The sequence below is a fragment of the Aotus nancymaae genome, unplaced genomic scaffold (genome assembly GCF_030222135.1).
Source record: "Aotus nancymaae isolate 86718 unplaced genomic scaffold, 86718_ANA_hifiasm-v0.15.2.pri h1tg000028l, whole genome shotgun sequence".
Lineage (NCBI taxonomy): Eukaryota > Metazoa > Chordata > Mammalia > Primates > Aotidae > Aotus > Aotus nancymaae.
This window is the reverse complement of record NW_026988441.1, coordinates 6,347,512-6,621,501: the sequence shown is the minus strand read 5'-3', so window position 1 is coordinate 6,621,501 and position 273,990 is coordinate 6,347,512. Positions and strand designations below refer to the sequence as shown.

Below are 273,990 nucleotides of genomic sequence, written 5' to 3'. Positions count from 1 at the left end.
CCCTGCTGGATAGTTCAAGGGGTGGCACCCTCTGGCCCTTAGCACCCTGGGGAACCAGGCTATGAGGTCCCAGTGTTCCTGGGGGACCCAGAAACTAGTCGTGGCGCACAGAGAACCCAGATGTCCATCCCCCAGTCCATACTCCTCTTTAGGAAACAGTCCAGCCATGCTCCCAGCAGACCCGTAGGCTGCCTGCCTGGGTGCCCCGAGGTCCATCTGGGACCAGGCTTCCTTTCCCTGGCTCTTGGCATGCACCCCCCACCCGATCCCTGAGGCCCCGACATTGGCCAGACCTGCACTCGAGAAGAGAGCGTCCTGCAGCCAGTTCCCGCAGGCTCTTCCTCCTAGCAGTGGCGCGGTGGGCTCTCGGGAGGGAGTGGCCAGTGGCTGTTCTCAGGCCCCAGGCTAGTGGGGTTTCTGGACTGGGCGGGGGCTCAGAGCAGAGCCCGCAGAATCCAACACCGCCACCCCCCTCCCACCCCAATCCCCTCACCAACCGCAGCCACGCCGTCCCCACAGGGACCCCTGCCAGCCAGGCCACCCGCGACGGTGTGGGACGTGAGCGTGAGCGCCGGTGCCCCCGGCGGTCCAGCGGCAGGACAGCCCCGAGCAGCCTGGCCTAGGAGGCTCACCGCAGGTAGGACAGGAGGCCGCCAGCCGGGCCCGCTCCATCCCACTCCACATCTGCCCACTGGCTCAGCCCCACCTCGTGGTGGCGGGGATCGGGCAGGGACTGACCTTTGCGAGACAATCGCTATTGGGAACTTTGCTCAGCTCCTGCCTCTGACTGCATGAACCCAAGCCAGCCCCTCCTTCTCCCTCTGGAACCTGTCAGCTGTGGGTTCCCAGAGCCTTAAGGTCAGTCATTTTCAAGCCCTAAAAATCTGTGTTTTTGGAAGGTTCATACCAGCCCCCGGGAATTCCAAAGACCTCAGCCGCTTTCTAAGATGGTGGGGAAGGCGACGAAGGAGCCGAGAACATCTGGGCCCCAGTGTTTCTCCTGCAGCAGAGGGAGAAGGTGGAGACCCCCGGGGTGCAGGGGACAGAGCTCAAAAGCACCTCCCCAGTGCCAGTGTCCTGCGAGACCTCAGTGCTTTCATTCGTGACATTTTCATTCAAATGTTGCTGTCTGCTCTATTCCATATCCGAATGGGTTGACTAGAAAAATAATGTTTTCTGTCGCTTCCTGCTGAGAAAAGCAAGGGCCTCGTGGGGTTGGGGCGCGGCACCTGCTGCCCTGGGGGGCCCCAGCGTTTATCGTGGCATAGTATGGGCTTGATCCTGACAGGCTTGGGACCCACTGTCCTGGGAGGGTTCAAGGGCACAGCCAAGGCAACCTTGGATTCTGGACCCTTAGGTACCATGTTGGAGGGGGCCAGATGAGGCAGGAACAGGACGGGGACGTGATTTGAAAGAAGGGAGTCACTTGCAAAGCTGGGAGGGGAATCGGCTGCAGGAGGATGGAATGGGGCCAAGATGCCCCCATATCAGAGAGGCACGTTGGAGCTGGGGGCCCAGGCCGTGTGAGTCAGAGTACAACTTCGGGATTCTGGTACGGGTCCCCCGCTGACCCTGCCTGAGCTCTCCCTGTGTGGGACTTAGCCAGGGGTGTGCACTGGGAACACAGACCCTGCCCTGTCAGGCTCACCATCTGGAGAGGGAGGGGGAGACCCCAGCAGCTCAGGTCCTTCCGTGCTCTAGATTGTCTGAAGGTGCCAATCACCTTGGAACAAAGGCAAATGGGGAAGGGGCCATGGGGGCCCAGGGGCTGCAGATGTAAGTGGGTGACATGGAGAGGCGTTTATGCTGAGGCCACGGCCAGCGCAGAACCCAGATGGCTGCCAGACAGAACTCAGGAAGAAGGTTCAAGTTTCGTGTCTTCCTCCACACCTGGGCGAAGTCTCTTCAGCTCCCGCTCCTGGAGGGATGCTTTTGTTCCCCACAGCCTGAGGTGACTGGCGCCCCTGCGAGTGCCTGGGGAGGAGGAGACGAGCTGCCAGAGCCCAGGAAATAGTTCCCCAAGTTGGGAAGGAGACTATGTGTGCGTGGAGGAGAGTTCTTTAAGTGCTGGAGACCTTCACCCTCACAGCTCTACAGAAGGCTGGGGCTGCCCAAGGCACAGCTCTCAGGTGGGTTCAACCCGGAGAGACCCTGGGTGCTGGGCTCCCACAGACCTCTAACCCCTCCCTCAGTGACCCAGACATGACAGAGGCCCCACGAGGCAGGGCAGGTCACGCTGCATGAGTTACTGGGCAGAGTGTGGATGTCCAGACACCTGCCCTCCCCCGGACATGTTTGAAAAGGCCAGGATGGTAACCCCAGCCACACTGCCTGTGTTCACACCCACCTCTGTCCTAGCTGTGTGACTGAGAGCAAGGCTTTCGCCTCTCTCTGCCTTAGTTTCCTCATCTGTTAAATGAGGATGAAAGCATCCTCATGGTGGGCGGAGGGGGTGGTGAGGGCTAACTGAGCTGACATGCCCATGGCTTCTTGCCTGAACTCTCTGGGACAGTCGTATTTTGTATTCTGGAACCTTCTGCATTTTGGCCCTGTTGACGGATGCATAATCTGTGTCACATAGCACCCACAGCACGGCAGTCTGGGCCACATCCCATTGTCAAACATGTCATGTTTTAGGCAGCAAAGAACATGGGTGTTCACAGTAACAGAAGTGAAGTCTGCAGATAGCCACATGACCCTCCAAGCCAGGGTTGTCCCCAGATGAGTTCAGTCGAGGTTGGCGTTTGCCAGTCCCCCTGAGGACAATGGCTGACAAGGAATCGCGTACCAGGACAGCGAGCCCTGAGATGGGACTGGCCCGCCCCCACCCTGGCAGCCTCCGCCTTGGTATCTGCTTTTCTGCGGCTTTCTGGTTGTCTAGGCTGAGAACAGCCACGAGAGGGCACACCTGAGACTCCGGGAAAAGGCAGGGCACCCACTGCGTGATCCGCAGGGCCCCGGAGCAAAACGCAGACACGGGACCCCCTGTTTAGAATCTAACGCCACACAACATAAAGGTGGACCCCATGGGGGGCGCCCTTGTCCTCAGCTGGTTTCTCTTCACCAGTGAGTGGCCCGGGTTCCAGTCCCTGCCCTGCACCTCCCTCCCCCAGCCCTGGCCTTGGGAGCTGCCCCAGGGGCTCCAGCTGGGCTCAGAGCTTAGTTCCTTCTCCAAGGCAGGACCCTGAGTTGAATGGTTGGCAAGATCGTGTTTGGGACACAGTTTCCACCAGCTCAGTGAAAAAGGGCTCTGGCAGATGTAACTTACTTTTCGGGAATGAAAGCAGTGCCAGAGGCATTTCTCTTAGGACTTAGGCCAGCTGGCTTTGCTGGGGACCCACGTGAAACTTTCAAGGAGGGCGCCAGAGTGTTCAGGCTTCTCAAAAGGATCAGATTAACCAAGTGAGGAGTCCTGGAATAGAGGATGAGAGCTGAGGAGGCCTGCAGGACCCCGAGGTTTCAGCGGACAGGCCGGGGGAGAGATGGGGAGTCAGGAGGGGTGAGGCAGAAGCCAGAAGTTTTGGGGGTGAGCCCGTACCAACCAGTGCTTCGATAGGGATGGGGTAGGAGGGGAGGGGGTGAGGGGATGATTGCTGAGTTGTAGCCATTGGAGTGGCCACAGGGAAACCATAGGACATTGGTCAGAGGAGTGAACAACGGAAGAAGAAAAAGCCAATCAGGACATGGTAGGGACTGGGAGCAGAAGGCCTTCTGGGAGCCCTGGGGGTAGATGGAGCAGCCCCTGGAGAAGGGACCATTCACCCCATTGCGAGGACCTGGGCCCCATGAGGCCCAGTGGTCAGGGCTGGATCTGGAGGTGAAAAGGCATGGGCCCCATGGTGAGATGGCCCTGTGCACCCACTACAGCCAAACACAGTGGCTCTCGAGGCCGGGAAATGGGGCCCTCCTGTGTTGCTGCTGGTGGGAACGGAAAGTGGGGGAGCCACCTGGCAGCTCCCAAAAGGTTCCACATAGAGTAAGCCTGTGACTCAGCACACAGGTTCATGGCAGCACTATTCACAACAGCCGAAAACTGTAAACAGCTCCAGTGCCCATCACCTGATTAATGAATGAACACATTGTGGTCCACCCAGACAATGGGACTTTCAGCCTTGAAAGGAGGGAGGTGTCAGTTCTACACCTGCTACAGCGTGGATGAGCCTTGAAAACACGCCAGCTACCGAGGGAGGAAGCCAGATGCAGAAGGTCACAGAGTGTGTGATTCCAGTCACACGAAAAATCCAGAATAGGCAACTCCATGGAGACAGGAGATTAGTTGGTAGTGGGGACGAGGGGCAGGGAAGATGTTGGGGAGATGGTTAAAGGGTGTGGGTTTTTTGGGGGGAGTTATGCAAATATTTAAAAATTGATTGTGATGGTTGCACAGCTCTGTGAATATACAAAAACCTGTTAAATACACACTTAGGCCAGGCGTGGTGGCTCACACCTCAATCCCAGCACTTCGGCAGACTGAGGCTGGTGGATCACCTGAGGTCAAGCGTTTGAGACCAGCCTGGCCAATATGGTGAATCCCTTTCTCTACTCAAAAAGCCTGTAATCTCAGCTACTCAGGAGACTGAGGCAGGAGAATCGCTTGAGCCTGGGAGGCGGAGGTTGCAGTGAGCCAAGATCACGCCACTGCACTACAGCCTGGGCGACAGAATGAGACTCCATCTCAAAAAAAAAAAAAAATGAGCTAATCACAGCCCTACATACAAAAGATAAAACTGGCCCACACCTGTAATCCCAGCACTCTGGGAGCCCAAGGCAGGAGGATTGCTTGAGCTCAGGACTTCAACACCAGCCTTGGAAACATAGTGAGACCCCATCTCCACAAAAAATGTAAGAATTAGCTGAGTGTGGTGGCACACGCCTGTGGTCCCAGCTACTGGGGAGGCTGAAGTGGAAGGATCCCTTGAGCCCAGCTATGATCACACCACTGGCACTCCATCCTGGGTAACAGAGTGAGAACCTGTCTCAAAAAACAAAAGCTGAACTCTCCAGCTTGACATGATAGTGCAGAGAGAACATTCCCAAGGCAAGAAGTGAAAGCTGCTAGTTTCTTGAGTCCTGAGCCAGAAACAGACACAATTTCACTTGCCCAGTATTAAACTGCTCAAGGCAGTCATGGACCTGCCCAGATTCAAGGGAAAGGGAGTCCAGGAGTCTATGGTCATCTTGAATCCACCACACCCACTAATAGCATCAGGAAATGCTTAGCACTTAGCAGTGCAGGTGTGTGGCAGCCCCATTTCATGGAAGAGGAGAGGAGGAGTTAAATGACACCTCCAGGTCACCAGCCTGCAGAAGGCAGAGTCTGCCCATGAACTTGGGCCCGCCATGCTCTTTCCCTCTGCACAGGCACTAAAGATTCCTGTCTGTTTTGTCCCCTGCTGGCTTCCTGGCCCTGAGCACTGTGCCTGGCATGTAATAGATACTCTGCAAGTATTTATTTATGAGACAGAGTCTCACTCTGTCACCTGGGCTGGAGTGCAGTGGCGCAGTCTTGGCTCACTGCAACCTCCATCTCCTGGGCTCTCAGGTTCAAGCAGTTCTTGTGCCTCAGCCTCTTGAGTAGCTGGGATTACAAACGCCTGCCATCACGCCCGGCTAATTTTTGTATTTTTAGTAGAGATGGGCTTTCAACATGTTGGCCAGGCTGGTCTGGAACTCCTGACTTCAGGTCATCTGCCTGCCTTGGCCTCCCAAAGTGCTGGGATTACAGGCATGAGCCACCACGCCCAGCCTTAAAAGTTGTTTGTTTGGTTGATCAGTTGGTTTTTGAGGGATAAGGTCTCACTTTTTTGCCCAAGCTGCTCTTGAACTCAGGCTCAGGTGATCCTCCCATCTCAGCCTCCCAAAGTACCAGGATTACAGGCATGAGCCACTGTGCTCAGCAAGCTGCAGTAACTTCACTGAAGTCACATGGTGCTGGTGAGGCTGGGACTTCCGGCTGGAACTCAGTCGCAGGTGGAAAGACCCCAGCATCTGTGCTCTGAGGTCTCTCCCATGCACCTTGGCTCTTGGGACAGAGGCTTGGATGGATGGATTGAGTGCGTGAGTGAATGACTTTGGCCAGGGGTGGGTGAGAGACTCCTGTACCCCCAGCCCTCCCTCTTGATCCTGTCCTCTCTCCTCCCGGCAGCCATCAAGGGATTCTGGACCACCTGCCCTTCTTTCTCCACCGTCTACTTCCTCTTTGCCATCTTTGTGGTGTCCGCCGTCTTCCATTGCCACCAGCGCCTGGCTCAAGTGCCCACACCCTGGGCATACTCAGCCCGTGTGGTCCTGGCCCCCAGACACCTCCCCCAGGAGGGCCTGTTCACTATCAACTCCAAGGGCCGCCTGGGGAACCAGATGGGTGAGTACGCCACGCTGTACGCCCTGGCCAAGCTGAATGGGCGGCCCGCCTTCATCCCTGCCCAGATGCACAGCGTCCTGGCCCCTGTCTTCAGAATCACCCTGCCGGTGCTGCACAGCACCACGGCCAGCAGGATCCCCTGGCAGAACTACCACCTGAACGACTGGATGAAAGAGGAGTACCGCCACATCCCGGGGCGCTATGTTTGCCTTACGGGCTACCCCAGCTCCTGGACCTTCTACCACCACCTCCACCAGGAGATCCTCCAGGAGTTCACCCTGCACGACCACGTGCGCGAGGAGGCCCAGAGGTTCCTGCGGGGCCTGCAGTCCAGGTGGGCGGAACAGGCGACCTTGCTGGGGGTCCACGTGCGCCAGGGGGACTATGTCCGTGTCATGCCGCGTGTGTGGAAGGGGGTGCTGGCTGACCGGGGCTACCTGCAGCGGGCTCTGGACTGGTTCCGGGCCCTTTACTGCCTCCCGGTCTTTGTGGTCACCAGCAATGACATGGCCTGGTGCCAGGAAGCCATCAACAGCTCCCTTGGGGATGTGCTTTTCTCCAGGAATGGCCTCCAGGGCTCACTTGCCAGGGACTTTGCACTGCTGACACAGGGCAACCACACCATCATCACCGTGGGCACCTTTGGAACCTGGGCTGCCTGCCTCACGGGTGGGGACACCATCTACCTGGCCAACTTCACACGGCCGCACTCCCCTTTCGACCTGGTCTTTAGGCCACAAGCAGCCTTCCTGCCACAGTGCGTGGGCATGGCGGCTGACTTGGGACAGGCTGGACAGAATGGCCTGTAGCTAGCCCTGCAAGTGCCTGGCCCTCATCCTCTGACCGAGGGGCAGTGAGTGGGGGGTGTGGGGCAGACTTGCAGTCCCTCACTACAGGTGAATGAGTTTGGATAACTGACTCAATCTCTCTGTCAGTCAGAAAACGCACAAACCACAGAACTTATGCCAGTAGCAGCTCGTGGGAGCTCAACAAATTCGCTTAGAGCCAGTGCATCGTGAACACGTGGGAGGCGTCAGCTGCTCACGTTTTCGGCGTGCCAGGAATGTTTGCATTGCTTGACAATGGAAACGTAGTTTTGCCCTCTCCTTCCTGCAGCAGTGGTAGCAGAGAGCCCAGATATTTTGCGCTCACCTCCTGGGATGAAGCCGTTCCTGGCCTGAAGGATAGGGGAACTCAATTTTCTGGGCAACTAGGAATTTTGGCTTTGGAATTAGCCTCATCACGAAAGAATATGAGGGAAGAGGCTGGACACAGTGGCTCCCACCTGTAATCCCAACAGCTTGGAAGGCTGAGACAGATGGATCACTTGAGGTCAGGAGTTTGAGACCAGCCTGGCCAACATGGCAATAACCCTGTGTCTACTAAAAATAGAAAAATTAGCTGGGCATGGTGCATGCCTGTAATCCCAGCTACTCAGGAGGATGAGGCAAGAGAATCACTTGACCCAGGAGGCAGAGGTTGCAGTGAGCCGTGATCACACCACTGCACTCCAGCCTGGGCAACAGAATATGACCCTGTTAAAACAAAACACCCTTTCCAAACTGCTTATTTATCTAAATCCCCATTTCTTGACTTACTTCTGAGGCCATGAGGCGGGGCAGCCTTTTCTTCATAGAGTAATAATACTGCGTCTCCCCAGAGCCATTTGGAGCCTCAGTCGGCTTCCTTAAGTCCTTGGTGGAGCCATCGCAGTGGGGCGTTGTTACAGTAAGTAGCCAGCCAGCCAGGAACAGGGAGGAGAGGCCCCCCAACCACGAATATTGGGCGACAACAGGTGATAGTCGGGCAGTTGTTAACTGTCTCTCTAAAGTAATTGGTTGCAGGCCGGGCACGGTGGCTCACGCCTGTAATCCCAGCACTTTGGGTGGCCGAGGTGGGCAGATCACCTGAGGTCAGGAGTTCGAGACCAGCCTGACCAATATACGGAGAAACCCCATCTCTACGAAAAATACAAAAGTTAGCCAGGAATGGTGGTGTGTAACTGTAGTCCCAGCCACTCAGGAGACTGAGGCAGGAGAATCGCTTGAACCCGGGAAGCAGAGGTTGCAGTAAGCCGAGATTGCGCGACTGCACTCCAGACTAACAACAGTGAGGCTCCATCTCAAAAAATACAAAAACAACAACAACAACAAAAAAAAACCAACTCAGGCTGGACGTGGTGGCTCACACCTGTAATCCCAGCACTTTGGGAGGCCAAGGCGGGTATTTCACAAGGTCGGGAGTTTGAGACCAACCTGGCAAATATGGTGAAACCCCATCTCTCCTAAAAATACAAAAAAATTGGCAGGGAGTGGTGGCGCATGCCTGCAATCCCAGCTACTCAGGAGGCTGAGTGGAGAATTGCTTGAACCCGGGAGGCAGAGGTTGCAGTGAGCCAAGATCGTGCCACTGCACTCCAACCTGGGCAACAGATTGAGACTCTGTCTCAGGAAAAAAAAAAAAAAAGCGGGGGGCCAGGCATGGTGGCTCACGCCTGTAATGCCAGCAGTTTGGGAAGCTGAGACAGATGGATCATCTGAGGTCAGGAGTTCGAGACCAGCCTGACCAACATGGAGAAACCCCGTCTCTACTAAAAATACAAAATTAGTTGGCTTTTAATAATCATTTTAAAAAAAATAGCCAGCCACGTTGGTCTGTGACTGTAGTCCCAGCTACTTGGGAGACTGAGGCAGGAGAATCGCTTGAGCCCAGGAGGTGGAGGTTGCGGTGAGCTGAGATCGTGCCATTGCACTCCAGCCTGGGTAACAAGAGTGAAACTCTGTCTCAAAAAAGAAAAATCCAACTCAAAAGGTCAAACTGCACACTTGTCTTTCATGTCACCTGCCTGGCCCTCTTCCAAGGGTACTTTCCTGCCTTCTGTCCCTGCTCTAAAGCTTTTCAATCAACTTTCCTGCACTAAAACTTGCCTCAGCCTTATATGCCCCTCAGTCGAATTCTTTCTGCTGAGGAGGCAAGAATTCACGTTGCTGCAGACCCATACGGATTTGCTGCCAGTAACAGGGTTTGGGCTTGGGAGGTGTTAATGCAGGAAGAGGTCTGGGTCCACTGGTTCTTTCGCCCAGGCTGGAGTGCAGTGGTGCAATCTCGGCTCACTGCAACCTCCGCCTACTGGGTTCAAGCTATCCTTGCACCTCAGCCCCTAAGTGGGATCGTAGGTGCCCGCCGCCCGTCCAGCTAAGTTTTGTATTTTTAGTAGAGATGGGGTTTTGCCATGTTGGCCAGGCTGGTTTAAACTTTTGACCTCCAGTGATCCACCTCCACCTCCCAAACTTCTAGGATTATAGGCGCGAGCTACCACACCCAGCCAATAGCTTTCACATTACAAAATCCCCAGAAGCTGGCAAGCTGCCAACGAGAAGTTGTGCTAATTCATCAATAAATATTTACTGAGCTTCTTACTGCGTTTGCAAGTTCCAAAGCAAAAGTTGGACAGCCACCTAAAAGCCTGCCCTGTCCCCCGCCAGCCAGAAGGGAACAAAAGGAAGCCAAGCAGACAGAAGCCACTTACATCCCCTGAAGAAGGGGATTGCAGACCCTGGCACCTCAGTCTGCAGTGCACGGCACGTGTTCCTTATGGGTTTACTTGTGACAAGTCCCTGGTCAAGTTTCTTTTTTTTGTTTGTTTGTTTGAGATAAGAGTTTTGCTCTTGTTGCCCAGGTTGGAGTACAATGGTGCAATCTCGGCTCACTGCAACCTCTGTCTTCCGGGTTCAAGTGATTCTCCTGCCTCAGCCTCCTGAGAAGCTGGGATTACAGGCATGTGCCACCACTCGCAGCTAATTTTGTATTTTTAGTAGAGACAGGGTATCTCCATATTGATCAGGCTGGTCTCAAACCCCCAACCTCAGGTGATCCGCCTGCCTCAGCCTCCTTAAAGTGCTGGCAGTACAGGCATGAGCCACTGCACCTGGCCTGTTTTTTTTTTTTTTTTTTTTTTTTTTTGAGACAGAGACTCTGTCACCTAGCCTAGAGTGCAGTGGCACGATCTCAGCTCACTCAACCTCCACCACCCAGCTTCAAGTTATTTGATTCTCCTGCCTCAGCTTCCCAAGTAGCTTGAACTACAGGCACCCACCACCACTCCCAGCTAATTTTTGTATTTTCAGTAGAGACAGGGTTTCACCATATTGGCCAGGCTGGTCTCAAACTCCTGACGTTAGGTGATCCACCTGCCTCAGCCTCCCAAGGTGCTGGGATTACAGGCGTGAGCCACCGCACCCGGCCTCCCTTGGCCAAATTTGTATATTAAAGTCCTAGCCCCAAGTAGGACCTTGCTCTGTTGCCCAGGCTGAAGTGCAGTGATGCGATCTCGGTTCACTGCAACCTCCACCTCCCAGGTTCAAGTGATCCTCATGCCTCAGTCTCCTGAGTGGTTGGATGACAGGAACCCACCACCACACCTAGCTAATTTTTTGTATGTTTAGTAGAGACAGGGTTTCACCATATTGGCCAGGCTGGTCTCGAACTCCTGATCTCAAGTGATCCGCACCTGCCTCAGTCTCTCAAAGTGCTGGGATTACAGGCGTGAGCCACCATGCCCAGCCCTGGTCAGTCTTAAGGTCTGTGTTGATGTTAACACTGGTCAGCTGTGCCTGAATTAAAATGGGAGGAGGGTATAATGAGGCATGTCCAGCCACCCTGTCCCATCCTGGCCTGAACTAAAGTCTCAGGTTTACTTTAGAATGCCCTTGGCCTAGAGGAAGGGTCCATTCAGTTACTTGGGGGACTTAGAATTTTATGTGTGGTTTACAGTAAGATCACTGCAGATGTGGCCGATACGGTGGCTCACGCCTGTAATCCGAGGCAGGTGGATCACAAGGTAAGGAGTTTGAGACCAACCTGGCCAATATGGTGACACCCCATCTCTACTAAAAATACAAAAGTTAGCGGGGCATGGTGGCAGGCACCTGTAGTCCCAGCTACTTAGGAGGCAGAGGCAGGAGAACTGCTTGAACCCGAGAGGTGGAGGCTGCCATGAGCCGAGGTTGCACCATTGCACGCACTCCAGCCTGGGCAACAGAACGAGACTCTTGTCTCAAAAAAAAAAAAAAATTATTGCAGATGTAATTGGTTAAGTCAAGGTTATACTAGAGTAGGGTGAGTTGTGTCCCTAATCCATTATGATGGGTAACCACACAGACACCCAAGAAGGGAAGGCCATGAGCTGACAGCGGAGATGAACTTTCGGCCTCCAGAACTAAGGGGGAATGGCCTGGGCTCGGCGGCTCACACCTGTAATCCCAGCACTTCGGGAGCTCAGGGCAGGTGGGTCACCTGAGGAGTTCAGCTGACCAAAATGGCAAAACCCCATCTCTACTAAAAATACAAAAATTAGCCAGGTGTGGTGGTGGGTGCCTGTAATCCCAGCTACTCGGGAGACTGAGGTGGGAGAATTGCTTGAATGGAAGGTGGAAGCTGCAGTAAGCCAAGATCACTCCAGCCTGGGAGACAGAGTGAGACCATGTCTCAAAGAAACAAAGAACTAGGAATGATTTTCTTTTGCTTCAAGGGACCCAGTTGTGTTTCTTTCTTAGAGCAACCCAGGAAACACAGCGCCTAATGCATATTAATCGAATGGATTGTACAAACACACCCATGGCCTAGCGGGAAAGCAGCTTAGAGACTAAACGTTGCAGTGCCCGTGGCACAGGGCCGTGGTCCTGGAGATTATCTCATGGACATTGTCTCAGGAAGTAGAATTTTGAAAATCCTTTCATTGATTCCACAATATGGTCATGGCTCACTTAACAATAGGGTTGTGTTCTGAGAAATGTATTGTGAGGCAATTTTATGTTGTGTGAACATCATAGGGTGTATTTACACAAACTTAGATGGGGTGTGTGTGTGTGTGTGTGTGTATGTATATTTATTTATTTATTCATTTTTGAGGCAGAGTCTCGCTCTGTCACCCAGGCTGAAGTGCCGTGGCACAGTCACAGCTCACTTTATGCTTGGCTGATTTTTCTTTATTCATAGTAGAGATAAGTTCTCACTAGATTGCCCAAGCGGGTGGATCACTTGAGGTCAGGAGTTGGAGACCAGCCTGGCCAATATGGTCAAACCCCATCTCTACTAAAAATACAACACAATCAGCCGGGTGTGGTGGCACATGCCTGTAGTCCCAGCTACTTGGGAGGCTGAGGCAAGAGAATTGCTTGAACCTGGGAGGCGGAGGTTGGAGTGAGCCGAGATTGTGCCACTGCACTCCAGCCTGGGCAACAAGAGCAAAAACCCATCTCAAAAAACAAATTAATGAACTGATTATCGCAAATAGGCCAGGCACAATGGTTCACATCTGTAATCTCACCATTTCTGGAGGCTGAGGCAGGAGGATTGCTTTGAGCTCAGGAATTTGAGTCCAGCCTGGGCAACATAGTGAGACCCCATCTCTACAAAAAAATTCCAAATTAGCTGCGTGTGGTGGCGGGCGCCTGTAGTCCCAGCTGCTCAGGAGGCCGAGGCAGGAGAATCGCTTGAGCCCAGGAGGTGGAGGTGCAGCAAGCACATACATTGCACACAAATTTGCAAATCCTACCATGCAGGGTGTTTTTTTCTCCAGAGACCTGGCTGGTAAGTGTTTACTCCTGTTCTGAAGTGGAAAACAGAGGGTTAGGACAGCAGCCCTGAATTCTGGATCGCTGTCGCCTGGGGGGAGTTTTGGGAATCTGTGGGGGTTGTTTTCAGTTGCCACAGTGGAGGTCCTAGGGTGCTTATCAAAGCCTTTAGGTGGCTGGGGTCAGGGACAGTACAAGTTTCACAGTGGCCGGGCGCGGTGGCTCACGCACGTAATCCCAGCACTTTGGGAGGCCGAGGCAGGCGGATCACAGGTCAGGCAATCAATACCATCCTGAATAACACAGTGAAACCCCATCTCTACTAAAAAAACACAAAAAATTAGCCAGGCGTGGTGGCACGTGCCTGTAGTCCCAGCTACTCCGGAGCCTGAGGCAGGAGAATCACTTGAAACCAGGAGGTGGAGGTTGCAGTCAGCTGAGATTGCACCACTGCACTCCAGCCTGGGTGACAGAGTGAGACTCTGTCTCAAAAAAAACCAGAAAGTTAACACAATGAAGATTTGTCCTGCATTCTCATGACTTTTTTATTGTTGAGACAGTCTCACTCTGTCGCCTGGGCTGGAGCGCAGTGGCACAATCTCGGCTCACTGCAACCTCCGCCTCTGGATTCAGGCGATTCTCCTGTCTTAGCTTCCTGAGTAGCTGGGATTTCAGGAGTACACCACCATGCCCGGCTAATTTTTTTTTTTTTTTTTTTTTTTTTTTTTTTTTTGAGACAGAGTTTTTGCTCTTGTTGCCCAGGCTTGTGTGCAGTGGCACAACTCGGCTCACTGCAACCTCCGCCTCCCAGGTTCAAGCGATTCTCCTGCCTCAGCCTCCCGAGTAACTGGGATTAGAGGCATGCGTCACCATGTCCAGCTAATTTTGTATTTTTAGTAGAGACGGGGTTTCCCCATTTTGGTCAGGCTGGTCTCAAACTCCTGACCTCAGGTGACCGCCTGCCTCAGCCTCTTAAAGTGCTGGGATTACAGGCACGAGCCAGCACGCCCGGCCCTAATTTTGTATTTTTAGTAGAGATGGAGTTTCACCATGTTGGCCAGGCTGGTCTCAAACTTCTGACCTCAGGTGATCCACCTGAATTGGCCTCCCAAAATGCTGGGATTACAGGTGTGAGCCACCTCGCCCAGCTCATTCCCATTACTTTGGAACATCTGTGGGACATTCATGGAGGTGGAGGGTCTGTTTCTAAGCCTCTGAGTTCCAAATCTGCTTTGTATATTTTATGACAGCTCAACTCCCCGCTCTCCTGCCCCACCCTGCTGCTTTCTTCCGTGTGCTGAATCATGGGGACCAGGTCCTTTGTTCTGTAGCCGGGCTCAGTCCACGTTCTGGGCTGGGCTGATTGCTGCCTCGTGGTGTTGTTTAACTGGCAACTTTATCCTCCTGTTTTCTGCAAACTGGTGGTTACAGTGAGAAGCTTGATCTGCTTTTTTTTTTTTCTTTTTTTCTTTTTTGTTTTAAAGGGAGCTCCGTAGCTGGTAGTTAGCCTCCTGCTGCTTCGATGAAGCTGGGGAGTGGCTGCTTTTTTATCTTTCCTTGCGTGTTAGGACTGCTGGGAGCTTGGGTGGTGCCTGCTTCTTCTTGCCTTAGTAAAATTCCTCATACTTTTTTTTTTTTTTTTTTTTTTTTTCAGTTTCACTCTCATTGCCCAGGCTGGAGTACAACGGCATGATCTCAGGTCCTGCAACCTCTGTCTACCGGGTTCAAGCGATTCTCCTGCCTCGACCTCGTGAGTAGCTGAGATTACAGGCACAGCCACCACGCCTGGCCAATGTTTGTATTTTAGTAGAAATGGGGTTTCACCATGTTGGCCAGGCCGGTCTCGAACTCCAGACCTCTAGTGATCCACTCACCTTGGCCTCCCAAAGTGCTGGGATTACAGGCCTGAGCCACCACATCGCGTCCATCTCTAGTTAAAAAAAAAAAAAAAATTGGCTGGGCGCAGTGGCTCCTGTAATCCCAGCACTTTGGAAGGCCGAGGCAGGTGGATCACGAGGTCAAGAGATCGAGACCATCTTGGTCAACATGGTGAAACCCTGTCTCTACTAAAAATACAAAAAATTAGCTGGGCATGGTGGCGCGTGCCTATAATCCCAGCTACTCAGGAGGCTGAGGCAGGAGAATTGCCTGAACCCAGGAGGCGGAGGTTGCGGTGAGCTGAGATCACGCCATTGCACTCCAGCCTGGGTAACAAGAGCGAAACTCCATCTCAAAAAAAAAAAATAAAAAATTTAAAGGCGGGTGAGGTGGCTCATGCCTGTAATCCCAGCACTTTGGGAGGCCAAGGCAGGTGGATCACCTGAGGTCAGGAGTTGGAGACCAGCCTGGCCAACATGGTGAAACCCTCACCCCCACCCCACCCCCGTCTCTACTAAAACTAGAAACAGTAGCTGGGCGTGGTGGCTGCGCCTGTAATCCCAGGTACTTGGAAGCTGAGGCAGAAGAATGACTTGAACTTGCGAGGCAGAGGTTGTAGTGAGCTGAGATGGCACCGTTGCACTCTAACCTGGGCAAAAAGAGTGAAACTCTGTCTCAAAAAAAAAAAAAAAAAAATTAAAAAAATAAATAAATATAGGACTCTAAGGGGACTCAGAGTCAGCGAGAGCCTGGCCTAGCTGGACTTTGTCCCCACCCTCCCACACCCTGCCGTCTCTATGCTGCCTTCCTGGAAGTCTTCCTGTTTGCCTAGAGCAGAGTGAGGGCCCTTTTCTGTTCTGGGCATCCTACCACAGTTCCACAAGGAAGACCCCCAGGGGACCAGGATCTGGGATGAAACCTTGACCCGCCTCTCTCCCCTACCCCTGTGGCTGGGCTTGGGGTGCCTGATGCAGGTGGAGGAGCTCTGGGCGGATAACAAGATGGACTTCCTGGCAGGCCCTGGGGAAGGGGGAGGGGCTCCAGGCTCACTTCCCTCCCTAAGCCCAGCAGCACCTGCTCTGGAAAGCCCGGTAGATCCTGGGCGGGGTTTGCCAGTCACCGATGCTGGAAGGGTTTCTTTGGCCCTGAGTAAAGGCGGAGACCCAGAGGGAGCACTGAGTTGCCAGCAGAGCCACCCTGATTCCTTCAGCAGGACCCGGTGAGAGCAGGTGAGGGGCTCCTCGCCCACCCGGCAGCACACACACCTGTGCACACATACCCAGGTGGGGAGCAGGGGATGTGGGAAGTGAACTCGCCGTGCACTCGAGGGCCTCTGGTCCCCTCGGATGCACTCCCAACTCAGAGCCTCCAGGACAGGAGGGTCCCTCCCTCGGCAGCCAGGCCCCCGCAACCCGCCAGCCACCCTCCTTAGCTCCCTCCCCACTTCCTTCCCGGTGGATCTGTTTCTAGAGCTCCAGCCACCACCTCCCTCCCCTTCTCCAGCCCCGGCTACCAGCTCCTTCCTTGTCTCCCTCCCCTCAGCAGTTTCCAGGAACAACCCTGGCAGTAAAGGTGCGGGTGGCTTGGGCACAGCTGTTGGTGACCCGACTTTCCTGGCTCCACCCTGGAGGGTGCTCCCTCAGACCCGGGGCTCCCCGGAGTCTTCACGGACCCCAAGCTGCGGGTCTCACCTCTGTGCTCTGCCCTCGCTCAGGGAGGCAGTTCGTTCCTCCCGCACTCCCTGATCCCGCTTCTGTGATTCAAACCCCACCGCCGGAGAATAAAGGTGGGATTTCCAGGTGATGGCCCCACATTTTTGTCTGAAGCTCCCTTCTCCTCCCCAGGGTGGAAGTGATCTTGCTGGGAATCCGGGAATCCCGGGGAAATGCTGGAAGAGAGTGGGCTCCGGCAGCATCGGGGTGCCACTGAGCAGGGCGTGCAGAGCTGCCCAGGGCAGGGGCGGGTAGGGGTGGAGAAAGGCTCTCAGAGCTGGGGGACAGGACGGGGCCCCAGGTGAGCAGAGAGCTGGGTTATTTCACGGGAAGAGCTGGTAACAAAGCCGGAGGGGTGTGCGGGGCCAGGCCAGAGGCTGGGATTCTGTCTTAGGGGTATGGGGAGCCCTGGAGGGGATGTGAGTTGGGGCGGGGCGGGGCAGGGCCGGTGCTGGGTGTAGGGGACAGGGGAGAGGAGGAGGCCAGGCTGGAATCGAAAGACGTGGACGGGCGGGACAAAGAGAATCCAAAAGAAGTGATCTAGGCTGGGTGTGGTGGCTCACGCCTGTAATCCAAGCACTTTGGAGGCCAAGGCGGGTGGATCACCTGAGGTCGGGAGTTCAAGACCAGCCTGACCAACATGCTGAAACCCTGTCTATAAAAAAAAAAAAAAAAAAAAAAAAGAAGTGATCTAGGCTGGACACGGTGGCTCACACTGTAATCCCAGCACTTTGGAAGGCCGAGACAGGAGGATCACTTGAGGTCAGGGGTTCGAGACCAGTCTGGCCAACATAATGAAACCCCAGCTCTACTAAAAATACAAAAGTTAGCCAGTTGTGATGGCATGCACCTGTAATCCTAGCAACTCGGGAGGCTGAGGCATGACAGTCGTTCGAACCCGGGAAGCAGCATGCCCGTGAGTTCCAGTGAGTCAAGATGGTGCCACTGCACTCCAGCCTGGGCAACAGAGTGAGGCTCCATCTCAAAAAAAAAAGAGAAGAAAAAAGAGGAAGAGACTATAGATTTTAGTGACCCCAGTACTCTGACAGAATTGGCGGCTGGGCTCCTGCTTCGAAACTGGGACCCTGGCCTGGCCGGGTGTGGTGGCTCACGCCTGTAATCTCAGTACTTTGGGAGGTAGAGGTGGGTGGATCATGAGGTCAGGAGTTCAAGACCAGCCTGACCAACATGGTGAAACCTCATCTCTACTAAAAATACAAAGAATTGGCCAAGTGTGGTGGCGTGCACCTGTAATCCCAGCTACTCAGGAGGCTGAGACAGGAGAATTGCCTGAACCCAGGAGGTGGAGGTTGCAGTGAGCTGAGATCGAGCCATTGCACTCCAGCCTGGTTGACAGAGTGAGACTCCATCTCAAAAAAAAAGAAAAAAAAAAGAAATCAGGGCCCCTTTCCATTCTGGCGCCCTAACCACAATCTTCCAAGGGAAGACCCCCCCCAGGGCACCCAGATGGAGGAAGAGCCCTTGACCTCCCTCTCTCCTCTGCCCCTATGGCCCAGCCTGAGGTGTCTGATGCAGCTGTAGGGACTGAGGGCAGATAACAAGATGGACTTCCTGACCTCAGAGGACTGGGGAAACCCCAAGCTCTCCCCTCTACCAGAAGCCCTACTGCCCTGGATTCCACTCTGGCTGTTGGCATTTCTCAAGATTTCCCCTGAGGCCCCTGGTAGCTGCTTTTCCAATCGCCCCCTGCCATCTCAGCACCTCCTCGGCCCGCCACATCCCTGGGCCACCCCCTTGCTCACCTGAGCCCCTCCCAGCCACAGGGCCAGTCTCTGAGCCTCAGTTTCCTTTGCTGTGAAATGGACATAGTGTCACCTACTTGGGTTTTTTTGAAACAGGGTCTCGCTCTGTTGTCCAGGCTGGAACGTAGTGGCAGGATCTTGGCTCACTGCAGCCTCAACCTCCCTGATCTCAGGTGATCCTCCCCACTCAGCCTCCTGAGTAGCTGGGCCTACAGATGCACACCAGCACTCTTGTCAAATGTTTTTTTTTTTTTTTTTTTGAGATGGAATTTTGCTTTTTGTTGCCCAGTCTGGAGTGTAATGGCATGATCTTGGCTCACTGCAACTCTGCCTCCTGGATTCAAGCGATTCTCCTGCCTCGACCTCCCAAAGTGCTGGGATTACAGGCATGAGCCACCGTGCCCGGCTCATGGAATTTTTGTTTGCTGTTTTTGTAAAGACAGGGTTTCACCATGTTGCCCAGGCTGGTCTTGAACTCCTGAGCTTAAGTGATTTGTACACCTTGGCCTCCCAAAGCACTGGGATTACAGGTGTGAGCTACCACTCCTGGACAGGCCTGTTGTTTGTTTTTGTTATTTTTTTGTTTGTTTTTTTTTTTTTTTGAGAGGGAGTCTCACTCTGTCATCCAGGCTGGAGTGCAATGGTGTCATCTCGACTCACTATAACATCCACCGCCTAGGTTCAAGCAATTTTCCTGCCTCAGCCTCCCGAGTAGCTGGGACTACAGGCACCTGCCACTGCACCCCGCTAATTTTGTATATTTAGTAGAGATGGGGTTTCACCGTCTTGGCCAGGCTGGTCTTAAACTCTTGAGCTTGTGATCTGCCCGCCTGGGTTTCCTGAAGTGCTGGGATTACAGGTGTGAGCCACCACGCCCTGCCAGGGCTGTTGTTAAAACCAGTAAGATAGGCTAGGTGTAGTGGCTCACACCTGTAATCCCAGCACTTTAGAGGCTGAGGAAGGAGGCTGAGACCAGGAGTTTGAAATCGGTTTGGGCCACGTAGCAGGACCCCCCCACACACACCAATCTTACAAAAAAGCAACTCAAAAAAGTGATGCCTTCAGGCAGACTGTGGGTGGTACTTTGTTCAGGCCTGAAATAAGTGTGAGTTTGGAACATCAATTCTGCTCTGAATAGCAGAGACAGCCCATGTCATAGAGCATTTCTATCTGATTGATTGAACGAATGGAATCTTGCTCTGTTGCCAGGCTAGAGTTCAAGGGCGCAATCTCGGCTCACTGCAACCTCCGCCTCCTGGGTTCAAGCACCTCCCGCCTCAGCCTCCTGAGTAGCTGGGATTACAGGCACACGCCAGCACGCCTAGCTCATTTTTGTGTTTTTGGTAGAGATGGGGTTTCACCATGTTAGCCAGGATGGTCTCGATCTCTTGACCTCGTGATCTGCGTGCCTCGGCCTCCCAAAGTGCTGGGACTACAGGGGTGAGCCACCGCACTCGGCTGTCATAGAGCATTTCCCTTTGTGCCCACCCAGCCCCCAAGGGAGGTGTTTTTTGTTGTGGTGGTGGTTTTTTGGAGACAGAGCCTCACTGTGTCACCCAGGCTGGAGTGCAATGGTGCGATCCCAGCTCACTGCAGCCTCCAGGGAGGTGTAGTTTTTATCGCTCCCCCAAACCCCCCTTGATGGACAGACGAGGTGAAAGCCCTGGGTCAAAGTCACCCAGTGCATAAGAGGTTCCTGACCACACCCCAAAAGGCATCTAGCCAAACCTCAGCAATTCACAGTCTCATTGAGCAGCTAGCCTGGGAGGCTCGGGTTTGCTCTCCAGCTCTTCCTTCTCTCCTTGCGGGCCCCAGCCAAGGTGAGTGCCCAGGTTCCTGCTCTGGGACACTCAGCAGCCACCCCCTCCTTCCTGGGTGAGGAAGGGAGGGAGCTACGAGGAGGCAGGGACATCCTTGTAGAACATTCTGCTTTATTTATTTATTTATTTATTTATTTATTTATTTGAGACAGTCTGACTCTGTTGCCCAGGCTGGTGTGCAGTGAGGCAATCTCGTCTCACTGCAACCTCCACCTCCCAGATTCAAGCAATTCTCCTGCCTCAGCCTCCCGAGTAGCTGGGATTACAGGCGCTTGCCACCACGCCTGGGTCATTTGTTGTATTTTTAGTAGAGATGGGGTTTCACTGTGTTGGCCAGGCTGAACACATATACCCTTATATGTACACAATATAAATACACCCATACACTACCATGCACACGTCTATTTGCACACACCTGTACATGTATACAGTGTATGGATCCCCATATCCACATTACACACAATGCAAACACATCCACCTGTGTACACACACCACCTTGAACACAATGTTTGCACATCTGTATAAACACGCTCCAGGCCGGGCACGGGGGCTCCCGAGGCGGGCAGATCACCTGAGGTCAGGAGTTTGAGACCAGCCTGACCAACATGGAGAAACCCCATCTCTACTAAAAATACAAAATTAGCCAGGCGTGGTGACACATTCCTATAACCCCAGCTACTTGGGAGGCTGAGGCAGGAGAACAGCTTTGAACACGAGAGGCAGAAGTTGCGGTGGGCAGAGATCGCAGCATTACACTTCAGCCTGGGCAACAATAGCGAGACTCCATCTCAAAAAAACACACACACACACACACACACACACACACAAAAACGAAACACTTGCTATAAAGAAATACCAAAATAATTTTAAAAAAACACACTCGCGATACCGGCCCATACACATATGCATGTGCGTGCCAAGTATTTACACACTCGAAGTAAAACCACACTCAGATGAACCCACCCAACGCCTGCGCGCCCCCGCGCGGCCCTCCAGCTCCCAGCTAACGTGTCCCGCTTTCCCTCCGACAGCCATGCCGATCAGCCACGTGACTTTCTCCTTTCCCATGGCCCACTTCGTCCTCTTTGTCTTTACTGCGTCCACTGTATTTCACGTTCAGCATCGGCTAGCAAAGATTCAAGCCACGTGGGAGTTACAGGAGCAGATGCTAGCGCACGCCTCGACATCAGGGGCGCTGGGACCCAGCCAGCCCAGGGGCATATGGACGATCAATGCAATAGGCCGCCTGGGAAACCAGATGGGCGAGTACGCCACGCTGTACGCCCTGGCCAAGCTGAACGGGCGGCCCGCCTTCATCTCGGCTCAGATGCACAGCACCCTGGCCCCCATCTTCAAGATCACGCTGCCGGTGCTGCACAGCACCACGGCCAGCAGCATCCGCTGGCAGAACTACCACCTGAACGACTGGATGGAGGAGGCGTACCGCCACATCCCCGGGATGTACGTCCGCCTCACTGGCTACCCCTGCTCCTGGACCTTCTACCACCACCTCCGCCAGGAGATCCTCCAGGAGTTCACCCTGCACGACCACGTGCGCGAGGAGGCCCAGAGGTTCCTGCGGGGCCTGCGGTTGAATGGGAGCCGGCCGGGCACCTTTGTGGGGGTCCATGTGCGCCGAGGGGACTACGTCCACGTCATGCCACGGGTGTGGAAGGGGGTGGTGGCCGACCGGCACTACCTCGAGCAGGCCCTGGACTGGTTCCGGGCTCACCACAGCTCCCCCATCTTCGTGGTCACCAGCAACGGCATGCCCTGGTGTCGGCAGAACATCGACACCTCCCGCGGCGACGTGGTGTTTGCTGGCGATGGCATCGAGAGCTCACCCGCCAAAGATTTTGCGCTGCTCACGCAGTGTAACCACACCATCATTACCATCGGTACGTTCGGGATCTGGGCCGCCTATCTCGCCGGCGGGGACACCATCTACCTGGCCAACTATACCCTCCCCGACTCCCCTTTCCTCAAAATCTTTAAGCCGGAGGCAGCCTTCCTGCCGGAGTGGATGGGGATCGCTGCAGACCTGTCCCCCTTACTCAAGCACTGATGCTGGCCTTGCCTTTGAAATCCTGTCTCCTTCTCTGGCTCCCTCAAGATGAGCGCTGGGGCATGAGAGCTGTTCCGTGAACAGGACCCTCCTCTCTTCTGTGAAGATGCTTTGGGCTGCAAGTAACAGAAATCTCCATGAACGATGGCTGGGAGCCATGGCTCAACGCCTGTAATCCCAGCACTTTGGGAAGCTGAGGCGGGTGGGTCACTTGAGGTCAGGAGTTCAAGACCAGCCTGGCCAACATGATGAAAGCCTGTCTCTACTAAAAATACAAAAAAATAAGGCAGATGTGCTGGTGCACCCCGGTAATCCCAGCTACTCGGGAGGCTGAGGCAAGAGAATCACTTGAACCCAGAAGGCAGAGGTTACAGTGAGCCAAGATGGTGCCACTGTATTCCAGCCTGGGTGACAGAGCAAGACTATGTATCCAAAAAAAAAAGTGTGGGAGTGGTGGCTCACACCTGTAATCCGAGCACTTTGGAAGGCCAAGGCAGGTGAATCACGAGGTCAGGAGTTCAAGACCAGCCTGGCCTAGATGGTGAAACCTCGTCTCTACTAAAAATACAAAAAAGTCAGCCAGGCGTGGTGGCAGGTGCCTGTAGTCACAGCTACTTGGGAGGCCGAGGCAGATAATTGCTGGAACCCAGAAGGCAGAGGCTGCAGTGAGCTGAGATTGCACCACTGCACTCCAGCCTGGGCAACAGAGACTCCATCTCAAAAAAAAAAAAAGAACAGGTTCAAAGACCATCCTCATATGTGCACACAGGACCACAAGTGGCCCAGTCCAGGGTCAGTTAATTTAGCAGCTCCACAAAGTCACCAGTCCCCCGAGCTCCTTCCATCTTCATATACTGTGCCACCATCTCTTAGCTGTGTCATCTCCTGGTGCCAAAAGGGCTGCTACACACAGCCATCACATACAGATAATTCCTTTCAAAAACAGCAAAAAGAGGCTTGTTCTTATCTTGATCCCTTTCGAAGAATGAGCGAAACCTTCCTAAGCCTTCCAGCGACTTCCCCCCAAATCCAATTGGTAGGAATTACCTGTGGCCCCAGTAAGAGCCACAAGAAATGAGACTTCTGGGATTAGTTTAGCCTCAGATTCTGCAGTTGGGAAGTTGATCAGCCACCGCTGAAGGACATGCAGCTTGCAGAAAATTAGGGCAGTGTTACCAAGGAAAAAAAGGGAAATGGCTTTAGGGTAGACAACAGGGATGCCCCGAGAGGTTGTCCAGGTTGTTCACTGCACAAAGGCCCCTGGTCAAGAAGGCAAGTGGGGTTTAAACAGACCCAGAGTGTACTCATCAAACCAAGTGTCCTTGGCATTGTGTCCACGCAGAGAGCTCACCGTTTTCTAGTTAGTCCATCTGGAAGTGGACCCTTTTTCCAGTTTGCACAAATGTGCCATATTGGCTCAGAGCTGGCATGCATCCAAATCCCTGTGTCCCACCTCTTCAGTCCTGGCTTCCTAGGGCCTGGGGTGATCATCGCTGAGAACTCAGAGACCAGCCTGGCTCAGTGAATTTCAGGGCATTCCATTCATTCTTTCAGTAAATGTCAGGCCATGAAACCCCCGACAGGTCCTTTTCTTTTAGAGGATACAATTGTAACCATTACACAGACATCAAATAAGTAATATTTATTTAACCACCAGTGTGAACACAGTCATGGAGCGGGGTATTCCCAGCTACCAGCGAGGCTGAGGTGGGAGGATTCCTTGACGCCAGGAGTTCGAGACTGGAGCACGTGATGATTGCTCTTGTGAATGGCCATTGCACTGCTGCCTGGACAACCTAGTGAGACCGTGGCTCTTATAAATAAATAAATAAACAAACACAATCATGACTTTGGGGATGGGAGAAGAGGTTCTCTGAGAGTTTATTACATGGGTATCACATGAACTCCAAAATACATCTTAAGCCAGGCATGGTGGCTCACGCCTGTAATCCCAGCACTTTGGGAGGCTAAGGCGGGCAGATCACCTGAAGTCAGGACTTTGAGACTAGCCTGGGCAACATAGTGAAGCCCTGTCTCTGCTAAACATACAAAAATTTAGCCAGCTGTGGTGGCACACACCTGTAGTCCCAACTACTCAGAAGGCTGAAGCAGCAGAATCGTTTGAACCCAGGATGCAGAGGTTGCAGTGAGCCGAGATCACACCATTGCACTCCAGCCTGGACAACAGAGTGAGACTCTGTCAAAAAAAAAAAAAAAAAAATCTTAGGAGTAGCTGGAATTCTATCATAAGTCTGGATGAAAAAGGAAACTTTGGCCAGGTGCGATGGCTCATGCCTGTAATCCCATCACTTTGGGAGGCCAAGGTGAGTAGATCACCTGAGGTCAGGTGTTCGAGACCAGCCTGGCCAACATGGTGAAACCCCATCTCTACTCAAAATACAAAAATTAGCCAGGCGTGGTAGTGGGTGCCTGTAATCCCAGCTACTCAAGAGGCTGAGGCAGGAGAATTGCTTGAACCCGGGAGACAGAGGTTGCAGTGAGCTGAGATGGTGCCACTGCACTCCAGCTTAAGCAAAAGAGCAAGATTCTGTGTCAAATAATAAAATATACAAACATATATATATATATAAAATTGGTACAGGCCAGGTACAGTGGCTCATGCCTGTGATCCCAATACTTTGGGAGGCCAAGATGGGAGGATTGCTTGAGATCAGGAGATCAAGACCAGCCTGGGCAACGTAGGGAGACACTGTCTCTACAAAAAATAAAAAACTGCCAGGCACAGTGGCTCACACCTATAATCCCAGCACTTTGGGAGGCTGAGGTGGGTGGATCACAAGATCAGGAGTTCAAGACCAGTCTGGCCAAGATGGTGAAACCCTGTCTCTACTAAACATACAAAAATTAGCCAGGTGCATTGGTGGGCACCTGTAATCCCAACTACTCAGGAGGCTGAGGCAGGAGAATCACTTGAACCCTGGAGGCAGAGGTTGCGGTGAGCCGAGATCGCACCATTACACTTTAGCCTGGGCAACAGAGCAAGACTCCATCTCAAAATAAATAAATAAAATTGTAAAATTTAAAAAAAAAAACTGGGTGTGGTAGAACGCAACTGTAGGACCAGCTACTCTGAAGGCTGAAGTGGGAAGATCAATTGAGCCCAGGAGTTCGGGGCTTCAGTGAGTCATAATCACACCTGTACATAGCACTGAAGTCCAAAGTAGGCAATACAGCAAGACCCCATCCCTAACAAAATTTAAAAACATTAAAAAGACACGATTAGATCCTTTGGCAAGCAGGCGCTATGACTCACACCTGTAATCCTAGCACTTTGGGAGGCCAAGGCTGGTGGATCACTTGAGGTCAGGAGTTCGAGACCAGCCTGACCAACATGGTGAAACGCTGTCTCTCCGAAAAATAGAAAAATTAGCCAGGAGTGGTGGCACACACCTGTAATTCCAACTACTTAGGAGGCTGAGTCAGGAAAATCGCTTAAACCCAGGAGGTGGAGGTTGCAGTGAGCTGAGATCTTACCACTGCACTCCAGCCTGGGCAACAGAGCAAAACTCTGTCTCAAAAAAAAAAAAAAGAAAAGAAAAAAAGGAAGAAAGGAAGGAGGAGAAGTATTTTTTCCAGTCTACACAATGAATATGAATTTGAATATATCCTTCTGGGGAGTATGTTTAGAAGATACATTAGTAATTTTGGCATTTTCATATTAGTGGTCCTTTTCAGGCCCCACGATGTAAATATCCACCTTCTGTTGAGATCAGGGGACAGCAGGAAGGCGCTTCTTGGAACTCCCCGTCTGATCCACCTTAATCCAGCCCTGGTTTTCCTGAGGCAGCAGGGAGGGATGAAGTCTTTGAAGAAGGGTTGGACGCTGGGCTGAGGCCTTAGGTGCAGACACGCACCCCAACTACCCTGCTTCTGGCCTTGACTCCCTGGGGCAGTGCAGGAACCAAGTGCACCATCAGCTCAACACTGCCCCCGTCTGGACGCGGCTGAGATGGGGACGGTGCAATGGAGGCAGGCGGGATCCTAGCTGAAACTGAAAGACAAGTGCCTGAGACACAGAGATTTGAGGGCAGGATGATGGATGGATCAGGGATAAAGGGCAGGAGGGAGCTGGAGACAGAGATAGGGAGGAGAGAACAGAGGAAGAGAGATGGAGGCAGAGGAAGACAGAACCGGGACAGAGTGACCTGAGTCAGGCAGAGATGGGGACAGATTGGTTTGGAGATCCATACAGTCAGAAAAAACTCTGGGCCAGGAGCCGCGGCTCATGCCTGTATTCCCAGCACTTTGGGAGGCTGGGGTAGGAGGATCACTTGAGGTCAGGAGTTCAAGACCAGCCTGGGCAACATAGTGAAACTATGTCTTTACAAAAAATACAAAAGTGGCCGGGTGTGGTGGTTAAAGCCTATAATCCCAGCACTTTGGGAGGCTGAGGCGGGTGGATCACCTGATGTCAGGAGTTCGGGAGCAGCCTAACATGGTGAAAACCCATGTCTACTAAATACAAAATATTAGCCTGGCGTGGTGGTGCATGCCTGTAATCCCAGCTACTTAGGAGGCTGAGGCAGGAGGATCACTTGAACCCGGGAGGTGGAGGTTGCAGTGATCCAGGATCGCACCATTGCACTCCAGCCTGGACAACAAGAGCAAAGCTGCGTCTCGAAAAATAAAAATAAAAAAATTGCTGGGTATGGTGGTGTGTCCCTGTAGTCCCAGAAACTCCAGAGGCTGAGGTGGGAGGATCACTTGAGTCTGAGAGGTTGAGGCAATGATTTCGCCACTGCACTCCAGCCTGGGCGAAAGAGCAACACCCTGTCTCCAAAAAGTTTCTTTTTCATAGACAGGGGTCTCACTATGTTGCCCAGCCTGTTCTGGGAACTTCTGGCCTCAAGCGATCCTCCTGCCTTGACCTCCTAAAGTGCTGGGATTACAGGTGTGAGGCACAGTTCCCAGCCTAAATCTGAATTTTTTTTTCCTGTGGACTAAGTTATGACATACTGAATCTGATTTAAATCCCCACTCCAGCAACCCCATCTGTCTGACACTGAGCATATCACTCCCTTTCTCTAACCTTCAGTTACCTTATCTGGAAAGCGACATAGAACATTGCCTTTGCCTCGTGGCAATATGAATTTGTTCCCTCCCTTTATTTATTTATTTATTTATTTTGAGACAGAGTCTCACTCTGTCACCCAGGCCGGAGTGCAGTGGCGAGATCCGCCTCCCGGGTTCAAGTGATTCTCCTGCCTTAGCCTCCCGAGTGGATGGGACTACAGGTGCACACCATCACACCCGGCTAATTGTTTTGTATTTTTAGTAGAGACAGGGTTTTGCCATGCTAGCCAGGCTGGTTTCGAACTCCTGACTTCAAATGATCTGCCAGCCCGAGCCTCCCAAAGTGCTGGGATTACAGGCGCGAGTCACCGCGCCCGGCTCCTTTCCCTTTTGATTGTGGATCTCTTGCACCCACCACAGTGCAGACATGTTGAGGCAGCAGAATTGCCCATCAGCAGCTAATAATGGTGACTGACATTTATTGGTGTATGCCTATACCAGGTCCGGTTTGTAGACAAGCTCAGTGAACAGAATCACCCGCACCGGGCTGCAGTACAGATGTGGAAACTGAGACCAGGGCAAGGGGACGTCCCTGGTTCCAGGCCGTATTGCACGTGCCTGGTCGACTGTTTTTTCCCACCTGCAGAGGACAGTGCTGGAGGCCTGCCCAGGTTCCCTCAGATTCCTCTTCCCAGTTCTGTGCACCCAGCCCCAAGCTTGTGTGCTTGGCGTATTAAGCATGCCTTTGTGTCAGGCACGGTGGCTCGTGTCTGTAATCCCAGCACGTTGGGAGGCGGAGGCAGGTGGATCACCTGAGGTCAGGGGTTCAAGACCAGCCTGGCCAACATGGTGAAACCCGTCTCTACTAAAAATACAAAAGTTTGCTAGGCGTGGTGGCACGCACCCCTAGTCCCAGCTACTCTGGAGGCTGAGGCAGAAGAATCGCTTGAACCCGGGAGGCGGAGATTGCAGTGAGCCAGGATTGTACCACTGCACTCCAGCCTGGGTGACAGAGAGAGACTCCGTCTCAAAATAATAAACAATAATAATAATGCCTTTGTATTTTCTGAACTGCTGCTGCTTTGCTATGTGGGGGCCTTGCTGACTCTGGAGACACCGATCCTCCCAGGGATAGTTAACTACTCACCTTTCCTATGTAAACCAGCCAATCCGGAGCCCACACCGCAGCCACACCTTTATGAGCACGGGCTCCCTGAGCTGCTGTGCACCTGCGCTAATTACCCTGGGCCAGGTACCAAAAACTCAGAACAGCCTCTATGCTCCGGGGCCTGCTGGAATTCAAACTGGGTAATCTCAAACCTGCTTACCTTCCCTCTTCTGTTTTTTGTTTGTTTCTTTGTTTTTTGGGACTTTTTTTTGAGACTGAGCCTCATTCTGCCGCCCAGGCTGGAGTGCAGGTATGATCTCGGCTCACAGCAACCTCCGCCTCCCAGGTTCAAGTGATTCTCCTGCCTCAGCCTCCTGAGTAGCTGGGACTACAGGCTTACACCACTGTGGCCTGCTAATTTTTTTATTTTTTATTTTTAGTAGAGACGGGATTTCACCATATTAGCCAGACTGGTCTCGAACTTCTGACCTCAGGTAATCCACCTGTTTTGCCTCCCAAAGTACTAAGATTACAGGCTTGAGTTACCGCACCCAGCCTTTTTTTTTTTTTTTTTTTTTTTAAGGATCTCGCTTGTTGCCCAGGCTGGAGTGCAATGGTGCAATCATAGCTCACTGCAACCTCAAACCCCCAGGCTCAAGTGATCCTCCTATCTCCGCCTCCAGAGTAGCTGGGACTGCAGGTATGAACCATGGTGCCCAGCCCTGAAACCTAAATTTTAAAACATTTTGCTGCTAACAACTTGCCCTGTGACATTCTTCCCAGGACTGCCGTTGGGCTGGAATGCCTGAGAGTTTACGTCATTCCTCCCTCCCTCCGTGACCCATGGCCCAGGACTGACTAGGGGCGGTATAGTGGTAAGTCTCCAAATATAGCCCCTAGAGAGCACGCCCCTGATATTCACAGATTTGTATAGTCCCCTCCCATATTTAATCTGGGCTTGCCTGACTTGCATTAATTATAAAATATAGTGGAAGAAAAATTGTGCTGTGTTAACCTACCCTGTGTTAGCCTGACAGACTCCATCTTAACCTCCGCCTCACCCCTCCCGCCATTTCTCCCTTGAGTGCCTGGGTCATGCTCCTGTGCTGGGTCATGCCGTGCTGAGAGCTATAGCGGCATATGACCATTGTAACCATAGCCTGCTTGGCAAGCCCACTCCTATTGCGAATACCCCCTTGATGGATTGTATGGCAAGCACCGAACGCCCCCCTTGGTAACCAGCAATCACGGGAGCCGCTTGTGTATACCCTCCTTAGTAATCAACAATCATGGGAGCCTCCTGCCTCCTGGTTACCAGCCTCCTTGTCTGACTTGCTTGTTCTGCTTCTGTAACTTCTGCTTCAGCTAGGCTCCCCCTCCCCTTTCTTAAGCAAGGTATGTGGGTCACCGGCAGTAAAGGACTCTCAGTTGGAACTCAGTTAGTGGGGCACTTTCCTTTAAACTCACTAGGGTATAACAGTGCCAGTTCCAAGCCTAGTCTTTAAGAGAGTGGCAGCTTCTGTTCCCTCCTCTTGGAATACTCACTCTTAGGAGCCCTGAGATATCATGCAAGTCTAGTTACTCTGATGGAGAGGCCACAGAGGGCCAGCACTGACCCTGCATAGAGAATGAGAGAAGTCCAGCTGTCCCCACAACCCAGCTGGACCCAGCCTTCATGCTGTCGGCACCATGCTGCCATGTTGAGAAATGCTGAGTGTATGATGGAATGTATTGTTTGCTAGAAAGAACGACAGCAGGTGCGGTGGCTCACGCCTGTAATCCCAGCACTTTGGGAGTCCGAGGCGGGTAGATCACGAGGTCAGGAGTTTGAGACCAGACTGGCCAACGTGGTGAAACCGTGTCCCTACTAAAAAATATAAAAATTAGCTGGGCATGGTGGCTTGTGCCTATAATCCCAGCTACTTGGGGGGCTGAGGTAGGAGAATTGCTTGAACCGGGACCCTGGAGGCAGAGGTTGCAGTGAGCCGAGATCGCACCACTGCACTCCAGCCTGGGCTACAGAGTGAGAATTTATCTCAAAAAAAAGAAAAAAAAAGCCTACTTCATAGACAAAACAGCCCTGAGGGCTGCTGGTTGCCTACTTTTTAAAAATGAAAGTTGCCAGGAAAAAAAAAAAAAAACGATAGCAAGGGAAACCTAGCTGCCCCTCCCCCCGGTAGAAAACTCCTTGGGGTATTCTAAAGTGGCAGGACAATGTATAAATATCACACGCCGGTTAAAACAATTGTTTAAGCTCGGAACATCTGACCCTGCCCCCGTGGCTCCCTCGAGGAGAACACGTTTTAGTTTGTCTGTGATCAGTGGTAAGTGAGCACCAGCTGCCTACTTGGCATATTTCGTTGTGAGAAAATACCGAACACCTGCTTGTTAATAATGAGCACCTGTTCAGAGAGAATAAATGCGTGGATCAGCGTCTGCGCGCTCCCAGCCCAGAAGGCTGTCAGCCCTTGGGTCTCGGCTCGGAAGGCTGTTGGCTCCCCGATAGACCCACTTTGCTGTTTTATCTTCGTGTCTGCTTCTCAGTTCCTTCGGTGCCACCCGGGTGGGGGTCTCTCCAGCCAAGCTGGACTCGGTAGTGCCGCATACATCTGAGTGCACGGTCTTGGATGTGCCAGCCCAGTTGGGCCCTGAGATGACTGCAGCTCTAGCCAACGTGACTTGGGACTGAGGAACCACCCTGCTGAGCCTAGTCCACCTGTGCATTTGTGAGCAATCAGAGTTACTGTTTTACAGCTCTAAGTTTTGGGGTGGTGTGGGTTTTTGTTGCTTGTTTAGAGATGGAGTATCGCTCTGTTGCCAGGCTGGAGTGAAGCGTCATGATCTCGGCTCACTGCAACCTCCGCTTCCTGGTTTCAAGCAACTCTCCTGCCTTGACCTGTCAAGTAGCTGGGATTACAGGCTCCGGCCACCAGGCTTGGCTAATTTTTTTGGTAGTTTTAGTAGAGACAGGGTTTCACCATGTTGGCCAGGCTGGTCTCAAACTCCTGGCCTCAAGTGATCTGCCTGCCTCGGCCTCTCCAAGTGCTGGAATTACAGGTGTGAGCCGCTGAGCCTGGTCTGGGGGTGGTTAGTTGTTAGGCTATAATAAGCTCAAACAGGAAGATACAAAGGCCCAGTTCCGTGTGTCCCAAGATGGGAAAGACTCTGCAGCTTAATCTGTGCTCTGGAGCTCCCCAAAGGATTAGGCTGAGGTTGAAACCCTCTTGAAGTCACCTCTTGCTCCTCTTCCCCTCTGCTGTCCTGTTTTCCCCACTCTTCTACTTGTTTCTCCTGGGAACACTTCTGTCTTTTGTTTGTTTGTTTGTTTTTTGTTTTTTGAGATGGAGTTTTGCTCCTGTCACCCAGGCTGCAGTGCAATGGGACGATCTTGGCTCACTGCAACCTCCGCATCCCGGGTTCAAGTGATATTCCTGCCTCAGCCTCCCAAGTAGCTGGGATTCCAGGCATGCACCACCATGCCCTGCTGATTTTTTTTTTTTTTTTTTTTTTTTTTTTTTTTTTTTGGTATTTTTGGTAGAGACAGGGTTTCACCATGTTGGCCAGCTGGTCTCAAACTTCTGATCTCAGGTGATCCACCCACCTCGGCCTCCCAAAGTGCTGGGATTATAGGCATGAGCCACTGTACCGGCTGGAATACTTTTTTTTTTTTTTTTTCCAAGATGGAGTCTTGCTCTGTCACCAGGCTGGAGTGCAGTGGCACAATCTCGGCTCACTGCAACCTCCGCCTCCCAGGTTCAAGTGATTCTCCTGCCTCAGCCTCCTGAGTAGCTGAGACTACAGGTGCGTGCCACCATGCCTAGCTAATTTTTGTAATTTTAGTAGAGACGGGGTTTCACCATGTTGACAAGGATTGTCTCGATCTCTTGACCTTGTGATCCACCCGCCTCAGCCTCCCAAAGTGCTGAGATTAGAGCCACCATACCCAGCTGAACACTTCTTTAATACATCACTGGCATTTATATCTTGCCTCAGGCTCTGCTTCCAAGAGAAGCTGATCTTAAACCAGATGTTTCTAATATTTTCATCTCCAACCAGAACCCTGGGGGGTCTAGTTCTTGCTCCCCGTTCTCCCCCTCCACTCTTTCTTGCTCCTCTCCTGTATCCAAAAGGCATAACCACTTTCCAGGCTCCCCAGACAATAGGCAGCCATCTACTGGGGGTGGGGACGTGTAAAAACATCCATGAGGTCTCTGAAAGAAACAGCAAGCAGCTTGTTTGCTGTGGCCAGCAGCAAAAGAAGCCCCCCAACCGTACAACCCTGGAGGGGGATCGTAAGAAGGCTGGGTAGGCAAAGTTCACGCAGGTGCGGTCAGCAGCACTTCAGGAGGCAGGTGGGGTGGGAGGTTGTCTCCAATCCTGTGTCTGCGGTAGGAGGGGCTCTGCTGGTCCTTCCCTCTCCTCCCCCAGGGAGCTTCTCTCCACCCCCACCAGTTCTCTGTTTCTGGAAACCCCTGAATCCATCACCACGGGTCCTCCAGCAGGTCCCACAGCCGGCTGCTGCTGGAGTCAGATAAGTCAGCAGCGAAGATGCTGGGGGCTGGGGGACCAGAACCCAGGGGAGGACCCCCACTCAGGGCCTCCAGCCAGTCCAGGGAGTCTGTGGGGTCCCTGGGAGAAGGGGAGGAGGAGTTCGTAGGGGACGGGAGTGAAGAGGAGAAAACAGATGAGAGGCCTTCTGAGTCCGGGGAGGGAGACAGCACGTCGAAGGAGCCAGGGAAGTCCAGGGGGATGGGAGGCAGGGGATCTGCGGGATAAAGAATGATATGTGAGCTTGGAAAGTCAGGGATCCGGGCGCCAGTCCCCCGTACCCCATTTCTAGGAGTTCAGCTCCCCGGCCCATGCCTCCCGCAGACGCGGGAGTCCAGAACTTCAAGGCCCATCTCCCCTAAATCTAGGAGTTCGGATCATACCAACAGGCTCCACCTGATCCTCCAGGATGTCATCGATGCCCCGGTTCGGAAGCAACTGCGGATGGGAAAATTTGGCATGGACTCGGGACTCTGACCTGGGCTTGGCTTGACTGGAGACCCCTAGCGCGGATTCGACCTGCATCCTCTTACCTGCGCCCTCCGGATTGCTTCCTGCAGCTCCTCCTCCAGTGTCAGAGCCACGGAGGCCGGCGCGGAGGAAGGGATCAGGGCTGGAGCTGCAGCCAGAGCGGTAGTTGGAGCTGGAGCCATCCCCGGGGTATCCGCGGCACGTGGAAGAGATGGCAGGTGAGATGCTGCGCTGGGCTTGACCTAGAACCGCCAAGAGGACGAGCTCCCGTAAGCCACGCCCACCGGGCACAACCCCACCCACTCGCAACGTGTGGCTCCGCCCCTTTGTTCTGTCGCGGCCCCTCGCCCCTCGCTCCTCAATCCCTCCTTTGGCCTCGCTCCCTATGCTTTCATAGACTCTTCTTCCCTAAAGATACGCCTTCTGCTGCTCTGAACCACGCCCCCTCGCCGTCAAGTCTTCCCACCACTAGGCCACGCCCCCACACTTCATTGGCTAGTTTTTCGACTCCCCGCCCCATCCCACTTTGCTTTCTCTTTATTGGTCCACACACGCATAGCCCCGCCCTCACCGAGCTCAGCCGCCGGGCGGCTGCCAGGGCCTTGGGCCTGAGGCGCGGCCAGGGAGCACCCGCGGGACTGTCCTCGCGCCGCGGCTTCGGCCGCTCGCGGGGCGTGGCGCCGCCGCGCATGCGCTCCAGGAGCATAGACTTGGTCCCCGACACTGGGAGGCCCCGCAGGCGCAGCTGCTGCCGGAGCTCTGAGACCTGGGGAGGAGGAGTGGGGAGAGGCGGTGCTGGGCGAACTCCGGGCGCAGGCGGGAGCCGGGACGGGATGTTTGGAAACAGGAGGCACTGGGGGTCTAGGGGGGTCTGGACTCCTGAGACCCTAAAACAGGATGGGACTAGGTACCCGACCTCCTGGATTTGCAGGGGGCAGAGGCTGCAGGGCTGGATTTCTGGGACCCCACAGAGGGAGAGAAGCAGCCTTGAAAGTTACACCCCAAACTCACCGTCAGCTCCTCCAGTTTAAGGGTCTGGAGTTCCAACTTGTGTGGAGGGGGCGAGGGTCTGGGGACTCCTGGTGGGCGGGGAGTGAGGGGAGTGGGCTTCATCCTGGCGATAATCGTGAGGGGTGAGCAAAGTTTAGAGGGGCGGGGGGGAGGCGTTCTGGGGTCCTCAAACCCAAAGGTTAGGGGGCTGGGGAAGATGCAGAAAAGTAGGGGCCCAGAATTCTGGGTCTCTGAGGGCGCAAACATGGGGCTAGATTTCTGTGCACAGGGGAGAAGGAACTGGGGGCTCAGACTCGGGTCTGAAGGGCGAGGGGCTGGCATCCTGTACTCTTAAACCCTGGGGGAGGAGAGGGGTTTTGGGGCCTGACTCCCCTGGTCTTGGACTCTAGGTTTGAGGCAGGAGGATGCTGGGACCTGGATTTCTGGGTCCCGGGAGAAGGGAAATGGGTGTCATACCTAGGATGTGGCTGCTGTGAGTCTGTCCCTTCCCACAGAGGTGGCCCCGGAGGACCTAGGGTGGACCCCTCAGCTTGGGGGCCAGCCCTGGCTCTCTGTCTGGGCTCTGGGGGCATGTACTGGTGGTATGTCAAGTTCCCCCTGGGCTTGGACTCCCTCCACAGCTGGGAGGTCTTGGGAGACTCCTGAAAGAGCAGGTATCATGTGCTGGGCCTCAGGCTCCGGCCTTCCTGCCTCTCCCCCCCCAACCCGCACCCCCGGGGCTACGTGCCCCCAGAGAAGAGCAAAAATGGCAGCAGTAGCAAGCGGAACAGAGGGACCTCTCCCTCCAGTCCAGACTCACCTTCTTCGGGGATCTCCAAGGAGGACAGGATTCGGGCTCAGGGAGCAGGACCCCAGGGCTGAAGAGGAAAGGGGCCGTGCCCGAGGGCAAGGCCGGGGCTAGAGCAGGGCTGGAGGCTGAGATCCACGGGTCAGGATCCGAGACTGGAGAGACGGGTGAAGGACTCTGAGAGGCCCGCAGGCAGCCAGCCAGGCCGGGAGGAGCAGGGCTGTGTGGAAAGCGGGGCCCCGGGGTGCAGGAGAGGCAGGCCAGGGAGCAAGACCTGAGTGCCGGGAGTTGGGCGCCGAGACTGCTAGATGTGAGGGTGGAGGTGTAGGGGCCCTGGTTGTTACATTCTGAAGTAAAGCAGGAATTTTCTATCGCAAAGGGTTGTGGTAGCTGAGGATCCCAGATGTCTGAGGTTTTGCTAGGACAGGGGTGGGGCCTGCATGCCTGGTTATTGGAGAGAGAAGCTGAAAGCTACATCCAGGCTGGGCACGGTGGCTCATGCCTGTAATCCCAGCACTTTGGGAGTCTGAGGCGGGTGAATCACTTGTGGTCAGGAGTTCAAGACCAGCCTGGCCAACATGGTGAAAACCCGTCTCTACTAAAAATATGAAAATTAGCCAGGTGTGGTGGCAGGCGCCTGTAATCCCAGCTCCTCAGGAGGAGGCTGAGGCAGGATAATCGCTTGAACCTGAGAAGTGGAGGTTGCAGTGAGCTGAGATCAAGCCACTGTACTCCAGCCTGGTGACAGAGTGAGACTCCATCTCAGCTTCTCATGTATACCAAATGTGGAGACTGGGATGCCTGTCTTCTCTAAAGAAGCAGGATCCAAACTCATGCGTCTCACTGGGGTAGAGAATCGGGAAGCAGAACTCCTAGGGGTGGGGGTGGCCAGGGACCTGGCCCCCTGGATCTTTGGGAAAGGACTGGACGGGGTTTTGGTTTCTCCTGGAGGATAGAGACTGAGCTGCAGTAACCAATGAGGGATATGTGGCAGCTGTATTCCAGGATACCCCTGTGAAGGGGGATCACCATCCCCTCCCTTTAAGGGCCCACACTTACTCTGCTCCTGATTCCGTCTGTGGATCCGAAGCTGGAGGACTGTGGAGGGGAGGAGGGAGGTGGAAGGTGGGAGGAGGAAGGCGGGAAGGGAGTGTCCAGGAGCCAGGCCTTGGCAGGGAGGTGGGAGCTGCAGTTGTTGGCGGGACACGCGTGCCCAGCCCCCTTAAACAGTCCTTGCAAGCGGGTGGGCGGGCAGCACGCTCCCTTCCTTGGGCCTCTTGCTTGCTCCCTGCCAGCACAGCGCCTCGGGCCAGCGCCACTCTGGGGCTACGAGCCAGCCAGCATGCAGGCAGGCGGCAGCCCTGCCCCCGGCTCCACCTGCCCCCCGCCACGAGCAAGCGTGTGCCCACCCCACCCCCTGCGCAGTTGCCATCTTGGCAGCCTGGCCCCTTTGCACCTCACCTCCCCTTACCTATGCAGTCCTGCTACTTTCTGACCTATCTCAGGGCCTTCCCACAGTCAGCACTCTCCGAATGTCCACATTTTAAATATGCATCTCTCTGGGCTCTAGTTTGGCACACATGCCATTCTTCTGGCGCCAGGCTGGAGGGCAATGGCACGATCTCGGCTCACTGCAACCTCTGCCTCCCAGGTTGAAGCGATTCTCCTGCCTCAGCCTCCTGAGTAGCTGGGACTACAGGTGTGCAATACCACACCCAGCTAATTTTTTTTCCGTGTTTTTAGTAGAGACAGGGTTTCAAGATGTTGGGTGGGATAGTCTTGATCTTTTGACCTCGTAATCCACCCGCCTCGTCCTCTCAAAGTGCTGGAATTACAGGTGTGAGCAACCATGCCTGGCGGCCAGCTTCTATGTTAACACTTTTTCCCTTTTTAAAAATTTGTTTTATTTTTTCTAGAGACAGGGTCTCGCTCTGTAGCCCAGGCTGGAGTGCACTGGCACGATCATAGCTCACTGCAGCCTTGAACTCCTGGGCTTAACCCATCCTCCCAACTTTCTCCTGAGTCCCTGGGACTGCAAGCATGTACCACCACACCTAGCTAAGTTGTTTTGTTTTGATTTTTTTGTAGAGACAGGGTTTTGCTGCTGTGTTGCCCAGGATGAATGTCAACTATCTTTTTTTTTTTTTTTGAGACAGAGTCTCACTCTTGCCCAGGCTGGAGTGCAGTGGCATGATCTCAGCTCGCTGCACCCTCCACCTCCCAGGTTCAAGTGATTCGCCTGCCTCAGCATCCCAAGTAGCTGGGATTACAGGTGCCTGCCACCACACCATGCTAATTTTTTTTTTTTTTTTTTTTGGAGACTCAGCCTTGCTGTGTCACTCCGGCTGGAGTGCAGTGGTACGATCTCGGCTCACTACAACCTCTGACTCGGGTTCAAGAAGTTCTCCTGCTGCAGCTTCCCAAGTAGCTGGGACTATAGGCACGCACCGCCACGCCCAGCTAATTTTTTGTACTTTAGTAGAGACGGAGTTTCACCGTGTTGCCTAGGCTGGTCTTGAACTCCTGAGCTCAGGCAATCCGCCCACCTCGGCCTCCCAAAGTGCTTGGATTACAGGTGTGAGCCACGGTACCCAGCGTCAATTTTTTGTATTTTTAGAAGTGGTGTTTTGTCATATTGGACAGGCTGGTCTTGAACTCCATACCTCAGGTGATCCACCTGCCTTGGCCTCCCAAATTGCTGAGATTACAGGCATGAGCCACTGTGTCTGGCCGGGGTGAGTCTTAACTATCTTATTGCGCATTCAGGGTTTGTCCCCCAGTTTGGGAGTGAGGATCTGTCTGCACATTTCTGCTCCTCTTGACATATGCACCTTGTGTGTGTGTGTGTGTGTGTGTGTGTGTGTGTGAGACAGTCTCACCCTGTCACCCAAGCTGGAGTGCAATGGCACAGTCTGGGCTCACTGCAACTTTTGCCTCCCGGGTTCAAGTGATTCTCCTGCCTTATCCTCCCAAGTAGCTGAGATTACAGGCACTGGTCACCATGCCCAGCTAATTTTTTGTATCTTCCATAGAGAGGTTTCACCATGTTCGTCAGCCTGGTCTCGAACTCCTGACCTCGTGATCCACCCACTTCGGCCTCCCAAAGTGCTGGGATTACAAGGGTGAGTCACCACGCCCGGCCTGGACATAGGCAGCTTTTTCCACACTCCTTGCTCTTTGGCGATTGGTGTCTTTGCACCCATCCAACCGCACAGGCACACTCACTTGCACACTCATGTGCCCTTGGCCTTCTCAGGAACTGACCTCTAGTTCAAAACACTTGCATACTTTTTGCCTGCCCTGGGACCAAAAGCAAGACCTTGGACACTTTAGCTGCTTGACGGCTCATTGTCCCCTCACCCAAACTCCCACACTGCTCATCTGAAGTCCCTCCTCTGCTCTTCAGCCTCGGCACATGTGCCAGTGTAAGCCCTCGTTGTTCCGCAGTCCTTGAACCCTCTGCACGCCCACCCCTGGCCGCCAATCCTCATGGCTCCCGTGAGCGTGGCACTCGCCACTGGCACACTCTTTGATCCACCACAGCTCGACCCCTGTGCTGGGGCCTCCTTTATGCAAAGTGACCTTTTGCACACAAAAAAACACATGCCTCATGGGTCCCACCACCCCTCCCACCCCAGAGGACAGCATTCTCAGGATCCCATCCCCAACGCGTGAAAAGAGCCCTCTCTCACCAGATCGGAACTTGGAGCGAATGAATTGGGAACGCTGGGAGGAAGCTGCCAGGGTCATTGCCAAGGCCGGGATGGGGACCTGGATGGAGGTGGGGGAGGGCAGGGGCCCCACAGAGGGCAGGCTCAGAGTGGAGGTCAGGAGGCTGTCCCTGTGAGTGAGTTCAGCAGGGAAAGGGCCCGATGGAGGTGGGATAGGAGTAGGCTTGGGTCATAACTTCTGGAGCCCAGGGGCTGCAGAGGCAAGGGCTGCAGACCCGGACACCTTATTCTGAGCGAGGAGGAAGCCGGGGACCCAGAACCCTGGTGTGAGAGACAGGGGCTGAGGGCCTCAACTCCTCTATCCCGGGTGGGGGGGGGGAGGGACCTGCTATCTGGGACTCCTGGGTCCTGAGGAGGAGGGCATCCTGGGTGGGGACCCCTGCGTCTAGGAAAGGAAGGAAGCAGCAGGGCTGCACTCCTGAATCTTAAAGGAGGTTAAGGGCTGGAACCCAATACTCTAAGGAGACCGGAATCCAAGAGCCTGGGTGGAGAGGGGAACGGGGCCCTGACAGGTTTCTGAGGAACAGAAGGGTCCCTGTGACCTGCATCTGAGAAGGAGTGGGGTGTCAGCCACGGGGGTGTCTGGGGAAGGGACTGGGACCAGATAGGGGACAGAAGAGGAGCGCCCCCCCTCCACCGTCCACCGTCCACCGTCGTCCACCGTCCACCGTCGTCCACCGTCCACCGTCGTCCACCGTCCACCGTCGTCCACCGTCCACCGTCGTCCACCGTCCACCGTCGTCCACCGTCCACCGTCCACCGTCGTCCACCCTCCACCCTCCACCCTCCACCCTCCACCCTCCACCCCAGGGGCTTCTCACCAGATGGGTTCGGTGAAGCTGTGCTCTGGGGAGGGTTGAGTCTAGAAGTGAGGCTGGACACCGCAGGCTCCGCCTACTAGCCTGGGACCGCCTCCGACCCACCTTCCTGGGGTGTGCCGGGAGCCCCGCGGGGGACCCTGAGCAGGGGGAGGGGAACCCACTGGGAGGGCCTGAGTGGGCCCGTGGGGGGGATGCTGGGAGGTGGAAAGGGGGGGTTCCCCGGCTCGCTCCTGCTGCGCGTCTTGGGGCTGTGGGATCGGGTGGAGCGGCGGCAGGACTGACAGAAGCAGGTGCCCGCAGAGGGGCGCCGCGTGAGCAGCAGCGGCAGGTGGTCGTGTCCCAGCCCTGCCGGCAGGTGCCACCTGTCGCCTGCATTTTCCCTGACGCAGCAACAGGAGTCAAGTTCAGGGGAGTGAAAAGTTCAAACTGGGGGCCCAGATTCCTGGATCCAAGAAAGGAGAGAGATGGGGACTGGGACTCCAGAGTTTGAAGAAAAAGAGGCAGGAGCCTGGCCTCTGGGGGTGCTGGGAACAAGGACAGAGGGGCTGGGATTGGGGGTGTGCCCGGCAGGTAGACGATTCCTGGGTCTGAGGGAGGAGGGCGCTGGACTATGGATTTGAGGGGGGAGAAGGGAGAGGTCGCTGGTTCCCCCTGGGAGGCCTGAGGGCCTGATAATCGGCAGAGCAAGCTTGGGGCTGTGTTCTGAGGGGTGTGGGAGGCTCCAGTGCTCTGGGGTTGGATTACATGCGCAAGGGCGGGCCAAGGCCGTGGCTATAAATACCTCCTTGGACTCTGCGGGGGCCGAGATAAAGGCCCTGCAACCTGGTTCTGCAGAAACAACCGAGGCGCTGCGCATACCACCAATATCTTTATTGCTTCTTGGTATTCACGTCCTAAACCCAAGGTCCCACCGCCCCATCCGCTACTTCCCGAAACCTCAAGCCCCAGCAGTTCACGCGAGATTAAAAACTACAATTCCCAGAAAGCTCTGCGCTCAGGCGGGCTCCCAGGAGGAGGAGCCCATGACCCTTCAACGTGCGCGCGTTCGTCTGCTATTGGTCTTCAAGGGGGCGGGGCCACAGGAGGCCCGTGGCGATAATTGGCTGGCAGCTCCTGCTGCTCAAGGTCCCAGAGGAGGCGGCGGAGCCGGCGGAGTTCTCGGTGCAAGGCGTCGTCCGTCACTGGACCATTAAGGCTCAGGCGCGAGCTCCCCAGGGGCAGGATGAGGGGCGGGTGCGAGGAGAAGCTTTCAAAGATATCCCCTATGAGGCCGAAGATGATAGCGTTAGAGTCAAAGTGGGCCTGAGGTGGGTGCGTCATAGCCAAAAGAAAACTTCAAATCCCATCAACTCCCAAGGCCGGGTCCGTTCACATGCAACTCTCGGAGCCCCCGGGCATGATGGGAGTTGTAGTTCAGACGATGGAAGGCCACCGTTGCCTGAGAACCAGCTTCCCAAATCTTTGAGAAAGGACTGGAATTTACCTTTCTAAAGTTGGAGGGGCCCGAGACCTGGACTCCCAGGGGTGGTGGGTGGGTGGCGGGTGGAGGGAAGGGACCAGGGATGCGAACCCCTGAGAATAAAGAGAGCTGGGGCCTTGACCTCCTGTACCTAGAGGAGGAAAGGGGCTGGGTCCTGCACTTATGTCCTGGAGGAGAGAGAGCGGGATCCAGAACCTGAGTAGGAGGAGACTGGAAATCTGGACTTCTAGGTCCTGAGAAAAGAATGCTGACAACCCACCTGCTTGTATCCCATTGCTCCTCACCTGTGTCCACAGACTCCCGCTCTGCAGGGGCAGGGTCCCAGGCAGATGGTGGCCCGCGCCCAGGGCCGAGCTGGTAGTGGCTGAGCAGATGGTGCAGCTGGGCGGGGGTCAAGGTGGGGTGCTCGGTTCGTAGGCTGCTCCATGAAGCCTGGTGGGAAAATCAGGTGAGAGGTCGAAAGTCATTATGGGGCAACTGAGCAATGAAAGGAAGGATTACCTTAAAGGGAGTGGGAAGGACAGGGAGATAATAGCATCCCTGCAGTGTCTTCCAGGCACTGTGAAGTCTATCACCAAAATGAGGGTGGGGAAGGGTATACTCCCCGCAATTTTTAAAAATGGCATTTGCCTCGGGATACATGAGGCTACAGGAAAGGCATGGGTACAGCAAAACAAAATTGGCCATTCCTTCATAGGACTGAAGATGATGGGCGTCATCCCTTTTTTTTTTGGTCCTTAAACCGTCTCACTCTTTTGCCCAAGCTGAAGTGCAATGGCATGATCATTGTTGCAGCCTCGTTTGTTTATAGTTGGCTACAATCCCAGCATTTTGGGAGGCTGAAGTGGGAAGATCACTTGAGCCCAGGAGGTTGAGGCTGCAGCAAGCCACTACAGTCCAGCATGGATGCTAAAGCAAGACCCCGTCTCAAAGTTTACTGTGCAGTGGCTCCTGCCTGTAAGCCCAGCACGTCGGGAAGCCAGTATGGGAGGATTGCCTGAGCCCACCCTGGGTGGCCTAGTGAGATCCTGTCTCTACAAGAAATTAACCATGTGTAGGGGCACGTGCCTGTAGTCCCAGCTATGCAGGAGGCGGGGACCAACGATCACTTGAGCTTAGGAGTTGGAATATCTATGGGAACAGTTTTTGTAACATATTTAAAAACAAACCAAAATAAAAATAAATCATGTGAACTGTCCTGAATCTCTTTCCTTCTCTGAAAAATGGTAACTTGTCATCTCGGCCCAGGGACAGTGGTGTGATCTCCCCTCACTGTAACTTCCACCTTCTGGGTTCAAGCAATACTTCCCGCCTCAACCTCCTGAGTAGCTTGAACTACAAGTGTGTACCACTATGCCCAGCCTTTTGTATTTATTAGTAGGGATGAAGTTTCACCTTAATGGCCAGGCTGGTCTCTTAACTCCTGACCTCATGATCTGCCTGCCTTGGCCTTCCAAACTATGGGGATTACAGACATGAGCCACCACACCCGGCCTAAACGAATGTTTCAACCATCCTATTCCTTGGTCTCATACCAGACTTCCTGACTCATGTCTGAGGGAGAGACCCTGGAAACTTGAGACAGTCTCACTCTGCCGCCCAGGCTGGAATGCAGTGGTGCAGTCTCAGCCTCCTGAGTAACTGGGATTACAGGTGTGCACCACCAGGCCTAATTTTTAGTAGAAATGGGGTTTTGCCATGTTGACCAGGCTGGGCTCACATTCCTGGCATCAAGTGATCCACCCCACCTAGGCCTCCCAAAGCATTAGTATTACAGGCGCGAGCCACTGCGCCCAACCTGGAAACTTCAGACACAGCCAAGTTTGGTCATGGCTTCCTTCTAGCTGCCAATGTGTTACCCACAGTGTCTGAGCTGAGGCTAGGGATGGCATAGGGAGCTCTAAGGGTGAGCTGAATACAGAAGGTGGCTAAGGGGGGTTCAGAGGTCAGGTACAGCTGACCGGGAGTTACCTTGAGCAGGGAAGTGCGGGGCACACAGAGCAGGTTCACAGCCATGGAGAGTTTCCGGAAGAACTCAGTGGCAATGTCGCCCAGCCCAGCTCCCTGGAGCCAGTCCAAGACAAGGTCCAGGTTGGTTCGGATTTGAACGGCTCGGGACCATTGATAGAAAGGCCGTCCTTGTCCTGTGGTCATGAAGGGTATGAGAGGCAGTTGGTTGGCTGGACTCTGTCCTCCTGTCCCCTAGACTGTTCCTATCCCGCGGCCTGGGATCTGGAGCTTGTTCTTCAGGGTACCCAAAGGTGAGGCCGGAGCCCATGGTGTGTCTAATTTCACCTAAGCCTCAGTGGCTCCCGTCTTTGCCTCCCTGACAGCTCCCAGCCAACCTTCACCTCGTTCCATCAGCGAGTTGAGAAGGGATGCGTTGGAGAAGAAGAACAAGTAGCCAAAAGTCTGAGACACGAGGTCAGGGTGCAGCTCGCACTGGTTGGTCAGTTCCAGGGCTGCCTGGAACACACTTAGGGTAGGTCTCAACCCTGGAGGCATGGCCCCCAGCTCCGCGCCAGGCCCGGGCAGCTCTGCTCCAGCTGTGAAAGGGTTACTATCCAGGAGAGCAGGCAGCGTTGAATACAGAGTCTGAGGAGAGAGAGGTGGAAATAAGTGATTGGACTACAACTCCCAGGAAGCTTCAGGGTAACAGAGCATGAAGATAATGGGGAGCTCTACCAAGGCCTTCTGGGAACTGTAGTCCATTCTACAGTCAACACCCAAAGGGACTCGATGAGCAAATCCCTACTTGGTGGAAGGGTATATAAGTTTCTTGACTATTTTAAGATGATCTCGTGTGCATTGTGGGACTTGTAGTTCTCAGCAGAGACAGCTCAAGGAGGACAGAGGATACTGGACAAAGAGTTCCCTTTCAGTCAAAGAATTATTCATCCCAAATTCCCGAAAGAAAGAAAAAAATGGACAGTTGGGAAGTGGAAGTAGGGTGGCAGCTTGCCGGTGGAAAGTGAGATCAGGTAAAGGACAGGAAATGAGGTCAGAAACAGAAGAAATAAACTCAGCACTTGGCAGGAATGTACCGGAAGTGAAGGAGGAAAGGGCCTCACAATCCAGGCTGCTAGAGGAATTGAGAGACTGATAGTCATCTGTCCAAAAGATCCTCCCTCATTTTTGCAGATAGGGCATCAGGCCCACTATAAGCCAGAAACCCTGAGAATGCCAAGCAGCAGTGTTAAGGTCAAGGGTAGTGGTCGGGAAACTAGGGCAGAAAGCAAGCCCTTGCAGGAAGGGCACTCAGAGAAAAAGATCTATGGCTCTGAAAGGGAAGTGAATTCAGAGCTGTAGGAAGTGAGGTCAGCAAGCAAAGGAAGTGGGGCCTGATTAAAGAGGATCTTCAGTTTAAATCACAGTTCCCGGCACAATCTAATCGCTATCTATCAATCATTTGTCTATTATATATAAAACTTAGAAAGTGGGAGATTCAGAAGGTGGTAATGGTGATGTTACCAAGTAGTGAGGTCAGCCTGTCAAAAGTGGTGATCACTTTTATGTTATGTTATTTATTTATTTAAGACAGAGTCTCACTCTGTCGCCCAGGCTGGAGTGTAGTGGCACAGTCTCGGCTCACTGCAACCTCTGCCTTCCGGGTTCCAGCGATTGTCCTGCTTCAGCCTCCTGAGTAGCTGAGATTACAAGCACACACCACCATACCCTGCTAATTTTTGTATTTTTAGTAGAGACAAGGTTTCACCATGTGGGTCAGGCTGGTCTCGAACTCCTGACCTTGTGATTCACCCGCCTCGACCTCCCAAAATTCTAGGATTACAGGCGTTAGCCATCACACCTGGCTTTATTTTAATTTTTTTTTTAGATGAAGCCTTGCTTTATCTCCCGGGCTGGAGTACAGTGACATAATCTTGGCTCACTGCAATCTCTGCCTCCCAGGTTCAAGTGATTCTTGTGCCTCAGCCTCTCCAACAGCTGGGATTATAGGTGCAGGCCACCATGCCTAATTTTGTATTTTTAGTAGAGTCGGGGTTTCACCATGTTGGCCAGGCTGGTCTCAAACTCCTAACCTCAAGTGATCCACCCGCCTGGACCTCCCAAAGTGCTGAGATTACAGATGTGAGCCCCAGCATTTGCCCTGGTGATGATTACAAAGACAGGAAAAGAAGCCAGAAAGGCAGGAAGTGATGTAAGCTCAAACAAGTGGTGTCAGAACAGCAAAGTCTTTGGGTGAGATGGGATGTCATGTCAGAGAAGCAGAAAATCTTGAGTCAAATAGTTATGTTACATCAAACAGGAAGTGACATATATGTTAAATAGGAAGTGATGTTACGTCAAACAGGAAGTAAGCAGCAAGGCTAACCTTGGTGAGGTAGTAGACAGACTGCTGGAAGGTACACATGATGACCTCATCCAGGAGGGCCATGGCCTCATCACATAATTCCAAGTCATTGCAGAGCTGTGGGTCTGAGCACAGGACTGGGGTTAAGAGGGAGAACCAGAGGCTGGCAGCCAGGATCCCAGGTCCCCAGGTGCAGGGGATGACAGGAGACTTGGATAGGCCTGGGCCTGGGTCAGAGCTTACCCTCCTGGTCGGCCTCCTTCTCCATTTCCAGCACCTTCTCCTGCACAAAGCTCAGCAGCTCTGTGGTGTTGGCCATCCACAGCATGAGTGGCCGCAACTCCACAGACACAACTTCAGGAGTCAGGGGCACCTCCAGGACCCCCTCGGGGTGGCTTGGAAAAGAAGGAAGGAATCTGTGATCCCTGCACAGCCCTCCTCATAGTTTCCAAACCCCAAGATCTAAGTCTAAGTGGGAGACCAAGACCAACCCCCATTGCACAGCTGGAAAAGCTGAGTGCCAAGGAGAAGCCAGAAACTTGTACTAAGGCATGAATGGGGTGAGCACAGAACTGGACACAAAACCCAACCCCCGCCTCCCTCCAGACCTCTCTGCTTAGAATGTCTCTTACTTTTCTGGCTGACGGTCTCCAATTTCCTTAATCTTTTCCTGTGGAACAGTAAGATCAGAATTAAAGTGAGGCAGATCCAGTGAGGGGCTTATGAGTTAATACGCTGGTTTTTCTTTCTTACTTTTTTGTTTGTTTTTGAGACAGAGTTTTTGCTCTGTTGCCCAGGCTGGAGTGCAATGGCGTGATCTTGGCTCACTGCAACCTCCGCCTCCTGGGTTCAAGTGATTCTCCTGCCTCAGCCTCCCGAGTAGCTGGGATTACAGGTGCACACCATCATGCCGAGCTAATTTTTGTATTTTTCAGTAGAGACAAGGTTTCAGCATGTTTGCCAGGTTGGTCTCAAACTCTTGACCTCAGATGATCCACCCGGCTCGGCCTCCCAAAGTGCTAGGATTACAGGCATGAGCCACTGTGCCCAGCCAATACCCTGGCTTTTCTAGAAGCACCATTCTCACAGAGACTGGCCCTACTTTTCTTAGAGATGGGGTCTCACTATGTTGCCCCAGCTGGTCTCCAACTCCTGAACTCAAAAGATCCATCCACCTCGGCCTCCCAAAGTGCCAGGATTACAGGTGTGAGTCACTGCACCCGGCCCTCATTCTTCATATGGGTTCTAATCCCACAAGCTTCAGAATGGTCGCTCCTTACCTTTTGAAACACACACACTTGGCTGGGCACAGTGGCTCACGCCTATAATCCCAGAACTTTTGGAGGCTGAGGTGGGTGGGTGGGGGTGGAGGGGGCGGATCACAAGGTCAGGAGTTCGAAACCAGCCTGACCAACATGTTGAAACCCTGTCTCTACTAAAAACACAGAAATTAGCCGGGTGTGATGGTACACGCCTGTAATCCCAGCTACTCAGGAGGCTGAGGCAGGAGAATCGCTTGAACCTGGGAGGCTGAGGTTGCAGTGAGCCAAGATCGTGCCACTGCACTCCAGCCTGGGTGACAGAGCGAGACTCCATCTCAGAGCACCACCCCTGCCACCACCACCACCACCAAAAAAACCACACACACCCTATGATCATGAGTGGTCTAGCTCCTTCAGGTCTTCTCCAATTTTTACCCCCAAGAAACTCCTTAAACCTCTGTGGTTAGGCCCTAGCTCAATAGGATGGAACGTTTCCCCAACTCTGAATGGTTTCTTTCTGGAACTTTCATCTGTAGGTCCAGTGGCTTTGTTCTCGCTCCCCACCAAGAACGAACTTGCTCACTACTATCCAAGCCCCAAGCCCAGTGGGCTGTGGTGAATTCTCACACTGAGAATGGTTTCTTCCTAAGGTGAGTCTGGGCTTCCTTTAAGCGCAGTGCATTCATCTACAACTCCCAGCATCCTATGGCGGTGGGGGTGCCCTTGCTTAATAACCCAAAATCCTACCCGAGGCATGGTGGGAACAGTAGTTTCATCGACCCCAACTATGAAAAGGGTTGAAAGTGGTGAGGGGAGGCTGGAGGAGGGACTTGGGACGCTGTCGGGGCTGGACGGCGATTGGGGCACTCACCCAGACGGCCTCCTTGATGAGCCGGGCTAGGCGGCCCAGCAGGCGCGGCAGGTGGCCCAGCTCCAGCTCCCGGGCAGAATGCTGCACGCACAGCGCCAGCAGCGTGGCGGGCCCCAAGGGCGGCAGGTCCCCGGCGCCGGCTGCCGCGGCGCGCACGATCTCGCCCAGCAGCGCCTCCTCCTCGCGCGGCCGGAAGCGCAGGACGGGCTCACGGCCGTCCAGGTAGGCGGCCAGCGCCTCGCCGCGTTCCTGCAGGCCGCGGCCACACAGGCGACAGGAGAAGGACCAGCCGGGGCCCGGCGGCGTGGCCCCGGGACGTGCGGGCAGCCAGGGCGGCCGCGCCGGCCCCGATCCCCCAGGGCGGGGGTCCTTGTACATGAAGAGGAAGTGCTCGCCCAGCCCCAGGAGGTCGCCCGGGTGCAGCTCGGCCTCCCGCAACAGGAGGCACCCGTTGTGCGTGACCGGGGCGCCCCGAGACGGGCGCACCATGGCTGGGTGCTCCGGGCCCGCGCGCACTGTGCAGTGACGCGGCAGGATGTCCGGGGCGTTGAGGAAGGTGTCCACATAGGGGGCCGGGGACCCCCCGCGGCCAGACGAGTTCCCACCTCGGCCAAACACGTGCTGCTCTCGCGTCATCACATACACCACGAAGTCCTGGGGGGGAAACAAGGGTGCACTGAGGACATCACTCCGCGAGGAATGGGCACCTCCACACAGAGCTTCAGAGCTTTCCCTACAGCTCTCCTCTTCCCACTAACTTTTTTAATTTCTTAATTTTTTTTTTTAAGATGGGGGTTTCGCCATGTTAGACAGGCTGGTCTTAAACTCCTGACTTCAGGTGATCCACCCACCTCAGCCTCCCAAACTGCTGGGATTACAGGCTTGAGCCACCACGACTGGCTTTTTTTTTTTTTTTTTTTTTGAGAGAAGGTCTCACTCTGTCACCCAAGCTAGAGTGCAATGGCGTGACCTCGGCTCACTGCAACCTTGGCCTCCCAGATTCAAACAATTCTCGTGCCTCACCTCCCTAGCAGCTAGGATTACAGGCCTACGCCACCATGCGCAGCTAATTTTTTGTATTTTTTGGTAGAGAGGGGGTTTCACTATGTTGGCCAGGCCGATCTCAAACACCTGACTTCAGATGATCCGCCTGCCTTGGCCTCCCACAGTGCTAGGATTACAGGCGTGAGCCACCGTACCCGGCCTCTCGGAGATCTTTTTCTTAACGTGGGCTCTACCATTTCTTTCCCTCAAGCAATAGATGCTTCCAAGGAGATCCTCCTCAGTGGCGGCTCCCATCTTCTCACCTCTTCTAAATGGATTCTTCAAGGCAATCCCTTCCTACGGTGGACTCTCCCATAACATTCAGCCAAGGAACAGATGCTTCCAAGGACACCCCCATTTCTAAAATGGGCTGTGCAACGACCTTCACCCTCAAAGAATGGACCTTTCCAAGGAAGTCTCCTTTTCCCCATCCCTGGTCCCACCTGTCCATTACTGCATCCCCACCCTACCATGATATAGGCTTCCAGGTATATTTCCTCTTCCAATTATAGTTTCTCACAATATTCCCAAAGCAATGAATGAGTACTTTTAAAGAGATTCCCTTGGACCCGGCATGATGGCTCACGCCCGTAATCCCAGCACTCTGAGAGGCCAGGGTGGGCGGATCACCTAAGGTCAGAAGTTTAAGACCAGACATGGTGAAACCTGTCTCTGCTAAAAATACAAAAATTAGCCGTGCAAGGTAATGCATGCCTGTAGTCCCAGCTACTTGGGAGGCTGAGGTACAAGAATCGCTTGAACCTGGGAGGCAGAGGTCGCAATGAGCAGAGATCACGCTACTGCACTCCAGCCTGGGCAACAGAGTGAGATTAAAAAAAGAGAGAAGGGGGGGCGTTCCCTTGGAACAAAAGCTTCCTCCAATTTCTTCTCCCCGAGTGCAACCTCCAAAGAGACCCCCTTTCTACGGTGGACTCACTCACTTCCCACACCATGATGATCTCACTTCTGAACAGACAGAATTCTACCATGGACTAACCTACTACTCCAACTCCCATGGTGGAGGATTTCAGAGAGATAATCCCCCTTCCATCAGTGGACGTGCTCAATATTCCAGTCCCCAGAAAGGACATCTCCAAAAAGATCTCCATATAGTGGGCTCTTCTGGTAACTCCACATATAAATAAATGCCTTCAAGAACAACCTCTTCTTACCATGGAGTGTTCCATCTCATCTACCAAATGAAGACAGGCATACCAGAAGGCCTCATCCTAAAAAATGGACTCTCATCTCCATTCTATAAAAGTAGAAACACTCAGCCAGGTGTGGTGGCTCACACCTGTAATCCCAGCACTTCGGGAGGCTGAGGTGGGCAGATCACCTGATGTCAGGAGTTCAAGACCAGCCTGGCCATAATGGTGAAACCCAGTCTCCACCTCCCAAGCTCAAGTGATCCTCCTACCTCAGCCTCTCAAGTAGCTAGAATTAATAGGCATACACCACCCCACCTGGCTAATTTTTGTTTTTCGGTTCTTACAGAGACGAGGTTCTCACTATGTTGCCCAGGCTTACCCTGAACTGCCACCTGGAAGAATATGTCCTTCCAACTTGAACATCTTCCCAAAAGAGACCCTCGTGTTCTCCCGCCTTGTCCAGAGGAATGGCTGTTGTGACACATGCAGCCCTCTTACTACAGCGAGCTCTCCCCATCTCCTCACCCCCACAAGGAGGAATAATTCTTCCATGCAAGCTCTTTCCTGAAGAGAATCGTACCTTCTCACCCACGGACACAGCCAAGCTGCCTCACCCACTTGGATCTTTCTGTGACCGTAAAAAAAAATGGAACTGTCCAATAAGCTCCACCCCCTTTTGGAGTGGCCTCTGCCATTGGTCCCAGCTGTACTTATTTAGCTTGGCTATACCATTGTTAACCAAAGATTGGCCACAGCATAAGGATAATTCCCCCCACGCTGCAAGTAAATGAGTATTTTCAGCTGGGTGCGGTGGCTCACGCCTGTAATCCCAGCACTTGAGAGGCTGAGGCAGGCGGATCACCTGATGTCAGGAGTTCAAGACCAGCCTGGCCAACATGGGGAAACCCCATCTCTACTAAAAATACAAAATTAGCAGAGCATGGTGTCGCATGCCTGTAATCCCAGCTATTCTGGAGACTGAGGCAGGAGAATCGCATGAACCTGGTAGATGGAGGTTGCGGTGAGCCGACATCACACCATTGCACTCCAGCCTGGGCAAAAGGAGTGAAACTCCGTCTCAAAAAAACAAACAAACAAACAAAAAAATTTCCAGTAACACATTACTTACCCTCCCTGCCGGACTGCACTAGTATGATCACAGCTTACTGCAGCCTAGACCTCCCTGGGCTCAGGGAATCCTCCTGCCTCAGCCTCCTGAGTAGCTGAGAGTACAGATGGGTGCCACTACACCTGGGTAATTTCTGTCCTTTTTTTGTAGAGATGAGAGTTCACTGTTGCCCAGGCTGGTCCCAAACTTTTGGTCTCAAGTGATCCTCTTGCTCTGGCTTCCCAAAATGCTGGGATTACAGGAATGAGCCACCGTGCCCCAGACAACACATCACATTTCTATTAATGCAATTACTTCCCCCTCAACCACCAATCCTCTCTTCCTCTTTGGTACCAATCGAGATCTATTGGTACCCAGATAGGTAAAATAGATAGATCAATACCAGCTGCCTCCATCAAGAGTGGTAAAATCGTTCTAATGTAAAGCATCACCTTTTAAAAACGGGTCAGTGTGGCCAGGCACAGTGGCTCATGCCTGTAATCCCAGCACTTTGGGAGGCCGAGGCAGGCAGATCACAAGGTCAGGAGTTAGAGACCAGCCTGGCCAACAAGGCGAAACCCTGTCTCTACTAAAAATACAAAAATTAGCTGGAAGTGGTGGCAGGTGCCTGTAGTCCCAGCTACTCGGGAGGCTGAGGCAGGAGAATTGCTTGAACCTGGGAGGTGAAGGTTGCGGTGACCCGAGATCACGCCACTGCACTCCAGCCTGGGTGACAGATGAAGAATCTGTCTCAAAAAAAAAAAAAAAAAAAAGGTGGGGGGCGGTCAGTGTACTCCTACCGAGAAAACACGAGCTTATCCAGAACATGATCCCAGGCACCAAATGATTCCCCTGCCCTAGAAGGTGGACTCACCTGTTACTCTCTCTCAAGAAACAGATATTTCCAAGGAGATCTTCTTTTAAAAATTTTTCATTTTTAAAAAAATTTGTGTTGGAGACAGGAGCTTTCTGTGTTACCCGGGGTGGAGTACAGTGGTGCCATCATATCTCACTGAAGCCTCGACCTCCTGAGCTCAAGAGATCCTCCTGCCTCAGTCTCCTGAGTAGCTGGGACCATGGGTGCACACCACTAAGCCCAGCTTTTTTTTCTTTCCTTCTGCTTTCTTTCTCTTTTTTCTTTTTCTTTTTTTTTTTGTAGAGACAGGATCTCACTATCTTGTCCCGGTTGGTCTCGAATTCCTGGCCTCAAGCAATTCTGCCACCTTGGCCTCCAAAGTGCTGGGATTACAGGAGTGAGCCAAATGCCCAGCGGGGATCTTCTTTCTACGATGGATTTTCCCATGATGAAGACAGGGCTTTCCTCCAACTTTGAATAAAGTGAACCATTCCCTATTTCTCCCTCCAGTAGACTCTCAGCCATCTTCTCTCTACCGCCTGTGAATCTCATCTGTCGATCTCTACTCTCCTGCAAGCTGAAACCTTGCTGGACCACGCCCCCCAGAGGACCTGACGCTAGCGCGACCCTGGGAATTCTGGGAGTTGTAGTTTTATTGCTCGCCCGCCGACAGGTGGGATCGAGGGCTCTGGGCGTGCGGGGCTGGGGCGGCGCTTACCTGGGCGTCCTGGTATCCCTGGAGTAGCAGGAAGTAGGGGCGGTTGCTAGGGGCCTGAATGAGGCACTGAGTCAACTGATCGAAGTCCCCGGGGTCTGCAGGTCCGATTTGGACGTCGGCTGCCCCTGGGGCCATGCTAAGTGCCTGTTGCCTCCGTTCCTGCTGCCTCCGCCGTCGCCCCTGTAGGCTAAGTTCCGACACGCTGCGCCGCAAGGACAAGTTTTCCGAGCGCTCCTTGCCTCCGGACCCAGCGGGGGCCCCTGATCCTGTCCCCGGGCCAGGACTGGCCAGCGCCGCCCCGCCCGACGCCGCCCGGGAGCGGTTCTTCTGTGGCCGCCACGAAGGGGCGCCCGTGCCTGCGGAGAGAGATGGAGGACAGTGAGGCTGAGCCTAGAGAGGGACAGATACAGAGTTGTAGATTATGAAACAAAGAATTGGGCTCAGAGAGGGGAGGCTGCTTCCCACATTTAGGCTTTTGCATATTCTGTCCCCTGTGCCTGGAACACCTTTCTCTCCTGACTCATACCCATCAGCTCAGGGATTTCACTCATTCTTTTCCATTGAATCGTTTGTTCTCTCTCTCTCTCTCTCCCCCTTTTTTTTTTTTTTTTAATATAAGAGCAGTAAGAATAATGATTGATCATATACTTTTTTTTTTTCTTTTTCCGAGATGGAGTCTTGCTCTGTCACCCAGGCTGGAGAGCAGTGGCGGATCTCTGCTCACTGCAACCTTCTTCTCCCGCGTTCAAGTGATTCTCCTGCCTCAGCCTCCCGAATAGCTGAGATTACAGGCGCCTGCCACCTTGCCCGGCTAATTTTTGTATTTTTAGTAGAGATGGGGTTTCACCGTCTTGGCCAGGCTGATCTCGAACTGGCTGGTCTCAAACTCCTGACTTCATGATCCTCTGGTCTCGGCCTCCCAAAGTGCTGGGATTATAGCCATGAGCCACATCGCCCAGCCCATTTGTTCTTTTAACAAGTATTTATTTACTTAGACGGAGTCTTGCTCTGTTGCCAGGCTGGAGTGCAATGACACGATCTCGGCTCACTGCAACCTCTGCCTCCTGGTTCATGTGATTCCCCTGCCTCAGCCTCCCGAGTAGCTGGGACTACAGGCACGTGCCACCACGCCAGGCTAAGTTTTTCTATTTTAGTAGAGACCATGTTGGCCAGGATGGTCTCGATCTTCTGACCTCATGATCTGCCCGCCTCAGCCTCCCAAAGTGCTGGGATTACAGGTGTGTGCCACCGCGCCCGGCCAACAAGTATTTATTGAGTACCTACTACATGCTTAGGGCTGCTCAAGTCACTGGGTAACAGAGAAGACCCTGCCCTCCGGGAGATAGAAACAACCTCTTCCTAAACACCTTTCCCTGACAGTCCAAGTTGAAGCAGGTGACTTCACTACTGGGTGCTCTGGGCTTTTTCTGGACCCAGCAGGAGCCCTGGCACACAGTAGGCACCTAGTGGAAATGAGCTGAATGAGTAGACTGCTGTGTTTCTCACTAGGCTTGTGAAATCTGGGAGGGTTGAAACCTCGTCTGTCAGCGTCCCCACTGTCTTCCCCAGTGCCCTGAAAATGGTGTGGCCAGGCCAGGCGCGGTGGCTCATCCCAGCACTTTGGGAGGCTGAGGTCAGAAGTTTGAGACCAGTCCGGCCAACATGGCGAAACCCGGTCTCCACTAAAAATACAAAAAAATTTTGCCAGGCGTGGTGGTGGATGGCTGTAATCCTAGCTATAGGCTTAGGCAGGAGAATTGCTTGAACCAGGAGTTGGAGGTTGTAGTGAGCCATGATCGTGCCACTGCACTCCAGCCTGGGTGACAGAGCAAGACTCCGTTGTTGTTTAAGAAAAAAAAAAAAAAAAACTGTCGGGGGTGCAGGAGAGAGACAATGATTATAATCATTCTTTATCAAGGACCTACTCTATGCCAAGCCCCATGCTAGGCCCTTTATACACTGAATACATTATCCCATTGAACCTCACCTAGGATTTTTTTTTTTTTTTTGAGATGGAGCTCGCCCTGTCTCCCAGGCTGGAGTATAGTGGTGCGATGTTGGCCCACTGCAACCTACGCCTACTGGGTTCAAGCGATTCTCCTGCCTCAGACTCCTCAGTAGCTGGGACTGCAGGTGCGTGCCACCACGCCCGGCTAATTTTTATTTTTATTATTTTTTTGTATTTTTAGTAGAGACAGGCTTTCACCGTGTTGACCAGGATAGTCTCGATCTCCTCAACTCGTGATCCACGCGCCTCGGCCTCCCAAAGTGTTGGGATTACAGGCGTGAGCCACCGTGCCCGGCCCTCACCTAGGATTTTACTGAGATTAACTGGCACAGAATGGGTTGGAATCCAAACCCGAGTTCAAAGCCCATTAGTTTAATTGCTAGAACATCTTATCTTCCAAAGGGAGGCTCAGATACAGAAAAGTGGTTAGAGGGCTCCCGCAGCACAACCGGGCATTCAATGCACCAGGCCCCACCCCTGCCAGGCGCGGTCCAGCACCAGCTATTTCACCATTGACTCTACCTTCTGTTCCAGGCCTGGCCTCTGAGATCAAGGCCTTCCTTCGCCTCTACAACGACTTCCTCCTTCAGCTCCTTCCTTTTCCATATGGAAGGCAACCCATTTAGCAGGCAACCCAGCCTAAGGCCGTCTTATACAAGGACTGCCCCTCAGAGGCTCCACCCATCTTAGCCCCTCCAGGCCTGGCCTAGGAGCCCGCATTCATTCACTCTGCAGGTGTCTCCCCTTCTAGGCTCCGGCCACATAGGCCCTGCTCAAGAACCACCTCAACCTACTTCTCAGAGCTGCCTCCTGCCACAGGGACTCACGCACTGCATACCGCCACTCCTCGAGGGACCCAACACTCAGTGCGCCAGACCACGTTCTTCCACAAGCCCCGCCCCACCACAGGCCCCACCCCGACAAGGCCCCGCCCACAGGCCCTGCATCGCTCCCAAGTACATTTTCAGTGCTTATTCCTCCAGCTCCTAGGTCTCTCCAATCCCTTTTTCTTTTTCTGGAGTACTGTTTTGTTTTCTGTCGCTTGTTATTTGTTTTTTTGAGACGAAGTCTCGCTCTGCCGCCCAGGCTGGAGAGCAGTGGTGCCATCTCGGCCCACTGCAGCCTCTGCCTCCCGGGTTCAAACGATTCTCATGTCTCAGGCTCCCGAGTAGCTGGGATTACAAGCGTGCTCCACGACGCCCGGCTAATTTTTGTATTTTTAGTAGAGACGGGGTTTCACCATGTTAGCCAGACTGGTCTGGAACTCCGACGTCAGGTGATCCACCCGCCTCAGCCTCCCAAAGTGCTGGGATTACAGGTGTGAGCCACCAAACCCGGCCAGGACTAGTTCTTTAATTCAAAAAGATCCTTGTCGATATTCAGTATGAAAATAGTTGCACTATTGATTCCTCTTTCTCCCAATCGGCCCCAAGAGACCCCATCAAAGGAAAGTACATTTTAAGCCACTAAGCTGCATCTAACAGACCTTGCAGAAACCCTACCAGAAAGTGGACATTAGGCAGGGAAAGACTTTCAAAGATCAGCAAATTGCTAGTGTCCTCTAACCTACCACACAGGGCGGATCCCTCCGCCCCCCGCAGACTCCTGCCCATCCCACTGCACTCCACAGACCCCGCTACACACCCCACCTCCTCCAAGGCAGCCTGAAATGCATGCAGAAGTCCCCAACCCCAATTCGGAGCCACTTTAGGCCACTCCAAGCCACCATCAGCAACTGGCCCCCGCCCCGCCTAAGCCCCAAGCCCGACCCCTCTAAAAATCCCACCCAATCAACAAGCCCCAACCAACTCTCAGGCCCCCGCCCCTCCCACCATCTGGCAGCCACCGGCCCAGCTCCAGCCCCAGCCCTGCCTCCACCGGCTAGAGTCCTACACAAACAGTCCAGTCCCCTCCCGCGGGCCCCGCCCCCAGCCACCCCGCGGATCCCACAGGCCCCGCCCAGGCCCCACGAGCCCCGCCCAGGTGCCGCCCACGGGCCCCGCCTCTCTGGCCCGGGGTCCCCGCCCCAGAGCCCCGCCCGCCACTCGCCTTCGCCGTCTGCTGCCCCGAAGGCCTCCTGCTCCAGCCGCCGCGCCTCCTCGCGGCCGCGCAGCTCGAAGCGCCGCGCCCAGCCGGGCCGCGCCCGCCACAGCTCCTGCACCAGCAGCGGGCGCTCCGAGTCGCCCAGCACGCGCAGGTGCTCTGCCCGCCACTCGCCGCTCCCCGCGCCCGCCGCCGCCGGCCGGCCCAGCGCGTCGCACAGAGCGAAGGCGTCCACGCAGCTGCTCTCGCCGGGGCCGCCGCCCGGGCTGCCGGCCAGGCCGTAGCGCTCTAGCGCCTCGGCCACGAGCTCGCGCGCCGTGGAGCGCGCCGTGGCCAGCACGCTCTTGTAGTTGGCGCCCGATGCCAGTCCCGCGCCGAAGATCTTGAGGACCCCCGGGGGCGCCGTGGCGCGGGTGACCAGCGGGGGCTCGGGGGCCACGCCCGCCGCCAGCTCGGGCAGCTTCTTCTCGCTGGCCCAGCGCTGCGCGCCCCCTGGGGTCCCAGGGCCTCCCGCGCCGCCGGACCCCGTGGTCCCGGTCCCGGAGCCCCGGAAGAGCTGGGAGATGCGCTTGGCGCGGCTACCCGAGGCTCCCCCGGCCGCCTTGACCGCGCCCACTCGCCGCAGCTCCACGTGCGGCGGAGGCGGGGGTATCGGCTCGCTGCTGCGGCTTCCCGTGTCCGACGAAGAAGATCTGGGAGTCCGCCAGGGAACAGAGTCGCGGGAGAGAGACCCAGAAAGACATCCCAAGACGGGGGCGGGGGACAGATTAGGAGAGAAGTGGGCAGAGACCCAGAGAGAGAAGGACAGGGACCCAGGGTGGATAGACGCGGCGGGGGTGGGGGTGAGGACAGAGACGCGAGGCAAAGAGAGAAATAAATAAATAAATAAATAAAGGCAAGTCCCACAGAAGGACATTCCAAGAGGTGAGCAGGGTGGGGAGGAAGGAAGGTGAATCAATTCCCCGCTTCTTCTGTCCCCATCCCCGTGCCCATCCGGCCTCCCTCCACCTCCAGGCCTAGCTCTTCCCCTCGCCGCGCCTTGGTATGGCTGCGCCCCACCGTCTCCCCCTGCCCACCAGCTCGCTTGCCTAATTCAGGACGAGGACCGGAGGCAACCCTTGGCAGGGACTGGGCCGTGAACAGGGACAGACGGGAGGCAGGTGTGCAGGGGGAGGAGTTCTGCAGAGATGGCACTCACTTGACAGAGGCCGCGCTGGGCCAGCGCCTTCCCAGCTTGGCCAGCTGCTTCCTGGGGGAATTGATCCACAGGCCGACGGGGAGATGAAGCTTCCCAAAGCGAGGGCTTCCGCCCTCCTTCCGTTCACCAGATAGCATGGCCCTAAGGGTGGGTGGGTAAGGCCCCAACTCTTAAGGCACTCTTGTGGGGATAGGGTGGAGGGAACCTAGACTCCAAGTCAGAGGGAGGAGGGGGCTGGGGCTCAGACTCCCGAGTCCAGAGGGAGGAGAGGGATGAGACCCTGAACTCCTGGGTCCTGGGATGGAAGATGGCTGGGGGACTGAGTCTTGGGGTCCAGGGAGGAGTGGTATGGGCTGCTGGGTCCCTGGCTCTTACCCTGCTTCGGGTCCGGCACACCCGGAGGCCCTGGCTCCGCTGGCCTGGGTCAGTTCCACTGCTCTCGGTCAGCCTTGCCTCTGCCCCGGCTCCCAGCACTGGGTGGGGGACAGGAAAAGGCAAGAGGAAACCCGGCAGGAAGAGCGGGGAGGGGGCGTCCTGTGAGGAGACCAGGCCTGGGGGAGGAGATCTGGGTAGGGCTGGCCCTGCCCCATTCCTTGATTCTGGAATTACATCGCAGTCAATTGGTCCCCTCCAGGACCCAGGGGTCCTGGTTTCCTGCCCCTCTTCCCTCAGGACGGAGCCCGTCCCCAGACCTCTCCTTTCGGGGAACCAAAGGCTAAGATCAGTCCCGTCCCGGGGAGTGAGTCAGATGCTTAGACAACAAGATAAATCTTTATTGGTCCATTGAATCTGTGTCCTTTTCTTTGGGGACCTGGGGTTGCTCGTCGGCTCCACTGCCAAGGCCGAACAGTGAGGACTTGATGAAATCGATCACCTTCCTTCGACGAAATAGCCTAGGGGTGGGAGTGGGGTGCAGATCATGGAACCAGGTTAGGTAGTTACTCATTGAGTGGAGGACACCCCTCCCAACACTCACCTTATTCTAACAACTATCTAAGCCTCGCCTCCTATGCAAGCCCCCCACCCCCCGGGAAAGTCCTGCTCTCAGTTCTCAGTAGCGCCCAGACCAGTTTCAGCATTGGGTTCCTGGAAGCCTCGCCCCTCACTTCAAGCCAAGCCTGCCTTCTTCAATAAGTTGCTCACGCAAAGGTAAGGCCAATTATCAGCGCTACGAAGCCCCCGATCAGCAGCCCCAGAAGGCGGCCTTTCAGCATGCTCTCGGGCTTCGGAGGCTGGAGGGTTATGGACGACTCCGAGGTCATCTCGGAGATCTGGGTAGGGCTGGCCTCCCCCGGGGTTACGATGTTTGGAGATGGGTTTTCCTCCTCGACCCTTTTGGGCAACACTGTTAGAGAAAGCGTAAAGAGCAGTCTTGGCAGGGCGTGGAGTTCCTGCCTTGGCAAAGGCCAGCCCGTAAGAGTACCCAGCCATCCCTGGGATAATCATGCCTCCAACAGCGTCAAGCCTGAACACACCCAAGGGAACCCGTGTCCTCAGGGCCAAAGGCCACGCCCCCGGCAGGAAGCCACACCCCCGTGCTCTGAAACCACACCCAACAGGAAGCCACGCCCCCATCGCCGCGGCCACGGCCCGGCCCCCGCAGCGGTTCCCCAGTTCCCCCACTCCCTCTGGACCTGGAATCCTACACTTCTCTCAACACCACAGCACTGACCTGTGACGTGAAAAAGGATGATCGTGGCTGGGCTGGAATTCACGGTGTCCAGCTCGCAGCGGTAGTCGCCTGCATCCTCTGGACCCACCATGGGCTTGGTCAGGGTGGGTTCTTTCCCCTTGGACACCAAGGTCTCAGTATTGTTCCCCCAAACCTAGACCCAAGCTCAAGGGGTCACTGAGGGCTGGGGAATTTAGGGGCTGGGGGAGTACTGGCGTGAGAAGATCACAGGGCCTCAGGATGGGGGGGGTATCCAGGGTGTCACTGGTCAGGGCATGGGGTCCCCAGAGGTCAGTAGAGACCACACCTACTAGACCACCCTCCTAGGTCATGAGAGTCATGGGTGCAGGCCTATGGATCCAGAACACAAGCATTGCAGTCTAGGGAGTTCAAGGGTTGCAGAAGTTGCACTCCTCACCCTGTAAAAGCTGTAATCAGTGAGGCCCTCAGAAGCCTTATGCCAGTTTAACTCACAGTCCAGGATCATGTCTTCCATACGTGGTACCTCCACGTCGCGCTCTGGTGGTGGGGGATGACCGTGGGAGACTCCTTCACGGTTCTTAACCCTCCCTCATCCTCCTACATTTGTTGTAACCCATCTTTTCTCTTCTTTTCCTTTTCTTTTCTTTCCTTTTTTTTTTTTTTTGAGAAGGAGTCTTGCTCCATCTTTTTTTTTTTTTTTGAGATGGAGCCACTGCACCTGGTCTCTCTCTCTCTTTTTTTTTATTTAAAGACAAGGTCTCACTCTTTTGCCTAGGCTGGAGTGCAGTGGTATGATCATAGCTCACTGCAGCCTCCAACTCCTGGGTCCAAGCAATCCTCCTGCCTCAGCCTTCCAAGTAGCTGGGGCTACAGAAACGCACCACCACACCCAGCTAATTTTTTAATTTTTTTGTAGAGATGGGGTCTCACTATGTTGCAGAGGCTGGTCTCAAACTCCCGCCTTCAAGCAAGCCTCCCGTCTCAGCCTCCCAAGGTGCTGGGATTGCAGGCATGAGCCACTGTACCCAGCCTAAACCCTGCCTTTTCTTGTCTGCTGCTCTCACACTGGCATCTAGGCTCAAGACCGTCTCTTCTCTCACCCACCCCACCTGCACCAATTCCTCCTGCTGGGTCCAGTTCTCTCACCTCCGCAATCGTAGGACTTTCGGCAAGCGTGAACCTCCTTTTTGCAGTTCATGCACCAGATCAGAGTCTGCAGCATCATACCTGGAGGGGCGGGGTCAAGGCTTGCATTTGCCTAGTAAGAGCCATGGCTAAAAGGAGAGGTCAGGGCCAAGGGCTGGGGCCAGGTCATCTACGACATTCCTAGATGGTCAGGCAAAGGGACAGAGCCAGGACGCAGGTGGGTAGGAAGTGGGTGCCAACAAGGCTCAGTAAGGAGTGTAAGTAGAGGCCAGCCACGCTGGCTCGAGCCTGTAATCCCAGCACTTTGGGAGGCCAAGGTGGGCAAATCATGAGGTTGGGAGATCAAGACCAGCCTGGCCAACATAGTGAAACCCTGTCTCTACTAAAAATACAAAAATTAGCTGGGCATGGTGGTGGGGGCCTGTAATTTCAGCTACTTGGGAGGCTGAGGCAGGAGAATTGTTTGAACCTGGAAGGCAGAGGTGGCAGTGAGCTGAGATCACGCCACTGCACTCCAGCCCAGGCAACAGGGTGAGACTCTGTCTCAAAAAAAAAAAGAAGGTAAGTAGAATATGACCTGCTCCCCAAGAAATCCAAGGTGGAGAAAGTATACTGGAGACCCAGAAACCTCTCCAAGGCAGAGAATGGCAAAATCACCAGAATCCAAAAAGTTGAGTGGGGAGGTTCACTATTCAGAGGGCCGGACGAAGAGCAGAGGGTTAGCTTCTGTAATCTGGACTCACCACATTGGTTGGGACAATAAGCTGTGTCAAAAGAGAAAAAAAGAGAGAGACGGAGAAAGAGATGCCAGAATCAGATTTCTAAATGAAAGACGATGGGAGAGGGGGTTGGGGGAAGCGCTAGGCTTTGGGCCCTTGGGTTAGAGGAGAAAAAGACTTGGGTCTGAAGGAGGAGAACTTGGAAAAGCTGAGGAACTGGGCTTGGAGAAGTAAGTGGCTGGAGACAAGGACTCTGGGATTGTGGAAAGAGGAGTTGGGGACACGGGCTCCCATCTTCTCTCACCCTCTCTTTGGAATCGAGCGACAGAGGTGGCAAGGGCTTCCTTTTGCCAGCGCAACATCCAAAATAGCTCCTTGACGAAGAGATTGTCTGGGAAGACACAGCAACCCCCCATCCCACGTGTGAGGTGCTGGAAGTTTGCTTCTGCCTGCAGAGCCTGGCATTCCACCTTCTGGCCTTCTCAGGGAAGGGCACTAAAACTGACCGTCTAACATAATGCCAGCCACTGGGCTAAGCAATGCATATTTTGGGCGATGGCGGGCACAGGGTCTTACTCTGCCACCCAGGCTGGAGTGCAGTGGTGTGGTCATGACTCACTGCAGCCTTGACCTCCTGGGCTCAAGCAATCTTCCTGCCTCAACCCCCAAGTAGCTGGGACTACAGGCACACACCACCGTGTATGTGTGTGGGTGTGTGTGTGTGTATTTTTTGTAGAGACAAGGTTTCACTATGTTGGTCAGGCTGGTCTCGAACTACTGAACTCAAGCAATCTGCCTGCCTCAGCCTCTCAAAGTGCCAGGATTACAGGCATGAGCCACTGTGCCTGGCCAGCAATACACATTTAAACTGAACAACTGAGGGAGCATTTTAGAGCCAAGGGAGTGTCAAAGTCCTTTGCTCAAGGCCATACAGCTAGGAAGTGGCAGAGCAGGGGTTTGAACCTAGGCAGTCTGGTTCCAGAGCCTAGTATCTGACCAAGAATCCAGGCATCACTAGCCCTGGGTTCCCTGAGAGATTCTGGATCCCCGTTCTCTTGGTGCATTTACCTTTTACATCACTGTCTGTGATGCGTTTCAGATCCTTCAGCAAACTCCAGGAAGCCTTTTGCAGTGTGTCCTCATCTGTCGGGGGAGATACAACCCCAGATTCCAGCCTTACTGTCTCGTTGGAGCGCCCAGTCTTAGAAACTACAATACCCATGAGGCCACTGGGCAAAGATAGGCCTGGTTAAGGGACCAGCCGCCCGTCGCCTTCTGGGAGTTGTAGTTTTATTACATAAAATTGCCAGCTAAGGATAGGGAATACAATATTTACTAGCCCTGGGGAACCTCGGAATCTGCATCTCGGCCTTCTCCATTCCTGAACACTGGAGACCCTGCTGTCAGCCTCTTCCTCCCCCTGGTGTTATCACCCTCCTTCCTAGGACCCAGGGGTCTGGGCTCCCCGCTGTCCTTACCGATGACCCCCATATAGGCATCCTCAGTAAGCGACAGATTCTGGAAATCTGCCACGGCCTTCTCTACTTTATCCATTAAGGTTTTGTGAAGGCTCGCATCCAGGTGGCCAGGCAGGTAATCTTTCTCCAAGGACTTTAGCGCCAGCACGACAGACGGGTCACAGATGACACAGCCCTCAGCAGGAAGCAAGCAGCCGGCCAGCGCCGAAAACAGGAGGGTAAAATGCGGCCCCATTGCAGCCAGCGCGCAGTTCCCTGAGACAGTCAGGAAGCGTGCTCTCACCCCAAACCGACAGCAGGAGAACGCTAAAGGGAGAGAAGCCAAAGCCCGTCTTAAGAAACCCCAGTGGGCCACCCTATCCATGGGGTCCCCAAACCGCGAAACGAGGATCTTCAGGAAATCTCCAAATAAAGAGGACGTATGTCCTTCACCAAATGCCTCCAAAAGGTGAAACTGAGCCCCAATCCAGGGGACCCCAAATTTAGGGTTCTCACTGCATCCCAACTGACAGATCAGAAAAACTGTTAAACAGGAAGCACTCATAAGTCTCCAAACTCAGGACCTGGAATCTTCCAACCCCATGTGCCCCTTCCCAGACTCCCAAACTATGGAATTTACAAGTCCCCAAATTGATGTGATCCTGAACGCCAACCCTTAAATGCAACACTGAGGCACTTCTCTGGCAGCCCCCTAAAATCTGTTAAACCTCAAGCTGAAAATTCAATGCCCAAACCAATAAATCATCTAATACAGACCCAACCACGATATCAAACTCCAAACTCCTCCAAAACCAAAACACATTCCAAATTCCTAAACCTGGGGACTCCACTACACGCTTAACACTCCAAGAGATCCTCCAGACCTAAGGGATGCTTGTTCACCCTTCCCCAAGACTAACGGACTCCCAATTTGCAGCGTGCACTTTTCTGCTCAGAATAAGGAGCCCCAGCCAGGCGCGGTGGCTCATGCCTGTAATCCCAGCTACTCCGCGGAGGAGGCAGAGAATTGCTTGAACCCGGGAGATGGAGGTTGCTGTGAGCCGAGATCGCGCTACTGCTCTCCAGCCTGGGCAACAGAGTGAGACTCCGCCTCAGAAAAAAAAAAAAAAAAAAAAAAAAAGGAAAGAAAAGAAAAGGAGCCCCGCTGCGCCCTGAACAGTGATGCACCCGAACGGAGCGGTTCCTGACTTGTGTCCTCTAACACTAGGGTTCATCGGGAGGTCCAGTCCAAGTTCTAAGGGCTTTTAAAGAGGAACCGGGGGTCAGGACCACCTACGCTAATTTTCCAAGGGCTAAAATCAAGGATTTTGTTGGGGACGAGGGTAAGGTTGCTTGCGTGAAATCGAGAGCTTTTCTGAGTCACGGAGGATCCCCTCTGTACAAGGAACTCCTGCAATCTCCTCCCAGCTTCTCAGCCCGAATTCCCTTAGAGATATTCCTTGGGATTTTCCTCGGCCCCGCCCAGAAACCCAGCTCTGTCTGATTGGACTGTAACAAAGGGATGCCCCGCCTCTCGCTCCATGACGTCACAGAGGCGGCAGCCTTTTCAGACTAGAACGTTCCCAGCATCTGCAGAAGAGGAAGCCTCCAGACTGCTCTGGCTTCCAGAGTCAAGAACCGGGCTCTGGCCTTCAGCTTCCTCTCATCCCATTGCCCCAGAACCCAGGCTTTGGGCTAGATCCGGCGCCCTAGGCCGCTGCCGACCCCATCACGGCCCTTAGAAACGGCTGTTGAGCCACGAAGCGAACTGTTTAGCCCTAGGACTACGACTCCCAGAATGCCCTGGGGCCTCTTTGTCCGTAGCTGATTAGCGCTGCCCAACCCCGTAGCTTTCCGGGAAATGTAGTTCAATGGTTATCTGTTTGCTCGCTCCCGCCTCCGTCTCTTCTCTCCACGCAGAGGTCCCAGTGGGAGGAGAGGGCTGGGGGCCAATACTGAGGGTCCAGGAGAGAGCAACTGGGGGCTCAGACCTTTGGGTCCTGGAAGGTCTCTCTCTCCTGTGTGATCGAAACAGGGAACCAGAAAAACCGAGGCCACGAGTCACACAAGTCCAGCAACAAGGGACTGTCAGATATAAGTAGGGACAGTACTCTCAGTCTCGAGTAATAAAAGTCCTCAAGGCCGGGCGCGGTGGCTCACTCCTGTAATCCTAGCACTTTGGGAGGCCGAGGCGGGCAGATCACGAGGTCAGGAGATCGAGACCATCCTGGCCAACATGTGAAACCCCATCTCTACCAGGAAAAAAAAAAAAAAAAGCTGGGCGTGATGGCGTGCGCCTGTAATCTCAGCTACTTGGAAGGCTGAAGCAGGAGAATCGCTTGAACCGGGGAGGTGGAGGTTGCAGTGATCCCAGATCATGCCACTGCACTCCAGAGCCTGGCCACAGAGCGAGACTCTGTTTCCAAAAAAAAAAAAAAAAAGAAAGTTCTTAGAATCTTAGACGTGCCCCACCTCTTCCTCCACTGTCTTACCCACTTACACACACACACACACACACACAGCGCTCTTGTTCCAAAAAAGCCTCAGAGACAGGGATTGGTGCTGTGGACTTTTAATTCATACCTCCTGCTCTCTTACCTGTGGCAGCTGAGTTGGGAACTGTACTGTAACTGTACAATTTCACTGAAACTGTAACTCCCTGAGAAACCTAGAGGCATGGGATGAGTAGATGGGGGATGAGATCAGAGTTGACTCTTCTTTCACCCTCCAAAAAACAGCAGGGGGCTCCTGAGATCTCAACAATCCTGTCCACCTTGGCCAGACCTCGCCCTCGTGCCTGGGTTTGAGGCTGGGTCCAAGGTCTGCATGCCTTTGGATCCTTTTATCCCAGACCTGCCCAAAGCCAGACGTAGTGGTTTCGTGAGTTCAGGGGCAGACAGTGATTAGCAATGAACACAACACCTGCCAGCTTTTCACAAGCACAGAGGGTGTGTTTATGCCTGCACACTTCCAGAAAACAGATCCCAGACCCCCAGCGGCCCACCTGCAGAGAAAGACCAACTTCCTTCATTGAACTCAGAGCCAATATATGCAGGTCTTGGCAGTTTACGATTTTAAAAAAGAAGTGTTCTTAGATCCCTGGAAAGTTCTGTTCCAGAAGCTGCACCATTTAGCTGTGATCCCTCACCCCACTTTCACATTTTAGCCTGTCTGCTCAAAACAAATTTTAAAAAGTCTTTGGGGAGCTGGGGACCGGGATGGACAGACTCCCACTCTGCTCACCAACTACCCCCGTTTTTCCAGAGACTGTGAACAGAGCAAAATGCTGGCCAACTAGAGATGGTTTGTCTTTCATGTCGATCTTTCCAGCAATGCTGGGCACTGAGCTTCTAGTTGTACATTCATTAGATTCTTCACTTGGCCACGTCTGTAATCCCAGCATTCTGGGAGGCCAAAGTGGGAGGATTACTTGAGGCCAGGAGTTCAACAACAGACTGGACAATATCACAAGATCTTGTCTCTACAAAAATAAAACATAAAAAAAAAAAATTAGCAGGGCCGGGGCAGTGGCTCATGCCTGTAATCCCAGCACTTCAGGAGGCTGAGGCAGGTGGATCATGAGGTCAGGAGATTGAGACCATCCTGGCCAACATGGTGAAACCCCGACTCTGCTAAAAATACAAAAATTAGCCAGGTGTGGTGGTGTGCATCTGTCCCAGCTATTCAGGAGGCTGAGGCAGGAGGATCCCTTGAGCTCAGGCATTCGAGGTTTCAGTGAGCTATGATCGTGACACTGCACTCCAGACTCCAGCCCGGAAAATAGAGCAAGACCCTGTCTCCAAAAACAAAAAACCAACAAGATTTTTCACCTTAGTTAGCTGGATTTCCAGAACCCCATCCCCTCCAGAAGGGCCCTGCAGGGTTCTTCGCAGCCATCGAACCTGGCCCTCTCTAGAACAAGTCTCCCTCTAGAATCACTCCAGAAACACAGAACGGGACTTGCTGAATGCTTGCTCTGGACCAACCATGTGTTCCCTCAGTCTTCTGAGGACCCAGGGGAGCAGTAAACCTTTTCTAGAAAAGAGCAGAGGGAGAGTTCTCTATTCCTGGGGGCTGTCATCTGGAACTACTCTAGATATGGGCTGGGAAGAGCAGGTGGGCACTGTGGCTTCTAGAACTGCCTGCCAGCCATCAGAAAAAGACATTTTGCTGTTTGAGATGTTCAGACAGTTCCAGAAAGATCCCCCTTCTCTCCAACTCTCCCAACTAGAAATGCTCTGGAAAAGGGTGCCAGTTGGCTTCAGGAACACCACAAGCTTCTCCAGAAGATGCCAGGCTTCTGGAGCCACAGACTGCTGGCTCTAGAAAGATCAGGCTATTCCGGAAAGTCTCCCCAGCTCTCAAGGCTCAGCAAGTGTCCAGAGTGGAGACAGGTCTGCGTTAATGCCGACCCACTCGGGCAGGAAGGCGGCCTCCGGCTTAAAGATCTTCAGGAACTCTGAGTCTGGCAGGGTGAAGTTGGCCAGGTAGACAGTGTCTCCGCCAGCCAGGTAGGCAGCCCAGAAGCCGAAGGTGCCGATGGTCATGATGGTGTGGTTGCACTGCGTGAGCAGGGCAAAGTCTTTCCACGGCGAAGCCTCCTGTCCGTCGCCAGCAAACATCACATCGCCCTTCGAGGCGTCGATGTTTTCTCTACACCAATCCATGCCGTTGCTGGTGACCACAAACACCGGGGCTTCGTGCCTTGCCCGGAACCAGTCCATGGCCTCCCGGAGGTAGGCGCCATTGCCCACCACGCCCTTCCAGCGCTGAGGCATCACCTGGAGGTAGTCCCCACGGCGCACGTGGACGCCCACGAAGGTGCGCGGCCGGTCCCCCGAGCGCCCCAGGCGGAGCCGCCGCAGCACGCTCTGCGCCTCTTCGCGAAGGTGGTCATGCAGCGTGAACTCACTGCGGATCTGTTCCCGGAGGTGATGGAAGAAAGTCCAGGAGCAAGGGAAGCCGGAGAGCTTCAGGAAGGGATCCCCCAAGTCCGCGTACTCCTCCGACATCCAGTCGTGAAGCCGCAGCTCCCGCCAGGGCGTGCGGCTGTCCACCTCTGGGGCCAGCACGGGCAGCGTGATGCGGAAGACCGGGGCCAGCGCGGCGTGCATGGCGGGCAGGATGAAGGCTCGGCGACCGTTGAGCTGGGCCAGAGCCAGCAGCGTGGCATACTGCCCCATCTGGTTACCAAACCGGCCATCGGGGTAGATAGTCCAGGTGCCGGAGAGGGAGGCAGAGTTCTGGGGACAGGGAGAGGAGGTGTTGGGGCTCATCGGGGTACCCGGCAGGCAAAAGATGGCCATGGGGGATGTCACCAGGCGGCGGTCTGGACACAGGACCGACAGGCCTAGGCCGTGTCGAATGCTGTCTTGGTGGATGTGGAGGAAGAAGGAGATTGCAGAGAGGACACAGACTACAAGGAAGGCCAGACAGAGGTGACGATGGCTCAGTGGCCACATGGCTGCAGGGGAGGAAAGGAGAATTAGCAGATTCGCAGAGGCTGAGCAGGGGCGGCTGAGGAGGGATGAGGGAGGAGAGGGAGGCCTGGGTTCATTTCCCCTCCATCCCAGGGAAAGAGGAAGCTAAAGGTTTAGACTCCTGGGGCTGAGGTAGGGAAAGTCTGAGTCCTAGGTTTGAGGGATGAGAGCTTTGGGATCTCTGGGCATGAGGGATTGGAAGACAGTGAGGTGGTTTTCAAGGCAGCCATGGTTTGGCTGGGCACTGTGGCTCACACCTGTAAGCCCAGCATATTGGGAGCTGAGATGGGAGGATCTCTTGAGCCTAGGAGTTCCAGATCAGCCTGGGCAACAGAGCAAGACTCTACTTTTACGTAAAAAAATTAAAATTAGCTTGGCATGGCCTGGGCGTGGTGGCTCAGGCCTGTAATCCCAGCACTTTGGGAGGCCAAGGCAGGCGGATCACCTGAGGTCAGGAGTTCAAGACCAACCTGACCAACATGGTGAAACGCCATCTCAACTAAAAATACAAAATTAGTCGGGTGTGGTGGTGCATGCCTGTAATCCCAGCTACTCAGGAGGCTGAGGCAGGAGAATCGCTTGAACCCAGGAGTCGGAGGCTGCTGTGAGCTGAGATCACGCCATTGCACTCCAGCCTGGGCAAAAGAGTGAAGCTTCATCTCTAAAGAAAAGAAGAAAGAAAGAAAAAAGAAAGAGAGAGAGAAGGAAGGAGGGAGGAAGGAAGGAAGGAGGGAAAGAAAGAAAGAAGAAAAAAGAAAGAAAAAGAAAATTAGCTTGGCATGGTGGCATGTGTCTGTGGTCTCAGCTACACAGGAGCTACGGTGAGTGCATCCCACAATAAGCCACGATAGCACTGCTGCACTCTAGCCTGGGCGACAGAGAGGGACCCGGTCTAAAAAAATAAAAAATAATAATAATAAAAAGCAAAACACACGGATAGCCATGGTGCAGGTTCCTGCACTTTTCCTGCAGGAATCTCGAGTCTCCCCTCCTGTAAGGCCCACTGATCCTTCCTTCTTCCACCAGCTGATTCTCAGTACCTGCCTGTGAGGGGCAAAATCCACCACAGAGGTGATGATGGGAAGAAACAGTCCATGTGAAACAAGAGAGGCTGGAGGATCAGGAGCGGAAGGAGGATCTTGGTCCCGGAGGAGTAATGGCTGGGGAGGTGGTGGAGAGTCCTAGGGCCTTAGGAAGACCTGGAGAAGAGGTTGGGGTTGTACCTCTTCTTCCGGCTCTGAAGGAGTTGTTCCTGGGTCCCAGGCAACCGCAGTCCCCACTCACCTGAGCTCCTTGAAGGAGGCAGATCCACGCTTCGGGTGGCCAGAGCGCGCCGTCCGCCAAGGCTGGCCATATCCGGCGGCCCCCGGAACGCCAGGCGCCCGGCGCTCCGGCCCCGCAGCCCTCCCTTCCGCGCAGCCTGCCCGGACTAGCAGCGAGGGCTTGGGGAGGGGAGGAAGGAGGGGACGCGGCCGGGAGGTTAGCAGCCTCCGCCCTCCCGGGCCGGGCAGGTGCCAAGAAGATGGAGCCCCGCCCCTCCCCCGACGCCGAGTCCCAGCGCCCGGGGCTAGGGCAATGGCCCCTGGACCCACCGCTACCCAGATCCGGGATGCAGGGGACCGCGCCCCGCCCCGCCGCCCCAGCATTGACCTGCACGAGAGCTTCACCCCGGGCAGCCTACCTGGCTTCCGAGCAGCCGCCGCATCCTTGCGTGGACCCGGAGGCCGAGCGCCCAGCTACAAAGCTGGAGCCGGGAGGTCCAATCCGCCGCCCTCTCCTTCCCGGCGCCAGGGCTTAGAGTCGGCCCCAGGCACCTGGGTGCCTCGAGCCTGGCCACGCCCCAGCGGCTGGGCAGGGCCCCCGCACCTGGTGCCGGCGAGTGGGGGCCTCCGCCCCCTGCCGCGTCCTCCCCGGGGATGGAGAACCTATTTGCCAGGCTGCCGCGGGAGCGCGCGGGGGCCTCCAGCCTGCAGGTGCCCCCGCGCCCACCAGGGTCTCCGATCTCGCACCCACCACCCCGTCCACACTTAAACTCCAGAATCCCAGCCCCTAGTGGCTCCTTTTGGAGAATTCTAGGGTCCCGTGCCAAACTGCTACTTTCCAGACCTGCACTGCGCGGAAGCAGCCATTCCAACGCTGGAGACTGGAGTGGAACAGGGTCTGCTTCCCGTGCCGTCAGCAGCGCCCGTGGCGGCGGGCACCAGGAACAGAGGCCTCTGCCCGCTTGTCACCTAATTAAAGCATTTTCTCTGGTCCAAGGCCCACCTCCAGCATCGCCAACCAGGAGCAGGGCATGCTGACCCTCCACTCAACATACAGCAGTGTCAAGGACTCAGGAGTTCGACTTGATTCCCAGAAGTTTAGCCATCATCTCTCCAGGCTCAGGACTCCGAGCACCCAAGACCCTTCCCCTCACACCCAGAAGTCCCGCCCCTCCTCCCTCAGACCCAGGAGTCCAGACCCAGGACCCCTCTTCCCTCAGACCCAGGACCCCTCCTCCCTCAGACCCAGGGGTCCAGGCCCTGGCCCCTCCTCCTCCTCCCTCAGACCCAGGAGTCCAGACCCCCGCCCCTCCTCCCTCAGACCCAGGAATCCAGACCCCCAGCCCCTCCTCCCTCAGACCCAGGAGTCCAGACCCCAGCCCCTCCTCCCTCAGACCCGGGACTCCAAACCCAGGACCCCTCCTCCCTCAGACCCAGGAGTCCAGACCCAAGACCTCTCCTTCCTCAGACCCAGGAGTCCAGACCTAAGACCCCTCCTCCCTCAGACCCAGGAGTCCAGACCCAGGACCCCTCTTCCCTCAGACCCAGGACCCCTCCTCCCTCAGACCCAGGGGTCCAGGCCCCGGCCCCCCCTCCCTCAGACCCAGGTGTCCAGGCCCTGGCCCCTCCTCCTCCTCCTTCAGACCCAGGAGTCCAGACCCCAGCCCCTCCTCCCTCAGACCCGGGACGCCAAACCCAGGACCCCTCCTCCCTCAGACCCAGGAGTCCAGACCCAAGACCTCTCCTTCCTCAGACCCAGGAGTCCAGACCTAAGACCCCTCCTCCCTCAGACCCAGGAGTCCAGACCCAGGACCCCTCTTCCCTCAGACCCAGGACCCCTCCTCCCTCAGACCCAGGGGTCCAGGCCCCGGCCCCCCCTCCCTCAGACCCAGGAGTCCAGACCCCAGCCCCTACTCCCTCAGACCCGAGTCCAGGACCAGCCCCTCCTCCCTCAGACCCAGGAGTCCAGACCCGAGCCCCTCCTCCCTCAGACCCAGGAGTCCAAGCCCCCAGCCCCTCCTCCCTCAGATGTAGAAGCCCTATCCTTGCACCCTTAGGGGCTCCAGGAAATTAGCCAGCCTGTCTTCCCTCTGGGTGCCCACTCCAGAGCCTGGCTCGGCTGCCAACTCCAGTCCGAGACTGTCACCCACCCCTCCCCCCAGGTTATTTTAGGAGCACCTGCCTGAGCCTGGGATGGCTCCTCTGGTGAAAGAAACACCAGGATTGCATCAGGGAGGAGGATGCTGCGATGCCCAGGGTCTGAGCATCTGAGCAGGGGCAGAGGAGATTGAGGTCGGCCCACAGCCAGGCGAGAGGCTTCCAAGGCAGGGCACTGTGTCTCTGCCGAGGTCACTTTTTCGTACAGCAATCGCCACCTTGCTGAGGATCAAGGAAACTCCGTGTCAGACCATGCCCTCCCCTCAAACTTAGAAATTCAGATAGGGGTCAGAAATTTCTCTTGTTCACGAGATCTGCATGAATGAGCCAAGAGGTGGTTTTTCCAGGATCCCAGCACCCCTCCTTCCTCCGACTCAGGAGCTCAAGACCCCAGATCCTTCTCTCTGAGACTCAGGAATCTGGGCTCCCAGACCCTTTCATCTGAGTCCCAGCTAACCCGATCCTCCTCTCCCTTGTCCCCTAGACCCAGGAGTCTGGCCCCTCATTGAAAGGACCCCCAGATTGCATCATCCCTCCATTCAGGCTGCCCTTGCCACGATGGAATTCTAGTTTCTGCCAAGTGGGTCAAATATCACGGTTCAGGCGCAGGGAGGCTGATTGGGCGGAACTGTCTGGGTATAAATTCTGGAGCTCCTGCATCTATCCCAAAAAACAAGGGTGTCCTGTCAGCTGAGGACCCACCTGAAAGAGGACCCAGGCACTCAGGCCACCTGAGCAGCGATCTGTGGATCTGCTCACCGGGACAAGCAGAATCTGGCACAGATCTAGACCACGCAGCTTCTCCCGCTCACACCCCGGACATCGCCCGAGGACCTGAGCCATTGATGGGCTTGGAGGAGGTCGGGTTGGAGCACCCTGCACTGTGGGTTTCTGTGCTGGCTGGTTTCCTGCTGGGAACCTGCCAGGCGCACCCCATCCCTGACTCCAGTCCCCTCCTGCAATTCGGAGGCCAAGTCCGGCAGCGGTACCTCTACACAGATGACGCCCAGCAGACAGAAGCCCACCTGGAGATCAGGGAAGATGGCACGGTGGCAGGGGCTGCCCACCAGAGCCCCGAAAGTGAGTGTGGACCAGGGCCTGAGCCTGAGGGAGGAGGGACTGGGGGTCCTGGACTCCTGGGTCTGAGGGAGGAGGGGTTGGGGGTCTGGACTCCCGGGTCTGAGGGAGGAGGGGCTGGGGGTCTGGACTCCTGGGTCTGAGGGAGGAGGGGGCTTCGCCTGGACTTCTGGGTCTGAGGGAGGAGGGGCTGGGGGCCTGGACTCCTGGGTCTGAGGGAGGAGGGGGCTTCGCCTGGACTCCCGGGTCTGAGGGAGGAGGGGGCTTCACCTGGACTCCTGGGTCTGAGGGAGGAGGGGGCTTCGCCTGGACTCCTGGATCTGAGGGAGGAGGGGCTGGGGGCCTGGACTCCTGGGTCTGAGGGAGGAGGGGGCTTCATCTGGACTCCTAGGGCTGGGGCAGAGCGGGGTGGGAAGAGTTCCTCTAGGCGCCTTACCACTTTCTCCTCTTAGGTCTTTTGCAGCTGAAAGCCTTAAAGCCAGGGGTTATTCAAATCTTGGGAGTCAAGACATCCAGGTTCCTGTGCCAGAGGCCAGACGGGGCCCTGTATGGATCGGTGAGTTTCCGGGACCCTCCTCAGCGCCCACCGCTCCTCCTGGCGGCCGTCCTCACAGCCTGGGGTGCCATGTCTTGCTCATCCCCTGGAGCCAGACTTGATTCTATTTGCTCTGCACGCCCTGACCTCACGGCAACCTTTGGAAGTGGAGGTTGTTGTCATCAGTGTTTGCAAGATGGGGAAACTGAGGCCCAGGCCAAGGCACCACGACCTCAATCACGTGACGTGTGGAGCCAGCCTGGCCTGAGACTCAGGGGTGATCGTCTCGTTCTCAGTGACACCTGCTCCTGCCCACATTGCCGCTGTGTGCATGGCTCATGCTGGGCACAGGGACACTCGGGGAAGTCATGGCCAGGAAAGTGACCAGGACCTTGGGTGCTAGGGGGACCCCCCAGCCTGGCCTGAGAGAGCACTGGCTGCTCCAAGGGCTGGAATGTTCTCTGTGAAGTCTGCACTGACAGCAGGGGCCCTGCAGGACAGACCTGGGGTAGAAAAGAAATCTCCTGTTGGTGTTTGTTACCTAGAGGAGGGGCTGGGCCTGGACGCCTGGGTCTGAGGGAGGAGGGTTAGGGGACTGGATGCCTGGGTCTGAGGGAGGAGGGATAGGGGACTGGATGCCTGGGTCTGAGGGAGGAGGGGCTGGGGTCTGGACTCCTGGGTCTGAGGGGAGAGGGGCTGGGTCCTGGACTCCTGGGTCTGAGGGAGGAGGGGCTGGGTCTTGGACTCCTGGGTCTGAGGGAGGAGGGGCTGGGGTCTGGACTCCTGGGTCTGAGGGAGGAGGGGCTGGGTCCTGGACTCCTGGGTCTGAGTGGGGAGGGGCTGGGGTCTGGACTCCTGGGTCTGAGTGGGGAGGGGCTGGGCTCCGGACTCCTGGGTCTGAGCGGGGAGGGGCTGGGGGTCTGGATCCTGGGTCCTGCAACAGGAAAACATAGAGGAACCCTGTCTCTGATCCTGTTCTTTGTCCCCTAGCTCCACTTTGACCCCGAGGCCTGCAGCTTCCGGGAGCTGCTTCTTGAGGACGGATACAATGTGTACCAGTCCGTGGCCCACGGCCTCCCGCTGCACCTGCCGGGGAGCAGGTCCCCACCCCGGGACCCTGCACCCCGAGGACCAGCTCGCTTCCTGCCACTACCAGGCCTGCCCCCCGAACCCCCAGAGCCACCAGGAATCCTGGCCCCTGAGCCCCCCGATGTGGGCTCCTCAGACCCTCTAAGCATGGTGGGGCCTTCCCAAGGCCAAAGCCCCAGCTACACTTCCTGAGGTCCGGGCTGTTTACTATTGCATCTCCTCTTTATTTATTAGGTTATTTATCTTATTTATTTTTTTATTTTTCTTACTTGAGATAATAAAGAGTTGGAGAGGAGGCTGACCGTGAACATGTGTGAGTGTTTGAGGGAAGAAATGGGGTCTGCTTCCTCGTCGCCCTAACCACCTCCCCTCATGCTGGCCTGGCGTCCTGGCTTCCCGCCGGGCCTAACTTTTCTACCCTGCTAAAGCATCCCCAGGGAGTCTGGACTATCCCTGCTCTTTGAGAGGGCAAGACTAGCTGGGCACAGTGGCTCATGCCTGTAATCCCAGCACTTTGGGAGGCCAAGGCAGGCAGATCACAAGGTCAGGAGTTCGAGACCAGCCTGACCAACATGATGGTGAAACCCCATCTCTACTAAAAATACAAAATTAGCTGGGCATGGTGGTGGCACATACCTGTAATCCCAGCTACTCAGGAGGCTGAGGCAGGAGAATAGCTTGAACCCGGGAGGTGGAGGTTGCGGTGAGCCCAGATCACACCACTGTACTCTAGCCTGGGTGACAGAGCAAGACTCAAAAAGTCTCTAAATAAATAAATAAATAAGCCAGGCTTGGTGGCTCATGCCTGTACTCCCAGCACTTTGGGAGGCTGAGACAGGTGGATCGCCTGAGGTTAGGAGTTTGAGACCAGCCTTGCCAACATGTCTCCACTATAAACACAATAACTAGCCAGACATGGTGGTGGGCATTTGTAATCCCAGCTACTTGGGAGGCTGAGGCAGGAGAATGGCTTGAACCTGGGAGGGGGAGGTTGCAGTGAGCCGAGATCGCACCACTGTCCTCCAGCCTGGGCAGTAGAGTGAGACTCTGCCCCCACACCGAAAAAAAAAGTATTAAAAAAAAAATAAAAATAAAAGGGCAGGACTTTTGTCTCCACCCCCCCACCTTGTGTTGGCATTGTGTAACTATTTCTCAGAGCTACTTCAATAACAGGGGAGCTTTTACAAGGTGACACAGCAGGCTCACATCCTCATGGGAGATGTAGTTTTCTGGCATCGTTTAGCAGTGGGAATGAGATCTCTTGGTCCTCAAATCTGAGACAAGGACTCCTGCATCCTGGGGTGGGTTTGGTGCTACTGTAACACCCAGGTTCTGGGGAATCAGAGGGTTGGACATCACGACACCTGGGTCCCAGGAGAACTGGGGACTACAGATGTAGGCAACCTGCTCCGAGAAAGAAGGGGCTGGAGGGCGGGAGTTTGGGGTCTCCACAGGAGGAGCTGAAACTTGGAATTCCTCCACATAGGTCCTTACTGACGTTTTAATATTGATTTATTTATTTATTTTGGTTTTTTGAGTCAGAATCTTGCTCTGTCGCTCAGCTTGGAGCGCAGTGGCACTGCCTCGGTTCACTGCCACCTCTGCCTCCCAGCTCAAGCGATTCTCCTGCTTCAGCCTCTGGAGTACCTCAGATTACAGACATCCCCACGCTCAGCTAATTTCTGTGTTTTTAATAGAGATGGGTTTTCACCATGTTGGCCAGGCTGGTCTCAAACTCCTGACCTCAGGTGATCCACCCGCCTTGGCTCCCAAAGTGCTGGGATTACAGGTGTGAGCCGCTGTGCCCAGCATTTATTTTTACTTTTTTGAGACAGAGTTTTGCTCTTGTTGCCCAGGCTGGAGTGCAGTGGCGCCATCTCAGCTCACCACAACCTCCGCCTTCTGGGTTCAGTCAATTCTCCTGCCTCAGCCTCCTGAGTAGCTGGGATTACAGGCGCACGCCACCATGCCCAGCTAATTTTGTGTTTTCAGTAGAGACAGGGTTTCTCCACATTGGCCAGGCTGGTCTCGAACTCCTGACCTCAGGTGATCTCCCTGCCTCGGCCTCCCAAAGTGCTGGGATTACAGGAGTGAGCCACCGAGCCAGCCCTATTTTTATTTATTTATTTTTGAGACCAAGTCTCTGTTGCCCAGGCTGGAGTGCACTGGCGCGATCTCACTGCCACCTCCACCTCCCGGGATCAATCAATTCTCCTGCCTCAGCCTCCCGAGAAGCTGGGACTACAGGTGTGTGCCACCACGCCCGGCACAGATTTCAGCTGGGACTCCTCCACGGGTTCCTTATGTAATGCATGTCATAGATTCCAGTCCTAGCAAGCACATTGCCTGGTCTCCCTCCCCTCACACAACCGAGATTTCCATATCGTCCTTCAAGTCACTTCCTGGTAGGAAGGAAGCAGGCCCGGGCCAGCCCCCGCGGTTGCATCCCGGCAGCGGAAGCGGGATCTGTCATCTCGGACCCTTCGTGTTAAGTCCAAGGTTCAAGTGAGAGAAATATCGCAGTCAAAAGAGCATAACTGTGGGTGGCCGAGGTCAGTGGAGGGATTTGATGCCCAGAAAAAATGAAAGTCACCATTTGTAGAAAGTGCAGCTTTCCACTCTGATGGCACAAGCCCGGCTCAGTCAACGGAAAGAAACAGAATTTGAAATTTCACAAAGCTCCCGAGCAGTGGTTTACATCCTGGGGGTGACTCAGGTGAGACGTTAGTTCCTTGTCAGAAAAGTCCACCTCCTGCTGTCAAGGAAAAGTGAGGCGGCCAGTGTGAAGAGAAGGGAGCGCTGGGCATCATCCTGACCCGGTTCCCACCTGCCTGCCATGCCAGGCTGGAGACCAGGAGACACAGACCCAGAGGGTAGGGAAGAGACAGACACCCAGAGAGAAGGGGGATCAGGGACCCGATGTGTGTGCAGAGACCCAGAGGGGGAGACAAAGACCCAGAGAGAGGGGGACAGAGATCCAGAGAGAGGGACAGAGACCCAGAGAGAGAGAAGGACAGAGAACCAGAGAGAAAGAGGGACAGAGACCCAGAGGGGGGGGGACAGAGACCCAGAGAGACAGGGAGACAGACCCAGAGAGAGGGGGACAGAGACTCAGAGAGAGGGGGACAGAGACTCAGAGAGAGGGGGACAGAGACCCAGAGAGAGAGGGGGACAGAGACCCAGAGAGAGAGAGGGGGACAGAGACCCAGAGAGAGAGAGGGACAGAGACCCAGAGAGAGAGAGGGACAGAGACCCAGAGAGAGAGAGGGACAGAGACCCAGAGAGAGAGGGGGACAGAGACCCAGAGAGACAGGGGGACAGAGACCCAGAGAGAATGAGGGACAGAAACCCAGAGAGAGAGGGGGACAGAAACCCAGAGAGAGAGGGGGACAGAGACCCAGAGAGAGAGGGGGACAGAAACCCAGAGAGAGAAGGGGACAGAGACCCAGAGAGAGAGGGGGACAGAGACCCAGAGAGAGTGAGGGACAGAGATCCAGGGAGAGAGGGGGACAGAGATCCAGAGACAGAGGGGGACAGAAACCCAGAGAGACAGGGGGACAGAGACCCAGAGAGAGTGAGGGACAGAAACCCAGAGAGAGAGGGGGACAGAAACCCAGAGAGAGAGGGGGACAGAGACCCAGAGAGAGAGGGGGACAGAGACCCAGAGAGAGAGGGGGACAGAGACCCAGAGAGAGTGAGGGACAGAGATCCAGGGAGAGAGGGGGGCAGAGACCCAGAGAGAGAGAGGGTCAGAGACCCAGAGAGAGAGGGGGACAGAGACCCAGAGAGAGAGAAGGACAGAGACCCAGAGAGAGTGAGGGACAGAAACCCAGAGAGAGAGGGGGACAGAAACTCAGAGAGAGAGGGGGACAGAGACCCAGAGAGAGAGGGGGACAGAGACCCAGAGAGAGAGGGGGACAGAGACCCAGAGAGAGAGAGGGACAGAGACCCAGAGAGAGTGAGGGACAGAGACCCAGAGAGAGAGGGGGACAGAGACCCAGAGAGACAGGGGGACAGAGACCCAGAGAGAGTGAGGGACAGAGACCCAGAGAGAGAGGGGGACAGAAACCCAGAGAGAGAGGGGGACAGAGACCCAGAGAGAGAGGGGGACAGAAACCCAGAGAGAGAGGGGGACAGAGACCCAGAGAGACAGGGGGACAGAGACCCAGAGAGAGTGAGGGACAGAAACCCAGAGAGAGAGGGGGACAGAAACCCAGAGAGAGAGGGGGACAGAGACCCAGAGAGAGAGAGGGACAGAGACCCAGAGAGAGAGGGGGACAGAGACCCAGAGAGAGAGGGGGACAGAGACCCAGAGAGAGAGGGAGAAAGAGACCCAGAGAGAGAGGGGGACAGAGACCCAGGGAGAGAGGGGGACAGAGACCCAGAGAGAGTGAGGGACAGAGACCCAGGGAGAGAGGGGGACAGAGACCCAGAGAGAGTGAGGGACAGAGATCCAGGGAGACAGGGGGACAGAGACCCAGAGAGAGTGAGGGACAGAGATCCAGGGAGAGAGGGGGACAGAGACCCAGAGAGAGTGAGGGACAGAGATCCAAGGAGAGAGGGGGACAGAGATCCAGAGAGAGTGAGGGACAGAAACCCAGAGAGACAGGGGGACAGAGACCCAGAGAGAGTGAGGGACAGAAACCCAGAGAGAGAGGGGGACAGAGACCCAGAGAGAGAGGGGGACAGAGACCCAGAGAGAGAGAGGGACAGAGACCCAGAGAGAGAGGGGGACAGAGACCCAGAGACAGAGACCCAGGGAGAGAGGGGGACAGAGACCCAGAGAGAGTGAGGGACAGAGATCCAGGGAGAGAGGGGGACAGAGACCCAGAGAGAGTGAGGGACAGAGATCCAAGGAGAGAGGGGGACAGAGATCCAGAGAGAGTGAGGGACAGAAACCCAGAGAGAGAGGGGGACAGAGACCCAGAGAGTGTGAGGGACAGAAACCCAGAGAGAGAGGGGGACAGAGACCCAGAGAGAGAAGGGGACAGAGACCCAGAGACAGAGACCCAGAGAGAGGAAAGGCAGGAAGGGAAGCGGAGAAATGTGTTCAAATGTGCACACTCCACTGTATGTGAGCACCTTGCACTCAAAATCCTGTCATCCCCCCTTACAGTAGAAGAAGCCCCTTTCCTCATCTGGACAGTCTGGGGTCCCAAGTTGGCCGATCCTCTGCAGGGTCCAGCCCACCAGCTCTCGAAGCTTCTAGACCTGCATCCAGCCTCAGCTCCTGGCCGGCCGCACAGGCTGAGCTGCACGGAGTGGGCGGTGAGAAGCCTCCACAGGCACCCAGAGAAGTGCAGGCCCTTGCTTGCCCACTGATATTGACAGAACCCACACTGAGAGGCTGGTCTGGGACGGGATCTCCGGGGGATGTTGGGGCAGGATGGAAGCAGCTCAATGTTGAATTGGGGTGAATTTATTGACAGAGATTCCATACTCAAGCATTGGCTGTAGGGGCTGGGAGTGACTCTAGTTTGCTCTTTGATCGAGTGAAATCTGAATCCCAAATACTTTGTAAAAGTTGGCCAGGTGCAGTGGCTCACGCCGGTAATCCCAGCACTTTGGGAGGCTGAGGGGAAAGGATTGAGGCCAGGAGTTTGAGACCAGCGTGGGCAACATAATGAGACACCATCTCTACAAAAATTAAAATTTCAGCTACCTGGAGGCTGAGGTGGGAGGATCACCCGAGCCTGGGAGAGCGATGATGCCTGTCCCGCAGCACTCCCGCCTGGGCGACATAGTGAGATCTGATCTCTAAAAAACAACAAAATAAGACGAGTCATGTGGCTCACGCCTGTAATCCCAGCACTTTCGGAGGCTGAGTAGGGAGGACTGCTTGAGACCAGGAGTTTGAGACAAGCCTGGGCAACATAGCGAGACTCCTGTCTCTACAAAAAAATACAAAAATTAGCCAGGACGTGGGGGCACATGCCTGTGGCCGCAGCTACTCGGGAGGCTGAGGGGGGAGGCTCACCTGAGTCCAGAAGGTGGAGGCTGCAGTGAGTTATTATTGCACCACTGCACTCCGGAACAAGTGGCCAACAGAACAAGACCCCATCTCAAAAAAAAAAGGTTTTTTCTCTGTTGTGTCTATTTCCTCTTGTGCTCATTCTAATTTAGCTTTCACTTCTGATTTTTTTTTGAGACGGAGTCTGACTCTGTCACCAGGCTGGAGTGCAGTGGTGTGATCTCAGCTCACTGCAACCTCCACCTCCTGGGTTCAAGCGATTCTCCTCCCTCAGCCTCTGGAGTAGCTGGGACGACAGGCATGCACCATCACATCCAGCGATTTTTGTATTTTAAGTATAGACGAGGATTCACCATGTTGGCCAGGCTGGTCTCGAACTCCTGACCTCAGACAATCCACCAGTCTCAGCCTCCCAATGTGCTGGGATTACAGGCGTGAGCCACTGCCTCCAGCCAACCACATGCTTGGTGTGTTATAAAAACAAAAAATGTATTCTCTCACAGTTCTAGATTAGCAAAATCCAGGCATCAGCAGGGACACGCTCTGTCTGAAGGCTCCAGTGGGAAACCCTTCATTGTTTCTTCCAGCTTCTGCTGAATACCAGCAAATTACAGATGCTTCATCTTCATATGGCTTCTCCCCTTTGTGTGTCTGTGTCTTTTTGAAATTTTTTTTTTAGGCTGGGCAAGGTGGCTCACACCTGTAATCCTAGCACTTTGGGAGGCCAAGGCAGGTGAATGATGAAGTCAGGAGTTCGAGACCAGCCTGACCAACATGATGAAACCCCATCTCTACTAAAAACACAAAAATTAGCCCAGCGTGGTGGCATGCGCCCATAATCCCAGCTATTTGGGAGGCTGACAGAATCGCTTGAACCCCGGAGGCAGAGGTTGCAGTGAGCCAAGATAGTGCCACTGCACTCCAGTCTGGACGACAGAGTGAGACTCCATCCCAAAAAAAGTTTTTTTTCAAGAGACAGGGTCTCACTCTGTCGCCCAGACTGGAGTGTACTGGTGTGATCAGGGCTCAGTGCACCCTCGACATCCAGGGCTCAAGTTGTCCTCCCACCTCAGTCTCCTAAACAGATGGGATCACAGGTGTGCACCACCATGGCTGGTTAGTTTTTTTTTTTTTTTTCTCTGTCACCCAGGCTGGAGTGCAGTGGTAAGATCTTGGCTTACTGTAACCTCCGCCTCCTGGGTTCTACCAATTCTCCTGCCTCAGCCTCCCAAGTAGCTGGGACTACAGGTGCTCGCCGCCACGCCCAGCTAATTTTTGTATTTTTAGTAGAGACGGGGTTTCACCATGTTGTCCAGGCTTGTCTTGAACTCCTGACCTCAGGTGATCCGCTTGCTTCAGCCTCCCAAAGTGCTAAGATGACAGGTCTGAGACACCACGCCTGGTCCTGATGAGTTGTTTAACTTTTATGTTTGTACAGACGGGGTCTCACTCTTTTGGCCAGGCTGGTCTTGAACTCCTGGACTCAAGCAGTCTTCCTACCTTGGCCTCCCAAAGTGCTGGGATTATAGGTGTGAGCCGCTGTGCCTGGCTCTTTGTCTTGATTTCCCTCTTTGTATAAGGACATCAGTCATACAGGATTTAGCACCCCCCCCAACTCCGTAGGACCTCACCTTAACTTGATTACCTGTAGGAAGACACTATTTTCAAGTAAGGTCACATTCAGAGGTTCCAGGTAGACACAAAGCTTCTGGGACGCTACTTCCCCAGTGCACACCTCTATATGGAGTTAGTCAACTTCCTCTTCTTCTTCTCGAACTTAAGAGAGCTGTATCCTCTGGAGGAAGTTTCACAGTTGGCATTAGGGTGGGCCAGGATAGCTTTCTGAGCCTTAAAAGTCTTAAAGTTCTGGCTGGGCACGATGGCTCAAGCCTGTAATTCCAACACTTTGGGAGACGGAGGCGGGCAGATCATCTGAGGTCACGGTGAAACCCCGTCTCTACTAAAAATGCAAAAATCAGCCAGGTGTGGTGGTGCACACCTGTAGTCCCAGCTACTTGGGAGGTTGAGGCACAGGAATCGCTGGAACCCCAGGGGGCAGAGGTTGCAGTAATTCAAGATCATGCTGCTGCACTCCAGCCTGGGCAACAGAGCAAGACTCTGTCTCAAAAAAAAAAAAAAAAAAAAAAAACCTATTCGAGCATGGTGGTGTGCACCTATAGTCCCAGCTACTCAGGAGGCTGAGGGAGGAGAATGGCCTGAACCCTGGAGGCAGAGGTGGCAGTGAGCTGAGATTGCACCGCTACACTCCAGCCTGGGTGAGAGTGAGCCCCTGTCTCAAAAAAATAAATATATAAATAATAAATAAATAAGTTGACTCTTTGCTGTCTCCCCACAGCATTGTATTCATTATGTAAGCACTCAGCACAGCCACCTCTCTCCAATATTCAGGAGTAAACTCCATCTCCTTGGTTCCCGCCCCCACCGTGATCAGAACCTTCTCTCGGCTTTAATCTGGGCACCTGCCAAGATCAGCTGGGGTTTTGCTTCTCCACTGGTTTTCGTCAGTGTGGAGCTTTGCCCTTCCAAGAGGTTCTGCTGAGCAAGTATTTCCTGGGTCCCTGGGGAGCCAGGCTATTCCACATCTTCCAGCTTCTCCACTGCACCCTGTCCTCCCCTACTCACTGGCGCCCCCGGAGATTTCACTACTCCTGTTTTCTTTCACTGTTTTTTTTTTTTTTAAGACGGAGTTTCACTCTTGTTACCCAGGCTGGAGTGCAACGGCACAATCTTGGCTCACCGCAACCTCTGCCTCCTGGGTTCAAGCGATTCTCCTGCCTCAGGCTCCCAAGTAGATGGGATTACAGGCGCCCAACACCACACCAGGGTTATTTTGTATTTTCAGTAGAGATGGCGTTTCTCCACGTTGGTCAGGCTGGTCTCAAACTCCCGACCTCAGGTGATCGGCCAGCCTTGCTCTCCCAAAATACTGGGATTACAGGCGTGAGCCACTGCGCCCAGCTTTATTATTCTCAACACCAATGGCAGCGGTCTTCTTAGGACAGGTGGCCCCTGCTTGCTGGCGACGAGCGGCTCCGCAGCATCACTCGGACCGAGCTTCCGCGCTGGAGCGTCCTGGAGACGTAGCGGTCTTCGTTGACTGGCGCGGGCTGCCTGCCTTTGCTGCTCTTGGTAACCTCAGTCTACGTCCCCTTCACGGCCTCCAGCACCTCCTGGCAGCGCTCTCCGAGGCCTTCACGAGGCCCAGGAGTTTCTTATTGTTGTGGCAGTTGATGAGCACTTGGCGTGGAAATCCCCCTCCTCTCATTTCTGCAGCTCCTGGGGGTCATCGCACTCTTGGGCTTGTTGAGGAGGCTCCCGATGGTCACTGCGCTCTCGGTTCACTCCTGTTTCTTCTGCGTTGCTGCTGCCTCTCTCCCTCCCTCCTTTCCTCCTCCCTTCTTTCTTCCTTTCTTTTTCTCTCTTTCTTTTGGAAGAGGTTCGCTCTCGTTTCGTCCGCATTACTGCTGCTTGTCTTTTTCTTTCTTCTTCTTTTTTTTATTAAGACGGAGTTTCGCTCTTGTTACCCAGGCTGGAGTGCAATGACGCAATCTCGGCTCACCGCAACCTCCGCCTCCTGGGTTCAGGCAATTCTCCTGCCTCAGCCTCCCGAGTAGCTGGGGTTACAGGCACGCGCCACCGTGCCCAGCTAATTTTTTGTATTTTTAGTAGAGACGGGGTTTCACCTTGTTGACCAGGATGGTCTCAATCTCCTGACCTCGTGATCCACCCACCTCGGCCTCCCAAAGTGCTGGGATTACAGGTGTGAGCCACCGCACCCGGCCCCTTCTTTCTTCTTTTTTTGGGGGCACAGGGTCACTCACCCAGGCTGCAGTGGCACGATCTTGGCTCACTGCAGCCTCCACTTCCCAGATTCAAGCAACTCTCCTGCCTCAGCCTCCTAAGTAGCTGGGATTACAGATTACAGGTGCCCTCACCTGGCTAATTTTTTGCTTTCCTTTTTTTTTTTTGAGAGAGAATCTCTCTCTGTTGCTCAGGCTGGAGTGCAGTGGGCTCACTGGAATCTCTGCCTCCCTGGTTCAAGATATTCTCATGCTTCAGCCTCCCAAGTAGCTGAGATTACAAGTATGTGCCACCATGCCCGGCTAATTTGGTATTTTTACTACAGATGGGGTTTCACCATGTTGGCCAGCCTGGTCTTGAACTCCTGACCTCAGGTGATCTGCCCGCTTTGGCTTCCCAAAGTGCTGGGATTACAGGCATAAGCCACCACACCTGACCGAAAACCAATCTGTATCATCACCCCACAGCATCATGACTTGAACCATTTCTTTTTTTTTTTTTTTTTTTTTTTTTTTGAGACAGAGTCTCACTCTGTTGTCCAGGCTGGAGTGCAGCAGCTCAATCTTGGGTCATTGCAACCTCCACCTCTTGGGTTCAAGCAATTCTCCTACCTCAGCCTCTGGAGTAGCTGGGATTACAGGCGCCTGCCACCACACCCAACTAATTTTTGGTAGAGACTGGGTTTCACCTTGTTGTCCAGGCTGGTCTCAAACTCCTGACCTCAGATGATTGATCCACCCGCCTCAGCCTCCCAAAGTGCTGGGATTACAGGTGTGTGATCCACCGCGCCCAGCCGAATATTTTCATCTTACAAAATTGAAACTCTCTACCACGATTAAGCCCCAGTTCCCCTCCCCTCAGCTCCTGGCCACTTCTCCCAACCCCGTTTATTGAAAAGATGGTGGTGAGCTCCTTTAATGACTGACAAACTCTTAAACATGGACAGGAAAATTCACAGCATTTTTTTTTTTGTTAATGATCAATGAATTTTTAAACAATTATCTTCCCTCTAAACATTCACAGACTACTTCTACAGCTAAAAATAACAAGCCACAAATTTCACAACTGTAGATTTTCCCAAAATATTTGAACAGTGACTGTGTATTTATCAGTGAACTTTTTACAAATCTGATATTGCAGTTTCCCTTAAATGCCACGAATAGGAGAAAAACAGTAATACCCTCTCCATCATACTTTTCACAAGTCTGATATGCCAGATTCTTACAAATGCTTTAAGTATTTTTGAGAAGGCTGGGCAAGGTGGCCTAGACCTGTAAGTCACTGCACTCCAGCCTGGGCAACAAGAGCGAGACTCTGTCTCAAAAAACAAAACAAAAAAAAACACTCCCTGCTGGGCACAGTAGCTCACGCCTGTAATCCCAGCACTTTGAAAGGCCGAGGTGGGTGGATCACCTAAGGTCAGGGGTTTGAGACCAGCCTGGTCAACATGGTGAAACCCCATCTCTACTAAAAATACAAAAATTAGCTGGGCATGGTGGCACGTGCCTATACTCCCAGCTACTCCGGAGGCTGAGGCAGGAGAATCGCCTGAATCCAGGAGGTGGAGGCTGCAGTGAGCTGAGATCATGTCACTGCACTCCAGCCTGGGAAACAAGAGCAAAACTTAGTCTGGGGGTGGGGGGAAGGAACTCCCAGAGCGCTCCCTTACCCTTCCACCAAGTGGGGACACAGCAAGAAGGTGCCAGCAATGAACCAGGAAACTGGCCCACACCAGTCACAGAATATGCCAGTGCCTTGATCTTAAGAGTCCCACCCTCCAGAACTGTGAGAGATATACGTTTGTTCCTTAAGCTACACAGTCTATGGTATTTTTGTTATAACAGCCTGAATGCCCTCTCACCAAGGATGAGTCAGTTCTCACCAAGCCGACATTCCAGGCAAAGCCTGTGTGCCTGTATTATCTTAGACTTTGTCATAACCACGAGTTGGGAAATTGATTTTTTTTTTTTTTTTTTTTTTTTTTTGAGACGGAGTTTCACTCTTGCTGCCCAGGCTGGAGTGCAATGACACTTGGTTCACTGCAACCTCCACCTCCCAGGTTCAAGTGATTCTTCTGCCTCAGCCTCCGGAATAGCTGGGATTACAGGCACCTGCCACCACACCCAGCTAATTTTTTTGTATATTTAGTAGAGACGGGGATTCGCCATGTTGGCCAGGCTGGTCTCGAACCCCTGACTTCTGGTGATCCACCTGCCTTGGCCTCCCAAAGTGCTAGGATTACAGGCGTGAGCCACTGCGCCGGGCCAAGAAATCGATTTTGGTGATCCTGATGTAATTCCCACAACTGCCTACTCGGAGTGTCTTTTTGTATTTGTTTATTGTTATTATTACTGAGATGGAGTTTCACTCTGTTGCCCCAGCTGTAATGCAGCGGTGTGATCTCGGCTCACTGCAACATCCACCTCCCAGGTTCAAGCGGTTCTCCCTGCCTTAGCCTCCCGAGTAGCTGGGATTACAGGCGCCCCCCACCATGTCAAGCCTAATTTTTGTATTTTTAGTTGAGACCGGGTTTCACCATTTTGGCCAGGCTGGTCTTGAACTCCCGACCTCAGGTGATCCGCCCGCCTCAGCGTCCCAAAGTGCTGGGATTACAGGCGTGAGCCACCGCGCCCGGTCGACTCGGAGTGTCTTATTTTTATAATACAGCCTGAAAAACTTGTTCTAATTCATAGTATTGTAACAGGTTATGACATGAGATTATTTCACGGCTGTTTGTTCCGGGACCTTCTCCGGGAAACGTGTGGAGCATTTCCTCTTTGTTACGCACTCAGGGTGAGCCCGTTGGCAAGCTTCGCCTCTGTCTGTTTGCCACGAAGCTGACCCTCCAGTTCTGTGACCCCCTTGGCAGTTGGCACCAGCAGCACGGAGGCCCTGGTAGGACGCTGGCTGGCGGGAGGAGGGTGCAGGGTCTCCTCACCAGCTCCTGGCCCCACATTGCATCTTGCCAGCAGCCAGGGTCAGCAATGGCTTCCGCTTCCTGTTACTTTCCGCACTTCCGGATGTAGATTTCCAGGCCCCTCAGACTGACAACCCAGCCCGCAAGAGGCCACGCCCTCTCGGAGGTCCGAGACCCGCTGCCTGCAGCCCCTCCCTAGAGATCTGTTTAGTTTGCATAGGTTGCCGTTTTTTTCTTTTCGTTTTCTGTTGAGAAATGCTAAGTGTGTGATTGCTGAGAAATGCTGAGTGTATGATAAAATATATTCTTTGTTAAGAAGAACGATGGCAAGGAAAACCTAGCCGCCCCCACCAAGTGGAAAACTGCTTGGGGCATTCTAAAATAGCAAATAACAAGACAGTATACGTCTATCACACACCGGTTAAAACAATTCTTTAAGCACGGGCTATGTGACCCTGCCTCCGTGGCTCCCTCGTGGAGAATACTTTTTAGTTTGTGATCAGTGGTAAGCAGGCACCAGCTGCCTACCTAGTTTGTTTTTGTTCTATGAGAAAACACAGAACACCTGTTTGTTCATAATAATCACCTCTTCAGAGAAAATAAATACGTGGGTCCGAATCTGCTTGAGCCCTCAGTGCGGAATGCTGTCAGCTCTCTGAGGCTTTCAGCTCAGATGGCTGTTGACCCCACCCCACTATAGTTCCACTCTGCTGTTCTATCTGGGTGCTTCTTATTGCCTTCAGCACCGCCTCGTTGGGGGTCTCTATGGCCGAGCTAGTCTTGGTATTTTTTTTTCTTCTTTTTTTTTTTTTTTTTGAGATGGAGTCTCGCTCTGTTGCCCAGGCTACAGTGCAGTGGGGCGAGATCTCGGCTCACTGCAACCTCTGCCTCCCGGGTTCAAGCGATTCTCCTGCCTCAGTCTCCTGAGTAGCAGTAACCACAGGTTCATACCACCATGCCTGGCTAACGTTTTGTATTTTTAGTAGAGATGAGATTTCACCGTGTTAATCAGGATGGTCTCGATTTCCTGACCTCGTGATCCACCCGCCTTGGCCTCCCAGTGTTGGGATTATAGGCGTGAGCCACCGCGCCTGGCCAGGTTGCCATTTTCTCATAATAAAACTTCCAAAAAAAAAAGTGATCAGTTAAAACCTGTAAAACAGGTGGCAGATGATCAGAATTAAAATGCTTTAGGCTGGGCGCGGTGGCTCACGCCTGTAATCCTAGCACTTTGGGAGGCCGAGGTGGGTGGATCACCTGAGGTCAGGAGTTCAAGACCAGCCTGGCCAACATGGTGAAACCCCATCTTAAAAATAAAAAATAAAAAATAAAATGGTTTAAAATCTTTTGTTATTCTGGAATATGACTGATTATATTTAGATTTTGTCATTTTAAGGATGCATGTTAAAATTTCAAGAGTAAGCCGGGTACAGTGGCTCATGCCTGTAATCCCAGCACTTTGGGAGGCTGAGGTGGGCGGATCACCTGAGATCAGAAGTTCAAGACCAGCCTGGCCAACATGGTGAAACCCCATCTCTACTAAACATACAAAAATTAGCCAGGCGTGGTGGTGGGCGCCTGTAATCCCAGCTACTCGGGAGGCTGAGGCAGGAGAATTCCTTGAACCCAGGAGGCAGAGGTTGCAGTGAGTGGAGATCGTACCAATGCACTCCAGCCTGGGAGACGAGAGACTCTGTCTCGAAAAAATGTTTTTTTTCAAGAGTGGGCCAGGCACTGTGGCACACGCCTGTAATCCCAGCACTTTGGGAGACAGAGGCAGGAAGAGCGATCCCTTAAGCCCAGGAGTTCGAGATCAGCCTGGGTAACATGGTAAAAACCCCGTCTCTACAAAAACATACAAAAATTAGCCAGGCGTGGTGGCAGACACCTACAGTCCTAGCTACTTAGGAGGCTGAAGTGGGTGGGTCGCCTGAATCCAGGAGTTCAAGGCTGCAGTGAGCTATGATTATACCACTGCACTCCAGTCTGGGTAACAGATCAAGACCCTCTAAAAATAAATAATTTTTCTTAACTTGGAAATGGTCACAAACATTTAAAAATTTGGAAGGGCCAGGCATGGTGGCTCACGCCTGTAATCCCAGCACTTTGGGAGGCCAAGGCGGGTGGATCACAAGGTCACGTGTTCGAGACCAGCCTTGCCAACACAGTGAAACCCCGTCTTTACTAAAAATACAAACTAGCGGGGTGTGGTTGGTGGCCGGTGCCTGTAATCCCAGCTACTCTGGAGGCTGAGGCAGGAGAATCACTTGAACCTGGAGGTGGAGGTTGCAGTGAGCCAAGATTATGATCATGCCACTGCAGTACATCCAGCCTGTGCAACAGAGCTGGACTCTGTCACAAAACAAAAAAAAAATTAGCCAGGCGTGGTGGCGTGCACCTGTAATCCCAGCTACTCAGAAGGCTGAGGTGGGAGAATCGCTTAAACCCAAGAGGTGGAGGTTGTAGTGAGCCGAGATCGTGCCACTGCCCTCCAGCCTGGGCGACAGAACAAGACTCGGCTCTCCCCACCCCCGCCCCGTACCCTGCCCTCTGCCAAAAAAATAAAAAGAATGCAGTTCAGGGTCACACACTGCTTCTGCAGGCAGGTGTCTCTGATAGTCAGGAAGGACAGCTCCTCAGTCTTCCCTGGTGTTCATGACCTTGCCATTTGGAACATGCAGGCCAGTTATCACTGGTCTCTCCCTGTGTGGATTTATTTGCTGTTTCCTCGTGATCGGATTCTTTGGCAGCACAGCGACTGACATCACGCTGTGTTTCTCATTGGAAGTCAGGTCAGTCGGGTGTCCACCTCTCCAATTTCTGATGACATTTGCTTAGTCACATGAAGCCGGGGGCATCAGCTGGACTTCTCCTTTGCCAAACAATGAGAGCTTTGTGGGGAGAGACTTTGAAACTGTACAAACATCTATTCCTCGTGAGGGTTTGTTTGTTTGTTTTCTTTTTTCTGCCTTTTTTTTTTTTTTTTGAGATAGAGCCTCACTCTGTTGCCAGGCTGGAGTGCAGTGGCATGATATCGGCTTACTGTAACCTCTGCCACCCAGGTTCAAGTGACTGTCCTGCCTCAGCCTCCAGAGTAGTTGGGATTACAGGCATCCACCACCAAGCCAGGCTAATTTTTGTAGTTTTAGTAGAAATGGGTTTCACCATCTTGGCCAGGCTGGTCTTGAACTCTTGATCTCATGATCCACCCGCCTCGGCCTCCCAAAGTGCTGGGATTACAGGCATGAGCCACCGTGCCCAGCCTATTCCATGAGTTATAATCAGTTATGTCATTCTCCATTTTTGGTGTTCAAACATTTGTTTTTGGTACTCTTTTTATTTACTTTTTTTTTTTCATTTGAGACAAGAGACTGTCTCTGTCGCCCAGGCTGGAGTGCAGTGGCGCAATCTCAGCTCACTGCAACCTCTGCCTCCTAGGTTCCAGCGATTCTCCCGCCTCAGCCTCCCAAGTAGCTGGGATTACAGGTGCCCACTACATTGGCGAGTTTTTTGTATTTTTAGTAGAGACAGGGTTTCCCTACATTGGCCCGGCTGGTCTCAAACTCCTGACCTCATGATCCACCTGCCCCAGCCTCCCAAAGTGCTGGGATTACAGGTGTGAGCCACTGTACCTGGCCCTTTTTATTTTTTGGGGTGCTCTCTATTTAGCCCTCTATTTTCCCAACAGGAGCCCCCTCAAGTTGGTGGCTATGTGCTATGGTTGGTTGTTTTTGAGACAGGGTCTCACTCTGTCGCCCAGGCTACAGTGAGATTCGGCTCACTGCAACCTCTGCCTCCCAGGCTGAAGCCTTCCTCCCACCTTAGCCCAGCAAGTAGCTGGGATTACAGGGGTGCACCACCACACCCGGCTAATGATCGTATTTTTAGTAGAGATGGGTTTCAGCATGTTCCCCAAGCTGGTCTCGATCTCCTGGCCTCAAGTGATCTGCCCACCTCAGCCTCCCAAAGTGCTGGGATTTCGGATGTGAGCCACTGCGCCCAGCCTGTTCGTTTGTTTTAATCGACTCTCAAGGGTTTCAAAGCTCTGTGTTTTTGAACACAGTTGAGCCATTCCCGATTTCTGGTACAGCAAAATATTCAAAGCTCATTTTTTTCTCTAAACCAGCTCTAGAGGCCAGGCACAGTGGCTCATGCCTGTAATCGCAGCACTTTGGGAGGCTGAGGCAGGTGGATCACGGGGTCAGGAGTTCAAGACAAGCTTGGCCAAGCTTTCATTCGAGACAAGAGTCTGTCTGTCACCCAGGTTGGAGTGCAGTGGAGCGATCTTGGCTTACTGCAACCTCCAACTCCTGGGTTCAAGCGATTCTTGATCCCAGCACTTTGGTGAAATCCCGTCTCTACTAAAAACTACAAAAATTAGCCAGGCATGGTGGCAGGTGCCTGTAATCCCAGCTACTGGGGAGGCTGAGGTAGAGAACTGCTTGAACCGGGAGGTGGAGGTTGCAGTGAGCTGAGATCGCACCATTGCACTCCAGCCTAGGCGACAGAGCGAGACTCCGTCTTAAACAGAAAAACAAACAACAAAAAAAAACAGCTCTAGAATCAGCCATTTCTCCAAGGCCAATTCTAGAATGGGAAGCCAAGATTCGAACACTAACAGGGCTCATTGCTTTTGCTTTTAAATTTTGGCTATTAACGGGTCCTCTCAGTGAACAGATTTTATACATACACACACACACACACGTGTGTGTGTGTGGCCAGACACAGTGGCTCACACCTGTAATCCCAGCACTTTGGGAGGCTGAGGCAGGAGGACTGCTTGAGCCCAAGAGTTTGAGACCAGCTTGGGCAACATAGCGAGTCCCGGTCTCTACTAATAATTTTAAAATTAGCCAGGTGTGACGGTGGACACCTGTGGTCCAAGCTACTAAGGCTGAGGCTGGAGGATCTCATATTAGGCATATTACATGGTATGTATAATATACAATGTGATATCTGAGATTGTGCCACTTCACTTCAGCCTGGGCAACAGAGTGACACTGTTTAAAAAAATTAAAAAGAAAATTCAGGCCGGGCGCAGTGGCTCACGCCTGTAATCCCAGCACTTTGGGAGGCCGAGGCGGGTGGATCACGAAGTCAAGAGATCGAGACCAACCTGGTCAACATGGTGAAACCCCGTCTCTACTAAAAATACAAAAAATTAGCTGGGCATGGTGGCGCGTGCCTGTAATCCCAGCTACTCGGGAGGCTGAGGCAGGAGAATTGCCTGAACCCAGGAGGCGGAGGTTGCGGTGAGCCGAGATCGCGCCATTGCACTCCAGCCTGGGTAACAACAGCGAAACTCCATCTCAAACAAAAAAAAGACAAATTCAATACCTCTAGTTTTCTCCCTTTCCCTATTTATTTATTTATTGTATTTTTTTTGAGACCGAGTTTCACTCTTGTTGCCCGGGCTGGAGTGCAATGGCGTGATCTCGGCTCACTGCAACCTCAGCCTCCTGGGTTCAAGCGATTCTTCTGCCTCATCCTCCCAAGTAGCTGGGATTACAGGCATGCACCACCACGCCCAGCTAATTTTGTACTTTTAGTAGAGTCAGGGTTTCTCCATGTTGGTCAGGCTGGTCTCAAACTCCTAACCTCAGGTGATCCACCCTTGTCAGTCTCCCAAAGTGCTGGGATTACAGGCATGAGCCATGGAACCCAGCTCTTTTCATATTTATATCCCCCTTTTCTGACAGAAATATGACTTCATTTTTCTTAATTTCCTCATCAGTCAATTCTCCTGTGTTACCCACCTCTCGTCTCCACAGCCGTTCCCTCCTTCTACCTCCCCTGTGCCCTCTGCAACTGGCTTCTGCTCTGACTCCCCTGGCCACAGCCCCTTCATCCTACTAGTTTGGGGGACTTACATTTCCCACTTGGGTTTCCCCCACTGTGCTGAGCTGCCGACATGAGTAAATGCCTTCTTCACCCCATTAAGGCCTTGACACCCCACTTCTGGGCCACTGTGCCCCCAACACCCCAAGATGGCCTTGCCTGCCCCACCTCAGCCCTTAGAATTTTATTGTTCAGGAAGAAAAGGTTACGGAAGGGGAAGAATGCTGGTTTCTATTTCATTTATTTGACGGTACCAATGTTTTCTTTTCTGGCCTCTGGAGTTTGAGTTGTAGTCACACCCATGTCATAAAAGAATTTTCCAGTGCTTACCTTCACCCATTATGGTTTCCTATTTCACACGGAAGCCTTTGATCCATCTGGAGTTTATTCAGTGGGCTTTTATTTTTTTATTCTTTCCTTTGCTTGGGTTGAATGGGTTTTCTGTATTCACCTTTTTTCATATTTACCTTTTTTTTTTTTTAACTCGCCCCCATCTCATGTTTACCTTTCGATCAAAGTTATATATGTACACAGTAAAGTCACACAGTCCTGCGTGTTCAGTTTAAACTTCCCCATGCTGTCCCAATGGCAATTAATCTCTGGATTAATTATAGCAATGTGAACCACTGGGACAGACCCACACTAACATATCAGTGGTTTAAGCGGGTGATTGATTGATTGTTTGTTTTAGAGACGGAATCTCACTCTGTCACCCGGGCTGGAGTGCAGCGGAGCCATCTCGGCTCACTGCAACCTCTGCCTTCCGGATTCAAGCAATTCTCTTGCCTCAGCCTCCCGAGTAGCTTGGATTACAGGTGCCTGCCATTACACACAGCTAATTTTTATGTTTCTAGTAGAGATGGGGTTTCACCACATTGGCCAGGCTGGTCTCAAACTTCTGACCTTGTGATTCACCCGCCTCGACCTGTCAAAGTGCTGGGATTACAGGTGTGAGCCACTGCACCTGGCATTTGTGTTTTTCGTTTTTTCCCTGAGACGAGTCTCGCTCTGTTGCCCAGGCTAGACTGCAGTTGTTCGATCTTGGCTCAGTGCAACCTCCACCTCCCAGGTTCAAGTGATTCTCCTGCCTCAGCCTCCCGAGTAGCTGGTATTACAGGCGCCAACCATCACTAACGGCTAATTTTTGTATTTTTATTAGAGACAGGTTTCGCCATGTTGGCCAGGCTGGTTTCAAGCTCCTGACCTCAGGTGATCCACCCGCCTCGGCCTCCCAAAGCGCTGGGATTGCAGGTGTGAGCCACTGCACCTGGCTCTACAATTGATCTTTGTTTCTGTTTATGTAAAGTCTAATTAGTAGAGAGGCAGAGGGTCAGGGACCCAGGCTGATAGCAGCTCTGCCGTTTTCACATGTGGCTTCCAAGGTCTCTCTGGGTGTGGGAGGCAGGTTCCCAGATGAACCGCGGTGATCCCCACCTCTGAGTATCTATGCCATGCACAGTCCTCTTCCACACTGCACTAGGGTTGTACTTTGTGACAGCACACGGTGGAAGTGGTGGGATGGGCCAGGCGTGGTGGCTCACACCTGTAATCCTAGCACTTCAGAAGGCTGAGGCAGGAGGATTACTTGAGCCCAAGAAGTGAAGACCAGCCTGAGACCCCTGTCTCTACAAAAAATTTAAAAATTAGGCTGGAGGCAGTGGCTCACACCTGTAATCCCAGCACTTTGGGAGGCTGAGGCGGGTAGAACACAAAGTCAGGAGATCAAGACCATCCTGACCAATATGGTGAAACCCGTCTCTACTAAAAATACAAAAATCAGCTGGGTGTGGTGACACACACGTGTAGTCCCAGCTTCTTGGAAGGCTGAGGCAGGAGAATTGCTTAAACCTAAGAGGTGAAGGTTGCAGTGAGCCAAGATCGCGCCACTGTACTCCAGCCTGGTGACGGAGTGAGACTCTGTCTCAAAAAAAAAAAAAAAAAAAAAAAAATCCCTAAAGTATGGGATTGGGAGGCATTCCAGGCTGGGAAGCACCCCTACTCCATGGAGATGCCCAGCCTGGAAGCCCTCCCATACCCACCCTGTGCTCCTGTGCTCGGGAAGCTTTCAGATGTTGCCCTGTGCACCTCTTTATCTGACAGTTTTTTTTTAAATTATATGATAAACTGATAAACGTGATTTCCTTAGTTCTGTGAGGCATTGTAGCAAATTGTTGAGCCCAAGGAGGGAATCATGGGAACCCCGGATTCCTAGCCAGTCAGTCAGAAGCTCAGGTGACGTGGACTTGTGATTGGCATCTTCCAAGGGCACAGCGTTGTGGGACTGAGCTCCTCACCTGTGGGATCTGATGCTATCTCCAGGTAGATAGTGTCAAAATTGGACTGAATTATGGGACACCCAGCTTGGGTAGGCGAATTTGTCAGCATGGGAAAACCCCACACACCTGCTCACAGAAGTGTTGCGTGTGAGCCTGAGAAAAATGGGTGGTTTTTTCTAGATAAGCTCCATGGAAGGGGAACACAGTTTTTTTTTTTTTTTTTTTTTTTTGAGTTAGAGTCTTGCTCTGTCAACAGGCTGGAGGGCAATGGTAGAATCTCAACTCACTGCAACCTCCACCTCCCAGGCTCAAACGATTCTCCTCCCTCAGCTGCCCGAGTAGCTGGGACTATAGGCACACACCACCAACCCCAGCTAATTTGTTTGTTTGTTTATTTAGAAATGGAGTCTCCTTGCTCTGTCGCCCAGGCTGGAGTGCAGTGGCGCCATCTCAGCTCACTGCAACCTCCACCTCCCGGGCTCAATGATTCTCCTGCCTCAGCCTCCTGAGTAGCTGGGACTACAGGTGTGCGTCACCACACCTGGCTAATTTTTGTATTTTTAGTAGATACGGGGTTTTGCCATGTTGGCCAGGCTGGTCTTGAACTCCTGACCTCAGGTAATCCACCCACCTCAGCCTCCCAAAGTGCTGGGATTTCATGCGTGAGCCACTGCTCCTGGTACATTTATCTATTTTCGAGATTTCACATAAATAGAATCCTACAATATGGCTGGGTGCAGTGGCTCACACCTGTAATCCCAGCACTTTGGGAGGCCAAGGTGGGCTGATCATGGGGTCAAGAGATCAAGACCATCTTGGCCAACATGGTGAAACCCCATCTCTACTAAAAATACAAAAGTTAGTTGGGTGTGGTGGCTCATGCCTGCAGTCCCAGCTACTTAGGAGGCTGAGGCAGGAGAATCACTTGAACCTGGGAGGCAGAGGTTGCAGTGAGCTGAGATTGCAGCACTGTACTCCACTGGGGACAGAGCGAGACTCTTGTCTTAAAAAAAAAAAAAATTGAATCCTACAGTATGTAGCCTTTGTGACTGGTTTCTTTCACTTAATGTTTCTGAGGCTCATTCAAGGCCTGTCAGTGCTTCAATTCCTTTTTTCTTTTTTTTTTGAGACGGAGTTTTGCTCTTGTTGCCCAGGCTGGAGTGCAATGGTGTGATCTCAGATCACTGAAATTTCTGCCTCCCAGGTTCAAACAATTCTCCTGCCTCAGCCTCCCAAGTAGCTGGGATTACAGGCATGCGCCACCACACTCAGCTAATTTTGTATTTTTAGTAGAGACGGGGTTTCTTCATGTTGGTCAGGCTGGTCTTGAACTCTCGAGCTCAGGTGATCCGCCTGCCTTGACCTCCCAAAGTGCTGGGATTATAGGTGTGAGCCACCATGCCCAGCCTTCATTCCTTTTTAAGGCTGAATAACATTCTGTCACATGGATGCACTGCATTTTATTTGACCATTCATCTGGGGTGGACATTTGGGTTGGTTCCACATTTGGGCTATTATAAATAATACTGCTATGTACTTTCATATACTAAGTTTTGTTTGAATACCTGTTTTTGATTTTAATTATTTTTGGTATATACCTAGGAGTGGAATTACCGTGTCATATTGATAATTCTTTTTTTGTTTTTTTAGAGACAGGGTCTTGCTATGTTGGCCAGGCTGGTCTCGCACTCCTGGCCTCAAGCAATCCTCCCACCTCAGCTTCCCAAAGTGCTGGGATTACAGGCATGAGCCACCGTGCCTGGCCCTCTCCTTTTTTGCCTTTGACTTTATACTCAATCCTGACCACCAGACGGCGCTGCAGGCACATCACAGCATTGCCTGAAGCATAGCATGCTGTGGCTATCACTATAGTTGAGATTTATTTACCTAGATTTATTATTTTATTTTTATTCATTTTAATTTACATTTTTCAGTAAGAAAGGTAGGGTCCAATATTTACCAGGTTTTTTTTGTTTGAGTGACAGAGCAAGAATGTCTTAAAAACAAAAGAAAACACAGTTGGCCGGGCGCAGTGGCTCACACCTGTAATTCCAGCACTTTGGGAAGCTAAGGAAGGCAGATCACGAGGTCAGGAGTTCAAGACCACCCTGACCATATGGTGAAACCCCATCTCTACTAAAAATACAAAAATAAAATTAGCAGGCATGGTGGTGCGTGCCTGTAGTCCCAGATACTTGAAAGGCTGAGGCAGGAGAATCGCTTGAACCCAGGAGGCAGAGGTTGCAGTGAGCCGAGATTGTGTCATTGCAATCCAGCCTGGGTGATAGAGCAAGACTTCATCTCAAACACACACACACTCACACACACACACACACACACACACACACACACACACACAGAGTTTATAAAACACTTTAAAGGCCTGGCACGGTAGCTCACGCCTGTAATCCCAACACTTTGGGAAACTTGAGGAGGGAGGATCGCTCAAGGTCAGGAATCAGAACAGATTGGCCAGAAACCCTATCTCTACTGAAAATACAAAAAAATTAGCCACACGTGGTCGTGTGTGCATGTAATCACAGCTACTCGGGAGCTGAGGCAGGAGAATTGCTTGGACCTGGGAGGTGTAGGTTGCAGTGAGCCGAGATCACGCCATTGCACTCCAGCCTGGGCAACAAGAGCAAAACTCTGTCTCAAAAAAAACAAAAAGGGGGGGGTCAGGCGGGTGTCTTGTTTATGCCTGTAATCCCAGCACTTTGCACTTTGGGAAGTTGAGGCGGTCGAATCATCTGAGGTCAGGAGTTCGAGACCAGCTGGCCAACGCAGAGAAACTCCATCTTCGAGACCCTGCCCAGAGGTAAGGGAGGCAGGATGCGGAGCCCTGGCCACCTTGGCAGCCATGCCCTGAGCCATGTCTCTCCCTGGGCAGGGTGGTGCTCGTGTTGTGGGAACACCGGCATTTCTGCCGGGACAGCAGGATGCTGCTGGGCTGGATGGCCCTGAGGGAGTGGCACCTGGGCCTGATGGGCTATCAGCTCCTGCCGCTATCCTTCCAGGAACTGGAGTCCCAGAGAGGCCTGCCCCAGCTCAAGAGCTACCTGAAGCAGAAGCTCCAGGCCCTGGGCCTGCGCTGGGGGGTGAGGGGATGACGTGGGGCCCAGGATGGCCCCCGTGTCGGGTGGACGATTTGCACTCTGGTTCTTTATGTTTTGGTTTCTCATTAAAGTTCCTTTCCTTTGCCCCCCCACAAAAAAAAAGAAACCCCGTCTATACTAAAAATACAAAAATTATCTGGGCATGGTGGCGCACGCCTGTAATTCCAGCTACTCAGGAGGCTGAGGCAGGAGAATTGCTTGAACCTGCGAGGCTGAGGTTGCACTGAGTTGAGATCACACTACTGCACTCCAGCTTGGGTGATAGAGTGGGACTCCATCTCAAAACAAAACAAAAACAAAGAACAACCTCTAGGCCCCATTATGCCTCTGTGTGATTCTCTGTGTTCTAATTTTGGCCACACACACACACTTTGTTTATTTTTCTTGAGACAGAGTATCATTCTGTTGCCCAGGCTGGAGTGCAATAGAGGCTCACTGCAACATCCGCCTCCCAGGTTCAAGTGATTCTCCTGCCTCAGCCTCCTGAGTAGCTGGGATTACAGGTGCCCGCCACCATACCTAGCTAATTTTTCTATTTTTAGTAGAGACGGGGGTCTCGCCATGTTCGACAGGCTGGTCTCAAACTCCTGGCCTCAAGTGATCCACCTGCCTCAGCCTCCCAAAGTGCTGGGATTACAGGCATAAGCCACGGCACCCGGCTCACAAAGTTATTTTCTAAAGTGAGTTGCAGCACCAACACTCACACCGACTTGCTGTGTGCCAGGCAATGCTCATGGACAACAGTTCTCCAACCCTTTGGTCCCAAGTCCCCTGGACATTCTTAAAAATCATTCAGGCTGACCACAGTGGCTCACGCTTATAATCCCAGCACTTTGGGAGGCTGAGGTGGGCAGATCACCTGAGGTCAGGAGTTCCAGACCAGCCTGGCCAACATGATGAAACTCCGTCTCTACTAAAAATACAAAAAAAAAAAAATTAGTCGAGAGTAGTGGTGGACACCTGCAATCCCAGCTACTCTGGAGGCTGAAACAAAAGAAATTGCCTGAACCCAGGAGGTAGAGGTTGCAGTGAGCCAAGATTGCGCCACTGCACTCCAGTCTGAGCAAGAGTAAGACCCTGTCTCTAATAATAATAATAGATTACATTGTACCTGGTCTAGAAAAGGAAAAAAAAAAATCATTGATGACTGTCTCTTAGGCTGGGCATAGTGGCTCGTGCCTGTAATCTCAACACTTTGTGAAGTCAAGATGGGAGGATCATTCAAGACCAGCCTACGCAATATAATGGGACCCTGTCTCTACAAAAATAAAAATAATAAAATTGGGCCTGGTGCAGTGGCTCACGCCTGTAATCTCAGCACTTCGGGAGGCTAAGGTGGGTGGATCACTTGAGCCCAGGAGTTTGAGACCTGCCTGGGCAACATACTGAAACCCTGCCTCTACAAAAAAATTTAAAAATTAGGCAAGCATAGCAGTACATGCCTGCGATTCCAGCTACTTGGGAGGCTGAGGTGAGAGAATTGTTTGAGTCTGGGAGGTCAAGTTTGCAGTGATCACTGCAGTACACTGATTGCGTCACTGTACGCCAGCCTATATATATGTGTGTGTGTATGTGTGTGTGTATATGTGTGTATATATGTGTGTGTGTATATATGGATGTAGAGGTGGTCCTTGTGAAATCTTATTATTATTTTTATTTTCTTTTTGAGACAGAGTCTTGCTCTGTCACCTAGGCTGGAGTGCAGTAGCACAATCTCAGCTCATTACAACCTCTGCCCCCCCGGGTTCAAGAGATTCTCCTGCCTCAGCCTCCCAAGTAGCTGGGATTATAGGCATGCACTATGACGCCTGGCTATTTTTTTGTATTTTAATTTTTATTCATTTATTTATTTTATTTTTTGAGACTGAGCTTCACTCCTGTCGCCCAGGCTAGAGTGCAACGGCTCGATCTCAGCTCACTGTAACCTCTGCCTCCCAGATTCAAGGGATTCTCCTGTCTCAGTCTCCTAAGTAGCTGGGATTACAGGTGCCCACCACCATGCCTGGCTAATTTTTATATTTTTAGTAGAGATGGAGTTTCACCACATTGGCCAGGCTGGTCTCGACTCCTGACCTCAGGTGATCCACCTGCCTTGGCTTCCCAAAGTGCTGGGATTACAGGCCTGAGCCCCAGTGCCTGATCTTTTTTTTTTTGAAGACAAGCCCTGTCACCCAGGTTGGAGTGTGGTAGCACAATCGCAGCTCACTGCAGCCTCGACCTCCCAGGTGCAAGCAATCCTCCAACCCCAGCCTCTGGAGTAGCTGGAACTATATTCACATGCCACCACGCCTGGTTAATTTTTTGTACAGATGGGATCTCACTAATATTGCCCAGGCTAGTCTCAGACTCCTGGACTCAAGCAACCCTCCCACCTCAGGCTCCAAAGCACTGGAATTGCAGGTGAGAGTTACTGCACCAGGTCTAAGCATTTCCGTGTTGTTTGTTTTTGAGATGGAGTTTCACTCTTGTTGCCCTCGCTGGAGTGCAATGGCACGATCTCGGCTCACTGCAGTCCCTGCGTCCCAGTTTTAAGTGATTATCCTGCCTCAGCCTTCCCGAGCAGCTGGGATTACAGGCATATGCCACCACACCTGGCTAATTTTTGTGTTTTTAGTAGAGATGGGGTTTCACCATGTTGGCCAGGCTGGTCTCGAAGTCCCAACCTCAGGTGATCCGCCCACCTCAGCCTCCCAAAGTGCTGGGAATACAGGCGTGAGCCACTGCATCAGGCTAACTTTTCCATGTTTAATCCCTCCAGCAGGTGAGAGTATTGTGTCTGACTCCACACCCACTAGGGTCTCCCGACTGCAGTCCTGGCTGAAGGGACTGGGCAAGGTCTGGGTGTAGAAAGACCCTTTGGGCCAGGTAGAGCACAAACTGCAGGCTGGGAAAAGGGCGCCAGTTGAAGACAAGAGCTGAGCTGAGGTCAGGGCCTAGGGGACAAAGATGGAGGGAATGGGCCAGGCGTGGTGGCTCACGCCTGAAATACAAGCACTTTGGGAGGCGGGTGGATCACGAGGTCAGGATATCGAGACCATCCTGGCTAATACAGTGAAACCCCATCTCTACTAAAAATACAAAAATTAGCCAGGCATGGTGGCACATGCCTGTAGTCCTAGCTACTCGGGACTCTGAGGCTGGAGAATTGCTTGAACCCAAGAGGCGGAGGTTACAGGGAGTCAAGATTGCACCACTGCACTCCACTCTGGGTGACAGAACAAGACTCTGTCTCCAAAAAAAAAAAAAAAAAAAAAAAAAAAAGATGGGGGGAACAGACAGCAGAGTCAGGGGGCAGGGATCAGGGCCTGGTGGGCTTTTGAGAGGAAAGGATGCAGCACCTAGGGGTCCAGCCTAGTGACTAGGTGCAGGGTGGGGCTGTCCCCAGACTGGGAAAGTAGGAGAGGAGCTATTGGTTGGAGGAGGTACTAAGCTCAGGGTGGGAGACGTGAAATGCTCCCGCAGGTTGGAGAAACCATCAGAACACTGGAGGCTCAGATGACTGGGTCCTTCAGAATAAAATAGGCTGAGGAAGCAGGATTCCTGCGTTAAGACCCCAGAGTTGCATCACCGAAGAAGCCAGACAATGTCTGTTCTTTGGCATTTTATTTCAAAATTGCAGCAAAGAGAAAAAGAGAAAAAAACTCAACGGCAGCACCGGGGGTCTGGCCTGAGAATGGAGAGATGCGGAGTCGGGCCAAGGTGTATCCTTGGCCTCACAAGGAGCAACGGGGCGGACCTGAACCCAAGACGAGGCGCTGGGGGCCTAGACGCCCGGGTCGGCCCTTATGGCTTTGGGAGTATCGAAACCACATAGGGGGCGCCAGAGACCCAGACGCCACCCCCTGGCCTTTTATTTTATATTGCACTTGAAGTTAGTCATTGGTAGGGAGGCGAGTGCTGGCGTGATCAGATGCTACGGGTCGGTGGATCCGGAGCACAGCACGCAGCATCACACTGGGAGCATCCACTCGTGGGCTCTCATTCCGTACTGCGGGACAACAGAGGCAGTGCCTGAGGTGGAAGCCGCACTACAACTCCCAGCAGGCCCCGGGGCGTTCCAGGCCGAGTACCTACGGAGCTGTGCCCTGGCGCCTCAAGGGAAATGTAGTCCACTTCCCAGAGGGCCCCCACAATAATGATGGGAAAGGGGAATCAAGGCTAAGATGGCGCAGAGGCTTCAGGGAGATGTAGTTCTAAAGAGATGAATTATGGCCAGGCCTCTAAGGCTCTTGAAAAAAGTCACTTTCAGCTGAGAAAGCCCAGATAGTGGGGGGATGTGTAGTTCTACGGGCTGACGCACAGGAGTTTACAGAAATGTAGCTCTAGGTTCGGGAAAGGAGCCCAGAGATTCTTGGGAAAGAGATTTTGGCCCAGAACGGGAATGCCCCCAGAGGCTTATAAGAGGAAACAGTCTGGTGCCAGAGAGGGGCCAAGGTCCAGAGGCTCATGGGAGGAAGCTTTCTCAAACCAAAGGGATAGCCCAGGGCTCTAGGGAATCTACGAGGGCTGACCTGAGATGGCCAGAGGGCTGACTAAGGTCTCAGAGATTCATGGAAAGGGCCTTTCTCCCACCAGGACACCCAGAGGTAGCAGAGGATCACAGGGAGGGGGTTTCTCCCCCCAGGGTACCCAGCAACCTCAGAGGTCCACAGGGAGGGGGTTTCTCCCACCAGGACACCCAGGGGCCGCAGAGGATCATGGGAGGGGGTTTCCAAAGCTGAAGAACTATTCAGGGCTCCGGGAGCTCACAGGAAAGGGTGATTTAGCCCCAAAGGGTTTTCCAGGGCACAGAGCAACATAGAAAGCCCACTCTCCCGGGCCTCAATAAGAAGGGCCATTAGGCCAGGCGCGGTGGCTCATGCCTGTAATCCTAGCACTTTGGGAGGCCGAGGTGGGCAGATCATGAGGTCAGGAGATTGAGACCATCCTGGCTAACACGGTGAAACCCAGTCTCTACCAAAATACAAAAAATTAGCTGGGCATGGTGGCGTGCGCCTATAGTGCCAGCTACTTGGGAGGTTGAGGCAGGAGAATCGCTTGAACCTATGAGCTGGAGGTTGCAGTGAGCCAAGATCACGTGCCACTGCACTCCAGCCTGAGTGACAGAGTGAGACTCCATCTCAAAGAAATAAAAAAAAAGGGGGGGTGGCCATTATCAGGACCAGCCTCGCCAACATGGCGGAATTCCATCTCTACTAAAAATACAAAAATTAGCTGGGTGTGGTGGTGTGTGCCTGTAATCCCAGCTACTCAGGAGGCTGAGGCAGGAAAATCATTTGAACCTGGGAGGTGGAGGTTGCAGTGAGCCAAGACCACACCACTGCACTCCAGCCTGGGCAACAGAGCAAGATTCCATCTCAGGGGGGTAAAAAAAAAAAAGGAAAGAAAGGCGATTATCTGTTCCTGTTTTACTAAAGGAGGCTGGCTCTTAGTCCAGGGGCTCATGGGACACCAACTTCTCCAGGGAACAAGCTCCCAGCCCAGTCCCTGGCTCCCGGCCCATTCCCCAGCTCCCTGCAGCTCACCTGAATCTCCTTCAGCTCCTTCTGGAAGCGGAGGATCAGCTCAGGCCCATTTTCCATGGTGGGAATATGGAAGTTCTGGGGCAGAAAGTGCAGTGAGGATGGAGCCCCTCCCCTCCTTCCCTCCCACCCACAATGGCAGCCCCACCTCACCTTGTCTTTGTACAGGATTCTGTGTACTGGGCAGATCTGGCAGGCGGTGCCTGAGCCAAACACTTCCCACACCCGGCCCTCCTCCAGGGCCCGAAGCAACTCCTTCATGGTGATCGTGCGCTCCACCACCCGGAACTCACCCTGCAGGGCAGGTAGCAGAGACTCACATGTCCCCAGAGGGCAGCCTGCTGCAGTCCTCCACCTCTCCTTCCCTCCCTCAGGGTGGTGAGAAAGACAGAGGCCCAAGGGGAGAGACAGACCCAGGAGAGGGGACAGAGACATGCCAGTGTGCCCCCGTCCCTGCCATAGCCCTCTGATGCCCTGGTCCCTTGCACACGGTGCTGTCACCAGAAGACACCATGTCCTCACCCAGGTCTGAGCCAGGTCCAGCAGACTCTGTCTGACCACTCCAGGTAGGATGACGCCGTCCAACGGGGGCGTCACCAGCTCCAGCACTAGGGCAGGTGCACAGGGTGGGAGATGTTACCTCTCACCCCCTTCCCACATCCCAGAATCCCTGGGGCCTGTAACCTGCCAGGAATGATGGTGCCACCCACTTCTACCAGGGCTTGGGCTGGGTCATGGGTAGGCTCACCCCCGTCCAGAAATGATGGTGCCACCCACTTCTACCAGGGCTTGGGCTGGGTCATGGGTAGGCTCACCCCCGTCCAGAAATGATGGTGCCACCCACTTCTACCAGGGCTTGGGCTGGGTCATGGGTAGGCTCACCCCCGTCCAGGAATGGTGGTGCCACCCACTTGTACCAGGGCGTGGGCTGGGTCATGTGTAGGCTCACCCCCGTCCTCGTGGGTCCAGTAGACGAAGATGTTCATGGTGCCCACCTCGGTGAGCTGGTGTTCGGGCCCATAGAGCCAGAGGACCTGTTCACAGCCCCGCCTGAATGCCTCTTGCTGCACTAACACGGTGGGCCCATAATTCCTGGAGAGGGGCAGCCTGGTTGGGCGGGGCAAGGGAGCCCCATCCTTCCCCACCCCAACCCCAGAGAAGGCTCATCCTGCTCCTGTCCCCCTGGCTCACAGCTCTCCTGGGGCTCCCCAGTTCCCCAACGACGGAATTCCTGACATTTCATTTGGCATCAAGGCCCTAAGTGGGATGTCCCCTCTCTCCTGCCTCTACCCCCTTTTTCTTTTTTTTTTGAGATGGAGTCTCACTCTGCCACCCAGGCTAGAGTGCAGTGGTATAATCTCAGCTCACTGCAACCTCCGTCTCCAGGTTTCAAGCAATTCTCTTGCCTCAGCCTCCCAAGTAGCTGGGATTACAGGCATGCGCCACTACACCTGGCTAATTTTTGTATTTTTAGTAGAGATGGGGTTTCACCATGTTGGTCAGGCTGGTCTCAAACTCTTGACCTCAGGTGACTCCCCACCTCGGCCTCCCAAAGTACTGGGATTATAGGCATAAGCCACCATGCCAGGCCTTAATTTTTTTTATTTTTAGTAGAGACAGGGTTGACCAGACTGGTCTCAAACTCCTGGCCTCAAGTGATCTACCCACCTTGGCCTCCCAAAGTGCTGGGATTACAGGTGTGAGTCACTGTGCTCGTCCCCAAAACCATTTCTGATGTCACCTCCTCGAGAGGTGCTTCCAGACCTCCAGGCTGGGTGCCAGAACTTCCCTGGATTCCCCCAGTGAATTGGGCTACCTGGATGACTTTCTGTGTCTATCTCCCAGAGATTGCCTCTCCTCTCACCTGCTAACAGCCTCCCATGGCTCCCCTGTGCCTGGGGACAAGACCCTAGCCTCCATCCGGTGTTCCAGGCCTGCCTGGGTCTATGAATACTTGTTAAGCTTTTTGCAAAACCCAGACTTATTTTTGTAACCTGAACATCTCCTGTGATCCTATTCCTTCTGTCCCTGTACACATGGTCCCCAGGATTAGAAAGTTTGCTGACTTTTGCCAGACGTGGTGGCTCACGTCTGTAATCCCAGCACTTTGGAAGGCCAAGGCGGGCACATCACGAGGTCAGGAGATCGACACCATCCTGGCCAACATGGTGAAACCCCATCTCTACTAAAAATGCAAAAAAAATTAGTTGGGTGTGCTGGCGTGTGCCTATAATTTCAGCTACTCGGGAGGCTGAGGCAGAAGAATTGCTTGAACCAGGGAGTTGGAGGTTGTAGTCAGCTGAGATCGCACCACTGCACTACAGCCTGGCGACAGAGTGAGATTCCGTCTCCAAAAAAAAAAAGAGAAAAAAGAAAGTTTGGTGACTTTTGTACCCAGGAACCTACCCCGCCCCCGCCCCCCGCCCCCATATCAGACCCAGCTGAAGGGTCGCCTCCTCTGTGAAGCCTTTCATAACGACCCCGGTCACCTCACCAGAACACATGCAGCTCCAAATATGTGGGCTCCCACCAGACTGGGGGCCCCTGCGGCTCGGGGACTGACTCATCTGTGTCCCCAGCTTCTGCCAGCGCAGGGCCTGGCCCTCAGGAGGCCGCACAGGATGTGCTGAAAGGACCTGAACGAACCCCCCGCTGGGGCCACATTCCCACCCCAACACGCCAGTGCCTACCCTCTGCCTTGGCTGCCCAGGAGACCCAGCTGTCTCCTCCCTGCCCTGCTGAGCAAGCCCACGGGGAGACAGATTTACACAGAAAGTCCACGCAGGGTTGAGGGGCTTTGGAGGCTCAAACCCACTGTGGGAGCTGGGTATGGGGGGTGTGGTCCAGCCTGGGGGATCAGCGGAGCCTTCTGGGGGAGAGACCAATGAGCTGAGTGTAAGCTTCATTCCTGGAGGCTTCCCGGGGACCTTCACCCAATCCCTTCCCATCTGTGAGCCTTTTTGCCCATCCGGAAAATGATCCCCTCCTCCTGCCTTCCATGGTTTGTTTTCAGAGACCAGGGAGGAGCTGGGAGCACAGCACTTAGCACCGAGCCCCACATGGTGCCAAGGATGCCACCTTCATGTGAAGCGCGGGCAGTGGACTTCCAGAGGCACAGCCAAAGCTCGCACAGTAGTCCCTGTGTCTGCGACACCCATTGCGCCAGTGGGTTCTGGGGTTGGGGGTGCTACTTACCCCCCTAGTTTGTAGTTGCCGACCCCGCCCACCCAGGCCCGGATGAAGGCTGGGTCGGCCAGAAGCGAGACCGGGGTCATGGAGTCTCCAGGGAAGTAAGAACCCACAGGGCAGAGAATGACGAACAGGAGCGCTCTCGTGGGACGGGAGACACCCAGGGAAGCCTGCGATGGGCAGAGGGGCCACGTCAGGAGTCCAGGCCCCCAGTCCCTTCCCCTCCCCTGACTCAGGCCTCCAGGACCCCACCCCTGCCAGGCAGAATCCAAGCCCTGTAGCCCAGTTCCCCAGCCCCGGAGTCGGGCCTACCTCGTTCCCGATAAGCACAGGCCGCACATAGAGGCTGGTGCCAGCAGCATCGGGGACCCAGTCCTTGTCCACTTCGATGAGCCGCCGGATGCACTCCAGCAACTCCAGCTTGTCGAAACCCTGGGTGAGATTCCAGATGAGTCAAGGGGCCCTGGCTGCCCTGGCCCCGGCCCTCCTCCCTACCCCGGCGGCCCAGGACCCCTCACCGGCAGGCACAGGCGCAGGGCTGAGCGCAGCATCCGGTCCATGTTGAGCCAGGGGCGGAAGAGGCGCACCCGCTGGTCCTTGCCTTTGAATGCCTTCATGCCCTCAAACAGCTGCGGGGACAGGCAGGCAGGAGGCTCAGAGACCTCCCTAGACAGTCAGGAGAGACAGCAAGAGACACCCAGAGAGAGACGGATACACAGAGACACAGATATCGAGAGATGGAGGCCGAGAGAATAGCACTGGGAAATTTAACAGCGGGGGTCATAGATGGAGAAAAAGAGCGACAGATATAGACAGAGAGACTCAAGAAAGCAAAGGACACGACCTGGCGCAGTGGCTCACGCCTGTAATCCCAGCACTTCGGGAGGCCGAGGCAGGTGGATCACCTGAGGTCAGGAGTTCAAGACCAGCCTGGCAAACATGGTGAAAACTCCGTCTCTACTAAACATACAATAATTAGCCAGGTGTGGTGGTGCATGCCTGTAATCCCAGCAACTCAGGAGGCTGAGGCAGGAGAATCGCTTGAACCTGGGAGGCAGAGGTTGCAGTGAGTCGAGATCATAGCACTGCACTCCAGTCTGGCAACAGAGCAAGACTCAGTCTCAAAAAAAAAAGAAAGCAAAGGACAGAAACCAGGGACAGCAGAACAGGGAGACCCAGAGACAACGCGCAGTTTGAACCCTTTCCAGGTCACTGTGAACATTTTTCAGGGATAATAATGATGGAAGCTATTTTTTTTTGTTCTGAGACGGAGTCTTGGTCTGTCACCCAGGCTCAAACTCCCGGGCTCAAGTGCACTGGCACTGTCTCAGCTCACTGAAACCTCCGCCTCCCAGGTTCAAGCAATTCTGCCTCAGCCTCCTGAGTAACTGGGACTACAGGCACATGCCACTACACCCAGCTAATTTTTGTATTTTTAGTAGAGATGGGGTTTCACCATGTGGGTTAGGCTGGCCTTGAACTCCCGTAGTGCTGGGATTACAAGCGTGAACCACCATGCCCAGGCCTGGAAGCTATGTTTTCTAAGGGGCCTCGTGTTTGAGAAACCAAATTATGGCCAACAGGCAGTAGTGCTGGGCGCAGTGACTCGCACCTGTAATCCCAGCACTTTGGGGGACCAAGACAGGAGGATCACTTGGGCATAGTTTGTGACCAGCCTGGGTATTATAGCAAGACCCCATCTCCACAAAAAAATATGAAAATTAGCCCGGTGTGACTGTAGTCCCAGGTACCTGGAAGGTGGTGGGAGGATCACTTGAGCCCAGGAGTTTGAGACTGCAGTGAGCCATGATCCTGCCACTGCACTCCTGCCTGGGACCTAGTTTTCTCTTTCTGGAGAGTCTGTCCCTGATCACTGCTCCATGGTTCCAGGTTTGCTTGTTCAGCATCTGCTCTACCACACAGTGGAAGAGCCTTAGGGCAGGGATCGCCCTTGACATGCTTATCAGACAGCCTCTCCTGCAGTCCCCTGCACCAGCGTAGGTAACGCTTGGCACATAGTGGGTTTTTGTTTTGTTTTTTGAGAGAGGGGCTCACTCTGTCACCCAGGCTGGAGTGCAGTGGCACAATCTCGGCTCACTGCAATCTCCACCTCCCAGGTTCAAGTGATTCTAATGTCTCAGCCTCCTGAGTAGCTGGGATTACAGATGCCCACCACCACACCCAGCTAATTTTTGTATTTTTAGTTGAACCACCTGCCTCAGCCTCTCAAAGTGCTGGGATTACAGGCATGAGCCACTGCACCCCATCAGACTTTTTTTTTTTTTTTTTTGCATAGTGGGTTTTTGATGAATGAATAGCTAAATGAATGGATGAAGAATGGAAGACAAGCAAAAGTAGCTAGGATATTTTGGGGGGATAAAAACAACCACCACAAGCCCAGGCGTGGTGGCTCACGCCTGTAATCCCAGCACTTTGGGAGGCCTAGGCAGGTGGATCACGAGGTCAAGAGATCAAGACCATCCTGGCCAACATGGTGAAACCCAATCTCTACTAAAAATACGAAATTTAGCAGGGCATGGTAGCACGTGCCTGTAGTCCCAACTACTTGGGAAGCTGAGGCAGGAGAATCGCTTGAACCCGGGAGGCGGAGGTTGCGGTGAGCTGAGATCATGTCACTGTACTCCAGCCAGGGTGACAGAGTAAGACTCCATCTCAAAAAAAAAAAAAAAAAAAAACCCACAAAAAATGAAGGGCAAGAGGTAGCAGGACAGGGACAGAGAGTAGCCCTATCCAGTATAAAACAGATTATAAATCTACAATACTTAAAACAGAATGGCACTGCTATACGAGTAGACAGATTGAACAACGGAATAGATAACCAAATATCCATCTAGAGAAAAATTACATTGGATCCCAATTCCACACCTCACACCAGAAAAGAATCCAGGTGGATTAAAGGTTTGAATGAAAAAAATATATATTACACCACAAAAGCTATAGAAGGAAACAAAACGTAACTGTTTTATATCTTCGATTGGGAATTTTATTTTATTTATTTTATTTTATTTTATTTGAGATGGAGTCTCACTCAGTTGCCCAGGCTGAAGTGCAGTGGCACAATCTCGGCTCACTGCAACCTCCGCCTCCAGGGTTCAAGCGATTCTCCTGCCTCAGCCTGCCTAGTAGCTGAAACTACAGGCATGCACCACCATGACTGGCCAATTTTTGCATTTTTAACAGAGATGAGGTTTCACCATGTTGGCCAGGATGGTCTTCATCTCCTGACCTCATGATCCGCCCGCCTCAGCCTCCCAAAGTCCTGGGATTACAGGCATGAGCCGCCACACCTGGCGTGGGTTTTTTGTTTTGTTTTTTTTTTAAGATGACAAATCATAGAAGCCAAAAAAGAAGAGTGATACAGCTGATTGCAAAAAAACAAAACACACTGGAGAAAATTTCTCAACTCATATCACAAATGCTTTGTCGAATATACAAAATGCTTTACAAATCAATTTTCCTTTCTAGAGACAGGGTCTCTGTCACCCAGGCTGGAGTGCTGGAGTGGTGCAATCATAGCTCACTGTAACCTCAAAGTCCTGGGCTCAAGCAATCCTCTTACATCAGCCTCCCAAGTAGCTGGGACTACAGGCACACACACCATACCCAGGTTAATTTTTTTTTTTTGAGATGGAGTCTCACTCTGTGGCCAGGCTGGAGGGCACTGGCATGCTCTTGGCTCACTGCAACCTCTGCCACCCAGGTTCAAGCAATTCTCTTGCCTCAGCCTCCCGAGTAGCTGGGATTACAGACACCCACCACTATGCCCAGCTAATTTTTGTATTTTTAGTAGAGACGGGGTTTTGCCATGTTGGCCAGGCTGGTCTTGAATTCCTGAGCTCAAGCAATCCCCCTGCCTCTTCTTCCCAAATTGCTGGGATTACAGGTGTTAGTCACCTGTAATCCAAGCCCCAAATCAATTTTTTTTTTTTTTTTTTTTTTTTTTTTTGAGACAGAGTTTCGCTCTTGTTACCCAGGCTGGAGTGCAGTGGCGCGATCTCGGCTCACCGCAACCTCCGCCTCCTGGGTTCAGGCAATTCTCCTGCCTCAGCCTCCTGAGTAGCTGGGATTACAGGCATGCACCACCATGCCCAGCTAATTTTTTGTATTTTTAGTGGAGACGGGGTTTCACCGTGTTGACCAGGATGGTCTCGATCTCTTGACCTCGTGATCCACCCGCCTCGGCCTCCCAAAGTGCTGGGATTACAGGCGTGAGCCACCGCGCCCGGCCCCCAAATCAATTTTTAAAAATCCAAACTGGACCAGGCGTGGTGGCTCACACCTGTAATCCCAGCACTTTGGGAGGCTGAGGCGGGCGGATCACGAGGTCAGGAGATCGAGACCATCCTGGCTAATGCCGTGAAACCCCGCCTCTTAAAAAAAAAAATCCAACCTGATAGGAAAATCAGCCTAGCAAATGGACAGTTCACACAAAATGAAATACAGGTGGGCCTTAAACTTATGAGAAGATAGTCAGTTTCATTCATCATTAGGGAGAAAAATGCAAATTAAAATTACTTTGAGAGCCCTTTAAAATCACATGGGAGACTGGAAAAGATCTAAAACTTTGACAAGGGCTGTCCAAGGTATGGAAACAGGCTCTGCTGGCGGGTGTAGAAACTGATGCACCCTGCAGGTGTGGATGCGGCAATACCCCTCAAGATTAAGAGCAAACGTGCCCTTTGACCTACAGCTCCGAAATGGAGCAGAGAGATACACTGGCACTTAAAGGAAGTGAGGCATATACTAGATTCTTTATTGCAACATTGTTCATAATAGTATCAGACTGGAAACAAGTCCAACAACAGGGGATTGCCTAATGAGGTGCACTGTGAGGATGAAACACCATGAGGCTGCAAGAAACATGGAAAAAGCTCTTTAAGGGTATAAAGAATTTCCAGGCCTGGTAGGATGGCTCATACCTGTAACCCCAGCACTGGAGGCTGAGGTGGGAGAATTGCTTGAAGCCAGGAGTTGGAGACCAGCCTGGGCAACAAAGGGAGATCCTGTCTCTGCACAAGATTTAAAAATACGCTGGGCAAGGTGGTGTGTGCCTGCAGTCCTAGCCACTCGGGAGGTTGAGGCAGGAGGATCACTTGAGCCTAGGAGGCGGAGGTTGCAGTGAGCCAAGATCACACCACTGCACTGGAGCCTGGGCAACAGAGTGAAACTGTCTCAAATAAATAAATGAATAAAAGTATTTTTAAAAAATAATAGGCCAGGCATGATGGCTCATGCCTGTAATCCCAGCACTTTGGGAGGCTGAGGCAGGTGGATCACCTGACGTCAGTAGTTTGGGAACAGCCTGGCCCAACATGGTGAAACCCCGTCTCTACTAAACATACAAAAATTAGCTGGGTGTGGCGGTGTGCTCCTATAATCCCAGCTACTCGGAGGCTGAGGCAGGAGAATCACTTGAACCTGGGAGGCGAAGGTTGCAGTGAGCCGAGATCATGCCACTGCCCTCCAGCCCGGGCAACAAGAGTGACACTCCATCTCAAAAAATAATAAAAATATAAATAAAATAACAAAATGATAAATAAATAAAATGGTTGGAATCCCACATTTTATGCTGTGTTATTATGCATGTGTATTAGTACCACAATAATAAAAAAACAGGGCTGGGCATGGTGGTTCATGCCTGTAATCTCAGTACTTTGGGAGGCTGAGGTGGGCGGATCACTCGAGGTCAGGAGTTCGAGACCAGCCAGGCCAACATGCTGAAACCCTGTCTCTATTGAAAATATAAAAATTAGCTTGGCGTGGTGGCGCACACCTGTAAGCCCAGCTACCCGGGAGACTGAGGTAGAGGTTGCAGTGAGCGAGACTGCACCACTACACTCCAGTCTGGGAGACAGAGTGAGACTGTCAATAAAGAAACAAACAAACACTTGGTTGGCCTGTAATGCACACGTGCCGGGATGAGGGTGTCATGGGGACCGGATTGTCCTGTGCCCTCAGCCGCCTCCGTCCGCCCCCTGGACCCGTGGGATCACAGCAGTGTGTTCTGTCTGCCAGGGCCATGCGCTTCCTCTGCGCTCACTCAGCTGAAGAAAAAGTACCGGATGCCCAGCCAGAGGACGACTGCTGTGCTGGGCTGAAAGGAGAAACGCCTGGTGGTCTCCAAGTAACCGCCTTCCCGGGGGCTCAGCAGGCGTAATCCTGCCTGTCCTGCTTACGTCCTGGCAGAGTGTCTGGCTGCAATTGAAGGTTTGTGCTCTATACAGAATCGACTGGTACTGATTAGATGTCCAGAGTAGGAGGGGAGAGGGGAAAAATAAAACTCTAAAATTCTGGCAAGGAAGGAAGAAAGGGAAAAAGGGAGGGAGGGAGGCAAAGGAAAGAACGGAACGGAATGAAAGTCTTAATGCCATAGAACCATGGCCTGGAAGACCGAAACCAGCCACACTGCTAACCAGTTACTGGAGCTGTGAGATGCTCATTTAAATCTCGTCTCGACCAAAGTTTCTCATGAAGGCTTTGCTTTCAGCCGCAGCTCTGAGTCCTAAAACCAAATGCCTCCTGGATCTGTCAAGTCTCTCAGGCTCGCCGGGTGCTGCAAAGCCACTCCTCCTCCTGGGTCCCTGTTTGGGGACAGGCCCAGGGTCTACCCAGTCACCTGGCTACAACTCTGGGCACCATCCTCGGCCCTCATCCCTTCCCCACCCACCCTGTCTGTCCCTTGTGCCCCTGAATCTCTTTGCCTCCTCCCCTTCTGTCCCATCCTCCCCACTCTGCCCTAGCTCAGACCTCAACACTTGCCCATCCTCTCCCACCTGGACCTGTGCTCCAGCCTGGCCTCCCGGCCTTCAACTCCTGTCCTCCACATGGCCCAAAAGAGCTCTTACTATATCCAGACCTGGCCCTGCCCCTCCCTTCCTCGGAGTCCTCTATGGCTCCCACTGCCCTTGGACAAGGCCCTAGCCCCTCGGCTCCTCCATAATCCTGATGACATTTTCAGCCTCCTCCATTATGCTCCAATGCCACAATTTCTCCCAAATGTGCCAGACTCTCCTCCCGTTTGGGGTTTGGACTGGCTGTCCCCTCTCCCACCGCCCCTCCAGCTATCTCCTCTCCCACCATCCCCCAGCTGTCCCCTCTCCCGCCATCCCCCTGGTTGTCCCCTCTCCCACAATCCCTCCAGCTCTCCCCTCTCCTGCCATGACCCTAAGCTCCCCTCTATGCCAGAAGATGCCGTGCCTTCTTTCAAGTGAGGCTTGGGATCTCTACTGGCCTCTGCAGGGCCTCCGTCAGAGCACAAATCACACCAAGTTACAACCACAGCATGGGGTTTTCCAAATGAAGGAACTGGGCCTGCCCATCTCAGAAACCCAGCATCACCAAGCACAGCCCTGTAGCATGGAAGGCCTCAGAAAACGGACGATGAACGCACAGAAAAGAGAAACACGCAACAAACAAACCAAGGGAGGTGCACCTAGCAAGAGACACAGCAAGCAGGAGGAGACGCGGACAGGGGCGGGGAGAGAGGCCGGCCGCCATGCCACCTGCAAGGAGTAGTGGAGGCTGGAGGAGGCTGGGTGCAGCGTGAGGTTCTGGAAGGGCTGGATTCGGGGCTGGCCCCAGCCCTTGTCATTCCATTCCACCATCAGCATGTGGTCAGTGAACGTCTTCCCAAACACCAGGGGCTCGCCGGGGCCGGGCTTCTTATGAGGCTTCTGTGTCATTTCCAGCTGCAGGTCTGCAGCCTGAGAAAAGATGGGGGTATCCTAGAATCTAGCCACAACCTCCAAGCTGAAAAACTACAACTCCCATGAAGCCCTGGGCCTCAGACCCATAGAGAAGAAGGACCTGCCACCCTGGAGGATTCTGGGACATACTGTTTCATCTCTTTCCCACGGCCCAGTGGCAGGCTATTAGGCTTCTGCCACCCACTGCCATCTCTGGGTTGCGGACCTTTTGGAGATGCCCAAAACCAAAAGCTGCCAGTCCCCTCCTCCGCTGGAGCCCAGCATAGACTTCCCTTTTCACCTTGAAATTGGAGGAGGCATATCTTCTGGGACCACACAGGAGCCAAGGGGAAGAGAGAAGTTTCCGGGCCCAGATCTGGGTGGAGAAAGAAGAGAGGGGGTGAGTGGGGCACAGCAGGGGCCCTGGCAGCCCGCTCGCCACCTCCTGTACTTGGAGGTCCCACTGGCCTGCCTACTCTGCCCCAGTCCCAGTCCACCCTAGACAGGGGCATGTGGTCTTGAAGGAGGCCAAGTCCCCTCCCTGGCCCAAGGAGGGCTTCCTAGAGAGAGCAGAGTCTGCTCCAGCTCCCTCCTCTATGCTGGGGCAAAGTCAAAGGCAAGCACCTCCCACCCCAGAGACCTTTGGTCCAGCCTGGAGAGCAGCTCAGACAAGACGACGACCAGGGAAGGCACACAGGTAAGTGAAGGCCTCCGGGGACCCAAGTGCTGACGGGCCTTAGAAGACCAAGGGACTGACAGGTGCTCTTCCCCAGGGCTCAGAGGTGCAGACCCAGGCCCTCCTCCCTCAGACCTAAGAGTCCAGACTCTAGTCGCCTCCTCCCTCAGACCCAGGAGTCTAGGCCCCAGCCCCTCCTCCCTCAGACCCAGGCGTCCAGACCCCCAGCCCCTACTCCATCAGACCCAGGAATCAAGACCCCCAGCCCCCTCCTCCCTCAGACCCAGGTGTCCAGGCCCCCAGGCCCTCCTCCATCGGACCCAGGTGTCCAGACCCTCAGGCCCTCCTCCATCAGACCCAGGAGTCCAGGTGCTTATTCTCTGAAGGTATTTGATCAACTGGGCTCTGATTACCTGAAGCGCAAACCCCACACCTTGGACACCACTTTGGCAGTGACTTCAACTCCCTTCAGCTCCTGGGGCTGAAGAGCAGCTACAGGGGCCTGGGGAGCCACCGCAGTCATCACTGAACAAGGCTCAGGCGGGTCCTCCCTGAGGGTAGCAGGGAGAGCAGGTCTGGCTGTGTCCAGGAGGCTGGCCCCTCTCCAGTGACCTTGACCTCACAATACCTCTTTCCCCAGCCATGTGGGGAGCCAGCTGGGGCATGAGGTTGTGGGAGACAGAGGGGCCCAGACCGTCCTGCCCTGTGAGCTGGGTAAGCTGGCACTGATTCTGGAGGATGGAGATGAATGGCCATGGTCACTGGTCACTAGGTGAGTCACTGGGAGACGGCGCTGCTGCGTGGTCTTGATGGTGTGGGGCTCCAGGGATTCTGGGGTGATCAGAGTGTGGGGCCCCTGATGGCCTCTGGGTGGCAACATCTAGCCTGCTCAGCCCAGCAGCCATGCTTCTGCACAGAGGGACAGGACACCCACAGTTATGAGAGAGACAGACACAGTGCAGGGACAGCAACCCTCAGAACCAGAGCCAAGATGAAAAAAGAGAGTAAGAAAGGGAAGAGGAAGGATGAGAAAAAGAGACACAGAAAGGGGGGCACAAACAGAAAAAACAAAAACCACAGAAATTGATGCCAAGAAATGCCAAAATAGTTCTAATCATAGAGAGAGGCCATGCTGTAATCCCAGCTCTGTGGGAGGTCGAGGTGGGAGGATAGCTTGAGGCCAGGTGTTCAAGACCAGCCTGAGCAACATAGAGAGGTCTTATCTCTATAGAAAATACAAGTTAGCTGAGTGTGGTGGCATGCACCTGTAGTCCCAGCAACTTGGGAGTATGAGGCAGAAGAATTGCTTGAACCTGGGAGGTGAAGGTTGCAGTGAGCCGAGATTGCACCACTGCACTCCAGCCTGGGCAACAGAGTGCGACTCTGTCAAAAAAGAAAAGAGTCTGGGCTCAGTAGCTCATGCCTGTAATCCCAGCACTTTGGGAGACAGAGGTAGGAGGATTGCTTGAGGCCAGTAGTTCCAAGATCAGCCTGGGCAACATAGCAAGCAAGACCCTGTCTCTACAAACAATTTAAAAATCAGCCAGCTTTGGTGGCACACACCTGTAATCCCAGTTACTCTGAGAGGCTGAGGTGGAGGGATCACTTGAGCCCAGTAGGTCAAGGCTGTGGTGAGCTGTGTCACACTGCTATACTCCAACACCAGTGACAGAGCATCTCAAAAAAAAAAAAAAAAAAAAAAAAAATCAGGCGTGGTAGCTCACGCCAGTAATCCCAGCATTTTGACAGGCTGAGACAGGTGGATCACTTGAGCCCAGGAGTTTGACACCAGCCTGGGCAACATGGCAAATCCCCGTCTCTACTAAAAACACAAAAATTAGCCAGGCATGGTTGCACATGCCTGTAATCCCAGCTACTTAGGAGGCTGAGGCATGAGAATTGCTTGAACCCATGAGGCGGAGGTTACAGTGAGCCGAGATAGCACCACTGCACTCTAGCCTGAGCGACAGAGCAAACCTTATTCAAATAGAAAAGCTGGGAGCGGTGGCTCACACCTGTAATCCTAGCACATTGGGAGGCCGAGGCGCGTGGATCACGAGGTCAGGAGATCTAGACCAGCCTGGCCAGCATGGTGAAACCCCATCTCTACTAAAAAATTAGCTGGGCATGCTGGTACGTGCCTGTAATCCCTGCTACTCAGGAGGCTGAGGCAGGAGAATCACTTGAACCCAGAAGGTGGAGGTTGCAGTGAGCTGAGATCACACCACTGCACTCCAGCCTGGGCGATAGAGCAAGACTCTGTCTCAAAAAGAAACAGAAATAAAGGTTTGGGGGTGCACAGGGCAGGTACCTATAATGTGACAGAACCTCCGCTATGTCCCATACAGCCCAGGAGTATCACCATCAAAGACCAGAAGTGTCCCTGTCGAAGCCCAGCAATGCCCTCCATACTCCAGGACTGTCCCCATATCACAGTGCAGGACAGACCCCATCATAGCACATCTGCCCCTGTCACAGCCCACAAACGACCCCATCACATCTAGAACTGCCCCCTTTATAGCCCAGGCCTCTCCCATCACAGACCAGGGCTACTCTATGACAGCCCAAGATGCTCCCCATCACAAGCCCAGATTGTGCCCGTAACTTATCAGAACTGGTCCCCAGCAGAGCCAAGTACTGTCCCAAGACAGCTCAGGAATATCCCCCCTCCACAGCCCAGCACTTTTCCCCACTGTAACCAGCACTGTCTCTGTCAAATACCAGGGCTTATTTCCTATTCACCAGGTCTGAAATGAAAACAAAACAAAACCCAGTGTTGTCCTTTTCAATCCCCAGGACTATCCGTATTGTCTCTGTCTAGGCCAGTCCCTTAGAAACTGTCCCTACCATGGTCCAGCACTGTCCTCCCCACACCCCATCATAGCTGAGGACTCAGCCCAACTATCTCCATTACAGGATATCTCTGTCTTCACCAGAGCCCAGGAATGTCCCATCATGAGTTCAGGACTCTTCTATGACACGCGAACTGTGCCATAATGAGACCGTCCACCTCAGTCCCAAGTGTATCTGTCAAAGCCCAGGACTGTCCCACCACAGCCCAGGAGTGTCACCACCAAAGGCCAGATTGCCCACATACCCCAGATATCCCAGGACTATCCCCATCACTGACTAAGAGATGAAGAAACTTAAATTTTGCCCTGACATTCATCAGCTGGGATAAGAGACTCAAATAAAGTTAGGTGCAAAGTTAACAAAGAGACAGTTCTCCCAAGGTTACGCGCAGCTGTGAAGGCTTCTAACCACCACCGCTTTCTTTAGCTGTTTCCTTCCTCACTGAGAAACATTGTTCTCTTAAATCACAGACTCTGGGAAACGCTGCTGCTGTTTGACATCGCCCAGCCAGAAGGGATCATCTCAGCTGGCCTGCAGCATTTGTCATTTTAACCATGAGACGCTGCCTCGATTTCCAATCCAGGTGCAGAGCTTCAGACAGGAGTTTGGGAAGCACAACAATCCCCATCTCAATTTTATTTACCTTTCTTTAGAAGAAAATAGGACCTTGGATCCAATTCCCAGAGCTGAGACATGAGGTGGAACTCTGCCCTCACCTGCCCCTGGCCCTGGCCCTGGAGGTCTGGGCCCCTTTATTCCAGCGCCCCCACAGGCTGATGCCCCACCGCACCCCAGGGCTCCACTCTCCAAATCACAACTTCCCCACCCCGAGGCCTCCCTCCTCACAGGATCCCCCTCCACGTTTCCCATTTTTTACCTCTCTAACAATTACTTGCCCCACCGCATCCGCGTCTACCCGCTCCCCCTCACCCCATTAAAGCCTCGTGCTCCTTTCCAAGGGTCGCCATCCTCCTCCGCACCCCGCAGCGGAACCCCAGCGAGGGAGGGGCGACGCCAAGTCAGACCGGCTGCAGGCCAGTGTTGCTCCCGGAAGTGCGCCTCTCCGGGAGGTTCCCCAGCCTCCCGGTGCCGGGCTGCGAACCCACCTGCCCCAGAGCGGCTGCGGCCATGATCCGTGCGGCGCGTAACTGTGCCCGCCCGGGGCGCGGCCCTGAAGAGAGACGTTCCGGCCCCGCCCCGCTCACGCCTCCTTTTAGGGGTAGGCGGCACGCCCAGCACCCCAGGCCCGCCAGACAGCCCCAGCTCCAAGGCGCCGGCGGGGAGCAGGACCCGCTTGCAGGACGCCCCACCCTGCTGCAGGGCGCAGGCGCTGGGGTAATTCAGGACTTGAAATAGGGTCCTGGCCAGGCGAGGTGACTCAAGTCTGTAATATCAGCACTTCGGGAGGCCGAGGCGGGAGGATCACCTCAGGCCAGGAGTTTGAGACCGGCCTGGTCCAACATGGTGAAACCGCATCTCTACTAAAAACACAACAATTAGCCGGGCGTGCTGGCGGGTGCCTGTAATCCCAGCTACTCGGGAGGCTGAGGCAGGAGAATCGCTTGAACCCGAGAGGCGGAAGTTGCAGTGAGCCGAGATGGCGGCACTGCACTCCAGCCTGGGTGACAGAGCAAGATCTGTCGAGAGAGAGAGAGAAAAGGAAAGGAAGGAAAGAAAGGAAGGAAGAAAAGAAGAAATACGGTTTCCACTCAGGCTGTGTTCCAGCCGCACTGAAGCCAGGTACTGACCGGCATGCAACGGTTTTCAAAAATGCATTTTCCTGTTGCGGAGCACTGGAGGTAAAGGAAGGGCAAGACAAAGAGGAGGACGTTCTGTGTATCACCTTAAATACGAGTGTGCGCGGACTCCGTGTGAATGCACAGGAACTGGAACAGTGCTTTGGAGAAGGGCCTCTAAAGAAGGCCACAGGTAGGTGTAAGGCCGGTTGCCTCGCCAGGAGTTCGGACGCACACCACCCCCCCCTCCTTTTTTCTGAAAGCTCAGACGTGCTCGGGCATGTTCCCTTCTCCCTTTCTCGCACAGCCTGGCTCTCCCTTAAAGAACCCAGTATGCAAGCGGGGTCTTGTGATTCTAGCCAATAGTAGCCAAGTTTTTCTAGCCAATAGCAGCCGAGTCTTTCTAGCCAATAGCAGCCGAGTCTTTCTAGCCAATAGCAGCCGAGTCTTTCTAGCCAATAGCAGCCGAGTCTTTCTAGCCAATAGCAGCCAAGTCCTGTATGCAAACAAAGGCTTGTAACCTTACCCAATAGTAGTTCTGCTCTCCCACAACCAATCGAGCTCCTTCACTCCCTATAAAACCCTCCACGTCTGAGAGGAGTTCCTGCAACTTCTCAGGCCCCTCCTATCGGACTGCAGAACCTCGCCTGGGAGCCTGAATAAATTCCTTCACACTGGATCTTCTTGTGTTGGCCTCAGTTTCTTCTTCTTAAACTCGGCAAGAACCCAAGAACAAACCTTACAGTAGGGATAAAGGGGAGCCTCTCTTTACAGCCTGGATACTGCCCTGTTCCAATATAATTTTTTCGTATCAACAAAAAAGATATACGTGTACTCTTTGAAAGATTTATTTATTTATTTACTTAATTTACTTATTTGAGACGGAGTTTTGCTTTTGTTGCCCAGGCTGGAGTTTAATGGCGCGATCTCGGCTCACCACAATCTCCGCCTTCTGAGTTCAAGCGATTCTTCTGCCTCAGCCTCCCAAGTAGCTGGAATTACAGGCATGCGCCACCATGCCTGGCTAATTTTGTATTTTTAGTAGAGACGGGTTTCACCATATTGGTCAGGCTGGTCTCGAACTCCCTACTTCAGGTGATCTGCCCGCCTTGGCCTCCCAAAGTGCTGGGATTACAAGCGTGAGCCACCGCGCCCCGCCTGAAACTCTTTAAGAGGTTAAAAACACACACAATTCACCAGGGCTCCTTCCAGTCCCTTATCTGAGAAATCTGAAAATTATCAATCCTGCACTCATCAGTGAGCCTCAAAGAACAATCCCCAGTGCAGGGTTTCCTGGTTATCCCTCCACGAGTATCTCCCCAGCATCAGGACTGCAGAGGCAGAGTTCACCAATCACAGCCCTTCAGGATGCCTCGGACCTCCTGCAATTCAAACCTGCGGCACCGCTCCTCTGTCACTGTGCCCCCAAAATCTGCGGGTTATTGTGGCACAAAAATCAGGTCCCTTGGCCGGGCACGGTGGCTCACGCCTGTAATCCCAGCACTTTGGGAGGTCGAGGCTGGTGGATCACTTGAGGTTCAGGAGTTCCAGACCAGCCTGGCCAACATGGTGAAACCCCATCTCTACTAAAAACACAAAAATTACCCGGGCGTGCTGGCAGGCGCCTGTAATCCCAGCTACTCGGAAGACTGAGGCAGGAGAATCGCTTGAACCCGGGAGGCGGAGGTGGCGCAGAGCCGAGATCGCACCACTGCGCTCCAGCCAGGGTGACAGAGCGAGACTCTATCTCAAATTTAAAAAAAAAAAAAAAAAAAAAAATTGGGTCCCTCGGCCATTGTTCTCGGCAATCGTACCCTGGGACACTCTGTCTCCAAATTCCACCCCCACAATGTCCCCAGGCGCTGTCCCCGGGCCACTGTCCTGCCAACCCTAACAGCCACAGGCCGGAGCAGCCAAACCGCGGGACCCCTCCCCCGCAGGGCGTCGCCCTGTTTTTCTGCGCTCTGCCCGGGTCCTCCCGCCCCACCCGCCAGCCCCAGGCTGCAGGGGCGGCGCTCACGGACGGCTCCCGTCCCCGCCGCGGCCAATCAGCGGTTGCTGCACACGCCCCCCGCCGCAGCCAATCGCCAGCAGCCCTGCAGCTCCACCCCTCACCTGGGGGACGCCAGCGCGCTCGGGCCTGAGCCCCTCCGGGATCCAGCCAGGGAGTCTGCGCCCCCTAGTGCCCCGCAGACCCCAAACCCAGGAGTTTCAGCCCCTTCTCCCTCTGATCCAGATGTCTGAACCCCCCACTTTCTCTTCCCTCTGTATGTTTCGTGCCAGCCACCTTCCTATTCCGCTGGCACGGAGCGCAAAACTCCTTTTCCCCGAGGGCCAGGAATAAGGAGGAGGGCCTTTTGAGTCTCCTCCTCCATTATCTCCTAATTAGCGCTTAATTTACTCTCCCCTGCGGGCTTTTAATTAGCGCGCTGGTGAAGCCAAACCGCTGTACCTTTCCCAGGAGCTCCTGGTGACAGCGACAGGGCGAGCAACATCAGGCACCTGCCTGCTGCAAGGCCTGGGTTCGGGGGCGCGCGGAGCTGCAGTCCTTCAGAGTCGAGGCCACGTGTGGGCCTGGGATACAGGGCCAAGTGGGCAGAAGGACTCATCTAGAGGGTGGGAAATAAATATAAACGACGTCCTCCTCCTTCTGGCTGCAAATCGCTTTTATGGGAACCTGCAGGGTGAACTGGCACCTTCCTAAGCAGGCTCCAAGTATAACGCTTGGGGGCTGCATCTGTTACAGGTTGGGTTTGGGGTGGGAGAGTCCTAGGAAGGTGGCCCCAAGGAGAAATGTGGGAAATCAGGAAGGGATATCAGGGACGTCCACGGGGGTGCCCCGCCTGGCCTTGTGCCCGAACCCCAGCTCTGCACCCCCTGTCACGAACAGCTCAATGCCAGTGCAGAAGTTGGCTTCAGAGGCCAGGAACACTGCCGCGGCCCCCACCTCAGCGGGCTGGCCCATTCGGCCCAGTGGCTGGAGAGAAAAGAGGGAGGAAAGAGGTCAAGGGTCAAGAGGAGCCCCACTTGATCGCCATGCTCCCCACCCTCAAGCCACCTTCTACCACCTGGATCTGAACCCCACTCCTACCTGGGCCAGCGTGCCCTCTAGGATTGTGGCCCTAGGGTCTGGCGTTGAGGCTGCCAGCTCCTCCCACAGTGGGGTCCAGATGTTTCCTGGGGAGATGCTGGGGGAAGGGAGAGAGAGGATCAAAGAAATCTGTTTCCAATCACTTGGGATCACTCCCAGTCACCTCAGTTCCCCCAGGAGGCTCTTGGCCTGCTCAGAGCAGCTCACCAGTTGACTCGGACACCATGAGGACTTTCATCCAAAGCCAAGGCTTTGGTCATGGCTGTTACTGCTCCCTGCAGAAAACAAAGCAGAGAAGTTGAGTTCCCGGGAGATGGGGCCCCTGCCATCCATTGTCTCCTGCCAGCCAGTGGGGGCATCAGAATGGGGAAGTCATGCTTTCCTTGAAGGCTGCCTTCAGAGGCACCAGACTCAGTTTCTTGGGAGAAACTTGGCATAGAAATCTGTCATAGGAAGGTCGAGTGCCATGGCTCACATCTGTAATACCAGCCCTTTGGGAGGCTGAGGTGGGTGGATCACTTGAGGTCAGGAGTTCAAGACCTGCCTGGACAATATAGTGAAACCCCATCTCTACTAAAAATACAAAAATTAGCCAGACATGGTGGTACATGCCTGTAATCCCAGCTACTGGGAAGGCTGAGGCAGGAGAATCACTTGAACCCATGAAGCAGAGGTTGCAGTGAGCTGAGATCATGCCACTACAGCCTGAGCAACAGAGTGAGACCCTGTCTCAAAAAAAAGAAAGAAAGAAAGAAAAGGGCTGGGCATGGTGGTTCATGCCTGTAATCCCAGCACTTTGGGAGGCCAAGGCGGGTGGATCATGAGGTCAAGAGATCGAGACCATCCTGGTCAACATGGTGAAACCCCGTCTCTACTAAAAATACAAAAAAATTAGCTGGGCGTGGTGGCGCGTGCCTGTAATCCCAGCTACTCGGGAGGCTGAGGCAGGAGAGTTGCCTGAACCTAGGAGGCGGAGGTTGCGGTGAGCCGAGATCGCGCCATTGCACTCCAGCCTGGGTAACAAGAGCGAAACTCCGTCTCCAAAAAAAAAAAAAAAAAAGAGAGAGAGAGAAATGAAAAGAAAAGAAGGAAAGAAGGGTCGGGTGTGTAGTGGCTCACACCTGTAATCCCAGCACTTTGGGAGGCCTTGGTGGGCAGATCACCTGAGGTCAGGAGTTCAAGACCAGCCTGACCAACATGGTGAAACCTCATCCCTACTAAAAATACACAATTAGCTGGGCGTGGTGGCGCATGCCTGTAATCCCAGCTACTAGAGAGGCTCAGGCAGGAGAATCTCTTGAAGCCAGTGGGCAGAGGTTGCAGTGAGCTGAGATCGCACCATTGCACTCCAACCTGGACCACAAGAGCAAAACTCCGTCTCAAAAAAAAAAAAAGAGAGAGAGAGAAAGAAAGAAAAAGAAAGAAGGAAGGAAGGAAGGAAAGAAAGAGAAAGAAAAGAAAAGAAAAGAAAAGACAAAAATCTGCCACAGGCAGTTATGGTTGGGTGCTGAATCTGGGAGTTGAATGTGACTCTCTCTAGGGATCTTGCTAGGTCCCGCTCCGTAGGTGTCTGGACTCAAAGCCAAGGCCCATGGGAAGGGGGTAGGGAGGGAAAGAAGGGGTAGGGGCTGTTGTACCTTACTGGCCACGTAGGGAACGGCCTGGGCCTGGCCAATCGCCCCCACCAGGCTGGAGATGTTGATGATGTTCCCCTGGCTCTTCCGCAGGTGGGGGAGGGCAAGCTAGGGAGACAAGAGGCCAAGTAAACCGCAGAAGCCCTGAAACACAGCCCCAGGCATCCTGAAGTTGTGCCAGCCATCTCCCTGGCATGTTCCTAGTTTATCTCAGTGACTGCTAGAGACAGCATCTAACATAAACCTCTCTCTGGTTTGCCCTGCGGTCGCTGGGTCTCAGCACTCAAGGAGTCTCTCCTTAGGCCAGGCGCGGTGGCTGACGCCTGTAATCCCAGCACTTTGGGAGGCCGAGGTGGGTGGATCACGAGGTCAAGAGATAGAGACCATCCTGGTCAACATGGTGAAACCCCGTCTCTACTAAAAATACAAAAAATTAGCTGGGCATGGTGGCGCGTGCCTGTAATCCCAGCTACTCAGGAGGCTGAGGCAGGAGAATTGCCTGAACCCAGGAGACGGAGGTTGCGGTGAGCCGAGACTGCGCCATTGCACTCCAGCCTGGGTTACAAGAGCGAAACTCCGTCTCAAAAAAAAAAAAAAAGGAGTCTCTCCTTGTTGAGAAGGGATTTCTCTCTTCCCCTGGGTGTCTGATTCTGTCTCTGTCTTTGTCTCTGTTACCCTCTCCCTGGGTCCTTGTACGTTACTCAAATTCTTGTCTTTATCAAGACGGGAAAATGGATGAGAGATCCAGAAGACTGCATATTTTTCAAAAATGGGAGGAAGATCTTTTCCAATGAAGTCTCTGTGGCCCAGTCTGGAGTACAGTGGCAATGTTGGTAGCTCACTGCAGCCTCAAACTCCTGGGCTCAAGCAATGCTCCTTGCCTGGCCTCCCGAAGTGTTGGGATTACAGGAGTGAGCCATCACGCCCAGCCAGGAAGTTCTTTTATCTATCGGGGGGAAGATGGTTTCTATGAGGCCTTAATGAAAGGCACTCTGGGCCAGGCACAGCGTCTCATGTCTGTAATCCCAGCAGTTTGGGAGGCCGAGGCGGGTGGATCACCTGAGGCCAGGAGTTTGAGACCAGCCAGGCCAACATGATGAAATCCCATCTCTACTAAAACTATGAAATTAGCCAGGCACAGTGGTGCATGCCTGTAATCTCAGCTACTTGGGAGGCTGAGCAGGAGAATCGCTTGAACCCAGGAGGCGGAGGTTGTAGTGAGCTGAGATGGCGCCACTGCACTCCAGCCTGGGCAACAGAGTGAGACTCCATCTGAAAAAAAAAAAAGAAAGAAATGCACTATTTCCTGCCATCTTCTCTCCTGCAACTCAGCTCCCTGGCCACCTGGGAGGTCCCTAAATAAACACACACACACACACACACACACTCTCTCTCTCTCTCTCTCTCTCTCTCTCTCTCTCTCTCTGTTATGTGTGTGTTCATTAACTACACATGACCTTGGATAAACTCAAATTCTATCTTTCATCTCGATTGCCTTGGGCAGCTGAGCTGGCCTGGCAAGGCCTGTTCCTGCCACTTAAGACCAACTGGTACCAGGTGGCACCCCCAGCAGGGTCTCAGAGTGGGAATCTAAATGAGCTCCCTGCCCGGTTTCCACCACCAACTCTTTCTTATTTATTTATTTATTTATCTTTTTTTTTTTTTAAGAGATGGGGTCTTGCTATGTTGCCCAGGCTGGAATGCAGTGGCTACTCACAGGCGCGAACCCACTACTGATCAGCGTGGGAGTTTTGACCTGCTCCATTTCCGACCTCGGCAGGTTCACCTCTCCTTAGGCAACCTGGTCCCCTACTCCCGGCAGGTCACCATATTGATGCCGAACTTAGTGCGGACACCTGATCAGCATAGTGCACTACAGCCCAGAACTCCAGGGCTCAAGCGATCCTCCCACCTCAGCCTCCCAAGCAGCTGGGACTACAGGCACGCGCCACCGCGCCCGGCTTTTTTTTTTTTATTGTTGTTCTGACATTTTGTTCAACCACTGACTCTTTCAAGCCTTCTCCACCCCCCTCCACAACGGCCTCCGCCCTTTTCTGTGCTGTATCTTCAGACCCACCCTGCGTGTTCCAACCTCAGGGCCTTTGCATCTACTGTTCCCTCTGCCTGGAGTGCCTTTTCCTTACAGAGCCACGTGACCCACTCCTAGGGTGACTGGCCATCCCAGTTTGCCCAGGACTGAAGGGTTTCTGGGGACGTGGTACTTTCAGTCCACGGCGTCAACGCTAAACATGGACCGTCCTGGGTAAACACTCTCCCTCAGCTCCTTCAAACCCTGATCCAAGGTCACCCTCAGCGAGGCCTTCCCTGGCTATACTATTTAAAACTGCAGGCCGGGCTCAGTGGCTCACATCTGTAATCCTTGCACTTTGGGAAGCTGAGGAGGGAGGATTGCTTGAGCCTAGGTGTTTGAGACCAGCCTAGGCAACTTAGCAAGACCCTGTCTTTCTTTTGCTTCTTTTTTTTTTTCTTTTTATACAGTCTCGTTCTGTCACCAGGCTGGAGTTCAGTGGCGTGATCTCAGCTCACTGCAGCCTCCACTTCCCAGGTTCAAGCAATTCTCCTGCCTCAGTCTCCCAAGTAGCTGGGACTACAGGCGTGTGCCACCACGCCAGAATAATTTTGTCGTTGTTGTTTTGTTTTGTTTTTTGAGAAGGAGTCTCACGCTTTTGCCCAGGCTGGAGTATAGTGACTCGATCTCAGCTCACCGTAACCTCCACCTCCCGGGTTCAAGCAATTCTCTGCCTCAGCCTCTGCAGTAGCTGGGATTACAGGCATACCACCGCCACACCCAGCTAATGTTTGTAATTTTAGTAGAGACAATGTTTCACCATGTTGGCCAGGCTGGTCTTGAACTCCTGACCTCGTGATCCACCGGCCTTGACCTCCCAAAGTGCTGGGATTACAGGCATGAGCCACCATGCCCAGGCCCAAAAAATAAAATAATAAAATAAAACTGCAGTCCCCCTACTCCCGGGCCCCCTTCCCTCTTTCAGATGTCTTTTCTCTGTGGTACACACTCCCTTCTGACAGGTCACATACATTTTATTTATTTGTTCACATTCTGTCTCTCCCACCAGGATGCAGAAACCTATGAGGGCCAGTAGAGATTTCTTTTTTTTTTTTTTGAGACGGAGTTTCCTCTTGTTACCCAGGCTGGAGTGCAATGGCGCGATCTCGGCTCACCGCAACATCCGCCTCCTGGGTTCAGGCAATTCTCCTGCCTCAGCCTCCTGAGTAGCTGGGATTACAGGCACGCGCCACCATGCCCAGCTAATTTTCTGTATTTTTAGTAGAGACAGGGTTTCACCATGTTGACCAGGATGGTCTCGATCTCTTGACCTCGTGATCCACCCGCCTCGGCCTCCCAAAGTGCTGGGATTACAGGCTTGAGCCACCGCGCCCAGCCCAATAATTCTTTTTTTGTTTCTTCCCCAGCGCTGCGGTGCCTGGCACATAGCACATGCTCCGTAAATATCCTTTGAGTGAATGAATAAGTGAATGAATGAATGAATGTACTGAGGGCCTGGTATGTGTCCGGCCCTGTCCTCAGCAATTAGCTAATTTCATCCCTCTAACATTCTGCTGAACCTACAAGAAGGAGGTACAGCTGGCAGGGAGCAGTGGCTCATGCCTGTAATCCCTGCACTTTGGGAGGCCGAGGCGGGTGGATCACCTGAGGTCTGGAGTTCGAGACCAGCCTGACCAACATGGTGAAACCCCATCTCTACTAAAAATACAAAATTAGTTGGGCATGGTGGTGCATGCCTGTAATCCCAGCTACTTGGGAGGCTGAGGCAAGAGAATCGCTTGAACCCAGGAGGTGGAGTTTGCAGTGAGCTGATACCACATTATTGCACTCCAGCCTGGGTGACAAGAGTGAAAGTATGTCTCAAAAAAAAAAAAAGAAGGAGGAAGAGGAGGAGGAGGAGGTACAGCTGAGCGTCCCATTTTACAAGCCAGGAGACTGAATGGAGGGATGACTGATGCCCACAGGGCATCATCACCTGACACCAGACAGAGCCAGTGTTTGCTGCTGGACAGGCTGAGGCCCAAACTCATAAACGAACAAGAATTTGTAACAACTCCAAGTGTTGGCCCAGCGCAGTGGCTCACGTCTGTAATCCCAGCACTTTGGAAGGCCGAGGCAGGTGGATCATGTGAGGTCAGGAGTTTGAGACCAGCCTCACCAACATGGCAAAACCCCATCCTTACTAAAAGTTGAAAAAATTAGCCAGGTGTGGTGTTGGGCGCCTGTAGTCCCAGCTATTTGGGAAGCTGAAGTAGGAGAATCGCTTGAACCCAGGAGGCAGAGGTTGCAGTGAGCTGAGATTACACCATTGCACTCCAGCCTGGGCAAAAAGGACAAAATTCCATCTCAAAAAAAAAAAAAAATTCTCACAACTCTAAGTGTTAAGAACTTTAGTCTAGGTGCATTGCTCACGCCTGTAATCCCAGCACTTTGGGAGGTTGAGATGGACAGATCACTTAAGGTCAGGAGTTCAAGACCAGCCTGGTCAACATGGTGAAACCCTATCTCTACTAAAAATACAAAAATTAGCCAGGCATGATGGTACATGCCTGTAATCCCAGCTACTTTGGAGACTGAGGCAGGAGAATCACTTGAACCAGAGAGGCGGAGGTTGCAGTGAGCCGAGATCGTGCCACTGTACTCCAGCCTGGGCAACAGAGACTTCATCTCAAAAAAAAGGAAAAAAAGAAAAGAAAAACCATGCTGTAATATGAGCATGAATGATGTGGGCATTGGCCAGACCCTGGCCTCCTCCTCAGGGAACCCCCCTCACCCTCACTTCCTCTTATTCCCACCTGCCTTACAGCCCTCCCTCCCTCCCTCCCTCCCAGTGCTCACCCCGCCCCACCCTGCTGCATTTCTCCCTGTCTGTGCACCTGTCTGCAGTTTAAGCTCCTCCCCCACCTGACCCTGCAAACGTAAGACTTAACAGGGCTGAGACGCGGTTCTTGCCACCCTCACCCCAGCACCAGGCACACAGCTGGAGCTCAATACATATTTGTCCCACACTCCCTGAGTGTCCTTCCCCCCACACCCCTCAAGGTCGCTAAGTACCTGCTCTACATCAAGGACCCGCTGGGGGCTGGGCACAGTGGCGGATGCCTGTAATATCAGCACTTTGGGAGACGGAGCTGGGAGGATTGCTTCAGTCCAGAAGTTCAAAGCCAACCTGGGCAACATACTGAGACCCCAGCTCTTCTTTTGCTGTCGTTGTTGAGACAGAGTTTTGCTCTGTCGCCCAGATTGCAGTGCAATGGTGCGATCTCGGCTCACTGCAACCTCCGCCTCCCAGGTTCAAGTGATTATCCTGCCTCAGCCTCCCAAGTAGCTGGGATTACAGGTGTGAGCCACCTCGTGCAGCCCAAATGCAATCAACTCCTAATACTGGTTCTCCCACTCACATGCCTTGGCTCTCAGGTTTGTCCCTCACACCTGCAGGAGCCAGAGCTTAGGATCAGCTAATAATATTAACAGGATCACATCACTCCCTTGCTCAAATACCTTCCGTAGCTCCCTATTGCTCTTGAGATAAAGACCAGAGGCTGGGCGCGGTGGCTCATGCCTGTACTCCCAGCACTTTGGGAGGCCGAGGTGGGCGAATCACGAGGTCGGGAGTTCGAGACTAGCCTGGCCAACGTGGGGAAACCATGTCTCTACTAAAAATATAAAAACTTAACTGGGCGTAGTGGCAGGCATCTGTAATCCCAGCTACTCAGGAGGTTGAGGCAGGAGAACTGCTTGAACCCAGGAGGCAGAGGTTGCAGTGAGCCGAGATCACACCACTGCACTCCAGCCTGGGCGACAGAGCGAGACTCTGCCTCCAAAAAAGAAAGACCAGATGCCTCATAATGGCCTTCGAGGCCCTTGACTGACCTGGTCCCTGCCTGTCTCTTCCTGCACCATCTCCTTCTCTCACTGGGCCCAGCTGGCAGCAGCACCAGACCCTGTCTCGCCGCCAGGCCCTTGCCCTGCCGTCTCTTCCTCTACCCCTCCACTGGCCAATGCCCCTCAGCTTTCATTACTTACAGGAAGCCTGGCTGCACTCCCTGAACAGGCCAGCTTCCAGGTCACACTGTCCCAGAAACAAACCCATCCCCCTCCTAAAGCAAAACACACGCTTCTGAACTCATGCCTCTCTGTTTAGTCACACATGGCTGCCCAGGGCTGTGAACTCCCCAAGGACAGAGCCCATATGGATCTGGCTTCCTGCCATATCTCCAGCACCTATAACACTGCCCGGGCCAGGCGCAGTGGCTCACGTTTGTAATCCCAGCCCCTGGGGAGGCTGAGGTGGGAAGATTGCTTGAGCCCAGGAGTTTGAGACCAGCCTCGACAACATGGTAGGACCCCCATCTCTACAAAAATACAAAAAGTAGCCAGGCACGGTGGCTCACGCCTATAATCCCAGCACGTTGGAAGGCCGAGGCAGATGGATCACCGGAGTTCAGGAGTTCAAGACCAGCCTGACCAACATGGAGAAACCCCATCTCTACTAAAAATACACAATTAGCCAGGCGTGGTGATGCATGCCTGTAATCCCAGCTACTCGGGAGGCTGAGGCAGGAGAATTGCTTAAACCTGAGAGGTGGAGTTTGTGGTGAGCTGAGATCACGCCAGTGCACTCCAGCCTGGGCAACAAGAGCAAACCTTCGTCTCAAAAAATAAAAATAAATAAATAAATATCCTTAATCCCGCCCTTGTTTTCTCTAGCCTAAGGAGTCACAAACTTTGGCTTGTATCAGACTCTACCAGGAATGGCAAATACCTGGCAATTCTAATTCAAAGGATCTGGGTAGGAGTCCCAGAATCAAAATTTAAAGAGCTTCCAGAGTCACATGGCTGAGAGAAAAGGAAAAAAAAGAACTTCTTTTTTTATTATTATTATTTTTTAAGATGGAGTTTTGCTCTTGTAGCCCAGGCTGGAGTGCAATGGCACAATCTCAGCTCACCGCAATCTCTGCCTCCTGGGTTCAAGCGATTCTCCTGCCTCAGCCTCCCGAATAGCAGACATTACAGGCACGCACCACCATACCTGGCTAATTTTTTGTGTTTTTAGTAGAGACAGGGTTTCTCCATGTTGGTCAGACTGGTCTTGAACTCCTGACCTTGTGATCCGCCTACCTCAGCCTCCCAAAGTGTGCGATTACAGGCGTGAGCCACCACGCCTGGCATAAAAAAAGAACTTCTAAGGGATTTTGATGGTGATGATGGTGAAGTGAGGATAATGATAATGATAACGGTGATGATGAAGATGATGGTAGTGGTGATGATGGTGATGGTATGATGGTGATAATGGTGGTGATGAGATGGTAATGGTGAGGATGGTGATGATGATGGTGATGATGGTGGTGATGGTGGTGATGATGGTGGTGGTGATATTGAAGATGTTGATGATGGTGATGGTGATGGTGGTGGTGATGGTGATGCTGATGGTGTTGATGGTGATTGTGGTAATGATGATGGTGATGGTGATGATAGTGGTGATGGTGACAATCGTGGTGGTGGTGATGGTGATGCTGATGGTGTTGATGGTGATTGTGGTAATGATGATGGTGATGGTGGTGATGGTGATGCTGATGGTGTTGATGGTGATTGTGGTAATGATGATGGTGATGGTGGTGATGGTGATGCTGATGGTGTTGACGGTGATTGTGGTAATGGTGATGGTGATGGTGATGACAGTGGTGATGGTGACAATGGTGGTGATGGTGATTGTGGTAATGATGATGGTGGTGGTGATGGTGATGCTGATGGTGTTGACGGTGATTGTGGTAATGGTGATGATGATGGTGATGGTGATGCTGATGCTGATGGTGTTGACGGTGATTGTGGTAATGGTGATGGTGATGGTGATGATAGTGGTGATGGTGACAATGGTGGTGGTGGTGATTGTGGTAATGATGATGGTGATGGTGGTGATGGTGATGCTGATGGTGTTGACGGTGATTGTGGTAATGGTGATGGTGATGGTGATGATAGTGGTGATGGTGACAATGGTGGTGATGGTGATGCTGATGGTGTTGATGGCGATTGTGGTAATGATGATGGTGATGGTGATGATAGTGGTGATGGTGACAATGGTGGTGGTGGTGATTGTGGTAATGATGATGCTGATGGTGTTGATGGTGATTGTGGTAATGATGATGGTGATGGTGGTGATGGTGATGCTGATGGTGTTGACGGTGATTGTGGTAATGATGATGATAATGGTGATGGTGATGGTGATGCTGATGGTGTTGACGGTGATTGTGGTAATGGTGATGGTGATGGTGATGATAGTGGTGATGGTGACAATGGTGGTGATGGTGATGGTGATGGTGTTGATGGCGATTGTGGTAATGATGATGGTGATGGTGATGATAGTGGTGATGGTGACAATGGTGGTGGTGGTGATTGTGGTAATGATGATGCTGATGGTGTTGATGGTGATTGTGGTAATGATGATGGTGATGGTGGTGATGGTGATGCTGATGGTGTTGACGGTGATTGTGGTAATGATGATGATAATGGTGATGGTGATGGTGATGCTGATGGTGTTGACGGTGATTGTGGTAATGGTGATGGTGATGGTGATGATAGTGGTGATGGTGACAATGGTGGTGATGGTGATGGTGATGGTGTTGATGGCGATTGTGGTAATGATGATGGTGATGGTGATGATAGTGGTGATGGTGACAATGGTGGTGGTGGTGATTGTGGTAATGATGATGGTGATGGTGGTGATGGTGATGCTGATGGTGTTGACGGTGATTGTGGTAATGGTGATGGTGATGGTGATGATAGTGGTGATGGTGACAATGGTGGTGATGGTGATGCTGATGGTGTTGATGGCGATTGTGGTAATGATGATGGTGATGGTGATGATAGTGGTGATGGTGACAATGGTGGTGGTGGTGATTGTGGTAATGATGATGCTGATGGTGTTGATGGTGATTGTGGTAATGATGATGGTGATGGTGGTGATGGTGATGCTGATGGTGTTGACGGTGATTGTGGTAATGATGATGATAATGGTGATGGTGATGGTGATGCTGATGGTGTTGACGGTGATTGTGGTAATGGTGATGGTGATGGTGATGATAGTGGTGATGGTGACAATGGTGGTGATGGTGATGGTGATGGTGTTGATGGCGATTGTGGTAATGATGATGGTGATGGTGATGATAGTGGTGATGGTGACAATGGTGGTGGTGGTGATTGTGGTAATGATGATGCTGATGGTGTTGATGGTGATTGTGGTAATGATGATGGTGATGGTGGTGATGGTGATGCTGATGGTGTTGACGGTGATTGTGGTAATGATGATGGTGATGGTGATGGTGATGCTGATGGTGTTGATGGCGATTGTGGTAATGATGATGGTGATGGTGATGATAGTGGTGATGGTGACAATGGTGGTGATGGTGATGCTGATGGTGTTGATGATGATTGTGGTAAATGTGATGATGGTGATGGTGATGACTGTGGTAATGACAGTGATGATGGTGGTGATGGTGATAGTGAAGATGGTGATGATGATGGTGTTGATGGTGATGCTGAAAATGGTAATGGTGAGAATGATGGTAATGATGAGGGTGATGATGATGGTGATGTTGGTAATGGTAATGATGGTGGTGTTGATGGTGATGGTGAAAATGGTGATGGTGAGGATGATGGTGAGAATGATGGTAATGATGAGGGTGATAATGATGGTGAGGTTCGTAATGGTAATGATGGTGGTGGTGATGGTGTTAATGGTGATGATGGTGTTGATGGTGATGGTGGTGATGGTGAAAGTGATGGTGAGGATGATAGAACGATGGTGACGCTGGTAACAAAGGTAATGATGGTGATGGAAATAACAATGGTGATAATGGCAGCGACAAAAGTGTTCACAAGATTTCTTTGCAACAAGTGCATGAACAAGCAGACCAAAGTCTTTGCCATCTCAGGAAAACCAAATGCAATATGCAGATGTTGTCGGGATCCTGGTGTGAACAAATCAGCTATAATAAAACATTTGGGAACTTCTGGGTGTATTTGAATAGAGTTAAGTATGAGATGGTATTGAGAAATTTCTGTTTAGGTCAGGTGTGGTGGCTCACGCCTGTAATCCTACCACTTTGGAAGGCCGAGGTGGGCAGATCACCTGAGGTCAGCAGTTTGAGACCAGCCTGGCCAACATGGTGAAACGCCATCTCTAAAAAAAGAAAAAAAAAAAAAAGAAATTTCTGTTGATTTTATTAGGTAATATAATGGTATTTTTGTTAAGTAAAAACGGCCTGAGCCTGGGCAAAATGGTGAGACCCTGTCTCTACAAATAATAAAAGATTGGCTGGGCGTGGTGCACTCCAGCCTGGGCAACAGAGCGAGAATCCATCTCAAAAATATAAAAATAAATAAAAATAAAAATATTAAACATTGAACCACAAGGAAAAGTCAAGAAAAAAGAAAGAAAGAAGGCTAGGTGTGGTGGCTCATGCCTGCAATCCTAACATTTTAGGAGGCAAGGCAGGAAGATAGTTTGAACTCAGGACTTCAAGACCAGCCTGGGCAACATAACAAGACCCTCTCTACTAAAACTAAAAAAAAAAGTTAGTCGGGTGCTGTGGCATGTGCCTATAGTCCCAGCTACTCAGAAGGCTGAGAGGTTGAGATGGGAGGATCCCCTGAGCCCAAGAGTTCAAGACCTCAGTGAGCTGTGGTGCTACCGCTGCACTCCAGCCTGGGGGACAGAGCGAGATCCTGCCTCAAAAGAATAGACAGAAAGGAGGAGGAGGAGGAGGACAAGGAGAAGGAGGAGGAGGAGGAGAAGGACGAGGAGAAGGAGGAGGATGAGGACGAGGAGGAAGACGAGGAGGAGGAGGAGAAGGACGAGGAGAAGGAGGAGGAGGACAAGGAGGAGAAGGATGAGGAGAAGGAGGAGGAGGAGGAGGACAAGGAGGAGGATGAGGAGGAGGAGGAGGATGAGGAGGAAGACGAGGAGGAGGAGAAGGACGAGGAGAAGGAGGAGGAGGAGGACAAGGAGGAAGTCGAGGAGGAGGAGGAGAAGGATGAGGAGGAGGAAGAGGAGGACAAGGAGGAGGATGAGGAGGAGGAGGAGGAAGAGGAGGAGGAGGAGAAGGAGGAGGAGGAGGAGGAAGAGGAGGAGGAGGAAGAGGAGGAGGAGGAGGAAGAGGAGGAGGAGGATGAAGAGGAGGAGGAAGAGGAGAAGGAGGAGGAGGACGAAGAGGAGGAGGAGGAAGAGGAGAAGGAGGAGGAAGAGGAGAAGGAGGAGGAAGACGAGGAGGAGGAGGAGGAAGAAGAGGAGAAGGAGGAGGAGGATGAGGAGGAGGAGGAAGACGAGGAGGAGGAGGAGGAAGAGGAGGAGGAGGAGGAGGAGGAGGACGAGGAGGAGGAGGAAGAGGAGAAGGAGGAGGATGAGGAGGAGGAGGAAGACGAGGAGGAGGAGGAGGAAGAGGAGGAGGAGGAGGAAGAAGAGGAGAAGGAGGAGGAGGATGAGGAGGAGGAGGAAGAGGAGAAGGAGGAGGAGGATGAGGAGGAGGAGGAAGACGAGGAGGAGGAGGAGGAAGAGAAGGAGGAGGAGGAGGAGCGGGGAGGAGGGGAGGGGAGAGGACAGAACGATGGGAGTCTCGGTATACAGGACTTCTCTGTACTATTCTAGGAATATTTTGTAAGTCTTATGTCTAAATAAAAATAAAAAGCATTCTGATACATTGCTGGTGTGGTGCGTATGAAGTTCCTACTGATAAAATTGTATGATCTGTGCTGGGCGCGGTGGCTCATGCCTATAATCCCAGCACTTCGGGAGGCTGAGGCTGGTGGATCACCTGAGGTGAGGAGTTGGAGACCAGCCTGACCAACAGGGTGAAACCCCGTCTCTACTAAAAATACAAAAATTAGCCAGGTATGGTGGCATGTGCCTGTAGTCACAGCTACTCAGGAGGCTGAGGCAGGAGATTCACTTGAACCCGGGGGGGTGGAGGTTGCAGTGAGCTGAGATGGCGCCACTGCACTCCAACCTGGGCAAAAGAGCGAGACTCCCTCTCAAAAAAAACAATTGTATGATCTGGGTGGTGGGGGCGGCAGGAGGCAATGGGTGGAGCAAGTTGTTTTTGTTGTGTTTTGTTTGAGGCAAGGTCTTACTCTGTTGCCCAGGCTGGAGTGCAGCGGCACGATCATAGCTGCCTACAGCCTCAACCTCCTGGGCTCAAGTGATCCTCCCTCCTCAGCCTCTGGAGTAGCTGAGACTACAGTCGTGTGCCACCATGTCTGGCTAATTTTGTTTACTGTTGGTTGAGATGGGGTCTGGCTATGTTGCCCAGGCTGGTCTCGAGCTCCTGAGCTCAAGCGATTTTCCCACCTCATCCTCCCAAAGTGCTCAGATTACAGCATAATAAATATTGATAAGGGCTTCATGGGTATTTAATCTACTCTCATTCGATCCTCAGAACAACTCTGTCGTGACCGGCCCCATTGTAGAGGCGAGAAAACAGAGGAGCAGCAATGTTGAGTAAACTTGCATGACGTTGCAGGTAGGAAGTGGCAGAGAATTTGGGCAAATAAGCCACTTGCTTTTTCTCCCTCCCTGCCCCACAGGTCCTGTTTACCAACTTGGCCAACTTTCTAAGAGAGATGAGAAATTTGGTGGTTTACATGAAATCTCTGTCTTGTGAAATGTTGACAACAAATGAAAAAGCACAGGCTGGGCATGGTAGCTTGAAGCTGTAATCCTAGCACTTTGGGTGGCCAAGGCAGGCAGACCGCTATAGCTCAGGAGTTAGAGGCTGGGCACGGTGGCTCACACCTGTAATCCCAGCACTTTGGGAGGCTGAGGTGGGTGAATCACAAGGTCAGGAGTTCGAGACCATCCCGGCCAACATGGTGAAATCCTGTTTCTATTAAAAATACAAAAATTAATCAGATATGGTGGCAGGCACCTGTAATCCCAGCTACTTGGGAGGCTGAGGCAGCAGAATTGCTTGAACCCGGGAAGCAGAGACTGCAGTGAGCAGAGATGGCGCCACTGCACTCCACCTGAAGCTTCCTGGAGCAAGACTCCATCTCAAAACAAAAGACTTTGTCTCAAAAAAAAAGAGTTTGAGACCTGTTTGAACAACATAGTAAGACCCCTAACCCTACAAAAAAATACAAAAATCAGCCGAGCATGGTGGTGGGCACCTGTAGTTTCAGGTCCTTGGGAGGCTGAGGAAGGAGAATTGTTTGAGCCCAGATGGTTGAGGTTGCAGTGAGCCGAGATCGCGCCAGTGCACTCCAGCCCGGGCGATGGAGCAAGACTCTGTCAAAGAAAAAAAAAAAAAAGCCGGGCACAGTGGCTCATGCCTGTAACCCCAGCACTTTGGGAGGCCAAGGCAGGTGGATCTCCTGAGGTCAGAAGTTCAAGACTGGCCTGGCTAATGTGGCGTGGTGAAACCCCATCTCTACTAAAAATACAAAAATTAGCTGGGCATGGTGTCAGGCACCTGTAATCCCAGCTATTCTGGAGGCTGAGGCAGAAGAATCACTTGAACCCGGGAGGCAGAAGTTGCAGTGAGCCAAGATCATGCCATTGCACTCCAGCCTGGGTAACAAGAGCGAAACTCCATCTCAAAAAAAAATTTTTAACAAAAGAATGAAAGAAAAAGAAAAGACATATACATACATCAGCTCTTCATGGGCTGAGGTGTAGGTGTATTCTATGTGTGCAGGTATTTTTAGTGTTGGCTTAATCCTAGTAGGTCAGCACAAGTTTGAAACAGGAGCCAGTGTTCACGGGTTCAGCAGGCCATTGCCCAGTGGTGGGGACATTTCACCTGGATCTCGGATCCGACCTCAGAGTCAGCACCTGAAGCTTCCTGGATGCTGGGCCCGGTCCCCAGGCCTCTCTCCTTTTTGCCTACTCTTGCTCCCCTGAGCTCCTCCAGCCTCAAACTGGTCAGCTCCAGGCTGATGTCTCCAGACTCCCACCTTCATCCCACAACCACGATCTCATGGCCCAGTGCCCATCCCCACCAGGACGTCCACCCGGCATCTCACACTCAACAGCGCCCTCCCCAGGCTTTCCTGCCACAGCGAATGGCAGCTCTGTCTGGTCAGTTGCTGGGGGTGGGGAGAAAAAATAAATCTAAAACCCCACTCTTTTTTTTTCTTTTTAATGGAGTCTCAATCTGTTGCCCAGGCTAGAGTTCAGTGGCTGGATCTTGGCTTACTGCAACCTCCGCCTCCCGAGTTCAAGCGATTCTCCTGCCTCAGCCTCATAAGAAGCTGGGATTACAGGTGCCCACCACTACACCTGGCTAATTTTTCTGTTTTTAGTAGAGACAGGGTTTTGCCATGTTGCCCAGGCTGGTCTCGAACCCCTGACATCAGGTGATCCTCCCACCTCAGCCTCCCAAAGTGCTGGGATTACATGCATGGCCACCGCGCCTGGCCTCTTTTTCCTTTTTTTTTTTTTTTTGAGACAGGTTTGTCCAGGCTGTAGTGCAGTGACACAGTCAAGGCTCACTGCAGCCTCAACCTCCCCGGGCTCAGCCTCCTGAATAGCTGGAACTATAGGCAGGCACCATCAGGCCCAGTTAATTTTGGTAATTTTAGTAGAGAGGGGTTTTGCCATGTTGCCCAGGCCAGTCTCAAACTCCTGAGCAAAAATGATCCACCTGCCTCAGCTTCTCAAAGTGTTGGGATTACAGGCATGGGTCACCTCACCTGGCCATATCCCCATATTTCCTTCACATCTATGCATAGCATGTATCACTCCCTTACATTTATATATTTATATTTATATCGTTTTTGAGACACGGTCTCACTTTGTCACCCAGGCTGGAGGGCAGTGGTATGAGTGCGGCTCACTGCAGACCTCGACCTCTTTAGCTCAAGCGATCCTCCCACGTTATCCCCACAAGGTGCTGGGATTCCAGGGTGAGCCACCGCACCTGCCTCTAGATTCTATGTTTACTTCCTCACTGTCTCCCACACGTGAACGTCAACTCCCCATGGACAGGGATTTCTGTCTGTTGTGTGTTCATAGCTGTATGCCCAGGGCACAGCACGTTGCTGGTGCCATATAAATATTTGTTGAGTTAATTAATTAAAAAGTGCTATGGGGAGAATAAACAAGATGTTATCATAGGGAATGAATGTTTGCATGCAGCTGTTGCATAAGCAAGGACATAGGGAAAGCCTTTGCGAGGAGGTGATATGTGTTCTTCTCTGCCTTTTTTTTTTTTTTTGAGATGGAGTCTTTTTTTTTTTTAAAGATAGGGTTTCACCATGATGGCCAGGCTGGACTTGAATTCCTGACCTCAGGTGATCCACCCACCTCAGCTTCCCAAAGTGCTAGGATTACAGGCGTGAGTCACCGTGCCTGGCCTGAGACGGAGTCTTGCGCTGTCACCCAGGCTGCAGTGCAATGGAGAGATCTCGGCTCACTGCAACCTCTGCCTCCCAGGTTCATTCGATTCTCCTGCCTCAGCCTCCCAAGTAGCTGGGATTTCAGGCACACAGTACTACACCTGACTAATCTTTTGTATTTTTAGTAGAGATGGGGTTTCACTATATTGGCCAGACCGGTCTCAAACTCCTGACCTCGTGATCCGCCCACCTCAGCCTCCCAAAGTGCTGGGATTGCAGGCGTGAGCCACTATGCCTGGTCTTTTTTTTTTTCTTTTTTTTTTCACAGTCTTGCTTTGTTGCCCAGGCTGGAGTGCAGTCGAGCAATCTCAGCTCACTGCAACCTCCACCTCCCAGGTTATAGCAATTTTCCCGCCTCAGCCTCCTGAGTAGCTGGGATTACAGGCACCCACCACCATGCTAGGCTAATTTTTAAAATATTTTTAGTAGAGATGGGGTCTCACCATGCTGGCCAGGCTGGTCCTGAACTCCTGACCTCAGGTGACCCACCTGCCTCAGCCTCCAAAAGTCATGAGATTACAGGCGTGAGTCATCATCATCAACCCTTCTCCTTCCTTTTTAATATAGGAGATTATTGATATAGGCTGCAGGTTCAGGACCTTCTTCCTTTTTAATACAGGTGTTTGTTTATTTATTTATTTTTATTTTATTTTATTTATTTATTTTTTGAGATAGCATCTCACTTTTGTTGCCCAGGCTGGAGTGCAGTGGCATGATCTTGGCTCACTGCAACCTCAGTCTCCTTGGTTCAAGCAATTCTCCTGCCTCAACCTCCCAAGTAGCTGGGATGACAGGTGCACACCACTAAACCCAGCTAATCTTTTGTATTTTTAGTAGAGACAGGTTTTCAATGTGTTGGCTAGGCTGGTCTGGAACTCCCAACCTCGGGTGATCCACCTGCCTCGGCCTCCCAAAGTGCTGGGATTACAGGCATGAGCCACCACACCTGGCCTATTTATTTATTTTTATTTTTTGAGACAGAGTCTTGTTCTGTCACTCAGGCTGGAGTGCAGAGGCACCATCTCAGCTCGCTGCAACCTCCTCCTCCCAGGTTTAAGTGACTCTCCTGCCTCAGCCTCCTGACTAGCTGGAATTACAAGTACACAACACAACATCCGGCTAATTTTGTATTTTTAGTAGAGATGGGGTTTCACCATGTTGGTCAGGCTGGTCTCGAACTCCTGACCTCAGGGGATCCGCCTGCCTCGGCCTCCCAAGGTGCTGGGATTACAGGCATGAGCCACCAAGTCCGGCCAAGAATTTATTTAATACAGGAATGTGTCCCAGGCTGCAGGCTGAGGACCTTCTTTCTTTTTAACCTAGAAGATTAGGCTGGGTGTGGTGGCTCATGCCTGTAGTCCCAGCACTTTGGGAGGCCAAGGCCGGTGGATCACCTGAGGTCAGGAGTTCAAGACCAGCCTGACCAACATGGAGAAACACTGCCTCTACTAAAAACACAAAATTAGCTGGGTGTAGTGGCGCATGCCTGTAATCACAGCTACTCAGGAGGCTAAGGTCGGAGAATCGCTTGAACCCAGGAGGCAGAGGTTTCGGTCAGTGGAGATTGAGCCATTGCACTGCAGCCTGGGCAATAACAGCAAGACTCCATCTCAAAAAATATATATTTTAAAAATAAAAAAAAGAAAAAGAAAAAAAGGAAAAAAATTGATTTGCAGTAACTTTAAAATAATCAAAATAAAAAATATATATATATATATACAGGAGATTATTAATATACGAATGTGTCCTGGGCTGCAGGCTGAGGACCTTCTTCCTTTTTAATATAGGAGATTATTAATACAGGAGTGTGTCCAGGGTGGCAGGCTGAGGACCTGCTTCCTGGGACACACTTCCGGGTTGTCTTGGGGAGTGCTCCAGAGGAAAGAAAAAAAAAAAAAATGTTCAGGCCAGGCACAGTGGTTCATGCCTGTAATCCTAGCACTTTGGGAAGCCAAGGTGGAAGGATGGCTTGAGGCCAGGAATTCCAGACCAGCCTGACCAACACAGCAAGACCCCAAGTCTATAATAATAACAAAAAAGCCTCAAGTTTTTAAGAAAAAAGGACGAATCAGGAGAGGTGGTGATTACAAAAGTTGTTCATCAGGAAATCTCATTGGTTTACAAACAGCACATTGATTGGTGATTGGGTATACGTGGGTGAACTATAGGGTGTGTGGCACTTCATACCTACTTGGTATCAGGTAATCTAGAGCCCGCAAAGCATGTAGCCTCAAAAGGTAATTATTGGACAGGTACAGTAGCTCATGCCTATAATCCCAGCTTGAGGCCAGGAGTTCGAGACCAGCCTGAGCAACGCAGCAAGACCCTGTCTCTACAAAAAAGTTGAAAATGAGTCAGTCATAGTGGCTTGCCCCTGTGGTCCCAGCTACTCAGGGGGCTGATGCAAGAGAAGCACCTGAGCCCAGGGGCTGGAGGCTGCTGTGAGCTATGATGGCACTCCAGCCTGAGTCCCTGTCTCTAAAAAGTAATTAAAATAAATTTTCCTGAAGTCCCTCTGAGCCAGGTGCAGTGGCTGGCACCTGTAATCCCAGCACTTTGGGAGGCCTGGGGCAGGAGGATCATTCGATCCCAGGAGTTTGAGACCAGCCTAGATAGCATAGTGAAACCCCAGCTCCATTAAAAACTAAAAAATAAAAATTTGTTAAAAGCCCTTCTGGGCCTGATCTTGATAATGTAAAGGGCTCCCCTTTCTCAATTAAAAAAGTTTATTTTCCACGCCTGTAATCCCAGCACTTTGGAAGGCCGAGGTGGGTGGATCACCAGGTCAGGAGATCGAGACCATCCTGGCTAAAACAGTGAAACCCTCATCTCTAAAAAAAATTAAAAATAAATAAATAAATAAAATAAAACAAAATAAAAAGGTTTATTTTCTTTCTCATTCTCCTCCCCAGCTCTCCCCTACTTTTTAAGACAAGGTCTCGCTCTGTCAACCAGGCTGGAGTGCAGTGGCTCAATCACGGCTCACTGCAACCTCTGCCTCCCGTGTTGAAGCGATCCTCTCACCTTGGCCTCCCGAGTACCTGAGACCACAGACACACACTGCCATGCTCAACTAATTTCTGTATTTTTTATAGAGACAAGGGTCTCACTATGTGTCCCAGGCTGGTCTCGAATTCCTAGGCTCAAGGGATCCTCTTGCCTTGGCCTCCCAATGTGCTGGGATTACAGCCATGAGCTACTGCGTCTGGCCTATTTATTTACTTATTTATTTACTTATTTTTGAGACAGGGTCTTGCGATGTTGTCCAGGCTGGAGTGCAGTGGTGTGAACATAGCTCACTGCAGCCTTGACTTCCTGGGCTCAAACAATCCTCCCACCTCAGCCTCCTGAGTAGCTTCAACTACAAGAGGACCACCACGACCGACTAATTTTTTCTTTTTTTCGAGACAGAGTCTCACTCTGTCACCCAGGCTGGAGTGCAGTGGTGTGATCTCGGCTCACTGCCACCTCCGCCTCCTGGGTTCAAGTGATTCTCCTGCCTAAGCCTCCCGAGTAGCTGAGATTACAGGCGTGCACTACCACACCCGGCTAATTTCTTGCGTTTTTAGTAGAGACGGGGTTTCACCACGTTGTCCAGGCTGGTCTCGAACTGCTGATCTCATGATTCGCCCACCTCGGCCTCCCAAAGTGCTGGGATTACAGGCGTGAGCCACCACACCGGGCCATGCCCGACTAATTTTTTAAACTTTTTATAGAGACGGGGTTTCACTATGTTGCCCCAGCTGGTCTCGAATTCCTGACCTCACGTGAACCTCCCTCAACGACCTCTGAAAGCACTGAGATTCCAGGTATTGGCTACTGTGCCTGTCCCTCCCACCACCACCACCACACCAGTTTGAAAGGTTCTATAATCCAGCTACTCGGGAGGCTGAGGCAGGAGAATCACTTGAACCCAGGAGGTAGAGGTTGCAGTGAGCCGAGATTGAGCCACTGCACTCCAGCCTAGGTGACAGAGTGAGACTCTGTTTCAAAAAAAAAAAAAAAAAAAAGAGTCGGGCATGGTGGTCCTTTTGTAGTCCCAGCTACTCAGAAGGCTGAGGTGGGAGGATCGTTTGAGCCCAGGAAGTCAAGGCTGCAGTGAGCCATGTTCACATCGAGCTTTTGCTGGATGTAGAGACTTGCAGTCATTTATTTTCCTTTTGGATAAAAAGATTAAACTAAAGAACAGAAAATAGACGGCCGGGTGTGGTGGCTCAAGCCTATAATCCCAGCACTTTGGAAGGCCGAGGCAAGCAGACCACTTGAGGTCAGGAGCATTGCGACCAAAAATTACAAAATTTAGCTAGGTTTTGTGGCCCGCACCTGTAACCCCAGCTACTCAGGAGGCTGAGGCATGAGAATCACTTGAACCCGGGAGGTGGAGGTTGCACTGAGCTGAGACCACGTCACTGCACTCCAGCCTGGGCCACAGAGTGAGACCCTGTCTCCAACAAACAAACAAACAAACAAACAAAAAGCATAAACATTCTTGCTCTTAGACAAAACACATCACACGATCCACCGTCAGGAGGCTGCTGAGGCCTGGTGGCAGGGTTGCCAGCCCTCACCTTGGTCAAAGTGTACATCCCCAGCAGGTTCAGCTCCAGCAGCTGGCGGAATTCCTGGGTGGAGGTTTCCTCGGGCTGCTGTTGGAGGGGTGGGTCTAAAGTAGGGAGTGAGGAGAGAGAGAAAAAGTGAGGGGGGCCAGGTGCAGTGAATCACACCTGTAATCCCAGCACTTTGGGAGGCTGAGACAGGCAGATCACCTGAGGTCGAGTTCAAGACCAGCCTAACCAACATGGAGAAACTCCATCTCTACTAAAAATACAAAATTAGCCAGGTGTGGTGGCACGCGCCTGTAATCCCAGCTACTCCGGAGGCTGAAGTAGGGGAATCACTTGGACATGGGAGGTAGAGGTTGCGGTGAGCCGAGATTGCACCATTTCACTCCAGCCCGGGCAACAAGAGTGAAACTCGGTCTCAAAAAAAAAACAGGCCGGGCGCGGTGGCTCACGCCTGTAATCCCAGCACTTTGGGAGGCTGAGGTGGGCGGATCACGACGTCAAGAGATCAAGACCAGCCTGGCCAACATGGTGAAACCCTGTCTCTACTAAAATACAAAAAATAGCCAGACGTGGTGGCACATGCCTGTGGTCCCAGCTACTCGGGAGGCTGAGGCAGGAGAATCACTTGAACCCAGGAGGTAGAGGTTGCAGTGAGCCGAGATTGTGCCACTGCACTCCAGCCTGGTGACAGAGCAAGACTCCGTCTCAAAAAAAGAAAGAAAGAAAGAGGGAAAGAAGGAAAGAGGGATGAGGCAGGAATCAGGGGCAGGAGAGGGGAAACTGAGGTACAAGAAACAGAGTTGGGAGCCAGGCGGTGGGGAATGGCCCTGGGGTCTCACAACTCACGGTGGCCAGCGTTGTTGACAACACAATCCAGGCGGCCAAATCGGCGGATGGTCTCAGAAACCAGGGTCTGAGGAGGAAGGAAATGTTCTTTGATTTTTTCATTTTCTTGTTTTCTGTTTTTTGGTTTTTTTTTCCTCATTGCTCAGGCTGGAGTGCAGTGGCACGATCTTGGCTCACTGCAACCTCTGCCTCCCAGGTTCAAGTGATTCTCCTGCATCAGCCTCCTGAGTAGCTGGGGTTACAGGCGGGCACCCCCACAGCCGGCTAATTTTTGTATTTTTTAGTAGAGACAGGGCGTCACCATGTTGGCCAGGCTGGTCTCGAACTCCTGACATCAGGTGATCTGCCCACCTCAGCCTCCCAAAGTGCTGGGATTACAGGCACCACACCTTAACCAGGAAATGTCCTTTGAAAGAGCAGTAGATGAGGTGTCCAGCCATAAGGCAGACAGGGCTGCCAAACGCAAGGCAGGAGGGGAAAGCTGAACTCCCAGGTCAGGGGACAAGAGCTAGAGGAAGCCGGACGCCGAGATCAGCAGACACGGCAGGCGGGCAGCGGACGGGAAGGGGACGCGGCAGGCGGGCAGCGGACGAGCAGCGGACGGGAAGGGGACGCGGCAGGCGGGCAGCGGACGGGAAGGGGACGCGGCAGGCGGGCAGCGGACGGGAAGGGGACGCGGCAGGCGGGCAGCGGACGGGAAGGGGACAGGGCAGGCGGGCAGCGGACGGGAAGGGGACGCGGCAGGCGGGAAGGGGACGCGGCAGGCGGGCAGCGGACGGGAAGGGGACAGGGCAGGCGGGCAGCGGACGGGAAGGAGACGCGGCAGGCGGGCAGCGGACGGGAAGGGGACAGGGCAGGCGGGCAGCGGACGGGAAGGAGACGCGGCAGGCGGGCAGCGGACGGGAAGGGGACAGGGCAGGCGGGCAGCGGACGGGAAGGAGACGCGGCAGGCGGGCAGCGGACGGGAAGGGGACAGGGCAGGCGGGCAGCGGACGGGAAGGGGACGCGGCAGGCGGGCAGCGGACGGGAAGGGGACAGGGCAGGCGGGCAGCGGACGGGAAGGAGACGCGGCAGGCGGGCAGCGGACGGGAAGGGGACAGGGCAGGCGGGCAGCGGACGGGAAGGAGACGCGGCAGGCGGGCAGCGGACGGGAAGGGGACAGGGCAGGCGGGCAGCGGACGGGAAGGAGACGCGGCAGGCGGGCAGCGGACGGGAAGGGGACAGGGCAGGCGGGCAGCGGACGGGAAGGGGACGCGGCAGGCGGGCAGCGGACGGGAAGGGGACAGGGCAGGCGGGCAGCGGACGGGAAGGAGACGCGGCAGGCGGGCAGCGGACGGGAAGGGGACAGGGCAGGCGGGCAGCGGACGGGAAGGAGACGCGGCAGGCGGGCAGCGGACGGGAAGGGGACAGGGCAGGCGGGCAGCGGACGGGAAGGAGACGCGGCAGGCGGGCAGCGGACGGGAAGGGGACACGGCAGGCGGGCAGCGGACGCGAAGGGGACGCGGCAGGCGGGCAGCGGACGGGAAGGAGACGCGGCAGGCGGGCAGCGGACGGGAAGGGGACGCGGCAGGCGGGCAGCGGACGGGAAGGGGACGCGGCAGGCGGGCAGCGGACGGGAAGGGGACAGGGCAGGCGGGCAGCGGACGGGAAGGGGACAGGGCAGGCGGGCAGCGGACGGGAAGGAGACGCGGCAGGCGGGCAGCGGACGGGAAGGGGACAGGGCAGGCGGGCAGCGGACGGGAAGGGGACGCGGCAGGCGGGCAGCGGACGGGAAGGGGACGCGGCAGGCGGGCAGCGGACGGGAAGGGGACAGGGCAGGCGGGCAGCGGACGGGAAGGAGACGCGGCAGGCGGGCAGCGGACGGGAAGGGGACAGGGCAGGCGGGCAGCGGACGGGAAGGGGACGCGGCAGGCGGGCAGCGGACGGGAAGGAGACGCGGCAGGCGGGCAGCGGACGGGAAGGGGACAGGGCAGGCGGGCAGCGGACGGGAAGGGGACGCGGCAGGCGGGCAGCGGACGGGAAGGGGACAGGGCAGGCGGGCAGCGGACGGGAAGGGGACAGGGCAGGCGGGCAGCGGACGGGAAGGGGACGCGGCAGGCGGGCAGCGGACGGGAAGGGGACAGGGCAGGCGGGCAGCGGACGGGAAGGGGACAGGGCAGGCGGGCAGCGGACGGGAAGGAGACGCGGCAGGCGGGCAGCGGACGGGAAGGGGACAGGGCAGGCGGGCAGCGGACGGAAGGGGACGCGGCAGGCGGGCAGCGGACGGGAAGGGGACAGGGCAGGCGGGCAGCGGACGCGAAGGGGACGCGGCAGGCGGGCAGCGGACGGGAAGGGGACGCGGCAGGCGGGCAGCGGACGGGAAGGGGACGCGGCAGGCGGGCAGCGGACGGGAAGGGGACGCGGCAGGCGGGCAGCGGACGCGAAGGGGACGCGGCAGGCGGGCAGCGGACGCGAAGGGGACGCGGCAGGCGGTCAGCGGACGGGAAGGGGACGCGGCAGGCGGGCAGCGGACGGGAAGGGGACAGGGCAGGCGGGCAGCGGACGGGAAGGGGACGCGGCAGGCGGGCAGCGGACGGGAAGCAGATGGGGCTGGTCAGAGCCACAGTGCAGTCATCATTCCAAGCTCAGAGGATGGGGGTTGACAAGGGTTCAGATAGACTGTAGGAGACAGTTACCCATGTGGGGCAGATAACAGAGAGATACTGATTGAAAGGAAAAAATAGGGGCCGTGCGCGGTGGCCCACACCTGTAATCCCAGCACTTTGGGAGGCTGAGGTGGGCGGATCACCTGAGGTCAGGAGTTTGAGACCAACCTGGCCAACATGGTGAAACCCCGTTGCTACTAAAAATACAAAAATTACCTAGCTGTGGTGGCTGGGGCGCCTGTAATCCCAGCTACTTGGGAGGCTGAGACAGGAGAATCGCTTGAATCCAGGAGGTAGAAGTTGCAGTGAACTGAGATGGCACCACTACACTCCAGCCTGGGCAACAAAGAGCAAAACTCCCTCTCAAAAAAAGAAAAAAAAAAAAAAGGAGCCAGGCGCGGTGGCTCACGCCTGTAATCCCAGCACTTTGGGAGGCCGAGGCGGGTGGATCACGAGGTCAAGAGATCGAGAACATCCTGGTCAACATGGTGAAACCCCGTCTCTACTAAAAATACAAAAAATTAGCTGGGCATGGTGGAGCGTGCCTGTAATCCCAGCTACTCAGGAGGCTGAGGCAGGAGAATTGCCTGAACCCAGGAGGCGGAGGTTGCGGTGAGCCGAGATCGCGCCATTGCACTCCAGCCTGGGTAACAAGAGCGAAACTGTCTCAAAAAAAAAAAAAAAAGAAAAGAAAAGAAAAGGAGGAAATAGGAACCCAGAAACAGAAACAAGGGAGAAAAATTGGTTACAGGCCAGGTGTGGTGGCTCACACCTGGAATTCCAACCCAGGAGGAGCTGGGAGCCTGGAACCCTGGGTCTGAGGGAGGAGGGGCTGGGGGCCCTTTGGGAGGCAGAGGTCAGCAGATCACCTGAGGTCAGGAGTTCGAGACTAGCCTGGCAAATATGGTGAAACCCTGTCTCTACTAAATATATAAAAATTAGCTTGGCATGGTGGCAAGCGCCTGCAATCCCAGCTACTCCGGAAGCTGAGGCAGGAGAATCGCTTCAACCCAGGAGGTGGAAGTTGCAGTGAATCGAGATCGCACCATTGCACTCCAGCCTGGGCGACATCTCCAAAAAAACAAAAGAGAAAGAAAAATCAGTTACAGTTGACCCACTTTGAGGGACTTTTATTCATTTCCATTCACGTGTCAGATGTGCTAAGAGCCTTGGAGAGGTGGGAGATGAGGAACGCATGACCTGCTCGCCAATCACGGAAGACTTGTGTGGGAGTGACACTGGGTGGAAACCTTTGATGGGTCCAGTGGAGCCAGGAGAGGAAGGAAAAGTAGAGGGAACGGCATATGCAGATGCCTGGCGGAGAACAAAGAACTGGCAATTAGCGGAGACGGGGAGTAGGAACAGGAACTTTGCTCACCTTCACATCATCTTCCTGAGTCACGTCACAGAGGATAAAGACAGCTCCAGGGAGCTCCCGCTCCAGCGCCCGGCCCCCAGACTCTGCAGTGAGAGAAGAGCTGAGAGCTTGGACCCCTGGGTCTGGCGGAAGAGGGGCTGGGGGTCTGGACCCCTGGGTCTGAGGGAGGAGGGACTGGGGGCCTGGACCCCTGGGTCTGAGGGAGGAGGGACTGGGGGCCTGGACCACTGAGTCTGAGAGAGGAGGGGCTAGGGGCCTGGACACCCGGGTCTGAGGGAAGAGGGGCTGGGGTCTGGACCCCTGGGTCTGAGGGAGGAGGGGCTAGGGGCCTGGACTTCCGGGTCTGAGGGAAAAGGGCTGGGGTCTGGACCCCTGGGTCTGAGGGAGGAGGGGCTGGGGGCCTGGACCACTGAATCTGAGGGAGGAGGGGCTGGGGGTCTGAAGGAAGAGGAGTTGGGGACTTAGACTCTTGGGTCTGAGAGAGGATGGGCTGGGGGCCTGGACTCCTGGGTCTGAGGGAGGAGGGGCTGGGGACTGGGCTTCTGAGTATGAAGGAGGAGGGGCTGGGGGCCTGAACCCCTGAATCTGAGGGAGGAGGGGCTGGGGCCTGGACCCCTGGGTCTGAAGGAAGAGGAGTTGGGGACTTAGACTCTTGGGTCTGAGGGAGGATGGGCTGGGGGCCTGGACTCCTGGGTCTGAGGGAGGAGGGGCTGGGGTCTGGGCTTCTGAGTATGAAGGAGGAGGGGCTGGGGGCCTGAACCCCTGAATCTGAGGGAGGAGGGGCTGGGGCCTGGACCCCTGGGTCTGAAGGAAGAGGAGTTGGGGACTTAGACTCTTGGGTCTGAGGGAGGATGGGCTGGGGGCCTGGACTCCTGGGTCTGAGGGAGGAGGGGCTGGGGTCTGGGCTTCTGAGTATGAAGGAGGAGGGGCTGGGGACCTGAACCCCTGAATCTGAGGGAGGAGGGGCTGGGGCCTGGACCCCTGGGTCTCAGGGAGGAGGGCCGGGGTAAGGGCTGAGGGATCGTCACTCACCATCCTTGTCGCAGATAACCACTTGAGCTCCGCTGTCCACTGAGAATAGGAAGGGAACAGGTGACCCTCCGAGCCTTGGGTCAAGTCTCTGCCGCCCTCTGGTGGCCACCTAGAGTGGGGTCGCTCTCCTCCCCTCGCCTCGTGACCGCAGTCTCCTGATCACCCGCAGGACAGAGGGCAGAGGCCTTGACTCACGCTCTCCCAGCCTGCCCAGGTGTCTGCTGAGGCTCCTGAGCCCCCGTTCGTGGGTTCCAGAGCCAGCCCCACGACCGCCAGAGCCATTCCCCAAGCCACTGGTATTGCAGCTTCACTAACAGACCCAGAGAAAGGGGGCCACTGCCCTCCGAGACCTCGCCAGACTCAGCCCCAGCCTACCGCGGCACGCGCTTACTTTAGCCTGCAAATGGGCTTTTATAAAGTCAGAATCCCGGCTGCAGTACTGGGGTCCCTATTTTCCGCCCCCATTGCCCCGCCCCCATCCTTCTTCTCTCACACTCCCCAGCTCCCAGCGGCCAGACCCCGCTCACTGAAGGCGCGGACGATCCCGGCTCCGATGCCGCGCGCGCCCCCGGTCACAACCACCACCTTCCCGGCATAGCGCGTTCCCGTGGCCATCCCGTGTCCGTCGGTCTCTGTCTGTCTCTCTGCTCTGCGCCTCTGTCCACCTTCAAACCCGTGACAGCGTCGCATCAAACCATCAATAGGGGCTGGATCCTGGAAGTCCGGCCCCGGGGGGCGTTGCCAGGAAGGCTGGAGACCCGGGTTTGTCCCCAGGCCCTCCTCCCTCAGACACTCCCCTCCTCCCTCAGACTCAGGAATCCCGGAGCCCCAGTCCCTCCTCCCTCAGACATTCCCCTCCTCCCTAAGACCCCAGTCCCTCCTTCCTCAGATTCAGGGGTCCAGGCCCCCAGCCCCTCCTCCCTCAGACTGAGGGATCAGCTTCTCCATCCCTTCCTCTCAGAGACCTAAAAGTCCAAGGCCCTGTAAGTCCAAGGCCCCTGTCCCCTTCGCTCTCAGGACCCAGGAGTCCACGACTCCTGCTCTGCCCATCAGAGACTCCAGTGCCACAACCCCGAACAGACAGAAACAAAGTTACTGACTACAAGTTCAAAGTTTTAATCCAAATTTAGACAGTGTTGAGGAAACCAAACTTTGGCCATAGAAACCATTCCCGTCCCGGGCAGGCGACAGGGACAAGACCACGCCCCCTGATGCCCTGAGTGGTCCCAGATCACTCCGGCGGTACCTCCGGGTCACGTCCTCACGCTCCCATTGGCTGCCGTGTTTGGGAGGGTTAAAAGCTGGACTGTAGAAGAGTGACGCGCAAAGGCCACGCCCCCTCGTCTTGGGGCAGGACCGGAGGGGCGATCCCAGCATCCCACGTGGGCCCCCAGGGGGCGGGGCCTCCGCCACGCCCACTGCCTCTGCGAAAGAACCCGGTGGAACCCGAATTAGCCACCGGGGGAGATCTGGGGGGAGGTGTCTCCTGGCGCGTGGGGTCCGACGGAGGCAGCGGCACACGTGGGAGAGGGTCTCCCTGGGAGTCCAAATTTCCACCTGGAGAGGATGAGTAGGACATGAGAATGGCAAACTTCAGCACCAGGACTCCGGATTCCCAGGCCCCTCCTCCCTCAGACTCAGGAGTCCAGACCCCAGCCCCTCCTCCCTCAGACCCAGGAGTCCAGACCCCAGCCCCTCCTCCCTCAGACCCAGGAGTCCAGACCCCAGCCCCTCCTCCCTCAGACCCAGGAGTCCAGGCCCCAGCCCCTCCTCCCTCAGACCCAGGAGTCCAGGCCCCAGCCCCTCCTGCCTCAGACCCAGGAGTCTGGATACCTCAGTCCAGTCCTCTTTGAGACTCCGGTGTCAGCCCTCTCCCCGCCCCCGACCGCTTCCTCCCCTCCTCCCAAGTGTCCCAGAACCCAGTCCCCTCTTGAATGAGACCTAAAACTCCCAAACCCTGCCCAACTCTTTCCTCGCCAAGATAAAAAATTCCACCGGCCCCCAGACTCCTCCTCTCCAGGACCTGGGACTCCAGGTCTCCAGCTCTCTCCTCCCTAAAACCCAGAAGTGCAACACCCCCAGCCATCACCCGTCATCATTCTGTGCCACTGCGACGCCTCAGTAGCCAGGGCTTGGGAGAGGCTGAGAACTCGCTCCCGGTGGCCTTCGGAAGTCGGCAAGTAAGGGGTGCTGTTCTTCGGACTAGAAAAAAGAGAAGATTGGGGGTGGGGGTGTGTACATGGGGGAGAGGTGGGGATGGTTAATGGGTATAGAAAGAAAAGGATGAATAAGACCTACTATTAGATAGCACAACAGAATGACTATAGTCAATAATAATTTAATTGTACATTTTAAAATAAATTAAAGGGTGTAATTGGATTGTTTATACATCAAAAGATAAATGCTTGAAAGGGGATGGATACCCCATTCTCCATGATGTGCTTATTTCACATTGCCTGCCTGTATCAAAAAATCTCATTTATCCCTTGAATATATATACACCTGCTACGTACCAAAATTAAAATTAAAATTAAGAAAAATAAATAGGCCGGCGCGATGGCTCACCCCTGTAATTCTAGCACCTTGGGAGAAGGAGGCGGGCGGATCACTTGAGGTTAGGAGTTCGAGACTAGCCTGGCCAACGTAGCGAAACCCGGTCTCTACTGAAAATACAAAAATTAGCCAGGCGTGGTGGCGGGCGCCTGTAATCACAGCTAGCTGGATGCTGAGACAGGAGAATTGCTTGAGCCCGGGAGGCGGAGGGTGCAGTGAGCCGAGATCGCGCCATTGCACTCCAGCCTGGGAGACAGATCGAGACTCTGTCTCAGAAAAAAAATTAAAAAATTAAAAAGTAAAAATAAAAATAAAAATAACCGCCGGCACAGAGAGGACCCGAGTACCCCAAGTGCCCTTCTGGGAGTTGTAGTTCCTAGCACGTGTCTCTAAAAGATGTTAAACATGGCACCGCCCCCATACCGCCCACATGCATTATGGGATTTGTAGTCCATTCGCGCGTCAATATCACCCACTGTCCTCCATGCAGAAGCAGGATCTGCTATTGACCAAGGGAATTTGGGGAACTAAAGATATCGCTACATATCTAGGGCTTTCTGGTTTTGTTTCAGATGCCCTGGGAACTTAAGCGCCTCTAGAAGGGTTGCGACTTGTAGTTCCATATTTAGGAGACTTCCGTAATAATGCTACTCCCTTAAGCTTTTGCAAATTTTATTTTCCTGCTCCCTTGATCCGCCCGCCAGTTCCTTACCTACTCCAGGACCCAGAGCTTCTGAGCCATTTTTGGGCTCCAAAGTGTCCTACGACAGGCTGGAAAGGAATTGGGGCATTAGAACTTCTGCCTGAAAGCCCCATGTTCTCATTTTGAGGGTAAAGTGAAGGGGGCTCCAAAAGAGAATGAAATTGGCCAAAATACTGGCAATGTTTCGTTTTGTTTTTCCTATGCTTCTGTAGGCACTGAATTTTTAAGAATTAATTTATTTTATTCATTTTTTAGAAAGGATGGAGTACAGTGGCATGATCATAGCTCACTCTAGCCTCAACCTCACAGGCTCAAACTAATCCTCCTGCCTCAGCCTCCTGAGTAGCTAGAACTACAGGCTCGCACCACCATGCCTGGCTAATTATTTTTATTTTTATTTTAGTAGAGATGAGGTCTTGCTATGTTGTCCAGGCTGGTCTCTTACTCCTGCCTTGGCCTCCCAAAGTGCTGGGATTACAGGGGTAAGCCATAGCACACAGCCCCTGACAATGTTTAACTTCACCTGTGCTCCTATAAAGCAGCACGTGAGTTCAGAAATCCGACCTCCACCACCACCGCCTGTGACTTGTCTAAATCCTTTCTACAACAGTCCAAGGGGGCTGGGTGCAGTGGCTCACACCTGTAATCCCAGCACTTTAGTAGGCCAAGGTGAGCAGATTACTTGAGGTCAGGAATTCAAGAACAGACTGTTCAACATGGCAAAACCTTGTCTCTACTAAAAATAAAAAAATTAAAAAAAAATTTGCAGGGTGTGGTGGCATGGACCTGTAATCCCAGCTACTTGAGAGGCTGAGGCAGGAGCATCGTTTGAATCTGGGAGGTGGGGGTTGCAGCAAGCCAAGATCACGCCACTGCACTCCAGCATGGGCAACAAAGCCAGACTCCCTCTCAAAAAAAAAAAATAACAACTCAGGGGAAGTCAGGAGCAGTAGCTTATACCTGTAATCCTAACACCTTCCGAGGCAGGAGGATCACTTGAGCTCAGGAGCTCAAGACCAGCCTGGCCAAAGTGGTAAAAATCTGTACTAGCTAATAGAAAAAATAGCTGGATGTGGTGACACATTCCTGTAGTCCCAGCTACTCAGGAAGCTGAGGGATGAGAATCGCTTGACCCCAGGAGACGGAGGCTGTAGTGAGTGGAGATTGCGCCGCTGCACTCCAGCCTGGGCAACAGAGCAAGGCCATCCTGAGATATATCAGAAACTCTGATGTTCAGATCTGGGATGTTCTCCTTATCAGAAAAGCATGAATACAATCAGTTTTCTTGCTGGCTGATATTTTGTTTTTCTTTCTTGCTGTTGACAACATGTAGCAGCTGAGAAGAAAAACTAGGCTTCCAATAAAGATCTGTGACCCCCCCACCCCCACTCACTGTCCTCCCCTCACTGCCACACCTGTCCACCCATCACTAATGAACAAGGCCAGAATGCTGACTGAGTACAGACAGTGGTAAATCCAGAAATCCAGTTTGGTGTAAAGAGCTAGGGATTATCTCCATTTTACAGAAAGGAACTCAAAGTAGGCGAAGAGGACCCACTACCACCCCACCGCCCAGCCCCAGCCCTCCTCCCCTCACCCTTTGCTCCATGTCAGGCTGGCGTCTGGTTGGGGACAGTGTCCTCCCCAGGGTGAGGAGCCTGGGGGAGGTCGGGCGAGGGAGGGGCCGTCCACATTCCTGGTTTCTTCGCATCCGCTCCAACTGCTCCTGAGCACTCATCCGGGGCCGGGCCACCGGGGCCTAGGGAGACGAGAAATGTCCCAAGACCCCACCCTTAGGCTAGGCGAGGTGGCTCATGTAATCTCAGCACTTTCAGAGGCTGAGACAGGAGGATCACTTGAGGTCAGGAGTTTGAGACCAGCCTGGCCAACTTGGTGAAATACCATCTCTACTAAAAATACAAAATTTAGCTGGGTGTAGTGGCGGGCACCTGTAATCCCAGCTACTCAGGAGGCTGAGGCAGGAGAATGGCTTGAACCAGGAAGGTGGAGGTTGCTGTGAGCCAAGATCATGCCACTGCACTCCAGCCTGGGTGACAGAGCAAGACTCCATCTCGAAAAAAAAAAAAAGAAGAAGAAGAAGAGAGAGAGAAAGAGCACTCATTGCTGGAGTTTCCAGTTAAACATTCTAGCGAGAGAGCTTGGATCTGTGCTGAGTGCAGTACCGGCCCCAGCAGTTTCCTCTGCTTCGACCAATCCTGAGTCCTGCGTGACATACATGATGGCCACTGGCCACTGTATATTACCCTATTTTGTTTATTTCTTTTTTTTTTTTTTCTTGAGACAGTCTTACTTTGTCACCCAGGCTGGAGTGCGACGGTGCAATCTAGGCTCACTGTGACCTCCACCTCCCAGGTTCAAGCAATTCTCCACCTCAGCCTCCTGAGTAGCTGGGATTACAGGTGCCTGCCACCACACTGGCAAATTTTTTTTTGTATTTTTAGTAGAGATGGGGTTTCACCATCTTGGCCAGGCTGGTCTTGAACTCCTGACCTCGTGATCCACCCGCCTCGGCCTCCCAAAGTGCTGGGATTACAGGTGCAAGCCACCGCGCCCAGCCACTGTTGTTAATTTCTTCACAGCAGATCAGACCATTGGCCTAAAAGCTTGCTAGCAACAAACTCAGATTCCTACACATCCAATTGTTTTAAACATAGTCTTAATAAGCAAATATTTTTAGCCAGGCAGTCTGGCTGCTTTGTATACCCTGAGACTCTGCCCAACATCTGCTAGCCATAGATAAATAAGACAAGCCCCTTGGCCAGGCACGGTGGCTCACGCCCGTAATCCCAGCACTTTGGGAGGCCAAGGCGGCAGATCACGAGGTCAAGAGATCGAGGGCATCCTGGCCAACATAGTGAAACCCTGTCTCTACTAAAAATACAAAAATTAGCTGGGCATGGTGGCTCACTCCTATAGTCCCAGCTATTCGTGAGGCTGAGGCAGGAGAATCGCTTGAACCCAGGAGGTGGAGGTTGCAGTGAGCCAAGATTGGGCCACTGCACTCCAACCTGGTGACAAGGTGACTCCGTCTCAAAAAAAAAAAAAAGATAAGCCCCTTCTCCAGTCCCTCTCTCGGGAGCTCCATTCCCTTCCCTTCCCTCCTGTGCAGCGGTCTCACCCTCACACCGTAGCCTCTGGAGGGTCTCACACTGGGTGTGACTTCCCCCATAGACAAATCTGTCAGTGTCCACCAAATAAAGCACCTGTGTGCTACTGCCATCTGGTGGTCATAGGTTTTTCTTTGCTCAGCCCTGAAACTTCTGGAACTCACTAGACCACCTGTGTGCTCTAGACCTTGGCAGGCCCTGAAACCATGGGGTTGGGGTGAGGGAGGAGCATGTCTCAAGATAAGTGATGTTTCCAGGAAGCTCCCATCATCCAGTCCATGATTCATACCACTGAGAATCAAAATGCGCCTCTCCTCTCTTCCTAGGAAAGACTTGATTGCTTTTGTATCCATGATGACAAGTAAGCACCAGAAATACACTTTTTTTTTTTTTTGAGACATGGTTTCCCTTTGTTGCACAGGCTGGAGGTGCAGTGGTGTGATCATGGCTCAATGCAGCCTTGACCTTCTGGACTCAGGCAATCCTCACACGTCAACCTCCCAAGTAGCACCACCACGTACAGCTAATTTTTTATTTTATTATTTTTTTTGAGATGGAGTCTTGCTCTGTCACCCAGGCTGGAGTGCAATGGCATGGTCTCGACTCACTGCAACCTCTGGCACCCAGATTCAAGCGATTCTTCTGTCTCAGCCTCCCAAGTAGCTGGGATTACAGGTGTGTGCCACCACACCTAGCTAATTTTTGTATTTTTAGTAGAGATGGGTTTTTGCCATGTTGGCCAGGCTGATCTTGAACTCCTGACCTCAGGTGATCCACCTGCCTCGGCCTCCCAAAGTGCTGGGGTTACAGGCATGAGGCATTGTACCCAGCCACAGCTAACTTTTTATTATTGTTTTATAAGATGGGTCTTGCTATGTTAGCCAGGCTGCTCTTGAACACCTGGGCTCAACTGGTCCACCCACCCTGGCCTCCCAAAGTGTTGGGATTACAGGCATGAACCAACACCACCGGCCGAGAAATGCTTTTATTTATGTATTTTATTATCATTATTATTTTTTGAGACAGAGTCTCACTCTGTTGCCCAGGCTGGAGTGCAGTGGTCTAATCTTGGCTCACTGCCACCTCTGCCTCCTGGGTTCAAGTGATTCTCCTGCCTCAGCCCCCCGAGTAGCTGGGATTACAGGCACCCGCCATCACACCTGGCTAATTTTTGTATTTTTGTAGTGACAGAGTTTCACCATGTTGGCTAGGCTGGTCTCAAACTCCTGACCTCAGGTAATCTGCCTGCTTCAGCCTCCCGGAGTGCTAGGATTACAGGAGTGATCCACCATTCCTGACCTCAAGAAATGCTTTTAAATCTATTTTATCAAGTAATCCCAACAGGTACCCCAAAGGCTTCTGAAAGCCAACCAATCAGTGATGGATCTGAGACTCTGAAAATCTGCCAATCAGTGACAGTCACATGCTTCTGAAGGCTGGCCGATCAGTGATGGATCTGTCCTTCTGAAAATCAGCCAATCAGTGATAATTCCATGCTTCTGAAAACCAGCCAATCAGCAGCAGACAGAGAACTTCCACAGCTTAATATCAACCAATTCCTAAACATTCCCGCTACTGGAAGTCCACCAGTTTCTGAACTTCAGGGACACATGAGATCAGCTCTCTGCCGCACTCAGGGACTCTATCTTTTTGTTGTCATTGTTGTTCTTGTTGTTGTTTTGAGATAGAGTTTTGCTCTTGTTGCACAGGCTGGAGCGCAATGGTGTGATCTTGGCTCACTGCAACCTCCACCTTCTGAGTTCAAGTGATTCTCCTACCTCAGCCTCCCGAGTAGCTGGGATTAACAGGCATGCGCCACCCCACCCGGCTAATTTTTGTATTTTTAGTAGAGATGGGGTTTCACGATGTTGGCCAGGATGATCTCGAACTCCTGACCTCAGGTGATCTACCCGTCTTGGCCTCTCAAGGTGCTGGGATTATAGGTGTGAGCCACTGCACCTGGCCTTTTTTTTCAGACAGAGTCTCGCTTTGTTGCCTAGACTGGAATGCGGTGATCACACCACTCCAGGGGTATGATCCAGGCTCACTACAACCTCTGCCTCCCAGGTATAAGCCGCTCTCCTGCCTCAGCCTCCTGAGTAACTGGGATTACAGGCACATGCCACCACCCCTGGCTAATTTTTGTATTTTTAGTAGAGATGTGGTTTCACCAAGTTGGCCAGGCTGGTCTCGAACTCCTGACCTCAGGTGATCCATCTGTCTTGGCCTACCAAAGTGCTCGGATTACAGGCATGAGCCACCACACCTGGCCTCATACATCTAGTTTCCATCCTCATGTCAGCCCTAGATGGTAGGTTCTGCTATTAGCCCCATTTTACAGATGAAAAAACGTAGTCACAGAGAGGTTTAATAACTGATCCAAAGTCACACAGTTTAGAAGCAGCAGAGACAAAATTCAGTCTCAGTGCTCTTAACAAGCAGTGCTCCCTCTGTTCTGAGTCTGGCCTTAGAACCCTACTCCTAGCTGTTTCCCCAGAAGTGTGGGGATCCCTGATGGTCAGAGGCAAGCATTATGGGATGGATCTACAGCCTACCTTGGTTCTCAGCTGCGGGGAAGGGAGGTGGCGACACTCAGGGCTGGAAGCCCGGGAGACCCTCGGAGACCCAGGACCTAGAAATACAGAACAGGACTTGGTGAGGATGGGAATTTCCAGAAGGTCCCACCCAGCCAGGATACTCACCTAAGCGAGGGCTGGAGAGGTTTTTGTCACCTCCAGGAGGCCGCCCCCAGTCAGTCTCAGGGGACCGAGGGGAACTCAGTTCCAAGGACTCAGGCAGGCTCTTCAGGGATAAGAAAGGGGAATAATGATGGTCGTTGTTGTTGTTACTATTATTAATATTATTATTATTTTGAGACGGAGTTTTGCTCTGTTGCCCAGGCTGTAGTGCAATGACACAATCTTGTCTCACTGCAATCTCCACCTCCCAGATTCAAGCAATTCTCCTGCCTCAGCCTCCCGAATAGCAAGCATGTGCCACCATGCCTCGCATTTTTTTTGTTTTTTTGAGACGGAGTTTCGCTCTTGTCACCCAGGCTGGAGTGCAGTCACATGATCTCAGCTCACTGCAACCTCCGCCTCCTGGGTTCAAGTGATTCTCCTGCCTCAGCCTCCCGAGTAGCTGGGATTACAGGCACCCGCCACCACATCCAGCTAATGTTTTGTATTTTTAGTAGAGATAGGGTTTTACCATGTTGAACAGGCTGGTCTTGAACTCTTGACTCAGGTGATCCACCCGCCTCAGCCTTCCAAAGTGCTGGGATTTCAGGCGTGAGCCACCGTGCCATCTATTATCATTATTATTATTAACATGTTTCAAGCATTTAGCTTGGAATACAGTCTGAATAGGATTTTTTTTTTTTTTTTAAGACGGGGGTTTCACCATGTTGGTCAGGCTGGTCTTGAACTCCCGACCTCAGGTGATCTGCCCGCCTCGGCCTCCAAAGTGCTTGGATTACAGGCGTGAGCCACCGCGCCCAGCCCTGAATAGGATTAAGACTATAAACCCGATCTGAGCACAGAAGCTCATGCTTGTAATCTCAGAACTTTGAGAGGCCAAGGTGGGAGGATCACTTGAGGCCAGGAGCTAGAGACCAGCTGGGCAACATAGTGAGACCCCTTCCCTACAAAAACTTTTTATGCCGGGCACAGTGGGTTCACATCTATAATCCCAGCACTTTTGGAGGCCAAGGTGGGAGGATCACTTGAAACCAGGAGGTCAAGACCAGCCTGGGCAACATAGGGAGACCTCGTCTCTACAAAACAAAGAATTAGCCAGGTGTGGTGGCAGACACCTGTAGTCCTAGCTACTTGGGAAGCTGAGGTGAGAGGATCACTTAAGCCCAGGAGATCGAGGTTCCAGTGAGCCATGATCACACCACTGCACTCCAGCCTGGGCAACAGAGTGAGATCTGTCTTTATTTTTTTTCTCTTTTATTTTTTTCTTGAGATCTATCTTTTAAAAAAATCCTGGTTGGGCGTGGTGGCTCACATCTGTAATCCCAGCACTTTGGGAGGCCAAGGCAGGTGGATAACTTGAGGCCGGGAGTACGTGCAGCCTGGCCAACATGACGAAACCCCATTTCTACTAAAAATACAAAAATTAGGCCAGGTGAGGTGGCTTATGCCTGTAATCCCAGCTACTCAGGAGGCTGAGGCAGGAGAATCGCTTGAACCCAGGAGGCGGAGGTTGCAGTGAGCCGAGATCGTGCCACAGCACTCCAGCCTGGGTGACAGAGTGAGACTCTGTCTCAAACAAGAACCCCAAAAAACAAAAGCTTCCAGAGGTTAGGACAGTTGCCCCAGGTGGGTTCGATGATCAAGGAAGAATTAAAGAGGTGGGAGGGGAATAGACTGAGCCAAGGACAGATGGGACAGGAAGCTGGGGGTGGAGAGAGAATTGTGTGCGTCTTACCTCCTTCTCTGAGGACTCCTCGCCCTGGAGCACAGGAGATGGGGAGTCAGGCTCAGTGTGTGGGGGCGGTTTCTGGGGGCCACCCAGACCTGCCAGCGTGTCTTCCACCATCCACAGCTGCTGCTGAGCAGACACTCTGTCCTGCGGGAAGGAAAGGAATTTGTCACTTAAAGGTGGGAAAATGCAGGAGGGTTTCAGCTAATAGTCCCCTGCAAAGGTCTGAAGTCAGCTGGGCTATATTGATGGAGTTGGGATTTGTTTTTTTTTCCACGTGGCTATCCAATTTAATTGAAAAAAACTCTCTTTTGGCCGGGTGTGGCAGCTCACATCTGTAATCCCAACACTTTAGGAGGCCCAGGTGGATCACCTGAGGTCAGGACTTCAAGACCAGCATGGCCAACATGGTGAAACCCCATGTCTATTAAAAATACCAAAAAAATTACTCAGGTGTGGTGGTGCGTGCCTGTGATCCCAGCTGCTCAGGAGGCTGAGGTGAGAGAATCACTTGAACCTGGGAGGTGGAGGTTACAGTGAGGCGAGATGGCACCACTGCACTCCAGCCTGGGTGACAGAGCAAAACTCTCTCAAAAAAGAAAATAACAAGCTGTCTTTTCTGTGCTGTTTCGTTGTGTTACATCTGTCATAAATAGGTGACATACGAATATATGAGAATCTGTTCTTTCTGTTTGCTTTGATTTTGGTCTCTCCCTGTCTCCCAGGCTGGCATGCAGTGGCTTGATCATACCTCACTGCATCCTTGAACTCTTGGGCCCAAGTGATCCTTCCGCCTTAGCCTCCTGAGTAACTGGGATCACACGTGTGTACCACCAGGCCCAGCTAATTTTTTCACGTTTATTTTCAGTAGAGACAGGGTTTTACCATGTTGCCGAGGGTAGCCTCAAACTCTTGGGCTCAAGTGATCCACTTGCCTCATCCTCCCAAAGTGCTGGGATGAGCCTTTGCTCATCCATGATGAGCCCCTGTGCCTGGCATGGGGCCTGAGCCTGGCATGAGCCCCTGCGCCTGGCATGGTTCTGTTTTTGCCAGGTCTATCTGTTTTAGGATCAAGCAGGAGAAGCTTAGAGTGAAGAGAGTGGGGCTTGACTATGAGAAGATGCACTTAAAACTAGCCATCAATGGTTTTTTGATTTTTGTTTTTGAGACGGAGTCTCGCTCTATCGCCCAGGCTGGCGTGCAATGGTGTGACTTCCGCTCACTGCAACCTCTGCCTCCCAGGTTCAAGCGATTCTCCTAGCTGGGATTACAGGCGCACGCCACCACGCCCGGCTAATTTTTTTTATTTTTAGTAGAAACAGGGTTTCACCAAATTAGCCAGGCGTTGTGGCAGGTACCTGTAGTCCCAGCAGCTCGGGAGTCTGAGACAGGAAAATCACTTGAAACCGGGAGGCGGAGGTTGCAGTGAGCCGAGATCATGCCACTGCACTCCAGCCTGGGTAACAGAGCAAGGGCATGGTCTTAACTAAAATAAGGAGCTTAGATTGAAAGGACACAAAGGAGGCTGAGCGTAAACTGGGTGGGGCCTCGATTCTGTGGGCGGAGCCGCGATTCTGTGGGCGGAGATTAAATGCTGAAAGGATTTCCGGGCAGAAGCTGGAGTTGGGGGTGGGTCTTGGGGTCTCCAAGCAGGGATTTACCTGGGGAGAACCGAGGTGCAGCAGATACTCCAGGGTCTCTCTTAAGGTGCCCAGCTCCTGCTCCAGGCCACTGTACGTGTCCCAAACCCTCTCTCGCTCCTCAAGTTGCATAAAGGGGGAGACACAGGTTAGCTCCCTCTCCCACCAAATCTTAGCCCACCCCATCGTTTGTCAGCTAAGAAGGAGGTAAGGGAGCTTGGTCCCTGGGGCCCTGAGGGCATATGGACTACAACTCCCATGAGCCTCTTTGCTTGGACTATAATTATCTGTAAAACGGAGACAATAATAGTAACTACCAAATACAAATTAAATGAGAGCTGAGAACAGTGCCTAGCACATGGTCAGGGAACCCCAGAATCTGTATAGAATCTGCAGTGCCAATGCACTGCTAGCGTAGACAAACAACAGCATTCCCTGAATCCCCTGGATTACTTCTGCACTCTCATGGGTAGCAGAGTCTACAGATCTAATGAATTCATTAGACAGTCAAAAGACCACAGCACCTGGCCCGGTATGGTGGCTCACGCCTGTAATCCAGCACTTTGGGAAGCCAAGGTGGGCGGATCACTTGAGGTCAGGAGTTCGAGACCAGCCTGGCCAACATGATAAAACTCCATCTCTACTAAAAATACAAAAATTAGTCGGGGGTGGTTACAAGGCGGGCATCTGTAATTCCAGGTACTCGGGAGGCTGAGGCAGGAGAATCACTTGAACCCGGGAAGTGGAAGTTGCAGTGAGCCAGGATCCAGTCGCTGCACTCCAGCCTGAGCAACAGAGCAAGATTCTGTCTCAAAAAAAAATGACCACAGCACCCACTCACCCTGGGGCAGCAGAGACTTCCTGGCCAATATCAACAATAACAATAATAACAGCGGCTAACACTTATTGGACACTGACCATGTGCTCGGCAATGTTCTCAGCTCTCATTTCATTCCTGTGAGGTAGTTACTGTCATTGTCTCCATTTTACTATTATTGTCTGCATTTTACAGATAATAATTATAGTTGACACTTAAGTATTGCTTATCAAGTACCAGATACCTTTATTTATTTATTTTATTTATTTATTTATTTATTTCCAAAATGGTTCGACTTTCTAAGGGTTTAAAGTACCAGATACCTTAAGTGTTTTTGTTTTTATTTATTTTATTTTATTTTTCAGAGTCAGGGTCTCACTATGTTGCCCAGGCTGGAGTGCAGTGGCTATTTACAAGCGCAGTCTCACCACTGATCAGCACGGGAGTTTTGACCTGTTCCGTTTCCGACCTGGGCTGGTTCACCCCTCCTTAGGCAACCTAGTGGTCCCCTGCTCCTAAGAGGTCACCACATTGATGCCGAACTTAGTGTGGACACCCAATCGGCATAGCGCACTACAGCCCAGAACTCCTGGGCTCAAGCAATCCTCCCACCTCAGCCTCCCAAGTAGCTGGGACTACAGACACACGCCACCGAGCCCAGCTGTTTTTATTTTTTTTGAGACAGAGTTTGCTCTGTCACCCAGGCTGGAGTGTTGTGGCGCGATCTCGGCTCACTGCAACCTCTGCCTCCCAGTTTCAAGCAATTTTCCTGCCTCAATCTCCCAAGTAGCTGGGATTACAGGCGTGCGCCACCACACCCGGCTAATTTTTGTATTTTCAGTAGAAATGGAGTTTCACCATGTTGGCCAGGCTGGTCTTGAACTCCTGACCTCAGGTGATCCACCTGCCTCAGCCTCCCAAAGTGCTGGGATTACAGGCATGAGCCACCGCACTGAGCCCTTACGGTGTTAAATATTCATTCATTCATTCATTTACACATATCACATATAATAATTCTCACAGTTACATAAGGCCGGGTGCAGTGGCTCATGGCTGCAGTTCCAGCACTCTGGAAGGCTGAGGCAGGCAGATCAACTGAGGTCAGGAGTTCGAGACCAGCCTGGCCAAGATGGCAAAACCCCATCTCCACTAAAAATACAAAAATTAGCCAGCGTGGTGGCGCATTGGGAGGCTGAGGCTGGAGAATTGCTTTAACCTGGGAGGCAGAGGTTGCAGTGAGCCAAGATCGCACCATTGCATTCCAGCCTGGGTGACAGAGCGAGACTCCATCTCAAAAAAAAAAAAAAAAAAAAAGACCAGACATGATGGCTCACACCTGTAATCTCAGCATTTTGGGAGGCCAAGGCAGGTGGATCATGAGGTCAGGAGTTCAAGACCAGCCTGGTCAACGTGGTGAAACCCCGTCTCTACTAAAAATACAAAAATTAGCCAGGCATGGTGGCACATGCCTGTAGTCCCAGCTACTTGGGAGGCTGAGGCAGGAGAATTACTTGAACTAGGACCCAGGAGGCAGAGGTTGCAGTGAACCGAGATTGCATCACTGCACTCCTGTCTGAGCAACAGAGCAAGACTCCGTCTCAAAAAGAAAAAAAAAAATTGGAGCAGTTACAATAAGGAGAGTGAAAAAATAATAAAATAAAATAAAATTTGTAGTAGTAGACTTCTGAAGAACTATCTTCCTACGAGGCCTCTGTGGCAGGTCCTCTTTGTAACACTTGCATAGTTCTGGGGCCTCCTAGGCAGACGGGCCCCTTCCCAGGTGCTCACCTGAGTCAGGTGACAGAGGGCGGCCCTCACACTGACCAGCCGGTCCTGCAGGAGGCGCTGGCGGCCCCAGGCCCTCCCAGGAGCCCCCGCCTCCCTGGTGGCTTGGCCTAGCTGCTGCCGGGTCAACTCCAGGGCTGCTTCTAGCTGCTCCTGCGCCAAGAGAGAAGATGGTTAGACTTCGAAAGCCAGGCCCAGCCCCAGGAATAAAGAGAAGGTGTCCTCTTGGCCAGGCGCAGTGGCTCACGCCTGTGATCCCAGAATTTTGGGAGGCTGAGGCGGGCAGATCACAAGGTCAGGAGATCGAGACCAGCCGGGCCAACATGATGAAACCCCGTCTCTACTAAAAACACAAAAATTAGCTGGGCAGGGTGGCGCGTGCCTGTAATCCCAGCTACTCAGGAGGCTGAGGCAGGAGAATCACTTGAATCAGGCAGTTGGAGGTTGTAGTGAGCCGAGATCACACCACTGCACTTTATTCAGCATGGTGACAGCTTGAGACTCCGTCCCCCCCACTAAAAAAAGTGTCCTCTCATGTCCTGGACGTCCAGTCAGCATCCTGACCTCCAGTCAGGGCAGGCAGAGAGGGCAGGCACCCCGTCCCTGGCTCAGGGCCCCGTACCTTCTCCTCCTGCCTCTGGTCTATCTCCTCCTGCAGCCTCCGCAGGAGCCGGTCCTGGCCGCACAACTTGGTCAGCAGTGTCTGGAGAAAGGAGAGCGGCAGCTACTTATGGTGCAGATCTGGGTCTTCCTCTGCCCAGTCCTCCCACCTTCTAGAACATTCTCTCCCCAACTCTGGAACTCAGCAAGGACTGGATCAGTGAGAACTTACATCTGTCTCCAAGCTTTGGTGGAAAGTTGACTCCAGGGGAGGACCCGGCTGAAGAGAGGGAGAAAAGTGAAGGATCAAAGGGGACAGACTAGTCATTATTGTAACTCAGTGCTGAGCCAAGCCCTGCTTCTACTGATAGGTAACCACTATTTATTGATTTATTTATTAATGAGAGGTTCTTATGTTGCCCAGGCTGGCCTCAAACTCGTAGCCTCACCTCCTTAAGCGCCAGGACAACTGTCCTGAGCCACTGCAGCTCCCTTTATTTATTTATTTATTTATTTATTTATTTATTTATTTGAGATGGAGTTTCGCTCTGTTGCCCAGGCTAGAGTGCAATGGCGCAATCTCAGTTCACTGCAACCTCTGCCTCTCGAGTTCAAGCGATTCTCCTGCCTCAGCCTCCCAAGTAGCTGAGATTACAGATGTGTGCCACCACGCCCAGCTAATTTTTGTATTTTTAGTAGAGACAGGGTTTCACCCTGTTGGTCAGACTAGTCTCAAACTCCTGACCCCTTGACTCCAGACCTCTGCACTCCAGAACTGCAAGACAATCCATTCCTGTTGTTTCGGCCATGCACTTTTGTTACAGCAACCACAGGAATCTAATACCTACCCAGCAGCCTTGAAATACCTAGGGATCTCCAGGCACCCTAGGCCAGGATATGACATTCCTCATACAGAAGAAAGGAAGGAAGGCGGCTCTGGTGGATTTGGGTTACTCTAGGATACCTACCAATAAGACCAGGGAGGCCTGGGTCCCAGGGGGCCGCGGGGGGAGCTGGAGATAAGTGGAGGAGCCAGAGGGAGCCTGGGAGGAGCATTGAAATGGAGATGTTTAGAAACTGGCATGCCTTTTTTTTTTTTTGAGATGGAGTTGCACTCTTGTTGCCCAGGCTGGAGTACAATGGTGCTATCTTGGCTCACTGCAACCTCCGCCTCCTGGTTCGAGATTCTCCTGCCTCAGACTCCCGAGTAGCTGGAATTACAGGCATCCACCACCACACCTGGCTAATTTTTTTGTGTTTTTAGTAGAGACGGGGTTTCCCCATGTTGGCCAGACTGGTCTCAAACTCCTGACCTCAAGTGATCCAGCTGCCTGAGCCTCCCAGAGTGCTGGGATTACAGGCGCGAGCCACGGCACCTGTCACTAAGAAACTGGCATGTCTGGTGGCTCACGCCTGTAATCCCAGCACTTTGGGAGGCCGAGGCGGGCAGATCGCGAGGTCAAGAGATCGAGACCATCCTGGCTAACATGATGAAACCCCGTCTCTTCTAAAAATACAAAAATTAGCTGGGCATGGTGGCATGCACCTGTAGTCCCAGCTACTCGGGAGGCTAAGGGAGGAGAATCACTTGAATCACCTGCCTTAGGTTCAAGTGGAGGTGAAGGTTGCAGTGACCTGAGATCACACCACTGCACTCCAGCCTGGGCAACAGAGTGAGACTGTCTCAAAAAGAAAAAGAGGCTGGGCGTGGTGGCTCACGCCTGTAATCCTAGCACTTTAGAGGGTGAGTTGAGAGGATCACCTGAGGTCAGGAGTTCCAGACCAGCTTGGCGAACATGGTGAAACCTCGTCTCTACTAAAAATACAAAAATCAACAGGTGGATGCCTGTAATCCCAGCTACTCGGGAGGCTGAGGCAGGAGAATCGCTTGAACCCAGGAGGCGGAGGTTGCAGTGAGTCAAGATCGTCTCACTGCACTCTAGCCTGGTCAACAGCGCAAGACTCCGTCTCAAAAAAAAAACAAAAAGGAAAGAAAAGAAAAAACAAAAGAGCAATGGCGGGACACCAGCCTAGAAAGACAGCCCAGACGCCAGATAGGATATCTCGCTCTCGCTCTCGCTCTCGCTCACCTGAGCCCGGCGGAGATCATTATGGACTACAATACCCATGATGCCTGGGGAGCAATGGCCTTGAGAATATGGAAAGACAGCCCTGAAGCCCGATGGGAGATGTAGTCCCCTCCTCACCTCTCTGCTCACCTGTGCTCTGGGCTCCTGACTCCAGTGCTGGGGACTCCTGGGGGGCTTTCCTCCTCCAGCCTCAGAGGGAGGTCCTCGGCGGGGAGTGGGGGGCCGGGAGAGGGTCTGGCGTTGGGAGCTCCAATCCAGAGGAGGCCGGACATCGATGCGACTCAGCGGGGTGTGAGGCCGTGCTGTGTCTCCTGAGGGGGCAGGGGGTCGCCGCGCAGGAGCAGAACGGGGACGGGGGAGACTGACAGGTGAGGGAGGGCGAGAGAGTGGGGTGAACAGACTGTGGGAAGGAGAGAATCGGGGAACTGAGTCAACTAGAGCCCTCTCCATCAAGTTAGCCTCAAGGAAATGCCTCAGTCACTGTGTCTTACTGTCCCCTCTGGGTTAGAATTCTGCTCTACCGTCCAAATCCTCAATAATGTCCGCTCTGTGGCATCTTCCCCTTCAATCTTCTCCCCGACAGACTGTGACCCACACGGGAGCCCCGGCAAGTCACACACACTCAGGCGGAAAGCGCTAAGGCCCGCCCCCAACCACTTCCAGGCCCCGCCCTTCTCTTAGGCCACGCCCCCAACCCTGTCCTCCCTACTCACTCGGGGCTCCTCGCCCTCCGGATCTGGAGTCCAGGCTGGAGGTCGGTTGTGGGGCTGGGAGTGAGCAGCCTGGGTCTACCACGACCTCTGGAGAGTCGAGCCACCTCTGGTGATTCTGAGATGCGCCCCTCTTCCCCTCTGCTCACCTCTGGGGGACCACCGGGGCCGCCAGGGCCCTCCCCAGGCTGGGGACGTGCGGGTGACCTGGGTTGCCCACTAGCGAGTGGGCACAGAAAAGATATCGCTCCTTTGAACTTCATAACAGTCTTTTTCTCTTATCACAGGTGAGAATACAAGGATGCACCCAAAAAAAGGGAAGTTGCGTGCTATAAATCATCGTCCCCCTTCTGCAGACGGGGAAACTGAGGACTCCAGTGTGGAACTGATCTGCGCGCAAGGCCACAACGTCTATCCAGGTCGCTGGACCCAATGCCCTGGAATATGGGATAGACTCAGCTAGAGAGTCCAGTTTCTAGCCTGATAATTGACGCAGGCCATGACAGAGCCTAAGAGATAGTCTGACATTTTTTAAAAATCTGACACTATCTTTTACCTGCCATTAAACAATGCCACTAAACAGGCGGCAGCTCAGGGGATGGAGACTTCAGAAGGAGCCAACCAGAGAGTGTGGAATATTGATCATTCCTGGGGCAGAGCTAAGTGCGTGATTGAAAGGTCAGCTGGGGGGCGGGGACGGACAAGGTGGTGGGCGGGGACGGACAAGGTGGTGGGCGGAGCTTAAGGGAGAAAGACTTTTGCTGATTGGAAGAGCTGACGTTCCCTGGAGGTGGCACTTCGGCCGGAAGACTGGTGATTGGACACTCAAGGGGGCAGCGCCCCCAAAGGGGAGGAGTTGGGATGATTAGACTGACCCAGGGTGGAGGTGCAGGGTCAGGAGCATGGGCTGGGCCTCTACTCACCAGTCGTCCCCCTCGGCCCGGGAGGCCCGGCCCAGGGCCCGTAGCCAACCCCGCAGGTCTTCTAAGGTGTCAGCGGCCAGAACGTAGGTCCTCATGCCCGGATGCTCTGCCTGCGGGAAGAGAGGGTTTGGAATCCAGACTCCTTGTGAAAAGGAACATGTGGGGATAGTGGTTGACTCCCATAAACTTAGTGCTTTGGGAGACCGAGGCAGTAGGATCGCTGGACACCAACCTGGGCAACATAGTGAGACCGCTCCTGTCTCTAAAAAAAAAAAAAAATCAAAAAAATAGCCGCGCACCTGTTACTCGGGAGGCTGAGAGGGGAAGAAGACTGCAGTTTGCGTCACTGCACTCGGGCCTGAGTGACAGAGCCAGAATGGAGAGAAAGAGAGAGAGAGAGAGAGAGAGAAAAGAAAAAGAAAAAGAGAGAGAAAAGAAAGGGAGAAAGGAAGAAAAAAGAATGAAAAGGAGAAAGGAGAGAAATGAGAAAGAGAAAGAAAGGAGGAAGAGAGAGAAACAAGGAAAGAAAGAAAAAGAAGGAAGGGAGGGAGGGAAAGAAAATAAAAGAAACACTGGCCAGGTGTGGTGGCTCACTCCTGTAATCCCAGCACTTTGGGAGGCAGAGGAGGGTTGGATCACCTGAGGTCAGTAGTTTAAGACCAGCCTGACCCACATGGTGAAACCCCGTCTCTACTAAAAATACAAAAATTAGCCAGGCATGGTGGCATGCACCTGTAATCCCAGCTACTCGGGAGGCTGAGGCAAGAGAATCGCTTGAACCCAGGAGCCGGAGATTGCAATGAGCTGAAATCATCCCACTGCACTCCAGCCTGGGTGACAAAGTGAGACTCTGTCTCAAAAAACAACAAAACAAAACAAAAAAACAGGAGGATGTGATGGACCCCTGTGAAGACCTTTAACCTCCAGTAATGGATACTCCAGTGCTTGTTGGGACTTGGAGTTTCCTCCACAGATATCTACCCACCCTCATCTCCAGTTCCCATCGCCTGGGACACAACACGGATGGAGGGACTCACGGTGAAGGTGAAGCGCCGCCCTCGGGGGGCTCCCGGCCCATCTGGCCTAATATTGTAGCTGGGGAGCAGGACGCTGCCCAGGACACTCTCCTCGCGGCTGTCTGCAAAGAGGGGCTGGGGTCAAGGATCACACAGGGATCAGGAGGCCAAGAGGCTAGAGAGAAGGGCAGCTGGGGGGCCCTCCCACCCAAGCCAGCCAGCCAGCCACTGACCCTTGTAATAAAAGAGGCAGTGGCCAGAGAGAACGAACCAGCGGCGTTTCCAGAGACGGAGCCCCGAGCTGTCCTGGGGAGAGAGATGGGATGAGGGGCTGGAGTCAAGGGAACAGAAAAAGGAGATGAAGGCACTAATAATGGGGACAGAAAGGAACTTGGAGAGAGAAGAACAGAGACAGAGACGGTGGATCAAGGGAATGGGGTGAGACTGGGCGCAATGGCTCACTCCTGTAATCCCAGCACATTGAGAGGCCGAGGCGGGCAGATCACTCCATTCCAGGAGTTTGAGAACAGCTTGGGCAACATGGCGAAACACCGTCTCTACTAAAAATGCAAAAATTAGCATGGTGTAGTGTGCCTGTAGTCTCAGCTACTCAGAAGGCTGAAGAGGGAGGATCACTTGAGCCTGGGAGTGGGGTGGAGGCACAGGAGAAAGACCCAGAGAGAGAGAAAAGACAGAGACAGATGTTGGGGGCATTGGAGGGGATCAGCTGAAGAGCTGGAAACCCTTTGAACACAGTAGAATAGAACAGAAGCCCTACTTCTGTTACAAATGTGGTGGCTGAGCCCACATAGATTCTGGACACACTTGAACCTGAGATCTACTGTTACCTCCCCCACTTTCTTTTATTTCTTTTTTGTTTGAGACAGAGTCTGGCTCTGTAGCTCAAGGTGGAGTGCAATGGCATGATCTTGGCTCACTGCAACCTCCGCCTCCTGTGTTCAAGTGATTCTCCTGCCTCAGCCTCCCGGGTAGCTGGGATTACAGACACACACCACCACACCTGGCTATTTTAGTAGAGATAGGTTTAGTATTTTTAGTACAGATGGGTTTCACCATGCTGGCCAGGCTGGTCTTGAACTCCTGACCTCAAGTGATCCACCCACTTTGGCCTCCCAAAGTGCTGGGATTACAGGCAAGAGCCACTGTGTCTGGCCTCCCCCACTATCTTTCTTTACTTTTCATTTTTTTTGAGATGGAGTTTCTCTCTTGTTGCCCAGGCTGGAGTGCAATGTTGTGATCTTGGCCCACCGAAACCTCCGCCTCCCAGATTCAAATGATTCTCCTGACACAGCCTCCTGAGTAGCTGGGATTACAGACATGTGTCACCATGCCCAGATAATTTTTTCTTTTTTTGAGACAAAGTCTCGCTCTATTGCCCAGGCTGGAGTGCAGTGGTGTGACCTCAGCTCACTGCAACCTCCGCCTCCCGGATTCAAGCGGTTCTCCTGCCTCAGCCTCTCAAGTAGCTGGGATTACAGGCATGCTTCACCACACCCAGTTAATTTTGTATTTTTAGTAGAGATGGGGTTTCTTCATGTTGGTCAGGCTGTTCTTGAACTCCCAGCCTCAGGTGATCTGCCCACCTCGGCCTCCCAAAGTGCTGGGATTACAGGCATGAGCCACCGCGATCAACCTTGCGATCAACCATTTTTTTTTTTTTTTTTTTGAGACAGGGTCTCACTCTGTCTCCCAGGCTGGAGCACAGTGATATGAACACAGTTCACTGCAGCCTTAGCCTCCTGGGCTCCAGCCATCCTCCTGCCTTAGCCTCCTGAGTAGCTGGACTATAGGCACACACCACCACGCTCAGCTAGGTTTCTTTTTTAATTGTGTATTTTTTGAAGAGATGAGGTTTCTTCATCTTGCCCAGGCTGGTCTAGAACTCGTGAGCTCAAGCGATCCTCCCGCCTTGGCCTCCCTAAATGCTGGGGTTACAGGCATGAGCCGCCGAACCCAGCCCCTATGTTACTTCTTCATAGCCCTTCCTGCGATCTGAAATAATCAAGTCCATTTATTTGTTTACTAATTTATGATCCACTCATGCTCCACCCGATCTGGAATGTAATAAAAATGTTTGTGTTATTTGCATGGTTTGTGCCTTGGGACTGGGAACACTGTAAGTGTTCAAAAAGTAGTCAAGAAAGAATGAATGGGCGGGGCACGGTGGCTCACGCCTATAATCCCAGCACTTTGGGAGGCCAACGCGAGTAGAACACAAGATAGAGAGATCAAGACCATCCTGGCCAACATGGTGAAACCCTGTCTCTACTAAAAATACAAGGACGTGGTGGCACACGCCTGTAATCCCAGCTACTCAGGAACCTGAGGCAGGAGAATCGCTTGAACCTCGGAGGCGGAGGTTGCAGTGAACTGAGATTGCACAGCTGTACTCCAGCCTGGCGACAGAGCGAGACTCCAACCAAAAAAAAAAAAAAAGAAGAAGAAGTTGTCAAGAAATAGCCAGGCACGGTGGCTCACACCTGTAATCCAAGCATTTTAGAAGGCTGAAGCAGGCGGATCACTTGAGGTCAGCAGTTTGAGACCACTCTGGCCAACATGGTAAAACCCTGTCTCTACTGAAATACAAAAATTAGCTAGGCATGCCTGTAAGCCCAGCTGGTCGGGAGGCTGAGGCAGGAGAATCGCTTGAACTCCGGGGGCAGGGGTTGCAGTGAGTCGAGATCTCACCACTGCAATCTCAGCTCACTGCAACCTCCGCCTCCCAGGTTCAAGCGATTTTCCTGCCTCAGCTTCCCGAGTATCTGGGACTACAGGCGTTCTTTCATCAAAAGAATGAAACAATGACAGAATCAGGGGAGGGGCAGTGATAGCAAGAAAAAGAAAGCCTATTTGGGGACTTGGAAGGAGAGAGACAGAAGACAGCCAGGGGCACAGACACGAGTGTCCTTTTCCTTCTCCTACCGACCCCACCTGCTTGTGAAGCCAGCCGCGGATGTGCACAGGCAGGTTGGGGTCCCTCCTCAGCGCATTGCCTCTCTTCCCAAAGGCATGGACCTTGTTTACTGGCCGGGTGGGCTTCTGAGGAGAGAAGGGAACAGAGTGAACAGGGAGAGGCTTGGATAGGCCAGGGAGGGGGTGAGGGGAACACAGGCAACTGTGGCTCTCACTTGGCTGTCCTGAGAAATGGGTCAAGGACCAGCCGGGCACTGTGGTTCATGGCTGTAATCCCAGCACTTTGGGAGGCTGAGGCTGGAGGATCACATGAGGCCAGGAGTTTGAGGCCAGCCTGGCCAACATGGTGAAACCCCCGTTTCTACTCAAAATATAAAAATTAGCCAGGCGCAGTGGTGTGTGTTCATAGTCCCAGCTACTTGGGAGGCTGAAGCACAAGAATCTCTTGAACACAGGAAGCAGAGGTTGCAGTGAGCCAAGATTATGCCACTGCACTCCAGCCTGGGTAAGAAGAGTGAAACTCCATCTCAAAAAAAAAAAAAAAAAAGAGGCTGGGTGCAGTGGCTCATGCCTGTAATCCAGCACTTTGGGAGGCCGAGGTGGGTGGATCACCTGTGGTCAGGAGTTTGAGACCATCCTGGCAAACATGGTGAAACCCTGTCTCTACTAAAAATACAAAAAATTAGTCGGGTGTGGCCACGTGCACCTGTAGTCCCAGCTACTCGATACTCTGGAGGCTGAGGCAGGAGAATTGCTTGAACCCTGGAGGCGGAGGCTGCAGTGAGCTGAGATCGCACCATTGCACTCCAGCCTGGGTGACAGAGGGAGACTCTGTGTCAAAAATGAAGAAAGAAAAGGGTCAAGGTGGGGGCTCAGTTTGGAGATCAGAATTGGGAGGTGTTCTTAGTACAGAGTTGAGACACTTTTTTTTTTTTTTTTTGAGACAGGTCCTCTGGAGGGCAGTGGTCTAAACACTGCAGCTTTGACCTCCTGGATTCAGGCGATCCTCCAGCTTCAGCCTCCCATCTAGCCCGGACCACAGGCACATGCCACCATGCCCAGCTAATTTTTTTGGCTTTTTGTAGAGATGGAGGTCTCACTTTGTTGCTCAGGCTGTTAGAGACTCTTTTTTCTGATGGGCAGAGGGAGGCATTCAGAGGCAAGGAAGAGGCTGTAGGGAAGGAATTTGTAGATCAAGGGTCCACTGCCAAGAAGCAGATCCCTTGGCCACCAGAGCCAGAGCTGAGATCGCGCCACTGCACTCCAGCCTGGGCGACAGAGCAAGACTCCATCTCAAAAAAAAAAGAAAGAAAAGGGTCAAGGTGGAGGCTGAGTTTGGAGATCAGAATTGGGAGGTACTTCCAAAGGAGGGCCTTTGGGATCTGAACTAGGACTACAGGCTGGGAGGTCCCCATACTCAGGGAGAACTCTCATGCTGATGAATTCACCAATGATGAATCCTGGCAAATCAAAGGATGCCTTAGTGCCCTGCGGTCACACCCCTTAGCAACCAAGTCCAAGGAGAAGAATCCTCAAATCCCTCCATCCTGCTGGGATGGGGCCAAGCCTCCCAACGCACACAGATGTCTCAGGAAGCCTCAGCCAGGTCCCCACCATATGCCCTTCCCTGGAAGTGGCGATACCGACTGTAAGGTTTGAATGAAGCAAGCGAGGTTCGAATGAGGCAACTGAGGCCAGTTATTGGAATAAAGAAATTTAATCGGCTCCTGGGCGAGGTTCTGCGGTCCGACAGGAGGGGCCTGAGAAGTCGCACAGACTCCTCTCGGACGTGGGGTTTTATAGGGAGTGAAGGAGCTCGATTGGTTGTGGGAGAGCAGGACTACTATTGGGTAAGGTTACAAGCCTTTGTTTGCATACAGGACTTGGCTGCTATTGGTTAGAATTACTCGGCTGCTATTGGCTAGAAAGACTCGGCTGCTATTGGCTAGAAAGACTCGGCTGCTATTGGCTAGAAAGACTCGGCTGCTATTGGCTAGAATCACAAGACCCTGCTTGCATATTGGGTTCTTTAAGGGAAAGCCAGGCTGTGCGAGAAGGGGAGAAGGGAACATGCCCGGGCATGTCCAAGCTTTCAGAAAAAACGCGGAGGAGGGTGTGCGTCCGAGCTCCCGGCGAGGCAACCGGCCTTACACTGACCAAGGCTGAGATCAAATCTATGAGCTCTGAACTTGGGAAATAAAATGTGTGGAATGGCAGGAGGAGAAAGGAATGAGTGTCATCCTACACTTTGGGCTGGGATGCAAGTATCTGAGGGCCCCTTGGGTCTTATTGTCAGAGAAGGGTCTTTCCTTATAGGATTTCTTTTTTTCTTTTTCTTTTTTAGAGACAGGGTTTCACAATGTTGGCTGGGCTGGTCTCAAACTCTTGACCTTGGGTGATCCTCCCGCCTTGGTCACCCAAAGTGCTGGGATTACAGATGTGAACCACCACACCCGGCTTTTTTTTTTTTTTTTTTTTTTTTTTTGAGATGGAGTCTCACTCTCTTGCCCAGGCTTGAGTGCAGTGGTGCCATCTCGGCTCACTGCAGCCTCCACCTCCCAGGTTCAAGCGGTTCTCCTGCCTCAGCCTCCTGAGTAGCTGGGATTACAGGCACGCACCACCATGCCCAGCTAATTTTTGTATTTTTAGTAGAGAGGGGGCTTCACCATGTTGGCCAGGCTGGTCTCGAACTCCTGACCTCATGATCCACCCACCTCGGCCCCTCAAATTGCTGGGATTACAGGCATGAGCCACTGCGCCTGGCCCTCCTTACAGGATTTCTTTAGTGGGTAGATTGGATGGTGAGAGATAGGACAGAAAGTTCTAGCACTAATCAAGAGCAGCCGCTACTGAGAACTCGAGGGGCCTCACGGCTGGGGAGTGGCTTTATCTTAGCAACCGGGGTCAAAGGAGGTTGTTACTCTGGTTTAGAATTAGGAAAATACAAGGGGTGGGGACAGAGCTGGGAGTGCCTCTGAATTCCTAGCTGTGGCTAGTAGATGATTCGGGACCTTGCTGTGTCTGGCAGACCCCATTGCTAAGGATCCTTGTCCTTAACCAGAGTCCTTGGGGAGACAGAGGGATGGGCAGCCCGGAGCCCCACCTTCCTCCCCATCCCCACCAGGAAGCTCGAACCTTGGGGCTCAGGCTGCTGAGTGAGGAGATGGTGGAAGCGCTGCTGGCCAGGCTCAGGCTGCTGCGAGGTCGGCTCCCCTCCATCGAGGGCTGGGGGAGAGAAAGAAAGGGGCTGTGTCTCTGCAGTGACGGGTGCAGGACAGAGATGGGGTCAGGGGCTTGGAGGTCAGAGGAGGCTGAGGAGAAAGAGCCTGTTGTTTCGGGACTAGGGGGCTGGGGGAGGCCATGGCCCGTGACCACATACCAAGAGTGATGCCAAGAGAGGTAGGCGGCCCTGGCAGCTGTGGGAGGGGGCAGCTGTCTGCAGCCCAGGCGGGAGAATAGGGGCTCCTTTATTCCTGCCCACTGGACTCAGGACAGGAATTTGACCCTCTCTGTGGTTAAGGACCCCCATTCCCTGCCTCCTTCCTGCTGCCCCCCGGCTACCTGTCTCCCGTCCTCCCACATGCACCCCCAAACCATCCCTGCCAACTCCCCAAGCCAAGTCGTGCGGCACCAGGAATGTACACCCAGAGAGCCCCTCCCAGCGCAGCCGGGGAACTTACCCAGCTCTGGGGTCCCGGTGACAGGGGCAAGGGGCACCCAGGCAGTCTCCCGCCTCCTTTGTCTCTTAGCGGCTGTCTCTCATCGTGCGAGACCTCTCTCTTCACCTGCTCACTCGCACTTTTTGTCTCTTCGTCTCCTGTCTCTTATGGCCTCTCTGTCTCTCTCTCTTTCTCTCTCTTCCTTTACACTCTCTCTCTCCCCCAGTCCCACCTTCTGTGTCTCTCACTGATCTCTGTCTCTTCCAGTCTCTCTCTCACTCATTCTCTCCCTCCCTCCCTCTCTCTCTCTCCAATCTGTTTCTGTCCAAATCTTTTATTGCCAGACTCACAGGGTCTCTTCCTTAAGTCTCTCCTTCATTCGCCCCTCTCTCTCTTTCTCTCTCTCTTTGTCACCCCGTTTCCTCTCTCCCTCACACCCAGTCTCTTCCTCTTTCTCTCTCTCCGGCTCTCCACGTCTGCCGTTTCCTCCCCTTTCTCTTTCCGATTTCCCCTCTCACTTTCTCCCTTCCTCTCTCTCCCAGTTTCTCTTTCCTCTCTGCTGGTCTTTCCCTGCCTCTGCCAGCCGCCCACGCTGCCGTTCTCCCCTCCCAATCCCGGCTGTCCCCGCCCCTTCTACATGGCCTCCCCACTACAGCCTGACCCCTGGCTCAGCTGCCCCCACAGCTGAGGGGAGGCGCTATGGGCCCCCCAGTTCTCGGGTCCCCTAAGGACCAAGGCTGGGACTTCTCAGTGTTGGGAGAGTGGCACCTGAGGCCTGCACTCCTTGGCCCTCGTAGGTTTGCTGTGGTTGGGGGCCTGGGCCGCTGGTGTCCTAAAGGGAGGGCGCCTGTGTCTTGCAAGGGGTGGGGACTCAGACTTCCAAAGCCCTGGAGCGTCTGGGTTAGGGATCCAGTCTCCTGGGTGCCTGAGAAGGTCTGAGGAGGAGTCAGGACTCCTGACTTGTGAATGAGCTGGGGGTCTGGAAGTGTGGCTGTGATTGGGCCAGGGATGGTTTGTCCAGGTCCTCTAGGGAGAAAACGGCGTGGTCCCAGTAGGGCAGGGTGAAAAGGAGAGTTCCAAATCTCCACCTCAGATCCAGGTGACAGTTCTCTTCTAGACTGAGGACAACTCCCTCAGGAGGGAGACATGATTCCTTAATATATTTTGAGGAACAAGATTATGCACCTGGGCCGGGTGCCGAGGCTCACACCTGTAATCCCAGCACTTTGGGAGGCCGAAGCAGGTGGATCACCTGAGGTCAGGAGTTCAAGACCAGCCTGACCAACATGGCGAAACCCCATCTCTACTAAAAATACAAAGCCAGGTGTGGTGGTGGCTGCCTGTAATCCCAGCTACTCGAGAGTCTGAGGCAGGAGAATCGTTTGAACCCGGGAGGCAGAGGCTGCAGTGAGCCGAGATCGCACCACTACACTCCTGCCTGGGTGACAGAGCGAGACTCTGTCTCAAAGGAAAAAAAAACAAGATTATGCACCTGTAGGTAGGGGAGGAGAGCTGGGGAGCTGGAACTGTAACCCCGGGCCTGGAATTTGTAGCAGAAGCCCCCAAATCACAGGAAGAGTGCAGCCCAGGCAGAACTGTGGTTTGTGGAGGCAGAGCTACTGCCTAAGTCTGAAGCAGATGAAACCCGGGAGTGGAGCTTTGTGCCAGTGACCAGGAAGGAATCCGAGCTTTTGGGTTAGCCGCCATTCCCCATACATCTGTTGAGCACCTACTGTGTGCAGGCACTGTTGCAGCCACTGAGAAGAAAGCAGTGAGCCCTGGTCGGGTGCAGTGGCTCACGCCTGTAATCCCAGCTACTCAAGAGGCTGAGGCGGGAGAATCACTGGAACCCTGGAGGTTGAGTTTGCCGTGAGCTGAGATGGCGATACTGAACTCCAGCCTGGGCGACAGAGCAACACTGTGTCTCAAAAAATAAATAAATAGGCCGTGCATGATGGCTCACGCCTGTAATCCTAGAACTTCGGGAGGCCAAGGCTGGTGGATCACCTGAGGTCGGGAGTTCAAGACCAGCCTTACCAGCATGGAGAAACCTCATCTCTACTAAAAATACAAAATTAGCCAGGCGTTGTGGTGCATGCCTGTAATCCCAGCCACTCGGGAGGCTGAGGCAGGAGAATCGCTTGAACCTGGGAGAATTACGGAGGTTTCAGTGAGCCGAGATTGCGCCATTGCACTCCAGCCTGGGCAACAAGAGCGAAACTCCATCTCGGAAAAAAAAAAAAAAAATTAGCTGGGCGTGGTGGTACATGCCTGTAATCCCAGCTTCTTGGGACGCTGAGGCGGGAGAATGGCTTGAACCTGGGAGGCGGAAGTTGCAGTGAGCTGAGATCGCGACGTTGCACTGCAGCCTGGGTGACAGAGTAAGACTTCGTCTCAAAAAATAATAATAATAAATAAATAATTAGTCCTGGAGTGGTGACTCACGCCTGTAATCCCAGCACTTTGGGAGGCCGAGGGGGGCGGGGGGAATCACTTGAGGTCAGGAGTTCAAGACCAGGTTGGCCAACATGTTGAAAAAAATCCCGTCTCAAAAAAATAATTAATAAACAGATAAGTAAATTGAGGTGGGACGGCATCTGCCCTGAGCTAAGAGAACTGGCCGGCTGCTGAAGCAGGACCACGCATATTTGATTGACAGTTCGCTTATTTGGGAGGCGTGGTCACGATCGGAAACTCCGCCGTGACGTCACAAAAGTTGGAATCTCCGCGAGAAGTCCTGTCTTACTTTCACTTCCCACCCTTCGGGGTGTGGTCTCGAAACCCCGCCTCTCCCCGTGACGTCAGCACTCCGGACGCGGTAAACTATAAAAGCATCGCGGTCGCCTTCCGCATTCATTGTGTTTGGTCCCACCCCAGTTGTTGTTCACATGAGAGACGCCGCACGACCCTGCGCCAGCTTGTCGCCCCCGCGCTTGAGGCAGCCGTAGATACTCTGAGTTCCCTGGACCCCAACGTCTGAGGGTGAGATGAACGCGCTGGCCTTCCTCGCGGTCCGGACCTGTGATCGGTTCTGGCAGCCCGAGCCGGCGCTCCTACCCCCGGGGTGACGCCCAGTCCCCAGCCGGTGAGTAAGGGGTCGGAACGCCTGGGTCCCCACGGGGCCGGGGGCACGGATTTAAGAAGGAGAAGGGATTGGGAGCCTGGAGTCCTGAGCCTGAGGGAGGAGGGATCTGGAAGCCAGATTCTTGGGTCCCTCTTGAAGGAATCATCTGGCAAGTGGGGGGGTCGGGTCAGAATGTTTGAGTCTCCAAGGGAGGAGGGTGTGGGGGTTTGACTTGTCAATCTTCAGCAGGATGAGCGAGCTAGGGACTATGACGTTGTCTCCAAGGGAAGCAAGTAAAAGACTTGTTATTGGGACTGGGATTTCTGCGTTTGAGCAAAGAGGAGGCTGGGGGCTTGGATCCTTGGATCTAAGGAAGAACTAGGGACTCAGATTCCTGGCTCTTCAGTGATGAGAGAGAATGGAGCCAAGGGACAGAGAGGGGAGTGGCTGAGATCAGAAAGGAATTTGGGGCAGAGGCTCACGTTGCTGTTTACAATAGTTGTGTTACTATTTTTGTTGCTATGACTCATAGTCATGCCCGAATGCCACCTCCTTAATGGCCCCTAAACCTTATTTTTTCCTCCCCCTTTTCCAGCCCAGACACATGGCCCCAGGCCAAGCACCCCATCAGGCTGCCCGCTGGAGGGATGCTCACCCTTTCTTCCTCCTGTCCCCAGTGATGGGCTTCCTCAGCCGGGCCTGGAGCCGCCTGAGGGGCCCGGGACCTCCAGAGCCCTGGTTGGTAGAAGCAGTAAAAGGAGCAGAAGCTGGCCTGGAGGGAGAAGCTAAGACTCCTCTGACGACCCCCCCTACCCCTTGGGGCGGATACTCTGAAGAGGAAGCTGAAGACAGTGGAGGCCCTGAAGGGGACAGAGAAGCACTGGGCCTGAAAACCAGCACTTCCCTTCCTGAAGCCTGGGGACTTTCAGATGATGACGATGACAAGTATAGTGAGCTAGAAGCAACTAGTGTCCCTAGAGGGCAGGGAAGTCAATTTGCAGATGGCCATCGTGCTCCCCTGTCTCCCAGCCTTCTGATAAGGACGCTGCAAGGTTCTGATAAGAACTCAGGGGAGGAGAAAGCCGAGGAAGAGGGAGTTGCTGAAGATGAGGGAGTCAACAGGTTCTCTTATCCTCCGTCACACCGGGAGTGTTGTTCAGCAGTAGAAGAGGAGGACGATGAAGCAGCTGCAAAGAAAGAAGCTTGCAGAACCTCTCCTTCCGCCCTGTCTCCAGGATCCAAGCCCAGCACTTGGGTGTCTTGTCCAGGGGAAGAAGAGAATCAAGCCACGGAGGACGAAGGAAGAACAGAAAAAAGTCAAGGAGCCAGGGAGACCCCCATGTCACCCCCATCTTCAGGCTCTTACCCCACGGCCTGGGAGTGTCATTCAGGAGAGGCGTCCAAGGAGAAGAAGGAAAAGGCACAGGAAGAAGCCGGGAAAGGAAAAGCTGCCCCAGGGCCACACTCAGCCGCAGCTCAGAGGCCCCAGCTCAGGGCCTGGCGGTGCCAACCCAGTAATGAAGAGGAAGGTGAGGTCAAGGCTTTGGGGGCAGCTGAGAAGGATGGAGGAGCCAATCCTCCCTGCATCCCTGCCACAAGTGCCTTCCTGAAGGCCTGGGTATATCAGCCAGGAGAGGACACAGAGGAAGAGGAAGGTGAGGAAGAAGATGAGGACAGTGACTCTGGATCAGATGAAGAGGGAGAAGCTGAGGGGTCCTCTTCCACTCCTTCTACAGGTACCTTCTTGAAGCCCTGGGTGTATCGGCCAGGAGAGGACACAGAGGAAGAGAAGGCGGAAGATGAGGACAGTGATACAGGATCAGCTGAGGATGAGGGAGAAGCTGAGACTTCCGCTTCCACACTCCCTGTAAGTGCTTTCTTGAAGGCCTGGGTGTATCGGCCAGAAGAGGACACAGAGGAGGAGGAAGATGAGGACAGTCATATGGGATCATCTGAGGATGAGGGAGAAACTGAGACTTCCGCTTCCACACCCCCTGCAAGTAGTTTCTTTAAGGCCTGGGTGTATCGGCCAGGAGAGGACACAGAGGAGGAAGATGAGGATTCGGACAGTGAGGATGAGGATTCGGACAGTGAGGATGAGGAAGATGATGCAGAAGTAGCTGTGGGAGAAACTGAGTCAAACCCACATCCATCCCCCCCAGCCCACAGTGCCCGCTTCAGGGACTGGGTATATCAACCTGGGAAGGAGACAGAGGAAGAGGAAGCTACTGAGTACTGGGGAGAAGCTGAGCCCTGCCCCTTCCAAGTGGCCATCTATGTACCCGGAGAGAAGCCACCACCTCCCTGGGCTCCTCCTAGGCTACCCCTCCGACTGCAGAGGCGGCTCAAGCACCCAGAATCACCGACTCGAGATCTGGACCCTGAGACTCCCTTAAAGGCCAGAAAGGTGGGTGCTGAGAGCCTAGATTCTTGAGTCTTAGAGAGAAGGGGGGCTGGAGGCTGAGACTCCTGGGTCCCTGTAGTTGCAGAAGGTTGCATGTGACCTCCATGGGGAGGGCTGTGTACACCGTCATGCAATCCCTTGTAAGAGGCCAGGCCCCTGGGGGAGGAGGGAGCAGCTGTGGCTCATGGCAGTCCCAGGAAACCACCTCTGCCTTCAGTGAGTCAGACGGAGACTCCTGTGACAGTGACAGGGACGTGACTAGCCATATAGCATTTTTGTGTAACTAATTTTTGTTTGCTTCTCTCTCTTCCACGCCCTCCCCATCCGGATTCCCGTGGCTGTGTGCATTTCCTCTCTGTGTCCCCATGTCTGTCCCCAGGTACATTTCTCTGAGAAGGTCACCGTCCATCTGCTGGCTGTCTGGGCAGGGCCAGCCCACGCTGCCCGCCGGGGCCCCTGGGAGCAGTTTGCCCGGGATCGCAGCCGCTTTGCACGCCGCATTGCCCAGGCCCAGGAGTTGCTGAGCCCCTGCCTCACCCCTGCTGCCCGGGCCAGAGCCTGGGCACGCCTCAGGAACCCACCTTTAGCCCACATCCCTGCCCTCACCCAGACCTTGCCTTCCTCCTCTGTCCCTTCATCCCCAGTTCAGGCCATGCCCTTGAGCCAAGCTGTGGCCACACCCATCCCCTCCTGTCTAGGTCCCCTGGACCTCAGTGGGAGGCGTGGCTAAGACCAACTGGTTTGCCTATAATTTAACTATTTATTTTTTCTAAGTGTGGGTTTATGTAAGGAATAAAGCCTTTTGATTTGTAGCAAGCAGCGTCTGTGTGTGTGTCGGAAACTGATAGCATCCTACTTATAGGTCCCCGAGGTAGCCAGGGAGAGAAGACCATAAAACAAAGCACCTCAGGCCAGGCGCGGTGGCTCACACCTGTAATCCCAGTACTTTGGGAGGCTGAAGCAGGTGGATTGCCTGAGGTTGGGAGTTCGAGACCAGCCTGGTCAACATGGAGAAACCCCATCACTACTGATCTTAGGTTCCTACTGCAGGAAGTAGAAAAGTTCCTCATGGCCGGGCGTGGTGGCTCACGCCTGTAATCTTAGCACTTTGAGAGGCCGAGGTGGGTGGATCACCTGAGGTCAGGAGTTCAAGACCAGCCTGGCCATCATGGTAAAACCCCATCTTTAAAAAAGAAAAAAGAAAAGTTCCTCTTTAAAATTCTCTTTATTGTTAAAGAATAAGTGTGCTGGCCGGGTGTGGTGTCTCCTGTAATCCTAGCACTTTGGGAGGTGGGTGGATCACCTGAGGTCAGGAGTTCAAAACCAGTCTGGCCATCATGGTGAAACTCCATCTTTAAAAAAAAAATTTTTAAAAGAAAAAAATAATAAGTGTGCTAATAACTCTTTGTTAAGCCCTATCCTATGTAGCTGTTAGACTTGCCATGCTTACAGTCACGTAGTACATTCTATGTCCTTGTACTTTAACCAGGATATCTGTGCTGGACGTGCTCACAGGCGTGTCCCAGCTCTCCATTGCTTTTACCTGTTTGAAAAAGTTTTAAGTTGTTAGCCAATCGGGTTTTAGTTTAGATTGTGAGGTCTGGCTCCAACCAATGGAGATCAGACACAGCAGTAAGGACGACCCCAAATTCGTAAGGGATCAATTTGTCTGCTTTTCGTTTGTTCATTATACTCTTGTGGCAAGATGGCTAGTGAGGGCACCCTTCCTGCAGTTCAGGAAGTAAAATTTGTGCTGCTGAAAGATCCTTTGTCTCAGTGTCAATTTTTCTTTGCAGCACCGAGCATCTGTTTCTAACATTAGTGATGTTATCTGCAGAAGTAATTGGGGAAATTGCATATCTTGTGACCTCTAGAATAATGACTAATCATCTACCTCTAATTTTTTTTTTCTGTTTTTTTTTTTTTTGAGATGGAGTCTCACTCTGTCACCCAGGCTGGAATGCAGTGGCTCGATCTCAGCTCACTGCAACCTCCACCCCCTGGGGTTAAAGTGAATCTCCTGCCTCAGCCTCCTGAGTAGCTGGGACTACAGGGGCGCACCACCATACCCAGCTAATTTTCTTGGTATTTTTAGTAGAGACAGGGTTTCACTATGTTGACCAGGCTGGTTTCAAACTCTTGACCTCGTGATCCACCCACCTCAGCCTCCGAAAGTGCCGGGATTACAGGCATGAGCCTGCACTACTGCACCCAGCCTCTACCTCTTATTTTTACTTTGTTGTTATTGAGGCCAAGTTTCACTGTGTCACCAGGCTGGAGTGCAGTGGCGTGATCTCAGCTCACTGCAACCTCCGTCTCCTGGGTTGAAGCAATTCTCGTGCCTCAGCTACCTGAGAATCTGGGATTACAGGCATGTGCCACCATGCCCAGCTGATTTTTGTATTTGTAGTAGAGACAGGGTTTTGCCATGTTGGCCAGGCTGGTCTCAAACTCCTGACCTCAAGCGATCTGCCTGCCGCGGCCTCCGAAAGTGCTGGGATTACAGTTATGAGTAACTATACCCAGCTGAAAATCACTTTTTCAGAGTTGCTGTGCTCTGATCCAACAGGCTTGTGGCTCAGTGTGTTTTTCTGCAGATTTTACCTTTTTTGATGGGTTTAAGGCCCATCCCCCATGATCATCTGTGACCCCCCAGGACATAGTAGGCTGCTTTTCAGCCCCCTTTTCACTAGACTGGACTCTCAGGGGTGGCTAGTAAGTGTTGATTATTAATATTTATTTATTTACTTACTTTTTTGAGACAGTGTGTCACTCTGTCACCCAGTGGCATGATTTCAGCTCACTGCAACCTCCGCCTACTGGGTTCAAGCGATTCTTCTGCCTCAGTCTCCCGAGTAGCTGGGATTACAGGCACCTGCCACCATGCCCAACTAATTTTTGTATTTTTAGTAGAGACAGGGTTTCACTGTGTTGGCCAGGCTGGTCTTTCAGGTGATCTGCCCACCTACTTCTGCCTCCCAAAGTGCTGGGATTACAGGCACCTGCCACCATGCCCAGCTAATTTTCGTATTTTTAGTAGAGATGGGGTTTCATTATGTTGGCCAGGTGGTCTCGAACTCCTGATCTCAGGTGATCTGCCCGCCTTGGCCTCGCAAAGTGCTAAGATTACAAGCTCGAGTCACTGTGCCCCACCTATTTATTTATTTATTTATTTTGAGATGGAGTCTTGCTCTGTCACCCAGGCTGGAGTGCAGTGGTGCAATTCCAGCTCACTGCAATCTCTGCCTCCCAGATTTAAGCGATTGTCCTGCCTCAGCCTCCGGAGTAGCTGGAATTACAGCCACCTGCCACCATGCCCAGCTAATTTTTGTATTTTTAGTAGAGATGAAGTTTCCCTGTGTTGGCCAGGCTGGTCTTCAACTGCTGACCTCAGGTGATCTGCCCACCCACTTCTCCCAAAGTGCTGGGATTACAGGCCTGAGCCACCACGTCCAGCCTTTTTTGTTTGTTTGTTTGAGACAGTCTCACTCCGTCTCCCAGGCTGGAGTGCAGTGGCGTGATCTCAGCTTACTGCGACCTCCACCTCTTGGGTTCAAGCGTTTCTCGTGCCTCAGCCTCCTGAGTAGCTGAGATTACAGGTGCCTGCCACCATTACCAGCTAATTTTTTTACTTTTTTTTTTTGAGACAGAGTCTTGTTCTGTCACCAGGCGCCAGGCTGGAGTGCAATGGCACAATCTCGGCTCACTGCAACCTTCGCCTCCCAGGTTCAAGCAATTCTCCCTGCCTCAGCCTCCCGAGTAGCTGGGACTACAGGCGCACGCCACCACGCCCAGCTGATTTTTGTATTTTTTTAGTAGAGACCGGATTTCACCATGTTGGCCAGGATGGTCTCAATCTCTTGACCTCGTGATCCGCCTGCCTTGGCCTCCCAAAGTGCTGGGATTACAGGCGTGAGCCACCGCCCCCGGCCCAGATTTTTGTGCATTTAGAAGGCAAAGGGTTTTATCATGTTGGACAGGCTAGTTTCAACTCCTGACCTCAGGTGATATGCCCGCCCACCTCTGCCTCCCAAAGTGCTAGGATTACAGGCGTGAGCCACCGCACCCGGCCAGTGTTGGTTATTATTAAGGTGGTGCAAAAGAAGGCGTGTTGCGGCCCTTGCTCCAAATGAAGAGGCACACAAGCTGGTAAGGGTATGGTATTTTATATGGTATTTTATTTTGCTACTCAACGGCCAGCTTCACATTAAAACTGGACAAGCATATGGCAAAGGCCTGGAGCGGGCTAAGCGGGAAGCCGAAGTCCATGGTGAATGTGTCTGGGGCCACGCGGCCAAACTGGAGCACCAGACGTTCCGCTGAGAAGGAAATCAGGAAGGAAGCCTTAGCCAGACCCTCTTATCTCCCACCTTTGAGAACTAAGACTTCCAGGCTGGAGTGCAGTGGCGCAATCTTGGCTTACTGCAACCTCTGCCTCCCAGGTTGAAGCAATTCTCCTGCCTCAGGCTCCCAAGTAGTTGGGATTACAGGTGTGTTCCACCACGTCCAGCTAATTTTTTTATTATTAGTAGAAACAGGGTTTCACCATGTTGGCCAGGCTGGTCTTGAACTGCAGGTGATTCACCTGCCTCAGCCTCCCAAAGTGCTAGAATTACAGGCGTGAGCCACCACACCCGGCCAAGAACTGAGACTTTTTTTCTTTTTTGAGTTGGAGTCTTGCTCTGTTGCTCAGGCTGAAGTACAGTGGCACCATCTAGGCTTACTGCAACCTCAATCTCCTGGGTTGAAGCGATTCTCCTGCCTCAGTCTCCCAAGCAGCTGGGATTACAGGTGCGCACCACCACACCCACCTAATTTTTGTATTTTTAGTAGAGACACGGGTTTCACTATATTGGCCAGGCTGGTCTCGAGCTCCTGACCTCGTGATCAACCCGCCTCGGCCTCCCAAAGTGCTGGGATTACAGGCGTGAGCCACCACACTCGGCCAAGAACTGACACTTTCAAGAGGCTGAGAGGGGGCCTTTACTAAGCCAGAAAGCTTGAGGGCTGTGTAAACTAGAATTCCCAATAGGCTTTGCGATAGCGTGGCATCTGTCCTGCCTAGAAAAGCGCTCAAGTGATTATGGGAAATGTAGTTCTCTTCCATTCACGCCCTAACCCCACCCCACCAGGAGCTCACGGTCTTTGGGATGCATGATCTGGAAGTTCTTGACCGAAGTCATAGTAACTCGACCATGGAAATCGAGCACAAACACACGGTTCTTGTGGTTCCACGACGGGGTTTTGTTGTGCAGCACAAGCAACCCTTGGTTGTCCCCACGTTGGATGCGACTCAGTAGCGACTCCTGTTCCTGGAAGGTAAAGAAGGGGCTGTGGTTTTGTCAGACGTTTTAGAACCAGAGCAACTCCATCTTGAACACAGGCTGGGTAAAATGAGAATGAAACCTGCTGGGCTGCATTCCCAGGAGGGCAGGCATTCTTAGTCACAGGATGAGACAGGAGTTTGACAGGACTGGTATCACAAGATACAGGTCATAAAAACGCTGCTGATAAAACAGCCAGTAAAGAAGCTGGCCAAAACGCACCAAAACCAAGATGGTGATGAAAGTGACCCTGGTCGTCCTCACTGCTCATCATACACTAATTATAATACATTAGCACCGGGCGCGGTGGCTCAAGCCTGTAATCCCAGCACTTTGGGAGACCGAGGCGGGTGGATCACGAGGTCAAGAGATCAAGACCATCCTGGTCAACATGGTGAAACCCCGTCTCTACTAAAAATACAAAAAATTAGCTGGGCATGGTGGCACGTGCCTGTAATCCCAGCTACTCAGGAGGCTGAGGCAGGAGAATTGCCCGAACCCAGAAGGCAGAGGTTGCGGTGAGCCGAGATCGCGCCATTGCACTCCAGCCTGGGTAACAAGAGCAAAACTCCGTCTCAAAAAAAAAAAAAAATACATTAGCATGCTCAGGTCAGGCATCATGGCTCATGCCTGTAATCCCAGCAGTTTGGGAGGCCAAGGTGGGCGGATCACTTGAGGTCGGGAGTTCGAGACCAGCCTGACCAACATGGAGAAACCTGGTCTCTTCTAAAAATACACACTTAGCCGGGTGTGGTGGTGCATGCCTGCAATCCCAGCTACTTGAGAGGCTGAGGCAGGAGAATCACTTGAACCCAGGAGGCGGAGGTTTTGGGGAGCTGAGATTGCACCATTGCTCTCCAGCCTGGGCAACAAGAGTGAAACTCTGTCTCAAAAAAAAAAAAAAAAATTAGCATGCTAAAAGACATTCCCACCAGCACCACGACAGTTTACAAAGACCATGGCAACCTCAAGAAGTTACCCTGTATAGGCTGGGTGCTGTGGCTCACACCTGTAATCCCAGCACTTTCGGAGGCTGAGGCGTGTGGATCACCTGAGGTCAGGAGTTTGAGACCAGCCTGGGCAACATGGTGAAACCCCTCCTCTACTAAAAATACAAAAATTAGTGAGCATGGGGGTGCGTGCCTGTAATCCCAGCTACTCCAGAGGCTGAGGTATGAGAATCACTTGAACCCAGGAGGCAGAGTTTGCAGTGAGCCAAGATTGCACCACTGCACTCCAGCCTGTGCGACAGAGTGAAACTCCCTCTCAAAAAAAAAAGATATAGTCTAAAACAGGGAGGAACCCTCAGTTCCAGGAATTGCCCACCTTTTTCCCAGAAAACTCATGAATAATCCACCTCTTATTTAGCATATAATCAAGAAATAACTACAAAAATTGCCAAACAACAGCTCTCAAGGCTGCTCTGCCTATGAAGTACCCATTCTTTTGTTTCTGTCTCTTTTTTTTTAGACAGAGTTTCACTCTTGTTGCCCAGGCTGGAGTGCAATGGCGCGATCTCAGCTCACCACAAACTCCACCTCCAGGGTCAAGCGATTCTCCTGCCTCAGCCTCCTGAGTAGCTGGGATTATAGGCATGTGCCACAACGGCCAGCTCATTTTGTATTTTTAGTAGAGATGGGGTTTCTCCATGTTGGTCAGGCTGGTCTCGAACTTCCAACTTCAGATAATCCGTCCACCTCTGCCTCCCAAAGTGCCGGGAGTACAGGTGTGAGCCACCATGCCTGGCCTCTTTTGTTTCTTCTCTAAGAAACTTGCTTTCACTTGAATCTGTGGACTGGCCCCAAATTCTTTCTTGCCTGAGATCCAAGAACTCTCTCATGGAGTCTGGATCAGACCCCTTTGTGCTAACAGTTTGTTAACCTACCATGAATCCTTTTTTCTCCGGATGCAAACGTTTTGAGTCTCTAGTCTTTACTCCCTGAGACACGGAAGTCTAAGAAAGTCCTTCAGCCTTCATATGAGACATGCAACCCACTGGCCTCCTCTTCCTCCTCCTCTGGGATCTAGAACTCATCCCAGCCCCTTCTCCTCCATTGACCCAGAGATTCCCGATGTTGGAGACTCACCGTTAGTGGCTGGACACTGATGATCTGGTTCTGGCTGTCGGTTTCTGGGAGAACCACAATCATTTCCCGAGGTCCCAGGAATCCCAAGGCGTTGGTGTCCTGGGTATATTATATCCCAGTTGGCCTGGTTCCTTCTTCCCACCATCCTACCCCTTTCTTTTGTACCCAGGACACTCACATAACACACAGCCCCCAGCTCCCGTCTGATCCGGGCAGTATCCCTGATTAAATGCTCCCGGTCAGGATTCACCCCGTTGTCAAAGATGGTGAACTTGGTGCCCAAGGCATTGGATCTGCTCCAGGAAGGGAATGGATAGAATTAAAATAGTCACTCTTTGAGTGTCACTCATCACATAGACTTCCCTGCAATCCCCTATGTCAAAGCCTATATCTGAATGTCTAAGAATTCTGTTCCTAAGCCAGGCACAGTGGCTCACACCTGTAATCCCAGCACTTTGGGAGGCCAAGGTGGGCAGATCACCTGAGGTCAGGAGTTCGAGACCACCCTGGTTAACATGGTGAAACCCGGTCTCTACTAAAAATACAAAAAATTAGCCGGATGTGGTGGCAGGTGCCTGTAATCCCAGCTACTGGGGAAGCTGAGGCAAGAGAATCACTTGAACCCAGAGGTGGAAGTTGTGGTAAGCCAAGATCTTGCCATTGCACTCCAGCCTAGAAGACAGAATGAGACTGCCTCAAAAAAAAAAAAAAGAAAAAGAAAAAAAAGAATTGGGAGTCAGAGGCAGGAGGATAGTTTGAACCTTGGCAACAGGGCAAAACTCCATTTCTGCAAAAAATAGAAAAATTAGTGGAGTGTGGCCATTTGCACCTGTGGTCCCAGCTCCTCTAGCAGCTGTGGTGGGAGGACCACCTGAGCCCGAGACAGGGCAGCAATGAGCTGTGATCATGCTACTGCACTCCAGCCTGGGTGACAGAATGAAACCCTGTATCTAAATAAATACATAAATAAGTAAAAAGAAATAAATAAATGAGGCCGGGCGTGGTGGCTCACACCTGTAATCCCAGCACTTTGGGAGGCCGAGACGGGCGGATCACCTGAGGTCGGGAGACCAGCCTGACCAACATGGTGAAACCGTCTCTACTAAAAATACAAAATTAGCTGGATGTGGTGGCACACGCCTGTAATCCCAGCTACTCAGGAAGCTGAGGGAGGAGAATCACTTGATCCCTGGAGGTGGAGGTTGCAGTGAGCCAAGATCACACAATTGCACTCCAGCCTGGGCAACAAAAGCGAAACTCTGTCTCCAAAAAAAAAAATTCAATAAATGAAACAATCATGTTCCCGGCATCCATGGTCCCAGCGCCCCCATTTCATGGGTGAGCCATGTATTTTATTTAGCCTCCCTATTTTATTTAAAGGGCCCTTTAAGAACTCTGTTTTGTTTTTTTTTTGTCAGCCAGGCTGGAGTGCAATCTCTCGATCTCTGCTTACCGAACTTCTGCCTCCTGGGTTCAAGTGATTTTCCTGCATCAGCTGCAATTATAGGCTTCCGCCACTATGCCCAGCTAATTTTTGCATTTTTAGTAGACACGGGGTTTCACCATGTTGGCCAGGCTGATCTCAAGCTCCTGACCTCAAGTGATTAGCCCACCTCAGCCTCCCAAACTGCTGGGATTACAGATGGGAGCCACCACGCCTGGCCTCTCTCTTGCATCCTATTGGATGCAAGAAATCACACATTCCAGGCCTCTTCTCTCACAGAAAGTTAGGAGTCTCAGTCCCTTGCCTCTCAAGAAGTCAAATGCCTTAAATGCCAGCCTATGTTCCAAAGCATTCAGTTCTTCTGGTCCCTGAGCAGATGGAAGGTGTGCTCTGTGTCCTGTTGGAAAATGGAGTCACCCTGTCCCCAAGTTCTCTGCCACCTGCTTCTCATGACATGTCAGAGCTCTGCCCACCTGACTTTGCCCACAAAGTTGTCACCATCCCGAGATAGGTCTGTGGGATCCAGGGAGATGAGGTAATTAGAAGTTTTGCTCCTTCTTCTCTTTCGCCCAGCCAGGAGGAAGTGCTATGGATGAGAAGAATGGCCCATTAGAACGGACTTCTGGAGGCCAGGCGTGGTGGCTCATACCTATAATCTCAGCACTTTGGGAGGCTGAGGTGGGCAGATCACTTGAGGTCAGGAGTTCAAGACCAGCCTGGTCAACATGGTGAAACCCTGTCTCTACTAAAAAAAAAAAAAAAAAAAAAAAATAGCCGAGCATGGTATTGTGTGCCTGTAATCCCAGCTAGTAGGGAGGCTGAGGCAGGAGAACTACTTGAACCAAGGGGCAGAGGTTGCAGTGAGCCGAGATCGAGCCACTCCAGCCTGAGCAACAGAGCAAGGCTCTGTCTCAAAGCAAAAATTAAAAAAAAAAAAAAAAAAAAAAGGGACATCTGTTAGCTGGCTAGAGCCATGGGTCCAAAGACAAGGAAACACCATGTCCCATGATGGAGGAGCCAGTGATGGCACAACAAGCTTCTCAAGACTTACTGGGCAATGTGGTTCTCACTGAGGGAAGCCATCAGCTGAGTCCTGAATGGAAGCTTCCTGTCTTAACATCTCTCCCTCATTCCCTCCGCCTGTGAGTCCAGGGTTGAAGCTGAGCCCAGGAGGGATCTGACTTTGGAGAATGGGGAACACCCTTCCCTGCGATATTGCAGCAGGACTTTGGTAGGCGTTTCATCTGGGAAAAATGAGTTTGGCTCTGAGTAGGGAAAAAAAGCCTCTTTCTAGGGGGAGAGAAGATACCCGGAGGAGAGGAACCCATATTTAGGGGGTAAAGGCCAAGGCCGGGAGAGTGGCTCAAGCCTGTAATCCCAGCACTTTGGGAGACCGAGGCGGGTGGATCACGAGGTCAAGAGATCGAGACCATCCTGGCCAACATGGTGAAACCCCGTCTCTACTAAAAAATACAACAAAAATTAGCTGGGTCTGTTGGCTCGTGCCTGTAGTCTCAGCTACCCAGGAGGCTGAGGCAGGAGAATTGCTTGAACCTGGGAGGCGGAGGTTGCAGTGAGCCGAGATCATGCCACTATACTCCAGCCTGGCACCTGGCGACAGAGCAAGACTGTCTCAAAAAAATAAACAGAGGGTAAAGTCCAGATTGAGAGGGGTGTGGCTTGGCTCTCCATAGGAAAATCCTTGAGTGGAGGGGCCTAGTTGCTAGGGGCAGGACTTATCTCAGGATAGGGTGAGGCCTGATAGCTGACAGCAAAGAGCGCTCAATGAGGGTCCAGACTTTTTTTTTTTTTTTTGACACAAGGTCTGGCACAATCTCTGCCTCCTGGACTCAAGCCATACTCCCACCTCAGCCTCCCAAGTAGCTGGGACTACAGGTGGGCACCACCACGCCCAGCTAATTTTTTTGTTTTTTCGTATTTTGTATTCTGAAGACAGGGTTTCACTATGCTGCCCAGGCTGATCTCGAATCTGTCAGCTCAAACGATCAGCCTGCCTTGGACTCCAGAATGCTGAGATTACAGGCATGAACCACCATGCCTGGCCTTTCTTTTTTTCTTTTTCTTTTTCTTTTTTTTTGAGATAGAGTTTCGCTCTTGTTGCCCAGGCTGGAGTGCAATGGCAAGATCTCGGCTCACCTCAACCTCTGCCTCCCGGGTTCAAGAGATGCTTCTGCCTCAGCCTTCCAAGTAGCTGGGATTACAGGCACACACTACCACGCCTGGCTAATTTTTTTTGTATTTTTAGTACAGACTGGGTTTTTCCATGTTGGTCAGTCTGGTCTCAAACTCCTGAGCCCAGGTGATCCACCCACCATGGTCTCCCAAAGTGCTGGGATTACAAGCATGAGCTACCGTGTCCGGATTTTTTTTTTTTTTTTTTTTTTTTTTTTTGACACAGAGTCTCACTCTGTTGCCCAGGCTGGAGTGCATGTCGCAATCACGTCTCACTGCAGCCTCGAACTCCCAGGCTCAAGGAGTCCTCTCACCTCAGCCTCCCGAGTAGCTTGGACTACAGGCGCATAGCACCATGCCCGGCCAATATTTGAATTTTTTGTGGAGACTAGGTTTTGCCATGTTGTCTAGGCTGATCTTGACCTAACTCACAAAGGAGTGGAATTTCCCCTGGGAGGTGGGGCTTACTCCCAAGGCTGCTGGGCCAGCTGACTGCACCTTCAGCCCGTTGGGGTTCTCCAGGTAGAGGTAGTAGAGGGGGAACAAGCCCTTGTCCACGCCGCGGTTGTCGCGGTTGATGTAACACTGCATCCTGATGCCCTGGAGCAACGGCCGCAGCACGTAGGCTTTCATGTCCTCGCCCAGCCAAGGGCAGGGGGAGCTGATTGCAAAGGAGGCTTCGCAATTCATATGGTCGCCACCCGTGCCGCCCTCGCCTTTCAGGGCCTTGGACAACTCTTTGTTTATTGCTGCTGAGGAATTCGTCCCTGTAGATTCCGACGCCTCTATCTTCTTTTCCAAGTCTTCTTCCTAGCCCGGGCACCAAATTCAAAGTCGAGGAACAACCGCACCTGCAGCCTTGCTCACTACTGACTGGCCATCCCAGACCCACAGTCCCGCCCCCTCCCGCCCACGTTTCCTGCTTATTGGTCAAACAGCTCAGACAGCCCATCCAGCCACACCCTCCAATGTTAATTGGCCAGTCGATTGGCTTTCCTCGGCAGCCACACCCACTGCACCTGCTGATTGCAGAATTCCTTTGAAAGCACGGCCCATTTCGTTAAACGCTGTTGGTTTCATCTAGATAACATAATGCAGGCCAGACCTTCCCCCAAGAGAAACCATACTGCACTTTCACCGACACCAAAGTGAGTGCCAATTGGCCCTTTTCTTTCTTTCTTCCTTTTTCTTTTCGTCTTTCTCTTTTCTTTTCTTTCCTTCTTTCTCTCCCTCTCTTTTTCTCTCTCTTTCTTTCTTTTTTTTTTTTTTTTGAGACGGAGTCTCTGTCACCCGGGCTGGATTGCAGTGGTGCAATCTCAGCTCACTGCAACCTCCGCCTCCCAGGTTCAAGCAATTCTCCTGTCTCAGCCTCCCAAGTAGCTGGGATTACAGGCTCGCACTGCCATGCCCGGCTAATTTTTGTATTTTTAGTAGAGACGAGGCTTCACCAAGTTGGCCAAGCTGGTCTCGAACTCCTGACCTCAGGTGATCAGCCTGCCTTGGCCTCCCAAAGTGCTGAGATTACAGGCGTGAGCCACTGCGCCATGGACTGTATTTTTTTTTTTTTTTTTTTTTTTTTTTTGAGACGGAGTATTGTTCTGTTGCCAGGCTGGAGTGCGGTGGTGCAATCTCGGCTCACTGCAACCTCCGCCTCCTGGGTTCAAGCAATTCTTCTGCCTAGCCTCCCGAGTAGCTGGGACCACAGGCGCACGCCACCACACCCAACTAATTTTTGTATTTTTAGTAGAGACAAGGTTTCACCATTTTGGCCAGGCTGGTCTCGATATCCTGACCTCGTGATCCGCCCGCCTCGGCCTCCCAAAGTGCTGGGATTACAGGCGTGAGCCACCGCGCCCGGCCTCATGGACTGTATATTAATGGCCATGCTCATATCAAGTCAAATCCTCTAATCTGATGAATGGTACACACACGCACACGCGTGCGCGCACACACACACACACACACACCACACGAGTCTCTGCTAGATTAATCACCACCAGAAAAAAGAGCTTCTGATTGGGCAGCAGAATTTTAGCTCCACCCTCCCCAGAGGTCTGAGCCTAGCCCTCCTCTTCCTACATCCTGAGGGGCTGTGACTCTTCCCACCTTTTGGAGGGCCAAGTTTTCATGTCCCCGGTCACTATCCATTCCAGTGTTTGGTCCCATTTTGGGTGCCTTGTATGCATGTCCGACATCCTGGGATTCACTCTCACCCTCTGCTCGGGTCCCTAAGGGATGGAAGAAGCCAGGACTAAGCTCAGGACAGCTGGGTTCCAGGAGTGTGGGACATCATCAGTGCTAGCTAGAGAAGGCCAGAACTCCTGGGTTCTCAGTCCCTGTTCATTACTCAGCGACCTCACTTGCAAATCCTCCTCCTCCCCCAGGTGCACGGAAGTCTATGAGGGCCAGAGTTTCTGACTACCCTGGGTCTAAGGACAGGGAGGGGTTAGGGTCTTCCCTTTCCTTTGTCTCAGACAAAGCATCAGAGACTGAAAAGCTAAGATGGGGGAATGGAGTTTGGGGTGATAAGAGTTCTGTCATTGAAATCATTGACTGTCTCATGAGAATAAAAAAAAAAGTCACCACAATGGAATATTATAAGGGAATAAAAGGAATAAAGTAGTGATAATACTACCACACGGATGAATCTTAAAAATTTGTTAGGTGATAGCCAGGCCTGGTGGCAGGCACCTGTAATCCCAGCTACTTGGGAGGCTAAGGCAGGAGATTGAACCCAGGGAGTGGAGGTTGCAGTGAGCCGAGATTGTGCCACTGCACTCCAGCCTGGGTGACAGAGTGAGACTCCGTCTCAAAACAAAACAAAACATATACAGGTGAATGAGGTGAACGAAGATATGTGGTGGCTCACACCTGTAATCCCAGCACTTTGGGAGGCCAAAGTGGGAGGATCACTTGAGCCCAGGAGTTTAAGACCAGTCTAGGCAACATAGAGACACCCCATCTCAAAGAAAAAGAAAAAAATGAATTAAGGAAAGAAGCCACACAGTGTATGATTCCATATAGTGTATGATTCCATTTGTGTGAAATGTACAGAACAGCCAAATCTAAGAAGATAATGTAGATTGGTGTAGATTGGTGGTTGCTAGGGGTTGGGGAAAATGGAGAAGAGGGTGACTGCTAACTGATGCACCATTTCCTTTCTTTTTGAGACGAAGTCTTGCTCTGTTGTTCAGGCTGGAGTGCAGTGGCCTAATCTCAGCTCACTGCAACCTCTGCCTCCCGGGTTCAATGTCTGCCCCCTGGGTTCAAGTGATTCTCCCACCTCAGCCTCACCAGCAGACGGGATTACAGGCACATGTCACCACGCCCAGCTAATTTTTGAGATCAGGAGTTCAAGACCAGCATGGTGAAACCCCATCTCTACTAAAAATACAAAAATTAGCCAGGTGTGGTGGTGTGCTCCTGTAGTCCCAGCTACTCGGGAGGCTGAGGCAGGAGAATCTCTTGAGTCCAGGAGGTGGAGGTTGCAGTGATCTGAGATAGTGCCACTTCACTCCAGCCTGGGGGACAGAGTGAGACTCCCTCTAAAAAAAAACCCAAAAAGCTATTTACACTGCATTTATACTGTATTAGGCATTATAAGTTATCTAGAGATGACTTACAGTATATGGGAGGATATTCATAGTTTATATACAAATTTTACTCCGTTTTATATAAGGGACTTGGTCGTCTGGGGATCTTGATATCTGTGGGGTTCCTGTAACCAATCCCCTGCAGATACCGAGGGGTGACCATATACTAGAAACCATGGAATTGAAAACTTTATTTATTTATTTTGAGACGGAGATTCGCTCTGTCGCCAGGCTGGAATGCAGTGGTGCAATCTCGGCTCACTGCAACCTCTGCCTCCTGGGTTCAAGCGATTCTCCTGCCTCAGCCTCACAAGTAGCTAGGACTACAGGCGCGTGCCACCACGCCCAACTATTTTTTGTACTTTTAGTAGAGACGGGGTTTCACCATGTTGGTCAGGCTGATCTCGAACTCCTGACCTCGTGATCCACCTGCCTTGGCCTCTCACAGTGCTAGGATTACAGTTGTGAGTCACCGCGCCCCGCCGGAATTGAAAACATTAAATGGGTGACTTGTATGGTATGTGAATTATACCTCAATGAAGCTGCTACCTAAGAAAGAGGGAATTTGCTGCATGAACGAAGGGATCCCAGGTTTCACCCCAATGTCCCCTAAATTACCACGTAGTTGGCGGGGTTGCCAACACCTTCGTGGGATTATTGGAGTCGGTTTAAAAAGTGGGGGAGAGACGGAACCATTCTCCACGGAGACTTCCTCGAATTCTGAATTGGAACTGTCTGGGAGCAAGGAAAAGGAAGGGGACTGGAGACCAAGATTCCAGAACACTGAGTAAGGAAGGAGGGGAGGCTTGGATCCCTGCGTGCTGGAGGAGGCGGCGACTCAGGACTTGAACTCCTTGGTATGAGGAAGGAGGGGGTGCGGTCCAGAGCTCCCGAGTGCTTTGGACAGATAGAGTGAGGCCCCAGACTCCTGGGTTCTAGTGGGGGCGGAGTTCTGGGGTCTAGGCGGTCCAAGACCTCGAGAATACCTGCTTCTGTCCGCGGTGTCAGCGGGCCGCTCTGGCCGCTGCTGTCTCCACCACGGCTCACTGTGCCCACGGCACTGTGGAGGCCAGAGAGCAGGTGTGCCTCTGACAAATTCTTCAGGAAGAAAGGGTTCCCAAGGCCTGAGAGAAGGTACAGCGAACCCACAAAAATGATCTACAAATTCCGGTCCTCAACCACCAAGATCCACCCTGTCACTGGGCTCCCAAATATCACCCCCGCCGGGCGCAGTGGCTCACGTCTGTAATCCCAGCACTTCGGGAGGCCGAGGCGGGCGGATCACCTAAGGTCGGGCGTTCGAGACCAGCCTGACCAACATGGTGAAACCCTGTGTCTACTAAAAATACAAAATTAACTGGGAGTGGTGGCACATGCCTGTAATCCCAGCTACTCGGCAGGCTGAGGCACGAGAATCGCTTGAACCCAGGAGGCGGAGGTTGCAGTGAGCCGGCATCGCTCCACTGCACTCCAGCCTGGGCAACAAGAGTGAAACTCTATCTCAAAAAAAAAAAAAAATCACCCCCAATTCGCGGACCACCCAAACCCTGAGACTCACCCAGATCCCAAACTGCATCCTAAGGCTCAAACAAGCACAGCCCCGCCGCTGGATTGTTGCGGGCTCCGCAGGTGAACGATCTCGCGCTGAGCTCTCGCAATGAGACCACGCCCCGCCCCGGACCCCTAGACCCCACCTCCGCAATCCCTTGGTTCGGGTGGAGGATGGGGTCCCGGCTCTCACAGGCTCCACCCCCGAGCTCTGCCAAGCCCAATCATCACATTCTCTTGCCCCGTTCACCTGCCATGCCCCGCCCCTTCGCTCTCTAGCCCCGCCCCGAACCCCTCCCTCACAGGTCCTGCCGCGGGGCCGCCACAATCCCTGTTCTAAAGCTCTCCTGGACCAAGGCCCACCCCCACCCACTACCAAGTCCCCACCCCAAGGCTCCACTAGGCTCCACCCTTCTTCCACTAGGTCCCGCCCACGGACTCCCACAGGCCCTTCCCCTCCAGACGAACGCCCCTAGGCGGAGCCCGAGGAGCCTTTGGTCACCTCTGTCACCTAAAAGGCTCTCTTCCCTCAGACACGGGCGACAATACCGCAGGGAAGCATCAGGATTGGCCTGAACCATGAGGAGCTCCTGGCGCTTCTGTCGCTGCTTCTTTTCAAACAGCCGCTGCTGGGGAAATGGGAGAGGTGGGCGTCGGGGTCACGGACCAGTTGGGAAGACTGGAGTGAGGGGGGCCTGAGGCAAGGGCTCGCATCGGCGCGAGAGTTCGTGAAACCCTTCCTCCACTGGGGCCCAGGTGTCCAGGTCTTCAGTCCTTCAGCTGCTCCCTCACTCCCCACTTGGACTGAGATTCGAGTCCTGGCACCCCGTCCCATCCTCCCCCAGGACCCAGGAGTCCTGCCCTCTAGAAGAATTGTTCCTGAGAAATTCATCACAAGGGTTTGTTTGCTTCTTTAGGACCCCCAATTCGTATTTTCTTTCCTTTCTTTTTTTTTTTTTCTTTCTTTTTTTTTTTTTTGAGACGGAGTTTCGCTCTTGTTACCCAGGCTGGAGTGCAATGGCGCGATCTCGGCTCACCGCAACCTCCGCCTCCTGGGTTCAGGCAATTCTCCTGCCTCAGCCTCCTGCGTAGCTGGGATTACAGGCACGCACCACCATGCCCAGCTACTTTTTTGTATCTTTAGTAGAGACGGGGTTTCACCATGTTGACCAGGATGGCCTCGATCTCTTGACCTCGTGATCCACCCGCCTCGGCCTACAAAAGTGCTGGGATTACAGGCTTGAGCCACCGCGCCCGGCCTTTTTTTTTTTTTTTTTTAATTTGAGACAGAGTATCACTCTGTCGCCCAGGCTGGAGTGCAGTGCCGCGATCTCTGCTCACAGCTTCCACCTCCCAAGTTCAAACTCCTCCCTCAGCCTCCGGAGTAGCTGAGATTACACCTCCTCCTTCAGCCTCCCGAGTAACTGGGATTACAGGCACCCGCCACCACACCAGGCTAATTTTTTTGTATTATTAGTAGAGAGAGACAGGGTTTCTCAATGTTGGTAAGGCTGGTCTCGAACTCCTGACAACAACTGATCCGCACACCTCGGGCTCCCAAAGTGCTGTGATTACAGCGGTAAGCCACCGCGCTGGGCCTCAAATTTCTATTTTCTCATTTCTCAATGGGAAAACTCCAGGATGAGAGACACTTAATACGGGCGGGGAGTCCTAGAGCAAGATCTGGTGGAGTGGACCCTGGAGAGTGGAAGAGTGCGAGTGGCGAGATTCCTGAGCACAATACCTGCTGTTCCAGCGTCTGCAGCCTCACAGCAGCCAGCTCATGCCCCAGGATGCTGCGAGAGACGCAGGCTTATGGTGACAGTTCACAGGGAACCTCAGTTGCCCGAGAGCCCCTCCCTCCCGCAACCTGCCCCTTGCCCAGCTTGGGTTCTGAGCACTGGTGAGGTCACAGAAGGTGCAGAATCTGAGCCTCCTCTATCAGTTATGGAGCCCTTTCTCCTGGCATTGGCCCTCAGAAGCCAAGCCCCAGAGATCCCAGGCCCCTCCTGTCTCAGGACTCAGGAGTCTGGGGCTCCCAACCCCTTCTCTTTCAGACCCAGAAGTCTGCACCCTAGCCCCCTCCCTTTAGGACACAGGAGTCCAGGTCCCCAGCCCCTTCCTGCAAGGCTGATGGTGCTGAATCTGCAAACATGGTTATGAGGCCAGAGCTGAGTGCATGGATGGAGTCCCCAGTCCTTTCCACCTCCACCCCTACCCATCTGTTTCCCTACTCACTCTCTCCTCTAAGTATCATTTTCCTGAGACATTCTGCAGAAGCAAGAATGAGGAGTCAGTATCAGAACCAACATCCCAATGGATCCTGCCCACCAACACTTAATCCTTAGCTAGCTTTATTTATTTATTGAGATGGCTGAGTCTCCCTCCATTGCCCAGGCTGCAGTGTAGTGGCGCCATCTCAGGCCACTGCAACCTCCACCTCCTGGGTTCAAGCAATTCTTCTGCCTCAACCTCCCGAGTAGCTGGGACTACAGGTGTGCGCTACCACGCCTGGATAATTTTTTTTTTTTTTTTTTTAGATGGAGTCTTACTCTGTTGCCAGGCTGGAGTGCAGTGAAGTGCTCTTGCTCACTGCAACCTCTGACTCCCTGGTTCAAACGATTCGCCTGCCTCAGCTTCCGGAGTCCCTTGGGATTATAGGCAGGTGCCAACATGCCCAGCTAATTTTTGTATTTTTAGTAGAGATGGGGTTTCACCATGTCGACCAGGATGGTCTTGATCTCCTGACCTCGTTATCAGCCCGCCTTGGCCTCCCAAAGTGTTGGGATTACAGGCGTGAGCCACTGCGCTCGGCCTGATCCTTGCCTTTAAATTTGCTCCTGGACCCAGAAAGCCCGAATCCCAGCACCCACTCCTGTCGGGATCGAGTTGCCTGTTTCCAGGTTCCCACAGAGGTCCACAAGTTCTCTTCTCTCTTCCCAAATAGCTAACTCTCCAGCACCCAGCATCAGCACTAAGGAATGTGTGCCTCAAACACCCAGCCCCCGGTAGTCTAGAACTCCACCGTCCACCTGCTTGGGATCCCAGAGACTCGTTCTCCCCCAGCAGGTGCCTGGAGAGGCTGCTCACATTGATGCCGCGGTACCTTGCCTCTTTGGCACACCTCTAAACATACCTGATCCTCTCTTTGGAAGCTGGGAACCTAATCTTGGGATATCTTGGAAGTAGGGAAGAGAAGAAAAAGGGCTCAGAGGGAGGGAGGATTACCCATGGGACCTGATCTGGTCGACTCCCTTCTGACCCTCCACTCTCCGCTTCCAACAAAATAATGAGCTCGGTCACCGATGCAGCCAGGCAACGCTGCTCTGGGGGTTCTGAACATGAATGACGTGTGGATGTTCCTTAAAGAGACAGAGACCTCATGGCCTCACTGTACGAATCTCGCTTATAAGAAACATAAAAGGCTGGGCGCAGTGGCTCACGCCTGTAATCCCAGCATTTTGGGAGGCAGAGACGGGGCAGGAAGATTGCTTGAGCCCAGGAGATCCAGACCAGCAACACAGTGAGACATCGCCCCTTCTTTCTTTCTTTCTTTCTTTTTCTTTTTTTTTTTAGACACCGCCCAGGCTGGAGTGCAGTGGTGCTATCTCGGCTCACTGCAACTTCCGCCTCCCAGGTTCAAGTGAATCTTCTGCCTCAGCCTCCCTAGTAGCTGGTATTACAAGCATGCGCCACCATGCCCAGCTAACTTTTGTATTTTTAGTAGAGACGGGGTTACATCATGTTGGCCAAGCTAGTCTTGAACCCTTCCCCCCTTGGCGGGGGTGATCTCCCTGCCTCGGCCTACCAAAGTGCTGGAATTACCCGCGCGAGCCACCGAGCCCGGCCTGACATCCACCTCTTTAAAAAAAAATTGTGAGAAGTGTGAAAGAATGTTTTTTAAAAAAGGCTAAAAAGAATTAAAAATTAGAATATTTGTGTATGTGTGTGTGCGCGTGTGTGTGTGTTTGACAGTTTTGCTCTTGTCACCCAGGTTGGAGTGCAATGGCGCCATCTCGGCTCTCTGTAACCTCCGCCTCCTGTGTTCAAGCGATTTTCCTGCCTCAGCCTCCTGAGTAGCTGGAATTACAGGTACACGCCACCACGCCGGGCTAATTTTTGTATTTTCAGTAGAGACGGGTTTTCGCCATGTTGGCCAGGCTGGTCTCGAACTCCTGACCTCAGGTAATCCTCCCGCCTCGGCTTCCCAAAGTGCTGGGATTACAGGTGTGAACCTCCGCGCCCGGCCCCCAAAATTAAAAAAAAAAAAAAAAAAAATAGCCGGGCATAGTACTGTGGCCTGTGGTCCCAGCTACTTGAGAGGCTGACATGGGAGGATTGCTTGGGCCCGGGAGATAGAGGCTGCAGTGAAAAGTGATTGCGCCACTGCACTCCATCCCGGGTGACAGAGCAAACCCTGACTCAGAAAATAACAAGAAAGAAATTCGGCCGGGCGCGGTGGCTCACGCCTGTAATCCCAGCACTTTGGGAGGCTGAGGCGGGCGGATCACGAGGTCAAGAGATTGAGACCATCTTGGTCAACATGGTGAAACCTCGTCTCTACTAAAAATACAAAAAAAAAATGAGCTGGGCATGGTGGCGTGTGCCTGTAGTCCCAGCTACCTGGGAGGCTGAGGCAGGAGAATTGCTTGAACCCGGAGGCAGAGGTTGCAGTGAGCCGAGATCGCGCCACTGCACTCCAGCCTGGCACCTGGCGACAGAGCGAGACTCTGTCTTAAAAAAAAAAAAAAGAAAAAGAAAAAGAAGAAAGAAATTCGTAAGGAAGGCTATGCAATTGCTACTACTCTTAACTTCGTGGGGCGAAAATACATAGAAAAACTACAGCTCCCAGGAGGCGAATGGGCCACGATGCCGGCGGAAGTTATTTTCCCCCCTGCCGGCAGGGAGTTGTAGTCCTCCTTGAACGCCTTCTATCTTTTTGCATGGCAGGAAATGTGGCGTCAAGAGGCTGGGATTCCGAGAAAGGAGGCGAGCGTTCACGAAAATGCGAGCGACTTCGGCAAGGGGCGGGGCCTCTAGGCCTGGATGAAAGGTATAGAGCCAGCATAGACCAATCAGACTTCTCCAGGGCGGGGTCGCTGTTGAAAAGTGGGCGTGGCCTAAGGGGGAAATCACCAAGAACGCACCGGAGGTCCTTGCCCGCCCTGGAAAACGCCCTCTGCGGTGAAGGAGAGGTTAGAGGCCAGGGTTCCAGACTCTTGGGTCCTAGGGGGGATGGGTGCCAGAGGGCTGGAAAACTGGGTCCGGGAGGAGGATGCACTGGGTGCCAGTACTTTAGGTCCTGGGAAAAGAGGAGGCTGGGACCCTGGACTCTTGGGTCTGGGGGAGGAGGAGGCCGAGATCCTGGATTCCTGAGTGTGAGGGAGGAAGGAGCGTGTTGGGAGCCGGGACTCCTGGGTCTGAGGGGCCAGACTCCTGTGTCGGAGGAAGGGAAGGCTGGAGGCCTGGAATCCTGGGGCCTGGGTAACGAAATGACTGTGTCTTGATTCTTGGAAGTGGGGGCGGCGCTGGGAGCGCGAACTCCTGGTTCCGGGGAGGAAGAGGCTTGGGACAGACATTATGCGTTATCCACCTCTCTATCCCCTACAGAGCACGCCGCCATGCCTCCCTCTGGGCCTCGAGGAACCCTCCTTCTGTTGCCACCGCTGCTGCTGCTCCTGCTTCGCGCTGTGCTGGCTGTCCCGCTGGAGCGAGGGGTGCCCAACAAGGAGGAGCCCCCTGCGACCGAGAGTCCGGTGAGTGGCCCTGTCCTGCTGTCCAGCCAGGTGGACAGCGGGAATTGCAGTAGGACTACAATTCCTGCAGACCGCCGTTCCCCTAGGGTGGATGCTCCAGTGACTCCCTGGCCCTACAGTTGTAGCTTTTCTTTTGCCTGCCATTCCTTCCAGCCGCAGGGGTTTGACTTGGTGAAAAACTGCAGGTCCCTGACTCTGAGGTGTGGAAAATCTGCTTCACTCTCCAATTAAACTTCTGGGTTGTTTTTGTTTTTGTTTTTTTGAGACGGAGTTTTGCTCTTGTTGCCCAGACTGGAGTGCCATGGCGCGGTCTTGGCTCACTACAACCTCTGCCTCCTGGGTTCAAGCGATTTTCCTGCCTCAGCCTCCTGAGTAGCTGGGATTACAGGTGCCTGCCACCAGGCCAGGCTAATTTTTGGTATTTTTATTAGAGACGGGGTTTCACCATGTTGGCCAGGCTGGTCTCGAACTCCTGACCTCCGGTGGTCTGCCCGCCTTGGCCTCCCAAAGTGCTGGGATTATAGGTGTGAGCCACTGAGTTTTGAACTGGAGAGATGTTAAGTCAAGAGCAAGGAAGAGAGGAAGTGAGGGGAAGAGCATACCAGGCAGAGGGAACAGCATGAGCAAAGGCCATGTGGTGGGAGAATGCAGAGCAAGTTGAGGACGTGGAGGAGGCTGCTGTGGCTGGAACAGGGAGAGTGAGGAGGAGAGAGGGAGATTATGTGGATCACGTGGGATCTTGTGAGACTTGGTAAAGAGGTAAATAATTTTTTTTTTTTTTTTTTTTTGAGACGGAGTTTCGCTCTTGTTACCCAGGCTGGAGTGCAATGGCGCGATCTTGGCTCACTGCAACCTCCACCTCCTGGGTTCAGGCAATTCTCCTGCCTCAGCGTCCTGAGTAGCTGGGATTACAGGCACACGCCACCATGCTCAGCTAATTTTTTGTATTTTTAGTAGAGATGGGGTTTCACCATGTTGACCAGGATGGTCTCGATCTCTTGACCTCGTGATCCACCCGCCTTGGCCTCCCAAAGTGCTGGGATTACAGGCGTGAGCCACTGCTCCCGGCAATAATTTTTTTTTTAATAGACAGAGTCTTGCACTGTTGCCCAGGCTGGAGCGCAGTGACAGGATCATAGCTCACTGCAGCCTGAAACTCCTGGGCTCACCTGATCCTCCTGCCTCAGACTCCCAAGTAGTTCGGACTACAGGCATGTGCCACCATGCCCAGCTAATTTTTTTTCTTTTTATAGAGACAGAGTCTCCCTGTGTTGCCCAGGCTGGTCTCAAACTCCTGAGCTCAAGCAATCCACCTGCCTCGGCTTCTCAAAGTGCTGGAATTACAGGCATGAGCCACCATGCCTGGATGGTTTTCTTTTTTTTTTTTAATTTAAATTTTTTTTTGGTTTGGAACACAGGGTCTTACTCTGTCACCTCGGCTGGAGTGAGGTGGTGTGATTATAATGCACTGCAGCCTCAGACTCCTGGCTCAAGCAATCCTCCTGCCTCAGCCTCCCAAAGCACTGGGATTACAGGCATGAGCCACCACGCCTGGCTTTCTCTCTTTTGTAATTTTATTTACTTATTTTTTTCTTTTTTTTTTTTTTTTTTTTTTTTTTTTTGAGACGGAGTTTCGCTCTTGATACCCAGGCTGGAGTGCAATGGCGCGATCTCGGCTCACCGCAACCTCCGCCTCCTGGGTTCAGGCAATTCTCCTGCCTCAGCCTCCTGAGTAGCTGGGATTACAGGCACGCGCCACCGTGCCCAGCTAATTTTTTGTATTAGTAGAGACGGGGTTTCACCATGTTGACCAGGATGGTCTCGATCTCTTGACCTCGTGATCCACCCGCCTCGGCCTCCCAAAGTGCTGGGATTACAGGCTTGAGCCACCGCGCCCGGCCCTTACTTATTTTTTTCAATTTATCTTACTTGCTTTTCACCACAGCTCTGGGAGGCAGAGGACATATTGCCTGTTGTATACATAGAAGAGCAAAGAAGGCCCAGGGAGAGTAAAGGGCTGCCCAGCTATGCATGACAGGGATGGCACCAGGAGGCCTGGGACTTTTGTCTGTGTTGTGGATAGGTGGGTGGGTGGGTGGTTAGATGGATGGGTGGGTGGGTGGATGGGTGGGTGATTAGATGGATGGGTGGGTGGGTGAATGGATGGATGGATGAATAGGTGGATAGGTGGTTGGGTGGGTAGATGGATGGATGGGTGGGTGGATGGATGGGTAGATGGGTGGATGGATGGATGGATGAGTGGGTGGATGGGTGGGTGGGTGGATGGATTGATGGGTGGGTGGGTAGATGGATAGATTGATGGGTGGGTGGATGGATAGATTGATGGTTAGATAGATGGATGGATGGGTAGATGGATGGATGATGGGTGGATAGATGGGTGGGTGGGATGGATGGGTGGGTGGATGGATGGGTAGATGGGTGGATGGATGGATGGATGGGTGGATGGATGGATGGATGGGTGGGTGGGTGGATGGATTGATGGGTGGGTGGGTGGGTGGATGGATAGATTGATGGATGGATAGATGGATGGATGGATGATGGGTGGATAGATGGGTGGGTGGGATGGATGGATGGGTGGGTGAATGCATAGATGGATGGATGGGTGGGTGGGTGGGTGGGCAGATGAATGGATAAAGGTATGATTCATGGCTTCACAACAAGTCGTGTCCACTCTGAGCATCCACTCTGAGCAGTATTGGGTTGGGTGTTCACTGATGTGATTTTCACTTCATCTTTGCTACAGATGTGGGAAAAGGGAAAAGCTGAGTCCCTTGGCAGCTGCCCCAGGGAGCAGGCCATAGCAGTAACAGCAGTGAGGGTTGGGGGGTGGGAGCAGGGGCTGCTATGTCTGTCCTTGTTGCCTCAGGACACGGGCCTGTATTACCACCGGTACCTCCAGGAGGTCATTGACGTGCTGGAGACAGATGGGCATTTCCGAGAGAAGCTGCAGTCTGCCAATGCGGAGGACATCAAGGTGCGGCTGCGGGCAGTGAGGGCTGTGGGAGGGGCACATGCTGGGAGGGCAGAGTCCAGGAGAGGACTGCTTTCTTCAAGGAGGCCGCATGGCTCCAGCTCTGCCTGTATTTGAGATCACCAAAGTGAGACTCAGGGAGAAGTTGCTTCTTGGGATCACAAGCTGGGAAGAGCTTTGGGGAACACAGGATATGTAGTTAGTGCAGACCCGCACGGGCAGACTTGCAGCTGCAGCTCTACCACTTCCTAGCTATGGGGCTCCCCTCACTGTGCCTCAGTTTCCCCATCTGTAAAAATGGGAGTCATCACAGAACCTGTCGCGCAGGGTTCGGATTTGGATTTTCCAAGGGAAAATGTGTAAAGGAAGGATTTTGGGGTTTGGAATTTCCAAAGGAAGATGTGTAAAGGGTTTGGAAGAGCGCAGTGACACTCCTTAGCAAGTGTTCTGGAAGGGTTGCTTTAACAGAATGCTCCTATGGTGCCTTCTACAGAGAAAGAATTCAAAATAAGGGAGGCACTAGTGTCCCTCACGTCTCTGTGGACTCCATGTCAGGCCTCTAGGAGCAATGTCATTGTCCCCATTTCACAGAGCAGGACACCAAACCCTGGTAGCAGGGCCTCTGCTTCTCGTGGGCCTGGGTCTCTCCTTAACTGGCTGAGCCAGAGCCCCAGCACCCCCACTCCCCCCCAGGAGAGCAGATGATGCAGAGAGTCCCCCATGGGGGACCGGGCTGCCTGATCCAGGTCCCTGTCCCCAGCCCCCAGCCCCCAGTTCTCCAAACACCTCTGCCCCCGAGGGGCCCCGGGCCTGGAACTGGTCATGGAAACTTCTCTGCACTTCCACTGCCCTCATCTGTCCCCATCCACCCAGCCTGGGATGCTGGACAGGCAGAGCCACTGAGTCCAGCCCTTTCCATTGTCCAAGCAGGGAAATTGAGACCCAAGAGACCACCTGGCTTGCCCAAGGTCATGTGCCTGGGAAGTGACATCAGAAACAGAGAGGCCAGACCAGACACGGTGGCTCACACCTGTAATCCTGGCCCTTTGAGAGACTGAGGCGGGCAGATCACAAGGTCTGGAGTTCAAGACCAGCCTGGCCAACATGGTGAAACCCTGTCTCTACTAAACACACAAAAAATTAGCTGGGCATGGTAGCGCATGCCTGTAATCCCAGCGACTCGGGAGGCTGAGGCAGGAGAATCGTTTGAACCCAGAGACGGAGGTTGCACTGAGCTGAGATTGTGCCACTGCACTCCAGCCTGGGAGACAGGGCGAGACTCTGTCTCAAAAAACAAACAGAAGCAGAGAGGCCAGTTAGGCAGGCAGGGAGCAGAGCGAATCAGGGCTGGGTCCATCTCAGCTCCACCCAATGGTGTGTTGAGCCGCCCTTCTCCTCTGTACCTTGGTTCCCCTCTCTGAAAATGGGCTAATATGTGAGTCTTCCCCATTGTGAGGACTGGTTGTGCAAATCACTGATAATCCATACTTTGAGAATGTGGCCTGGCTCATCGTAAGCCTGCAATATATGTCAGTTATCCTGGTAGTCAGTAGCAGTGACATCAGCCCGTTTTTTGTTTTGTTTTGTTTTGTATGAGACAGTCTCGCTCTGTTGCCCAGGCTGGAGTGCAGTGGCACCATCTCGGGCAATTGCAGCCTCCACCTCCCAGGTCCAAATGATCCTCCTGCTTTAGCCTCCCAAGGAGCTGGGACTGCAGGCACACACCACCATGCCCAGCTCATTTTTGGTTGGTTGTTTGTTTTATGTTTCTTTTGAGACGAAGTCTTACTCTTGTTGCCCAGGCTGGAGTGCAATGATACAACGTGGCTCACCACAACCTCTGCCTCCTGGGCGATTCTCTTGCCGCAGCCTCCTGAGTAGCTGGGATTACAGGCATGCGCCACGATGCCCAGCCCATTTTTGTATTTTTAGTAGAGATGGGGTTTCACTGTGTTGGCCAGGCTGGTCTCAAACTTCTGACCTCAAGTGATCCGCCTGCCTTGGTCTCCCAAAGTGCTGGGATTACAGGCGTGAATCACCATGCCTTGCCCAGCCCCAGTTTTGAGGTGCAGAGCAGGAAAGGGCTGTGCTGGGTCACTTAAGGGCTGGTGCAAGTTTGAGATTTGAACCCAGGCCCCAGGGACTCCCGAACTGGGAAGACAATGACACCAGTGTGGTCATCAGGCTAGAAACTGGCCTCGCATCCTCACTGTCCAGGGGACCTTGGGCAAGTGGCTTTTCCTCCTGGGTGTCAAGTCTTTCCAGTGAGTTGTGGGCCAGATTGGGCCAGATTAGAGGAGGCGTGTGACTGGCTTTGGTCACTCTGACTGTGACTTCAGTCACCTCACCCTGCTGCCTCTGCAAAGGCCGTGCCCCATGGGCAGGAGAGACAGATATGAGTCACATGTGACTGCAATGAAGTGATCTGAGCAAAAACAGACAGCAGAGGGCACTGGGGGAGCCCCAAAGAGGAACCGGGACCAGACAGAGAAGAAAGAGAGGGCTTCTGGGGAAAGGGTGCCCGGCTGGGGGTGTCTGTGATACAGAAGTCAGTGTACAGGGGCGGGGGGTGGCATTTCAGAATGCTGTGTGCAAACATGCAAGTACCATTTTTTTTTTTTTTGAGACTGAGTCACGCTGTCGCCCAGGCTGGATGCAGTGGCACAATCTCGGCTTAATGGCAATTTCCGCCACCTGGGTTCAAGCGATTCTCCTGCCTCAGCCTCCCAAGTAGCTGGGACTAGAGGCACGTGTCACCACACCCAGCTCATTTTTTTTTTTTTTTTTTTTTTGAGACAGAGTTTCGCTCTTGTTACCCAGGCTGGAGTGCAATGGCACGATCTCGGCTCACCTCAACCTCCGCCTCCTGGGTTCAGGCAATTCTCCTGCCTCAGCCTCCTGAGTAGCTGGGATTACAGGCATGCGCCACCATGCCCAGCTAATTTTTTTGTATTAGTAGAGACGGAGTTTCACCATGTTGACCAGGATGGTCTCGATCTCTTGACCTTGTGATCCACCCGCCTCGGCCTCCCAAAGTGCTGGGATTACAGGCTTGAGCCACCGCGCCCGGCCACGCAGCTCATTTTTTGTAAATTTTGTAGAGAAGGGGCTTCTTCATGCTGGCCAGGCTGGTCTTGAACTCCTGACCTCAAGCAATCCACCTGCCTCAGCCTCCCAAAGTGCTGGGATTACAGGCATGAGCCGCTCCCCCAGCCTGGTACATTTCACTTTGGTTGGTGATTCCTTATGACTGATATAAAGATGGGGATGTGGGGCCGGAGGGTGGGTGGGTGCCAACTCTTGCAGGGCTTTATTTTAGAGACAGGGTCTCACTCTGTTACACTCAGGCTGACATGGGGAGTTGAGTGGTACAGTCACAGTTCACTGTAGCCGCAACCTCCCAGGCTAAGTGGTCCTCCCACCCTGGCTCCTGATTAGCTGGGACTACAGGCAAGCGCCACCACGCCTGGCTAATTTTTTATTTTTATTTTTTTGAGACGAAGTCTTACTCTGTCGCCCAGCTGGAGTGCAATGGCATGGTCTCGGCTCACTGCAACCTCTGCCTCCCGGGTTCAAGCAGTTCTCCTGCCTCAGCCTCCCGAGTAGCTGGGATTACAGGCGCATGCCACCACGCCCAACTAATTTTGTATTTTTAGTAGAGATGGGGTTTCACTGTGTTGGCCAGGCTGGTCTCAAACTCCTGACCTCGTGATCTGTCCACCTCAATCTCCCAGAGTGCTAGGATTACAGGCATGAGCCACTGTGCCAGGCCAATTTTTTATTTTTTGTAAAGGGTTTCTCTACATTGCTCAGGCTAGTCTCAAACTCCTGGGTTCAAGCGATCCTCCTGCCTCCTCCTGCTTCCCAAAGGTTTGAGATTACAGGTGTGAGGCACCATGTCTGGCTTTGCAAGGTCTTGAGTGCTGAGCTAGAGGACTTTGTCCCTGGGAGGACTGGAGAGCCCTGGGAGGCTGTGAGGAGGAAAGTAGCTGGGTCAGCTCTGATTGAGAACCAGACACAATTCCAGGTCATGGTAGAGGCAGCTCAGAGAAGGCACTTAGCACAGTGTGTGTGTGAGACAGTTGGAGGTGAAGTGAGCGGTCTCAGGGGATTCTTTTTTTTCTTTTTTTGAGACGGTGTCCGGCTCTGTTGCCCAGGCTGGAGTGCAGTGGCCCTCTGCTCACTGCAACCTCCACCTCCAGGGTTCTAGTGGTCCTCATGCCTCAGCCTCCCAAGTAGCTGGGATTACACACTCATGCTACAACACCCAGCTAATTTTATTTTTTCTTTTTTGAGATGGAGTCTCGCTTTGTCGCCCAGGCTGGAGTGCAGTGGTGCAATCTCAGCTCACTGCAACCTCTGCCTCCCGGGTTCAAGCAGTTCTCCTGCCTCAGCCTCCCGGGTAGCTGGGACTATACAGGCGCATACCACCACACCTGGCTAGTTTTTTGTATTTAGTAGAGACAGGGTTTTACCATGTTGACCACAATGGTCTCAATCTCCTGACCTTGTGATCCGCCTACCTCAGCCTCCTAAGGTGCTGGGATTGCAGGTGTGAGCCACTGCTCCCAGCTGTAGGGTTTGTTCTTGCCGAGTTTAAAAGGAAGAAACTGAGGCCAACACAAGAAGATCCAATGTGAAGGAACTTATTCAGCCTCCCGGGCGAGGTTCTGCAGTCCAACAGGAGGGGCCGAAGAAGTCGCACAGACTCCTCTCAGACGTGGGGTTTTATAGGGAGTGAAGGAGCTCGATTGGTTGTGGGAGAGCAGGACTACTATTGGGTAAGGTTACAAGCCTTTGTTTGCATACAGGACTTGGCTGCTATTGGTTAGAATTACTCAGCTGCTATTGGCTAGAAAGACTCGGCTGCTATTGGCTAGAATCACAAGACCCCGCTTGCATACTGGGTTCTTTAAGGGAAAGCCAGGCTGTGCAAGAAGAGGAAAAGGGAACATGCTGGAGCATGTCCGAGCTTTCGGAAGAAAGATGGGGGGGTTGTGCGTCCGAGCTCCCGGCGAGGCAGCCGGCCTTACACCAAGCCCAGCTAATTTTTTATTGTTTCTAGAGATAGGGATTTGCCATCTTGCCCAGGCGGGTCTCAAACTCCTGGGCTCATGCGATCCTCCCACCTCAGCGTCCCAAAGTGCTGGTATTACAGGCATGAGTCACTGCACCTGGCCCTAAACATGTGATTTGTTGAATAATGGGACATGCAGCAGCAAAGGTGGGCAGGGCTTTGAATGCCAGGCTGAGGGGCTGGGACTTGTCCTTCTTGGCGACTCTGAGGAGCTGTATGAGCCTGGGGCAGGGCCGGGCGCGGTGGCTCACACCTGTAACCCCAGAACTTTTGGAGGCTGAGGCGGGCGGATCACCTGAGGTCAGGAGTTCGAGACCAGCCTGGCAAACATGGTGAAACCTTGTGTCTACTAAAAATACAAAAATTAGCTGGGTGTGGTGGCAGGCGCCTGTAATCCAGCTACTCAGGAGGCTGGGCAGGAGAATCTCTTGAACCAGGGAGGCGGAGGTTGCAGTGAGCCCAGGTCGTGCCACTGCACTCCAGCCTGGGGACAGGAGTGAGACTTTGTCTCAAAAAAAAAAAAGACTGGGGCATGAGAAAGCTTGTAAGAAGCTGTCAGAGAAGATAGAGAGCAGGCCTAGGCCACCCGGCATGCCCCGTGCCAGGCCCCCAGGCTGACCAGGGTCTCCTCTCCTCTCAGAGCGGGAAGCTGAGCCGAGAGCTGGACTTCGTCAGCCACCACGTCCGCACCAAGCTGGATGAGCTCAAGCGACAGGAGGTGTCGCGGCTGCGGATGCTGCTCAAGGCCAAGATGGACGCCCAGCAGGAGCCTAGTGAGCAGGGGCAGGGCGGGAGGGCCAGGCAGGGAGGGGTGGGGAGGGGTGTCCTCGCTCCCAGCCTCCTGATGGTGGTGTGCTGGGCAGGCGAGGCCTCCCTCCCTGCTGTGAAATGTGCATGGGAGATTGCATGACTTAATACTAACACTGTAATGTTGTTTGTTTATATTCTGCTTCCATTTGTTGTTTTTAAAAATTCTTATCAGCCGAGCGTGGTGGCTCACGCCTGTAATCCCAGCACTTTGGGAGGCTGAGATGGGCGGAACACCTGAGGTCAGTTTTAGACCAGCCTGACCAACATGGCAAAACCTTGTCCCTACTAAAAATACAATATAATAATAAATAATAAAAATCATTATCACAGCCAGGCGCAGTGGCTCATGCCTCTAATCCCAGCACTTTGGGAGGCCGAGGCAGGCAGATCACCTGAGGTCAGGAGTTTGAGACCAGCCTGACCAACATGGCAAAACCCCATCTCTACTAGAAATACAAAATTAGCCGGGTGTGGTAGCACGTGCCTGTAATCCCAGCTACTCGGGAGGCCGAGGTGGGAGAATTGCTTGAAACTAGGAGGTGTAGGTTGCAGTGAGCCGAGATTGTGCCATTGCACCTTAGCCTGGGAGACACTGTCTCAAAAAAAAAAAAATCCTTATGGCCAGGCACAGTGGCTCATGCCTGTAATCCCAACACTGTGGGAAGCCAAGGCGGGTGGATCACTTGAGGTCGAGCATTCAAGACCAGCCTGGCCAACATGGTGAAATCCCGTCTCTACTGAAAATATAAAAATTAGCCAGGTGTGGTGGCTGAGCCCGTAATCCCAACTACTTGGGTGGCTGAGGCAGGAGAATTGCTTAAGCCCAGGAGGTACAGGTTGTAGTGAGATGAGATCATGCCACTGCACTCCAGCCTGGGCAACAAAGCAAGACTCTATCTCAAAAAAAAAAGTCACTATCATAATTCATAATTAGCCAGACACGGGGGCTCGGGCTGATAGTCCCAGCTACGTGTGAGGCTGAGGCAGGGTGATCCCTTGAGCTGTATCAGCCCGGCCCCGCCCTTTCCCTGTGCACCCTGACCCTAACAGCATTGTTAGAAATTGCTGGAGGGCAGCCTCGAGACCTTTGCCCGTTCACCCCGCTGTCCTGTGACATTCCTTCTCGGGGCTCTTTGCCTGGTCAGTGGAGCTTCTGTCTCGGCTGGAGTATCACCTCCTCAGGGAGCCCCCCGCCCACCCACCCCAGCTGTCCTGCGTGAAGGAGCATCCATTTATTTGTGTCCTTGGTATTCTTTTGTCCACCCCTTGGTCGCCTATTCTGTCTCTCTAGACTGGGTCCTCAGAGGCAGAACGCTTCTGGTTTTTGTTGTTGTTGTTGTTTTTGAGATGGAGCCTCACTCTGTTGCCCAGGCTGGAGTGCAGTGGCGCAATCTCAGCTCACTGCAACCTCCACCTCCTGGGTTCAAGCGATTCTCCTGCCTTAGCCTCCCGAGTAGCTGAGACTACAGGCACCTGCCACCACACCTGGCTAATTTTTGTATTTTTAGTAGAGACAGAGTTTCACCGTGTTGGCCAGGCTGGTCTTGAGCTCCTGACCTCAGGTGATCTGCCTGCCTTGGCGTCCCAAAGTGCTGGGATTACAGGCATGAGCCACCACGCCCGGACTTCAAGAGGCAGGATGCTGTCACCATCTGATTCCTGCTGTGACCACAGCGCCCAGCACTGGGTCAGCCTGGAGTAGCGGCTCAACACACATTCCCGGCACAAATAATGAATTTGAGATTCAGTCTGTACATGTGTCCTGCATGCCTGTTGCACCTCTGGGCTCAGCCAGGGTCAGAGCTGCGTCCACTGCAGCCTGGGTCTCACAGATTCTAGCTGCTTCTGTGTGTGTGTGTGTGTGTCCTCCACTGCAGCCTGGGTCTCCCAGATCCTAGCTGCTTGTGTGTGTGTGTGTGTGTGTGTGTGTGTGTCCCCTCCACTGCAGCCTGGGTCTCCCAGATCCTAGCTGCTTCTGTGTGTGTGTGTGTGTGTGTGTGTGTGTGTCCTTCACTGCAGCCTGGATCTCCCAGATTCTAGCTGCTTCTGTGTGTGTGTGTGTGTGTGTGTGTGTGTGTGTCCGTGTGTCCTTCACTGCAGCCTGGGTCTCCCAGATTCTAGCTGCTTCTGTGTGTGTGTGTGTGTGTGTGTGTGTGTCCTTCACTGCAGCCTGGGTCTCCCAGATCCTAGCTGCTTCTGTGTGTCTGTGTGTGTCCTCCACTGCAGCCTGGGTCTCCCAGATCCTAGCTGCTTCTGTGTGTGTGTGTGTGTGTGTGTGTGTGTGTGTGTGTGTGTCCTCCACTGCAGCCTGGGTCTCCCAGATCCTAGCTGCTTCTGTGTGTGTGTGTCTGTGTGTGTGTGTGTGTGTGTGTGTGTGTGTGTGTGGTCTTTCCTCCCACCTGACCAAGGGCCGCTTGAGGGCGGGGCTGGGCCGATTCATTCTGGGTCCAGCATGGCACAGCGCAGGCCTGGGTCCCCAGAGGCCAGGGGAGCCGTGTGTGCAGTGAATAAGCGGGTGTTGATGGCGTATGCGCTGTCCCTTCCGGCCTGGAAACCCTACCCCTTCCTGACCACTCGGAAACTCCCGTACAAGCCAGGCTGCATGTGTTTGCTGAGGCCACTGTAGCCAAGTCCCCCTAGCCAGGTGCTTCAACAACAGAACTTGCCCGGCTCAGGGGCTGCAGGCCAGAGTCCGGGTGAAGGGGTTGGCAGTGCTGGCTCTTCCGGCGTGTGAGAGAGGGTCTGCTCCAGGCCCCACTCCTTGGCTTACAGACGGCCGTCTTCTCCCTCTGTCTTCACACCATCTTCCCTCTCTGTATGCCTGGCCCACATTTCTCCTTTTATTGTTATTTTTTGTTTATAAATTATTATTATTATTTATTTTGGGGTATTTTTTGAGATGGAGTTTTGCTCTTATTGCCCAAGCTGGAGTGCAGTGGCATTCACTGCAACCTCTGCTTCCCGGGTTCAAGTGATTCTCCTGCCTCAGACTCCTGAGTAGCTGGGATTACAAGCATGGTCTTGTTTTGTGTTTTTGGTAGAGATGGAATTCCCCCACGTTAGTCAGGTTGGTCTCGAACTCCTGACCTCAGGTGACCTACCCGTTTTGGCCTCCCAAAGTGCTGGGATTATAGGTGTGAGCCACCGCACCCGGCCCATTATTTTTTTTGAAATATGGTTTCACTTCCATCACCCAGGCTGGAGTGCAGTGGCACGATCTCAAATCACTGCAACCTCCGCCTCACAGGCTCAAGTGATTCTCCTGCTTCAGTCTCCCGAGTAGCTGGGACTACAGGCACACCCCACTGCATGTAGCTAATTTTTGTATTTTTTGTAGAAATGGGGTTTCACCATGTTGTCCAGGCTGGTCTCAAATGCCTGAGCTCAAGTGATCTCAGCCTCCCAAAGTGCTGGGATTACAGGCATGAGCCACTGTGCCTGGCCATAAATTTCTCCTTTTTATAAGGACATCAGTCATGTTGGATTAGGGCCCACAGTAAAGTCACGACCTCATCTTTTTTTTTTTTTTTTAGTTGGAGTCTCGCTTTGTCACCAGGCTGGAGTGCAGTGGCACGATCTCGGCTCACTGCAACCTTTGCCTCCCAGGTTCAAGTGATTCTCCTGCCTTGGCCTCCTGAGTAGCTGGGACTAAAGGCCTGCACCACCATACCCAGCTAATTTTTGCATTTTTAGTAGAGATGGGTTTTCCCTATGTTGGCCAGGATGGTCTCAGTCTCTTGCCATCCTGATCTGCCCACCTCGGCCTCCCAAAATGCTGGGATTACAGGCATGAGCCACTGAGTCTGGCACAATGACCTCATCTTAACCTGATTCCCTCTGCAAAGGCCTAGTCTCCAAATCAGGTCATATTCTGAGTTACTGGGGCTTAGGATTTCAACATAGGAAGTTAGGAGCGCACAATGTAACCCCTAAGACTGGTTGATGCTTTACCAAAAATTCTGGTGTTTATTGTTTGTTTGTTTGTTTGTTTAAAGAGTGGTTGTGGCTGGCTGGGGTGGCTTGTGCCTGTAATCCCAGCACTTTGGGAGGTGTAGATCACCTGAGGTCAGGAGTTCAAGACCAGCCTGGCCAACATGGTGAAACCCCATCTCTACTCAAAATACAAAGATTAGGCAGGTGTGATGGCACACACCTGTAGTGTGTGTAGGAGGATTGCTTAAACCCGGGAGGTGGAGGTTGCAGTGAGCCGAGATCGCACCACTGCCTTCCAGCCTGGGTGACGAGAGTGAAACCCTGTCCCCCAAAAAAGAAAAAGAAGAAGAAGAAAAAAAGGAAATGGTGGTGGGTCATGGTTTCGGGTATCCGATGGCTAGTTCCCATCCTTGCTCTGCCACTTGCTAGCTGGTAGCTTAGAGAAGCCACAATCCCTCAAGGGGTCTTAGTGTTCACATTAATAAAATGGGTATAATCATAGAGCCCATGTTGTCAGGTTTTTATGGAAAGTAAATAAATTAATACAATTAAAGTGTTTAGGGTGTGGCCTGGCATATGGTAAGTATGCAGTACATCTTAGCTTTTATTATGGTCATTATTATAAGCATCAGATTCAGTCGTGGGATCACCTCCTCCAGGAAGCCCTCCCTGATTGCCCCAGGCTCAACCTGTCTTCTGGGCTTCCCTAGTGCCCTCTGTGACTTGTTTAGAGCATGTCTGGCCCAAGATGGGGGTTTTGAAAGAACACTCCCTGAGGTTTGGACTCTTTCCTCTCTTCCAGATGTACAGGTGGATCATCTGAATCTCCTGAAGCAGTTTGAACACCTGGACCCTCAGAACCAGCATACATTCGAGGCCCGTGACCTGGAGCTGCTGATCCAGACGGTAATGGGAGTGGGTTCAGAGGCAGAGGATTGAGGGAAGCTTTGCAGAAAGGGAGAAGGGGACAGTGTCTTGGACATGAGCCGGCTTGCCGGGCCTGCTAGTGGTCTCTGAGGTTGGAGGCTGGCAGAGGGCTAGGTGGGTTTTTTTGTTGTTGTTGAGACAGAGTCTCACTGTGTGTCCCAGGATGGAGTGCAGTGGCAGGATCTTGGCTCACTGCAACCTCCAACTCTGGGTTCAAGTGATTCTCCTGACTCAGCCTCCCGAGTAGCTGGAATTATAAGCACGTGCCACCACACCTGGCTAATTTTTGTATCTTTAGTAGAAGCAGGGTTTCACCATGTTGGAGGTTTCACTCAGGAGGCTGAGGCAGGAGAATCGCTTGAACTTGGGAGGCAGAGGTTGCGGTGAGCCGAGATCGCGCCGCTGCACTGCAGCCTGGACGACAGAATGAGATTCCGTCTCAAAAAAAAAAAAAAGGGGGGGTAGGGGGACACATCAGGACAAGAGACATAAGACAGGTAGAGGTTGGGGCCACCCCTGGCCAGGTTCAGGGCCAAGGGCCTGCCGTTTCCAGGCTGGAATCGGGGGCAGGGCATAGCCAGGAGAGGGCAATGACCCTGTGCCTTTCCCCAGGCCACCCGGGACCTTGCCCAGTATGACGCAGCCCATCATGAAGAGTTCAAGCGCTACGAGATGCTTAAGGAACACGAGAGACGGCGTTATTTGGAGTCACTGGGAGAGGAGCAGAGGAAGGAGGCAGAGAGGAAGCTGGAAGAGCAACAGCGCCGGCACCGCGAGCACCCCAAAGTCAACGTGCCAGTGAGGACCCCCATTTGTGCCGACTCTACCACATCCAGCTCAAACCCAAGACAAGAAAGCAGTTGAACTACAACTCCCAGGAGCCATAGAGGCAAAAACTCCCTGTTATTGTACCCTGCTGCCCCAGGGGCTGCTGGGAGTTGTAGTTTTGAGGGAGATGATTGGTTTGTTGGATGGGGGTAAGGGGATATTTGATTTTATCCCGTGGCATCCAGACTTCTTGCTCATGAGCTCCTGGCTCTCCCCCCCCACAGGGCAGCCAAGCCCAGCTGAAGGAGGTGTGGGAGGAGCTGGATGGACTGGACCCCAACAGGTTTAACCCCAAGACCTTCTTCATTCTGCATGGTAAGGTGGGGAGGGAGTTCCAGAGCCAGGATGAACCCTGAGACTCTGATCCTTCTGGGACCTGAATGCTAAGAGGGGTGTGTCTGTTCCAGGAGGGCTCAGTCAGGCTGAGAGAGCTGAGCCGCTGCCTCTCCCTGCTGTAAGGCTACGATCTGCACAGAAGGGTTGGGCCACTTTTCTTGCAAACGCCAGACCTCGGGGTTCTAAGGACCAGCTGGTATCCACTGTCTGAGCAAACCAGGCTTGGCTAGGCCTGAGTTCCCTCCCACAGCAGCCCAGAAAAAGCCCTGGTCCCCTCTGGGAGCCCTGTTGATAGGAGTGGGCTATTCCCTAAGAATCAGGCCTCCAGAAGCCTGGGAAGCCCTTTTTCTTTTTCTTGCTTTTTTTTTTTTTTTGAGGCAGAGTTTTGCTCTGTCACCCAGGCTGGAGTGCAGTGGCGCAATCTTGGCTAACTGCAACCTCCGCCTCTCAGTTCAGGCAGTTCTCCTACCTCAGCCTCCTGAGTGGCTGGGACTACAGGCATGCACTACCACGCCCAGCTAATTTTTTTATATTTTTAGTAGAGACAGGGTTTCACCATGTTGGCCAGGCTGGTCTTGATCTCTTACCCTCAAATGATCCACCTGCCTCAGCCTCCCAAAGTGCTGGGATTACAGGTGTGAGCCACTGCACCCAGCCTTCTTTTTATTTTTTGACAGTCTTGCTCTGTTGCCCAGACTGGAGTGTAGTGGTGTGATCTTGGCTCACTGCAACCCCCACCCTCCACCTCCCTGGATCAAATGATTCTCCTGCCTCAGCCTCCAGAGCAACTGGGATTACAGGCATGCACCACCATGCCTGGCTAATTTTTATATTTTTAGTAGAGGTGGGTTTTCACCATGTTGGCCAGACTCATCTAAAACTCCCAACCTCATGTGATCTGCCCTACTTGGCCTCCCAAAGTGCTGGGATTACAGGCGTAAACCACCATGCCCAGCGGAAAGCCCTTTCTCTATGGTGGATCAAAGGCGCACTCCCCTCAGTCTGTCTCTTCCTGTCTGGAAACATGGCCTGGGGTCGCGAAGACCCCTCAGGTATGCCCAGCACCCTGTCCCAGAATCTGCAGCCTGTCAGAAGAGCTTAGCAAGGCCTGACTCATTCATTCAGCAAACCTTCACTAAGCTCTCTCTAAGGACCAAGCTTTCTCAAGACCTTGTGGATAGGACTGTAAACAAAAGAAAGTACCTCCCCTCAGGGCAAGTGATCAGGCACACAGATCACACCATACTGTAGTAACTCCGAGAGACTATAGAGGATGAGAGGTGCTAGCGTTTTACTCGGCTGCCAATTAAACTAATGTACCATTGGAAATAAGCTGCATGCGGGGCTGGGTGGTGTGGCTCACACCTGTCATCCCAGCACTTTGGGAGGCCAAGGTGGAACATGGCTTGAGCCTAGGAATTCAAGACCAGCCTGGACAACAAAGTGAAACCCTGTCTCTATTAAAAAAAAAAAAAGGCCGGGCGCGGTGGCTCACGCCTGTAATCCCAGCACTTTGGGAGGCCGAGGCGGGTGGATCACGAGGTCAAGAGATCGAGACCATCCTGGTCAACATGGTGAAACCCCGTCTCTACTAAAAATACAAAAAATTAGCTGGGCGTGGTGGCGTGTGCCTGTAATCCCAGCTACTCAGGAGGCTGAGGCAGGAGAATTGCCTGAACCCAGGAGGTAGAGGTTGCGGTGAGCCGAGATCGCGCCATTGCACTCCAGCCTGGGTAACGAGCCAAACTCTGTCTCAAAAAAAAAAAAAGAGAGAGAGAGAGGCTGGGTGCAATGGCTCACACCTGGAATCCCAGCACTTCGGAAGGCTGAGGCAGGTGGATCACCTGAGGTCAGGAGTTCAAGACCAGCCTGGCCAACACGGTGAAGCCCCGTCTCTACTAAAAATAGAAAAATTACCTGGGTGTGGTGGCACTCGCCTGTAATCCCAGGTACTCGGGAAGCTGAGGCAGGAGAATCGCTTGAACCCGGGAGGCGGAGGTTTCAGTGAGCCGAGATCGCGCCATTGTACTCCAGCCTGGGCAACAAGAGCGAAACTCCGTCTCAAAAAATAAATTAAAATTAAAATTAAAATTAAATAAATAATAAATAAATAAAAATAAAGATGCATCCCTATTTCAGGGGTGATAAAATAGAAGAACAAAAAGGTACATCTTGGAATTAGTGAAGGTTCTAGACCAGACGCTGTGGCTCACGCCTATAATCTCAGCACTTTGGGAGGTCGAGGTGGGTGGGTCACCTGAGGCCAGGGATTGGAGACCAGCCTGGCCAACATGGCGAAACCCCATCTCTACTAAAAATACAAAATAAAGTAAATAAAAATACAAAATTTAGCCAGGTGTGGTGGCGCCCACCTATACTCCCAGCTACTCGGGAGGCTGAGGCAGGAGAATCGGTTGAACCCAGGAGGCAGAGGTTGCAGTGAGCCAGGATCACACTACTGCACTCCAGCCTGGGCGACAGAGCAAGACTCCGTCTCAAAAACAATAAAAGATAAAAAAGAATCAATGAAGGTTCTATAATGGGGTTTCAGGTAGTGATGTGTACTACCTCGCAGCCTCCACCACCCAGGTTCAAATGATCCTCCCACCTCAGCCTCCCAAGTAGCTGGGACTGTAGGCACGCACCACTATACCTGGCTAATTTTTTTAATTTTTAGTAAAGGCAAGATTTTGCCATGTTACCCAGGCTGGTCTCAAACTCCTGGGCTGTATCGATCCACCCACCTTGGCCTCCCAAAGTGCTGGGGTTACAAGCATTAGCCATCCCACCCGGCACCACCCCCTTTTTTTTTTTTTTTTTTGAGAGGGGGTCTTGCTATGTTGCCCAGGCTGGAATCAAACTCTTGGCCTCAAACAGTCCTCCTGGCTCAGTTGCCTGAGCAGCTGAGACTATAGATATGCGCCACTGCATCCAGCTCTAAATATTTTTTTTTTTTTTAAAGATGGGGTTTCGCCATATTGGTCAGGCTGGTCTCGAACTCCTGACCTCAGGTGATCCGCCCACCTCAGCCTCCCAAAGTGCTGGGATTACAGGTGTGAGCCACCGTGCCCAGCCTCAATAGTATTTTTTTTTTTTTTTGAGCTGGAGTTTCACTGTTGTCCCCCAGGCTGGAGTACAATGGCACGATCTTGGCCCAATGCGACCTCCACCTCCCGGGTTCAAGCGATTCTCCTGCCTCAGCCTCTCAAGTAGCTGGGATTACAGGCACGTGCCACCACGCCCAACTAATTTTGTATTTTTAGTAGAGACGGGGTTTCTCCATATTGGTCAGGCTAATCTCAAACTCCCGACTTCAGGTGATCCACCCACCTCGGCCTCCCAGAGTGCTGGAATTACAGACGTGAGCCACCGTGCCCGGCCAGTTCAATAGTATTAAGTATATTTACCCTGTCATGAAACCAGTTCCCAGAACTCTTGTCATCTTGTGCAACGGAAACTACCCATTAAACAACTCTCCCTCCCCTTCTTCCCCCAGTCTCTGGCAGCCACCATTCTATTTCTCTCTCTCTGATTTTGACTATATTAGGTACTTCTGTGAGTAAAATCTTTTAGTGTTTGTCTTTTTTTTTGTGACTGGCTTATTTCACTTAGCATAATGTTGAGGAACTGAGGTTTTCATTCTACTGGATATTAATTTCTATTTCGATTGCCCCACGTGGCTAGGGGCTGCTGTACTGGAGTCTTGGCACAGCTCTAGAGAGGACATTTGGGCTGGATGCGGTGGCTCATGCCTGTAATCCCAGCACTTTGGGAGGCTGAGGTGGGTGGCTCTTTTGAGTCCAGGAGTTCAAGACCAGCCTGGGCAACATGGCTCAACCCCATCTCCACACAAAAAAACACAAACATTAGCTGGGTGTGGTGGTGCGCATCTATAGTTCCAGCTGCTTGGGAAGCTGAGGTGGGAGGATCACTTGAGCCCAGGAGTTAAAGGCTGCAGTGAGCTATGATCACACCAGCGTACTCCAGCCTGGGTGACAGACTGAGACCCTGTCTCAAAAAAAATTAAAAATAGGCCGGATGAAGTGGCTTAAGCCTGTAATCCCAGCATTTTGGAAGACCGAGGTGGGCAGATCACCAGGTCAGGAGATCGATACCATCCTCGCCAACATGATGAAACCCTGTCTCTACTAAAAATACAAGTATTAGCTGGGCATAGTGGCACACGCCTGTAGTCCCAGCTACTCGGGAGGCTGAGGCAGGAGCATCGCTTGAACCCAGGAGGCAGAGGTTGCAGTGAGCTGAGATCGCACCACTGCACTCCAGCCTGGTTACAGCGCGAGACTCCGTCTCACATCAGTCAGTCAATCAATCAATCAATCAATGTATGTCTGGGCGTGATGGCTTACCCCTATAATCCCAGCACTTTGAGAGGCCAAGGCGGGTGGATCCCAGGAGTTCAAGACCAGCCTGGGCAACATGGCAAAGCCCATCTCTACAAAAACAAATATAAAAATTAGCTGGGTATGGTGGTGTGCATCTGTAGTCCCAGCTACTCGGAAGGCTGAAGTGAGAGGATCGCTTGAGCCCTGGAGTTCAAGGCTTCAGTGAGCTATGATCACGAGTACACTCCAGCCTGGGTGACAGAGTGAGACCCTGTCTCAAAAAAATAAAAACCTTATTAATTCTTTTTAATCAGACAGTCCCTACAGACCAGACTAGGTCTCCCTAAACCAGTCATTCCCTAAATCTTTTTTAATTTTTAATTTTTTTTTAACTTTAGAAATGGGGTTTCCCTTTGTCACCGAGGCTGGAGTACAGTGGTGTGATTGTGGCTCATTGCAGCTCAGACCTCCTCTCAAGTGATTCTCCTCAATAGTAGCTGGGATCATAGGTGTGCACCACCATGCCCAGCCAGGTTTTCTTGTTGCCCAGGCTGGAGTGCAATGTCGCAATCTCGGCTCACTGCAACCTCCGTCTCCCAGGTTCAAGCGATTCTCCTGTCTCAACCTCCCTAGTAGCTGGGATTACTGACACCTGCCACCACACCTGGCTAATTTTTGTATTTTTAGTAGAGATGGGGTTTCTCCATGTTGGCCAGGCTGGTCTTGAACTCCTGACCTCAGATGATCTTCCTGCCTCAGCCTCCCAAAGTGCTGGGATTACAGGCATGAGCCACTGCACCTGGCCCAATTAAAAAATTTTTTTTTGTAGAGACAGGGTCTAACCATCTTTTCTAGGCTGGTTTCAAACTTCTGGGCTCAAGTGATCCTCTTGCCTTAGCCTTCCAAAGTACTGGGATTACAGGCATGAGCCACTAAGCCCAGCCCCTATATTTTCTTTATTCTTTTTTTTCTTTGACATGGAGTTTAGCTCTTGTTGCCCAGGCTAGAGTGCAATTGTGCGGTCTTGGCTCACTGCAACCTCCACCTCCTGGGTTCAGGCAATTCTCCTGCCACAGCCTCCCGATTAGCTGGGATTACAGGCCTGTGCCACCACACACGGCTAATTTTTTGTATTTTTAGTAAAGACAGGGTTTCTCCATGTTGGTCAGGCTGGTCTTGAACTCCCAACCTCAGGTGATCCATCCGGCTCAGCCTCCCAAAGTGGTGGGATTATAGGCATGAGCCATCGCATTAGGCCATTTTCTTTATTCTTAATTTGAATGTAAACAGTCCATGTGGCTAGTGGCTACCGTGTTGGACACTGCAGATCCAGAGTTTAGACAGAACAGTTCCCCAGGCCTGAGCCCTGCGCCACACTAGCATGTCGAGGTCAGGAAGAGGATGGAGCCGGACAAGGAGACAAAGCGGCAGCCAGAGAGGACAGAATCATGTTCTGTAAGCCAAGGGCAGAAAGTCAAGTCAGGTGTAGGTGGAATTATCCACTGGATTTGCAAGATCAGGGTTCCTGGCCTCCTCCACAGGAGTAGATTGTGTTCATCTGAGGAAGCCGAAGAAGGAGGAGGGTCAGTGGTGAGGACAGTGAGTGTGGCCAACTCAGCCTGGAGCCCTGCAGCTGTGAGGGGTGTATTGGCAGGAGAGGCTCCCCTGGCACTTGGAGTTGGCACTGGCCTGGTTTTCTCGGAGCCAGAGGTCCCTGATAACCCTGGAGCTGACTTCGTGCCCAGAACACTGGATGCCAGGGCCAGAGAATCCTGCATGACAGTTACCCAAGCATGTTTCTGCAAACCCCACGCCTTAACTGTTCCATTCTCAGCACCCTGCTCGCTAGGCAGTGGCCCTAGCAACGGGCCTAATGGGGTGGGAAAGCCTGAGGGCTACAGTTCCACTGCGGGATACCCGTAGTTACCTGTCCTCTGATAACAGACTCCACCTCAGCCGAAAATTTCTTCACCCAGGACCTGATGCGCCTCGTCCTCTGTCCCCTGATACCTTGCTATCTCCTTCCCTTCAGATATCAACAGTGATGGTGTCCTGGATGAGCAGGAACTGGAGGCCCTCTTCACCAAGGAGGTGAACATCTTAGAAGCCTCGGGCACCTGGACGGATGCCCACCCAGACAAGCCACTTGCTGCTGCTTAGCCGTCCCCTTAAATCCCCCTGGATGGGAGGGAGCTCAGTGAAAACTACAACTCCCATCAGCCCCTGGGGCAAAAATGGCTTCCAGGAATGTTGGCGTGCCCAAAGGACTGCTGGGAGTTGAAGTTGTCGGGTTGTGAGTCTGAGGAGGAAGGGGTAGCCTGGGAATGAGCTCGCCTGGGACCACTCAATGCCGGCTGCCTCTCACTTGCCCCTGCAGCTGGAGAAGGTGTACGACCCAAAGAATGAGGAGGACGACATGCGGGAGATGGAGGAGGAGCGGCTGCGCATGCGGGAGCACGTGATGAAGAATGTGAGGGGGTTGCCAGGTGGGGGAGAGGACTGGGCCTCAGCTCTGTCACTCACCCTTATCTGGCTCCCCAGGTGGACACCAACCAGGACCGCCTCGTGACCCTGGAGGAGTTCCTTGCATCCACTCAGAGGAAGGAGTTTGGGGACACCGGGGAGGGCTGGGAGGTGAGGACCTGGGGATACTCAGGGTCCTGAACCTCTAGCCACGACCTTTCTTTCAGAGTCTCAGGCCCCTTTTCTTTCCCTCTGGGTCTCCGGCCAGTCTCCTGGGTCACTGTGTCCTCCTCTCTGGGTCTTCGTTTCTTTTCTTTCTTTCTTTTTGAGACGGGGTCTTGCTCTGTCTTGTAGGCTGGAGCTCAGTTGTACGATCTCAGCTCACTGCAACCTCCACCCCTTGGATTCAAGCGATCCTCCCACCTCAACCTCCTGAGTAGCTGGGATTACAGGCGTGTGCCACCACATCTAGCTAATTTTTGTAATTTTTTAGAGACGGGGTTTCGCCGTGTTGGCCAGGCTGGTTTGTAACTGCTAGACTCAAGCGATCCACCTGCCTCAGCCTCCTAAAGTGCTGGGATTACAGGTGTGTGTCACCACGCCCAGCTAATTTTTGTATTTTTTTGGTAGAGATGGGGTTTTGCCATGTTGGCCAGGCTGCTCTCAAACTCCTGAACTCAAGCTGTCCACCCGCCTCAGCCTCTCAAAGTGCTGGGACTACCCAGGCTGGAGTGCAGGGGTGTAATCATGGCCCATGACAGCCTCAAAGTCCCGTCCTCAAGTGATCCTTGTACCTGAGCCTCCCTATTAGCTGGGACTACAGGCATTTTTATTTATTTATATTTTTTGAGACAGGGTCTCCTCTGTCACCCAGGCTGGAGTGCAGTGGAGTAATCATAGTTCACTGCAGCCTTGAATTCCTGGGCTCAGCCCCAGCTAATCTAGGTCTCTCTTTTATTTATTTATATATATTTTTTCAAGATGCCCAGCTAATTTTCTATAGAGACAGGGTCTTGCTCTGTTGCCCAGGCTGGTCTTGAACTCCTGGACTCAAGCGATCCTTCTCACCTTGGCCTCCCAAAGTCCTGGGATTACAGGGGTGAGCCACAGTGCCTGGCCTTGCCTCTCGGTCTGTATTCCACTCCCACCTCCCACTTGGGCCTCTCTGCCCACGCACACGGCCCTGGCCTCCCAGCCTACTAGCCTCCTCTGCACCTCCCACATTGGTATAGCCCTCTCCAGTGTGAGTGCCTGAGGTTGGACCTGTGCCCTGATGGCCCCTGTGCCCGCCCTGCAGACGGTGGAGATGCACCCTGCCTACACCGAGGAGGAGCTGCGGCGTTTCGAGGAGGAGCTGGCTGCCCGGGAGGCAGAGCTGAATGCCAAGGCCCAGCGCCTCAGCCAGGAGACAGAGGCTCTAGGGCGGTCCCAGGGCCGCCTGGAAGCTCAGAAGAGAGAGCTGCAGCAGGTGACAGCAGGGGAAGCTGCTTCCATTTCCATCTGCTGAGTCTCTGGCTGCCCTTGTCCATGTCCCCCCGGGTGTCTAGAAGCTGGGAAGGCTTGTGGCCACCTTGTTAATCACTGGGGGAGTCGCAAGTGTTTGCCGCCATCTTGAGTAAGGGCAGACGCTTTCCCGTCTCTGACAGCTCCATGGCTGCCATGTTGGATAAGGGCAGTAAGGCTGTAAGTGACGAGGGAAAGGCCCAGGAGCGGGAGAAGGGCAGACTCATCCAGGGCTGGTCGAGGACTTCCCTGTCCCACCGCAGGACCCACGCCATGACGGGAGGGAGAACTGGATCCTTGACTATTACTAAGCCCGACTGTCAATGAAAGAGAAGGGGTTGGCCAGCAACGGCAGGTTGCTGCGAAGTCTCAGTTTGGGGACTGAAGCCCGAGCACTTGCAATGCCAGCATCACACCCTCTTGTCTGTGCGACCCCCACCTCCCGCAGGCCGTACTGCACATGGAGCAGCGGAAACAGCAGCAGCAGCAGCAGCAGCAGCAGGCCCCGGCTGCAGACCCCGAGGGGAGGCTCAAGTTCCACCCGGACACAGGTGCTGGCCCTGGCCCGGGGAGGAGGGGCTGCAGGGCTACACTTCCGGGGTCTGAGGTTGGAGGGGCTGGGGCCTGGACTCCCAGATCTCAGGGAGGAGGGGCTGGGGCCTGACTCCTGGGTCTGAGGAAGGAGGGTCTGGGGTCCTGGATCCCTGGGTCTGAGGGAGGAGGGGCTGGGCCTCCAGGAGCCTGGGGGAGGTAGAGTTGGGATGTCCAGTGTCACCATTCCCTCCCTCCGTTTCCAGACGATGCACCCGTCCCAGCACCAGCTGGTGACCAGAAGGAGGTGGACGCTTCAGAAAAGAAAGTTCCTGAGCAGCCCCCCGAGGCTGAGGTGCCCCAGTCGGATTCCCAGCATCTGTGAGCCTCCGGACCCCAGCCCTCTGGACTCCTGATGCTCCAAAGTGGCTGATGGCGCTGGATGAAGTGGCACAGTCAGCTTCCCTGGGGGCCGGCACCGTGTTGGCCTGCTGTGGGGGGCGGCGCGGGCTGGCATTTCACACATTGCTGCTGCCCCGGGTCCACCTGTCTCCACTTTCACAGCCTCTGAGTCTGTGGTCCTTCCCTTCTGTCCTCTGAGGGGCCTGCCTTCTCTCGTGTCCAGTAGGCGCTCTGTGATCAGCTTAACTTAGGGAAGCCCCCTCCCCTTCTCGTCTGTCCCAAGAGGGTCTGCTCCAAGCCTTCATTCCTAGGTGGCTCAGCCTCAGCTGCCCAGGTCGTGGCCCTGGCACCCTGTATGCCCACAGCTACTGGAGTCCCGCCTGCTGCTCCATGCCAAGCTCCTGGTTGATTAACAGGGGCATGGGGTGGTCCCTCGAGACCTTTTCCTACCTTTTGTGGGGCCAGTGGTACCTCGAAGACAGCGTCCTCTCTCCAGCTGGGTGCCAGAGGTAGGGGATCCTCAGTGTAGCCGGCGAAACCTGATACCAGGAGCCCAGGCCTTCCTGAGCCCCTGGCTTCCAGCCAGCTCATTGCCAGCCTCCTCCTGGACCTCCTGGACCCCAGCCCCTTCCCCACAGCCCCAGAAGGGTCCCAGACCCCACTCCAGGACCTGGTCCCAGCCCCTCAGCCTCGTCTGGAGGCCAGTCCCACCCACCTTTCTGGCCTCATGTCACACTGCTCTGCTTCCTGCTCCGTGCTCCAGCACCACCTAAATATACGTTCTGGAACAAATGCATGGCCCTGTGCCTGTGTATCTATCTATACCGGTCCCTCCAAAACCCTGTTGCCACGTCACCTGCCAGAGTCCCCACCTTTGAAGATCTGATTCAACATCACTTCTGTGAGGCCTAGTCCTGGCATCTTTCTGTCTGCCCCGATGTGGCTGCAGCCTTCACCTGGGGCCCCTTCAGCAGCCACAGGGACAGAAAACCTAAACCTGGGATTAAGCTTGCTTTTTTTTTTGAGACGGAGTCTTGATCTGTCACCAGGCTGGAGTGCAATGGTGCGATCTTGGCTCACTGCAACCTCCACCTTTCCAGCTCAAGCGATTCTCCTGTCTCAGCCTCCCAAATAGCTGGGACTACAGGTGTTTGCTACCATGCCTAGCTAATTTTTGGTGTTTTTTTGGTGTGTTCATTTTGTTTTTGAGACAGTCTTGCTCTATTGCCCAGGTTGGAGTGCAGTGGCGCAATCTCAGCTCACTGCAACCTCTGCCTCCTGGATTCAAATGATTCTCCTGACTCAGCCTCCTGAGTAGTTGGGATTACAAGCACACTCCACCATGCCCAGCTAATTTTTTGTATTTCTAGTAGAGACAGGGTTTCACCATGCTGGCCAGGCTGGTCTCGAATTCCTGACTTCGTGATCCGCCTGCCTTGGCCTCCTAAAGTGCTGGGATTACAGGCATGAACCACTATGCCTGGCAATTTCTGTATTTTTTTTTTTTTTTTGAGACGGAGTTTCGCTCTTATTACCCAGGCTGGAGTGCAATGGCACGATCTCGGCTCACCGCAACCTCCGCCTTCTGGGTTCAGGCAATTCTGCCTCAGCCTCCTGAATAGCTGGGATTACAGGCATGCGCCACCATGCCCAGCTAATTTTTTGTAGTTTTAGTAGAGATGGGGTTTCACCATGTTGACCAGGATGGTCTTGATCTCTTGACCTCGTGATCCACCCGCCTCGGCCTCCCAAAGTGCTGGGATTACAGGCGTGAGCCACCACGCCCGGCCCACAATTTTTGTATTTTTTTTAATACAGATGGGGTTTCACCATATTAGTCAAGCTGGTCTTGAGCTCCTGACCTCATGATTTGCCCGCCTGAGCCTCCCAAAGTGCTGGGATTACAGATGTAAGCCTCTGAGCCCGGTCAGATTAAGCAATTTTTAAAAGATGAATTTGGCTGGGTTCCTGTGGCTCACGCCTGTAATCACAACACTTTGAAAGACCAAGATGGGTAGATCACTTGAGGCCAGGAGTTCAAGACTAGCCTGGTCAACATGGTGAAACCCTATCTCTTACCAAAAAAGATTAGCTGGGCGTGGTGGCGGACCCTTGTAATCCTAGCTACTCCGGAGGCTGAGACATAAAAATCGCCTGGGAGGCAGAGGTTGCAGTGAGCCAAGATTGTGCCACTGCACTCTAGCTTGGGTGACAGAACAAGACTCTGTATCAAAGAAAAAAGAATTTGCTAGGTATGGTGGCTCCATCTGTAATCCCAGCACTTTAGAAGGCAGAGGGAAGAGGATCACTTGAGCCTAGGAGTTTGAGACCAGCTTGGGCAACATAGCGAGACCCCGTCTCTTAAAAAAAGAAAAAAAATTAGCTGGACAGGGTGGTGCGTGCCTGTAGTCCCAGCTACTTGGGAGGCTGAGGTGGGGAGAATCCCTTCAGCCCGGGAGTTTGAGGCTGCAGTGAGCCATGATCAGTCACCTTGCTGAACTCCAGGCTGGTGACAGAGTGAGACCCTGTTTCTAAGAAAAAGATAAAAGAGTAAATAAAAGTGACTTATGACAAAAACCAAGCAATCTCAAGGCAGGCTGACTTCAGAGAGCCAGGTTCTGACATCCCCTAGCTGTGCCAATGATAGGTTTGGCAGCTGGACTCATGGTCCCAGCGTAGCTGCAGCTGCTCCAGACATCACCAACAACCAGCGAAGGAAGAGGACATATCCTGTTCTGAGCATTTTAAGTGGGAGAAAAATCTGTTCCCAAAGCCCCCTCTCCTTTCAGCCCTCCCTCATGTTCCCTCCCTTCCCACTGGCTGTAGGTGGCTGTGGGCAATACATCTTGTGACATCTTGTGACGGATGTAACATCAAGGGTTGTTCTGGAGGAGAGGCTGGCAAATATGTGTTTCTACATAAAGAGTAACACATCCACTAGATATTTGGGAGGCATTCCCAGATTCGGGGTTAGTCAGAAGTCACACGGCAGGCTGGGCACAGTGGCTTATGCCTGTGATGCCAGCATTTTCAGAGGTCAAGGCAGGAAAACAGCCCAAGAGTTTGAGACCAGCCTGAGCAACACAGCGAGACCCCATCTCTTTTTTGAGACAGAGTCTCACTCTTGCTGCTCTTGTGGCACAATGGCTCACACCTGTAACCCAGCAATTTGGGAGGCCATAGCAGGTGGATCACTTGAGGTCAGGAGTTCAAGACCAGCCTGGCCAACATGGTAAAACCCCATTTCTATTTTTTTTTTTTTTAACATGGAGTTTTGCTCTTGTTGCCCAGGCTGGAGTGCAGTGGCTGGCATGATCTCAGCTCACCACAACCTCCGCCTCCCAGGTTCAAGCGATTCTCCTACCTCAGCCTCCCTAGTAGTTGGGATTACGGGCTAATTTTCTATTTTTTTAGCAAAGATGGGGTTTCTTGGTCAGGCTGGTCTCGAACTCTTGACCTAATGTGATCCGCCTGCCTCGGCCTCCCAAAGTGCTGGGATTACAGGCGTGAGCCCGACGGAGTCGGGCTCTGTTGCCCAGCCTGGAGCAACAGAGTGAGAGACTTGATCTCAAATAAATAGTGCAAAAAAAAATAAAAATAAAATACCTGCCTGCTTGCCTTCCTTCCTTCCTTCCTTCTTTCCCTCCCTTCCTTTCTTTCTTTCTTCTTCTTCTTTTTTTTTTTTTTTCATTTAAAGATGAGGTTTCACCATGTTGGCCAGGCTGGTCATAAACTCCTGACCTCAGGTGATCCACCCACCTCGGCCCCCCAAAGTGCTAGGGTTACAGGCGTGAGCCACCGCGCCCGGCCCCTCTTTCTTTCTTCTTGACAGAATTTCACTGTTGTCGCCCAGGCTGGAGCGCAATAGTGCAATCTCAGCTCACCGCAACCTCTGCCTCCCGGGTTCAAGCAGTTCTCATGACTCAGCACCCTGAGTATCTGGGACAACAGGTGTGTGCCACCACACCCAGCTAATTTTTGTATTTATTGTAGACACGGGTTTTCACCATGTTGGCCAGGTTGGCCTCGAACTCCTGGCCTGAAGTGATCCACCCGCCTCGGCCTCCCAGTGTTGGGATTACAGGCGTGAGCCCCCGCACCGGGCCCAGAATTCTTATAGTATTACCATTACTGCTACTATTATGGATGATGGGAATTGGTTTCAGCAGCAAACAGGAACCTAATACAAGCTAATACACAGTAGCAAGCACTTCTGCAGCACTTAGTATGTGGTGCGCCATCCCAAGCACGTGATACGCCATAAATAACGATTCATTCCATCATCACAGCAACCCTGTGAGGATGTTCCCATCATCACCCTCATTTTGCAGATGAAGCAAATAGGGGAGGCTGAGGCCCTTGCTCAAGGTCCCACAGCTGGTAAAAAGCAGAGCTGGGATTTGAACCCAGGCAGGCTGAATCCAAAGTCCTCGCTCCTAGCCCACATGTGGTGTTCTTTTTTGGCACGGAAAGTACACGCAGAAAGCTCTGGTGAACACAGGAGTTAATGAATAAATGTCATGCGACCTTCTCGGCATGTGGTCTGCCCACCGCACACTTGGTTGATAGTTTCTGGGTGACCTTTAATTTCGCAGGTGTTTTTCTAACACTTGAAGATGACTCAACCCTGGCCTCCTCCATGCCCCATTGCCTGCAGGGTGAACGCCCTGGCTTGACCTTTCAGCATTTACCCCTCGTGTGTCCCACTCTCCCCAGCTCCAGTCTCTTACTCCCCTTACTTCTAAATGCATCCAGCTTTGTCCCCTTTGACGTTTGCCACTGCTTAGAAGGCCATCTCTCCTTCTATGCCCAAAAAACCTCCATCAAATTCTTTCTTTCTTTCTTTCCTTCTTTTCTTTCCCTTCCCTCCCTCCTTCTCTCTTTTTCTTTCTTTCGCTTTCTTCTTGCCATGGAGTCTTGCTCTGTTGCCCAGGCTGGAGTGCAGTGGCAAGATCTCAGCTCACTGCAACCTCGCCCTCCTGGGTTCAAGTAATTCTCCTGCCTCAGCCTCCCAAGTAGCTGGGATTACATGCACCTGCCACCATGCCCAGCTAATTTTTAGTAGAGACGGGGTTTCGCCACGTTGACCAGGCTGTTTTTGAACTCCTGACCTAAAGTGATCCATCTGTCTTGGCTTCCCAAAGTGCTGGGATTACAGGCCTGAACCACTGCACCCAGCTGCATCAAAATCTTTCAAGATGCAGACCAGGCGTGGTGGCTCACGCCCATAATCCCAGCACTTTGGGAGGCCAAGGCAGGTGGATCACTTAAGCCCAGGAGTTCAAGACCAGCCTAGGCAACAAGGTGAGACTGCACATCTCTATAAAAAATCAAACAATTAGCCAGGTGTGGAGGTTCACATCTGTAGTCCAAGCTACTCAGAAGGCTGAGGCGGGAGGATCACCTGAGCCCAGGAAGTTGAGGCTGCAGTGAGCTGTGATGGAGCCACTGCACTCTAGCCTGGGTGACGGAGTGGGACCCTGTCTCAAAAAAAAAAAAAAAAACTTTCAAGATGCAGTGTTGCTCTCATCCAGCATCACGTCTCCTTGTCTGGTTCTGACCCTCTTGTCTCCTCATAAGCACTCTCCTTTTCTCTCTCTCTCTTTTTCTTTCTTAGACATGGGTCTCCCTCTATCAGCCAGGCTGGAGTGCAGTGGGATGATCATGGCTCACTGCAGCCCAGAATTTCTTCTGGCCAGGCGAGGTGGCTCATGCCTGTAATCCTAGCACATTGGGAGGCTGAGGCAGGCGGTCACAAGGTCAGGAGCTTGAGACCAGCCTGACCAACATGATGAAACCCCGTCTCTACTAAAAATACAAAAATTAGCTGGGCGTGGTGGCGCACGATGCCTGTAATCCCAGCTACTCGGGAGGCTGAGGCAGGAGAATCCCTTGAACCCGGGAGGTGGAGGTTGCTTTGAGCCAAGATTGTGCCACTACACTCCAGCCTGGGCTACAGAGTGAGAATCCATCTCATCAAAAAAAAGAAAAAAAAAGAAAATGAAAAAAAAGTGCTAGGATTGGGCCGGGCGCGGTGGCTCACGCCTGTAATCCCAGCACTTTGGGAGGCCGAGGCGGGTGGATCACGAGGTCAAGAGATCGAGACCATCCTGGTCAACAAGGTGAAACCCCGTCTCTACTAAAAATACAAAAAATTAGCTGGGCATGGTGGCGCGTGCCTGTAATCCTGGCTACTCAGGAGGCTGAGGCAGGAGAATTGCCTGAACCCAGGAGGCGGAGGTTGCGGTGAGCCGAGATCATGCCATTGCACTCCAGCCTGGGTAACAAGAGCGAAATTCCGTCTCAAAAAAAAAAAAAAAGTGCTAGGATTATAGGCCTGAGCCACCGCACCCAGCCAGTTACTATAATTTTATAGTGAATTTTGAAGTCAGGTAGTGTGATGCCTTCAGGTTTTTTTTTCTTTAAATAGAGACAAGGTCTCACTATATTGCCCAGGCTGATCTTGAACTCCTGGCCTCAAATGATCCTCTTGCCTCAGCCTCCCAAACTGCTGGGATTTACAGACATAAGCAACCACGCCTGGCCTGTGATGCCTCCAGCTTTGTTCTTTTTGCTCAGGATGGTTTAGGCTATTCAGGCAGGCTGTCAATGTTTAATGGTAACTATTTGTTCTGAAATAATTGAAGAGTCACAAGAAGTTGTAAAAATATTACAGAATGTTCCCACATGCCCTCTCCCTACCTTCCCTCCAATGATGGTATCTTATCTAACTACAGCACATGGTCACAAGTAGGAATTGTTACCACTACAATACTTTTTAATCGGGTACAGGCCTCACTGAGGTTTCACCAGGACTTACTTGGGTTCATACGCACTTTTGAAAATTTTGGATGTCTATTTCTTTCTTTTCTTTTTTTCTTTCTTTTTTTTTTTTTTTGAGACACAGTCTCACCCCGTCACCAGGCTGGAGTGCAGTGGTGTGCTCTCAGCTTACTGCAACCTCCACCTCCTGGGTTCAAGCAATTCTCCTGCCTCAGTCTCCCGAGTAGCTGGGACTATTGGTGCCTGCCACCACACCCAGCTAATTTTTGTACTTTTAGTGGAGATGGGGTTTCACCATGTTGGCCAGGATGGTCTCGATCTCTTGACCTTGTGATCCGCCCACCTCGGCCTCCCAAAGTGCTGGGATTACAGGGGTAAACTGCCGTGCTTGGCCTTGGGTGTCTATTTGTATGAATTTTATCAAATGTGAAGATTCGAGTATTTATCACCACCATCAGAAAACAGAACTATCCCATCGCCACAAAGAAACTCCCTTGGGGGTACCCCTTACTGATTAAATCCTCCAGGCCAGGTGTGGTGGCTCATGCCTGTAATCCCAGCACTTTGGAAGGCCGAGGCAGGCAGATCACCAAAAGTCAGGAATTCAAGACCAGCCTGGGCAGCATGATGAACTCTTGTCTCTACTAAAATATATAATTAGCTGGGCGTGGTGGTGGGTGCCTGTAATCCCAGCTACTTGGGAGACTGAGGCAGAATTGCTTGAACCTGGGAGGCAGAGGTTGCAGTTAGCCAAGATCGCACCACTGCACTCCAGGTGGGGTTACAGAGTAAGATTCCATATCAAAATAATAATAATAATAAAATTCTCCCTTAAATTCTAATCCCCACTGCTCACAGCTGGTCTGTTTTCTATCACTATATATAATTTTGTTACTTTGAGAATGTATATAAATGGCATCGTTCAGTTTGTAAACTCACCCCCTTTTTTTTTTGGAGACAGAGTCCTTCTCTGTCACTGATCACTGCAGCCTCTACCACCTCGGTTCAAGCAATCCTCCCATGTCAGCCTCCCAAGCAGCTGAGCCCACAGATATGCACCACAACACCTGGCTAATTTTTTTTTACACTCAGCCCAATGCCCTGGACCACCCAAGTTGTTATTGGTATCAATAGTTCATTTCTTGCCTGGCGAGGTGGCTCACATGTGTAATCCCATGGGAGGCTGAGGTGGGCGGATCATGAGGTCAGGAGTTCAAGACCAATCTGGCCAAAATGGGAAACCCCGTCTCTACTAAAACACAAAAATTAGCTGGGCATGGTGGCTGGTGCCTGTAATCCCAGCTACTTGGGAGGCTGAGGTAGGAGAATTGCTTGAACCGGGACCCGGGAGGCAGAGGTTGCAGTGAGCCAAGATTGCACCGCTGCACTCCAGCCTGGGCTACAGAGCAAGATTCCATCTCAAAAAAAAAAAGGTATTTAATGCTGAGTAGTATTTCGCTTTGTTGAATCCACTGGCAGCTTGAAGGAAATTTGACCTTGAGCTTTTACAAGTAGAGCTGCTATGAACAATTGTGTACTGGTTTGTGTGCAAACATGTTATTTTGTCTCTCTAGGACAAATACCCAGGAACATCAATTTTTTTTTTTTAGATGGAGTTTCGCTCTTGTTGCCCAGACTGGAGTACAGTGGCACGATCTTGGCTTACAGCAACCTCCGTCTCCCGGGTTCAAGTGATTCTCCTGCCTCAGCCTTCCAAATAGCTGGGATTACAGGCATGCGCCACCATGTCCAGCTAAATTTATTTATTTATTTATTTATTTATTTATTTGATACATAGTCTCACTCTGTCACCAGGCTGTAGTGCAGTGTCGTGATCTCGGCTCACTGCAACCTCCGCTTCACAGGTTCAAGTGATTCTCCTGCCTCAGTCTCCAGAGTAGCTGGGCCTACAGGTGCCCGCCGCTATGCCCAGCTAATTTTTGTATTTGTAATAGAGACGTGGTTTCACTGCGTTGCCCAGGCAGGTCTCGAACTCCTGACCTTGTCATCCGCCCACCTCGGCCTCCCAAAATGCTGGGATTACAGGTGTGAGTCACTGCGCCTGACCTCAGGGCTTTTAACAAGCAAGACAGCCTGCTTTTTAAAATTATAGCTTCTGGAACCAGCCAATTTACAGGTCTACGCCTTCCGACTGTGAGGCCTCTAAAAAATGACCAGATATCTTGGAGTCTATTTTCCCCTTTGTGAACTGGGTACAAAAGAACCTACTTCCCAGGTCTGCGGGAAGAAATCAGGAATGAGGAAGGTCAAGCGCCGAGCTGAGGACCTGGCCTACAGGTGCTCTATGAATATTAGTCATAATTATTAACTTTGCTGTTACAATCCTCTCTCTCCCTCTGAACAACTCCTAAGGATGGGTGGCTTCGAGAGCAAAAAAGTCAGGGTAAAGTTTTGCCACAAAGTCCAGAGGGCAAGATATTAAATCTAACTCCTCATGGATTGGTGTTGGCCAGCCCTTCCCCCCGCGGATACGGCAAGCTTAAAGTCAGAGGATGGAGACCTGCAGAAGCGACGTCTAAGTGCCGTTCCCGCTGTAAGGCGGAGCTAAACGGTGCATTCGCCCAATGGGGAGGCTAGAACTAAATGACCTCACTGTTGACTGGCGCCAACGAGGAGAGGAGTGGCGTAGGCGTAATGGGGGCGGAGACTGGGGGACCCGCCCTCGGGTGGGCGGGGCTTTAGGTATTTAATTCGCGCGCTGCCGCGCTCGGAGGGAGGTTTTGGCGCTCCGTATCGCGACGATGGCGGTATGCTGGGGCGTCGTGTCAGTTGGCCTCATCTCCAGCGACTTCACAGCCGTGTTGCAGACGCTGCCTCGCTCCGAGCACCAGGTCCGCCCGCCCTCCGGATTCTGGGGAAGAGGAGGCGGGGGGCGGGACTCTAGGGTCTAACGGAGAAGGGATTTTAGGGTTCAGGACTCGTGAATGGGTTTCATAGCATGAAACGTTTGTTTCCTTCCTACGTCCTTCTCCACCTCTGTTCTGCAAATCTGAGTCTTGAGGTTTGGAAAGGTTTGGTGAGGTACTGTGAAGAGAATTTAAATATTGGGGGATTTCATAACGGCTTTCCCGCATATCTTTCCCAGGGTCCAAATATCCAGCCCCCGTCATCTTTGCCCCCAGGACCACGTCTCCCCTTCCCCTGGCCTCAGCCTCCTCCTTCGCCTCCCTTCCATCCAGTTTCCACACCTGCCCCAGCCCCTCAAATATTACTCTTGCGCCCCTCCAGGTGGTGGCGGTAGCGGCCCGCGACTTGAGCCGTGCGAAGGAGTTTGCGCAGAAACACAACATCCCCAAGGCCTACGGCTCCTATGAGGAGCTGGCCAAGGACCCGAACGTGGGTGAGTGGCGAGGGCAACGGGGATGCTGGCTGCCGCCCCTGGAGCGCTGCCCTCTGGTGGCCCCGTGGGAGATGCAAGGCTCCTCAGGATGGGCCAATCCCTTTGGGTTCTATAAAGACCTTAGGCTGGGAGGCAGAACTATAAAACGGGCTTCACCTGGCGCGATGGCTCATGCCGATAACCCCAGCACTTTTGGGAGGCCGAGACGGGCGGATCACCTGAGGTGATCGAGACCATCGTGGCCAATATGGTGAAACCCTGTCTCCACGAAAAACACAAAAATTAGCCTGGCGTGGTGGCGTGCGCCTGTAGTCCCAGCTATTCAGGAGGCTGAAGCAGGAGAATCGCTTAAACCTGGGAGGCGGAGGTTGCAGTGAGCCCAGACTTGGTCTGGGAGATTGGCTGTCTAGTAGGTGTTAAACTGCACTTAGGGTTCGAGACCAGTCTCGGTAAAACAGCAAGACTCTATCTCTACAAAAAATAAAAATAAATTAGCCAAGCATAGTGGTGCGCGCCTGTAGTCCCAGCTACTCAGGAGGCTGAAGCAGGAGAATCACTTGAACCCAGGAGGCAGAGGTTGCAGTGAGCCAAGATCGAGCCACTGCACTCCAGTCTGGCTAGAGAGTGAAACTCGGTCTTAAAAAAATAAATAAAATAAAATAAAAATAAAAAGAGAGGGCCAGGCGCTGTGGCTCACGCCTGTAATCCCAGCACTTTGGGAGGCCAAGGCGGTCGGATCACCTGAGTTTGGGAGTTTGAGACCAGCCTGACCAATATGGTGAAACCCTGTCTCTAAAAAATAAAAATAAATAGACAGAATGGCAACAGGTGACAGCTCCTTCCTAAGGACAGCTCCCTAAGAGAAATGGGGACCTGGTCCCTGGGTGCTGGGGCAGGGCCTCAAAGCTGTGGGCGGAGCTCGGTGGTCTGGGTGGGTGGGGCTACTGACCTCTCGACCTGCTCCCACACTAGAGGTGGCCTACATTGGCACCCAGCACCCCCAGCACAAGGCGGTGGTGATGCTGTGCCTGGCGGCAGGCAAGGCAGTTCTGTGCGAGAAGCCTATGGGCGTGAACGCGGCGGAAGTTCGCGAGATGGTCGCGGAGGCCCGATCCCGAGGCCTCTTTCTTATGGAGGTGAGGGCAGAGGCTACCTTCCTACATCCAGCATAGCAGTGCTTGCCGTTACTAAATATAGTTGCCAGTGGGTGGGCGGGGTCAGTGCCTTTGCCAGGATGTATCTGAATCTCCTGGCAGCGTCTATTACCGTCAGAGCCATTGCTTTTGGCCCTTAGCAAACACCGCAAGGCTTACTTACATTGCTTGAATCTTGTCAGCCTTTAAGAAAAGGATGCCAAGTGTGGAAGTGGCATAGAATGGCAGTGGGCTTAGTTTGGGTGTGTTTCCAGGGATAGAGGTTGGAAGGAACAAGGAACCTCCTACAAACCCGCAGTGTGGTGCAGTAGCGTGATCTCAGCTCACTGCAACCTCCGCCTCCCGGGTTCAAGCGATTCTCCCGCCTCAGCCTCCCGAGTAGGTGGGATTACAGGCGGTTGCCACCACACCTGGCTAATTTTTGTATTTTTAGTAGAGATGGGGTCTCACCATGTTGACCAGGCTGGTCTCGAACTCCTGGCCTCAAGTGATGCTCCTGCCTCGGCCTCCCGAAGTGCTGGGATTACAGGCGTGAGCCACTGGCTGCGGCCATCTCAAGGTCTTTAATGTAATCCCATCCGCCAGGACCCCTTAGACCCGTGAGGTCACGCATTCACAGATTCCAGGGATCAGGACATGGATATCTTTTGGGACACCAGTATCCAGCTGCCACAACACCCAGACTGTCCTGTCCCTCCTCTGCCCGGAGCCTGCCTCCGGCTCCCTGGTGCCCTCAGGCCCCCGTTCATGCTCCTCTTGGCTGCTCAGAGCCTGCTTGGAGCCTGGGCTGACCTCGGCCACATCCGCCGACCCCACCCTTCTCCTGTGCACCCTGACCCTCTTGTGTCAGCATTTTTACAAACTGCTGGAGTGCAGCTGGGCGCAGTGGCTCACACCTGTAATCCCAGCCCTTTGGGAGGCTGAGGCAGGCAGATCACCTGAGGTCGAGAATTCAAGACCAGCCTGGCCAACATGGAGAAACCTTGTCTCTACTAAAAATACAAAAATTAGCTGGGCATGGTGGCGCATGCCTGTAATCCCAGCTACTGGGAAGGGTGAGGCAGGAGAATTGCTTGAACCCGGGAGGTGGAGGTTCCGGTGAGCTGAGATTGTGCCGTTGTATTCCAGCCTGGTGAAACTCCCTGGAAAGAAAGAGAAGGAGGAAGGGAGGGAGGGAGAGAGAGAGATGAAGGAAAGGAAGGAAGGAAGGAAGGGGGAAGGAGGGAAGGAGGGAAGAAAGGAAGGAAATGAATTGCTGGAGGACCTTTGCTCGTTTGTTTGTTCTCTCCCCGCTGTCCCGTGACATTGTTTCTTTGGGCTCTTTGCCTGGTCCATGGGGCTTCTGAGTGTCACCTCCTCAGGGAGGCCCCTCCCCTCCTCCCCCACACCGTCCGTCCTGCCTCAGGGAGCCTCCGTTTATTCGTGTCCTTGGTATTCCTTTGTTCATCCCTTGGTCGCCTGTTCTCTGTCTCTCTAGACTGGCTGCTCCAAGAGGCAGAAGTCTTTTGGTTTTTGTTGTCGTTGTTGGTTTTGAGACAGAGTCTCACTCTGTCACCAGGCTGGAGTTCAGTAGCGCGATCTCAGCTCACTGCAACCTCTGCTGCCCAGGTTCAAGGGATTTTCCTGCCTCATCCTCCTGAGTAGCTGGGATTACAGGTGCCTGCCATCACATTTACCTGATTTTTGTATTTTCAGTAGAGACAAGGTTTTGCCTTGTTGTCCAGGCTGGTTTTGAACTCCTGACGTCAGGTGATCTGCCCACCTGGCTTCCCAAAGTGCTGGGATTACAGGCATGAGGCACTGGGCCCGGCCCCCAGTTCCAGGAATTTTTAAATTGTGTTGTTTTGAATTTTCTACATAGATCATGTCGTCTATGAACAAAGAGTTTTATTTCTACCTTCCTAATCTGCATGCCTTCTTTAAGGAGTTTTACTAGGAAATGCACACATCACTCTCAAACCCACTGGCCTGCGTGCTCTACATCTGCATCTAATCTCTTGTTGTGAGCACACCGGTCATACTGGATAAGGGCCCACCCTAATGACTTCATTTTAACATAATTATCTCTCAAAAAACCCTATGGTCGCCAGGCGTGGTGGCTCACGCCTGTAATTCCAGCACTTTGGGAGGCCGAGGCGGGTGGATCACGAGGTCAAGAGATCGAGACCATCCTGGTCAACATGGTGAAACCCCGTCTCTACTAAAAACACAAAAAATTAGCTGGGTATAGTGGTGCGTGCCTGTAATCCCAGCTATTCCGGTGGCTGAGGCAGAAGAATTGCCTGAACCCAGGAGGCAGAGGTTGCAGTGAGCCGAGATTGTGCCATTGCACTCCAGCCTGGGTAACAAGAGCGAAACTCCGTCTCAAAAAAAAAAAAAAAAAACCCCTATGGTCACAGCAGTCACTTTCAGAGGTACTAGGGAACACATGAATTGTGGTTGAGGGGGCAGAAGCGGGAGGGAGACAGACACAATTGAGCCCATCACGTGGGGAGACAGGGGCGATGGTCCAGATGAGAAGGAACAGAAGTCAGTCGGGCACGTTAGCTCATGCCTGGAATCTCAGCAGTTTGGGAGATTCCAGGCTGAGGTGGAAGGACTGCTTCAACCCAGGAGTTCGAGGGCAGCCTGGGCAAAATAGACCCTATCTCTATTTAAAAAAAAAAAAAAGTAATCCCAGCACTTTGGAAGGCCAAGGTGGGCGGATCATCTGAGGTCGGGAGTTTGAGACCAGCCTGACCAACATGGAGAAACCCCGTCTCTACTAAAAATACAAAATAACCCGGGCGTGGTGGCGGGCATCTGTAGTCCCAGCTACTCTGGAGGCTGAGGCCGGAGAATCGCTTGAATCCGGGAGGTGGAGGTTGCGGTGAGCCACGATTGCACCACTGTACTCCAGCCTGGGCAACAAGAGTGAAACTCCCGTCGTCGAAAAAAGAAAAAGAACAAAAGTCAAGAGAGTCAGGAGCAAGAGGGAAACAACCTGGGGATGGATGGGCTGTGTTTGGAGACTGGGTTGCGGTGGGTATCCACCCATGATGGGGACCCCAGAAGGGATTAGAACTGGGTGGTTAATGCCTTTCCTTGTGGTCTACAGGCTATCTGGACCCGCTTCTTTCCTGCCTATGAGGCTCTGAGGTCTGTTCTGGCCCAGGGAACTCTAGGAGACCTCCGGGTGGCTCGGGCAGAATTTGGGAAGGACCTCACCCATGTGCCCCGGGCTGTAGACTGGGCCCAGGCTGGGGGGGCCCTGCTGGACATCGGCATCTACTGCGTCCAGTTCATCTCCATGGTCTTCGGAGGGCAGAAGCCAGAGAAGATTTCGGCCATGGGACGGCGTCATGAAACAGGTACCGTCTATCCTGGAATCTTTCACGGGGATGGGAATGATTTATCTCTCTCTCTCTGGGAGCACTGAGCTGGGGACAAGGCTCCAGGCCAATGAGAATTAGATCAGACACCTGGAGGAACAATGTTCCATGAAGCCAGAGAGGATCAGAGGCATGAGTGCAGGCAGGCCGGGTGCGGTGGCTCACACCTGTAATCCCAGCACTTTGGGAGGTCAAGGCGGCCAGATCACTTGAGTCAGGAGTTCGAGACCAACCTGCCCAACCCGGTGAGACCCCCCATCTCTACTAAAAATACAAAAATTACCCAGGCGTGATGACAGGGGCCTGTAATCCTAGCTACTTGGGAGGCTGAGGCACGAAAATTGCTTGAACCTGGGAGGCAGAGGTTGCAGTGAGCTGAGATCACACCACCGCACTCCAGCCTGGGTGACAAATCGAGACTCTGTTCCAAAAAAAAAAAAAAGGAGTGCAGGCGGGCACTATCCTGGGACTTTGCTGTGTGATCTTAGCCAGCGACTTAACATCTCTTATTCTTAATTACTTTACTGATAAAGTGTCACTAATAGGGCTGTCATGGGAGTTAATGAAGTTACTGCTGAGGCAAATGGCAGTTAATAAATACAAAATTATGATTTTTTTGAAGTTGTCTCAGTGATCCTTTGCCACATAAAAGACTACCCCACTTGGGGCCGGGCGTGGTGGCTCACACCTGTAATCCAAGCACTTTGGAGGCCAAGGTGGGAGGATCACCTGAGGTTGGGAGTTCAAGACCAGCCTGACCAACATAGTGAAACCCCGTCTGTATAAAAAATATATATATATATGGCCGGGCGCGGTGGCTCACGCCTGTAATCCCAGCACTTTGGGAGGCTGAGGCGGGTGGATCACAAGGTCAAGAGATTGAGACCATCCTGGTCAACATGGTGAAACCCCGTCTCTACTAAAAATACAAAAAATTAGCTGGGCATGGTGGCGCGTGCCTGTAATCCCAGCTACTCAGGAGGCTGAGGCAGGAGAATTGCCTGAACCCAGGAGGCGGAGGTTGCAGTGAGCTGAGATTGCGCCATTGCACTCCAGCCTGGGTAACAAGAGCAAAACTCCATCTCAAAAAAAAAAAAAAAATATATATATATATATATATATATATATAAAGAAAAAAAAAAAAGACTACCCCACTTGGTTGGGTGCAGTGGCTCTTACCTGTAATCCCAGCACTTTGGGAGGCCAAGGCAGGTGGATCCCCCAAGGTCAGGAGTTGTAGACTGGCCTGGCCAACATGATGAAACCCTGTCTCTACTAAAAATACAAAAATTAGCTAGGCATTGCAGCAGGCGTCTGTAATCCCAGCTAAGCTACTCGGGAGGCTGAGGCAGGAGAATTAATTGCATGAACCCAGGAGGCAGAAGTTGGCGTGAGCCGAGATGGTGCCACTGCACTCTAGCCTGGGTGACAGAGTGAGATTCCCTCTCAAAAAAATAAATAAAAATAAAGCTACACCACTTTGCAGAAGAGGCCCTCGCCTTGGCTTCCACTCAGCTGGAAATTGTCCAATAGAACATGAGCCAGCCAGGTGTGATGCCCTTCCTCTTTGACCTTTAACCCCAAGAAGTAAGAGCTAGTCCATACTTTATTAAAGTTGTCCTCAGCTGAAAAAAAAAAAAAAAAGCCACCCCAAAATTTAGTGACTTCAGGCCAGACATGGAGGCTCATGCCTGTAATCCCAGCACTTCAGGAAGCTGGGGTGGGTGGATCACTTGAGGCCAAGAGTTCAAGACCAATCTGGCCAACATGGTAAAACCCCGTCTCTACTAAAAGTGCAAAAAAAATTAGCTGGGCGTGGTGGCGTGCACCTGTAATCCAACTGCTCTGGAGGGTGAGGGAGGAGGATCAACTGAGCCTGGGAGGCAGCTGTGGTAGCGAACTGAGATGGTGCTACTGCACTCCAGCCTGGGCAACAAAGCCAGACACTGTCTCAAAAAAAAAAAAAAAAAAAAAAAATCCAACAACAACTTAGTGACTTCACATAGCATTAGCTTGTGATCCCGTGCGTTGCCTGGGCTCAGCTTGATGGTTCTTGGCATTTCAGCTGTGACTGGACCGTCTGGTTTAGCTTCATTTATGTCTTGCAGGTGGTAGGCTACTGTCTGGGAAGCCTTGGTTCTCCTGCACCTGGCCTCTCCAGCTGACTAGATACAATTCATACCATGGTGTCAGCATTTCTGATATGCAAACACTTTTCAGACCCCTAAATATACCATATTTGCTGTTGGCCCATTTTCCAAGGCAAGTTACGTGGCCAGCTCAGTTTTCAGAGATGGGCAAGCAGACTGTACTTTTTTTTTTTTTTTTTTTGAGATGGAGTCTTGCTCTGTCGCCAGGCTGGAGTGTAGTGGTGTGATCTCAGCTCACTGCAACCTCTGACTCCCTGGTCCAAGCAATTCTCCTGCTTCAGCCTCCCGAGTAGCTGGAATTACAGGCACGCGCCGCCACGCCCAGCTAATTTTTGTATTTTTGGTAGAGACGGGGTTTCACCATGTTGGCCAAGGTGGTCTTGATCTCCTGATCTCGTGATCCACCCGCCTCAGCCTCCCAAAGTCCTGGGATTACAGGCATGAGCCACCACACCCAACCTGTATTTTTTTTTTAATAGTGTCTCACTTTTCCACACAGGGTAGAATGCAGTGGTGTGATCTTGGCACACTGCAGCATCAACTTCCTAAATTGAAGGGATTCGCCTGCGTAAGCCCCCAAGTAGCCGGGCATACAGATGCAGCCACTGCGCCTGGCTATATTTGTGTTTTTTTGGTAGAGATGGGGTTTCCCCATGGTGCCCAGGCTGGTCTCAACGTCCTGAGCTCAAGCAATACACACACTTCGGCCTCCCAAAGTGCTAGGATTACAGGCACGAACCATAGTGTCCAGCCTTTTTTTTTTTTTTTTTTGAGACAGGGTCTCACTCTATCACACGGGCTGAGTGCAATGGGACAATCATTGCTCACTGCAACCTTGACCTCCCAGGCTCCAGGGATCCTCCATCTCAGCCTCCTAAGTAGCTAGGACCACAGGCACAAGCCACCACACCCGACTAAATTTTTTGATTTTTTGTAGAGATGGGGTCTTGTTGTGTTGCCCAGCTGGTCTTGAACTCCTGAACTCAAGCAATCCTCTTGCCTCCACCTCCCAAAGTGCTGAGATTACAGGTGTGAGTCTGTGCCCAGCCAAGACTGCATTTAAAAGGGAAAAATGGGCACTCGTAGAGGAAACCATCTTGGCATCTTTCAAATAATACCACAGAAAACAGTGAAGAGCCAGAGCAAAACAACAGCTTGAAGGAAGCACTTTGGAAAACTCAGTGGAGGCCAGGCGCGGTGGCTCACGCCTGTAATCCCAGTGCTTTGGGAGGCCGAGGCTGGCAGATCACAAGGTCAGGAGTTTGAGACCAGCCTGGCCAATATGTTGAAACCCCGTCTCAAAAATACAAAAGTTAGCCAGGTGTGGTGGTGGGTGCCTGTAATCTCAACTACTAGGGAGGTTGAGGCAGGGAATTGCTTGAACCCTGGAGGCAGAGGTTGCAGTGAGCCAAGATCGTGCCACTACACTCAGCCTGGGCGACAGAGGGAGATTCCGTCTCAAAAAAAAAAAAAAAAAAAAAAAAAAAGGCCAGGCGTGGTGGCCCACGCCTATAATCCCAGCACTTTGGGAGGCCGAGGCGGGTGGATCATGAGGTCAAAAGATCGAGACCATCCTGGTCAACAAGGTGAAACCTCGTCTCTACTAAAAATACAAAAATTAGCTGGGCGTGGTGGTGCACGCCTGTAGTCCCAGCTACTCGGGAGGCTGAGGCAGGAGAATTGCTTGAACCCAGGAGGTGGAGGTTGCGGTGAGCTGAGATCGTGCCATTGCACTCCAGACTGGGTAACAAGAGCAAAACTCTGTCTCAAAAAAAAAAAAAAAAAGAAAGAAAACTCAGTGGAATATCTGGATGATTTCCATGCTAAGTAGTAGTTGAAACAACAGATTCTATTTATCAAGGGCTAATTTTTGGGGCTGGGCGTGGTGGCTCGCCTGTAATCCCAGCACTCTGGGAGGCCAGGGTGGACAGATCACATGAGGCCAGGAGTTTAGAGCAGCCTGGGCAACATGGCAAAACCCTGTCTCTAATAAAAATACAAGAATTAGCTGGACTTGGTGGTGGGCACCTGTAGTCCCAGCTACTCAGGAGGCTGAGGGAGGAGAATAGCTTGAACCCGGGAGGCAGAGGTTGCAATGAGCCGAGATTGTGCCACTGCATTCCAGCCTGGGCAACAGAGTGAGACTCTGTCTCAAAAAAATAAAAATAAAGATTGCCAGGCAGTGGCTCATGCCTATAATCCCAGCTACTCAGGAGAATCACTTGAACCCAGGAGATGGAGGTTGCAGAAAGCCAAGATCGTGCCACCGTACTCCAGCCTGGGAGAGAAAGAGAGACTCCATCTCAAAAAAAAATAAAAATAAATAGTCTCTTAGGTTCTTTATGCACTTTTTATCATTTACCATAATACTTGTAACAATACTGTGAGGTGCGGTCTGTCATTAACCCCTTTTTAGTGATGAGAGAACCTATTTGCACAAACCTACAAAACAGGTTTTGTACAGCGGAAGAAAATCTGAATCAGAAAGATGAAGTCCCCAGCACAGTGTGGTGCTCACCACACCTGTAATCTTTGGGAGGTCAGCACAGGAAGACCACTTCAGCCCAGGAGCACGAGACCAGCCTGGGCAACACGGGAGACACACCACACACACACAAAAGTTTATAGTTAATGCAGTGGCTTTTAGTGTATTGGGAATTGTGGTGATGCACCACAACTTTCAACTGATTTTTTTAGATTCAATTTTAAAACATTTTTATTTTTATTTTTTTGAGGCAGAGTTTTGCTCTGTCGCCCAGGATGGAGTACAATGGTGCGATCTCGGCTCACTGCAACTTCTGCCTCCTGGGTTCAGGCGATTCAACTGCCTCAGCCTCCCACATAGGTAGGACTACAGGCGTGAGCCACTGTGCCTGGTTAATTTTGGTATTTTTGATCGAGACGGGGTTTTACCATGTTGGCCAGGCTGGTCTCGAACTCCTGACCTCGGGGGATCCGTCTGCCTCGGCCTCTCAAAGTGCTGGGATTACAGGCGTAAGCCACTGAGCCCAGCCTGAATTTTAGAACATTTTTATTACTGAAAAAAGAAAACCCACTAAAGGCAAGTAAAGGTATTTTAAAGATGAAAAAAATCGTACACCTTTAGCTGTAACTCCCCGATTCTCCTCCCCCAACCCATTCCTAAACAACCACTAATCTTTTATCTGGAAAAAAAAGAGACTTATGTACGGATTTGCCAGTTTTGGACATTTCATAGAAATGGAATCATATATGACTCTTTTTTTCATTCGGTCACCCAGACTGGAGTGCACTGGTGTCATCTCGGCTCACTGCGGCCTCAAACTCCTGGGCTTGGCTGGGCACGTGTGGCTCACGCCTATAATCCCAGCACTTTGGGAGGCCGAGGCGGGTGTATCACCTGAGGTCAGGAGTTCTCCACATGGAGAAACCCCGTCTCAACTAAAAATGCAAACTAAACCAGGCATGGTGGCGCATGCCTGTAATTGTTGAAGAACGTGCACTTTGAATAAAGAGACCTTCCAAACAGGCTTCGTATGAGCAACGTGGCTGTTTATTCACCTGGGTGCAGGTGGGCTAAGGCTGAAAAGGGCATTAGCAAAGGGCAGTGGGATTAGGAGTTGGTTTTATAGGTTGGGGTAGTTTTTTTGGGAGGTGGGAGTGTTGCAGAGTAAGATCGGTTACAGTGGTTGGGGGTAGGGGCAAGGATATACATGAGCACAAGATCAGTTACAATGGCAGGGTTGGGTGAGAGGTATTTACATTATCGTAAGAACAGTTAAGATGGAACAGTTAAGATGGCAGGGTTGGGTGAGAGGTATTTATATTATCTTCTTTTTTTTTTTTTAATTTATAAAGATGGGGTTTCACCATGTTGGCCAGGCTGGTCTTGAACTCCTGACCTCAAATGATCCACCCATCTCGGCCTCCCAAAGTGCTAGGATTACAGGCGTGAGCCACCGTGCCTGGCCTACATTATCATAAGAACAGTTAAGATGGCAGGGTTAGGTGAGAGGTATTTACATTATCATAAGAGTGGTTAAGATGGCAGGGTTAGGTAAGAGGTATTTACATTATCATAAGAACGGTTAAGATGGCAGGGTTGGGTGAGAAGTATTTACATTATCATAAGAACGGTTAAGATGGCAGGGTTGGGTGAGAGGTATTTACATTATCATAAGAATGGTTAAGATGGCAGGGTTGGGTGAGAGGTATTTACATTATCATAAGAACGGTTAAGATGGCAGGGTTGGGTGAGAAGTATTTACATTATCATAAGAACGGTTAAGATGGCAGGGTTGGGTGAGAGGTATTTACATTATCATAAGAACGGTTAAGATGGCAGGGTTGGGTGAGAAGTATTTACATTATCATAAGAATGGTTAAGATGGCAGGGTTGGGTGAGAGGTATTTACATTATCATAAGAACGGTTAAGATGGCAGGGTTGGGTGAGAAGTATTTACATTATCATAAGAACGGTTAAGATGGCAGGGTTGGGTGAGAGGTATTTACATTATCATAAGAACGGTTAAGATGGCAGGGTTAGGTGAGAGGTATTTACATTATCATAAGAGTGGTTAAGATGGCAGGGTTAGGTAAGAGGTATTTACATTATCATAAGAGTGGTTAAGATGGCAGGGTTGGGTGAGAAGTATTTACATTATCATAAGAATGGTTAAGATGGCAGGGTTGGGTGAGGACTTGTCCAGGGAAGCTCCACCAGCGCACCAGCGATCAGGGACAATGGCGAACGCAGGCAGAGGGTGGGAGACCTCCGCCGGGGCAGTCAGGACTTCCAACTTTCAGGCTCCAGGCTTGCATATGGAGACCTGACAGTAATCCCAGCTACTCGGGAGGCTGAGGCAGGAGAAAATCACTTGAACCCCAGAGGCAGAGGTTGCAGCGAGCCAAGATCTCACCATTGCACTCCAGCCTGGGCAACAAGAGCGAAACTCCTTCTCAAAAAAAACTCCTGGGCTCAAGAGATCCTCCCACCTTGGCCTCCCAAAGTGTGGGGCTTACAGGTGGGAGCCACTGTGCCCGGCCTGGCTCTGGCTCCTTTCACTTATCGTGGTATTTTCTTTTTCTTTTCTTTGTTTTTAATAAGACACAGTCTTGATCTGTCGCCCAGGCTGGAGTGCAGTATCTCGATCTTGGCTCACTGCAACCTCTGCCTCTGGGTTCAAGCAACTCTTACGCCTCAGACTCGTGAGTAGCTGGGATTGCAGGTAGTGGCCACGATGCCTGGCTAATTTTTTGTATTTTCTTTCTTTTTTTTTTTTGAGACAGAGTCTTGCTCTGTCACCCAGGCTGGAGTTCAGTGGCACAATCTCAGCTCACTGCAACCTCTACCTCCTAGGTTCAAACGATTCTCCTGCCTCAGCCTCCTGAGTAGCTGGTACTACAGGCGTGCACTACCACGACCAGCTAATTTTTTTGTATTTTTACTAGAGATGGGATTTCACCATGTTGGCCAGGCTGGTCCCGAACGTCTGACCTCGTGATCCGCCCACCTTGGCCTCCCAAAGTGCTGGGATTACCGACGTGAGCCACGGCACCCAGCTTGGCATGGCGTTCTCAACACTCATCCACGCTGTAGCACTTCATTCTTTCACATTGCCATGCAAGAAGTCTCTCTGGCCGGGCATGGTGGTGCATGCCTGTAGTCCTAGCTTCTCAGGAGGCTGAGGCAGTAGAATCACTTGAACTTGGGAAGCAGAGATTGTAATACGCCGAGATCTCGCCATTGCACTCCAGCCTAGGCAACAAAGGCAAAACTCCATCTTAAAAAAAAAAAAAAAAAAGTGAAGTATCTCTCCCAGGGTTCCACAGACAGGATTCAAGGCCTGTGCAATCTCAGAGCCTCTGCCCCGAGAGACCCCTGCCCTGACCCAGACTTCCCTCCAGGTGTGGACGACACTGTCACTGTGCTCCTGCAGTACCCAGGAGGGGTCCATGGCAGCTTCACCTGCAGCATCACGGCCCAGCTCTCCAACACGGCCTTCGTGAGTGGCACCAAGGGCATGGCACAGGTGAGACGCGGCGGGCTCAGGCATTGGGGATTGTGGCCCCTAAAATAGGAGGGGACCAAATGGCCCCTGGAGCTGAGGAAGGCAGGAGCAGCCAATTTTTTTTTTTTTTTTTTGAGACGGAGTTTCGCTCTTGTTACCCAGGCTGGAGTGCAATGGCGCGATCTCGGCTCACCGCAACCTCCGCCTCCTGGGTTCAGGCAATTCTCCTGCCTCAGCCTCCTGAATAGCTGGGATTACAGGCACGCGCCACCATGCCCAGCTAATTTTTTGTATTAGTAGAGACGGGGTTTCACCATGTTGACCAGGATGGTCTCGATCTCTTGAACTCGTGATCCACCCGCCTCGGCCTCCCAAAGTGCTGGGATTACAGGCTTAAGCCACCGCACCCGGCCGAGGAGCAGCCAATTTTACATCATTGCTAAGGATTTCATCTCTTTAACCAAGCCGAGAGGCAGGGTCTGGGCCTCTAGGCTCTCCTTACTTAGCATGAACCTATTGGTCTGTCAAATATCCTTGGGCCTGGCTGGGCACAGTGGCTCAGGCCTGTAATCCCAGCACTTTGGGATGCTGAGGTGGGCAGATCACCTGAGGTCAGGAGTTCAACACCAACCTGACCAACGTGGTGAAACCCTATCTCTACTAAAAATACCAAAATTAGCCGGGCGTGGTGGCACATGCCTGTAATCCCAGCTACTCGGGAGGCTGAGGCAGGAGAATCACTTGAACCTGGGAGGTGGAGGTTGCAGTGAGCTGAGATTACACCACTGCACTCCAGCCTGAATGACAAGAGCAAAACTCTCTCTCTCTCTCTCTCTCTATATATATATATATATATCCTTGGGCCTGGCTGGCACGGTGGTCCCACCTGTAATCCCAGCACGTTGGGAGGCTGAAGCTGGTAGACCACTTGAGCCCTGGGGTTCAAGGCTGCAGTGGGCTGTGGTCGTGCCGCTGCCCTCTAGCCTGGGTGACAGAGTGAGATCCTGTCTCAAACATATATCTTTAGGCCTGAGGAGAAGCCAGTTATTTTCAACCATGCTTGGTGGGCACTTGTGAACTTTGGAAGTGCATCCGGGGGAGGAATCGGTGTTACCAAAGATCAGCTTAACTGGTCTTCCTGGTGCCCCGTTGTTACAAAAAAACCCTATTCTATAGCCAGGCACTGTGACTCCTGCCTGTAATCCCAGCATGATTGGGAGGCCAAGGAGGGCATATCACTTGAGCTCAGGAATTCGAGACCAGCCTGGCCAACATGGTGAAACCCTGTCTCTACTAAAAATGCAAAAATTAGCATTTAGGGCATGGTGGTGCATACCTGTAATCCCAGCTACTCAGAAGGCTGAGGCAGGAAAATCACTTGAACCCAGGAGGAGGAGGTTGCAGTGAGCTGAGATCACGCCACTGCACTCCAGCCTGGGTGGGGCAACAGAGCGAGAAGACTCTGTCTCCAAAAACAATAAAAAGAAAGAAAAGAAATAAGAAAAAAACATGGTTCTTCTAGACACAGGAAGATAAGCCCTCCTCTCTAGGCCTTAGCAACACCTTGTCTCTAACCTCCCAAGGTTAGGGAGAGGTTTGCTCCTGGGGAAGCAGACAGGATTTTCATGTGACAGCAGCGTTGCTAAGGAACAAATCCCTAGCAACCAGAAATGAGGGAGGGTCCAAAGCTCCCCGGGGATGGACGGAGCAAGTCCTTAGCCACCAGGTTCAAGAGGGAGGCCCCTGGACACAACCTGGCATGTTCTGGGGGTCAGCCCCTGCAACAGCATTGGTGAAGGCAGCAGCACCACTTCTCTCCCTCCAGGTCCTTGACCCCTGCTGGTGCCCAACCAAGCTGGTGGTGAAGGGGGAGCATAAGGAGTTCCCACTGCCCTCAGTCCCAAAGGACTGCAATTTTGACAACGGGGCAGGCATGAGTTATGAGGCCAAGCACGTCCGGGAGTGCCTGCGCAAGGGTAAGGATGTGGAGGACCAGGGTGGGCGCCAGGCCTTGTTGGGGGACATTGGGCCCCTCCCCACCTGCTCTGTCACCGTGCTGTTTAGAACTACATCTCCCAAGAGGTTGCAGGGAGCCCAGATCTCGCCACTGCACTCCAGCCTGGGCGGCAGAGCAGGACTGTCTCCAAGAAAAAAGAACTACATCTCCCAAGAAATCCTGCAGCATCTGTCCACCTGAACCACATGGGATTCTGGGAATTGTAGTTCTGCGGGTCTGGGGTGCGTGGGTAGGAGGGGTCCCTAACTGCATTCTCCCCGCAGGTCTCAAGGAAAGTCCTATGATTCCCCTGGCGGAAAGTGAGCTCCTGGCTGACATCCTTGAGGAGGTGAGGAAGGCCATTGGAGTCACCTTCCCCCAAGACAAGTGCTGATATATGCCCGAGTAAATAAAGATGTTGCTTCTGTAGGTATCTTAGATCTTTGTGATAGTGGTTTGGCAGAAGCTGGAGAACCCAGTATCAAAGGGTGACTAGAAAATAATTTGGGCAGGGCTGGGCACGGTGGCTCACGCCTGTAATCCCAGCACATTGGGAGGCTGAGGCGGGCGGGTCACCTGAGGTCAGGAGTTTAAGACCAGCCTGACCAACATGGAGAAATCCAGTCTCTACTAAAAATACAGTATTAGCTGGGCATGGTGGTGCATGCCTGTAATCCCAGCTACTCAGGAGGCTGAGGCAGAAGAATCGGTTGAACCCAGGAGGCGGGAGATTGCGGCATTGCACTCCAGCCTGGGCAACAAGAGTGGAACTTCGTCTCAAAAAAAAAAAAAAAAGTATGTGGGATGAGGAGGAATGCACAGGGTCAGGACCACACTCCCAGAAGCTCCTGGCACAGATGCCTATGGGCAGATGCACCATTTGCCTGTCATGGCCTCTATGGGGTTTGACCCTCATTGCCTTAGAGTGACTTTTCCAACACAACCTGATTTCTTGCCTCAGAAGTCAATCTCTTTTTTGCCTTTTTTTTTTTAATTTGAGGCAGGGTCTCACGTTGTCACCAGGCTGGAGTGCAATAGCATGATCTAGGCTCACTGCAGCTCCACCTCCGGGGTTCCAGCTTTCTCCTGTCTCAGCCTCCCAAGTAGCTGGAACTACAGGCGTGTGCCAGCACGCCCAGCTAATTTTTGTATTTTTAGTAGAGATGGGGTTTCACCATGTTGGCCAGGATGGTCTCGATCTCTTGACCTCGTGATCCTCCCACCTTGGCCTCCGAAAGTGCTGGGATTACAGGCGTGAGCCACCGCGCCCGGCCCGAATTCAGTCTCTTTCTAGACTCCCGAAAGCCTCCCAGCTTTTGTTCTTGTGGCTCTTCCTGCCTGTAATTGCCTCTCCTTGAATTAAATATAGTAGTCAGACTGTTCCTTTGGAAAGTGTCAGAAACACAACTCAAAATGGCTGCACGGGGCCAGGCATGGGGGCTCACACCTGTAATGCCAGCACTTTGGGAGGCTGAGGCAGGAGTACCACTTGAGGCCAGAAGTTCAAGACCAGACTTGGCAACATAGTAAGATCCCATCTCTACCAAAAAAAAAAAAGCCTGCACAGGAATGGAATGCTTGCTAATTAAAGCCTTCAGGTCAGGGCGGGCATCAGGCCAGGACTCTGTTTTTCTCCATGTCTTAGACTTTCCTTGGCATGGGTTTTAATGGCAGCAGTGGGCCATCTGGTACGGCCACTGCCATCACGCCAGCTGCTGAAGGGAGGGTACAGAAAAGAGATGGACAGCCCCTCACCCATGCAGTCTGTAATCCCAGCACTTTGGGAGTCCGAGGTGGGCAGATCACAAGGTCAGGAGTTCGAGACCAGCCTGACCAACACGGTGAAACCCCGCCTCTAATAAATAAATAAATAAAAATAAAGTTTTGACTTCACAATTAGCTAAAAAGTGTATTCCCTGACTTAGTGGCTATACTGTTCAGAGACAGGTAGCTGCATTAAAAGCCCTTTCTTTCTTTCTCTGTAACTGGGGTAGGGAGAGGGCTATCTGATTGGAATAGAGTAACACACACAGATAAAGCCAGCCGCAAAGTTAACAGGAAGCATTACTCTCAAGGATATGCTTTTTTTTTTTTGAGATGGAGTCCAGCTCGACACCGCCCAAGCTGGAGTGCAATGGCATGATGTCTGTTCACTGCAGCCTGTCTCCCAGGTTCAAGCGATTCTCTTGCCTGAGCCTCCCAAGTAGCTGGGGTTACAGGAGCACACCACCATCCATGCCTGGCTAATTTTTGTACTTTTAGTAGAGACGAGGTTTCTCCATGTTGGTCAGGCTGGTCTCGAACTCCTGACCTCAGGTGATCCACCTGCCTTGACCTCCTAAAGTGCTGGGATTACAGGCATGAGCCCCCATGCCAATGAAATGCTTTCCTACTCACTGAGAAACTTTATTCTTTAAACTCATAAATTGTTGGAAATTCTTTTTTTTTTTTTAAATAATATAAAGATGGGGTTTCACCATGATGGCCAGGCTGGTTTTGAACTCCTGACCTCAGGTGATCCACCGACCTCAGCCTCCCAAAGTGCTAGGATTACAGGCGTGAGCCACCGTGCCTGGCTAACTGTTGGAAATTCTATCATCAGTAAAAATGAAACAACCCATTTTTGCTTCCAGGATCTAAGCCACTTGATACAGAGTAGCACCCTTGATTTCCAACGCAGGTGCACAGCTTCAGATACAGGGTTTCTGGATGCAACATTTCACATGTTTCCAAGAATTCAGGACACTGGTTTCACTTCACAGTCCTGACCCGATGATGATCTTGCTTTGCTCTAAGCTATCATTGGCTTGTCACCTAAACTCTACCCTCCCCCTTTATCCAAGCTTTTTCTTTCTTTTTTTTTTTTTTTTTTTTTGAGGCAGAGTTTCGCTCTTGTTACCCAGGCTGGAGTGCAATGGCGTGATCTTGGCTCACTGCAACCTCCGTCTCCTGGGTTCAAGCAATTCTCCTGCCTCAGCCTCCCGAGTAGCTGGGACTACAGGTGTGCCACCACCATGCCCAGCTAATTTTTGTATTTTTAGTAGAGACGGGGTTTCACCATGTTGACCAGGATAGTCTCGATCTCTTGACCTCGTGATCCACCCGTCTTGGCCTCCCAAAGTGCTGGGATTATAGGCGTGACCCTCCGCGCCCAGCCAAGCTTTTTCTTTTCTTTTTCTTTTTGGGACAGGATCTTACTGTGTCCCCAGGCTGATTGCAGTGGCACGATCGATCATAGCCCACCACGACCGGGACTTGCCAAGCTCAACTGATCCTCCCACCTCAGCCTCCCAGGTAGCTGGGACTACAGGCACACACCACCACATCCAGCTAATTTTCTTTTTCTTTTGAGACAGAGGCTCACTCTGTTGCCCAGGCTGACCAACATGTGAAACCCCATCTCTACTAAAAATACAAAATTGGCTGTGCATGGTAGCGCATGACTATAATCCCAGCTATTTGGGAGGCTCAGGCAGGAGAATTGCTTGAACCTGGGAGGCAGAGGTTGCAGTGAGCTAAGATCGTGCCACTGTACTCCATCCTGGGCAACAAGAGCAAAACCGTGTCTCAAAATAATAATAATATTAATAATAATATGTGTATACTCATGCAAACACCATTCAGATCAAAATATGGCACATGTGGGGCACCCAGGGAGTCTCTCTTGTGGCCCCGCCCCTCCACACCCTGCTGATCTGTCAGCACAGATGAGTTTCTTCCACGTTTTGAACTTCATATTCCTTTTATTTTTACACAAACACTCGAGTCATGACTGGGTGAGGTGGCTCAAGCCAGTAATCTCAGCACTTTGGGAGGCCAAGGTGCGAGGATGGCTTGAGCCTAGAAGTTCAGAGATCAGCCTGAGCAACATAGAGAAACCCCCATTTCCACACACACAATTTTTTTTTTTCTTTTTTTTTGAGACAGAGTCTCACTCTGTCACCCAAGCTGGAGTGCAGTGGCACGATCTTGGCTCACTGCAACCTCTGCTGCCCGGGTTCAAACCATTCTCCTGCCTCAGCCTCCCGAGTAGCTGGGATTACAGACACCTGCCACCGTTCCCAGCTAAGTTTTATATTTGTAGTACAGACTATCTTTCACCATCTTGGTCTTTAACTCCTGACCTCGTGATCCACCCGCCTCGGCCTCCCAAAGTGCTGGGATTACATGTGTGAGCCACCGTGCTCGGCTCCACAAAACATTTTTTAAAAATTAACCAAGGACTGTTAATTTTAAAAAATTACCAGCTACTCAGGAGGCTGAGGTGGGAGGCTTGTGAGCCATGATCGGGCCACTGCACTCCAGCCTGGGCAACACAGTAAGATCCTGTCTCAGAAAACATAACAGAACAAAAACAGAAAAGCAGGCCTGGCGCGATAGCTCATGCCTGTAATCCGAGCACTTTGGAAGGCTGAGGCCAGGGTATCTTTTGAACTCACAAGTTAGAAGCCTGGTCCTGGGCTATAGAGAGAGATCTAGGTCTCTACAAAAAAAACCACTCAGCCTTTAGTCATCTACAACGTCCTGCCTGGAAGCTATCTGGGGCCTCTTGAGTCTTTGCTTCTGCGCTGGGGAGAGCCCAACCCTGCCCGAAAGGTCTAAAACTGGTGCCTGGATACAGGAAGGAATCAGAGCGGGGATTGGACAGGCGGCTGTCGGAAGGGCGCCACGGCTGGCACTCATGGGGAGATGCTCATTGGACAGTCACGTGACCGGACCCAGCTTCCCGAGGGAGCGAGGCAGGTGCGGTCACGTGACCCGGCGGCGCTGCGGGGCAGCGACCCGCGGCGGCCATTTTGCGGGGCGGCCACGTGAGGGACGCACGTTCAGCGGGGCGCTCACGTGACCCGGGGCGCGCTGCGGCCGCCCGCGCGGACCCGGCAAGAGGCGGCGGCGGGAGCGGCGGTGATGGACGGGTCCGGGGAGCAGCCCAGAGGCGAGGGTGAGGCGGGAGGCAGTCGGGCGGGAGGAGGGCGAGCCCCCCTCGCCGGCCGGTCCCAGGATCCCTCTTACCGGCTTGGGGCCGTGCGATCTCCAAGCACTGAGGGGCAGGAACTCCCGGATCGGGTGCTGCCCCTACGTCCTCGGAGGTTCCCGGCTCTCTGGTTCCCCGTGCCCCGATCCCGGCCTGTCTGGCGCTCTCGGATCCCCGAGAACCAGGGGATCTCAGAATCCAAGCCCCCCGGGCAGGCCCGGGCTTGTCGCCCGCACCACTTCCTGCCTCTGGCGCTGGTGGGAGGGGCGGGTCTGGCCTCTGCACCCTCAGGCCAGGGGTCTGGATGCGTTTAGTGCTCCCCTAGCCTCTCCACCCCGGGAGAATGCAGGATACAGGCCTAGCCTCCTGGCCTTTCTCCATCAGGGACTCAGTTGTCTGGGTCCCCGTCACTTTATCTACTAGGGTCCCAGAAGTCCAGGGTCCCCAGCTCTGTCCTCCCTCAGGGACCGTGAGCCTCCACAGTCTCCTCATCCCCTAGAACCCAAGAGTCCAGGCACCTCTTCCCTTCCTTTCTCCTCTAGGGCCCACCAGCTCTGAGCAGATCATGAAGACAGGGGCCCTTTTGCTTCAGGGGTGAGTTTGAGGTCTGATTATTGGGGCACAGATTTGAGGAGTGACACCCCGTTCTGATTCTGCACCCTCACTTCATTCCCACTCTAGTTTCATCCAGGATCGAGCAGGGCGAATTGGGGGGGAGACACCCGAGCTGGCCCTGGACCCGGTGCCCCAGGATGCGTCCACCAAGAAGCTGAGCGAGTGTCTCAAGCGCATCGGGGACGAGCTGGACAGTAACATGGAGCTGCAGAGGTGGGGGCCCCGGGACCCAGAAGTCCAGTTGTGCGGCTCCTGAGAACACAGGAGTCCCAGCCCCACATTCTCCTCCTCCCCTAACAACTAGGAGTCTGGGCTCCACCACTCAGCCCAAGCGTTCTGGACTCCCAACCCTCCTTTTGCCAGGATTTTAAAACCCTCCTTTAGGGAGTCATTTTCCCGCCCTGTTAAATGTCTGTCTTCTTCCCTTCCCTTGCCCCCATTGGCCTGTTGCTTTTCATTTCAGTCTGGCGTGGGCCTCAGTTTCATTATCTTTGGTGTGTGGTGGATGTGGGAATTTCCACCTCTGCCTGTACCCGCTCCCCAGCACTGGTTCCCCTCTCTCCTGCAGGATGATTGCCGCTGTGGACACAGACTCCCCCCGAGAGGTCTTTTTTCGAGTGGCAGCTGACATGTTCTCTGACGGCAACTTCAACTGGGGCCGGGTTGTCGCCCTTTTCTACTTTGCCAGCAAACTGGTGCTCAAGGTGGGCAGCTGCAGGGCAGTGAGCCCAGGGACGCTCCCTTAAGACCTGTAAGGACCTGGGGATCGTGGGACCAACCCCTGCCGTGGCCCAGTAACCACAGAGGGCATGGAGAGAGATGGCCATGCACTGGGGGTCGGCTCCATCATTTATTCATTCAACAAGCATTTACTGGGCCTGTAACATGCCAGGCCTGTACTTGGCACCCAGGACACAGCACCGTACAAAGCAGGCTACGTCCCTACTCTCGGGGAGTTCACGTGCAGGGCGAAGTAAAGTACGGGGTGTGATTTAGCAGAGTGGTCAGGAAAGACTTCTTTTTTTTTTTTGAGATGGAGTTTCGCTCTTGTTTCCCAGGCTGGAGTGCAGTGGTGCAATCTTGGTTCACTGCCACCTCCACCTTCCAGGTTTAAGTGATTCTCCTGCCTCAGCCTCCTGAGTAGCTGGGATTACAGGTGTGCGCCACCATGCCCAGCTAATTTTTTATTTTATTTTTAGAGACACGGTTTCACCATGTTGGCCAGGCTGGTCTCAAAGGCCTGACTTCGTGATCTGCCCGCCTCAGCCTTCCAAAGTTCTGGGATTACAGGCATGATCCACTGCCCAGCCTTTTTTTTTTTTTTTGAGATGGAGTTTTGCTCTTGTTGCCCAGGCTGGAGTGCAATGGCATGATCTTGGCTCACTGCAACCTCTGCCTCCCGGGTTCAAGTGATTCTCCTCCCTCAGCCTCCTGAGTAGCTGGGATTACAAGCATGAGCCGCTGCGCCCGGCCATGTTTACAATTTTTGAAGCCTACTTGTGGGTGGCAGAAATCTTCAAGGGGAGGCCTGGGATTACAGGTGTGCGCCACCATCCCCAGTAACTTTTTTTGTATTTTTAGTAGAGATGAGGTTTCACCATGTTGGTTAGAATGGTCTCAAACTCCTGACCTCAAATGATCCTCCTGCCTCGGCCTCCCAAAGTGTTGGGATTACAGGCTGGAGCCACTGCACCCAGCCAGGAAAGCCTTTAAGAGCAGGTGACATCTAAGAGCGGGAATTGGAATGACAAGAAGGAAGCAGTGATCTGTATGATGGGGGAAGAGGCATCTGGTAGAGGAAACAGCGAGTGCAAAGCCCTGAGGTAGGACAGAGCCTCATCTTTTGACGGTAGAGAGGAGGCCAGTGCTGTTGGAACAGTGAACGGGGGAGAGGGTGGGAAAGGAGGGCGCAGTTGGGCAGGGCCAGAATGTGTAGGCTTTTGGGCTGATGGAAAGACTTTTTTTTTTTTTGTAGAGATGGGGTTACACTATATTGGCCAGGCTGGTCTTGAACTCTTGACCCCAGGTGATCCACCTGCCTCAGCCTCCCAAACTGCTGGGATTACAGGCGTGAGCCACTGCGCCCAGCCTTTTTTTGTTTTGTTTTTTTGAGACATAGTTTTGCTCTTGTTGCCCAGGCTGGAGTGCAGTGGCAGTGGCATGATCTCAGCTCACCGCAGCCTCCATCTCCTGGGTTCAAGCGATTCTCCTGCTTCAGCCTCCCTGATAGCTGGGATTATAGGCATGCGCCACCACAGCCGACTAATCTTGTATTTTTTTTTTTGAGACGGAGTTTCGTTCTTGTTACCCAGGCTGGAGTGCAATGGCGCAATCTCGGCTCACCGCAACCTCCGCCTCCTGGGTTCAGGCAATTCTCCTGCCTCAGCCTCCTGAGTAGCTGGGATTACAGGCACGCACCACCATGCCCAGCTAATTTTTTTTGTATTAGTAGAGACGGGGTTTCACCGTGTTGACCAGGATGGTCTTGATCTCTTGACCTCGTGATCCACCCGCCTCGGCCTCCCAAAGTGCTGGGATTACAGGCTTGAGCCACCGCGCCCAGCCATAATTTTGTATTTTTAATAGAGACAGGGTTTCTCCATGTTGCCCAGGCTGGTCTCAAACTCCCAACTTCAGATAATCCCTCCACCTCAGCCTCCCAAAGTGCAGGGATTACAGCTATGGGCCATCAGGCCTGGCTGCCTTTTTTTTTTTTTTTTTTTTTTTTGGAGACAGTCTCGCTTTCTTGCCCAGGCTGGAGTGCAGTGGTGCCATCTCGACTCATTGCAACCTCTGCCTCCCAGGTTCAAGCGACTCTCATGCTTCAGCCTCCTCTCAAGTAGCTGGAATTACAGGCATACACCACCACGCCTGGCTAGTTTTTATATTTTTAGTAGGGATGGGGTGTCGCCATGTTGGCCAGGCTGGTCTCAAACTCCTGGCCTCAAGTGATCTGCCCACCTTGGCCTCCCAAAGTGCTGGGATTGCTGGCATGAGCCACCGTGCCTGACTTGGAAAGACTTTAGCTTTACTCTGAGTGTGATGGGAGTGATTGGCCAGTTTTAAATAAGGAAGTGATGTGACCTGATTTGTACATTTAAGAGATTATTCTAGCAAGTATAGATGCTCCTCAATTTGCAATGGTGTTGCATCCTAGTAAACCTATCATAAATTGAAAATAATCAGAGCTGGGTGTGGTAGCTCACCCTTGTCATCCCAGCACTTTGGGAGGCTGAGGCGGGTAGATCACCTGAGGTCAGGAGTTCGAGACCATCCTGGCCAACATGGTGAAACCTCGTCTCTACTAAAATACAAAAAACTAGCTGGACATTGTGGCGTGCGCCTGTAGTCCGAGCTACTCAGGAGGCTGAGCCAGGAGAATCGCTTGAACCCGAGAGGCATAGGTCGCAGTGAGCCGAGATCGTGCCACTGCACTCCAGCCTGGGCTACAGAGCGAAACTCCATCAAAGAAAAAGAAAAGAAAATTACATAAGCTGAAAATGTGTTCAGTGCCCTGATAACTCATAGTAAAGTCCAAATTGTAAGTCAACCCATCATAAGCTGGGGACTGTCTGTATAGCAAAATGTTAATTGTAGAATCCAGGTGGCGGCTATATGGTTTATAATTGTGAAACTCTTCTAACTTTTCTTTATGAAGATCCTCATAAGAAAATACAGCGGGGGTGGTGGTGAAATGATCCTGGCTGTTGTTGGCCAAAAAGAGATCATAGGGCATGAGGGCAGAAGCAAGGAGGCTGGGGAGGTGGCACCTGTCATAGTCCTGCTGAAAGGTGACAGGTCCGGCCAGGCGCAGCAGCCCATGCCTGTAATCCCAGCACTTTGGGAGGCCAAGGCAGGCAGATCACCTGACGTCAGGAGTTCGAGACCAGCCTGACCAACATGGAGAAACCCTGTCTCTACCAAAAATACAAAATTAACCAGGTGCGATGGCGCATGCCTATAATCCCAGCTACTCGGGAGGCCGAGGCAGGAGAATCCCTTGAACCCAGGAGGCGGAGGTTGCAGTGAGCTGAGATCACGCCATTGCACTCCAGCCTGGGCGACAAGCTAATCTCAAAAAAAAAAAGAGAGATAACAGGCCCAGGCCTAGGTAGCAGCAGGCATAGGGGGAGTTTTTTTTTTTTAAGAGATGGGGTTGCCGAGGCACAGTGGCTCACACCTGTAATCCCAACACTTTGGGAGGCTGAGGCAGGCGGATCATGAGATCATGGTTTGGAGACCAGCCTGACCAACATGATGAAACTCTGTCTCTACTTAAAAATACAAAAATAATTACCTGGGTGTGGTGGTGCGCACCTGTAATCCCAGCTACTTAGGAGGCTGAGGCAGAAGAATTGCTTGAACCTGGGAGGTGGAGGTTGCAGTGAGCCGAGATCGCGCCATTGCACTCCAGCCTGGGCAACAGAGCGAGACTCCGTCTCAAGGAAAAAAAAAAAAAAAAAGAGGTGGGGTCTTGCTGTGTTGCCCGGGCTGGAATACAGTAGTGATCAGAGCTCACTGCAGCCTTGAACTGCTGGGCTCAAGCATTCTTCCACCTCAGTCTCCAGAGTACCTGGGACTACAAGAATGTGCCACCACGCCCCACTGACTGTTTCATTCGCCTTTTTTATAGAGATGGGGTCTCGCTGTGTTGCACAGGCTGGTCTCCAACAGGAAGGGATATTTCTTTTTTCTTTTTTGAGACACAGTCTTGCTCTGCTGCCAAGGCTGGAATGCAATAGCGCGATCTCAGCTCACTGCAACCTTCACTCACCTCCCCTGCCCCCCCTCCACTGGGTTCAAGGGATTCTCCTGCCTCAGCCTCCCAAGTAGCCGGGACTACAGGTGCCTGACATCGCTCCCAGCTAATTTTTGTATTTTTAGTAGAGATGGGGTTTTACCATATTGGCTAGGCTGGTCTTGAACTCCTGGCCTTGTGATCTGCCCACCTTGGCCTCCCAAAGTGCTGGGATTACAGGTGTGAACCACTGCACCCAGCCCAGGAAGGGATATTTTTGGAAGATTTTTTTTTTTGAGACAGAGTTTCACTCTTGTTGTCCAGGCTGGAGTGCAATGGCACCATCTCTGCTCACCGCAACCTCCGCCTCCCAGGTTCAAGCAAATTCTCCTGCCTCAGCCTCCCAAGTAGCTGAGATTACAGGCATGCCCCACCATGCCCGGCTAATTTTGCATTTTTTTTTTTTTTTTTAGTAGAGCGGGGTTTTTGCACGTTGGTCAGGCTGGTCTCGAACTGCTGACCCCAGGTGATCTCTCCACTTCGGCCTCCCAAAGTGCTGGGATTACAGGCATTAGCCACCAAGCCCTACCAGAATTCTTTTTTTTTTTTGAGACAGGGTCTTGCTGTGTCACTGAGGATGGAGTGCAGTGGCGTGATCTCGGCTCACTGCAGTCTCCATCTTCTGGGTTCAAGCAATTCTCCTTCCTCAGCCTCCCGAGTAGCTGGGATTACAGGTACCTGCCACCACACCCAGCAAATGGGAGAGATATATCTTGATGTGTTTTCAAGATTGAGCTGATGGGGCTTGAACATGGGAGGTAAGGGGAATAGCAGTGCAGGTGAGGGCGGGGCCACCTACAGAGCTGAGGGTGACAGAATTGACCAGATAAAGGCTGCAGGAGAAGTCTCAGGAGTTGGGAGAGCAGGTCAGGAGTCCATAGGCACGGGTTGGTCCTCTCTGGGGAAGTGGCATTTGCCCTGAGCTCTGAAGGGAGAGAGTTTGCTTGGTCGAAGCCTGTTTAGTCAGAAACTTGAGTGATTCCAGAGGCAGTGGAGGCTCTAGGGAGGGGAGAAGGCACTCATCAAGTCACAGGCACAGTGAGGTCAGGAGTCACCAGGTCAGCAGGGTAGGAAGGCAGGAAGAATTTGATGGGAATGGAAAAAAAATTTTTTTAATGGGGCCGGGTGCAGTGATTCACACCTGTAATTCCAGCATTTTGGGAGGCCGAGGCAGGTGGATCACCTAAGGTCAGGAGTTTGAGACCAGCCTGACCAACATGGTGAAACCCTGTCTTTTTTTTTTTTTGCCTCCTAGAGACAGGGTCTCGCCATGTTGCCCAGGCTGGACTGCAGTGCCTATTCACAGGCGGGATCCCACCACTGATCAGCATGGGAGTTTTGACCTGCTCCACTTCCGACCTGGGCCGGTTCACCCTCCTTAGGCAACCTGGCATAGTGCACTACAGCCCAGAACTCCGGGACTCAAGTGATCCTCCAGCCTCAGCCTCCCGAGCAGCTGGGACTATAGGCACCACTGTGCCCGGCAGTAAAACCCCGTCTCTACTAAAAATATTAAAAAATTAGCCTGGTGTGAAGGCGGGCGCCTGTAATCACAGCTACCTGGGAGGCTGAGGCAGGAGAGTTGCCTGAATCTGGGAGGCGGACTTGCAGTGAACTGAGATTGCGCCACTGCACTCCATCCTGGGTGACAGAGTGAGACCGTCTCTTAACAAAAAAAAAAAATGGACGAAGCTCAGCGAGGCACAGAAAAGGAAGTGGAAAGGTGCACCGAGGTCAGGCCGGAGCCTGTTCACAGGCCTTGTGGGCTGCGCCGTGCCTTCGGGTCTTCATCCTGAGGGTGCTGAGGAGCCGCAGAAGGCTCGAGGTGGGGCAGTTGACAGTGACATGATCTTGTTTACAATTTTTTTTTTTTTTTTTTTTTTGAGACGGAGTTTCGCTCTTGTTACCCAGGCTGGAGTGCAATGGCGCGATCTCGGCTCACCGCAACCTCCGCCTCCTGGGTTCAGGCAATCCTCCTGCCTCAGCCTCCTGAGTAGCTGGGATTACAGGCATGCGCCACCATGCCCGGCTAATTTTTTGTATTAGTAGAGACGGGGTTTCACCATGTTGACCAGAATGGTCTCGATCTTTTGACCTCGTGATTCACTTGCCTCGGCCTCCCAAAGTGCTGGGATTATAGGCTTGAGCCACCACGCCCAGCCAATTTTTTTTTTTTTAAGACTGAGTCTTGCTCTGTTGCCCAGACTGGAGTGCAGCGGCACAATCTGGGCTCACTGCAACCTCCGCCTCCCAGGTTCAAGCAGTTCTCCTGCCTCAGCATTCCGAGTAGCTGGGATTACAGGCGCTTGCCACCAAGCGCGGCTAAGTTTTGTATTTTTAGTTTAGCCAGAAACGAGCGATTTCACCATGTTGGGGTTACACCATGTTGGCCAGGCTGATCTCGAACTCATGACCTCAGGTGATCTGCCCACCTCTGCCTCCCAAAGTGCTGGGATTACAGGCATGAGCTGCTGCACCCTGCCATGTTTAGAATTTTTGAAGCTGACTTCAGTTGTGGGTGGCAGAAATCTGCGAGGGGAGGCAAAGAATGGAGAAAGGAGGCTTGGGGACACTATCTCCAGGCAGTGGGGACAAGGTTCAGTCCCTAATACCCACCCTACTCCCCACAGGCCCTGTGTGCCAAGGTGCCCGAGCTGATCAGAACCATCATGGGCTGGACTTTGGACTTCCTTCGGGAGCGGCTGTTGGGCTGGATCCAAGACCAGGGTGGTTGGGTGAGACCCCTCAACCCTTCCTGCCCCCTCCCCCAACTCCTCTGGGACCCTGGGCCTTCCGGAGCAGGTCACACTGCTGCCCCTGCCCATCTTCAGATCATCAGATGTGGTCTCTAATGCATTTCCTTACATGTCTGATCAACCCCTGATTCATCTACCCTGCTGACCTAGTGACCCCTGACTTCACTGTGACCTTGATTTGATGAGTGCCTTCTCCCCTGCCTGGAGCCTCCACTGCGTCTGGAATCGCTCGAGTTCATTGATGACCCTCTGACGCCAACTCTTTCCTTTTGTTTTTTTCACTGAGAAGGGGTCTGGCTGTGTTGCCCAGGTTGGTCTCAAACTCCTGGCCTCAAGCGATCCTCCCGCCTCAGCCTCTCAAAGTGCTGGGATTACAGGTGTGAGCCACCGTGCCTGGCCTGAGTCCACCTCTTTAATGCCCATTCATCTTAGTCCCCTGACCCCAGTCCCGCCTTCTGACCTCCTCCTCCCTCCCTCATCCTCCTGTGCTGCCCAGGGGCTGCCCCTGTCCGAGTCGCTGAAGCGGCTGATGTCCTTCTCTCCAGGATGGCCTCCTCTCCTACTTCTTTGGGACACCCACGTGGCAGACAGTGACCATCTTTGTGGCTGGAGTGCTCACTGCCTCGCTTACCATCTGGAAGAACATGGGCTGAGGCCCCCAGCTGCCTTGGACTGTTTTTCTTCCATAAATTATGGCATTTTTCGGGGAGGGGTGGGGATTGGGGGACATGGGCATTTTTCTTACTTTTGTAATTATTGGGGAGGGTGGGGAGGAGTGGTCTGGAGGAGGTAATAAACCTCCTTCAGGACACACTTCAGCATCTGAGTCACTGGGCCTCTGCCCCGCTCCCCGGTGCATCAGGAGAGCAGGCCTCACGCTGGCCTGCCCACCGCCCCACGCCGGCCCTGCCCACCGCCCCACGCCGGCCCTGCCCACCGCCCCACGCCGGCCCTGCCCACCGCCCCACGCCAGGCCCACTGTCTGCTCGCTAGAGATGCCCGTTCCAGCCACCCGGGTGTGGGGCTCTCTCCACTCCCTTGTCATCTTTTTCTGGGGTGCCCTGGGGTCTGTGGGTCAGGGATGAGTTGGTTCTGGCCCTGCCCTGCAGGAGCCCATGGTCCTGAGGGGAAAGGAGGGTGACTGGTGGCACATCTGTCGCAGCCCAGGGTGATCTGTGCATGGGTGGAGCAGGCCCACGCAGGCTGGCAGCGGCGGGGGGGGAGGGAGAACAGCATAGTCACACGGATGGAGGCAGGCCCAAGCAGGCTGGTGGCGGGGGAAGAACAGCACAGCCACCCGGGGGCCGGAGCCTGGAGTGCCACACAAGGGACCTCAGGAGCCTGCATCTTTACCAAGCTGGAGAACGGGTAGGGGAGGAGGGATGGGAGGACTGCAGGAACAGGGAGGGCTCTGGAGTCCGGTGGTGACTTCGCTGGCTGAGGACACCAGGAGGAGAGGACCCACTGGAGAGGCCCCCTGAGCTGGGCTGAGGATGGAGAGGAAGGGACCTGGCTGGAAATCGAAAGGCTGGAGGGCAGAGCCAAGGAGGAGGAAACTGGTCTGGCCCCAAAGCTGGGTGGGGCCCCTGGAGAGAACAGCCGGAAGAAGGTGCTGCGCTCTCAGCGGCCCAGTGAGCTTAGACGCAGGCGGAGGGAGGACGAGAGGGTTAGAGGATGTGGGATATAGAGTCACGGGTCTCTGGCACCGCCTCTCTCAGGCTCTGTCGTCCCCCTCTGGGTCTCTGTCCCCACTTCTCTCTCTCGGTCTTTGCTTTCTGGGTCTCTGTTCCCACCCCACCTTTGGCCCCCTCTCTCTGGACCTCATTTCCCTCACCCCAGACCTCTGTCCCCTCTCTCTGGATCCCTGTTACCCCCCCATCTCTGTCCCCTTCTCTCTGGGTCTCTGGCCCCTTCTTCTCTGAGTCTGCGTCCCCCTCTCCTCGGTCTCTGTACCTCCCCCTCTCTCTCTGGGTCACTGTCCCTCTCTCTCTGGGTCTCTGTGTCCCTCTCTCTCTCTGGGTCACTGTCTCCCTCCCTCTCTGGGTCACTGTCCCCCCAGTGTCTGTCCCCCCATCTCTGTCCCCTCTCTGGGTCTCTTTCCCCTTCCTTCTCTGAGTCTCTGTCCCCCTCTCCTGGGTCTCTGTACCTCCCCTTCTCTCTCTGGGTCACTGTCCCCCCCCCAAGTCTCTGTCCTCCTCTTGGAGTCTTTGTCCCCTTCCTTCTCTGGGTCTCTCTCTCCCCTTCCTTCTCTGAGTCTCTGTCCTCCTCTCCTGGGTCTCTGTGCCTCCCCTCTCTCTGGGTCACTGTCCCCAACCCCATCTCTGTTCCCCCCCCGTCTCTGTCCCCCTCTCTCTCGGCATCTGTCCCCATCTCTCTGGGTCTCTGTCCCTCCCCTGGTCACTGTCCCCCCTCTCTCTCTGAGTCTGTCCCCCTCTCTCTCTGTCTCTGTTCCCCTCCCTCATCTCTGTCACCCCCTCTAGATCTCTGTCCCTCCCAGATCTCTGAACTCCTCTCTCTGAGTCTCTTTCTCTGGGCCTCTGTCTCCCACCCCACGTTCTCCATGGCCTTCAGACCCTGCCTCTCTCAGCCCCTCCTCTCCCTCCACCTATGGGCGCCAAGGCCCCTCTCTGCAGACTAAAGGTCCCTGTGCTCGGGTGTGATATTTGGTGAATGAGTAACTTGGGCTCCACAGTCAACACGGGTGCTTTGGGCAGCTGCCCCTCCTCCATGAACTCTCCCCAGTGACCCCAAGTGGGGAGAAGGAGGAGCAAAGGGTCAATGAGTGGACACTGAGCCACCTCCAGAGTGAGGAGACAATATGGCCACAGGCTGGATCCCAGGGGAAAAAAACATGACAGGAACCAAAAAGACACGGAGACAAAGCACGCAGCCGGCTTCCCTGGGGGAGGGGGCCCGACTTGGATCTGAGCCAGGCCTAGTTCTGAGGGTCCCACCAAAAAAGTCGGGCAGTGCCAAGGGGATGAGGTCAGCCAGTGGCCCCACCCCCATCCGTCCCCCTCGGAGCCCCTTCCTGCGCTGAGCTCACCATGACTCAGCAGCCCAGCAGCCGCTGCCTGCAACAAGGACCCCAGATAGCGGCCTGGCCGGGCATCTGCTGATCCCCTTGGTCAGGGGCTGCCCCGCCCGGGCTGCTCGGAGCGGGTCTCGGTAGGGCAGGACCTGACCTCACACCCCACACCGCAGTGGCTTCAGCTCCCTGCCCAGCGCACCGGCTACCTTGATCAGGGCGCTTAAGTAGGGTCAAGGTTTGCGCCAACTGTCTCCCAGAAATCAACATGGACCAGGCCCACTTAAAAAATCTGCATCAGCCGACGACAGATGTCTCGTCCATCGGTCCACAACGCAGGTCTTCTCTTGGTGGGCCTGAAGGAGCACATGTCAGCCAAGACACTGGTGCAACTTTAGAGACTGTTTCAGGGCCAGGGAGAATTCTCGCAGTCTGTGGGTTGCCTTCAAAACAGCCCCCAGGAAATGCAGTCCCAGAGACACTGCAAAGACATTGCATTCTTCCCCGTGTCCACTCCCAGAAAAGCACTGGGCCCCTGAAAGAGCTCCAAGGTATCCCCAAAGGCCCAGCAAATCTTGGGAGGGCTCAGAGGGCTGTCCAGCGTGCCAGAAGTCACCCCCACCTGGTACAATGCTACTCCCAGGCTTCCCGCACTGGGTGAACCCCACGGTTCCAGAACAACTGCCCTTTCCAAGCTGCAGAGCAACTCAAGGACCTAAAGATCTCTTCCGGGAGGGCTCCAAAAAAATGCAGACTTTGCATCGTGAACACTCACCTCCGTAAACCCCAGGGCTCCAGTTCCCCCAACCCGCCATCTCCCAGAGATCCCCAGAGGTTCGCCTGCAGCCTTTCAATCTTCCCAAGGATCCCGAGACCCCCTTATCTCGCAGCGCAAACCTAGGGCAACTAGAGGTCCTCTCTGCACCTCTGAGGTGCCCCTCCCCCCACTCAAGGTTCCAGAAAAAATCCATGCCCTCGGAAACCCCAGAATCTGACTTACTTTCCCGAGACACCCCCAGGACCCCAGGCTCATCAGTTCACAGGGCTCTTAATGCTCCCATAAAACTCTCGCTCCCAGAGGGACCCCCTCCCCCGCCCATGAAATCCTCCACTTCCCTGAATCAGCCCCAGGGCCCCCAACCCCCATCCCCCATTTCACAACAGCCTCGGGTTTACAGGCGCGTGACTTCGCCTTGCTTCGGGTCGGGGGGCTGAGACTCCTTTCTGCTCCGGATTGGTCAGGCACGGCCTTCGGTCCCGCCTCCTGACACCGCAGATTGGCCGATCGCCCGCCCCGAGCGCCCCGCCTCCGAGGGCCCGCGCACTATAAAGGGAGCCGCCCTCGCCACGTCCCATCGTAGTTCGGCGGTCCCGCGGATCTGTCTCTTGCTTCAACAGTGTTTGAACGGAACAGATCCCGGGGACTCTTTCTTCCAGTCTCCGACCGCCCTCCAATTTCCTCTCCAGTTGCAACCTCCGAGACCATCTTCTTGGTCATCTCCTGCTTCTGGGAACCTGCTAACACGGTTTTTGTGGTTAGCTCCTTTTTGCCGACCAACCATGAGCTCCCAGATTCGTCAGAATTATTCCACCGACGTGGAGGCAGCCGTCAACCACCTGGTCAATGTGTACCTGCAGGCCTCCTACACCTACCTCTCTCTGGTGAGTCCCCGGGACGCCCCTGGCCCTAATTTCCTCCAACTGCGCACCTCTGGCCCTCGGCGCACGCGCCTGCTCTCTTTGTCCGGTCGGGTAAACAGAGGGCGGAGTTCCCCCTGGCCTCGCCTCCCGCTAACCACTGTTCCCTCCATCTCTTGCCGCAGGGCTACTATTTCGACCGCGATGATGTAGCTCTGGAAGGCGTGAGCCACTTCTTCCGCGAATTGGCCGAGGAGAAGCGCGAGGGCTACGAGCGTCTCCTGAAGATGCAAAACCAGCGTGGCGGCCGCGCTCTCTTTCAGGACATCAAGGTAACTCGCTTGAGGGTAATGGACTACATCTCCCAGCAGGCCGTGCGCGCGAGGCGCCTTGGCTTGTGGGCTTAGGTGTCGCGTGGGCTTCTGGAAGATCGAGTTCGGTTTTGTAAGCGTTCTTACAGCTGGACATTGTGTCTCACGTCGTGCAGTGCCCCAAGACGCGGCAGTCCACACCGCTGCGTGGTCTTCGATAGGTGTAGTTGTAAAATATAGGACGGAGTGCGGAGTGATAAATACAAGGGTCACATGTCCTTGTGATTCCCAACGACTCTTGGGAAATGTCGCTTTGGTTCTTTGTGCCGGGTGTATGTGTATTCTGAGCCGTTTCTCTCCTGTATAGAAGCCGGCTCAAGATGAGTGGGGTAAAACCCTGGACGCCATGGAAGCCGCCATGGCCCTGGAGAAAAATCTGAACCAGGCCCTTTTGGATCTTCATGCCCTGGGTTCTGCCCGCACGGACCCCCATGTAAGTACCCCCTGCATCCATGGCTACCCAACCATACCCCTCAAGCCTTGCCTCCCTTTGGGCAGATTTCCTTCAGAGCCACATTTCACACCTGTCACATTTCAATCTGCAACTGGGAGCTCTCCCTCTTTTCCAGGGATTGGGTTTCTAATTTCTTCCTCTTCTCTCTCAGCTCTGTGACTTCCTGGAGACTCACTTCCTAGATGAGGAAGTGAAAATCATCAAGAAGATGGGTGACCATCTGACCAACCTCCGCAGGCTGGCCGGCCCACAGGCTGGGCTGGGCGAGTATCTCTTTGAAAGGCTCACTCTCAAGCACGACTAAGAGCCTACTGAGCCCAGCCACTTATGAAGGGCCTTTGCAAAATAACAGGGCTTCTGCCTAAGCCTCTCCCTCCAGCCACTAGGCCCCTTTCTAACTACCCTTACAAGCCTTGGACCAAATGAAAATAAAGCTATTTGAAGCAGCTGGTGGTTTTGTGTGTGGTGTGGTGGTGCAGAAGATGAGGTGGGATCTGTTCTCATAAAGCTTCTGGCTGGATTGGGATGGTGGTGAAAAAGGCGTTGGTCGCATCTCCGGTTTTCTTATCTGTTGTAAGACAAGAGCTCTCTGTGGTTATGTTGAGCCTGAGGGTTCTCTGCTTGCCTGGCTGTTAACTGTCCCTCCCAGATGGTAGAGATAGAATTCAGGGAGTTGAATTTTAAGACTCAGGTTGGTCCCTGGAAACAGATCTGTTAGGTCTCAGTAGCCAGAAACAGCCATATTTAATGGTTGATGGTGAGGCCAAGCATCATGCCAACCTCTTAAATATTGTGTGCCATGGCCGGGTGTGGTAGCTCACACCTGTGATCCCAGCACTTTGGAAGGCTGAGGCGGGTGGATCATCTGAGGTCAGGAATTGAAGACCAGCCTGGCCAACATGGTGAAACCCTGTCTCTGCTAAAAATACCAAAAAAAAAAAAAAAAAAGAGGTGGTGGGCACCTGTAATCCCAGCTACTTGGGAGGCTGAGGTGCGAGAATCACTTGAACCCTGGGGGCAGAGGTTGGCAGTGAGCCGAGATCGCATCATGACACTCCAGCCTGGGCGACAGAGAAAGACTCTGGTCTCAAAGAAAATTCTATCTGCCTCACGGAGGTTTTTGCAGCGAGCTGAGATCACGCCACTGCGCTCCAGCCTGGGCAACGGAGAGACTGTCTCAAAAAAAATGTGCCTCAATTCTGAGAGGCAGTTGGCATTATTAGGCCCTTTACACGGGCTATTGCTATGCAACCTGTGTGGTAACCCGGAGGCTTACTCAGGTCTTTGCTCCAAAGCTCGGAGGTGACAGCCCATACTTCAGTAATCCCCATGTCAGGCACACAGAGAGGAACTGGCAAGTGGAACTGAGCGGCCCGCAACACGTGATGCCCAAGAAATGCTGGACAAAGGATTTAGAGTTTAGGGTTCACATCGCATAGAA

The 273,990-nt window shown here is 52.9% G+C and overlaps 16 protein-coding genes, 1 long non-coding RNA gene and 1 pseudogene across 39 annotated transcripts in view; 9 read left to right on the top strand and 9 right to left on the bottom strand.

Annotated features, from left to right (window-relative positions):
* The window catches only part of NTN5 (netrin 5), an 11,387-nt gene extending 11,009 nt beyond the window's left edge, over positions 1 to 378 (bottom strand). The window contains exon 1 of the mRNA XM_012460164.2: positions 294 to 378. The gene's annotated coding sequence lies outside the window, so the exon portion shown is untranslated. The remainder of the gene's footprint in view (positions 1 to 293) is intronic.
* The window catches only part of LOC105724063 (galactoside 2-alpha-L-fucosyltransferase SEC1-like), a 16,248-nt pseudogene extending 9,288 nt beyond the window's left edge, over positions 1 to 6,960 (top strand).
* Positions 6,961 to 15,948: 8,988 nt separating this feature from the next.
* Positions 15,949 to 38,793, top strand: FUT2 (fucosyltransferase 2 (H blood group)). Of its 5 annotated transcripts, none has more exons than XM_064381077.1 (5): positions 15,949 to 16,033; positions 21,141 to 24,498; positions 29,100 to 29,191; positions 33,233 to 33,553; positions 38,166 to 38,793. In XM_064381077.1, the coding sequence occupies exon 2, from the start codon at positions 21,143 to 21,145 to the stop codon at positions 22,172 to 22,174; it is 1,032 nt and encodes a 343-aa protein (XP_064237147.1). In that variant the 5' UTR covers positions 15,949 to 16,033; positions 21,141 to 21,142; the 3' UTR covers positions 22,175 to 24,498; positions 29,100 to 29,191; positions 33,233 to 33,553; positions 38,166 to 38,793. The 5 variants fall into 5 exon arrangements, with proteins under 5 accessions (XP_064237147.1, XP_064237145.1, XP_064237146.1 ...); XM_064381075.1 differs by having other exon boundaries at positions 15,955 to 16,043; XM_064381076.1 differs by lacking the exon at positions 15,949 to 16,033 and adding an exon at positions 16,541 to 16,600.
* On the bottom strand, positions 32,259 to 39,807 carry MAMSTR (MEF2 activating motif and SAP domain containing transcriptional regulator). 4 transcript variants are annotated; one of them, XM_064381068.1, is made up of 10 exons: positions 39,686 to 39,807; positions 38,826 to 38,904; positions 36,193 to 36,231; positions 35,146 to 35,288; positions 34,803 to 34,987; positions 34,347 to 34,449; positions 33,907 to 34,101; positions 33,398 to 33,577; positions 33,248 to 33,302; positions 32,259 to 33,081 (listed from the first exon to the last, which is right to left on the bottom strand). In XM_064381068.1, the coding sequence occupies exons 2-10, from the start codon at positions 38,881 to 38,883 to the stop codon at positions 32,798 to 32,800; spliced, it is 1,242 nt and encodes a 413-aa protein (XP_064237138.1). In that variant the 5' UTR covers positions 38,884 to 38,904; positions 39,686 to 39,807; the 3' UTR covers positions 32,259 to 32,797. The 4 variants fall into 4 exon arrangements, with proteins under 4 accessions (XP_064237138.1, XP_064237140.1, XP_064237139.1 ...); XM_064381070.1 differs by lacking the exon at positions 38,826 to 38,904 and having other exon boundaries at positions 39,686 to 39,733; XM_064381069.1 differs by lacking the exon at positions 39,686 to 39,807 and adding an exon at positions 36,605 to 36,735 and having other exon boundaries at positions 35,146 to 36,231; positions 38,826 to 38,899.
* A 733-nt stretch (positions 39,808 to 40,540) lies between these two features.
* On the bottom strand, positions 40,541 to 58,391 carry RASIP1 (Ras interacting protein 1). Its single transcript, XM_064381067.1, has 12 exons — positions 58,112 to 58,391; positions 57,737 to 57,877; positions 56,545 to 57,230; positions 52,488 to 52,843; positions 47,611 to 48,264; positions 46,110 to 46,147; positions 45,721 to 45,872; positions 45,499 to 45,602; positions 43,517 to 43,760; positions 43,137 to 43,309; positions 41,450 to 41,597; positions 40,541 to 40,947 (listed from the first exon to the last, which is right to left on the bottom strand). Exons 2-12 carry the CDS (start codon positions 57,871 to 57,873, stop codon positions 40,748 to 40,750), a joined length of 2,892 nt encoding a protein of 963 aa, XP_064237137.1. The 5' UTR covers positions 57,874 to 57,877; positions 58,112 to 58,391; the 3' UTR covers positions 40,541 to 40,747.
* Positions 58,392 to 58,487: 96 nt separating this feature from the next.
* Positions 58,488 to 64,178, bottom strand: IZUMO1 (izumo sperm-oocyte fusion 1). Of its 7 annotated transcripts, none has more exons than XM_012460242.2 (10): positions 64,010 to 64,178; positions 62,734 to 63,039; positions 62,324 to 62,398; positions 61,560 to 61,646; positions 61,280 to 61,300; positions 60,537 to 60,617; positions 59,827 to 59,927; positions 59,409 to 59,562; positions 58,880 to 59,081; positions 58,488 to 58,629 (listed from the first exon to the last, which is right to left on the bottom strand). In XM_012460242.2, the coding sequence occupies exons 2-10, from the start codon at positions 62,966 to 62,968 to the stop codon at positions 58,509 to 58,511; spliced, it is 1,077 nt and encodes a 358-aa protein (XP_012315665.2). In that variant the 5' UTR covers positions 62,969 to 63,039; positions 64,010 to 64,178; the 3' UTR covers positions 58,488 to 58,508. The 7 variants fall into 7 exon arrangements, with proteins under 7 accessions (XP_012315665.2, XP_012315672.2, XP_012315637.2 ...); XM_012460249.2 differs by lacking the exon at positions 64,010 to 64,178 and adding an exon at positions 63,704 to 63,846; XM_012460214.3 differs by lacking the exon at positions 64,010 to 64,178 and having other exon boundaries at positions 59,409 to 59,526; positions 62,734 to 63,696.
* A 1,096-nt stretch (positions 64,179 to 65,274) lies between these two features.
* On the bottom strand, positions 65,275 to 69,957 carry FUT1 (fucosyltransferase 1 (H blood group)). Its single transcript, XM_012462821.3, has 2 exons — positions 69,874 to 69,957; positions 65,275 to 68,176 (listed from the first exon to the last, which is right to left on the bottom strand). Exon 2 carries the CDS (start codon positions 68,172 to 68,174, stop codon positions 67,074 to 67,076), a length of 1,101 nt encoding a protein of 366 aa, XP_012318244.2. The 5' UTR covers positions 68,175 to 68,176; positions 69,874 to 69,957; the 3' UTR covers positions 65,275 to 67,073.
* A 2,499-nt stretch (positions 69,958 to 72,456) lies between these two features.
* Positions 72,457 to 74,504, top strand: FGF21 (fibroblast growth factor 21). Its single transcript, XM_012462835.3, has 3 exons — positions 72,457 to 72,691; positions 73,141 to 73,244; positions 74,214 to 74,504. Exons 1-3 carry the CDS (start codon positions 72,457 to 72,459, stop codon positions 74,502 to 74,504), a joined length of 630 nt encoding a protein of 209 aa, XP_012318258.1.
* A 27,334-nt stretch (positions 74,505 to 101,838) lies between these two features.
* BCAT2 (branched chain amino acid transaminase 2) lies at positions 101,839 to 122,486 on the bottom strand. 4 transcript variants are annotated; one of them, XM_012460344.3, is made up of 11 exons: positions 122,387 to 122,486; positions 114,971 to 115,045; positions 114,487 to 114,687; positions 107,482 to 107,592; positions 107,276 to 107,395; positions 106,970 to 107,133; positions 104,724 to 104,866; positions 104,297 to 104,382; positions 103,928 to 104,068; positions 103,778 to 103,852; positions 101,839 to 102,240 (listed from the first exon to the last, which is right to left on the bottom strand). In XM_012460344.3, the coding sequence occupies exons 3-11, from the start codon at positions 114,664 to 114,666 to the stop codon at positions 102,202 to 102,204; spliced, it is 1,059 nt and encodes a 352-aa protein (XP_012315767.1). In that variant the 5' UTR covers positions 114,667 to 114,687; positions 114,971 to 115,045; positions 122,387 to 122,486; the 3' UTR covers positions 101,839 to 102,201. The 4 variants fall into 4 exon arrangements, with proteins under 4 accessions (XP_012315767.1, XP_012315754.1, XP_012315775.1 ...); XM_012460331.2 differs by lacking the exon at positions 122,387 to 122,486 and adding an exon at positions 119,305 to 119,363; XM_012460352.2 differs by lacking the exon at positions 122,387 to 122,486 and adding an exon at positions 119,129 to 119,258.
* On the top strand, positions 114,810 to 119,309 carry LOC135276732 (uncharacterized). Its single transcript, XR_010344244.1, has 3 exons — positions 114,810 to 115,366; positions 115,986 to 116,117; positions 118,669 to 119,309. It is a non-coding gene; the product is annotated as an uncharacterized LOC135276732 (long non-coding RNA).
* A 96-nt stretch (positions 122,487 to 122,582) lies between the features above and the next one.
* Positions 122,583 to 151,614, bottom strand: HSD17B14 (hydroxysteroid 17-beta dehydrogenase 14). 2 transcript variants are annotated; one of them, XM_064381065.1, is made up of 10 exons: positions 151,530 to 151,614; positions 151,092 to 151,229; positions 150,565 to 150,603; positions 149,533 to 149,615; positions 145,510 to 145,576; positions 144,667 to 144,761; positions 124,663 to 124,767; positions 123,233 to 123,300; positions 123,026 to 123,122; positions 122,583 to 122,911 (listed from the first exon to the last, which is right to left on the bottom strand). In XM_064381065.1, the coding sequence occupies exons 1-10, from the start codon at positions 151,612 to 151,614 to the stop codon at positions 122,738 to 122,740; spliced, it is 951 nt and encodes a 316-aa protein (XP_064237135.1). In that variant the 3' UTR covers positions 122,583 to 122,737. The 2 variants fall into 2 exon arrangements, with proteins under 2 accessions (XP_064237135.1, XP_064237136.1); XM_064381066.1 differs by lacking the exon at positions 151,530 to 151,614 and having other exon boundaries at positions 151,083 to 151,254.
* Positions 151,615 to 151,845: 231 nt separating this feature from the next.
* PLEKHA4 (pleckstrin homology domain containing A4) lies at positions 151,846 to 178,136 on the bottom strand. 3 transcript variants are annotated; one of them, XM_012460274.3, is made up of 20 exons: positions 177,572 to 178,135; positions 177,027 to 177,116; positions 173,910 to 174,017; positions 171,191 to 171,263; positions 170,979 to 171,079; positions 169,942 to 170,051; positions 169,022 to 169,237; positions 168,438 to 168,708; positions 167,187 to 167,261; positions 166,451 to 166,498; positions 166,241 to 166,321; positions 165,622 to 165,771; positions 163,038 to 163,136; positions 161,383 to 161,523; positions 159,651 to 159,750; positions 159,504 to 159,580; positions 155,418 to 155,579; positions 153,830 to 153,888; positions 152,654 to 152,766; positions 151,846 to 152,121 (listed from the first exon to the last, which is right to left on the bottom strand). In XM_012460274.3, the coding sequence occupies exons 2-20, from the start codon at positions 177,108 to 177,110 to the stop codon at positions 151,859 to 151,861; spliced, it is 2,331 nt and encodes a 776-aa protein (XP_012315697.2). In that variant the 5' UTR covers positions 177,111 to 177,116; positions 177,572 to 178,135; the 3' UTR covers positions 151,846 to 151,858. The 3 variants fall into 3 exon arrangements, with proteins under 3 accessions (XP_012315697.2, XP_012315714.2, XP_012315733.2); XM_012460291.3 differs by lacking the exon at positions 167,187 to 167,261 and having other exon boundaries at positions 177,572 to 178,136; XM_012460310.2 differs by lacking the exon at positions 153,830 to 153,888 and having other exon boundaries at positions 152,033 to 152,121.
* A 2,270-nt stretch (positions 178,137 to 180,406) lies between these two features.
* Positions 180,407 to 183,834, top strand: PPP1R15A (protein phosphatase 1 regulatory subunit 15A). Of its 2 annotated transcripts, XM_064381064.1 has the most exons (3): positions 180,407 to 180,635; positions 181,210 to 183,021; positions 183,398 to 183,834. In XM_064381064.1, exons 2-3 carry the CDS (start codon positions 181,219 to 181,221, stop codon positions 183,746 to 183,748), a joined length of 2,154 nt encoding a protein of 717 aa, XP_064237134.1. In that variant the 5' UTR covers positions 180,407 to 180,635; positions 181,210 to 181,218; the 3' UTR covers positions 183,749 to 183,834. The 2 variants fall into 2 exon arrangements, with proteins under 2 accessions (XP_064237134.1, XP_064237132.1); XM_064381062.1 differs by lacking the exon at positions 180,407 to 180,635 and having other exon boundaries at positions 180,906 to 183,021.
* Positions 183,835 to 187,174: 3,340 nt separating this feature from the next.
* Positions 187,175 to 204,786, bottom strand: TULP2 (TUB like protein 2). The gene is made up of 14 exons (XM_064380773.1): positions 204,355 to 204,786; positions 202,511 to 202,569; positions 200,952 to 201,003; positions 199,710 to 199,836; positions 199,354 to 199,418; positions 198,646 to 198,817; positions 198,278 to 198,442; positions 196,173 to 196,294; positions 194,565 to 194,876; positions 192,347 to 192,459; positions 190,608 to 190,722; positions 190,430 to 190,528; positions 188,159 to 188,330; positions 187,175 to 187,337 (listed from the first exon to the last, which is right to left on the bottom strand). The coding sequence occupies exons 1-14, from the start codon at positions 204,784 to 204,786 to the stop codon at positions 187,204 to 187,206; spliced, it is 2,139 nt and encodes a 712-aa protein (XP_064236843.1). The 3' UTR covers positions 187,175 to 187,203.
* On the top strand, positions 204,297 to 230,005 carry NUCB1 (nucleobindin 1). Of its 2 annotated transcripts, none has more exons than XM_064381060.1 (13): positions 204,297 to 204,402; positions 204,818 to 204,963; positions 207,851 to 207,958; positions 213,673 to 213,805; positions 218,578 to 218,681; positions 219,315 to 219,500; positions 219,755 to 219,845; positions 226,242 to 226,300; positions 226,587 to 226,679; positions 226,751 to 226,843; positions 227,970 to 228,140; positions 228,624 to 228,726; positions 228,973 to 230,005. In XM_064381060.1, the coding sequence occupies exons 2-13, from the start codon at positions 204,829 to 204,831 to the stop codon at positions 229,089 to 229,091; spliced, it is 1,395 nt and encodes a 464-aa protein (XP_064237130.1). In that variant the 5' UTR covers positions 204,297 to 204,402; positions 204,818 to 204,828; the 3' UTR covers positions 229,092 to 230,005. The 2 variants fall into 2 exon arrangements, with proteins under 2 accessions (XP_064237130.1, XP_064237131.1); XM_064381061.1 differs by lacking the exon at positions 204,297 to 204,402 and adding an exon at positions 204,462 to 204,691 and having other exon boundaries at positions 228,973 to 229,915.
* Positions 230,006 to 238,614: 8,609 nt separating this feature from the next.
* DHDH (dihydrodiol dehydrogenase) lies at positions 238,615 to 254,352 on the top strand. The gene is made up of 7 exons (XM_012460395.3): positions 238,615 to 238,743; positions 239,141 to 239,252; positions 240,225 to 240,388; positions 243,504 to 243,756; positions 251,815 to 251,939; positions 253,744 to 253,894; positions 254,199 to 254,352. The coding sequence occupies exons 1-7, from the start codon at positions 238,654 to 238,656 to the stop codon at positions 254,306 to 254,308; spliced, it is 1,005 nt and encodes a 334-aa protein (XP_012315818.1). The 5' UTR covers positions 238,615 to 238,653; the 3' UTR covers positions 254,309 to 254,352.
* A 4,416-nt stretch (positions 254,353 to 258,768) lies between these two features.
* On the top strand, positions 258,769 to 267,938 carry BAX (BCL2 associated X, apoptosis regulator). Of its 2 annotated transcripts, none has more exons than XM_021668621.2 (6): positions 258,769 to 258,856; positions 259,432 to 259,483; positions 259,571 to 259,717; positions 260,073 to 260,208; positions 266,933 to 267,037; positions 267,555 to 267,938. In XM_021668621.2, exons 1-6 carry the CDS (start codon positions 258,823 to 258,825, stop codon positions 267,849 to 267,851), a joined length of 771 nt encoding a protein of 256 aa, XP_021524296.1. In that variant the 5' UTR covers positions 258,769 to 258,822; the 3' UTR covers positions 267,852 to 267,938. The 2 variants fall into 2 exon arrangements, with proteins under 2 accessions (XP_021524296.1, XP_021524295.1); XM_021668620.2 differs by having other exon boundaries at positions 267,604 to 267,871.
* Positions 267,939 to 271,430: 3,492 nt separating this feature from the next.
* Positions 271,431 to 272,997, top strand: FTL (ferritin light chain). The gene is made up of 4 exons (XM_012460401.2): positions 271,431 to 271,748; positions 271,910 to 272,056; positions 272,403 to 272,528; positions 272,701 to 272,997. The coding sequence occupies exons 1-4, from the start codon at positions 271,647 to 271,649 to the stop codon at positions 272,851 to 272,853; spliced, it is 528 nt and encodes a 175-aa protein (XP_012315824.1). The 5' UTR covers positions 271,431 to 271,646; the 3' UTR covers positions 272,854 to 272,997.
* Positions 272,998 to 273,990: the final 993 nt, after the last annotated feature.

Coding starts and splice junctions, on each gene's coding strand:
- FUT2 (XM_064381073.1), top strand. CDS start 21,017: ATGTGCGTGCCAAGTATTTACACACTCGAAGTAAAACCACACTCAGAT.
- MAMSTR (XM_064381068.1), bottom strand. CDS start 38,883: ATGACCCTGGCAGCTTCCTCCCAGCGTTCCCAATTCATTCGCTCCAAG. Junction 33,578..33,906: donor CCGCCCGGCGGCTGAGCTCG/GTGAGGGCGGGG, acceptor TGGCGGTTCTAG/GTCAAGCCCAGCGCAGCATC. Junction 33,082..33,247: donor GGATCAGGTGGAGCCTGTTG/GTATGATCCGAA, acceptor TTTATCCCGCAG/ATCCCCTGCCTCCCATCCCC.
- RASIP1 (XM_064381067.1), bottom strand. CDS start 57,873: ATGCTATCTGGTGAACGGAAGGAGGGCGGAAGCCCTCGCTTTGGGAAG. Junction 57,231..57,736: donor CCCAGCGCGGCCTCTGTCAA/GTGAGTGCCATC, acceptor GCGGACTCCCAG/ATCTTCTTCGTCGGACACGG. Junction 40,948..41,449: donor GCGGGAGTCTGTGGACACAG/GTGAGGAGCAAT, acceptor TCGGCCTCATAG/GGGATATCTTTGAAAGCTTC.
- IZUMO1 (XM_012460205.3), bottom strand. CDS start 63,277: ATGAGTGCTTCCTGTTTAACAGTTTTTCTGATCTGTCAGTTGGGATGC. Junction 59,563..59,826: donor CTGATTACAGCTTTTACAGG/GTGAGGAGTGCA, acceptor GCTTGGGTCTAG/GTTTGGGGGAACAATACTGA. Junction 58,630..58,879: donor ATAATTGGCCTTACCTTTGC/GTGAGCAACTTA, acceptor TCCCACCCCTAG/GCTATTTCGTCGAAGGAAGG.
- FUT1 (XM_012462821.3), bottom strand. CDS start 68,174: ATGTGGCCACTGAGCCATCGTCACCTCTGTCTGGCCTTCCTTGTAGTC.
- FGF21 (XM_012462835.3), top strand. CDS start 72,457: ATGGGCTTGGAGGAGGTCGGGTTGGAGCACCCTGCACTGTGGGTTTCT. Junction 72,692..73,140: donor TGCCCACCAGAGCCCCGAAA/GTGAGTGTGGAC, acceptor TTCTCCTCTTAG/GTCTTTTGCAGCTGAAAGCC. Junction 73,245..74,213: donor ACGGGGCCCTGTATGGATCG/GTGAGTTTCCGG, acceptor TTTGTCCCCTAG/CTCCACTTTGACCCCGAGGC.
- BCAT2 (XM_012460331.2), bottom strand. CDS start 119,328: ATGGCCGCAGCCGCTCTGGGGCAG. Junction 104,383..104,723: donor CTGGACCCACGAGGACGGGG/GTGAGCCTACAC, acceptor CACCTGCCCTAG/TGCTGGAGCTGGTGACGCCC. Junction 103,853..103,927: donor GAATCCTGTACAAAGACAAG/GTGAGGTGGGGC, acceptor TTTCTGCCCCAG/AACTTCCATATTCCCACCAT.
- HSD17B14 (XM_064381065.1), bottom strand. CDS start 151,614: ATGGGCAGAGCAGGAGTCGTGGACTCCTGGGTCCTGAGAGCGAAGGGG. Junction 145,577..149,532: donor CTCAGGAAGATGATGTGAAG/GTGAGCAAAGTT, acceptor CTTCCTCCTCAG/ACCCTGGTTTCTGAGACCAT. Junction 144,762..145,509: donor TGTCAACAACGCTGGCCACC/GTGAGTTGTGAG, acceptor TCCCTACTTTAG/ACCCACCCCTCCAACAGCAG.
- PLEKHA4 (XM_012460274.3), bottom strand. CDS start 177,110: ATGGAGGGGAGCCGACCTCGCAGCAGCCTGAGCCTGGCCAGCAGCGCT. Junction 171,264..173,909: donor GCGGCTGGCTTCACAAGCAG/GTGGGGTCGGTA, acceptor CTCTCTCCCCAG/GACAGCTCGGGGCTCCGTCT. Junction 163,137..165,621: donor CCCTCTGTCACCTGACTCAG/GTGAGCACCTGG, acceptor ATGCAACTTGAG/GAGCGAGAGAGGGTTTGGGA.
- PPP1R15A (XM_064381062.1), top strand. CDS start 181,171: ATGGCCCCTAAACCTTATTTTTTCCTCCCCCTTTTCCAGCCCAGACAC. Junction 183,022..183,397: donor CTCCCTTAAAGGCCAGAAAG/GTGGGTGCTGAG, acceptor GTCTGTCCCCAG/GTACATTTCTCTGAGAAGGT.
- TULP2 (XM_064380773.1), bottom strand. CDS start 204,786: ATGTCTGTCCCAAGCCTCTTCCTCCCCGGAACCAGGAGTTCGCGCTCC. Junction 199,419..199,709: donor GAGCCTTTTAGGTGACAGAG/GTGACCAAAGGC, acceptor TGGGCTTGGCAG/AGCTCGGGGGTGGAGCCTGT. Junction 198,443..198,645: donor GACACCGCGGACAGAAGCAG/GTATTCTCGAGG, acceptor TTCCTTACTCAG/TGTTCTGGAATCTTGGTCTC.
- NUCB1 (XM_064381060.1), top strand. CDS start 204,829: ATGCCTCCCTCTGGGCCTCGAGGAACCCTCCTTCTGTTGCCACCGCTG. Junction 226,680..226,750: donor GGGAGCACGTGATGAAGAAT/GTGAGGGGGTTG, acceptor CTGGCTCCCCAG/GTGGACACCAACCAGGACCG. Junction 228,141..228,623: donor AGAAGAGAGAGCTGCAGCAG/GTGACAGCAGGG, acceptor CACCTCCCGCAG/GCCGTACTGCACATGGAGCA.
- DHDH (XM_012460395.3), top strand. CDS start 238,654: ATGGCGGTATGCTGGGGCGTCGTGTCAGTTGGCCTCATCTCCAGCGAC. Junction 239,253..240,224: donor GGCCAAGGACCCGAACGTGG/GTGAGTGGCGAG, acceptor CTCCCACACTAG/AGGTGGCCTACATTGGCACC. Junction 240,389..243,503: donor GAGGCCTCTTTCTTATGGAG/GTGAGGGCAGAG, acceptor TGTGGTCTACAG/GCTATCTGGACCCGCTTCTT.
- BAX (XM_021668621.2), top strand. CDS start 258,823: ATGGACGGGTCCGGGGAGCAGCCCAGAGGCGAGG. Junction 259,484..259,570: donor GGGGCCCTTTTGCTTCAGGG/GTGAGTTTGAGG, acceptor TTCCCACTCTAG/TTTCATCCAGGATCGAGCAG. Junction 260,209..266,932: donor CCAGCAAACTGGTGCTCAAG/GTGGGCAGCTGC, acceptor TACTCCCCACAG/GCCCTGTGTGCCAAGGTGCC.
- FTL (XM_012460401.2), top strand. CDS start 271,647: ATGAGCTCCCAGATTCGTCAGAATTATTCCACCGACGTGGAGGCAGCC. Junction 271,749..271,909: donor CCTACACCTACCTCTCTCTG/GTGAGTCCCCGG, acceptor CTCTTGCCGCAG/GGCTACTATTTCGACCGCGA. Junction 272,057..272,402: donor CTCTCTTTCAGGACATCAAG/GTAACTCGCTTG, acceptor TCTCCTGTATAG/AAGCCGGCTCAAGATGAGTG.